General features: G+C 38.9%; 3 protein-coding genes across 8 annotated transcripts; 1 reads left to right on the forward strand and 2 right to left on the reverse strand.

Moving 5' to 3' along the window:
- Window positions 1-21,764: 21,764 nt before the first annotated feature.
- Window positions 21,765-170,277, forward strand: SRPK2 (SRSF protein kinase 2). 6 transcript variants are annotated; one of them, XM_042793144.1, is made up of 17 exons: window positions 21,765-21,892; window positions 22,000-22,084; window positions 119,394-119,545; window positions 127,627-127,735; window positions 128,285-128,372; window positions 128,604-128,691; window positions 134,178-134,284; window positions 140,078-140,243; window positions 142,192-142,217; window positions 143,679-143,925; window positions 144,892-145,380; window positions 150,272-150,372; window positions 150,473-150,580; window positions 161,170-161,239; window positions 161,952-162,044; window positions 162,487-162,579; window positions 168,608-170,277. In XM_042793144.1, the coding sequence occupies exons 1-17, from the start codon at window positions 21,877-21,879 to the stop codon at window positions 168,790-168,792; spliced, it is 2,223 nt and encodes a 740-aa protein (XP_042649078.1). In that variant the 5' UTR covers window positions 21,765-21,876; the 3' UTR covers window positions 168,793-170,277. The 6 variants fall into 6 exon arrangements, with proteins under 6 accessions (XP_042649078.1, XP_042649079.1, XP_042649080.1 ...); XM_032996203.2 differs by lacking the exon at window positions 21,765-21,892 and adding an exon at window positions 73,208-73,271 and having other exon boundaries at window positions 22,012-22,084; XM_032996202.2 differs by lacking the exons at window positions 21,765-21,892; window positions 22,000-22,084 and adding exons at window positions 73,017-73,271; window positions 73,629-73,859.
- On the reverse strand, window positions 167,257-171,694 carry LOC116962446 (uncharacterized protein DKFZp434B061-like). The gene is made up of 2 exons (XM_032996207.2): window positions 171,289-171,694; window positions 167,257-168,511 (listed from the first exon to the last, which is right to left on the reverse strand). Exon 2 carries the CDS (start codon window positions 168,429-168,431, stop codon window positions 167,706-167,708), a length of 726 nt encoding a protein of 241 aa, XP_032852098.2. The 5' UTR covers window positions 168,432-168,511; window positions 171,289-171,694; the 3' UTR covers window positions 167,257-167,705.
- Window positions 171,695-171,831: 137 nt separating this feature from the next.
- On the reverse strand, window positions 171,832-233,859 carry KMT2E (lysine methyltransferase 2E (inactive)). The gene is given in 28 exon segments (XM_032996201.2): window positions 171,832-173,131; window positions 173,133-174,119; window positions 175,009-175,100; window positions 175,259-175,378; window positions 175,480-175,568; window positions 177,504-177,805; window positions 180,950-181,513; window positions 183,077-183,133; window positions 183,278-183,531; window positions 184,280-184,424; window positions 184,593-184,847; window positions 186,901-187,209; window positions 188,223-188,387; window positions 190,275-190,373; window positions 192,183-192,444; window positions 194,036-194,145; window positions 194,316-194,433; window positions 195,515-195,645; window positions 197,028-197,240; window positions 198,826-198,864; window positions 200,128-200,300; window positions 204,616-204,674; window positions 205,677-205,757; window positions 207,475-207,704; window positions 208,047-208,158; window positions 216,080-216,264; window positions 225,981-226,040; window positions 233,518-233,859. Coding segments are annotated over 26 exon segments (5,565 nt in total). The 5' UTR covers window positions 216,151-216,264; window positions 225,981-226,040; window positions 233,518-233,859; the 3' UTR covers window positions 171,832-172,603.
- Between the last annotated feature and the right edge of the window lie 42,139 nt (window positions 233,860-275,998).

The raw sequence follows: 275,998 nt of genomic DNA on the forward strand, positions 1-275,998 counted from the left end.
GCTGCGCTTGCACACGCTGCTGTCGCCTCTGGCCTGCTGGAGATTCCTTCGGCAGTTAAAACCAGATGGAAGCATCTAGGGGAAGCAGACAAGAATTTAGAAAAGAACAGCAACTCTGCAGAAAAAAAGTTTAATCTCCAAAATACAGCCACAGCCAAAGCAGGGAGTCGCGTCCATGAGACAGTGGCCTTCCTCAGCTCCCCTGATATTTGAAACAGATGGTGCTAACTGAACGTCAGTCCCAGGACAGTGGCACACTTGAGTACTGTTTCAAAACCATATCTATGCAAATCATGCTCCCATTTAAAACTAAATGAACCCAGGGTGGGTCTGTACTATGAGTGTCCTGGCATTGTCAGAATGTAATCTTATACCCTCCTTTCCATTTCAAGCAGTGGTGCAAAAAGCATCTTTTCATTAACTTCTAACACATATGATTTGTCTTTACTTTTAAGACCCTTTGTGTCATGTCTTAATCATACTCAACCTCAGACTTCCTCTTTGCTGGGCTGTTAACACCATTTTTTAGCTTCTCATACTTTTCATTCTCTAGTTGTAGTCTATTAATCATACTCATACTTGATGAGACTTAAAACTGCTATGCATATATGGGTGACATTTCCTCATCCCTTCTACTTACTTTCATATTCTACTCCAAGAGAGGAGGTAACACAATGGAGTGCTTTAGTTTTGATTTTTAAAATCCCAGCTAAGCATGCACTCCTCTGTGGCTAGCATATAAAAGGCCACATCAAGGAAATTCATGTTCAAGGAAATTCCATGAAAGGAAGGAGCAAAGATATGTGACTATCCTTAGTTCTGAACAGAGACAGATCCATAGAGATTTACCAGCCTCTAGGAGATCAAAAATTTGTCTTCATCACATACCTTTAGTTTATCCCCTGTCCACCCTTCACACCTGGAATTTAAATAACCTGCTAGAAACCAGTAGGGGTATCAGGAGTGGGTTTAAGGTGCTCCTGTGAGCCAGTCAACAGTGGACTGGAAACAGCAGTAGACATTAGCGATCGACAGGGCAGAGTGTGGTACTTCTGGAGACCATAGCATCACTGAGGAATCCAGAGCTGGGACTACTGCTGTTCACCTCCCAGTCTGTCTCGGTGGTAGGGGCAATACAAAAAGAGCTATGCATTGTTTGAACATTGCTGTCATCTGACCAATTACTATAGGTGAGGTATGGAGATGTTGAAAGGTAGTTCCTTCACCTCTCCCAGGCAAAGGCATATTATCTGGCTGAGAGGATCCTTCAGTGAGACTTCTACCATGCAACAGTCCAACTTTTTTTTCTCATGTAACTTCTTGCTTCTTTCATTTGGCATAGGAGAAGTTCCCTAAAATACTTATTTTTCTTCCTCCAAATTCCTACATTAAGTACCTCCTGTCTACGAAATCCTTGTCAGTAATTAAGTAGCTTGTATGTTACAACCTGGGCTTAGTATGATAATAACCCTACTGTTAGTTCTCCCTGTTGACTATGTTCATCTATCATCCATTACCATTAGCTTGAATTTAATAGAATTTGGAGTGGTATGAAGTGCCTCATACAGTGAAGAACCAGCATTTTGAAGGACCTGCAGGTGCTACCACAAAGTAAATAGCTAATAATATCATTACTATGCATTTCTCAAGTTTTCTAATATATTCAGAAAGGTTTATTACCCTTTTCTCAATACCAGTAAGCAATCTCCAACATATGAAAGAACTATTTTCCTATGTCTGAGAATCTACAGATAAAATCCTTGAGACCATCCTTCTGATGGTACAGGGGCTGGAAAGAAGGAATTTAGTTCTGCTTCTGAGATAAAACCGAGACATTCAGGCAAGTAGAGATGATCAGTACTTAAAAGATGGCATGCTCAGTCACCTGTTACTGTCTACCCCTATCATCACTTCCAAGTGAGGGCTGGCAAAGGGCACACAGTCATCACCACTTTCTCTTTTCATTGGTCAAGTGATCCTTTTATGTAGAGAAGTATAGTGTAAAATATAATAAGAAAATAATTATACGACTGCAACTTCAGCTTGATTTTTTCCTCTGGTTGGTTTAACGATTAAAAATATTCTATTATAAATGGCCTAACATACTCATCAGGTAGTATCATTAAAATATCTTTTTAGTCTCAATTAAAATGTATCATGGTTTGAGCCCAGAAGGCAACTGAGCACCACACAGCTGTTCACTCACCCCTTCCCCCACAGCTCTGAGAAGGAAAAAATGAAGTAAAAGGCTTGGGAATTGAGATAAGGACAGGGAGGGATGGCTCATGCATTACAGTCATGGGCAAAAGAGAGACTCATTAGGGGAAGAAAAAAAGAACATTGCTTTAATTCAAACACTAATAAAACCAACACTAACAGACAAGGTGGGACAGTGAGAAGCGCCACCACATCCAAAGACCACCTCCCCCCACCCCTCCCTTCTTCCTGGGCTCAGCTCTGCTCCTGATCTCTCTGCCTCCTCCCCCAGCAGTTCAGGGGGCAGGGGATGGGGGTTACTGTCAGCTCAGCACTCCTTCCCTCTCAGGAGATGGGGTGAAAGCCGTACATTCCCCCTCCTGCTCCGTGTGGCTCCCCTCTCACTGCAGACAGTCCTCCATGAACCTTCCCCATCGTGAGTCCTTTCCATGGGATGCAGCTGTTCCCATGATAATTTGGCATGGGTCACCCCTGCGTGTTGCAGTCCTTCCAGCCCCAAACTATAACAGCGGGGGACACTTCTCGCCTCAAAGTCCTGGTTTAATTTAAACACAGACGCCTGTCCTGGAGGGGCCTTCTCCACAGGCATCAGGTTGGCCTCTGCTCCACCATGGATCTCCATGGGTGGCAAGGGGAGGCCCTGCTGTCTCACCACAGGATACAGGGGTTTCTGATCCCCCTTCCTCCTCCTTCCTTCCACTGACCTGGGTGTTCACATAGGTGTTCTTGTAACTCTTCCTCACAAGTCCCAAACCCCTCTCAGGTTCCCCTACTTAAATACGTTCTCACAGAGGCACAACCACCATCACTAATTGACTCAGCCTTGGCCAGAGGTGGGTCTGATTTGGAGCTGGGGCGGCTTTTGAGAAGCTTCTCACAGGGGCCACCACTGTGACCCCCTCCCCTGCTACCAAAAACCCCATCACTCAAATCCAGGACAAATGTGAGTATCAGTATGTTCCCACAGAAACTTTATTTAATGAAACATAAAGGAAGTTTGTTTTGTGGAAAAAACTTATGACCAATCATAGTTATGGCCTGTAATAAGTTTATAATGTCTTCCTACTCACAGGCTCCCCAGGAGGGTAAATCAGGATAGCATGTATTGGCAGATGGGAGCATAAATCTGGGTAGGAAGAGAACACAAGTGAGAAGCTTGTTGAGTCAGTCTCCTCCAAAGATGCTCCTCAAAAACCCAAAGGTACAAAGTTGAGCTGTTCCCACTCTGTGGAAAAAACTAATAAAATAGAGCAGCAATTACTGCACTCACTCTTCTTCAGTTTTATGCCTCCCAGGGGCACAGACAATCAGGCAGATAAGTTGTAATTTTACACCTCTTTGCACCAGCTGCACTTAACTGGTCTGATTTCTACCTGTCACTAATAGCACTACAGAGAATTCAAATGAAAAAACTATTAAAAGCCTAATGTATTTTTCATATGTAGGTTGTTTGCATTTCTAATGCTTATTTTGAAGCCTTACATGAAGTGAAAAGTGGAGGTGATAGTTCATTGCCATGCAAGATCTGGAAGTACAGTATTATTTTAAAAAATGAAGTTTTTTTGGAGATAGAGAACTTAATACATAAGGTAAGTAATTTCAGTGAGGAGGTTCTCAGAAGAACGTTGAAAACAGTCCAAAAAGAATCATACAGAATTCCAAAATAACTACAAAAAATGGGTCTCAGAGAACATAGATTATCAAGGTTTATAGTGCTTTAATAGGCCATTGCCTTTAAGTTAATTCTTCCCCTTTTCCCTTCCCCCATTATTTTTTTTTAAATGAAAAGATGCTTATTTTTCAAATTAATCTCAACATATCCCTTGGTCAATTGGTCTACAATAGGAGAAAGGTGGAAAAGCATCTTACTTAGACAGACAATGAGAATTTTAGGCACAGAGGACTGGGGGTTTTTTTAATCAATTTTGTTCCTCTCTAAAAAATGATATAAAGGGAGCTGTAAACCAATTAGCAGGTACTGTGCTGTACAGGGTAATTTTAAATTAAGAATGTATGTGACCATAGGAGATTAAGTAAAACATCAACCATAGGATTGAGAGGTAACTGTGGAATATATTTTATTTTTATACTTTTGTTTCACTGTTAGAGGTTTGATTCAGTGATGTTGTAAAGCTTTGCAGCAGCGTAGACAAAACAGGATGTTATCACCCACAGATGAAGTATCTTTGAGTGGCAGCATTTATTTTTTGCAAAGACTGTAAAGAGCAAGTATTACAAGAAACAGGAATCTGAGCTGGGGGAATAATTATGTATTTCTGCCCCCACCCACAATTTTCTCTGAAGGCCTTTCACTTCCAAGGGCTGAAAGACCTTTCTGTGTGATTTGTGCTAGTGCCACGTGCATGGAAGGAGGAAAATGGCTGAGACAGGTCACAGAGCCTGAAGTATGAGCTGCCAGCAGGGCTGGCTGCTCCCGCTGCTCCCGCTGCTCTCGCAAGGGCGACAAAACAGCGAAGATGCTGAGCAGTGCGGGGTGGGACCATCTCCTGCTGAGAAGCTGCTGCCTCACACGCAGGAGGAAAAGCAGAAGGCTCCAAAGGCAGAGGGAGAAAATGAGCTATCCTGGCAGCTCATGCTGCTCAAGTGCTGGCCTGCAGGGCAGCAGGGTGTGCTTTTATATGCCTGCCTACCTTGCTTGTGTCTGCTGTCATACTGGGTTTTCCATGAATTTTCTTGGCTGCCTTTGATCACTGTTATTGGTGTGAAATTTTGTCCCCTATTAAACTCCTGATAAAATGGCTGTTGTCCTCAGTATGACTGGATTTGGTCACTGAAAACACTTCAGAAGTCACAGCATTTATGTCAAAGATTGACAGACATGAAACTAAAATGGATTATGGCAATACCTGTGGTATTTTTTTACTCATGTGAATGACTTTAAAATCTCATTCCCCATCATCCATACAGAAAATTCCGATACCTGTGTTTGGTTAACTTCTAGGTTGTAGCCACAATGTAGTATTCCCTCTTTACATGCCTAATTCTTCACATCATTTGCAGACAATAAAATCCAGAATACAGGCAATCCTCCACCTTTCTATCACACTCCTCTTTCCTGCTGCCTGGTGATATGATTGGTTGTTCATTCACTTATGGAGTTGTCCAAACTGATTAGCACTGGCAAATGTAATTCCTGGGTCCTCCTGGCTACTTGACAAAAGGAGCACAACTGACTTCAGGCTACTCCTTCAGGAGTATAGTAAACACTCATGATTTCAAATAGGAAATAGATAATGGGAACATATTGCACCACAGTACCATTTCACAGCAGCTTGTTTAGCTGGGCATTCACTGGGCCAGTGCATCAGTACTGGGAACACACAAATACGCTCTCCTATGCAGCTGAGGATGAGGACCAGAATCTTGAAAATATCCCAGTGAAGTTTGCCTGTTATATGGAGTGAGAGGTACTTGCCAATTTTTAATTGTCAAGCTTACTGTCTGGCATGACAACATATTTCTGTTGGAGAAATTATTTACAGGCAGTTGGAAGGTCTGTCAGGAGGCTGGCTCAGTGGCAAACTTAGAGTAAACCTTTCAGTGAACCCAGTCCCTCAGGTACCTGCTTGGTGGTCACCTGGGAACATGGATTATGTCCTAAGAGCAACCACCTTCACTGTATTTTTCAGTATACAAAATTACTTTGTAATTATGAAATAAGTGCAAAGTTAGGGAGGATTATGCTTCCAGTCTAAACTTGGCTGTGGACATGGTGGAAAGTGTATAGTGGGCTATTACAGTGCTTGATTCAGGTTTTGTGTGATAATTGCTGATGTTGCTGATGAATAGTAGGGGGAAAAGAAATCTGAAAAAGCCCTAAATCAAATGATAAAATAAAATATTATTTTCATATTTCTGCTGCCAGACAGTCATGCAATCCATGGAGTTCCTACACAAGGTTTAAAATGTTGACAGTGGAATTCCAAATATGGTTTTAATATCCAGATAACCTCTGAATCTAAACTTTAATAAAGCTTTTCACCAAAATGAGATTTTAATTAGTCAACAGTATATTCAGACTCTTTTGTTAAAAAAAACATTTACTTCTCCAGAAAGGCACCCAAAACCTATACTATTCATCCTACTCTGTTTCTGTGGAAACTGTGTGTTGGAGTGGAACAGGAGAAACAGGGGGAGAGGAGAGGTGAATTGTTTTTGGCTGAAGTCCCATTTGCCAGTCACAGTTTCAACTCGGGTAAGTCAGAGGAGCAAACCCTCAGTGCTGAAGTCCAGACAATTCTCTTCCCTCCTCCCCTTAAATTGTGGTGAGGGAGGAGTCTGGTTCAACAGATACCATTCAAAAAGTGGTTGCTTAAGCAATTTGTCTGTTTTTTTTTCCCCCGATTTTTACTCATATTAAAGAAGTACTATTTACAGATTTTTTTATGCAATAAGAATTGTATTCAAGCACTAATGTTAGTCAGTATCTACCTAAAGTGGTAGATCAAGGTTTGCTCTGAAATTAGACTTCCATTGACAGACATGTTGCACAGTCCCTGGTCTTCTGAAAAGCACCATTGTATCCTTGAGAGGACACTCTCCTCTTCCAAGACTGAAAAGACACCTTTTTATCATTCTGGAGCTCCCAAAATATGCATGTTTTTGATGACTTGCTATGAAACACAGACAGCCTTGACTCAGCTCTTAATTTTCTGTTCCTTGATAACCATTTAACTGACAGTCATATTGCTTTCTCCTAGAGTAAGACACTTTTCTCCAAAATAATATCTAAATTAACAAAAGAATATATTGTGATTTTTTTCTGTTGTTAATCAATATTTGCCTGCTACCTGTGGGTGTGGATCAGGGTAAAAATTCTAGCATGATTCAGTTGTGACTGATGTTCTGTAGAAGGTGGTGGTGAGGTCTGTTTCTACCACATACACACTAAAAATGACCAGAATGTCATTGCGGTCTGCGGCTCCAGGTTTCAGAGCCTGGGCATTTTCCTGTCTAGCCTGAGTACACACATGATGCCATAGAAGACAAAATGGAAATGTGTGGCATTGTAACATTATGTACAAAGTTCAGTAGAGGATTCGGAATTGCTGCAGGAAAAGAGGAAGGAACAGAAAAAGTAGCTTGCAAGAATGGATATTACAGGGAAAAAGTAACTAAGAAAATAACATTATCTTTTAAAATTCAGATGTAAGTGTGCACAGACACAAGAATTTTGGATTAATTTCTTACAGGTAGAAACTAAAGGGAAGGAACAAACTCCCAGGGGCAGTAGCTGGGCATGTTCAGGCCTCTGCATGGAGCAGTGAATACCTACTTCTTGCTCTGCTGATGCTTCAGCTTCTTTGTAAGACATTAAAATCTCTTCAAGTCTCTCTCTAATCTCTATGCACAGGAGTTAGCAGTCAAACATGAAGAGAGTGAACTGGAACAATTCAGGGAACCCTGCAGCCTTTTCCCTTTGTATGCCTGTAGTGTGTTGTGCTGTGCATGAAAGAAGCAGGAAGGGCAAAGAGAAAAAAGCAGAAAAGCAGGCAGTTGGTATCAGGCACTGGTGCTGCCTTCATTCTTTTGAGTATTAATGTTTTCATAAACTACAGCAGAGTTGCAGTTCAACCTAACTTTTCAGTTTTATTTGATTTGTAAACCATTCTACATTTTTAAAAAGTGTTTACTGTTTACAGTTGGCAGGTCTGATCGCACTCCTCTTTAGGTTATTCAGGCTTTGAGTTTGACAGTTTATTAAATATTTGTTTGTTGAAGTGCTTATTGCTGTTCACCCATTTGTAATGAATAGGAAGTTCAGGCCACACAAAGACATTATTGATACAGTCAGAACATGCCAGAAACACAATACATTGAAGCAACACTCCATTAACTCAAGTTAGGTAGTGCGGAAAAGTGATCACATTTATATCAATATATGCTTTAGGAGACAAATTAGCCTTTTATTCACTGTAATCCATAAAATTTATCAGTCACAAACCAGAAGGCATTAATCAGCAGCTATTTGGCTCTACACTCCTCCCTACAATAGGGTCTGGAACTGCCCTTTACAAACTGAGAAAGTGTGAAAAGCTCTCTCCAGCGCAGTATGAAAGTCCCATTTGAAAATCATGATAGCCATGCTAAGTAAACAGCCTTCACAGAAACACCGTGGCTCACAGCTGCATGAGACATCACACAACAGCCACAGGTGGCCAGTTCCTATACAGTGACTTTCCAATGCACAACACGCTTCTCTGTGGATAGACTGTTCTTTGCATAGGTCCATTAAGTTTTTGTGCCAGTTAGTCATCACTGGTCTACAAGTAATAATTCCATTTATCTTCTTGGTGTTAGTTTTCCTGCTACAGAAATACATTTGAGGATAAAGTGGCAATTACAACATAGATTATCGTGTACAAATGTACTGTATTTCCAATGCTTTCTCTTGTGCTGACAACCATAGAGTCTAACAAACCACAAAAGCTTATTTCTGTATCTTGAAGCATCCCTCTACACAGCTGTTCAATCACATACCCATTTAGGATACACTCAGAAGATACCCCTTCAAAACAAATCCATAGTAAGTGTGTTTTTCTACAAAATGCTTTTACGTAGTGTGTGGGCAGCAGCTGCATCCTCTAGCAGCGCACAGTATCTGCCATTGATACGATACCAAAAAAAAAATGCCCTACAACACACTGCAGACAGATTTTTAGAAGGGTTCTGCTCCAGGTAGGTTGAGGAAAACTGAATGGGCTCCAGGGAGTTCAAGGTAACCAGCTCACAGTGCTGTACCCAAGTTAAAAGAACTTAGGGTCAGGATTTTTCATACCTTTTACAAAAACTGCAGACATGACAAGGGCAAGTCACATCAACACAACCCTGCTCAATAACTGCTTATTGATAAAGGCATGCTCGTTTTTTCTCAGCAAATATAAATACAACAAGCAGGCAGCTTGACTGACTGCATGGCTGCAACCGAAACAATGAGCCTTAAGCAAAGTTGCAGGTCAGACGAGCAAACCCATGATTTGCTTTAAAGAAAAAGATGCCAAATTCTGATTTTCTATTGTAATATTCTATTCACATAACTCACATAGAGACCATAGAGACAGTTGTACTTTCCGAGCTAAGAATACCAACTAAAGAGCTATATTCATTTGACTTCAAATATATTTGAGACACACTGTTAAAAATGTGAACAGAATTTAGACATTGGGAAGAATGAAATTCAACTAGTCCAATGCGAAGATCTGAACTTGGTGTAAATGAAAAAGTATTATCTTCAAATTGTAACCCTGCAACTTTTCTGGCACCCCTCAATCAGAATCAAGGTGTAAGGTTCAATGCCCATTTTAAAAGCTGTGTAACTTATAAATCACAATATGGTCATTAGCTGAAAATAAATGTGATGACAATTGAACCAATTTCTGATCGCTCAACTTACCAAATTTGTAAAGCCAGAACTCTCTGATTTGCAAATCATGTTTTCTCAAGTTTGAAAAAGATACAGAAATCCCAAGACAGTGTCCAAATGACACAATAATTTATACCATTTGTACCAATTTTAAACACTGATTCAAGTTCAGACTGGAAAAGGTTCTTCATGGAGAGGGTGGTCAGTCACTGGAACAGGCTTCCCAGGGGAAGTGGCCACTGCAGCAATTGTGTCAAATTTCAAGAAGCATCTGGATGAAGCCCTTAGTCATACAGTTTAGTTTTAGGTAGTCCTGTGAGGAGCGGGGAGTTGGGCTTGATGATCCTTATGGGTCCCTTCCAACTTGAGATATTCTATGATTCTAAATTCAAAAGGTACATTTTAAAGAAAATATGTAGAAACCCCATCCAGAAGTCCCATTTTAAAACAACTTTGGCAATTAAGACGCAGATAGGTTCCATTAAAAAGTAGTAAGAAGATGGTGGCCTATGACACCACTACTTTTTTCCATGAGTAGTAAAACCAATGAAGGTTGTTTTTTGATAAATTTGTAGCCTGTGTTCTCTACATCTTCCCACCATGATGCCATCAAAATATTTTCCCAGTCTCTCTCTTTGTCTCCTGCACTTCCTTTCAATACCCTCAGGTCCTTCTAGAGCTCAGATGCTTTCCCCCACCTTGTAATATTTCTAGCTCATCTGTATATTGTTCTAGATGCCACTTTTGTCCTCTGCTTGCCCTTTTCCAGCTTGTTGCCTGGACCACAGTAGGAGAATGGGTTGACTCACTAGCGAGGATGCAGCAAGTCCTGCCAAATAGAGTAGAAGGCTCCTGAGTTCTCCTTCCCTTCCTGTCAATGGAGACATTAATAGTGACTATCCTTAGTATCCTCATAGTAACTTTGAGACTTCTAACCTTTTGCCAGCTTCATTTGAAATTGGACAATGAATTAAAAAAATATCAGATGGGGACCAACCCTTCATAAAACTTTATTTTCTTAGAAAATATGCTAAGGAAATATTAATAAAAATCCCATAAAAAATAAACCAGGAGTAAAATAGCAATTCAATTAGCTTTAGGGATGATTCACTTAGATATTTTAATTAGTTTAGAGTATTAGATTGCTTGCACTCAGTACAAATAAATAATTTTCCACTTCAGAAAAAAAAGCTTAAGATTATAATTTAGAAAGAGGTTAAATGAGTTATGAGATGAATAAGTTATTTAGAGTCAAAACTTTAAGAACCTAACTAAAAATTTCATTTGCAAATGTTGTGATGGTAGCATTTCTTGGCATTTTAAAATGACTGTGTTGCGAGCTGTAGTACTTATGCAGGGGAGAGCAATTTGACATATTTCTGTTTAGATTGAACACTTTTGGTCTTACAAAAGGATGGGTTTACAATTTAAATTAAATACTGCTTGAATAAAAACTATGTCTGGTTAACTGAGTGTCTGGTGTTCATGAATAGATGTCTTTGTTTTATTGCTTAGAAAACAAACAGAAATGCATCATGATAACAAACATGAAACTTTTGAGGTAGCTGTTTTGCAGTTTTCAGACATTGCAAACAGAAGTTGAGAGTTAGGGTACCATGACATCATTAATTAAATTAAATCTTCTTTAAAGGATGAATGTAGTAAAAATAGAGATGTTTTTAAATTCTAAGTGGTTAAATATACAGGGTGAATTGTTACTATCTAGAAATAGGGATTATTCCTTTAGCCAGAGGTCAGGCCTCAGAAGTCCCCCAAAAGTAAGTCTTAAGAAACAGGAAATTAATAATATGCTACTTTAAGAAAAACAGAGAAAGAATCTGAAATATCTATGCTCTTTTACTGTCTGCTGGGCAGGCATGATGAAGCAGTGATTAAATTCAGAAAAAAAAGAATTTTTATACACACACTATTCAACAAACTCATTATTAATTTAAAACAGCCTAAACTTTCTTAGGTCCTGTCTAAACTGCAAAAGTGTTGTGCTGCAAAATATACCCTAACCCTGATCCCTTGGTTGCTCTAGATTGGAGACCAGACAGGAGAGCAGTACAGCTGCTTTCTGGCCTTCTGCCCAGTTCTTATTCTACCCCTCAAAACCAGGTGGTGGAGAAGGTCTAGTGTGTCTGGATTTCATTTCAATGTAAGGCTGAGAAATAGCTGAGGATTCTGGGTCCTGAATTTCAGATCGACTCAGTGATCTGCTGGCCAATGAGGCTGCCATTTATTGCTATATGACAAACTCTAATTTACGGTCTAAGATCACAGAAATAGTTCTCAGCTCTGCAGGTCCTGTGTAACTACAGCTTGTGTTAACAGATTTAAGCTAATTTTAACTCATTTACCTGTGTTTATCCAGCAGTGTAGCCTGCTAATTTTCTAGGTTACTAGCTCATTAATTCAGTAATTTAGCATAGAGTAACCGCAGGTCATCAATAACAGGCCGCTGCTATAGTACCTAAGCTGGCTCATTTAAAGCTAACACTGACCTGCTTATGCAAGTTGCACCTGTATCTTTGTCTGCAGTGGGTGTTTAAAAAAAATTTAGGAAGGCATGTTTGATCCTGATAGAATAAAGGAAAATTACCAGGCTATGATGAAAAGCTGAACCATTTTGTCTCAGAGAGAGGAAAAATTAAGTTACACAAGGCCACTGATGTCCAAAAATAGGACAGGAAAGGAAACATGGCTTATACTTTTATACCTTGTGATCTCTTCCTGAAAAAGTCAGATTAGAAAATGTTCATTAAGTCCTCTGAGTGTAGTCTTATCTGCATAGCTAAGTGGATAAATTAAAGTCATGTTCTGCTACTTGGTATCCATCCCAGCTATTTTGTGGTGTGAATATGAATTATGGCAGGTGTACTGTGATATTATTCTGGGGGCCTGCACAATTCAACACAACTTCTATTTTTGTCTGTCTACTTATTAATTTTCCATTTACCTCTGGAGTATGAGGGACCATACAGCAGTTTAAGTCCCTGTTTTCACATGACTTTCTTCATTTCTGTACAGCTATTTCATTCCACCAACGCAAAAAGAGACTCTGGGACAGCTGTGTTCCAGCATGCTGTGAGCTGTCTGGGGACTTGCACAACCTTCCAGTGGTCTTCTGGGGTGACCCTAGCAAAGAAGATAATTCTGCGTGGCACACTCTTACAGAATATTACTTTTTGTAAATTTGAGGAAGAAAGGATCAAGCAGGGAGTAATTCAATGCCAGAAAATGAAAATAAAATGCATCTACTGTCACATTCACACCAGACAGCTTTTGAGGCAGTTTGTCTCAGATTTTAGACTGGGGCAAAAAGGGCTGTACTGTTGTAAATTCCTGCAGCAGAGATAGTGAAGTGGTAACCTAGATATGGAGCAGACCTTGAAACGACAAATGGACAGAGCCCATGGATTTCTGAAAGGATGGACTCACGTAGAAACTGATGATAGAGCCACCAGGTAAAAGGTCTGTTCTTTGTTATAGATAGAATTACAGCATCACCACAGTATAACCTGCTCAGGTATTGGTGTGGAGGAGAGCAGACAGCATAGTATGACCCTTCCTGTGGTCAGAGACAGAAGTCTGCTGTCTCCTTTTCCCCCTTGGGCCTCTTATTCTGGTGGGTATGTGTACACATAATCCAATATAAATTCCAACTAAGGAAAATTTATCTATGCAATTAATGATTGACTCTAGCCATGGTTTAGCTGGTAACTATTAAACCTATTTAAAGCTGGGATTAGAGGCTTAGCAAGAACAAAGTGCCTTTTTATCTATACCTACTGAATTCTGTGAGTATTATACAGGTATTAGCATTAAAACACTGTTCCAGGGAGTGTTCATGGTTAAGTCCCATGTGTATTAAGTGAAGAAATAATTTTGTGCTTGCAGTGTTTGGTCTCCTGTCACTTTTAGTTCACAGTATGCTTTCTAGCTGAAAAGATAAAAATCAGATTTATTTTTAGCTAGCCTTGGCATCCTAATTCAGTATGCTTTTAATGTTCAACTGTGTATTTTCCCTGTGTCTGCTTGGTGAGTCTTATAAATGATTGAAATATGAGAAAATCACAGTGAAATTGCTGGAGAGAGCTAACTTCCTGTATCTGTTCTACAGCTTATTGGCTCTCTCCATTCAGTGGTTTGCTAATTGGCCACCAGATTATAACAGACTTCTACCAGATGCCAGGAAAAATTCCAATCGGGGACCTCCAACTGATTAATATATTCTTATGGCACTGCTGTTTGAAACCGTAACTGGTAAACCTCCCTTTTATCTGACAGTCCCAGTCTCCCAGCAAGGGCCTCCTCACCATCACAATTTCTATGTAAGAATGCATTAATATGAAATACTATAGGTTCTGTAGACTGGCAGCATGGGATATAACTGTTTCTAAACAGAAAAGAGAGGTGAAATGAAAGCACAGTAAACACATAAAATATTAATTTAAGGCTTAGTATGATACGAAGTGTTACAGGAGTGATTTTTTTTTTTTTTTCATTTCTTCTCTCTGTGGGCAAAATCAGATACATATTTGGTGTAAAGGACCCTCATCCAGCAGAGATTTAAAAAACACAAGAAAAACAAAACCAAAACAACAAAGATTTGAGGATAACCTGCTGCAAGTAAGCCTTAGACAAAGGCCTAAGGTGCATCTTGAGTTCTATTGAAAAGGGACCTGGGAAGAAGGAAACAGTGGTTGCCAATAATTTAGAGAACAAGTGGAAAGTCAGAAGGAACAAGTTACAACATCAAGCATAGTTTCTTGAGTTGCTCTTTCCCTTCATGTCCAACAAGCTGCAGCCCCCACATCTTTCCCAAGCTGTGTGTGATATACAGGGTACACACATCTCACATCATCAGGTTCTTTGGCTGTCTAAGCAATTCCAGATTTTAAAAGGTAACAGCCAGCTGTAAACTCCTGAAATGGAAGAGCATCTGGACAGATGTACTTTTACATGAGGACCAGGCTGGCTCTAGAGAAAAGGAGACTAATATGCTGGCAATGCAGATTTCCATTACAATTGATATTGTTCATTTTACTGCAGATAAGATATTTCCATATTTCTCTTATTTGCAGGTAGATTCTCAGTACTATTTCAACATGGTACTTTAGTTTGGAATGGAATTCTTGATCTTGAGCTATGTATTATTTTGAGGAAAGAAAGAAGAGACAGGGGTCCTTGTTCAAAGTTTTGAACAGGGCAGACAAAGATGCTATAACCAGAACAGTATTAGATAAATCAGTATGTGGACAAAACCATCAACAACATCACATTTCCACATGCATTTCAACTATAGTTCAAAGGAAGAGACAGAAAAGGCACAGCCTGTTCTCCTGGATTTTCAGTGATAAGGGGCATGCTGTGATTGTATGCGCTGGATCTGGCAGTGTATTGAGTTCACAGTATCACTTCTTGCTCCTTTCCCCACAGAAATGGTACAGTGCATGCAGAAATTGTACAGTGCATTGTTCCACTGAATGCAAACAGCACTGAGCGTACTGGTAAACAAATAGATTTGGATGTATCCTACTATCAGCTAATCAGATGTGCATTCTATTACCATTTTGCAATTGGTTCTTGCCATTCTGCTTTTTCTGCCGTTTTCTGCAACCGTGTTCTTACTTCAAGAATAACACAGAAGTTAAGACAGAGGAGGAGATTTTAGGAAATAGACTTATATGCCTATTGTAACTAGTGTTTGAAGGGAATAAAAGCCCTTATTTTCAAAACAGATTAAAGTCAGGTATCTGGACAAAGAAGAAATAGTTGTCCTACACTGGATTTCTTCCTCACTATGAACTGAAATAGCATAATCCTTTAGTTCTGTGCTTAATCTCTCTCTGTATCAAGGCAGCCCAGCTAGTAAAGTATCAAGCGGTCTGGAGGGTGGGTAAAAATCTTGATACTTAGAAGTTACTGTACATAGATGGACATATTGTGTGAATGAAGTTTTACAGTGCAGTGATTTTAATGGCTTGGCTTCAGTAAATACTGCAATGAAGATATACTCTTTGGTGACAGTATTTACTTTCTCAATGCTTATTACACTTTGCAGCTCTGAAGGCAAAAGCATGTGAGTATTTCCTACCACAGTCATTTGTGTTACTACAATGAATGGCAAAGTGGGTGTAAAACATGACTAAATCAAACCCAAAAAATCAAGCCCACTGAATTAATTTCTAAGAAACGCTGCACAAGGCCAAACTGCAATGGATTAATTCTCTGTGCTTTGAATGAACGTAGCTGACTTTACAATATATTCACTGTTATATGATGTCACACATCTTATAGCAGGAGCACAGGGAATTTCATGTGCCTAGAGGTGGATAATCGGTCTTTATTCAGTTCTTTGAAAGTAACAAAGTTCATTTATGAGTGTTCTTTGTGAAGGCTGGAAAGAAATGCTTGTTGGCTAACAAGCCAAACCAGTTCTACTTTTATTTGAATAATTAGCTGTAACATTTTCTGCTTAAAAAAAAAAAAAATGCTGTTTCACATGGTACAGATATGGTATAGACATATCCAGATAGAATGAAACTGACTGGCTAGTTCACATGTTATGAACCGGGCTGGTAATGCCTATCACTATTGAAGCTGGCTGACATTTCATTTTGTAAGATCCAGTTACTGTTAACTTCGTAAAATTTTAATCATATGGGATGAAATATCCCCTACTGAGTAATGAAATAACTCATACTTTTTAAAGAATTTTGTTTTGATCATATTAAAAGAATCCTGAGATACTTCTTGGAAATGTCCCTTTAGCACAGTAGTTGCTTGAATCCAGTATGTAGTAAAGGCTAATTAAGCCAAAGTGGCACTGTTCCGTGCCTTAGTGGTAAACAACAGTGTAGTGATAACTGTAGTTGCTAATGCATGTTGCCTGTGTAACTGAGCCATTGTTTACCAGCTGGTTACTTCCTATGAAACAAGACAAGCTTTCTCTGCTGTGGAGATGAAGTTCTTGAACAGCACCCAGACAAACCAGTTTGGCCAGTGCTTCTTTACTGGCTGTTCCACTCACAGAAGTTTATTGCAGAATGCATTGTAACCAGAAAGTTTGTAAAGGAACATTGGTCCTTGCTGAGTTGTGGTAGGGCAATGGCAGTTAATTTTACAGAAAGGTGTTGGTGAGGGTGTTGTAGTGATGTCACACTGAAGGATGTGTGAAGAAAGGACATCTGGGGCACTACTGACATAACATGGCATCATCCTACTAGTCAGCTGGTGTCTGATTTTTCTGAAGGCTGTGAAAACATCTTGTATCAAGTAAAAGTACAGGGGAGGTTGCGGAGAAGAAAGAGGCTTTATTCCTCAAGAGAAAATGAGTCAATTGCTTCCTCTTACATTAAGCTTGAGCTTACAGTTTGTCTCTTGTTGTTTTCATTGTGTCTATTTTTTGTGTAGCCCAAGCCAAGAGAAAAGAAAACTGGGTAAGCCCTGCATCTGATTTCTAATGGATCCTCATCTCATTGGTTGGCAACCCCTATCTTCAAGTAGGAAGCTGAGGTTTCATAGAAAGAGGCCTTAATATTGAAGACGTGCCTTTGCAATCCCTATGAAAATCTTCTCAAATTTGGCCAAGTTATGAGATGTTGTAAAACAGTATTTTGCACATGTTGGATAGAGACATGTGAGAGTTTAATATTTAAGTGTCAAAACACTCCACTTTCACTTAGCAGATAAAACTCTCACATGCATGACCAGACTGCATCGCTGCCATTCAGAGGGAAATAGTAGGCAAGAGTCCAAATCACTGCTGCATCACTGCTGAAGAACTTTCCCTATAATTGTTTATGCTGTGTTTGATCAAGAAACAGTTACTAATCGTTCAGTGATCTCTTCCCTTGCTGACCTTTAATCAGAATGAAGGAAGAAACCATCCAATTTAAATAGAGAAAAAAAAAAAGGCAGTAGATTGGGACAAGGAGATACGGGAGGCTGAGATGAGAAGGACAAGCTGGGTAAAGAGCTGGGAACCAGGAGGAGATGAGGTGAATGAAGAAATTTGAGCCAAGGACCCAGAAAACTGGAGGAATTTTAACTGACAGGGTTTTTGAGAGCCTGCTGGAAATAATGGGGGAAGCTAGAATGAGTCATTTTGGAAATCTAGGTATTTGAACACCGGAAGAAATATTATCATAAAAATATCGCCACAGTCTGTTCTAATCCTATTTCAGATCTGAATTAAGTCATGCTAGTTCATGCCCTATTTCAGACTATGTACAATACATATCTGGGTTGATGCAGCTATTTCTAAGCATAGGTAAGTTTTTAATTTCATGCCAAATTGGTGTTAAACTGGTCTGCTCTGTCATTTATATATTTCTTATTTTATTAGGAATCCACATTAACTTGATAAACAAGAATTCTCTACCAACGTTAACTCTGTGCAGCTGGCATACACTGTACCATTTTATAGATGAAGAAAATGAGTCAGGTGAGTCATGTAATTTGCTTTAGGAAGAGCACAATGAATCAGTGAATGAGACAGGATTCTAAATTCAGGAATTTCTGACCTGTTTTTTTCTGGAAATCCCATCTCATGCTTCCTGCTGTTTTTTTATCATTACACCATGGATATTACAAGCCTACTTTTCTTGTTTAACATGTGCATTGCTCCTATTAATGTTAACTGGTTATACTCAAGCAGTGATGAGCCAACAGTCCTCCTGACCTTAAAAGCAAACCCAGTTTATTAGTTACTGTTGCTTAATACTTCCTATCTGTAAGTTTGTTGCCTGTGTTGCTCAAAACCAAGCTGAAAACTGTCCTCTTTGCTTTGTTTACATACTAGAAGGTGAAATAAAAAAGCACCGCTGGTAGAAAATTCTTTAAGTGCACAAGAGAAGGATAGACTTATTGTTTGTATGTCTATACAAGTATATCATAGTTAAAGAAATGCGGAATGGGGGGTGGAAACTGAAGGAACAAGAGACAACCATGAAAGGCGAGAGGATGAGAAGGCTGGACTTGCATATTGATGAGCACTCTCCTTTAATTGGGAATTTCCTTTCATTATATTGTCCTTTTTCCTTTTTCCACCATGAAACTTTTTTTTTTTTCCTCCTCTGCCCTATGTGTTATTTCTCGTTTGTTCTGTGCAAGAGCAGCATGAAGTTGGCTCATATCCTGATTTCTGAGAAAGTGCAGTTCGGAGAGCATGCTACCACACACTGGGAAAAGCAGCATTGAAAGGAACTGGTACAGAAATCAGGGCAAAAGCTTCTATCATCCCTCTGCTGAAGGAAGAATTTTGAGTTATTCTCAGAAAGATGGCAATATCATGTTTATGCAGTTGCTGCTAGGTAACTTTCTATTCTGTACAAATGTATTTCATTCACATCTGAAAAGTTAATGTCTTCTTGTGTGAGTGGGATATTTCAAAGCTAGATGAAAAGGAAACAAACCAAACATCTGTTGGGTGTTAGGTGACTGGTCTAAACTATATCATAAACAGGTGAAAATATAGTTCCATAATTTGATATTTTCTCCTTCTTCTCTCCCCTGTTATTGTCCCTTCTTTCTGGGTAAGTCATATCATCTCAATCTCAGAGTGCCCTTCCCCAGAGTGAATGAGCTCTATGGTAACCCTTGTAATAAACCAGGCACCTGCTCCTAGATTATTTTCAAAGAGAGACAGCCAGAAGCAGATACATTCTGACCCAGTCCACAATTCTTTATTTATGTTGTATGCTGATTTTACAAATGCCTTTGTTTGCTATTTAGTCTGTCTTCTCTCTTGACTCACCATTTATTTTTGAAAAGGCAAAGTTATACATAATAAGACATATATTGAAATAAGAATGGAGAATTTCACTGAAATGAGTGGATTCAAATAAATGTAATCCAGGTTAGATCCATTCTTAACAACCATATACCATACCTTGAATTATTTCTGTAGTGTTTTGAATTTTCATTTATTGATTATGTCCTCAGGAATGAAATTACACTCTCTAGAGTCTAACAAGTAAGTTTTGAGGTTTTGTTTTGCTTTGTATTTTTTTTTTCTTTTCTGAAATACATCTAGCCCCTACTGACCTTAATTTACTCTCCAGTTAGTTAACTGTACATGGTAAACCTCTATACATACACAGAGAGTCTCAGTGGTTTTTTTTTGCACTTCTGCATGAGCATCCTCTGAATGGCTCTTCAGTGAGGGCAGGGTGGTGAGGAAACAACAAAACCCAGGAAGAATTCAGGCCCCAAATATGTGCCCATTAGAATGGAAAGAAATTGACTGCGTAGCATACACCCACCTGGTCCTAACATAATTCTTTCTCTGTGTGCTAGCAGATTGTTCCATTGCCCTGATTATGTTGCTGACATTATGCTCATGAGAGAAATTCCTTTCTGACTCCAGATTTGATGAATTTATAATCCTGTTGATGTAAAGAAAGCTTACTGTACTTATATAAGAGCCAATTGTCCAATCAGTTCGACATATAGACCTCCTATTGAAGTAAACAGAATTGCACACAAGTAGCTGAAAAAATGATTGGGACCCTGGTATGGTTTCTGCTCTATAGCCATAGCTATAAGGTTAATTTTAAGCCAGCAGTGGCCCCGACAAATTAAAAAAAAAAAAAAACAGTCTCATGTTTTTCACCATAATCAGCTGATTATTTCTACCATTTTCTGTACAGGCACAAGTATTCATGCAGGAGCACAACTGAACCAATGAAGTTAAAATTAGCCTGGAAACACAGGGTGAGTATGTAATCTGCTTTTTAACATTCAACTACTATTAATTTTCATGCATCTAAACATTCTCAGCAGAAAGCCTTCAAAATTTTGGTACAGCACTCTGTTGCCTGATTTATTACACTGAACTATCACTAAAAGACTAACAACAACAAGGGAGACATGTAACAGATCAACATTGCACTGGAAATGTGTTGGTGTTTTTTTTTTTTTTTTTTTTTTTCTGTGTTCTTTTATGATGGAGGATGGGACACCGAAAATGTTTTGATTTAGAAAGGCAGCTGCGGTGCCTCATGAGAACTGCAGTTTAGGAACTTCATGGTCCTATTGTTTTCTGTTCACCAGGCTCTCTAGTCAGACAAAAAAGTATTATTATACATTGTGGTTCCTCCTCTTTGAGTAGTCTAGCTTTATCTTTCTGTTCCTGTCCAACTCCTAAGATGAACTAACCAAGGATTCAATTTTCTGACTAGTTGAAATCTCAATGATCCAATTACTTAAGACCAGTGATTCCCGTTCCCTTCACTCACAATACCTTGACCACAGCTGCTTTTAGATCTTCATCCTTATGGATTCTTTGCTTTGCCATTTAGAGAGGTAGTTCTGCCTCAAAATTTAATGACTGTCCTGTTAGCTTTCAGTTACTGTGCCTTTGAACTCCAGACACACGTGATGATAATCCAGACAAGCCCCACAATTACACCGATGTTTTTGATATGCCCCAGATGATCTGCACCACGCCTAAGTTATAGATGACACAAAATTTCAGTCACAATGCTGTCAAAAAAATTGAGCCGTGCTATGCACAGCACAAGTAAGAAGTGACAATTTTCAACAGGTCGTTACTAGGTCAAATCCCACTAGTGCCTGGTATCATGGGCAACAAGATGTTGGCAGGATTAGAACAATTGCCAAGAGTTGTCCATTATGACAATCAAGCAATTTAGCGAGAATCAGAATTAAGGAAATCTAATTTCCCTGGATTTGTGTCATGAGGTTAATTGGTTCTGACACGTAACCCCACACAGGTCTTGGGACAAGCTGAGGCTGACCTCACCCCGGCCGCTGCCAAGGCGGCAGACCGGCACCTCCACCCGCTCCGCTTCCCTCCTTCGCCTCACAGCTCCGGTCACCTCGCTGCTATGACCGCAAGCCCTGCCGCCTGCGGAGGAAAGAGGTGCTGAGCAAAATCACTTCCCAGTCGGTTCGACGACCTGACAAAGCCCGCCTGGGCGGCAGCCCCCGTTACAGGTAGGGGCCGGTGGAAGAGGCAGCGGTCCGCCCGAGGGCAAAGCTGCCCCCTCCGCCGGCGGAGGCGACGGGCGCTGAGGGGCCGGGCCGGGCGCTGAGGGGCCGCCCCGCGCCTCAGGTGCGCTCCCGCCGTCACCTGCCGCCGCCCCGCCCCCGCCTTTCCGGCCGCGGCCCCGCCGGCAGGGCAGCGCCGCGCCTGCGCAGTTCGGCGGCGGGGAGGTGGGGGTGCCGCTGCTGCCGGCCGGTGCCCGGCGAGCGGTGGCGGCTGGCGGGGCCGGGGGAATCGCGGAGCTGCGCGCCCGGCGATGAACTCGCGCAAAGGTACCGGGAGGGGCCGGGCCGGGCCGGGCCGGGCCGGGCGGCGGGAGCGGGGGGGCTGCGCGGCCGCCGCTCACGCCGGCTCCCGGCTGTTCTCTTCTCCCCGGCAGTGCTGGCCCTGCAGGCCCGCAGGCGGCGGCCCAAGCAGTCCGCGGCGGCCGGCAGGAGGGACAAGCACCCGCCGCCCCACAAAAAGTGAGTACGAGGACCCCCGACCCGCCGGGACGGCGCCCGTTCCCCCGGGACGGTTCCGCTGTCTGTCCTTCCCTCACGCTTCCTCCCCCCGCCACCTCGTAACGCCCGTCAGGGCAGCCCCTCCGCCCGGCCCCGCTGCCCCCGCGCAGTCCCGGCCCCGCTCCCGCCGCCGCCGGGACAGGCGGCAGCTCCCCGGGCACAGCACGCCGCCCCCTCGCTCGCACGGCGCCGGGGCCGGGCCCTCCCACGGGGGGTGTCGCCACGTTCCCCCGTGCCGCACGGGCCGGCCCCCTCCCCTGCGGGCCCCGCGCCGGGCATCGCTGCGGCGCTGCCCTCGGAGAAACCCCGGATCGGCACAGACTTGGTGCTCGCAGCCCGCCTGTCTCTTTCGAATCGCCCTCCGATTCTCTCAGCCGCGTGGTCTCCTTTCTCTCCTCGTGCTTTCTGTTCTGAGATATCTTTCTGGCGGCGTTGTCCCATCTGTAGGCAAGTGCTTTTCTCATCCTGCTAACAGCATGATATACCCATCCTGCTCTCCTACTTGCTTCATACTGTCTTATCATTTACCATTCCCAGATGTGTCTAATTGCCAACAATGCCTATACAACTTTTTTTTTTTTTTTTTTTTTTGTCTTTAAATCTCTCTTGGTTTTGCAGAAATGGATAGAAGTCATGGTCTGTTTTTTTCCCCTGTCTTCTGCTAACCTTTCATATTCTTGTCACTGTACAGTTCATCTTTCTCATTCTTACGGTACCTGTTTTCACTGAACCATGTAAGAACATTCTCCGATATCTATAGTGTTCCCACTTAAACACTACTCTTTCCCAGGATAATGTGGCTTTGGACTCTTCCCTATTTTATTTTTTATTTCCTCATACAGTTAAGTGCTGCTTTCACAAACTCTTACTTTATTTCGTTCAGTGAGACTGTATTGGTGACTCATTAAGTCACCAATAGACTTTTGTCACTGTTTTTGTTGCTTGGGGATCTAGTCTACCTGCTTTGTTCTGACAGGGAAACATCCATCCTGATGTTCCTCATCCCCTTCTCCTAGTTGGCAAGTCTTTAGAACTGGGAAGCAGTATGTGGTGGACAGATGGATATATTTGTGATGGGGTAAAGATGTTGCTGTGTGCTATGGCAAATTATTCAAGGGGGCAAAGTCTTTTTCTATATGATTTCTATAGAAAGAAATAATTATACATCCATGACCCTGGAGGTTGTTGTGTGTTTTTTTTTGTTGTTTTGTTTTTTGTTTTTTTCAGTTATGATGAATGGGATTTTCATTTTTTTCCTCTTTGAGATGGATTAAATAATGTAGGATGAAATGCTGGTGTAGTGGTCATCAGGCTTTGACAGCTAACTTTTTTTCACATCCTGTTCTGCTACTGCTGTTTCCTCCAGCATTGTATGAAAGCTGCATTGTGCTTTCAGTTGTGTGAATTTAGAGTTACTGCAATGGAAACAAATTTTATGTGCAAGATATGTGGTTTGATTGGATCGTTTCCCTTGCTTCCAAAACCTTTTGGAAAGTCAGTCTGTAACATTGCATGGGTTTTGTTTTGCCACTTTGAAAACAGAAAGAGGTTAAATTTTATCATAACTCGAATTTCAGAATTGTTTTTGTAGCTTTCAGTTAAGTCTTAACCACAAGGTTATTAATAAAATTATGTTCTACTTAAATGATACAGGGTTAATACACTTCTTAGTGGGGCTGCCTTGGGATGCTTTTCTCAATGAGTTTGTCAAAAGTTTGCTTTCACAGACACTTAATAAGCGCAGAACTGGTACTCTTTTCGTGTTTCCTGAAGGAATTGGCTACTGTTCAGTCAGGGTGCACAGTCAGTACCTGGCCATTTGCCATACTGAGTCGGCGTTTCCAGATGCAATGGCCCAATCTGTTCAGTTGCCTTGGGAAACGATGGTTTTGCTGTGGTAGACAATAGAGCCACCATTTCTTTTCTGCTACGTATATTTTCTCTTCAAACCACTTCTATGCTATGGAGACCTACCCTGTTTTATACTTCTTTATGGAAGGGAAACTCAAGTTTTTAAGTCTCCTTGCATATGGCTAAATAGTTTAGGCCCCCAAGGGAAAGGGAGCATTGGACATTATTTCAGAAGACAATCTCAACGGAAGTATCTCTTTTGTCATGTTCCTAGCCCTGCTTTAAATTCAACTGCTACAGCATATACTAGTGTGTTGGAGCCGTATAGTATCTGTTATGCACATCAAATGGTCAGTAGCTGCAAATGAAAATGTTGATTTGAGGGGTGGAAATTCTATACTGTAAGTTCCCTGTAGTGAACTTGTTCACTATGTGAAAATTGTGACTTGGTTTTGAATCCAAAACTATCTATCTTTTTTTTTTTTTTTTTTTCAACTGTGGTTCTTAGGAAGACTCTTCTCTGCCGGGTCATAGCTTTGTGGAGCAACTTCCATTGTTGCTGGTAACAATGTGCTTTAAAGGAACTGCAGGATTCCTCTTCTAGAATTGGCTAGGAGAGTTATATCACATTGTAGCTTACTTGCAGGCTTTTGTTTGAAGAGTATTAAGATGATGACACAAGAAGAAGAAAAAAATTACAGTGCTCTTTAATGCTGAATAGCTTTTTGTCTGTTATGACCTTACTTGTCATAGAAGGCTGTGAGATCGGTTCTGTAACTGCTTGGTGTTGACCCCTTCAGTCAGTGATGAGAACTGGTGGAGGTGAATCTGTATTTTTTATGTAATAGGATGGATAAATAAGAAAGTAGAATTGGCTCATGTTCTGAAGAGAAAGCACTTTGTCTTGAATCAAGACTATCTAAAATTGCGTGTTACTTCACATTTTACAAAAATCTGCTTGGTATGGTCTTACTTTGAAATCAATCATCCAGGTTACTGAAAAAGAATAACATCTTGCTATTTTAAGATAACAGCTAGCACTTGGTTTTGGTTATAATAGAAGGATGAAGTATGTACAAACTGCTTATGTGTTTTTTGAGTCAGACAAAAGATTAATCAAAATGGTTAATTCAGGTTCTCTGTGAGTTATTTCTCCTTGAAATGGAGATCTGCATTGAGAGAGGTCTGTGAAATTGCATTTTTGACAGATTCCTAAGTCTGTATTCAGAGATAAACTTGCTTATGGATAGACAAGCCTGTTTACTGTCCTCTACTTAGTGATAACTCAGTTATGTAAGAGATGGCCTCAGGTATGTCTGCCTTTCGCAGTCAGCAGAATGATAGGCTCCTCTTTATATTCAGACTAGTACTGACTTCAACTGGAACAAACTTCTGTCTTGCATATTTTTATTTTGCTTGACTTTATTTCCAAGTGAATATGACAAAACCGGAGTGAATATCCAATCAGAGATTTGTCATCCCAACATATTTACTATATATTTTTATCCAAAGTTAAAGGATAGTGTTTTGTGTGTAAAAAAAATCCAGGTGATGATGTGTGGATGTATGGAGAGAGGATTGAAAGCGTTGAATACTTCAACACAAATGTATAAATCCAGATACCAAGAATGACTTTTCAAAATTCAGTTTTCTTAAGGAGGTTTTTTTGCTTTTGTCTTTAAGTAATACTTGAGAACAGGTAATAGAGACCATGTGCTAACTGCTTTATAGTGGTGAAGAGAATGCATGTTAGATAACACAGGAAGCGCCATATTTCTGTGCTGTGCCCTTCCAGATGACTAACTTCTCGGACCCACAGGTATTGTACAGCTATCAGTGTTTTGGACCTATAACATTACTGTGGAATCTTAAATTTCTGAAAATCATTCACTGCTTTTGTTTGTCAGTGTTTCTCTACCACACTGATTTTCAGCCTCTTTCAGTAATTCTTTGAGGAGAATAAAAATATGCATCTTGCACAGTGGCTTTCATTGGCTTCGTTTATTTTTTTGCTGGCAGAAGTTTTGCAAACCCTCCCCAAGCTTTTTCATTAGCTTTTTTGTGAGGGTGAGAAGGTGAGGGTGGAAGTGTGTATACGTGAAATAAGTGAAATGGGCTTTTTTTTGACTACCAGTGGTCTGGCCACAATATGTGGATGTCCTAGGGTGAATATACATCCTAGGGTGGATCAGTTTAGGAATTCCACTCAGTGTTGTTTTGGGTATTTACTCAAAATGTAATGTTGGGAATTGGTACTCTTGCCTTATTTCTTAATAGCCTTTCATCTTCTTGCTAAGAATATTTTAATTGGAGCTTTATCTTTCTGTCAAATTTTAAGATTTCATTAAGCTACTTATAGTTCGGGGCTGTAACTTTCTATTTTGGTTATCTGCCCACTTAGTAGGTGTAGGTTTCAGGTGCTTAACGTTGTGCCTTCTTAAAGAGTACAATATACAGAAAGATTCAGCTGAAAGAAACAAAGTTATTTTCAATTGTCTAGGTATAATACTAATAATTATTTTGTAAAGAAGCAAATAATTGCATGTACTGAGATTACACACATTTAATTTAAAAAAGGTGTTATGGCATATTTGGTCTGGAGTGACTGAGTCAGTCCAATGTTCAGCTTTGTAATGTAATAATAAAACATATCAAAGACTTTTTGTGGGATCCAATGGAATCTAGAGTAAATTTGTAGTGTCAAGTAGTACATGTATTACAAAGTGTGTTCACATTTCTGTTTTGAACGTTATGTCATGTGGTAAGATGTGCAGCTCTGATAAACTTAATTTCTGAAATGGAAATGGCTCCAGAATTTGTAGTATTCTGTAGAGGTCTACCAGCAAGTTTGTATAATGAAAGTAGTTATTGTCATGTTAAATGACAGGACATCTGTTATCAAAGAATTATCTGATCATACAAATTTTCCGAGATTCATGCCTTTTTCATAGAACAGCTGATGTTGGAAGTGAGCTTGAAAGATCATCTGGTCCAACCTCTTGTGGGAAAGGGAGCCTAGGTGTCTAGCACCTTGTCCAGCCATGTCTTGAAAACCTCCAGTGTGGGGACTCCACCATGTTCTTGGGGATGTTGTTCCAGTGATTGTTCTCACTGCAAAAAAAATATTTCTTATATCCAGATGAAACCTCTCTCAGTGCAACTTGTACCTCTTCCTCCTTATCTTTTCTGTATGACTCCTTGTGAAAAGAAAGACTTTTCCTCTTTGCAGCCACCCTTTAAGTACTGGAATACTGTGATGAGTTCTCCCTCGGAGACTTCTTTTCTCCGGGGAGAGAGGCCTAAATCCTTCAGCCTTTCCTCCAGCCATTTGATCATCTTCATGGCTCTCCTTTGGACCCTCTCCAGCCTGTCTGTGTATTTTTTGAATTGAGGGGATCAGAACTGGACACAGCATTTCATGTGTGACCTGAGAAGTGCTGAGTGGGATGATTACATCTCTACCTCTCCTAGAAACACTCCTGTGGATGAAACCTAGGATTGGATTTGCCTTCACTGCAGCGATGTAGTGCTGACTTGAGCTCAGCTTTGTTGGCCACCAGGACCCCCAGGTTCCTGTCAGCAAGGCTGGTCCCCAGCCACACACATCCTAGCCTGTACTGGGCTCCTTGGTTATGTCAGGTTTTGAATAGGCAATGAATAGAGATGCTATCCTAGGACCTTAATTTCATTTGTAATAATTTTATTTGACACAATAATGTTTTTAGTATAATGGTGGTTTTATTAAGGAAAATACCCTGGTTTGATACAGGTGTGTTAAACAAGAGTGCCTTAGTGGGGGTAGAGAAAATGCAGTTGCATTTCGTGTTTCAGATCATAGTGAGATGAGCTGTTGAGGTGTAGTGTTCATGATGACCCAGCCACTTGTTCTGCAGTGCATTTTTATTTTAACTATTTTATTTACTGTAATTAGAGTAGGATGGTAATAAATTTTGTGGACAGGGCCTGGACACAGATCTTGAAATATAAATATATATCCCTTTTGTTTTCAAGATGATGATGGACTGTAGAAGCTATGACTTTTCTTTATTTTTTAAACTACAATTTGAAGATGTATATGACAATATTTACTGAATAAATAAGAATGTCAGGTTGTATAACAAATGTAATTTGGTTTGATAAAGACTGGAACAAATCATTTTTAGTTTTGAACAACTTCACTAAATTCCCACATGTTAACATGAAGGAGAGAATTTATTATTTGACTTCGTAATGGTGTCCTGAATATGTTTTGTGACCATTTGAATGATTTAGTGTGTATGAAAAAAAGATTGGAAGGCATGCACACAATGCTTTTTGATGGACATTTCTAGATGGATTATCTAGACTGTTGTGGTCAGCCTGGTTGGCAGCCAAACACCACATAGCCATTCACTACCCCTTCTCTTCCAGCAATGAGAATGGACAGATGAGCCAGGCTTGGGGTTTGAGATAGGACCAGGAGGTACAGATCACCCATTATGGTCACGGGCAAAAGGCAGACTCGTTAGAGGAAGAAAAAAAGAACATACATTTATTACAGACACTAACAACACCACTTAGCAGTGTAGAACAGTGAGAAGCATTGCCACATCTTGAGAACACCTTCCCCCCACCCCTCCCTTCTTCCCAGGCTCAGCTCTGCTCCTGATATCTCTGCCTCCTCCCCCCAGCAGCACAGGGGCAGGGAATGGGGGGTGCAGTCAGTGCTGCCGCTTCTTCCCCTTCCGCTGGGGGGAGTTTCTGGAACTTCTTCCCCCTGCTCCATCGTGGTGCCCCTCTCACAGGAGACAGTCCTCCCCAAACTTTCTCTGACATGAGTTCCTCCCACGGGCCGCAGCGTTCCCCACACTGCTCTGGTGTGGGACACCAGCTTTTTCCAACTGGAGTCCCTCCCATGGCTGCAGTCCTTCCCGAGATGTTCTGGCGTGGGACACCCCCGCATGCTGCAATCCTCCCAGCGCTGAATTACAACAGTGGGGGCTACCTTTTCCCACAAGACCCCGGCCTTCTTCTGGCACAGACACTTTGATCATCCAGGCAAAACACAGGCCATAAATCAGTGTCTGCTCCACCACAGACCTCAATGGGTGGCGGGGGGGGCAGCCCAGCTGTCTCAACACAGAATACAGGGGGGCTTCTGCTCTGGCACACCTCCCCCCTCCTTTCTTCCTCCGTTTCTCCAATGACCTTGGTCTTCACACAGTTGCTGCAACTCTTCCTCACAAGTATGATGACTCCTCACCATGTCCTTTCTTAAATACGTTGTCACAGAGGTGCAGCTGATTGGCTCAGTTTTGGTGCAGAGGTGGAGCTGACTTTGAGCTGGGGGAGCTTCGAGATGCTTCTCAAAGGGGACCACCCTTGTAGCCCCCTCCTCTGCTACCAAAAAAACCCCACCACTCACTCAAACCCAGGACATAGACACAGGGCAAAAGTAAAACCTGGGGAGAAGCTTGTCCTTCTCATGGTTATGCTAAATAATGAACATTTTAATTGCTTCCATACAGCATGAATCTTCTCAGATAAAGTTTGTGGTCAACCTTAAGTGTTTTCTGGAGCAATAAGAGTTGTATAAGTAAATGTATCTAGCTAAGCTAGAAACTCCACTGAAGAAATAGAAATGTGGGACAATGAGAACGTTATATCAGAACATTGTATTGGATTAAACTCTTTCCACTTCCTCATTTAGAGAACTGCTGGTCCAGTTAAGAAACAGACCCAAGACATTTGTTTTATTAATTTACTCTTAAGAGACATGAGTTTTGTATTTAAATATGATTTTTGTTTTAAATTTTATTCATGTTTTTCAAGATAGCAATCTTTAAGGATTGTCTTCCTTTCATCAAGAAAGCTAATGGCAAAGGTGAACTATTTCTGCGTTAACTAGTGAACTGAAGGTCAGGAGTTGAAACTGTACATGCTTTTTGTAAGCATAACAGTACTTTAAGTGGATTCACTGTTTGCTGATCTGTTTGTCTTCCTAGTGTCTGTAGTAAAAGAGTAAATCTATACCGCTACTGAAAACAGTTTTCATTTTGCCTAAGACAACGAGCTATAGATAGTAAGCCTTATCTAGCTTCCTCTTCCTGTCATGTTGTGTGAAAATGCTACTAGTTTGCTGCTATGCACATGAACATATACACACACACACATATTTATACATAATGATGAATATAGAAGTTAACAATTATTTGAATTTTTGTTTGAAGGAAGCCTGGATCTATATATGGGTGAGGAAGAGGGGAAAGTTAGTGTTCAGGAAATTACAGAAGTGTCTCATGTTTTGTCAAGTATGTTTGTTATGTTTAGACAAAATTGTAAATTTTATATTGTGACAACTAGGTTGTTTTTCTTAAAAGCAGCATCTGTTAGGTAGTTGCTATGCCCATGGGTATTCACTGAATGGATTCTGTTCACTGATCAAAGGCTACAGGTATAACCTTTTGGGCTTCCTATATGAGAATGACCACAAACTCTCACAGTCTGAGGTGGCCTTGTGTGTGTTTCTCGTGACACGTGTAAGATTGTTGGTTGTTTTTTTCTTTTTTTTTTTTTTTTTTCTTTTGTTCATGGGATGATTTACTGAAGAATGTCAGAAAAGCCAATGTGAATTTTTTAAGAAGCTTTTAAAGAGGAAGACTAGAAAATATTTAGAAGGCTAGTACCCAAAGTTATGCCAATATCTAATGAAAGCAAATGAGGTGACCTCAGTTCCCTACAGAAGAAAGTGATAGGACTGTTAAAAATGGACACATAACTATATATCTGTTCTATTCATAATCATTCCCTTACTGATTACTCCTGTTGTAATTCTGCCCAATTCTCACCTTTGTAATCTAGCCTGTATTTTAATAATCAGTAACTAATTCTGTTGTAATTGTCTATGGGGATTTTGGGAATGGGCCCCATTTTTTGCTAGACTATTTATAAAAGAAAAAACCTAAAAATCACTTATTAATATTTGAAGGAACAAAAAATTGCCTTTCTACCCGTCTTTACAATTCCCAATATTCATATATTTAAAATACTCTTGTTCTCAGCCTTTGCATATTTGAAGTGATAACTCTTGCTTCCTGGTTTGCCTATCGATGCTTTTTAAGACCCTTACTCTTGTGTTCTCATTTTTAACTTTTAATCTGTTAAGAGTTATAGCACCTTGTAAGAGGGATGGTTCTAAAGTTGGCAGAGCTTTTGTAGTAGTCTTCCTCCTGTGCCCCTGCTTTCTACCCCAGTAATACACCTTTTAGGATGACTCCTGCTTTTGGGAACTATTGTGTTTGAATGGATCTCTGATGATGTGCAGAGGGTATGTGGAGAAATGGCTGGAAAGATAAGCATAGTGAAATAAAGCACGTTACAGAGCAGAATTGCAGCAGTCTGTATCTGTTTGAACCTAAGATAACCATAGAAAAAGTTTTTGGATTTAACAGGAGACATTATGAACAAGCTTTTTTGGCTGAAAAAGGTGGTCTACTAAGTTTCAAAGTGAACCTCTGTAAAGGTGTTAACTTTTTGGCATTATATGTGTACTGTTTTTAATTCAGCCCACAAATTTGGAAATCCTATGATTAAAATAGTACATACGTCTGAATACCACATATTCTGATTTTGTCCAGCAAAGCAGCTGGCAGACTTTTGACTTCTATATGAAGGTCCTGCACAATGAAGTAATGTTCTGCTAGGGGGTCTCTTTGAATGTTAATGCTAAAGGAGTCTTATCTTGACCTTGTTGGCAAAAGACAAACAGCAGAAGAGACTGGTGAGAGAATGCTTCTTGACAGTATTGGTGCCTTACTGTTTTTTCATCAACTGAAGTTAGTCGATTAAGTCAATAATTTGAATGCAGGAGACTAAAAGAATCAAGGGCTTTAGTTGCCTTGAGCTATTGTCAGTGCTTAGATCACAGTTTTCTAAAATGGAAGGGAGAATTCCATAGTTAGAGGTCAATTATATTTGCCTATCCTTGAGGAAGGAATTTAATATCTCTATTGTTCTTGTTGCAGCAACAAAGGTCAGAGCTGTCTAGGTGCAACATCTGCACCTTAAATTCTGGTATTAAACCAATTGTTTACTAATTTTCAAACTGTACTAAAATTACACTGTTCTTCTGTTATAAAGAAAACTCTCTCTTGGGCCATTATTTTTTTCCTTTGCATTGATCTGTTCTTCTAGTCTCCTCTCACCCCAGTAATTTCACTATTAAGTTCTGCTTATCTCCTACTCACTACCCTTCTGCTGTTGCTCACCTATATGTGAAACTACTCCTTCTTCATAGACTGTGATATGTATGGTTGTATAATATCATTATAGAAGAGGTTCTTAGGTGGTTGCATGGAGCCTGGAGTTGGGTATGATGGAGGTTCTGCTTCTGTGACTGGTTGCCTGAAAGGTTGCTGTAAGGGGAGCATGATTGAGCTGTATCTTCAAGAGAGAAGGTACAGTCAGTAGAGCAGGGTGACTCTTCCCTCTTCGAGAGAGTTTAGGAAAGAAACAACTCCGGATTCCTTTCCAGGACCTTCAGAAGGTTGGACTTTGGCTGGAGTTCCTCCTGCTGAGCAGTTACATGGGCTGGGCCTGCTCTGTTGTGCTGTGTGGGACTGCAGGAGTGTGTTAAGGTGGCTGGTTTTATTATTTTCTCCTGCCAGAGCCTGAGTAGGTGGTCACTTAGCACCTTTGGCGAGGGAGAGTTGGGCAGTTTGAGATCATGTATCCTGTAGAAAGAAAATGGTAGAACACTGAATCCTAGAAAAAAATAAGGCATAAGTTATTAAAATCCAAGTAGAAGATAATGAAAAGAATTCCAGTTAAGCGCAGCTAAGGCTGTAGTTAAGTAAGGTACACAGCAAGACAACTTTATTTAAACATTTTTTTTTATGGCTATTTTAATGTTTGAAAGCTAATTATAAAAGATTTTAAAATAAATGGTGCTTCTACCTAGATTGTGGTTTATATTTGTGCTTACATTACATGATTCACATCTTACCATCTCAAAAAAGATAATGTAGAACTAGCAATTGCTCAAAAAAGGAGGTAGTAAAGGTGATTGAGGTTATTGGACAGCTTCATTTATGACTAGTGCTTTTCAGATATGTAAAGATGCTTAAGGAGCATTTTGACATGCCTGAAAAATCATTACTGGTATAGAAACAGAATAATGAATAACTTGCCTTTTTTCATTACACAGCAATGGTATCCAGTGACTTTAATGCAAAAAAAAAAAAAAAAAAGATACTTCTTTTTATACAGTGCAAATGACAGAATGTGGCTTTGCAATATGTTGTAGAGGCCAAATTGTAGATGAGTTCAAGAAGGATAAGCCTGGACACAAGTCATCAGTTTTTAAGTATACTACTGTTGGTGCAGTTTGTCTTTCCAAGCCAGTGTTTGCTGAAGCCCTGTCACGTAAGTTTGTCCTAATATAGGGTGACCCATTTGTATACTCAACTCTGAACATATTTCTAGCACCTAGTGGAATATACTGGCCTAGGTATGTATTTGATCTAAATTAATGTGGCAGCTCTTACATTTTTAAGGCCACCTCAGAAGATCACTTGCAACACTCGATAGTATGCGTAAGCCTGACAGTATCTGCGAGCCTAGATCCAAACGGGGCTCGAGTGATCTAACATGTGGCACTCCTGTACCTGGCTCAGGAAGGAGCTGTGCTACTAAAGGAGTTAGCTACTAAATCCAAGTCTACAGTGAATCAGTAGAGGTGTATGTTTGAGAAGAGCTTTCATAAACACAACAGTAAGGTAATGCTGACAGGGTGGGGAGGCATGCTGAAGGAATGGGTATGCCTGAAATGCTACTTTTCCTGTAGACTTTGATGCCATCTGCAGGTTTGATGCCAAAATGGGTCTGGGATTTAAACTTGTGAATCTAACAATCTGTTGCTGTGAACAACTAGCTTTGTTTTAAAGTTTCAGTTCTCACACTTATATAGTAGCTCAATAAGTCACTCACCTGTGAATAAGGAGTTAGATGCCTGAGGAATTTCAGGTTTATTATTTTAACCTGCCGTGTGCACATGTCAGTCACAGGATTATAGGCCATGGTAGGCTTTGGTGTGTAAGGGGCTGCCAGTAGCTTTACATCTTCTGCGAAACAATTAAGAGCAACAGACTGATGGAATTGGAAGATGAGTGATTACAAGGAAAGTGTTGCTATCAAGTTTCACTAATACACAGGTATCAGCATGCTGGTTGACTGTGACCAAGTAACTCTGACTTACAAAACAAATGTATGTGGCGATTTGGTCAGAATGAGGCTGTTTGGGTTATTAAATTACTTTTTAGCATAGCAGTCACAATTCAGCATTTTTATGAAAGACAGAGCCCGGGAGGAGATCAAAGACTTAAACTTTCTTTCAAGTTCCCTTTCCTGGTGTCACAAGGCATGGTATGACAGATCCCTATTGCCAGAATCTGTTCTCAGGTGAATGTTTTAAAATTTTAGCAGTGTCAGGGAAACTTGGAAAAGATAAGGAGCTTCATGATTAATATTTTGAGTTCTAGATCAAAAGGATAGGAATCATCTTTGCAGATAATAGTATCTGAAAAAAAATTTTTACTTTTTTTTTTTTTTATGTAGTCTGTTGCTTGGGGCGACCTGTTTTGTATATTAGTAATACAATGTTCCAGCACATGTTGGTGTCCAAGTCCATGATACTGGTCCTAGAAATTTAATCGAATTCTACTCAAATGCTATTAGAGCATTGCCTCTATTTTTTAATGTCAATCAGAGATTTTTAGGTTTTTTTTTTTTTTTTTTTTTTTTTTTTTTTTTTTTTTTTTTTTTTTTGTTTCCCAGAAATGTTTGCTATACAGCAACTTGTAAATTTTGGATTGTGTCAGCAGTGTTGAGAATATGACTCACAACAATTTTGGTAGTTGCTTCCATCACTGTGCATTTTAGAGTCACTCTTTAATCAGGGACGAGCAGTCCTGGGCACTGGGAGCTTTGTGATGAACTCTGTATGCAGTTGTGGGCAGACATAATCTGGGCACACTTGCCAGTCAAGGCCCTTGAGGAAGCTGGCATGTGAAAACACAATGTGAGACTCTCAAGTTGACTTAAAACGTGGGATATAGCAGTGGCTTCAGCACAGTTCTTTATACCTCTATTTTAGCTCACCAGATACCTTTTAGGTAACTGCTTTGGTCTTTAGTAAGGATCAGTTACTTCTAAGTATTGCATTTTCACTGTTAATCCAAGTTGTTTAGTAAATGCAGCATGTAGAAACTAGGTTAAAACTATTTATTCAGTAGACAATACCTATTTTTCTCCAGTTGTCTAAAGCAAGTATTGCTGAGAATTGATTAATCTAAAAATGCTGCAACAAAGCTGGCAAACTTTCTGCATATTCTATAGGAAACATGGTGCAGAATATTTCTCTGATTCTTATTATTGAGAAATAGAATAACTGTGTTCTCTAATGTTTATTCTGAAGCCAAAAAAATCAGTTTTGTGTAATGAGAATATTTGTCTTGGGATTAAAGATGGTATTATTTTAAAGTGAGCATTTTGATCTAATTTTGTGTTTGCAAAATGACTCACTAGTTTGTGTCTCACAGGGTGTCATATCTTGTCCTAATTGTAGCATTACAAAAGAGTGTAAGTAGACCAGACTCTCTTTTCCTTCACTTGTACCTTTTCTGTGAAAGCTACTAGTCTTAACCCTTGCCCTGTGCTTTGCTAGGTTGGTGAAAACAGAGTATTTTTGATAACTGCAACTAAAAGGAACATTAAAATAAACTACAGCTGAATATGTATATCAAAGCAAAAACACATACAGGTTTATTCTGAGACTATTATTCTGAGACAGTTATTCTGCTGTTTTCATTATAGTCTTTTTCCATACATCAGTGCCTGATGTGCAGAACTCATATTGTAGTTCACTGGCGATTAACTGAGAATGTAGTTCGGATAGTAGAATTGGGAAAGATCAATGGATTAAATTTATTTTGGGGATAAAATTTCATTCAAGCAAATGCTTTGTTTTAATTTGTTTTTTGAAATAAACACCCTTTTATGGAAAGCTTCATCTATCTCAGGAGGATTCTTAGAAGAGAACATGACAATCTAAGATTCAGTGGTAACTCTAGTTTTAAGACACACATTGCTGACCATTATGGCCAAAGGTGACAAGTTGCAAACTCAGTATGGTGTGAAACTACCAGGTGAATTTGATCCATTATTCCTTCTGGTAAATTAGCTGTTCTCTTTTCCTGTTAGCCTGTTGGATGGCTTGACCAGCAGTTGCGCATCTGGTTTGTCAGCTTTGCTACTTCTGTGTTGCTACTATTTCAATGTCACAATCCCCAGATGTTGCTAATTTATTTTTGAGAAAATGTATATGCTATACTTCATATTTTGTAGTTGATCAGTGTAGGTAATAAATAATGGTTATGCATGTATATGTAGATAAAATACTGCCTTTGCATAAGGAACTTAATTTGGGAGTCTTTAAATACCATTTAAACTCGGTACATAAAGTCTCTTACTATTCTACAAAGGTAACAGTCTAATAGCAGGGTTGAAGTGTGGAATCTCTTAGTGTTTCAGGAGAGGCTGAAAACAAAGTAAAAAAAAAATGGTCCCCTCTCACTTTTTTGCCTAGTAATATCACCTTTCTTCATGGGTTGGCTTCTTACAGTGTTCTCATCAAAGCATGACAATGTTATAAGCAAGTAAAATAAAAAGGAGCAAGCTGCCTTGTTTCTGTTTTGAGATGATACAGTTTCCTTCAAACTGAATTACCACAGATAATGTGGAATTAAAACTTAATCAAGAATTAAAAGCATCTTCACCCCATTTCCCAGAACAGAATTTAATTTTTGCTTTTATCAGCAGCAATGGAAAGCAGCAAAGCCTGGATTTGCTGCCAATAAATGTATACCTAGAATATCAGAATGAAAAGTGAGTGAGTATATAATGGCATTTCCTTATCTAAGCAGATACACCTGAATATGGTGAGAGGTATCTGGAGGAAGGTAATAGAAGACAAGGCAGAGGCTAAGTGGACCATTACGTTAGCAGAAAAAGTAAAGTCTGATTTACACTGTAGGGTTTCACTGATGAGGAAGAAATGGGTATGTGCTCTATTTGGTGTGAACAAATACCCAGAATGCTCAAGTAAGTCTGTGAGAATTAGAAACTGGGACTTAGTTAGGTGAAGAGAGCATGTCTCTCTGTGTGTATATGTATATATAAATAAGATTGCTTGCTATTCCCTTCCTGGTAAAACACATTGTTTGTCTTATTTAGAGAATGATAAATTAACCTCATTCTGAACTCACTTTTCTTTATGGAGAGTGGGAGGGAGGGAATTCAGTGACTATTCTGGCTGTATGCTTTTTCACTCTGAAGTTCTTCACTGCTTATCTCCCGTATTTGCAGCATGATCCTCACCCGCCAGCTGTGAGGGTATTATACTAATGCAGCTTGGACCTCTGTGTTTCTCCTCAGGCTGAAAAGCTACTAATGGATCCATCTGTACCTGCTCTCCTTCCAAATCTTACAGTCTCTTCTCACTGCTTTGTTGCATCCAGATTTCAGACAGGTTGCTTGAATCCATTATGTTTAAAATTTTGATATAACCAAAAGGACCGATTGCTGTTTGAGGAGTCAAGAATTTGCAGTTAGTCTAGCGAAAGTCTTAATGGTCCAGTCAAAGAATTATTGATAGTTGAGTTATACTGATACTAGTATTTGTTTCAAATTGCATACAAAGTGATAAATCCACAAATTTTGTAGTATCTGCTCTTTCTCTGGTGCCATCCTTCTGAGGTGGGTTATTTAATCTGGGAGGAGGGATGGATATGGCCAGTCATCAGCCTCCTGAGACCCCACTGGGAGGTCTATGAGTTTGTTTTTCATAGCTGCTTCCTCCTCATTCTGAAATTCACTTGGGTCATTTTTATATGTTTCTACAAGTTGTTCTTTCTGTGCTACCTTGTAAAATTCATGTTACAATCCACGCCAATTCATCCAGATTTACTATATAATGGTGTATTTTACATATATTTGATGCTTGGTCTCTGTTTCCCCTGTGAGTGGCTTTGCCCAGCTCCGAGGTTGTAGTCCTGTGGCCAGCAACTGACCATTAGTGAGGTGTTTGTAGTCCCTGGCCTCTGTATCATCCTGTAACTTTCTAGACCTCTACAACTGTTCCATGTCTTTACCCCCTTATTCTGCTTTTTATTCTAGCATATTAAATAGTTCACTTTACACAGAATAATTATTGCTATGTTAGTTCCAGATATATGTGTAACTATAGGTTCTATACTGTACAGCTGTACAAAGCTAAGTAATAGCTAAACCAAAGTACGTAGTAGTCATTTGATTGGTAGACTGTTGCTGTTCAGTGCTATAAAACAAATCTCCAGGCAGGCCAAGACACATTCAGACAGAGCCCGGTAAATCCCAAGGCTTGTGTTATGAGTTTAACGCAAAGCCTGTGGCCCATTACAAACAATGGCAACAACGTATTTATGGGCTACATGGTCTTGCTTTGTGTGGTCTGTGGTGAGAAACAGTTGCTGCTCTTTGTTCAGGTGACCTGGGTGCAAATATGCTGAATTGGTAAAACTGCTGCTGTGCTCTGAGCCTTGCTGCTGCTGCTCAGGTGATATCAAAGCTTGCAAGAGGCAGCTAGGAAGTGACAAGGCACAAATTTGGTGCTGATCTGGTGGTGCCTAAGAGGCATTCTGTACCTTTTTCCAGGAAGATGGATGACGTTGGAATTCGAAAGATGGTACTTAGATCAGCACATCTGAGGGAATATTTGCATTTAGCTCTCCTACTGTAAGCAGAAATTGTATCAGAGAAAGGGGCTTTTTCTGTACAGTTGAAAAATTTTAAGGGGATTAGCTTCAAGTTATAATTCAGACAGAATCTGCTTTGTTTTTTTGGAAAGTCTATATGGTCTTTAACTATTTTATGAACATTTCAAAATTATATCCTTGCTGGAAACTGCAGTAGTAGATAGTGGGAAAATCCTGGCTAGTGGGACAGTTCTCATTTGCCAGTTGGCTCTGTAAATACATCTGGAGGTTGAATCTTGTTAAATTACTATCTTAAAATATTGGTAGTTTGCAGAGTAGCTTTTGGTTTTACTTACATTTAACATGTAGTTATTAAACACTTCATTAGAAAATTATTATTTCTTTTCTCAAAAGAACCTTTACTTGCCATCATGAAAGAAGCTCTAGGGACTTTCATTATATAAGTGGACAAAGCTGTGCAGCATTGCGTGTTGAACAGACATTTAAGCTAAAATAGTTGGAAGTGGCTTGAATGCACTTTCAAGGTATGATCTTCCTTCATTATAGAAATACTCTCTGTGTTCTAAAGTAGAGCAAAAATGTGCCAGGGAATAATGGAGAGATCTTTTGAGTATTTTAGAGAACAACACTGTAAGCAAAAGAAAGATCTTCTGGTCTATATATCTCTTCAAGGTTGAGAAAAAAAAATTACTTTTTCTTTCCTGACTATGACATCAGTAGCATTTTTTAATTTTTATTTTTACACATTTCATATAAAAAAGTGCAATAATAACCAATCTCTGTGTGCATATGTAAATATATATATATATTTGATATGTGCTACTATAATACCAATTAGATAAAGGAAAGTGAATGTGAAGTGGATAATTCAGTGCTGTTATGTATTTCAGAGTGCTGCGTAGGTTAAGAGAAGAGCTGTATTAAAAATTTTGCTTCTATGTGCATTTATATCCAACATCACCTGTATCTCACCACAATAGCCTTGGCTCTCTTGCATGTGCTGTGGCTACTTCTCTCTACTCTCCACCACAAGTCCCAAACGTGTTTGCTTCTCTTCTTGTGCCTACTAAATGGAGTTTCAGTGCTTTTGCTCCTCCATTCTTCAGTGGGCCCTCTTCAATAAACATACCTGTTCCTTGTCTCTGGAGTCTGCCTAGTGCCGTACGGAATCTCCCTTGCTGAAATCGATGGCCACCTGCCTGAGGGTCTGAGCTTATCCTGTAGCTACTAGCTATCTTTGTGTGATGCACTAGCTGGGCAAGAAGTGCAGTGCTTCTGGTGATTGACATGGAGTTCCATCTGCGCTGGTTGATCAGCTAGCAGACTACCCTGACTTTCTGTCTGTGAGGTACTAATAGAGTTAGTGTTTGGGTTTTTTCCCAGCTGCCACAAAACTTGTAGAAACTTAATGGCTCAGAGGTCTCCACTTTTTTTCAAATGTTGGAACTGGCAAATATGATTAAAAAAAAAAAAAAAAAGTTGGATAGACACAGGAAACTACATAAACTCTGTTTTTTAGGCAGCAAGGTAAAAAGAAAGATGGGAGTTATATTTGTTTGCTAGAAGAAAAGTGGATTTAAGAGCAAATTACTGGTTGAAAATAATGGTGTTTGTTCAAATTTGATCAGTGTTTTGCATGCATGTTTTATATCCAAGAATACTAAAATCACTACTGCTGAACTCTTTGGAAACATTGTTGCCAACTGTTTGAAAATTTGAATTTTTCATTAAAATGTAATTGATTTTTTTTTTCTATTAGAAATAGAGATACAGAAGCAGAAATGATTAAAGTGATGTATGATCTTGTCGATCAGCTGTTACTAATGTTGCACAATAAGCATTGGGGTTTCCACAAGATACTGAAGATGGCTGCAGTCTGAACAAAGAGCAGGGCTATCTGTAACTAGGACTCTGACGTGTGTACGTTGGTTTGGATCAGAATGAAATAGCAATGGAAAAGCTGCATAAATACTAAGAACTTCTTGTCTAGTTTCTCTCTTTTTTTTTTACAACTAAACTGAACTTGCTAGCAGAAATGTTTTGAAAGTTATTTTATAATAAATATTTTATAATAAATGTATTAGGTAAACTAGGACTTGTTCTGCATTTTATTTTCTGTATTTATGGTACTTGGATCATCTTGCCATTAATCAGAAAACCTACAGTAAACCAAAGACCAGGCAGATGGGAAATATGCTCCTCTTCTCTTTTGTATTAAAGTAAAGGAAATAAGCTTTAAAAATGATTTGAGTAATGGTACTTTTTCTCTGAAATTGTGTTTGAAAGATTATTCAATATTGGGTTCTTACATAACGTAAACCAAATTATTTGATGATACCATTTTATTTTAAGAGAATGTACTACCTTAGGCTTAATTCTGTAAGTAATACTTGGCCATTTCCTTTGTTTTGGGTGCAAAGCAGTATTAGATTTTTCTATATTGGTGAAAAAAGTATCTGATGGGTTTTCTCAAACTTAGTGTAGACATTGATGTTCTCATGCTGGCTTTTATGATTATTTAATATTGTTGAAACAAACCACTAGGTGGCAATATCAATTAAAAAAATTCGAAGAATTGCAATTAAAGTTATCTAAAGTGGGACACTAAACAGTAGTTTTGATTAAAGCGAAAACATTAAACTTTCCTGTAGGTGAGATTGTCCTGATCTGGACAGGAGGCATTCTGCAAAAGCACTTAGTGTGTGTGATTGGTGACTGAGGACAGCTAGGTGTATTTGTTTGGATACAGAGGAAGTGTTTTCACTTTCATGTGTTTGCAATATATATTGCATATTTGAAAAGGTGAATTTTTATCATACTACATCTTAATGAAACTTGTTTTAGTCCGCCAGTTAGAATTAATTGGAGTTATGTCAGTGCTGCTTGAGAAACAAATCCTCACTGGTGTGAATGTAAAACATTTTAAACTAGTTAATGTAAAATCAGTAAGAATTTACATACGGCTGTGAATTTACAAAATATTGAATGTGTCTGTTACAAATAGACACCTGTTAATGGCTGTGCTGGTTATATCTTCTTTGGTGTAGGTGCTGCTGGACAGCACACAGACTGGGTTTGCACACGAGTGAGAAGACTGAAGAGACTTGTCATTAAATAGGTTGTGAATGCAGTCTGCTTCCTGCACAGCTTAACACATACAGAAACGATATCCTTATGTCACAGGACTTGTCTTATTAGAGGTAACTTGTCCTTTTATTTAGATATGTATATCCTTTTTGTTCCTGAAGATGCTGTTGTTGATGTTCCTGCTTAGGAACCGTTTAAGTTTATATCACAGCCCTCTTCAGGTTATTACCTTGGGAATCCATACAATGAAATTGCTGGCATGCAGTAACAGTGGCATTTCTACTTGAGTGCCGTTTACTGGAGCTCCGGTCTGCCTGCCTGCTCCCCCATCCTGTCTGTACCACTCCACATGCATTTTTTTAAGCATCTATATAGCATCATGTTCTCTCATTAGATTTAATTGGAGTGTGATAGCCTGTCCCTCTTCCTGGGAGCTTTAGCTCTGCTCTTTGGGTTTTATTCCCAATGCTTTATGCTGTCACTAATGGGTAAGTCGCTAACCCTGCTGTGGTTCTTGGGTATTTTTGAGAAGGTAGTGCTTTCTCTTGCTTTAACTTTTAGTCCTTATTTTGTCAGGTTTTATAATCATTTTATCAGGCAGTGGCTAGAGGACCTAATTTACCTTGCAGTGATTTATACTTTGCCTTTCTCTGTTCGTTTTGTCTGCTGTGTATTAGGGTGTTGCAGTGACTGCTTCTCAGTCTGTCATGCAATTTCTCATAAACTATTTCTGGTGTGGATGATACAGCAGAAGCATTCCTTTGAAGTACTATTTTTCAAGTGGAGTTGAAAATGCTTAATTTGATGGTCTTCATGCCCAGTCAACTCTGTCATAGACCAGACTGAACTGCTTGTTAGAGAGGCTGTGAGTGGTGCTAAAATAAGTGGTAATGTTCCCATGAGTTGCCATGTCTAGGTATGTGGGGTCTAGGTAAATAAGGGTCATGCCTGTTTTGGGTGTGTTTTTTTTTTTTTTTTTTAACAGGTTTGATTTAACTTCAATTCCTCCTCCATGTTTTTTAAAGATACGTAATTATAGCATACATTGTCGTATTGTTGCTGTAGCTTGATTCTGTGCATGCACTACCTCTCTAAGTGGAGGTAGTTTAATCTTGCAGTGCTACAGTAGACATTTAAGCACTATTGGGACAAAAGGAAAAGATTTCCATAGCTATTCTGTGGTAAGACCTGTGTCTGTAGAGTCTGCTGCTATTAAGATTTTTATTAAGTTTAATAATGCATCGTTTGTGTACTATAGCCTCAGAGGATGTGTAGAAAGTGCTTCATGTTTATGGGCTATCTTAGGCATAAGGAGCAATAGAGCCACATCAGTAGGGTATCTGGGATAACGGAGCAGGGAATGTAAACACTGAAGTTCACTTAGGAGGGGGACATGAGGCAAAATGAGTTGGGATATGCTGTTAAAGGATTTTAAACTCTGAAGAGTCCAATGCTGACTTTCTTGCTATGTTTTTCCTCTTACTGGTATTCATTGTTGCGTGTTCCTGTAGGTGAAGTATCCTGCTTATGTTTGAGGTGGCCTATGTTACTGCAAGGCAGAAACTTGCCTGTGTTGTATATTAGGATGTATTTACTGTGACTGTGTCTTCTGTGATCATGTCAATTTTGAATCCTGGCGGTATTTTTTTCTTTTATTATAAAGAAACATCTGTAATTGTCTTAGCCATCCTTTTTCTTGGGGCGTATTGTAGCCAAAAATAATGCTGCATCATTTCTGCTGAAGAGCTTTGCTTCCAGGTGTGGCATGTACTTTGTGCAGTGGATGTCCAAGCCCTCATGGCGTTCTTGTTCTGAATGCTTTGCTTTCTATGATAGCTCAGTGTCTGTGTTACCACAGGCTTACTGTGTCTGAGCCTTTCCAAATGTTTCTCCTATAACACTTTTCTAACACTTTTCTGTAATTTACACCTTGCTGTTGTTCCCTTACCACTTCAGGCAGCTCCTGGTTCTATAGGGACCAGAACAGACATGACACAAGCTGAACACTCCTTGTGATTCAGTGTCCATTGTGCTTTATTTGTTCTTACTTCTCTTCTGATGCTTGAATGGTCCTTCATTAGAATTTTTTTTTTCTTCCGAGGGATTCCATTAAGAGTGAGTCCTGAATGACATTGTTCCTGTAAAAGCTGGGTCTTCTGTTACTGACTTCATCTGGGTTAGTCACTAAGCAGGTCCCTGATCACATTCATGTCTGGGAGAGGTTTTTTCTTTGTGAACAAGAATCCTTGAATAGGTTAAAGAAATCTCACAACAACAAACCAACAGATGGACTCCTTGAATTACCTGCCTCAGCAAGTGTCCTGTCAGGATTGGTGCTCTGTGGATAGCTCTGTGCTTTTGTCCAAGGCACATCAGGAAATGTGAGGCTTCATGGAGTGTCTTTTTTTTTTCGTCTTTTTTTTTTTTTTTTGTCTGCCTCACATGCTGCAAATGTTAGCTCTGTTAATGCCTTCCATTCAATCTGATTTTTTTTTTTTTTGCAGTGCTTTCCAGTTTAAAGCTTATAGACTGTACATGCTTTCAGTACTTTTTTGCTATGCAAATAACAATTTTGTTATTTTTCTTTCTGCTTCTTGAAGATAGAGTAAATTATGTTGGTATGCACTTGGTTTATGTCTCCCAGTGGTCTGGCAAAACAGTACCTGGTTTTATGTCTGGGGAGCAGGGACTGCAGGCTGCTTCTGTGATAAGGGAGATGGGGGCTTCTGAAGAGAAGACCTTATGGAGAAGATATTCTAAAGCAGTAGAGATTGAACACTCAGTAGCCAAGTTAATTGATCTATTGTTTCTTTAAAATCACCAGAAATACTTAGAATAGTTTACTGTTTCTTCTCTGCTTCTGCTGAGGAAGCACTACCAGTATGTGTGTGTTTGTAGACCCTGGTAAATAAAAAATCTTTGTGGTTCATCTGTGTTCCAGTGGCTCCTTAAATGTGACCTGACAGGCAGAGAACACCAATTTAGAGTGACTTTGCAGAATGACAAGAAACAAAGATGACAGTAGGTGTTGGTGGTGGTCTGAGAAATTTTGAGGGATGGCAGTGGTCTTGTCTCCAAAATCTCCTGAGTCTATCTGCTGCCTGTGTGGATTTTCATTCTTCTTCAGTACTGCATGCTTTTGAGAAACGGGATCGGCAAAGCCTGGATCTATTTTTGGTATCTGCAATACAAAAACATTCCTTTGTGTGTAGTAGAGCTATTTTCCATACTTGTTTTTTATTTGAAAAAGAAGACCAAATGCAATGTAGTTTGGCTGCAGGGAATTTTATGACTCATTTAGTAAATACTGAATACAAAGAAAAATAATATTTCTATTGTATTGCAGTTTTCTGCTGTATGTTTCTGTTGTCTTAGATTATAGTAGGGAAATTATATAACTAGCTTAGGTCGAAGTTGTTGTTCTGAAAGGTAACTAAGTTATAAGCTAAAAAAATGTAGGCATTTCCATTAAATTAAAATTTCTTTCCATTTGTGTTCAAGTATTTGTTTACAGGGTATGTGTTGAATTCTACTTTTCTACTATAGTAAGAGGTGACTAGCTGTTTTGTGAATGAAGTTTGAAATAGAGTGCTGTGTAAATGATACTCAATGTCTACAGGGTTAAAATTGAAATTTTAGCTGGCAAAACAGCCAGTTTTCTGTGTGCTATGAATAATTTGAACATAGACAAACTCAAATAGTAAAGAGGAGTTGGTTCCAACAACAAAAAAGCTGCTGCTTTTAGTATTCTTTAGTATACTTTTTAAATTATTATTTTTTTTTCCTGTTTAATCTTTCCACAAAGGTTTGGGAGTCCTGTGGGAGCAAGTGGGACATTGCCCATCAGTTAGTATTACGACTCAGCTACATGCTTGGGTTGACTGTTTTCCTACTTCTGTTTGTACTGCATGATCAATAAAATCAGTCAAAACTGCACAACTAAAAATACTTAAACAGAAGTAGATATTTAGTATTTTGTTCTTAGTATCATGGGGAGTATATAAAAAAAATGTAACTGTCCTTATAACGGTCATGATACCATACCCAGCATGATTTTTCTAACATGAAGAGAAACTTAAGTAATGTCCTACCCTGAGATGGGTGAAGGATCCCAATTATTGTCCTGTTCAGATTTGCCGTGAGTGCTGTCCTCTTCTACAATGAGGTTTTCTTTGAACAAAACCTTTCTTTTTATTCTTCAGTATAGGAATTATGTTTTGTTTTGGTGGATTTAAGAGCCAAGAGCACACTGGCTTACGTTTTTGTCTAAAAAAGTCTGTCAGGTAGAAGAGGCCTTATTTCATGCTGTGCTATGTTTAAAATTCTATTCTAATGTGCTATAAACTGTATGAACTAATGAAACTAATCTCCATTTTAGCATGTTGAGGGGCTAAGATGAGCTTTACATGTTAATAAATCACTTGATGTGCATGTGAATCAGGCAATAGACTGACAGTAGTAGTGAGCACTGAAATAGATATTTTGTAACTACTAAATACCGACAGTATTCCAGAGAAGTCAAGAGAGCCTCAAGATCTTCCAGGGGTACCTAACAGGGTTTGCAAGCAACTGCTTTTTTTTAGTCTAGTCCTTAAACTGAATCAGGAAGAGATATGGGTCCTAAAGACAAAACCTTCATGAAAGTGCATGGGAATTGCCTGCTGGGCAGGGAGTGTTGGACTGCACACCCATGGTTTGGGCAGGTGACAGAGTTTTGCCCTCGAGTGTCAGGAAGGGGTGTCAGAGGAGTATTGGAGAAGTTTGCGGTAACTGGACTAAGAAAGCGGTGGGGAAAAAAGGGTTCAAATCATAGGAAATCAGAATCTGTTAACTATGCAGTTCATCTATGACAACTTTCTTGTGATTACTTATTTTTGCAAGTATTTCTATCCATTTAAATTAATTTATTTTGTGAATATACTTGAAATATTTATAATAATTTTTAAATTTAATTGAAATTGATTATACTATCTTAATAAATACTACTAACTATGAAAAGTAGTGTGGGAAGGTACTTCTGCCTCCTTATTTAAATTGTGGACATGGTTAAATAAAAATTTTTCCTAAAATCAGCATAAATACTAACCTGAATTGTTATTATGGAAAAAAAGCACTCCCGGATGATCATGTCATCCCTTTTCCTGCTGAAAGTGTGCATAACACATTGTGCTTCCCTGTACTTCTGAAGAAACTGGGAAAATTGTGGAAGTATGTTTTATAGTAAGTTCCCTGTATTACAATGCTCCTTATCGTCCTGGTGTTTGAATTTTTACATTTCAGTGAGAATGTGTGGAAGCTACTGCATGATAGAAATACATAGCTTGATTATTTGACTGAGTTTGGGAATATGAGATTTTTATGGTTTTTCACATTCCTCTAAGTTGTGCTTGGTTTTTGTGTCATAACTGCTTAGTGCTTAGCTTATGTGGTTTCAGTTAATATTATTTGGGGAAATTCTCACGCTTTTTTCCTTCAGTTTTCAAACTAAAGGGATATTAGATAGTGGCTCCATTAGGCTGCAAGACTTTTGCTGAAATTAGTGCTGACTTGTCAGACTTGAGATGCTGCCATTTGGTTTGCATTTCATAAATGGAAGCATTTTTTAGTAATGCACCTATACTAATACGCATTTTTTGAATGGAGAATTTGAATTTAATTTCTACAAAAACCTGGAAAAGAGCTGATTTTGATCAATAGCAGTGGATCTGTTTGTTGCAGTGCCCACTTGGTGAATTTTTGACCTAGAGTTTTGCTGTCTCGTTGCAGTACAGCTTTGACCCAACTGTGCTGTAGGGTTGCCTCATGCTTGAGAGGGAGCTGTGCTGTGACAATTATTCTTATGCTGTACTTGAGATGTGCTGTTTTGGAAAACGTGCCTTTGTGTTCTGCAAACCTGGAACTTCTGTCTAGCAGGGATTTGTGACTTGTGACACTATTTGTGACTCACTGCCAGGCTGTGGTGGAAAAGTTGTAGAAAAAGTTCATGGAAGCTCTCATCACTGTATTTTAAAACTAAAACTTAAAGCAAGTATTAGTTATTCCTATACTGCTTTATTTTTGACTTTAGACTACAAGTCTATCTGAGTATCTTAACTGCAGTGATCAGGAGTGTGGAATTGGCTTTATAGACATGGTGTTTCAGGACTGCAGTACATCATGTTTTGGTCCACTGGGGTTATAATTTCAAAGAGAATCATAGGTATCAATTTTATGCTGTTCTTTAGCTTGTGCAGTATTATTTAACAATGCATAGAGAAATGACTAGTGTGAGTGAATCTAATACTGTGTTATTTAAATTTTTGAATACCATTAGGATAATATCCTTGCCTTAGATGTGGCATTTTGTACTTGCACTGAGGTGAAAAGTACAGAGTGGGCAGAAGTGGTTGAAAGGCTTATATTCAGTCATCTGAGAAGAGCAAGCAAAGTGTTAGTTTTACTATATAAAATTAAAACACCAAAAACCACAATGGGACACAGCTTAATTTTAATACCAGAAGAACAGGGAGAGAAAGCTAATTTTGCTTTAAATAAATTAGATCACTGAGGAGGCTGCTTGGGAATTATTTAAAAAAAGTAATCATAGAAATTGGCATATTAAATTTTTCTGGGTCAGATTTGGGAAATGAAGTTTTAAACCAGGCATCAGGGCATTTATTCATATTTTCTGTGGAGACTTCCATGGAGATATAAACCCAAAGCAACTAGGTATACTTAACTACTTATTTAGGCAGTGGGGAGGGGGCAAAAGTCTGACTTATAAAGGAAGACCTTACAGTAGCTTACAGAGGGCTGAAACATGCATAATTAAAATACTAAATCATGCTGGATTATTCCAGCATGAGCCTACTTCTGAATTTGCTTCATTATTTGATTGTGATGCTGCTGGTGATGAATTGAAATCAAGACCTTTTGGTAATTTAATAAATCCATTATAAGGGGATGAATATGATTAGATTTATAATATCAATGTTGTACTGAGTTTTAGGTACTTGCAGCAATGCATATGTTTGCGTTGACTGTTCTTGAATCACTATTTTAAAGACATCACTAAATAAGACTTTTATTTTGCATGAGACCTACATTTAATTTTGTTTTGAACACTTCATGTTGCTCATTTTTGAAGTTACTTGTAGCACATTTATATTCTAAATTGAATAATTTTTTTTTTTTTGGTAGTAACTTATGCTAGGTAAATTCAATGTCTGTAGTGAAGGTCACACAGGAATACAACTTCAGATTCATGAAAGCTTTAGTTTCCTACTTTCAATTTAAGTGACATGTCAGAAGTCACTTAATAAAGCATCTTTTAGGTAGACAAAGGAGACCTTTCATTCCCATCTTGACATCAGCTGTTGGGGCTCTCTAGACAAATTCTTTGATTATGTGCATCTCATTTACAGTTACTAAATTACCAAATTAAAGTTAAATGTTGTTTTAAGCACTCGGAATATTTGTACAGTCAGATTCTCCATCAGAGCAGGAATTAGTTGTCAGATCTAAAGCAGATCAAAGTTAAGAGGGTGGGCTTAAACACTTCTGATGTTTTAAACAGGACAAATTTTTTTATCCCTTCAAGTGATGTATCTGTGTACTACATAATTGTGTACTACAGAATTTCCAAAAGTAGAATTGTTTATCGGTCTCATTTGTGAACTAACTGATCTTTTATGTATCTTTTACTATGCGTGTTAGAAATTATTTGATCATTTTGCCTACTTTTGATACTTACGTTAGAGGTGACTGAAGCTGTTAGAAGTTATTCTATATAGCAATATCTTTACCTTAACTGTATAGTAACAAACCTAGAGCCCTAATAAGTCATAAGTGAAAGCAAGCTTTTCCAGTGCTTCGATAAAAAAATAATTGGCTAACTAATAGCCTATAAGTAAAGGAAAAAGATAAATTCCTGTAAATGCTCTCAAGATGTTTAACTTTGGAGGAGTATTTGATTTTTAGTTTGCCTTCCAAGAGAAAAAAAAATGTTTTGAGCCTCATTATTTTCAAGGTTTTATCTGAAAGATTTACCTGCTGAACACTGATTTCAGCTTTCAGAACACAGATCACTAGTGTAAGGAAGACTCAGTTGTGCAAGATTTGCATGGGGTTACACATGGATCCAGAATTCCTTTGACAAACAATCACGATATGTTTTAGAGCAGCTCCACTTCTATCTGCTCTTAGCTTCCTCCTGCCCCTTAATGTTACTCTGCAAAGGCAAAAAAATATAAAAAACAAAACCAAAAGAAACTCTTAACTGAATCAGTAGTTAGCAATGTAAAGTCATGTGCAGTCTTAGAAATTCTTCATCCTATTTGCGTCTAAATTGTAAATTGTTCACACTGTGACACTACTGAACATCATCTGCAGGCCCATTGACTAGGCACTTCCAAAGCACAGCTATAGTGATTTGGCCAGGGAACATTCCAGACTCAGTGTCTTGTCTAGAGACCTTTCTGCTTCAGTCCTGACAGGTTTCCAGATTTGTCAAAATATGTATTGTCATCGTAAAAAAAAAAAAAAAAAAAACAAAAAAACAAACAAACAAGAAGAAAAAACCAAGCATGTCGCCAATTAAGAGATGCTTTAAGTTATTGCACTCTATATTGTATATATGTTCTTTGCTTTAGCTTTGAGGGTGATATCTTTTTTTTTTTGCTTCATTTTGCTTCCTATACATGTATTTCATTTAGCAGGAGTTTGAACCTGATGTAGTGACTTATCTTTTAGATCATAATAAGATCTGTAATTGTTTTCTGTAAATAATACTGAACATTGTGATAGCTTACCATCTGCCAGCTCTCCAACAGAGAGGAATACTTTGCATTCTCTTAAATTGCCCTCTTAGTAGATTTTATATTCTTTCATTTGCCTCCTCCTAGGAAGTAATTTTGAGCTGAGGGCTTTGGAGGCCCTGTTGGACATTTCTCACTCAAGCTAACTCATGAACTCAGTCATAACAGTGGCTCTGAATTTTGAGATGTCTTTCCCATATGGGAAAATACCTCAAACACAAACCCAAGTCTGGGGATTGTTTGTGATGTATTTCTTCAAAGAGAATTGTAATTCTTCTACATTTTTGTATTCTTTGATTGTAATGTTTAAATTTACAGTAGTCCACTTTTTTTTTTTTAAGTAATTGCTATAGGTTTTTGCAAATTAATGCCCTTAAGTATGGCCATGCATGTTTTGATTAGTGATCTACAAATATCAAAGCATTATCCTCTGAAACCCTGTTCTGTTATGTTTCAGAAGTTATATTTCTGCCTTTTTAGTTACCTTCTTTATTTTTAATGGAATCTAGATTAAATATACTGTTCAGTTAAAGAGCACATCAAGGAGGTAAGACATTCTGAGATTCAGGCATGTATGTATGTAGACTACATGTGAACACAAAGCCAGCAGAATCTATGTGAACATTTTGAAATAAATATTGAAGATGTCCCTAAAACTTGGATATCTGTGACAGCTGCCTTTAAAACTCAGCAGTTTGAGTAATTTCATTCTATGTTATTTTTCTTGCTTCTAGATTTAGTTTCATGGATCTTGTTTTAGTCAATTGCCTTGATGCTAGAAAAGCAAGGAACTTGAACTGTATCGTCCTGATGATAAGGAGAGTTGGAGCAGTCTCATCTGTTTATTGAAGACCAGTACAATTTGAAGTCTTCAGAGGCTCTTCCCAGTAAACGGGTAGTGCTTATAACAGTGCTAATGCTACAGAATCATTACACTCAATTAACATAATTTATCTTAATTTAAAAGTGCTTTCTGCTCAAAAATGACAAGAGGAGCAATTGATAGACAAAAAAGGTTTGATCTTTGTTGTTTGTTAGCTGGTATTTGTTTCTAGAAAATTGTTAGGTGCATATACCCTTTGATTTTTATACATATATACATAAAGCTATTTAACTTTTCTCTTGCATGAATTGGGAAGCCGCATGCAGTTAGAAATTCTGCATGCTAATTTTGTCCTTGAAGTGGTGCTTAGAGCCCTCTTCTCCTAGGTAGACAAGTTTACTGTAACAGTGGATGTTGAGTGTAGATTCAGAGTGAAAGTTGTAGTGGGCAAAGGCGCCTTTGATTTCTCTAGTGTCATGAAAGAATTGACAGAAGAGACAAGTGACCATCTTTTGGAGAGCTAGTTGAGTAATTTAGTATCTTTTGTAGTCTGGAGTCAACTGTAGAAGGAAAATGTTGACTGGTCGTGTGACATTATTCATAATTCCTAGCAGTCTGTGACACTGTGCAGCTACCCATTTCATGAAACAGAAATGTGTGAATCAAGAAAGATATTAGAATATAAACATACAGTATCAGTCTCTCTGTTGCTGTATACTGCAAAAAGAAGATGTATAGATAGTGTTGAATGTATGCACCAGTGTTTTAAAAGTTAAACAATATTACTGAGATATTGCTGGTATACTACCATTCAGATACATAACTCAGTGAATACAGAATTTGTTTGAGATTTAGAAGAAATACACGTTTATTTAAGAGATCGATGTAGTTTTGTCATTCTAATGATGTCATACAACAACTAAGAGGAATTAATTTTAAAGTATGTTTCTAGAAGTCAATAATTCATAATATTTTCATATTCTTGCACTCTTGAGACATTACAACAAGGAGATTACTAATCTTTTCTCCTTCAAGATTCTGTATTTTGCATAATATTAATCTCATATGTTAGAGAACACTGTACTGCTAAAGTTACCATCTTGCAGATGAAATTGTATTAGACTACCAGTTTGTTTTATGTGAAGTGAGTATGGAATCATGAAAGCTCTTTAAAAAAAAAAAAAAAAAAAAAAAAAGCTTGAGTGTTGGTGTGCTATTACTTAAAATACAAAATGAAGAAGATCATCTTAATTGAGGCTGGGAGCAATAAAATATATTTATATGCTAAAAGGCAGCTTCTCAGGTGGGTAGAACCAATTTATGTGAGAAAGTATGTATTCCTTATCCACCAACTTGATTACTGCAGGATCATCCCTTTGAGTCCTTCCAAGACACATGTGGGATGTCTTCTGTTTTTTATTTTGACCAAAGTATCCTTTTAAAATTTCTTCATCAACATTTGCTGTTAAGCTGATCTAGCTTATTTTTTTGTTCCTTATTATGTGCATTTGGCCACTGCATTCCTCCCCAGTGTGCAAATCTGATTGCATTGTCTGTGTCTGCATATCTGTCAACATTATAAGCCTAGCCCACTCTTTCCCTATCTCCTGTAAATGCTCCATTCTTCCTCCTGTGGTATTCCTTTTCCTATAAATACCCGTTATCACCAACATTTGTAACTGCTGCACTCTTCATTTTCAACCTCCTTAGCCATTTCTGCCATCATACCCACAAGGAATTGAGAGGATGATGGATATCATTGGCAATTGCATTACTCTAGTTATAAACTAGATGTAGATGTGTGTAGATGCATTTATAAAGGCTTTTATCTCCCCATGCCTGCCTTCTCTTCCCTCACGGTATACTCCTTGTATTCTTGGTCTGTAAACTCTTAATTCAGAGAAGCAGTCTTGTGTCTGTGTTTTTTATATGGAACAGTATGTTCTAACCCTAACTGAGGCTAATGTAAGCACTATATAGGAATACTTGATTATTATGTAAGATGTTCTGACTGATGGAAGTAGGAGCCTCAGAATTTGCTGTGAACTCTGTGACTGCAGTGTTGGAGCCTTAGGAGGCCTTGAGGTGTGTCACAAATGCTCCATCGCTATAATGTTGAAGGAGATAAAAATAAGGACTTAGCGTGAAAGTGTATCTTAAAACAGCCTTAATACCATAACGAGGATATGTATTTGGAGCACACTCATCCTATCATTTCTTTGTAAAGGTACAAAAAATACCTAAGAATGTGCAAAGGAAAAAACCTACATGATTTTAATTGGTAGGCAATGTAACAGTCCTCAATAGGGAGACTTGTCTGGGGATCTTCCTGATAGTCACTGGAAAAAAAAATATTTTGTATTTTGAATGAACTTTTGCTACAATGCTATGTCAATAAAACACATATGTGTCCAGGTACTTATTGGGCATGGTCACAGTTTTCTGAGGAACTGCATAGAGTACAGTCATCTGAGATAAGAGAAAATCAGTGCTTCAACAGCATCATCAGTGCCAAGCGTCCTTTACAACATTTTGCTTACAAAGAAAGAGAAGGCACTATTATAATTAGTCTGCCTTGAGGAATGCTGAATGAAAAAGACAATTAATGATTTTTTTTTTTTAAACAGTAAAGCAAACTGTTAAGTAACAGGGATTAGTAGAGGGATTTAGTGTTAAACATGGACTGCAATCAAATACTGATTTCAACTCTTTTTACTCTCGACATGCTACTGAATGTTTTCCTTAACGGTTAACATATACTTTGTCAAAATGAGTCTTCCAGGGCAGAACTTAAAGGTCAGTGATAAACATGTCCTCCTCTTTCAGAGAGCCAGTCTTGCTCTATTAGTATGGCAAGGCTGAAATGGTTCTTGTCTTAGCATTGGAAAGCTGTGATGATGCCTGCTGTGAGATCTTCAAACATGGAAAACACTGAACTGACTGAGAGGGTCAGACGAACTGAAGTGAATAATGCTTAATCAGTAGCTATCTTTTTGAGTAGCTGTGGGGTATAGATTTGTCTTTAAAAATGGAAAACAAAACTAATCACTGTGTTTGTTTTCCTAGTTACTACATAACCACTTACGTATTCTTTTCAAATTCAGTAGAAGTTTGCTGTTTTTTGAGCCAGTCACAGCAATGCCACAACATAACAAAGCTATTTGAGAAAATGAACTCAGCCTGATAGAAGTTGCCATCTGGGAAAAAAAAAAAAAAAAAGCGCTTTGTTTTTAATCCGTACTTATGATTTTTCTCCAGACTTCCTAAAGGGTTGATCTTCATCTCCAGTGTTCATATTCAGACTTTGGCAGAAGTGTGTCTCTAATTTTATACTGCTGTCGCTACATAATCTGTACTGTATTTGAGGAAAGAAAACATCATTTAAAAACTCTCATATTAATTTTTCCACACAATATCAAGGAGACTAGTAGTCTAAAACATGTTTTCTCTGAGCATGTTCTCTTTGAGTGGATCTCAAGAGGTTAACATGCAGCTTAAAATGTATAGATAATATATCTGGTGTACAAAAATAGTCTAAGGACAAAGGAAAAAAAAAAAAAAAAAGGAATCCTTGACATGATTTAAGAACATGTACTCACTGTTGAGTAAGGAAGGATGAGTAAAGGCCTGCCAGAGGGCTTAAACTGGGTTTCTGGCTAATAACACTACATGTGAGTAATACATGCAGATCACAGGTTTGCTTTTGGCATGTGTTAGCAGCTAGCGATGCGCAGGGTTTTATCTCTCCTTGGATGGCCGAAGTGCAGTTACATTTTATAGTCTCATACTTGTTTCAGTTTTAGCCTCACCAAAAACCCTTTAGCTGGCAAAGAGGGCCAAATCTTGGCTGTAAACTTTCAAAACTTTAAGGCAAAATATGTGAAATTAGCAGCAATCAGTGATACTTGATTGCAGTGGGTGTTCCAAGGACAAGAGGGAGGAGGAAGGTCCTCTTCAAAGCATACTGACGAAAGAGAGAGCTCTGCATGACAAGCAGTATTGAAAAACCAGTTTAAGCCAAAAACTCTTTCTTGAGGAGAGACCTCAAGAACAAAGAAATATAACTCTAAGCTGTTACACAAAACATGCCAATATTGCCCTGGCTTTCAAACAAAGTAAGCAGTAAAGGAAACCTGCCTGACAGAGGCAAAAATAGGCTCTGCCCCAGTTGCTTGTACACAGAGACTGTGCAAGTAAGCCCAAATGGTCAAGGCTAATACCTAATATTTAGGCACTTCTGGTATTTTTGTAACCTTGTAATGACTAAGAATCTCACACCTATGTGAGCCCTCTGATACTTCAGACTGTTTTTGTAAAACACTGATGTCCCCATCTTAGAAGTTAAAAGAAGAAAAAAAAGTAGAGGAAAACAAATCATCCTCCAGTTGACTGGTTTTTGTGTGTGCTGTGCCAGAAATGCACAGAAAGTGGTTGGAATATGGTTGTATTTTACGTATTTATTTACTTTAAAAATCTGATTAACAGTATCTCATACAACTATACTTGCTTAGACACTCAGTATGCATATACTGTTGTCAGGAGTGTGATGTAGAGGTATTTAGGCTCACTTTGGTACCAAACTGTATGCATGGCAGTATACAAGATATAAGCCTGCCCTCCCTGGTGCCATCACTAGACAGCCTCTGGTTAGCTGCTTTAAAGGTATTTAGGTGTTCTGACACTTTAGGTTAATTGGCAGAATAAAATCTTTTATACTTTGTGACATGGTTTAATAATAAAAGCTAGCTACAACTTGGGTAATATTTTCACTTTAATGATCACACTTTTGGCTTGAGTTTTAGCTGTATATTATCTATATTTTACACCACCTGCGGTATTGATTTCAGTATAAACATGTATTATAAAGTGGTAAGTCAGAACTGAAAGATACTGTATGTCAGCACCTTGGATAGATTTTGCTACACAGCAAAAGGTGCTATCTTTGTTCGTTGGCCTATTTCTTTTGACTGTTACTTGGACTGTGGAAGATTCATTTTTATTCTATCACTCAGCCACGTCCTAGTAGACATGCTAAAACCTTAGTTCAATGGCTGGTTACAGGACTAAGTCTTCTATTGTTTAACTGTTCTGTTCAATTGCTTTTCAGTTGCTGTTTGCTAAAATGTGTCCTACTATAAGATAGTTAAGTTTTTCCAATGAGTAGCAATTTGAGGATCCTGTTTCTCAAACCTGCTGTGTGTCCAAAACCTTGTCTTCTGACATTAATTTGCATCTTCATACATTAACTCATAATGTGGTATTAGCTTCAGAGTTTAAAAAAAGAATATGAAATGCACAACTGAGCTGAAAAGGATCAATAATTGTTGCTTTAACTGTGGCAATATCCTTATTCTTTCAGAGCCTGGCCCTGACTGCAGAACACAGGCCCTGGCCGTACCTGTTCTGGAGAACTCGTGCTCCGGGAACAATATAATGGCAACATTGATAGCTTTCTTCTTGTGGTGATGACAACAGTGTATTTATCCCCACTGAAATTTTAAATTATCTAGAGTAGTAAATAAAAATAATGATTCAGCAATGGCCCTTAGTATATCTATCTATTACAGGTTTTAAGAGTTTGGTTTGGTAACCAGAAGTTTCGTATGTATAGCGACTTGGAGCAATATAGGACTGAAAATGTTCATGCAATCCTGTATATATCCCGATCCACAAATATATCTGTTCAGACTTAGCCTGTGCAACTTTATCACCCTGAGTGGAGTCACATCACTACTTTAATTTCCCTGTGCTGTTGTGTACTTTGTTGTTTATCTTGCTCTAATACTTTTTTAAAAAAAATTTTAGCCTCTGTGTTACTTTACACAAACATAAGAATGAGAATGAATGAAGGAAATACAGCAGAAATCTGTTTGGTTTTCCCTGTCTAGTTTTTTGAAAATTATTTTTCTTAGTTGACATGCCTGTATACTCTTCTTTCAATATTTTTTTTTTAATACTTTTGTAAATGCTTCACTTTTTCTCCACTGGTACTGTCCCTGATTTGTTGTGCCTTTCCTGTCTTCAAACTTTATCATATTCATGCTCTTTTCTTTTTCAAGGAAGAATAAATGTTAATATGATGGGTGGCTTGGCTCTATATAAGAGATTTATGTGCTAATGTAGGTGCATTAGTACCTGTTCCTAACCTTTATCATATGTGGATTGCAATGAATGATAGCAATTAAAAAAAAAAAAAAAAAAACCAAAAACAACTTCCGAGTGACTCCACTGTAAAACAAAGAAAAAACCTATAAAAGTCTTAGCCTACCTTCCCTGGTTATACCTTATGGAAGGAAAGTAAGCTGCAGTAATTAATACACAAAGAAGGGTGATGTTAGATGATATTTTAATCCCACATTAAATCACAACTGGAATTGGTAGCTAAGTAGGTGAAAATCATATGCATTGATACAGCTATGTGAATCCATGTAGTAAGGATGGGATTCACTTGACCTCACATGGATGTCTGCAGTGTAGGCATCTACATCTGATGTAGTTACCCAGACTTCTTTATTACCAGTGGAGAGACAATGGCACTTGGGGTGATTCATCTTGTTTGGGATTAGATTGACGAGCTAATGAGATGAACTCTGTCCTGAACTTCCCATTTCCCTGTCTATGGCAAAAGGAGCCTATAGTAACTTAGATGTAGACACTAGCAAGTAGAATTAATTTAAGCTATTTGAAAGTTAGTGGTTGAAAATTGTTTTCATGCCTTTTCAGTCAGTGGAACAAGTTACCATAGGAAGGCAGTTTCTCCTCTGTTTAAAAATAATGCTGATATACTCAATGATCTCTATAGTACACTAGGGTTTTATATACTGTAAATGCTGGGTTTGGTAGATTTTGAAACAGTTCCAGCTAGACTTTTATGAGAATGTTTGGACATAGCTAAGTGTAATGTAAAATAATGTAATTTACACTTTTTCTTACATATTACTTCTGGATCTGGCCTTTTTTTTTTATCTAGTCACCTTCTGTGCTTTCTCAAGCAGATTAACAAAGGAACAAAATAGTTGTAATAATTATCCTTGGAGGATAAAGCAATTCTGAATATTTTATCACTTTCAGTCACTTTTCCTGTTAATATTTCTAAGTGAAAATAAATCAGGAAAATGTTAAGTCTTGCTGTCTTTTTATTCTTGTTGGAGGAGTGGTTTGGTGACTCATGTTGATTGGGAGTTTTTCCAATTTTAACATAGCAATTGGGGGTGTTGCATATTTAAAAAGGAAAAAAAAAAAAAAAAAAAAAGAGGCAAGCTCTTCTCCCCAGTCTTCTAGTAAAATAAGCCTGAAAAATAACAGCAGAAATAAAAGTCTGAAAAAGATCCTATTTTTAAACGCACATTTTACTTTTTGTGTCCATGATGTCATTCTACTGCCTTATTCACGATTTTTTTATGGTCAAAAGCTGAATTTCTAATATAAAAAAGCACATGCTACAAGTTCTTCAAATATACTTTGAACTCTCTTAAAATGAGTGTAAAGGGTACTCAATACATCAACCTCTAAACCATGGTTTTAAATTAAGGTGCTGGGTACAACTCACGGACCTGCCACTTTCTCAGCTCCTCTTGTCATTGCTTAGTTGCTTGTTGGAGTAGGAGCAGGGCAGGGTCAGGGGGAGGAGTAACCTTCCTATTGTCATGTCCCTTTTTTGGGGGGGAAAGGAAGGATGTGTTATTTTCCAGTACATACTCTGGTGTATTGTGTAGACAGTGCATAGAAGAGCATATGATTTTCCTCAAAATACTCAAAGTGCTCTTGCCTTCTTTCTCCTAAAAAACCACACATCAGCTCACTTAAGCTGAGCACATTTGCTACATTCAATATTTTCCCTTACAAGATTTAGTCCTTGTCTTTTTTTAGTTTGGTTTTCTTCCTACACTCTCCTGAGCTTTGTCATCCTTCTTTGTCTACTATCTTCAGCTATCTATTTTTGCCTTGGCAACGTACCTTTTCTCCCTCTCAACCTTCTTCCCTTCTTATTCTCCCAGAATTTTTGCTTTACTTTTCTCCTCCTTGGCTTTTTTTCTCTGCTCGCAGTGATTTCTGATGATTTTAGTTGCCCCCCCTGTGTCTCCCAACAGTCTTCATACTCTTTCTCATCTCTTTTCCTTCATCTAGTTCTTAATTAACATTTGAAGGTAAACTGGTGATTCTTATGACTTAACAAAATGACATTGTTTAGAATAGACTTGTAAGGTTGGGTCTTCTGTTGTTTATTCATTTTTTCTTTTATATATGCATAGAAAGGAATCTCATTATGGGTGGTAAATATCGAAGCAAATAAAGATTATATAAATCTACTTACGTTCTCTGTTTCCTATAAGTAATGTGAAGTAGTAGTGGCAGTTAAAAATACATATCATCTTTGAAGTGTGATTCCTTCACTGTAAGGGAGCCAGGATGATCATCAGTAGGCTTTGTCTGAGCAAGACTTACCAGTCCTGTTGAAACTTGAATGATCTGATTTTCAAGCATGTATCTTCTGTGACTGTAAACTTCAATACATTAGCGAATGGTGAATAGGATAATGAAACTGGAAGCAAATTCAGATAATTTAACTTTCAGTGCTCTTTCCTGAGTTTTTAGATTTTATTTAACATAGTTTTCAATTTTTACCTCTGTATTTATAAAAAAGGGAAATGCTCTGTGGATAGACCCTTTCTCTGAGCCCTCAGTGAAACCTAAAGTAGTAGACAGTATTACCTGACAATCTGTTTTTTCTTTCCATTTTCTTTTTCCTTTTGATGTCTTTATGACTATCTGCATTGGTCTGTTTTTTAAACAAAGTTTCTTTCAGTTCCAGCAGGGTTTTATTTTTATGAAAGACATAACTGACACTGTTGGCAATCTGTTCAACATTGTATATTGTTTAAATGTTGCTCTAACAGCTGCCAAAATTAGGACTATGTTGTTGAAAACTGAAATTTATAGACACTTTTTGCCAACAGTGAAGTCAAGGTGTTTTCCTGTGCTCATGTAAGCAGGAAAAGACTCAAATGTATAGGAGTTCTGACTTTATGGTTCAAAAAAGAAATTGGCTGTGTATGGCCATGTGTAAGTGACATCATTTACTGACTCATTAGATGCTTGCCACTGGGGCTGAGACCTGGAAAGGAGCTTTTGGAGTTGCAGGGGAGGAGAAGGCTGAGTGACGTACCTACACTTTTAGCAGCATCTCTCAACAAAATCTGCTTCATACAATGTAGGAGAATATGGGAGGTAACGAAGGACCATGACTAGCTGCAGAATGACATCACCACACATTTGCAGAGTGGATGGTGATGACTCGCCACCTACATCACTCTGTCTTCACTGCAGAAGAAACTATTTGTAGCCAGCTTTTAGACAAGGCAATACCAGGTTTCTTGTGAGATTGCTGAATAAGTGATGGAGAAGTCAGATGGAGAAGGGGAGAAGGTGTGAAAAGAAAAAAGGTAGAGCTAAAAAAAAAAATAATCTTGGAAGTCTTAGTGTTCAAGAGGTGGGCTTGCAGACCAGCAGTAGCCGATTTTTTCATCAGCAATAGCTGATGATGATATAATTTAGATGAGACATTATTCAAAGGGAAAAAAAAAAAAAAAAGGCAACCGGGATGTATGTAAATAGCTTAACTGATTGCAAGATCAGATCTCATGTCTGGACAGACCTCTGCTTTATATAAATACCTCCAGTATTGTTGTTGTTACTTTTACCTCCCTTCTTTCCTGTGGAAATATTTAGTCTCTAGCAGTCAGAATTTTTTCTGATCAGATTTTTGAAAGTTCTTATTCCTCTTCTCAAATCTTGTGGTAAGCTTGTAGATATTTCTCCAGATTCCTTTCTAATCTTTATTGTTGTTGCATATATATAATGTTGCTTTAATAAAAAAAAAAAAAAAAGAACAAAACCAAACACCGAACATCACATTTCTTCACCGAAAAAAGCAAACAAAGGGGATATTTTGACATGTATTTGCATGTGTGTGTTGTATGTTTTATCTATAAAATTAAAAATCTTCCTGATGGAAGTTCTTCAGGATTAGAAGGCTTTCCCATACCTGGAAGCACCTAATATTTTTTTCTTTCCATTTTTGTGAGTATAGTATGATGTTTTTCTGTAGGCTCAATGATAAATATTCAATATTTGTCTGTATTATACTGTAATTACATTCAGACTTTACAAAGACAAGCATCTGAAGAATTAAAGGTATTTCCATTCCTTGCAAAAAAGAAAGTGCAAATAGAAGAATGTCTTTTACTTGAAGTTTTTGACTGAGTGCCAAGTTATCAGTGTTAGGATGTTTAACATTTGTATGAGTTTAAATAAATATTTTCTTGTGTTACTACGATGTCCACTGTTAGCTAGGGAGAAACCCAGTGGAAAAATCCCCTGTGTCTTTTCATGTTGCTATGTAAATCCAGGGCACTGGCAATTAAAGAGTGAAAATGGTATATGTGAGAAACACTTGAAATATAATTAGCAGGTTCCTACTTTCGTAGGCACTGCATGCATGTTAAAATTGTACCGATGACAAATTTTAATCTCCAGTAATAATTTTAAAATTTAATTTTTCTGTATTATAGCTTTACTAAAAATACTGTTTCTAAAAGTTTAAACTTGATCAAGATGAAATTTAAGAACAGGTAGATCTATTTAGTTAACTAAAATAATATTTTAAAATAATAAAAATATGCTGTATTAATGGAGAATCATACTTGTTCTCAGGTACAATTGTTACAGCTTTATTGTTGCTACTAGTTGTCCGTTGCCATAGACAATGATTTCCTTCTGTGCAATGTATTAAGTTTTTTTGCTTTCATTGGGAATGGTTATGGTAGCAGGAAGGCAGATGCACGAGAGAAGCAGGTATGAGTACAGTTAGCGCATGTGCGTTTTGGATGATTGGAAAGCAGTGATGGTTTCACGTTAAGTTTCTTCTGCTAGCTGCGTACTTCAGAGATAGCAAAGGCATTGTGTGCAGGTGCCACGATCCAAAGCCTTTTCCTTGCACTAAATGATGTTGGTCTGGAAGGTTTTAACAGAGGATTTCTGTGTTCTTCAGGAGTTTGTATTGGTTCTTCAGTCATCTTTTTAACAAGAAACAAGCTGCAATAGCATGCTGAAGGATGTCTAACTAGTCAGATCACGAAATTTCAAGGGTTGTTGTAATACTGGGAAGGTTGTTGTGAGACAGAGCCTGAATATTTCATTCAGTGGTGCTAGTGGTTCCCAGAACTTTGACTACACAGTGGACATGGATAGGCTTGTTTACAGAGGAGTTGTACAGTTTGCAAATGGAGGAACCATAGCTAAAACAACCAGGAGTATTGGATGTTAGTTTGAGAGTGGCATAGCACAGCTGACATCAGTATCTTGGTTTTGGCAGTTCTGATGGCTGCTGAGGATGCTCCTGCTGCCTTTCACAAAAGTTCTCATTCATTCTTTGTGTAAAAAAACTTTTTTGACTTTTCTTGCCCCGGCCCCCCCCCCCCTTCCTTGTAAACAGTAAGGAACATCTGAAGTGAAGTTTGGCAGAGACAACTCTGTAACCTCCCCAGGGCTCCTGAGGAGTTATGCTTTGGGTAAGATGATCACCACGTGGACCCATGTCCCAGTGGGGCACAATTTACTGCTAAAGTGGAGAGGTTTTTGGCTTGGTTTGTGCTCAGGATAACATGTACTTTTTTTGATGGAGATTTTTCTGAGAACTGTTTGTCCTTGTATGAGGCCAGGAAAGGTGAAACAAGTCCTATCTCTTCTTCTAGAGGCACAGAGCTGAGAATGCCCTCTTTACAACTGAGAATTTAAGGAGTGTAAGAGCCTGATGATCTGCTGGGTAAGAAATATTGACAACCTTGCAAGAATATTTGAAAAAGCCAGTTACGTAGATACTGTGGTGATGATAATGAAATAAAAACTTTGACAGAACGTACTGAGAAACATCCTGTGACTATCTGGTCAAAATATCTCAACTGAAAAAATATTTCTACTATAAGGATTTCAACTGTAAAATTTGTAACAAAAAGGAAAAACAAAAAGCTTTTTACAACAGTGAATGATAATGAGTAGTAAGGTTAAGGAGGAATTCTAACCTGGAGTTTAAGATTATAACGTGTATTCAATAATTGTGACCCAGTTTAATCCTTTTGGGTAAATCATGTAGCTTCATCTCCTAGGAGAGTCGGGAGTCAGAGTGTGTGCAAGATTTTATGAGTCATTGCTTTAGACTTTAGAACGTAACATATGCTTGACTCAGTTTGAATGAATAGAAACCTGTTTTTTCTTCAGACTGGAATTTAATTTGTCATTCTGTAACATTAGAGCAATTTTTTTCCTGAATTTTGAAGAAAAAGCACATAACAAGTAAGTGGAAAAATAGTAGTATTTGAACAGCACTCAAGGTATTTAGGCAATTGTAGACCTGAAAGAAAATGCTATTATCAAAAGAATCCTACCACAGTAACACTTGTACACTAGATTGTAAAAGGAATAAATAAGAAATAATACAGACTAGAAATCAGAAATTATCCATTCTGTCTAGTGAATTAAGACAGTAACATTACTAGAAGTGATGTAGTTTGAGGGTGTGAAAAAATTAACACTCCCATTATTATGCTGGAGGTTGAATTTCTTTCAGCTTTGGCAGAAGAGCTGACCATGAATATTCATACTCACCAAATGATTTTCCTTGATCTAGACAAGGTTTGGAAAATACAGCTAATCATTTATTGTGTTTTAAGGAACAGAGTAATAACTTCTTACATTGCTCTGTCTCTAGCTACCTTATGTACCACTCTTCCCATATGAAGATGTTTTTTGTCTAGTAACAGGAAGCAATTGGCAGCTGATTTTAAAGGACAGGCAGATATATTTTAACATACTTAGTGAATATTTTGGGTTTATTTTTTCCCAGAATGGATAAACCTGTAAGAACAAGCTTTCTGTTTTCCAGCAACTCTTAAGAAATGTTTTCTATGCTGTCCCTGTCCTCTCCAAAGAAAACCTTTCTCATGAAGGTTAAATACATATAAACAACAAATTTAATAAAATATAAATAATATAAGCAATACAATATAAATAATGTTAATACATATAAATACTAAGGACACATACATAATTAGAAAATAACAAGCACAGTTATATTTGGGGCCACTGTTTTCTTTGGTGTGCTTTACTGGTACTTAATCTGACAAGTGGTAATGCAAAAAGAACTTTAAATTTTGTATTTTTTTTTTCTTTGAAGCATGGCTTTTCGTATAACCACAGATTTTCAAACAAACATTGGGCAGAGTTGGTTATTGGGCTGAGATGGGAAAAGGGAGGGAAAAGAAACAACATGGTGCTGGGCATGCATCAGGTGCAGAAAATGCTGCCAGACCCAAAAATTCCTCTTAATGTCATCTTTGTGTTTCAGTAAGTACTTTATTAATGGATACTACAGCCTGGCAAAAGATCAAATGACAGATTATGTCAACAAGGCTTAGCTAAAATTACGTGGGGGACTTAAATTCAAATGCATAGTTATGTTTAACTGTAGTTTTGTTTCCCTGGGTTTATAATGGGCCATTTTTAGAGTAATCATAGCATATATTAATGCTTTCCTTCTTAAACACCTAATGCTTCCTCAAGGTTATCTACAAACTTCCTTCAGAAATTTCCATATATAAACATAAACAAGAAACTCAAGAATTTGACTGTAATAAATATTCTTCAGAGATATTAAGTATGTGACTTAGGCTGTATATTTATATATTTGTAAAATGAGTATTTAAATAAGTAAAAGGCAAATTCATCTATGTATTTTGAATGCTTTTTTCCCTTTTGGAGAAGCAGAAACAAACCTGACTGTATGGTGAATGTTCTCAAGCTCCTGGTTTCCATTCTGAGATCTATGGCAGTGCGTGTTTCCTTCCTACCTGTGTTTCATTCCTTTCTGTGTCCTGTGCTATTCCATGTCCTCCTTATGGTGACGATTCAGTGAAATGAAGTTTTAAAATTATAGTACCAATGTTGATATTTTTCTTTAATAAAATACCATTGTTGAGTAATTTCTCAATGAATGGTCTGCTGTTTTCCTCTGCAAAAACAAGGCAACAGCTACCATTAAAGGTGTATACTGTCTTTCAGCTTGGCTTTGGCCTCCATTTGTGTGAATGAGAACAGCCCTAAACAACTAGCAGTGTCATCTGGATGAAAGATGTCCATTTTTAAGAATTATGGTAGATTTATCTTTTGGGTATTAATGAGAGGTGACAGCCATTTTTTGAAGGAAGACAGGTTTTCCTCAGAATAGTTTGTAAAACTGTTATTTTTCAACCTCATCTCAGGTATAGAAAACTCAGTTTGCAAGGATAATAGTGATATTACTATGAATAGTCTTTAAAAGTACCTGAGTTCCAGTAGAGTTTTAAGTATATCAGCAATGTGATAAATCAGTGTTTCTGTATCTCTGAGATCACTAAAAGATCAGATCCAACCTATAGTTTCTTAAAAAAGAAAAGGCTCATTATTGTTAACAGTAAGTCCACTTAATGTGCTTGTAAATACCGAGTAAATCCACCTTTCTGCTTATGCAAGGGAAAATGAAGTGCTTTTTGTCAGATTTCTCTCTTGATTTCTATTTTTTTTTTTTTCCTGGGCAGATATTGACTCCTATTATATATGCCTGCTGAGCATGAGTGGGACACAGCTTTAGTGATGCTTATATGTGGACTTGTGTAGTGTATACAAATAAAGGATCTGTGCTCCTCTGTATTTTTTATACAGTCCCTACTACATGTATGTATGGCATGGGAGTGTTTTTTTTAAATGTATTTTTACATTAGAGCAGTAACTAAAACATGACTCTTACATAAATGTTTAAAATGCTGTGTGTTTTGATACTACTGACTTTATATGCCCCTTTAGGAAAGGAGGGGGTTAGCTTTATCAATTTGAAATACACAATTTTTTAAAAGTGTAATTTTAGTATTTCAAATATGGCATAACCTTAAAAGTTCTATTGTAATTTCCTCATATCCTGAGCAGAAATATTATTTAGGATACTGAAGAGGAATAGTACTAAAAATATGAATGTAATCTCCCTAACAGGAGATTGCAAACAGCTGTTTTTCTGTTACTTATTCTTCAGTGAGACAGTCACAGGCTTGTATATCAGCATCGCTGTGAATGTTGTGCACAAGAGACCTGAAGAAGTCCATAAAGCTGCTACTTTTTTTTCCTCATTTCAAAGTTCAGTGACATCTGGAAGAACAATTTATTCTAGGGTAACCATACTGTTTGTGCTTCCATACTACTCCATTTAATATTCACATGTTGATCAAATTTAGGCTTGCCCTGTGTTTGTGCCATTTTGAAACCCCTGGTGCCAGAGCCTGTGATTCCAGCACTTCACTTTGTAGAACTATTTATTTTAAAAGTACATTATCTAAAACAAATCAAGGAGTGAACCTCTCAAGTTGTGTGTAAATCTGCCTGATTTTGTCCTGTGATACACAGTACCTCATCAGGAGAATTTTAATTTATTGCATTTTTTTGTACTGTTTAGTATTTGTACAACAGCTATCCACATCTCAAAGCATAGATCTGTCCACATAAAATCACATTAGTAATACTCAAGTTCCTAATGCATTTCATGGTTTCAAGACTGAAAATTTACTTAGAATGGGCTGTTTGATTAATTTGCTTTGCATAGTATTTTCAGGTCTGTCTTTATAGGATTTGGGAAGCAGGATTATTTATTTTAACATTAACACTGGAAGTACAGTCAACTTAAAACAGGATGAGAGTTTTCATAGGCAAAATGTAAGATCCATGCAGCTGTAGCACTAATATGATATAAGGAAAAGACAACGGGGAATAGACTAGGATGTATATTAATGGGGAAGGAGGTTTTTAAAGATACTGTAGAAGAAGGGCTAAAAGCATCATGAACTTGTATCCTAACATACGCAGCACAAAAAATGGAAGAAAAGCACTGAACCTGCTAGTTTATGATCAGATTAGATTAACAAAATATGTGGATGAACCTACTTATTAATTAAAAACTAAATATATTTTTCTTCCATCTCTTTGGTATAAAGTCTATTTTTAAAGGGATGTATGGAACTTTATGGCAGGGATTTACATTGGAACAAATTGAAGTTGGTAGGTTTAGCTGCCACTTTGTCTCTTCCCTTGCTCCCAAAAGCGGGGGGGCGGGGGGGTGGAGCGGGCAGGGGGAGCTGTATTAGTTGAGTTTTGCAACAGTGGTTCTCTGCCCTGGATAAATTTAACAGGTGCACTGTTAATAAAATACTTTAATCTTGGCTGATGAATGTGTTGCAGACCATTGAGATAATCTGTTTGCAGTAGACACAATTAAGTTTTTAGTGAAACAGTGATTTCTGTCAGTTGGCTTTGAAACAGTGGTGACTGATACCTACCCATATGTCATAGGGAACAGTTTGTGCAGTGTTGTATACCTTGTCCACACTTTTCCATCTGTACTTAAGCAACAGCTAGGGTTGTTGTTTTGTTTTGTTGTGGAGAACTCTTGTTTGTTTTGTTTTGTTTTGGTTTTGTTGTGTTTTTTTTTTTGTGTGTTTTTTGTTTGTTTGTTTGTTTTTGTTTGTTTTTTTTTTTTTTTACTGGTAAAAACAAATAAAACTCGGCTAGATGTGCTCCCATGTTCTTTTTCCCAGACTATTTTTATATTCCTCAGAGGTTCTCAATTCCCCTATAAGAATTTTCTGATTCTTCTTCCACATTACTGAAATAAAATAGCTTCTCTTCTTTGGCTTGTCTGGAGAGTTTCTTCCTTTACCCTTTCTGAGGTAGTTTGTTCCAGATTTGTTGTGGAAACTTTAGGTTTCTTGGAGCCTTTGGCACGATGCTCTCCTACAAATCCCCTTTGAAACTTCTGGCATCTCTGTGTAGGGCTCTCCTCTCCATTTTTCCAAGCCTCTGGTCTCCCCTTTTTTGGTAGAGCAAATTATCTCTCTCTAAAAGGAGGTCCCTTCCCATTTTAACTTTATCTGATGCAGTTTTCTCTGATTTAACCCAAAACCTACACGAGGAGGCAAACTACTGGGCTAAAAAAAAAAAAAAATAAAAAAAAAAAGTAAAAGGTCTGATCACAGATTCCTCTAAATGATTAGTCTCTGCTTTGCTTCCATTTAAAAAAATAAAAATTGTGATGATTATGAAGCCATTTTGGGCAGTGCAGGGCCTTTCTGAACTTGTTTTTTGTTTTCATTCAATCACAGCTTGAATAGTGTGGCTTTAGAGACTTAGTGTGTCTGCTTCGCTCAGGTCTTGGATGAGAGCCAGTTGTCTGCCACTTGATCTGTACACAACGTAAAATTATTCAAAGTGGCCTGATAAAGTGCATGGAATGACTGAGGATTTGGTGACAGTGCTTATACCTGAATTTATTGTTATTTTGCATCTTGGGAAATTTATTGTATTGGCAGCTGCTTTGGGATCTGCAGGCTCTAGTTTTCATTCATTTTCATCTTTTTTTCAGCGAGACTGTTATGATCTATTCCTCTGGATGTGGTTCTACTTACAGTGCTATCTTTGTTACCTCTGAAATTTGGACAGTCCAAAAATTATCAGTGAGAACTGAGAACGTAAATGCTTGCTCGCTAAGCAGAGGTTCACTGCCTCTGGGCGCTGATCAATACAGTCTAATTAACTCATAAAAGCCATTAAAGGTGATGTCTTTTGAATCTGGAAGTGGGTGTTGCTCCTGAACATCCCAGTATTTACCTCTGTGCCATAGCACTTGAGGTCAACCAAAAGTTGAAGTGTTGGTTCTGTGTCAGGTTGGAGGGACTTGAACCAAGATGCTTCCAGGAAAAGCTGCTCGGTTGTAAAACTTCTCTTATTCTTTTTTTTTTTTTTTTTTTTTTTAACTTGGAGTTTTAACAAATATTACTATAATTTGCATTCTTCTGGTTTGAGAGGGCTGGTTGAGTGGGTGGTAGGGTAACCTCAATTTGGAGGTTTTTGTTTGTTTTTGTTTTTTTTTTTTTTTTTTTATTTGTACTTGGGATGCAATTTGTATGTTCTAATAAATTCTGTAAATAAGCCCAGATTTCTGGATATGTAATTTATAAATAATCAAAATAAACAAATGATAACATTGCTGTTTCTGCGGCCATTTTTCTCTTAAGGCCTAAAAGGCACTTAGTGTAAAATTCTTCTGTCTTATTTTCTTGATATTATTTCCATGATCAGTTCTGTATCTGGACTGATAATGGTGGTATAAGCCTGACCTTGGGGGTGCAGTATGGATATGTAAAATATGTGCTTTTAAAAGTGAACGGAATGGGTCCAACTGAAAAAATCTGATAGCAGAGACAAAAGATAGGTAAATCCCAAATAAGAAAATATTTCAGATTGACAGGAGAGAAGCAGACAGGAGAAAGAAAGAAAAACCCAAAATCCTTGTGATGGAAGTTTTATCAACTTGTGAAATGGAACGCTCATTATTGATGCTAGAATTTTTTTTTCTATGAAGTATCACTTTAAGTTCTTATTATTGCTATATTAAGAAAGTCTTTGTTGCCAAAAGTAAAACTGAATTATCTGCTGGAATGCAACCAGAGAGAAATGTCTTTGTGCATCTCTTGGAGCTTCCAGGGCTTTAGTTTGCAGTGAAGTAACTTATATCTTGGATTTTATTTTTTAACATTTTGTAGTGTGTTGTTAGCAATAAAGTGTAATAATCTCTAGGCATCTATTGAAAAGCCTGTCTGTAGGCTTGGTCATGGAATAGATCAGTTGATCACTTTATTCCAAGCTCAGTTGATTTTGTTTTGCCATAAAATCCTGCCTTATTAATATTTGTTTGTATAATCCATTTTAAATGTTAACAGGGTTAAGCATGTTCAGAAGGAATTTAAAAAATTGTTGGATTATGAAATTGAGGAACATATTTAGTCAGTCAATGTCAAAGATCTGTGGAAGGGGAAATGAACTTTAGTTTGCACCTCCAAAACTGTCAATTTTATCTCTGTCCAAAAGTAAAAGCAACTGAGAGAGCTGTCTTCTAACATTCCTTCATACAGAAGGGGCTGGGGGGAAGTAGAGAACTAAAGGGATAAGCTTTCTCCACAAAGCTGTCCAAACCTTTAGTCTCCTCCATCCCACAAAAATTTCTGTGATGTAGCTTTTAGTACTGACAACACAAATATATTATTACAGCATGTAACAGACCGTCCTGTTCATGTTGAACCATACTGGGTCAGAGTATGAAGAGAGAATCCAGAAGGAATTGTATGTGTGCTAGTCCTTCAAAAAAAAAAAAAGTACATGTATTTTCTTTTAACCTGTGTAATATGAAGTAGTCTATATTCAGAGACTTGTCAAAGTAATTTTTTTCTGAATTTTCTTAAAGGCAGTCTCAGAAATCTTTTTGCAGTGTTCCAAATACCTGGTTAAGTCCTGCAGTAGATGTTTCTGATCACACCCTGCCACTGTTCTGTGGTCCATTTGATCTTTTGCACTGCTTTCATACACTTTAAACATAAATGTGTTGGAAAATACTGTGTTATGATAACCCTAATATTAAAGGGTTAGCCTTCTTCCACTTGTTTAAAACAATCTTTAAAACAAGTAACAATATATCCAGTGCATTGCATAATTTGTATGATCAACACCAATGTCATGGGTCACACTAAAAATCTGTTTTAAAATAGGTGTATAGTTGAAAATAAAGGAATATTTAATGTGTTCGTGGAGTCTTTATGCAGTACAGCATAGTTGTTAATGACATGTCAATTTTTTTTTACTGTAATGTGAGTGGGTCTTTCGGTGATTGGGTGGATATTCAGTGATTTCATTTCTTAGTCACTGTGCAGTTCTAAGTTGTACTTTAATAGCCATTTTTCTAAGTCTTTCCTAATAGCCATTTTTGAGACTGCACTGAATGCAAAAATTATATAATTTGGCATTTGGGGGTGCTCACTGGTGTTTTAACATAGGTCATTGGGTTGGTTTTTAACTGAAGAAAACCCGGTACCCCCGGGGAGTTTAGTTTGGTGCTGTCATCCCCTCTTGATAGCTGGAGAGCTGAGGCACAGAAGGAAGGATGCACGTGGCCTAAATGAGAATGGCCGTGGACTTTGGGTAATGAGGTCCATGAGACTAGATCAGCAAGCTTGTTCTCCAGCTGGCTGCAGCTCTGGAGCTGCCCAGGACCAGGGAGGTGTCCTGGCTGCCAGCCTGGGCATTCCAGCTGCAGCTGAACTTCTGCCTGTGTTGGGACACCAGCCTGGGCGGGCAGAGAAGCCTCCTGGTAACTGCAGCCGGAGAAGGAGCTGCTGCCTGGGATGGGCAATTGTAAAGGACATTTTGCATGGTCCTTGCAGTCATGCAGTGGAGCCAGTTGTGGACATTTCAAAGGCATGTCTTGAAAGCTCAAAGGAGCATCAATTTTGGATGCGAGAACTGTGATTTTTCCCTGGGGGCTCCTCTGGTCATCATGTTTTGGGAAGAACAAGTGGTATGTGCTTAACCAGGTGAGGATCGCTGCTAACTTGCAACCCTTCCACTAGAGCATAAGGGTGATAAACTCATTCAGGTAGTAATAACATTTTTTTTAAAACTTTGGTTAAAAAAAATACAAACAAGTTAGTTTCTCTCTACTGTTTTTAGAAATTTCTGAGGCTTTGTGTCTGAAATATGTGTAAAAAAAAAAAAAAAAAAAAAAGTCAGGTTGAGACTCTCCTGTCGTAGAATGGTTAATCCCAAATAGTTGAAGTTTACTTTGCTTGTAAACAAGTGGACATAGTCTTACCGGTATTTCCATAGGTGGCACTACGGTCTCCGGCAAGGATAGGATCTTAAAATGATGCTCACATCCTTGGTTTTTGGGTAACCCACCTCTTGACTCCAGAGCTCCCGGGGAATTAATTTTTCGGCAGTCTCTGTGTTTTGCTTTGACAGGACCTTGTGAGACAAGTGTCAGACGGCACAAGGGCGCATCTCCCCGTGGTAACAGTTGGTCGGGGTGTCAGGGCTGCGCTGCCGGGCGCTCTCCCCCGCGGCAGCCATGAGGTACCAGCCCAGGTTAGCCCGGCGGCGGGTGTTTCCGCCGAGTCGTTACAAGTGCTACATGGGTAATTAATAGGTATTTTTTAAAAAAGGAAAAATGGAATATTAGTTTTCAAAGTGTATTTGGAGGAAGTTGGGGGCAGGGGACTGAAAAATAAAATCCAGCTGTGTGTAGCGTTTTCCATGTCTGGTTTCTAGCCCATGTATGAAAGTAGTGATTTAATACTTCATTCTTTGTGACAAAAATGATTCAAAGAGCCATATTTTTCAGGGCTTTTCATCTGAAGGTTTTCGAGGGTGTCCGATAGATCTCAGAGAACTAACCGGGAAGATAATCCGTGTCATAAATCCTTTGTTTCGATTCCCCCCCCCACCCCGCACACTCACCTCCGCGCACCCGCGGGCGGCGGTGTCGGTAAGACCGGCCGGGTGACCGAGCTCCCGCTGAGCAGCGGCGCCCCCGCCCCCCCCCGCCCGCGGAATGGTTCCGCCCGCCGCCGTGCCCAGTCATGTGCGCGGGCCGGCCCGGCCCGCCGCCTCCCGCCTCGTCCCCTCAGAGCGCGGCAGGGCCGGCCCTCGCACAGGCACCGTGGCTCCTGCGGCCTCCTCCCGAACAAAAGGGCTTAGGGACATAAAATCGTTCGGTGAATAAGACTTTGGAAAGCGAGGGCAGGCGGTCTCGGTTGTGAATATTTTCTGATTTTTCCAGAAATCAAGCAGAAGATTGAGCTGCTGATGTCAGTTAACTCTGAGAAGTCGTCCTCTTCAGAAAGGTACAGCTGCATCTCTTGCATGAACGATTCATGGTGTAGCATTGCCAAGCAGCGGCGTAGGGCTTTTTTCTTTCCCTTGTCAAGTTCGCTAGCATTGTTTACGTATTGCATGCTGGTTATTGTACCGTATCCATTGAACCTCTCGTTTTGGTTAAGCTTTGTGCATTTTTGCAGAGATTTATTATTTTTTTTTTTTTAAATGAATCCTACTGAGCTGCAGCATGCAAATCGTACTACAGCAGGCTGCTGGTTTGTGTGTGCTGGTGTTGCAGACCTTGCTCCTTTTCACTGTCATGCAAACAGCATCTCGATTTCTAAATTCGTTTTTAAAGACCTCGCGTTTTTGTTGTGTTGCAGGAAACCGTTCCACGGTTGCAGAGGGTTCCTTTCAATTTAGATGCATAGGAAATATAACTTGGTGAAGCGTTTCATGTCCTGTTATGTGGAAAGGGAGTGTCCTTTGCAAAGTAGCTCAGGAATCACAAATCCTCCAATTAGTCACATTCTGTAAGATAGATGCGATCCATGTTCAAGTCTGTGCTAGGAAATGGAGCAGTCGCTGCATGCAGTAATGGTTCATGCCTGCAGGTAAGGACAAAATGACTCAGAAGTGTTTTTAAAGCAATTATTTTATCTGTCAATCAGATTATTACAATTTCAAGTAGCTGTTCTTGTCTTAAAGAAATATTTCCAGGTACTAAATGCACATTAAGTTTTTGGATGTGAAATAACCTCCTGGTGATTATTCTGTTGATTTTAAATGATCCAGCTCTGCTCAATTCTGTTTTGCTTGCAACTGAATTTTAGGAGAGATTTTTATTTTCAAAATTGCTTAAACCCAGTGCAACATAATACAGGGTTTTTTTTACCAAAATTATTTGCAGTAATAATTTCGGCTGTATGCAGAAGACAGTCCGAATGTTCTGTTTTGCTATTTTAATATTGGACGTTGGCAAAAAATAAAATTATTAATTTTAAGCACTCAAACTGTATGCTTAGCTGAAATTATCTAAAGTACATTCTATTGAATGGCTCAGTATCGAAAGACATAATGCACTGAAAGCTATCTTAAGGAAACAGTCTAAAAGACATCTTTCAAAATGAACGAGTGCTGTGTGGCATGCATGGTTTTAAAAAACAAAATGAGCAGTTTAATTTGATTTGTAAGTATATTTGTGGAAGATACGTAGAAGCAAACTGCATTCCCTTTCACCAGCTGTAGTATAACAAAATATCAGCAATGAGAGATACAGAAAATGGTGGGGGGGAATGGGTTGTTAAGTCACCTTTCCAAAATGGAGAAATATAAGAGCAGCTTTGAGAGAGATTTTATTTATTTATTCAAAACTAAGAAAAATTAAAGAAAATGTTAATTTATCCATCCCACTCTGATGCCTAAAATTTTTAAATACTAATTTTGAAGATTAATAAAATGGTGGTGATAACAGGATGGTGGGGTGAATATAGTAAAGGAAACAGGTGTTAACTTGATTTTTGGAAAGGCTTTTCTTGGCATTGCTGTGGGGAAATTCCATATATAATATAGATGTTTATGTTATCAATATGAATGTTATGCAGCACTCTAAAACTGATCAGTCTGTTTTTGAGCAAAACATGCTCCTAGTTGAACTAATGGTAGTCCTAGATTAATAGGTCCCTGTAAAGGATTATAACATAATTAGAAAAAGATGCATTTGTCTGAGATCCATTTGAATGCCATTCTTTGAAAAGTAAGCTTTTATAATAGCATGATGCATTATCTTGCAATCAGGATTAAAATGTGAATGTTGTATATGCACATAGATTTCTTTTAAGGATTTAAATATGTGGTGCTGTTCACCTGGAGATTGATTTGACACATCAGCTGCACAATTTACGTGGTCAGCTATAGATGAAAACAACTTTATGTATTATCTGAGATTTTTTTTTTTTTTAAATAACCACATTCTTTTCACCTATCTAAAAATAGACTGATTTTTTTGCAAGCTGTTATGAAACAGTGCTGTCTGTCCTATTAGCTGCCAGTTCCTTTCAAGGCCCTTTCAAAATTACTGTATAGGATGTTTTAAGAAAAAACAAAATTACAGTGTTGACTGTCTGAACTGCTAAACTGTCCCCAATCTACTGTATAGCAAAATTGCAGTGTGTGTTCATACCATACAGACGTGAAAATACGTATGTTTTTGACAAACACAGAAAGGGAATTCATGCTTGCATATTTTTTTATTATCAGCTTTTACTGTTCCTCCTAGTGGTTGGACTTTATGAGAAGCTCGAGTTTTCCGGGTGGAAGATCTGAGAGAAGTCTATGTCTTGTTTCTTGTTTTCCACACTAGCAGAGGCTGCTAGACAGTGCTTGCATAGCGGGAGGGGAGGTGCTCTGTGCATTTACAGAAACTGGTGAAATGAGAATAGAGAAGGCATGAGAGAGAAGCCCATTACTTGCCTCTTTTTTTGGTTGGTCTTTGTTTTTACAAGTCAGTTTAGTGTTTGTAGGTTTTCCTGCTCACTTGGCAAGTTTGACATGTTATCCTATTGTAGAGGAAAAAAATAATGAGAAGGAAGCTGGAATATAATGGATGGTTTGGCTGTTATGGAAGCTCAAGATGTTAGAAATCCTGCAGCATTCTCTTAGGGTAGTTGGCTGTTACGTTTTTAAGAGGCTTTCAGGAGGCATTAGCAAGAAAGTGATATGAACCCTTTTGTTGAGGATCCTCTGAGATGTTAAAGACACTGCAGCCTTGAACAGTAAATTAATACAAACCTGAGACGGTTCTCATAGTGAGATTCATCCTTCCTTTCCCCTTACGTCCCCCCTAGAAAAACTGTAATTGCAGATGAGGGGGATAAGATATCTGCATTTTGGTGTGTTATGAGATATTTCATTAAGCAGACACAACCAGACAGCATCTCTAAGTCCTAAATTTCTGAGTAGTTAATGCTGCCCGTGTACATGTTTAGCAGCCTGTGTCAAAGTCCTTGTTCCTTGTTGATAAGGTAACCTGGGCAACTGCGGATGCGTGTGTGCACATGGACGGGTACAGTGGATCATGTAACCTGCTGTAGCTTGTTACACTGAATGGATTTGTTAGGATGTCTGAGCTTTAAGTATACTGTGGAAATGTTTTCCTACATGCTTACAATGTGACACACACCTGCTTTCTTTAATAAGTAGTAATTTAACTACCCTCATGTTCTTGATGTTTCAGTGGAGGCTGTGTGAGGTTACTTGTCCAAGCCTTGCAAATGTCATTAGAAGTCAGGTAACAGCAGCCAGATGGAGGAGGATGGTCTTTCAAGAACCCTCCAAAAAAGTAGGAATACTATGAGTTACGCAGTCTTCTCATGTACCGTACAGTCAACCTTTTGAGCTGTACAGATTACTTTTTGTCTTTTTAAGGTCTTTGTGGAACTCCTTGCAAGTTTCTGTTTTGAGAAAAGTCATTTTTTCTACCCGGATCACTTTCTACTCTTTAGACCGCAAACCTAATGTGTATATAGTATTTTTCTTTTTCATACTTTAGGACAAAGAACTCAGAAATTTTTTTTTTTAGCTCTAATTTTTGTATTCTGAATTTATGTCATCTTAGCAATGTTGTTTGACCACAGGGTATTAACTGGTAAAGGTTATTAGCAAGGCTGATAAGTCGGAAGTATTTGACCTGCTCTTTTCTCATCTTTCAGCAAAGGTTGCATATGCATGTTTCTTGTAAATGAATTTCTGCTTCAGTGTTTTTTAAAAAAAAAAAAAAATAGCAGCCACTCATGAACAGTTTTAAAGTAGATAACTGGTGTGTGTATAATAATTCAATTTTCATGATTTTGAGAGGTTTTATAAGTAGCAGTAAGATACTTTCAAATGACAGCAGGACAGCAAAGTTTGTGTTGTTCAATGTGTAGAAGTATTTGGGGTGGGGTGGTGCAGGCAAGGTTTAAGGACAACTGTTGTTTTTGGTTTTGTTTTTTATCCTTGGGCTATGTATACCCCTCTCTCTTCGTAATTTATCTCTGAAGAGCAAATGAATGTATTTCTCAATGCTTTTACATGGTTTCTTCATCAGGTCATGCCAAGAATGCAGTCAGGGATGAAGCAGAGGAGGGAAAAATCTAAAATAATGAGGAGAAAGAAAAAAGATGGAGATAAGAGACCTAATGTTAGTTGATACAGGAGGCATTGTGAAACAAGTTATGAAGAATTCCTTCAGGTTTAGGAACATGTGGGATTTTTTTTGTTGGTGGTTTGTTTTGGTGTTTGTTTTTTTTTGCTTGTTTCATTTTTTTCTCTGTGTATGTGTGTTTAATTTAATTGTGGATACATTACTTAAGGCAGAAGTGTCACTTGTAATGAAGTACAGAAATAAAACACGTTTAAAAGTAGAACCACCATCAACTCACAACATTCAGAATAAGCTGACATTGCTGTGTCAGATAAATGTTTTGGAATAATTATTAGATAATAGAGCATTATAACATAATCTCTTGTTATTTATGTAACTAACATTTAAACAAAAAATAATTATCAGAACAATGCAACTATTTCATCAGTTCCACAAACTTTTAAATACATTTTTAAAACACCATCTTTTCTTTAGCTGCCTTCCTGTTTACTTTGGGGTTTTTTTTTAAGTGTAAGAGAAATATTGCCAAACTTTCATTTCAGGGCACTTCAAATTTTATTTTAGTAGTTGTACAACTTCAATTTTTCAGTTTTGTTTGAAATAATATAACAATGAACATTGTATAATTTTTCCCTTTTTTTCAAAATTGCAAGCTAATACTGCTATTTTTTGTATTTCATCTCAGTAGTAGGGGGGATATCATTCTGTCTTAATGTGAGCCCTAAGCTGTTTGTTCAGGGAGGCACTTCATTCTACCACCAAACTGTTCAGTTGCAGTGTGTCTGTATAGCTCTCATAGACTAGGTACTTCATTTTAGATGGCTAAAATTGGACCCAAACTAATCCTATGTTTTGTGTATTTTTCATATTAAAGGTTTCACAGGTTTACTGTTTTAGTGTGGAAGGCCTTTAAGTGAAGTATGAAAGGGATGTACAGACATGCTGCAGTGTGCTGTTGAGCTTGCGTAGGGAAAAAAAAAAAGGAAATGGCCTATGTAGAAGCACCCATGTGTGGAGCAGCTTTTTCACTCTAGGTGTTATTTTTAGGGGACACTGCACTCTTTTAGAGCTGATAGTGCCTTGTATCGGTTCATCAGTAGGCTTTGAAAAGATTTTCTATCTGGAATTTCTGCTATACGTAAGAAAATCATGTCCTTTGATATTTAATCACAAAGAAATGTATCATTATTATCTCTACTATCTAGATGATATTCTGTGTGCTGCTCAATATTATTTTTTTTTCCCCTCTTTGTTTATCTTTAAGAGTTATTTTAAGTTATTAATGAGATATTTGTTACAGGGCGGTTTCTCGCACACCTTTTGAAAACACACATCTCAGTTTTTGGCACTTCCTGTTGTAACTAAAATGAGAGAACTTTGGGAAAGGGAGAGATTAAAGGTGCTGTGGGGTTATATGAGATTTTCCTGTATGAGAACTATTCATTGGAAATGGATTCAAGCAATCCAGTGATGATTAGAACACAGTTAATTACTAAAAAAACATGTATGTAAAAAAATTTGGAAACTATGACTTAAACAGTACTTTCTAAGGCAAACATATGTATTCCAGTTCCACTTCAGGGTAAAATGTCAGTGAAAAAATAACAGGTCATTTTAATCAAAGCTTTTTATATTACAAATTCAGTCTGTTTCATGACTTAACTTTTTGCCTAATCACTGTCTGAATCATAACTTCACTAAAATGTCCACTCCAGGCCCCTAGACAGATGCTAAGGGAACGTTACCTGATAGATTGCATAAAACAATATGTACATATGCCAGATGATGGCATTTATGTTGTCACTGTGCTGAGTTACAGGATAAATTAATTTGTGGTTTTCTACATCTTCATAGTATATACTTGCAAATGAATAATGAAATATTTGAATGTTCATATAATTCAGTAAATTTACTGTGATGTGATATGTGTATTTTCATTGATCTGAAATGGATGTAGTTATCAAAAAATGTTAAGCAAAAGTATGCCAATTTAAGCATTCCATTTTGTTTCATATTTTGAGTATTATAAGCATATTATCATGAAATTGTGGCATCTCTCAGCTTGTGAATTGCTGTGAATCCTGCTATACAGTTTGGAGGATATCCATCAGTCTTTCCCTTTGATTGAAAAATACCTTTTCTGTTCAAAGGATGTTGTGACCAGGTCTTTTACTAGTTTTGTCTTTAGGAATTTTATACTCATGAGTCACTGTCTGCCCCTGGTGTTTGTGTATTTTCTTCAAGACTCACCCTTAGGCTTGGGTAAACTATCTGACAAAATCCAAACAAGTCACTGTTACCATAAAAACAAATACGAAAGTCATCTCATCTAGGATGCCTACCAAACTGATTCGGCTGAATGTGACTAGATGGATAGTGAATTGTTATTTCCCATTCTTTTGGTTCACACTTTTTCTTTCTTTTCAGTCTTTAAAGTTCCAATTACGGAATAAACGTGCAGCTCCAAGCTCTGCCTGTTACACATGCTACAAATGAAGGAGTACTGGTTCTTTACCAAGTCTGTCGGCACAGCTTTCCTTGCCTGATTATAGCTTTAGGTCAGTCAGGCTGGGTTGATTGCTTCTCTTCCATGACTGGATGATGTTCAAGACCAGAACCACATCCCATGTCGATGTTCTGTTTGTATAAAGTCATGGTTATTGTGTTTAATAAGATATTCAGAAGGTACTTCAAATAACCTCTCTGTACTGATAAACGTGTCCTAATTCTGACTTTTTGTTGTCTGCTAAAACAACAAAAGACTGTAAATTGGTGATACTGTCATTTACTGGAAGATCATATTTTCTTCTCCTGAAAGCTTGTGAAACATCTGTGTTTAAATATTGTGCTGGTTAATCTTGAAGACTTTTTTCCCAAAACCTGTAGCAGTGTAATTCCATGGGAGGGAGCAGAATTTCTTAAAGCTACTTCTTCTTTGGCAAAACGTCACTAGAGTAGCGTGAAACATTTTAAGAATTTAGTGCTTTATTTTCATGAAGCAACTTCCTATGACCCAAATCTACTGGGATGTTTGCAGCCTTCCTAAGAAGGCAAGGACTTGTCCTCATTTCTGTTGCTCAGTTCTACTCTGCATGGGGATAGAGTAGTGTATATTGCTTTTTGGGGGGCAAAGAAGGCCATATTAGTGCAGAAATTAGTCTTAAGCTGTGTGTTTGTTCTGTGTTGTCAAAGCTTAAATATTAGCAGTAGTTCTGGCAGAAACTGGGAGAATTGTTTTTCTCATTAATGCTACTATAAGGAGACAGTATTACTTTCTTTTGTAACCACTGTATCCGAATACCCAGCAGTGATTTTTTTGTGGAGGTGGAAAAGGGGTCTGAAATTCCTTTGGGTTTCAGTTGGCAGCTGTTCTGTTGTTCTGTATCCAGCATCAGGACCTGCAGATTCTCGTTGTCTCATCTTCAGCTGCTATGGCCACTGTTCACAGAAGCATTCAGTTCCTGCCATGCCTACATACCAAACAGACATATCAACCTCTGTTTATTCCATGCCATGAACTAGAATGGAAGACGTTTGGAATTAGCTCTGCTCATTATGAATCCTTTATAAAAGGATTACCTTACCCATAGGAGAACACGTGTGGTGGTTTCCTCAGAGTGGCACTTTGTCATCCCCAGTATGACAGTGTAAAGCCTTTCTGGCAGCTCCTGTTGCGTATGTGACAAGAATCAGGAATTTCCACTGCTGCTTGGTGTCTTAGCTATCAGAAGTGTCTGCTTCCGGGAAGACTGTAGTACAGCTTTGGACCGAGACTTCTTAAGAGATACAAAAAAGATGATCAACCACAGTGATTCTGAAGTACATTTTTATCAATTAAAATGTTTCATTCTAATATAAATAAGAGTAAAAATGGTCTTTATATACTTAGTTTGAAGTCTCACTTGGCTCCTTACCAAGTAATTACTGTTTCAGAGTATTAGTCTAGAAAGCCAAATAGAAAAAGATACAGCTTATGTTTCACAACAGAAATGAAAGAATGTGGAGCTTACAAAAAATTATCCATGATCAAGGAAAAAAATATTCCCCTTTCTCACAAGTACTCTTGATATCTGTGTGTGGATTACTGACATGATGAATTAACATAGACCCTACTCCTTGGGCACCCCGGCTGTAATATGCTGCCAGAGAATGGATTATTTTTTTGTGCAGACCACTAGTATTTAAAGGTGCTGTTGCTCTTCATGGAAATCTGTTTACAGGTTTCTCCAAGGCAGACTTATTAAATACGTTCTTCTAATTTAATTTACATCTATTTTACTTCATCTGTATTTTTGCTTTATTCATGTCACTCTTCTGTATAATGGTGTACAGTTGAGTCCTGACTTGAGAGGAAAACGCAGGAAAGATCCAGTCAAGATTCCATTCACATGTGTTTAGTGCACAGGAATTTCAAGGGCTATTAAAAGAAGCAGAGGACATCCAGTTGAAGTAGAACAGTGCTTGAGAATGCCAATACATTTTTTAACTATCATTTAAATACTCAGTGGTTTACCAAATGCCTTAGCAAAGCTGCATGGAGCGTGTTCCAGTAGATGCCAGGAGAACTTAAGCAGGTATAGGCTGTTCAAATTGAATCTAAGGCAGATTTATACACTTAACCTTCAGTGTGTTACTGATAGCTTTGCTAAGAAACTTGATAAAGGTGTGTGTCCTTTCAGTCATGCCAGTTGTTAGAGGTAGCCTAATGTCGAGGGCTTTGAGTCCCAAGGGCATACCTCCTCTCCCAGCTACATAGGTGAGTGCAAGATTGGTGCAGATCTGTGTCCCCAGGGCCAGGCAGTAATGAGGCTGAGCACTTATTCCCAGTAGCTGTGTGTGCATGCACATGATCATGTTCAGAAAATGCGGACACGGCTGACCACACAGATCAGCAGAGACTCAAACCAGTGCTTTTATTGGCACCCATATAAACATAGATGGAGCGCTCAAGCAAGAACTGCACAGACAGCCTAGTCCTGTTCCTCCTTTCCAGCTCCTCAGGATGGAAGTCCACTACTGGAATTTTCACAGAACTCATGCACATGCTGTATGATCCCCCGGTACCTGGTTTTAAATGGTCTATGTAGTTGCTGGAGCCTTGACCCATTGGTGTCTCCCGGTTGATGGCATCTACACCTACTGGCCCCTGAGGTTTGTGTTCTCACACCAGGTGCTGGTACTTAAACCTCCTATTTACTTGCTGGCCAGTCTGGCTTGAAGTTGTCTTCAGTTCAAACATACACACTCAGAATAGAAATTGCATCCACAAAGAAGACAGAAATAGGGTTTAATGACAATATAGGATAGACTGTTGTGGTCAAGGGCAGTTGCTCAGTCAGACAAGTGCACTGACCAGCCACCCATTTGCACTGGACTTGCCCCATGTATCCTTTTTCCTTGCTGTTTTCCCATACTTGTTTCTCCCTTACCCACCTTTATCCCTGTCTTTCTCTGCCTCTAATGCCTTGCCCGAAACATTTCATCATGCCTTGCATATTCTTACATTCCCACAGTAAGTTTTACACAATCCTAAAATGTTCTTCCTTGTGGCATCCCACAAGTCCTGTACCCCTTAAGGCAATAGCCTTTAGTTTTCAAGGTATTTCTGGGGAGAGAATTTCCTCTTTGACCCATCTTGGTGGGTTTCACACTGGGTGAGTATGGTCAAATTGATGATAAGAGTAGCTGATTCAGGGGCTCCATTTTCACTGATTAGGTTGTGAGGGTTTCTCTACCTGTTTCTTTTCCATTGATCTTTGCTGGATCTGTTTCTATTATGATTAGCCTTTAATCAAGTAACCTAACACTGGTCTTCCAGGGGCCTAGTAGCACCTGCCAGAACCTGCTCTTGGTCTGTTTGGATTTTGGCTATCTGATGTGGGCATCCAGAAGATTGAGATCAGCTGAAGATACAAAATGCACTATTCCTTTGCTACTACTTCTCAAGTCTCATGGAAATCTGGTGTTGCAGAGTTTTGTCTACTACTTAACTCCTATTCAGTTTATAGACCTATATTTCTGGAAAGGAAAAGCAAGGTATCTTCTTACAGTGTGTTAAATATATACTGTATGCTTTGGATTTACACCTGCTGGAGAAGGCTCATACACCTACTGAAGGCAGAGCTCAGCAATGACCACAAGCAAGTAGTGCTACTTATTCTGCTGAACTTGTCCTCCATGCTCGTTGCAAAACCCATTTGAGGTAAGATAGCACAGGGATGCATAATAATAGTAAGGAGTTCTGAAACATAAACCAAGTTAGACTAGATGTCCTGCCTCTATGTGTTCTGGTCCAGAAAAGAGTTGTCTGATAATAGCAATGAAAAAGTATTTATTGAGCTATTTAAAAAAAAGGGAAAAAGCAATCATACATCCTTGTTTAGAGGGGAAGTAATGTCTTCAAGGTGGACAGGAAGGCCAGTCATTAATTTGAATTGAAAGCATCAAGAGATTGCCCAATTCCTTTGCAAGGTAGCTGAGCAGGCAAAAAACACAGACCTACAATGTGTATTAGCCAATATTTGGCCATCTGACATCTGTATTCAGAAAACCTGGCATGTATTATTTCTACTGTGAGAACCCAAGAGCTAGCTAATACTTGAAGCTTTGCCAAGTTGCTTCTCTGAGGAAGAGAAATAGATTATGTGATTTGAGGGTTGTGAGATTTTTTTGTGTGTGTATGTGCAGTCCTGTTTCTTTACAAAGCATGTAAACAGAGCTGTTTGCTTGAGCAGAGTAGAAACATAGTGCAGCAAGCAACTATTTTGCTGATGTTTTCAAGTATGCCTGTCTAGGAAGTACTGTACTTAAAAAAAAAAACAATGTAAAACTCAAAACCAACACCCCAAAAAACCCCCACAACACTTTCTCCTGAGATCACAGGCACAGCAATTTTTTGCCGTTTTTTTCTGCTTAAAACATAGAAGCATATATAACTGCAACAGTTTTCCCCACCTCTAATTTCATAATTGTTATTTATAAAATTGTTAATTCTTCACACACTTCACAGTTTGACTCGATTCAATGCATAAGTTGCATAAGTGCTTTGGACAGTGTTCTTCCTTCCCACCCCCCCACCCCCCCCTTTTTTTTTTTCTCTCCCCCAGCTGTTGTGTAAAAGACCTAATGTTCCTTTTTTATTTAGATTAAAAGGAGGGTATTCAGTTCAAGCGTCAGCCTCAATTGCAGCTAAATACAGAATTCTTTAGAGAGTAGCTTGATCACAGACATCATTCTTATAGGATAACAATGCCATACCTAAAATACAACTTTGAAAAAAAATCTTTATGTTCGTCATAGTACCTTTATTCACTTCCTGGACTCTACAGTTTGTTCCCAGGTCACATTGCGTGACATCTATAGACTCCTGCCCTTTACTGCAAATAGCTCTAGTTGGGCCTTTCCCATGGACAGGTGTGAGCTGCTTTAGGATTTCTTTCCCCAGGCTTCTGCCAGGTCTTCACTGGATTACTCTAGGCCAAGACTGTTCAGTTTTGGTCTATTCTATTTGGGGGATTTTTTTGTTTGTTGTTGTTTATTTTGTTTTGTTTTTTCCCTCCTTCTAAACGATTGCTTTTCTTCTCTAGAAAGCCTGACTAGATTATCACATGATGCTTCCTCACCCTGCTCCATTGGTCTCAGCCTGTCAGCTGAGTCAGCTGGAACTGACATACATGGTGTCTTCCTTAACTCCTGAAAGCTGCTGAGACTCACAACTTCCTGGCTCTCTAAACTACTTCTAAGACCTTGTTATTTTGTCCACAACTAGAAGTTTATGTGTGTACTGTTGCCTGCAAAAAGTAATCTTAGATTCAGTTACAGTGGACTTTTTAATATGAAAATATGCATATAAAATATGCAAATAAAATGTGCAACAGGAGGTTCATCTCAAAGCTTTCCCTTTACCACACCCCCGCCTCCCCCCAGTTGTCCATTTTTGTGTTTAGGTACCATCCGCTCACAGTCCTCTGTCATCTGTTTGCTTTGTTATCCCCTGCCTTTGATTTTGTATTGGTTATTTGAAAATATATTTTAAAGTACTGATGCATTGAAAGAGATACAGATTATGTGAAGTGAAAGTTAGAAACATGAAAATATAGTAGTACTTCACTTGGGTTTTGCTGAAGGTTTTATAATAATTCAGCTATCAGCTTGTAATAGTGGGAGTTCACAAGAAAAATAATAGGATTTATTGTGATGTAGCAAAAAAAGGGTCTATGTATATACCAAAGGACAAAAATATTAGGGGTTTAAGGTATATTTAACATTGATTAAACAATAGCGGTGCCTGATATTTATCTTAACTTTATCAAGACTTTTGGCACTGTCAGCCATAACATCTTGACTGACAAACTGGGGAAGTCTGGGCTAGATAAGTAAGACAGTGAAGTGGATTGAAATCTTGCTGAACTGTTGGGTTTAAAGGGCTGTGGTCAGTGGCACAGAGTCCAGCTGGAGACCAGTCACCAGTGGTATACTCCAGCAGTCAACTGTTACTGGCGCCAATACTGTTTAATATCTTCATTAATGACCTGGCTGATGGGACAGGGTGCACACACCCTCAGTGAGCTTGGACATGATACAAAACTAGGAGGAATGATTGATGGACCAGAGGGTTGTGCTGCTATTCAGAGGGACCTTGACAGGCTGGAGAAACAGGCTGACACAAACATCATGAAGTTCAACACAGGGCAATAACAAGTCCTGCACCTGGACAGGAATAACCCTATGCAGCAGTGCAGGCTGGGGGCCAACCAGCTGGAAACCAGCTTTACAGAAAAGGATGTAGTAGATAGCACGTTGAACATCAACCAGCAAAGTATGAGGCAGAGTTGCTTGCAAGTCAAGGGAGGTGGTCCTTCCCCTCTACTCTGTTCTGGTGAGACACACTGGAGTGTTGTGTCTAGCGCTGGGCTCCCCAGTACAAGAGATCTCTAGAGGGACATACTGGAGCAGGTCCACTGAAGGGCCACCAAGATGGTGAAGGGCTTGGAGCCCCTTTCATATAAGGACAGGCTGAGAGAGCTGGGGTTGTTCAGCCTTGGAAGAGAAGGTTCAGGGGGATCTTACCAGTGTGCATAAATAAATATTTGGTGGGTGGGTGTAAAGAACACAGATGTCTCAGTGGTACCCGGTGATCAGAGAAGAGGCAGAAGGCACAGTGCAGTAAACTCCACTTAGACATAAGAAAAACTTTTTGTTGTAAGGATAGTTGAACACTGGCACAGGTTGCTCAGAGGGGTTGTGGAATCTTGGTCTCTGGAGACACTCAACACCAAACTGGACTTAACCCTGAGCAGCTTGCTCAAGGCAACTCTGCTTTGAGCAAGTCAGGTGGGACCAGGTGACCTTCAGAGGTACCTTCCAGCTTCAACTCTTCTGTGACTGTGTGGAAACAGAGTATTTGGACAAAGCTTGCTTTCTGAAATTCAGCTAAAACTCTAACAGGAGAGACACATACTAGAGTTCTTGAAAGCTATTACTTTTTTTTTTTTTTTTTTTTAATAAAGTCTTCTTACATCAGGATTTTTTTTTTCTCACTTATATACTTAACCTGTAATCCTAAGACTAGATGCTTTTTTAGTTGGTCATCTTATTTCTGTCAAAAGCACCTTTTTCAGTAGTCAAATAGTTCACGTGAAAGCAAATAGATTTTCTTTGATACTGCTCTATACTTGTTTATTGGACATGAAGTCAAATCATGTGAAAAAAAAAAGCCTGTCCAAAAGACATCCACCTGGTCCAGTTCTATCTATGGCTATTTTTTTATTCTCCTACAGTAACTGGGGCTTCACTAGCTTTATAATACTAATTCTTTGCCTTTCTCCTCAATGTGTTTCTAGAATTCACTTCAGTATTCGGTGTTTAGCTGTTTTGCTTGTAGGGAAGGGACTGGATCTCAGATCTATAGGCAGACATTCTACAGTGAATTTGAGACAAAGGTAATAAGAGAGGTGTTTGATGATTGTTCATCATCTGTCCTGGATTCTTCAGAAGCATATATACCATTCCTGCATCTTGATTTCTGATGCTCTGGTTATTCACAGTTAATTATGCTTTTCACCAATTAATCATTCAGCAGATTCTAAAATAAGATTTGGGTTGGGAAGGAGGTCGTTTACTTATTTGTTTATGATAAATTCATAGCCTTAATTGTGATGGAGAAAGCTTTTTACAGAATTAATGATGTGATAATTTAAGTCCTTCAACACATGACTAATATACTTGTATGTAAAGTAATATAGGAATTTGCCCTTTTCTTGGGTGATCTCATATTTATTCATGGGTAAGAAAACCATTTTGATTTCTGTGGAAACTGCTGTGAGGTAATAACTGGGCAAACAGTAACAATTTCTTCATAATTAAACACCTGGAAAGTTATTTTTACCTGTGACTTGTATCTTTTAAGTTGGTACAAGTCCATTCTGAAGTAATAGAATGCAAACTGTAGATACTCAAAATTACAGAAAAAATGAAACACTCAGCTCATTGATTAGCTCACTGATAGGAGTTTGGCAATGAAACTTATAAAAGTAAAGGAGGATATAGAATAAATATTTAAAGTGTTATATCTTTAAATGAAATGAGAACTTTTATTGTAAATAGATATGGGTAAAAATGAATTCTGAGTGTAATGCAGTTAGTTATCAGCATTAGATATTAGTGCACAAGGATTTACTTGTAAAACACATGGCACTGCATTTTTGTTAGGAAAGGCACATAATTAGTGGGCTACAGCTATTTTTGTAGAAATGTAAACAGCTGTGATTTATACTGTCTATACTGCAAGCATTTGGTACGATCAACTGGAATGCTGTCTCCTTCCTTTTTAGCCCTACCTGAATGCATTTTGTGTCCTCTGTTGATTTGTTTCTTGCCTTGATTGGATAGGAGGATCACAGGCTGCAGTGCATCAATTTTTGTTGTAGCTTATTAAGTAGTGCTGGTAGCCTGCTGTATGACCTAGATACTGAAGAATTGATAGGCAATCAAGAAAGAAAAAAATGCTTGCTTGAGTAAAAGTGATTTTGTTGGAAGTGGGATTACATGGAATTCTTAGAGAAAGGTATCAACAGGATTTTCGTATTCAGTCTGCAGAGTTCAGTTGCAGACTGCTTTGGGGATTATGAAGAGTATTTCTTGTTTTGACTGTAATAGAATTTATATTGTTTAAAAACAGTGTTGAGATAGTGTTCAAAGCTGTATGTAAATGGATTACGGTGAGTGATACAATTGAGTAGAGGAGGGAAGGTATTGATACTTAATAAAAAAATTGTTTTTTCTCATGTAATCTAGTCCTTTTTTAATCAAGTTTTCCTGAGTTTGAAATCAAAGTTTTGTAGTTTAAATGTAAGTGAAGATTGAAAGTCCTAAAGTTTTTTTCTGGGTTTTTGTGGCATGTTTATTACTGTTGTTAGCGTTTAAGACTATAATTTCATAGTAATGCAAAATTCTGCTTTCAATTACAATATTATTTCACTGTGTGTGATAGAAATTGGTAAAACTTCAGAGAAATACAGGCCAACTTCCTTGTGACAGATTGGAGGATTTACATCGCTGTTGTGTAGAGGTGTGGATGATGTTGACAAAATGTCAGTGGAGGTCATTTGTTTGCAGTGAATGACTAACTGGATAGGAGGGTGAAAACTTGAGAGTTCATAAGTCAGCTTTTATTTTGTTTGTTGATGTAATTTCAAAATGGAAATCTTAAGAGGCAATTGCTGGATACCATGAAATTCACTGTTTGTGTTAAACTTAAGGGGCAAAAAATGTTATGAAATACAGAGAAGGAAGAGTAACATACTGTTGTAATAAATATATCCTTTGTCAGTTTTATGAACTTCATGCTAGTTAAGTTTGGGAAATATGTCTAGATATTGCTAATTACTGTTCCTGTGTTGCTGACATGATTAGTTTGCTTTTTCAAAAATCTGTTGAATATGCTGTGTTTTGCTTAAGTCATATTGTGCAGTGCTTAGGGTTTCTCTTTTATCTTGGTGTAGTGTGGGTTTTTTTGTTTGTTTGTTTGTCTTAAAACAGTTTTAGTCAGTTGCACATTGTTGTAATGTACTGCAGAACAGTCCAAGCTCTTGTTGAATTGAAATCCTTACACGTAGTTAAGATGATGGTGGTGTTACGATGTAATTAGATTCATTAATTATATAAACATAAAGGGGAAATGTTTTATTCACAGGAGATGCTAGCATCTCTTTGATTTTATGATTGTGATTTGTCTATTTAAAGTTTTCTTTCAAATGCTTTGATTTTTCTGAAAGACTGGGATTCTAAGTGTGAAAGATGCATATGTTTCTTCCAAACAAAGATGACTAGTGAAAAGACATGGTATATCTACACTCTGAAGAGAAGGATTTTTTTTTTTTCCCCAGTTTTTGCTTTTTAGAAGGAATGAGACATCAGTTTTGAGAAATTATGTTTAATAATTTCCTGTGAAACATAAGTATAAAGGCACATACAAATGCAATATATCTTTAAAAAAATGTTATATATTTGACTTAGTTGAGTATTTCTTCTGTTTTCTTAAAAAAAGGTGCTGAATTAAAAAATTCACCTGGGCTTCTCTTGCATTTGTTTTAAGTCAGTCTTAACACCTCAGCATTGTTTTGTTGACTTTATTATAGTCCCCACTGTTAAACCTGCAGTTTGCAAACATTAAAGCATTAGCTAAAGAAACAGATACCAACTGAGGCTGGTAAAACTCTAATTTCAATGAGCTGTATTAATTTGTACCCGCATTGATTGTAAGTACTTGCCTCCGACTTGTACTCCTGGTTCTGCCTTGCTTTTACCTAGGTTGGTGGCTATAACATCCTTGCCTGCGGACAGCTAGATGTATCTCCCTCCAGGACTCTTCAATAACTGCATTTGAATTGCCCTTAGGGTCTGAGGCAGAGCACCAGAAGTCATTACTTTCCCTGAGGATCTGATTGTGCTGTGTCTGAAATGATGCCAGCCTTTAACAGTCAAAGCGAAAGGCCTGTGTTTGATTATCAAGCGCTCTTGTATTCATACTGCTTTAACTTCTAGGCCATTTCATTCAGTCTTCCAACCAGTGTCATTTTTATTTCTCCATGTTGTGTATGAGGTTATGGATCTGAGAGGAGCTAAAACATGGTTGTGATGATTCTTTAATACACTTTGATTTACCTTTTGATGTAGCTTGTCCTCTCTTGGAATTTTTTGATGTTACAGTTGGAAATAGCAGTTGTTGTCAAGCTTTTAGTAGGTGCTCGCTGTGTGTGTCTGCATGCCCATAAGGAGCTGAGCAGGCGAGTGTGAGGACCGCTCCTCCGTTAATGCAGCACTACTGCTGCCCTGCTTGGGTCTACGTAGGTTTATTAGGGAATCAGTCTCTGGTAGTACCTGGATTAAAGGTGGATTAATTCTGGGCATAGTATTAGTTGAACATGTTCACTTTCCTACAGGAAGGTTGATAACTGGCACAGAAACATGTAGAGAGCTAGTGATATCTTATGCTGTCCCAGCTGTCTTCCAGGTGGATATTTCCCGAATTGACATTTGGCAAGTTCTGTAACACGAGTTTGATACTGTTACAGACATGACAAGTTGACCCAGATTCCTTAGGCTTCTCACTGAACTACAGGGCATAAATACCTTTTGTTTATGGTTCCATGGGAAGGGCAGATGTCAGCATAACAGTTTTGCAGCTGAAATGAGTGGTCCTGCCACAGCTTTTTCACTTGCGCCAGTCCTCCACTCCCCTCTGCCCCCCCCAACTTTTCTGCATCAATGAACTGAATTAGTTCACTGGCGCATCAGGTAAGTGTCAGAGCCTGCATGCTGGATGGGAGCAGAGAATGTGTGAGCAGGACAGTAATTGCATATACTGTGAGCTATTGAGGTGGTTTTAGTTTTTTGTTTGTTTGTTTGTTGTTGTGTTGTTTGTTTTTTTTTTTTTTTTCGGTAGCATAACAGTGTTTATGTTTTAAAGCTTCACTTAGGATTCACTTGTGCTTGTTCTAAGTCAGCCTTAACACTTCAGCATTGTTTTGTGGACTTCTTTTATTGTAGTCCCCACTGTTGTAGCTGCAGTTTGCAAACATTAAAGCATTAGCTAAAAGAAAATGCTGCTATTCAAATTTTAGGATTGAACAGAAATTCTGACAAAAAAGAATAAGTTGATCTAGATGAATGCTCATTTGCTTTATACAGTAAGAATGTAGCGTGTCTTTCAGTGTATTTAGTAATCAAATGCCTAATAGATTTTGTGCATAATTTCACATAACTGAGTTATTTAATAATCCTTCTAATGTCTATCTGCTATTTAGGCAGACATTTCTTTCATCTTAATGATTAGATAGTGAGATTTTCAGCCTAGCATACTGCTTGGGTATCTTGGGTTTAATGTACATTAAAATGAAGCAATAGTAAGAAAAATCATCAAGTATTCTTCGGTATATGGTTCCCACTCAGAAATTACAAAGTCAACCTCTACTTGAAAGTCGATGTGGAAGAAAAGCTCACCTACAAAGCGCAGACTCATTTGTAGAGCCTTATCACCCAACTCCTTCCAGTTTGGGAGGGATGAAAGTTGAGACTTTTGGGTTTTTTTTTGTTGGATCCTAGGTGTCTGATAGGAACACTGTGAGCGTGACATTTTATCACCTCTCTCCAGAAGTGGCTAGGATAGCTGGCTATCCTTGTATTTTGACAGTTTCTATTTTTACAGTCTCTTTAGCATTAATTAATCCAGCATCTTTCTTATCTTCTATTTCACAGATCAGCAGCAACAATTAATCTGTGTGGTATAAGGCATTTAATTTCTTGTCTCAGGAATTCTTACTAACAGGTGTGAAACTATTAGGCTTTTAAAGCATTCTGGTTCTGTTTGACAAAGTTTTGAGAATATAGGCATTGATATTCTGAAAAACTGTGTAAGGTGCAACAGTACCATCACTGTTTGGGGACATATATTTGGCGAACAATAATTGCAATCATTTAGAACAGGAACTTAATTCCTGAAAGGAGAAGGGGGGAGGAAGGCTGATGTTAACATCTGTGGTCCCATATTGGCTATGGAGGTCTAGTGAGAATTCCATTTGTAGTTTAGTTTAGCTGTAGGTTAGTTTCTAGTGTAGCATTTTCACCTATGAAGATTGCATGTACAGCACACCTTCTGTGATGCATTGCATCTGTATTTCTAAAAATGAAAATATTGCTAAGACAAGGCATTGGCAGTCCTGTTAGAATTCATAAGAAGTAATGATCACAGTAAAACATTTTCCTTAGTGTGTGGAAACAAGTAAGTTATTTGTGGAATGAGAAAAGGTGTTCTCATCTGTAATCAATACTACAGCTTTTTTAGACCAGTCTTGGAGCGGAAAATTCTACTAAATACTAACCTTAGTTCAATAGTAACATTTTAAGAAAAGTTTTCTGAATTGAAAGGGGGGGGAAACCACACCAAAAACCCCTAGAAAATTATCTTATATGTGTGTTTGCCTGTTTCAGTGATTTGGGTACCTCAACCAGGAGCTGGAGATCTAAATGCCATCAAAGACTCATTTGAAACATGAAAGCACCCATTACAGACCATGACAACTGTTTCAACTTCACAGTGCCCAGAGCCTGTTGTGTTTTTGTTGCAGGAAAGATGTTTAAGCATTAAAGTTAGAACAGTACGTAGCTAGATCATGCTAGTATGGAAAGACATATGATCTAAAGCTTAGTAACCCCAGGAGACAGGGCTGCCTTGTTCATAGCCCTGTTTGGAGATAGGAAAAGAGTATTTACAATTCACCAAGCCTTTGACAAGGTGACTTAGGATGATGGCATTTGCTCTCTCTGGAAGAGTTTAAACGAAGGAGGGACCTGAGAAATTATAGTTCACATATCAAGTGACTAAAACTATTACATGATTCAGTTTCCTTCTGAGAAGAAAGGCAACATCTGGCAAAGAAGCCCTGTTAATACAGTAAAACATAAGATCTTTCTACCTCTGGCACACTGTCTCAGCTCAAAAATAGAGATAATACATTATTAAAGTCATCTGTTAAAAATGCTTTGTTTCTTCTTTATCGTAATTTAAAGTACAGAATGTCAAATTAGGTCAGCAAGTCTTAGTTAAGAAGATGAAACCTAAGTACAATGACTGTTTTTTCAGTACAAGGCCATCCTTACTGCACAGACTGAGAGTATAAGAAGTTTCGTATGTGTGTGTATATATGTTTGTTTCAGTATTGTTACAGGAGAAATGTTGGGGTGAGTCACCCAGGCTTATTTTAACCTTGGAGTTTTGTTCTTTGTGAGAAGTCCATAGTGAGCCACGTGTATTTACCCTTTTAGCCATTTGTACTATATGTGCTACTGCATAGTTTTTAAGGTTCTGTGTAAAATTTCGTGGAGGAGATACTTCATATTGAAAGTACGTATTGAAGAGTACAGTTTTGCAATTTGCTTAGCCTACATTCAAAGTCTTACTTTATCCCCAGCACTTACTTTTTATGTTCTTCTCTAGTACTGGCCCTGGTGCTTTTGATGCAGTCAGCTGGATCAAGGTTTGATCAGCCTGAAAATTGCCACAGAGGATGGGAGGAGGTTTTCATCTGGATTAGGGAGCTACATAGCATAACAGCATGAGCACAAATACAGGCAGAAGAAATGCCTAGAAATAAGCAGGAGGCAGGACAGTCCCTCTCACTGGAAGCATCAACTTGGATCAGCCTGAGTCAGTTGAGAAGCTTCACTCTGACAGTTTCTAAAGAGATAATTCTAATAAATATCACTCAGAAGATATACTGAATAACAGCAAATCCAAGAGCACATTACCATTGAAATAACTGACCCATCTTCTGTGCAGTCTTGTCCACGTCATCTTATCCCTGCATTTTCACTCACTTTGTAACTTGCCCATTATGCTTCAGCTTGTTAGAATAATCTCCTAAAGAAGTGAATAAATGAATGCTAGAGCTGGTGGAAAGCAGAGGGCAAGACTGCATGACCATGACTATTAGAGAGGAGCAAGACTGACTCTCACAGCGACAGCAAGCTAGCAGGTTGACTCTCTACATATGACTAAACCACAGATCCACTTTCAGCCCCAAGAAGGGAAAAAGCAGAGAGATTAGTGCCATTGTCACCAAAAAAGTAAGGAGGGGAAGGTGATGGTTTATTCTTCCTTCTGTGTGCATATTCTTCTGCTGTTGTTTATTCTGTGCCATATCTTGCATCAGCAGTATCACTCATGGCTCTTCTGTATACTACTTTTAACTTGAGACAGAAATGTTAACTGATTTGATTTGCACTGGGAACTTTTTCCCAGATTTAGCAGGAAAGGAATGTGCATCTGGTAGCAGGTGAAAAAAAAATGGAGTAGAGAGTGTGACCACCTGCTTTGTAATGTTAGTATTGATTATACTGAATTGTTCTGGATACTGGAGGGATTGCTGAAAAAATTCAGAAAAAACGATACAAAAGGGAGATAATGTACATAAAAGTGTAGTAAATTTAAATGCAGCTCGTGAAAAAAATCTTTACATCTCGTGATGGGATCTACTACAGTTATTGCCAACTTTGGAGGAATATTGGATCCACGGAAGTCACAGCTCAGTGCTGTAATAGGACTGTAGTAGGATGTTAGGGACAATCGGGAAAGGAGTTGTGATCAGTGGATAAATAAGCAGTGTCTTATGCCTTCAATGTGGCACTCAGTGCCTGCTTGCCATCTCAGAAAGAATGTAATAAATGATTGAGAGAAGTGACATGGAATTTATAAAATTGAGTGACATGAAAAGAGTAAATAAGAAACATTTTTTCACTGTTTTTTCCAACACAGGAAGCTTGCATGCAGTTTCTGAACAAACAAAAGGAAATTATTCTTCAGATGTGAGCAGTTAAGTGTGTGGAAGTCCTTTCTGCAGGATGTTAATGTTAAATTTTCATTAGTTCAAGAGGTGACTGGTCAAGTTTATAGAAAAATACTTCACTGAAGACAAACACAACGATCCCATTTATGGCCCAAGAAGTCCCTATGGCAAATTGTTGCAGCCTGGGCCAGTGTTTGACTATTGTCAAATGTTTGATCATTCCTGTACTCTTCCCAGCATGTCCACTTTCAGCCACTGTCAGGAATAGGCTAATGGGCCAGATGCAACTTTGATCTGACTCGGTGTGGCTGTTCTTCTGCTAGCAGAACTCAAAGTAGCTATCTGTTTTGTCAAGATAAGTTATATTTTTGAGAAGGAAGATTCAGTTGTAATGTGAAAGTGGCCTAAGTAAATCTAGACTATTTTTTTACTGAGTGCTAATGGACCATACTTGGCACTGATAATCTTTGAACTCTTCAGGTAAGCAAAACATTTTCCTGAAGTTAAGAATATGCAACTGTTGATTATTGTTTCTCTCCAGGTAGAATAACAGTTGTGCTGTTTTATATGAATATTGTGGAACTTTGGTTAAGTCATATATACCAGTATCGGATGTTGCAATTTCATGGGAAATTTTTAAAAAACTCGATCAGTGTAGATCGCTGAATAAAGTCTCAGGTCGGTAGATAAGAAAAAATGAATGTGTGGGGGTTTGGAAGTGATCAGTAGTATATAGTAAAAATCCCAAACTCAGTGTTCTCTTTAGAAAATAATTCTGTAGTAGTCCATTATTGTGAAGATTGTTTTGAAATGGTGAATAGTAAGTAGTTGAAGCCATTTTAGGTGCAAAAGTGAAAGATCATAACTCTTTTCTCCCTAATTATTATTAATTTGAACATGCTATGTACAGAATAAAGAAGAAATAAACTTGTACCTTATTTTTGAAATGTGTACAGAAGTTATGAAGGTGTTCAGGACTGTTCCCCTCCTACTCTCCAAAATGTTTTTGATACTCTCATCCAGCTTTTTACATCTTTTAAATAGAATTCCTAGTCTGGTATTTTCTGTTTTGCTGGAGGGTTTTTTTGCATGAGTCAGATGTGCATTGGTAGTTCTCACTGTTTTAATTAAAGTGGCAGAGTTGTTGAATCCTTATCAAGGCAGACTGGGGTGGAGGGGACAAAACAGAAAAAAACCTCACATCTCATCTTGATTCCTAATCATTCAGAGTGTCTCTGAAGTCATAATCACATTATTCTTCTAGCTACCTACATAATCTTCTAACATAGATGGTAGTTTAATGTACACAGTAAGAACAAACAAGAAAAATATTTAAATCCCAAAATGAAAATTCACAGGTTTTCAAACTTTGTAAAGAACTTGTAAAAGGAGGGTATGCGATCCTGCATTTTCCTATTCTTAACAATTTTGGAGGGTTTGGTTTTGTTTTTTTTTTTTTTGTTTTTTTTTAGGCAATAGACTGGTAAGCAGGTACAAGACAATTTTTGGTGACAGTAGCAAGGTAATTGCAGTATACAGGATATAGATGCAAGGTCATGGGGTTCACACGAAACTGGATGAACCTTTTCAGTACTTACTTGTTTTTGTGGTTGCTTTATGTACGCATGGTATACATTTTGTATGTATTTTTATTGAAACGGAAGGACTGGCAGTACACACAGTATCAGGGTAATCATTACATTGTTTTGGAGTCCTCCTTTAATGTGTAGAGAACCAAAGCCAGAACTTTGTGTTGTGAGAAGAATATTAGTTCTTGGAAAATTTCAGTTCTCTTGCTTTCCTAATTTGAATAGTTACTGAATTAACATCATGGCTTAATATTAATGGCTTTAGGTTGCAATCGTGATTTTGAGTTGTTTTAAAAATTAAAAACTTTAAAAATTTAGCAGTTCTCTTCTACTCTTTATTCAGTCATCTGCTTCTGTTACAATTGAGAAGTTTCAGGCTACCATATAGCCTGTCCCTACAGATAAATGAGGTCCATTTTTAATTTAAATAGATTCAGCTGCTGCTTTCCTGTTTTCTTAACTGGTGCATAAATTCCATTCTCCGGTGCTTACATATGGTAGCTGGCATCACATTCACCTGGTCATTTGTGTGTGCTTCAGACCACCATCATGATTACCCAGTTTAGTTTACATCTCTCACAGCAATTTGCCTAGAGTCTTGCAAATTAACTTCAGTCTTTGCCATAGTACTGCCATAAATATTTTGGTTGCACCCACACACTAATTTATTTATTGAAAGCTACAAGTTCAGTGACACTGTGTTTATCCAGAGCTTTAGAAATATTATAAAATGCTGAAGATCACCCATGTATAAAAATAAGCTAAACCTCTCCCTTTCTTGTAGGAAAATGAGAAGGCACTTTTATAAGGTTAGTCATGAAATTTTGACACTCTTCAATCTAATTATATTTTTCCATGGAGAATGCTGGTTTATTCTATTTACTGATCTTTGTGGAATTCCTCATAAAGTTTCTTTAAAAAACCCCAAACATGTGATTGCTGGAAGCTTTAGGAAATAAAAGATTCTTTGACATCATCTTCACAAATTTTTAATATTCTTGATACTCCCTTTCTTACAAAAATACAGTACTAATGCAACCCATTTTAGGGTCCGTAAAGGCAAAGCCAGTATCTCAAAAAATTATGAACTTGTAACTTCATTAATGCTTTCTTGAACCCAGGCATGTTTGGGAATCTGGGTTTAAAAGATGTGTAGATGAGATGTAGCATAGCTAACTAAAAGAGGGCCTCTGTGAGGTTGTGTAGAAACCACCATGCAAAGCTTTGCTATTTGTCATCTCCTTGATTTAGGGAATTGTGAGAATGCCAGCTGTGCCTCTTGCACTCTTTCTCCACACTTGATACATAGATTATCTGCTTCCTTTTTTTCCTTCTCTCTTGGAAGGGGAAGTCAAAGTGTAATTGAAGTGCAAAAATCAGTTGTAATTAGAAACTAGAAATAAATATTAAGCAAATCTTTGCACTGCATGTTGCTTCCATTTTTCTCAAGTCTGGGTTTTTATAGATGTTAATAGTTCCTTATAGTCTGCTAAGAATCAGAGTTCCCTTTTACCACTATGTACGTGCAGCACATGCTGCTTGAATATTACACCCACTCGTCAGTCTATTTTTTTAATTTTTTAAAATCTGAATGACAGTTCATGAGCAGTGCTCAAGAGTAAGATTATACTCAGCCAGACCGATTTGTAATTTTGAAGGCAGGTGGTGTAACTGTGGTTTTAGGGTGCTGTGTAAGTTGTGTAACTCTGGACTGCAGTTTTTTCCTTCTGCCAGAAGGACGGAAAAAAATCCTCATAAAAATATGGTCTAATTAATTGTTTTTTATTAGACTCTTTCTCACAAAATTCAAGGTTATCTTTAGTTCGGTTTTTACACAGGCTCTTCTACAGTGTTGTTACAAAGATCCTCCCCACTGAGTCAGCCCGTTGACTGTCAGGCCCTACAAGTGATGCCCTGTTTTAACAAGAACTCTTGATTTTGGAGAGAGTACAATATATTGTCAAGTAACTTAAGCTTCAGGCTTTGTTGGATATTAGTGTACAGACATTCAGTAACTCTTATTCGTGTCCAGAAAATGCAATGATCCTGTTTCTTATGAGAACATTTTTTTTTAAAAATCTGAGTACAAAATGAGAGTCAAAATTGGATGCCTTCACATTATATTTGAGTCATTTTATTTGCTGCAGTAGTTTCTCTCCCCTCATTTCTTAATTTAAGAAGGGAAAGAATCCATAATACAAGCAGTAGATCCTTCAAAAGCCCTCAGCTTTTTATACTCAAAGGTGGCATCTTCACTTTTCTGCTAAAGCTCCCTGGTGGTGCCGAGAAGGCTGCCAGTATCTGTCATGATTTGATCTTACTGCATGGGTAGGGCTGTAATAATAAGACTTTCAGGAGACTTGAGAATGCAGTGAGGTGAGGACTCCTTACTGTGCCTTCAGTGTACGTACCCAGGCAGGCTGTGCCATTGTACCTGGGTATAGTTGTGCCTAGAGCTGGCTGTACTTCGCAGTGTGTACCTGCTCAGGCACTTTCACACATGCCATGCTCTTCCAGAATTCTTGGAACCCAGTGCCGGAGAGGAGTGTGGAGATCTCACCCTGTGAGAAAGTTGGTGGACGTGCTGGTGAGCGGGGAGCGGAGCTGAGCCTGGGGGCAGCAACAGAAGCACGGCAGCCAGCCTGCTGGAGATGTCTTCCAGTTGTGAACATGGTGGTATTGTTCTGTGGAAGTTGTGCTGAAGGGCACTTAATGGAGAAACAGAGAAGTCATCAAATCAGTGAGCCATTATCTCAAGATATTTCTGTGTTGTGTGTGTGAAGAAGAATCATTGTTAAAACTACACCTCACTACTTGGTCCATCATCTGGGGGGATAACAGGGTTATCAAGAGGGTGATTTTTCTGAAATAACTTTGCTGTGCAAACCATTAACATTACTGAATACTTTATGTTTTACTGGACCAAATCAGTTAAAGTGAACATATCTTTGGGCTCGGAACTTTTTCCTCAGTTCTAACAAGAACCAGTTTTGATGAAAAACTCCGAGCCTGAAGGTTAGTCTGCTTTTCATTCCCAATTTCAAAAACTGTTTACTAGAAGGTAGTCGCTGCTCTTGGTACACCGTACTTAAATCTTTAGGCTCTTGCAGTTTTAACACCTCTGTGGTGCACTTGCCAGTGAAGGCCGAGTCCTGTAAAAAATGCTGGGTAACTTTATTTTGCGTTTTGAGGTTTGACTATCTATTTAAAGTTTTCATAAAATGGTTCTTCATCTTACCATTCAGGCTAACTTGACCTGTTTTAACTGTCTAATTATTTCCAATCTTTTCGAAGTATTGTAGATTAGGTGGAAAAACTAAAGGAGATAAAAGGTTAAGAGCTGTTTGTTTTATGATTTAGATTTAAGTCTTTTTGAAGCATGGCCTATCATGGTCTTTGAAGTTAAATTGGCAGAAGAGCGTGGCCACATCTATAAGCTTTTGGTGTGGATTAGACCCCGCACTCAGACATGTTTTGATTTAACAGTCTATATCCTGGAAAGATTGAGGGCACATTCTGCTGGTTTGAAAGCAGACTTGCAAAACTGTCACTTGCTGTTCTATTCATACATGCTTGCAGCAGTAGTTTTTAAAATTTACTGTCCTTTTTGAATGCTTATTTTAGGAGACTAGTTCTGCAAAACATGGCCTCCTTTGGTTTGGACTGGTTATTGAGCTGTAAAAATGGGATCTGCAGAGTGTATTTTTAAGAAAATACTTTTTTTAAGTTAGTTGCTATTTTCAATTTTATTTTTTTTATATTCCTCTAAAGACCTACATTCCGGATCTATTTTCAGCATTTTGATTTAGAGGGAATATATGGAAGAACACTTTGTAGCCACATTCTCTCTTTTTGACCTTAGACATTTAACTTCTTGCAGAGGAGTTTGTCCAGTCTTTATAATAACTTATGTAGCAGTATACTTAATGACACAATTATTGTGTCTTTTTCATTTCCATTATGGTGTTTTTTAGTTTATAACAGATGAAATTATTTTTATTTAAGCTCATGCAAGTCTACAGTAAAGAAAAAATGCAATAAAAATTTGGCAAAATTTTAAATTTAACGAGTTTATGTGGGTCATTTGGGTGTAGTTCCTAATCATTATTTGATCCTAGATAGAAGGAGGAAGCAGGCAGAGAACTGTTATGTTATTTTCATCCATAGGCTAAAGAAAACTAGTGTGTTTCTAGTACCTGCACTTTCGAGATAGGTGTCTCGGTAAATCTGGGGGTTTTAGCAAGGGTTTTAACAGTTTAGGCAGTCTGTTCGTTTTTAGAATTGATCCTTCCCATGAGTGAATTTCTTCCAGTCTCTTTCAAAGAGCAGAGTAATTTAACTTAACAAAAACAAACCATCAGAGCATTGCAGGCATTGTAGGGATTTCTCTAAGTCTATATCCAGACCCCTTTTTTAGTCATGGAATCATATGCTCGGTTATTTAGCCTTGCAGAACTGTCACAAGCTGAGGAAAAAAAAATATTCTAGAAACTCATTTCATATATGTTGCTACGGCAATATACTCTTCTGCATTTAAAAAAAAAATACATCTTCACAGGCCTTACCCCTTCCCTTGTTTATGTCCTGTCTCCTCCACCACTGGGAATGGAGACAGGGCAGTATGCATTTGCCTTTCAGGTGGTAACTCAGTTTTCAATGTATATATGAGTAGCAGAATGCTATAGTTTGAGCTCACTCTGGAGTGTAGTCAAACGCAGCACTAAGACTATATGCATCCAACTTCTGATTTTCTCTAAAGAATTCAGAAAAAAACAAAACAAAACAAAAGCAAGCAAACAAAAAAAAAAAAACCCAGCTTAAAAATTAATAAAATCGCAGTAAGTAGAACATGGCAAGTAAACACAGTGTAACAAGCAAGTTATGTTCTCCAGTATTTCCATTTTTTCCAAAAGAACCATTCCTGTACAAATATGCAGTCTGACTGCTGCGTTTGAGTTTTAAATTTAAAAGAAAATCCTTCCTAAGCCAGATACGTATATACAAATAACAAGTAAGCTGAAGAAAATTGAAAGCTTTGCATTTCCTTCAGACCTGTTTTCAGATATTTTTCTGTCTTTCTTAGAGGACATCTGGAATAATGTCTCATACTATGATTCTTAAAGCCCTCTTCCTCAGCATTCGTGTGACCCTAAAATCCTAGATTTGTTTTGTAAAGAGCAAATAATATTTTTTTAATTTCAGTGTGGAGTCGGTCCACATATGTTTTGCGTTGTACTGTAGTTGCAATGCAAATTGTTGCCATATTTCTTCTTTAAAATTGTAGCAGCAGTTTTGCTTATGTGGTTTCTGGTTCCTGAAAATTTCCTTGACCTGAATAAAATTATGTTGCAAAATTTAAGGATGCTCGTGTCACCTACAAAATGAGTATGATTATCTTTTGCTTTCATTATATCTGACAGAACTGTGTTAAAACTCTTATTAAGCCTAGAATTGTATGGTGTCTGTATATCAAATCTGGTTTTTGGAAAGGAAAAAAAACCAAATTAAGTATCTTTTGGAGCATCTGTGTTGGTGGCGTGTATGCATGTTCCATTGCTTGTATATGTGTGTATTCTCACACTTTTGTTTCATTACAGTACTCAGAGTGATACTGTATTCTGATCCTTCCTTTACACATTGTTGATGAAGATTTTAAGAACCATGTTTTGCAAATTACTCTTCCATAGGCCATTACTGAGAAATAATAAATACATAAAATTATAAAGGCCAGGTCTTCTGTGCAGTCATTGCTGTGTTGAATACAATGGATATTGGAAAAGCTCAGGAAATGTTTTCCTGGAACACCTTATCCCTGTTTAGAGTTTACTAACTTTTCATTTGAAGAACTTTGAACATAATGTATGCCAATTACAATTTTGATTTCTTTCTGATTTACATGCTCTGATGCAAATGCAAGGTGTGGTCTCTGGTAAGGCGACACAGACACAAGCATTAACCTGAGCAAAAGAAAAGTAGGAGATAGCATGCTGCAAGGGGAAGATAAGATGCCTTGACTGTCTTAGGAACCAGTAAATATGTTCTCTAGATACTGAAATAGCAGCATCAGAGTAAAAGTACTTGGAGAATTCAGGGTGCTGTAGAGCATGCCAGAGGAGCACCTCTGCTTCTGGTGACAGTGGCATTGGCTGCTCTCATGTGCTCCTTGTCACAGCCCACCCACTGCACCCTCGCTTCTGTCGTTTCACTGTCTGAACTTGGAGTAACTGTGACATGGATGAATTAATGTCAAATTCACAGTTGCATTTAATTCTGTAAGAATAATTTTGTACATAATAAAACACTGTTCAGGAAACCAAATATTTATATAATAGCCTGTACCTTGCAAAAGGGGGAGGGAGTGCTAAATTTTTGTCTACTCCTGGCATTTTGTTAGGAAGATTGTGGTTTACTTTCATAGGGATAATGTATCTTATAACCAACTATTAAGCACATGCCATAGATAAATGCCTGAAATAAATGGCAAAAAAAGGAGGGGCAGAGGCCGAATGGGCAAAACATGGTAGTTTTTTTGGCCTCTTAACTGAAGCAGAATCTTTGGATTTATTATTCACTCCTTTTGCTGTGATCTCCACTCTTGAACCAAAAGTCTTTCTTTGGGTGGAGGCTGTGGTAGCTGCAGTTCTCAGTCATGATTCAAAACCTGGCAAGAAAACATGAGCTAGGTCACATTTCTGATGTCTCTGTTTTCCTTTAATTGATCTAAATACTTTTCTTAGCAGAGCCAGAAAATATACAGGAAATAAATGAATGTATCTTCCTGTTTATATCTTATGACTGCTTTCTGCTCTCACTGGGGTGGATGAGCTGAATGCTGTGCTTGGAGAAGCTGGAGTTGCCAGTGAGCAAAGCCTTGAAGATGAACACAAAAGTGTTCCCCTCAGGCATCTTTCTCCTAGCTTAGATTTGTATTTTACTCTGCAGATTGAAAAAAAAAAAAAAACAAACAGCAAAACCAAACAAACCCCCCAAACCCACAAAAAAACATAGAGCTTAAAACCTACTTTATAATAATTCTGCTTCTGGTAATTGAAGACCTGATTATTAGACAGTGTCTTTGGAAACCATTTCAACTACGTGTAATTGAGTGTTTGTTACCATATAAGATAGTGTAGTGCTATTTCCAGTGGGACCTGAATGTAGGAAAAATACCTTTAAAGCAAAGTCAGAGAAACTGCCTGAGGTTTACCATGAAATTTAAGTGCAAACTAGTATTTTATATTTAAAAAGCAGTTTTGACTTCAGGATTAATTCCTGTTCATTTTGTCATGTTTATGTATTTATTAGTGATCCTAGTCTTCTGCTCAGTTGATCTAAAAATTCCTAATGCATGCATTGTCCATGTGCAGTGGAAGATACATCTTTTGTGGGAGATAGTTGAGAAGCCTGCTGAATGTCAGACTGTCTGAACAGAGATCCCTCTACTACTAGAGTTCTCATTTGCTCAGAAGAGCAGCTGCTTTCAAGCTAGAATTGTTTCATTATTCATTTTTATAGATCTTAATGATTCATAAAGATATTTCACTTACCTTTTATTTAATGATAGACATAGGTAAATAACAGGCATCTCTGAGAGTAGCAATTTGTACAGAAATAGCTGAAGGGAAAATTACTTTTTTTATGTTAGTAGATTAAGTTGCAGCCTGCTACTATTTTATAGGGTCTTTATTTGAGTATATTCTATCAGTTGACAAATAATAAATAATTAACATTATAAAGGCCAGGTCTCCTATGCAATCATAATAATGAAATGAAAATGAAACGTACTACGCTATAAAACTTAATAAACATTTCAGTATATTGTCCTGCTACAAACATATGGAAGATTTCTACCAATTTATAAATTGCCTGAAGCAACTACTATTTTCTCTAGACTGCTTAGCCAAAATCTACTTTAAGCTCGGAGCTGTCTGGCCTGCACTAGCTGAGCTGATTCTAGGCTTTTGTAAATAGATAGCAATGAAGCCCCTGTGACTGATTTTAAATTTATTCTCATTTGCCTTTACCTGTTGTCACTATGATATTTTTAGTGCAGCTTTATCCAGAGAAGCATTTTTCTTACCAAGACTTAATTTTGTAACATGTTCAGTTAATTTTATTCATGTTCTGGGAGTGTAAATATTTAGTTATCACTCAAGTTTAAATAGCCCCCATCTCTCAATTGTAATCTTCTCTCCTACTGAGAAAAAGCAAAATTATTTTAATAAAGTTTATTTATTAACATAGTACTCATAATTAATTTGAAATGAAATACGTGTTTTTATTATATACCTAATGTGTGAATTGCCCCTTTTTTCTGCTGTTGTTGTAGAGGGATTTGAAGTCAACTAGGTTTTTCATAGTCTCCTCACCTTTCTGAATTAGGTAGGTACATTTTATCTTTCTGGCATATGGCCAGAATTGTAATGATGAACACTATTCTCCTCTTTTAGTTTAGTCTGTAGTATCTAGTATTTTCATGTTGATACTTTCTTCCTGTCAGTGACAATTACTTCTTCTTTAAACTTGAATTTCTGTGGATGTGATGAGTATTTCAAACTCTCAGGTTGTATTGATAAATTGCATGTGTTCTTTTCAAGAGATATGATACCTGGTAGTATCTTTGAGCCAAAGATAAAATTATCTTAAAGAACATGTCTTCTCTGCATTATTTTGCAAAGTATATGTTTTTATGGGGCTGTCTGATGTTAACTAAAGCAGGGCAAGAGACTTTGTGTATGACTTTGGTAAATATTTTTAATTTCAGGTCTCTTTACAATTCTAAAATCTCATTTACTAATTTCATGAAATACATAATTATTTTTATGTAAAATTATATTTTAAAAGGAAATGTCATTTCCTTTTGGAGCTACTGATTAATTTACTTCTATTCAAAGATGCAATAACTCATACCATAATCACACTCTCATTAGGAAATAATTAGGCAGTTCTGGGGAGTCGCAGTTGTATGAGCTAGTCATAGACCTAGAATGTTAAGAAAAAAACCTGCAGTCAAAGCGAGGTCTTTGTTTTCCAGAAGATACAAAGAATCTTATTTTGATTATAGTATCTGGTGGAAGCATATGCATTTCTTGTTTTCCTTTTTATCTTGGTGGTTCTTGGTCAAAAAGCTACATCAAGCCTAGCTCACTGTATTCATACCAGCATTTTGGATGTCAAAATGGAGCTTGTCAGTCTTTTTGATTGAAAACAAGAGGGAGAAAAGAATATACTGAATTCCACATATGTATGTATTTCCTGTGCTATGATTTTGAGGGTACTAATATAAATGTACTTTGGATGTCTGATAAAAACAGTCTGAGAATTCTTTAGGCCCCTTCAGCCAGTCTGCAGGCCTCCAATGAAATCATAAACGTTGTATATATGTTCTCTGTTGCACATTATATAAGTATTACTTAAGCTCTTTTCCTGCTTACATGGAACCTATATTGGCAGTAGAAATCAGGGCCAGTTTCCATGGCAACGCGGCAGCACTGGAAGAAAGGCTGATGCTGTGCTGTGGTTGGTATTTTTATGCAAGGGAAGAGATGCAAACCTACATTTTTAGATAGGAAATGTATTTCAAGACACAGAAACATTTTAACATTTTCTTGTGAATCTGTTGAAAAAGTAGATCTGTATAACAATGGAAATAAAAACCTATTGTTTGCTGTTTGCAATAGAAAACTTTTATTTTTATCTAACATTACAGAACAGCACTGTTAAATATATACACAATTACTACTGCTATATTTGCATGGAAATAGCAAGGAGTCTTCTGTACTGAGGACAAAGGAAGTTTTGTACTGGGGCAAAACAGGGACAAAATAGACTGAGTTTTGGCTTAGTCTCCTGGCCTTTTCAGTCTCATTTTCACCTTCTGAACTCTTTTAAAATAATTTTCATGAAGGTCTTTGAGGACTTCCAGAAAATTCTTCTTCTTTTTTTTTTATGGCAGTCCTATCCCTCTGGTTTGTCTGGGTTTTCAAAATATAATGCTCACTTGTTCTGTCAACCCTCTTTTATCTTTCAGTGGCACTTAGTATACCTTTTTCTACTTTTTGCATGATTGTAGGGCTGGGAAGAGCTCTGACACTGCCTCCTGTATTTTTATTTTTCTCCTCTCTGTCACTGAGAATGGTGAGGAAGCCAAGCCTCTCATGCCCCTTATTTTCTGAAGACCATCCAGTGGTTCTGCACAATTGTTCCTCCCTGTATGTTTTTGCTTGCCATTTGTGTATTAGGTGTCATCATTATGTGTTCGAAGTAATGGTTGCAGCTGATACACAGATACCTATGGGGAATTTAGATGAAATTGGAAGAATTATGGACATTATTTTACAAACTCTCTTCCCTGTGCTTGTGAAGATTGCTGATATGGATAGACTGGGACATCAGATGATGTATGGTAAGGTGAAGAAAGTGAAGGTTGTGTTTAAGATAAACAAAAAAAGGCTGTTGCTTATACTTATAGAAGTTGTATTTCTGCAGAATTAAACCTACATGGATGAGATCTTTGGGTAGTTATTTTCCTTTGTTATTAATGAAAAAGGAGTGAGAAAGGCATGGTTTACAGGTATTGTGAAGCGCTTTCTAGAAATGCTACATTTTCTTTGGGGTACCAGGAGTGATTAAGGAAACAGTTTTCTAAAGCCTGCAGTTTCTCTTTTATCTTTGATGGGATGAGGGTGAAGCTTTGCTCATCTCTTTGCATTTTTCTACGCCTCCTACACTGCAAAGTACTTGCTGCACCTCAATGAAGTGGGATGTTCTGAAAAGTCAGAACCTTCTGAGAAGCTGAACCTAGCTGGAAGCAGTATTCTTCAGAAGTGTGAAGGGCTCCATTCATATCAATGAATCATCGTCCTTCTTTCCCAACCCTAGCACTATACAGTTAGTCTGTATCTGGTGTTGCCTAGCAGGTATTCATCAAATGTCTAAAGGGAACTGATTTATCCTAACTGGGACTCCTGTAGGAATCCAGCTAGATAAAACGTTCACAGAGGAATATTAGCCTCTTCCCTATGTCTGGCACCCACACTATCAGTCAGGATTAAGCTTGAATGCATTTTACAACTGTCCAAGGCTTGGCTGCCTTGTCATCCTGATGATTTAAAGCTGTCTCACTTTATAGTGGAATATCTCCATTCCATCCTGCAATCAGCATGTGTTTCAGCTATCATCTCTTCAGAGGTTTAGCAAATCAAAGCTCTAAGTGATAGCCTGTGTGCACAGTAGCACTGACTGCATATAGACATTTTCAGGAGTAGAAAAACAACTTTGCCTCTGCAGTAACTATAGGTACATATGGTGAGATGAGCCTGGTGTGCTTTCAGAGACCAGTTCTCTCAGCTTCATCTCTTGAAACACATTGGTTCAGCTCAGAGTTTCCTTCAGCTCTTTTCCATCCATTATTGTTGATAGTCTACATAGTTTCTTGAAGACTTCTCTGAGGCTTGTCAAGTAACAGAGCCAATGCCAGGGTAGACACTAGCTGGCTTTGGCACTGACTCAGCTTAGCGAAAGTCAAGGCAATACATTGCAAACATATGTAGTGTGTCTTAGTTTTAGCACCAGTCGGATCAGAAGCTTTGCCACCACCGTAACACTTTAATGTTTCCATTTTCAGCAGCAGTAAACTTACAATGTTCATGGACCTCGGTTTCTGCTTGTATTATGTCATGAGTTTGAAGTCATGATGTCGCCGCCCTTTACTGTCATCAGGACTCAGCACCAGAGTGTTTCTGACCTTTACTGTGCTATGCTAATCATTCTGGACATTGGACTTTTGAAACCTGGAATTGGAAGGTTCTTCAGTTTTGCAAACAGTTCTGTGTAGTGGTCAGGTGCAGACACCATTGTCCCTCCCTAAGAAACCCTGAGATGAGCTTATTCACAGAAAAGAAGTGAACTGAAGGTGATAGTCTCCTGGTAGTAACAGTTGCTGTTCACTTCCTGTTGTAAACTGGCTTCAGAATTTACCTTTGTAAGATGAGCTTTGTTTCCTGTCGCATACAGTTTACTGACCTGGTGGGGGAAGATTCAGTCCCAGTGTTCTGGTATCGAGGCATAGGATATGGAAAGATCTCACTGTAGGAGACAGGTGCATCTTTACAGTTGTGTCTTTGCTACAAGGGAGAACGTTCATCTGGGATACCACGACAGCTGGGATTCCTTGAGTGCTTTTCCACCAAGGATAAGACTCTCTCTCTTGCTGTTAGAAGTGGGAATATTCCAATAAGTGAGTCATCCAGCATCCATGCTGTGAGGTAAAGCACGCCAAGGCAGCGATGAGTCAGATGGTCTGATAACCCTTACTCTCAGACTTGCTGACACAAAAGAGATGCTGAAAACCTCATTAGGAATTGTCACAGTATTTGGTATCCAAACCTGCTTCATCCAAGCCAGATGAACTAGCTTGACGGGGCTCTAAAATACTGATGTGAGTTCCCTAACTCTCATGAAATTAATGCTTCTTGTTGAAGATCCAGTCAAATAAAAGGACCTTCACTTGCAAGCTTCAAAAAAGTGTAGAACTCCAAAATAGGCTGTACAGCCCACAAGACAAATGGTTGATGAGAATAAGGGGTTGTAAGGCATTTCCCTGGGATGTTGCATAGGCAACACGGTACATGGACAAATCTTATGGGGTGAAGAATAATGACCTCTGCACTGAGGGAACATGTGACAGGAGAGGACACTGAGTGCAGCAGCTTTTGGAAATGTATGTCATGAAATTTGCATAAAATAAATAAAAGATGCCAAGGTCTGTGAGGTGGTTGGGCAAGAGATTAGCTGTAAATTTTGCACTTAAAAGTATGCAAAGTGAAGTGAAAAAAATATTCATAGATCTAGGCACTTTAAAAGGAATGATACTTTTTTTCCTCAGAAACGTATGTTACTGTTTTCTTCTAGATCAGTTTATGAAACAGTTATCCAAATAAAAAGTGTTTCTGTGTGTCTGAACAGTAGTAATTGCTACTGCTGCTATGAAGACAAGGCAACATAAAGATCAAATAAAGGGTCATGATTTGCATGGTATATTACCTGAGAAGAAGTTGAGGAAGGCGTCATTGAGTGAGTCAGTGAAAGTCCTCATACTGGAAATGAAAGGCCAGTCTCTTCTGGATTGTAATTCCAAGCTAAAGAGGAACCATATTCCTGATTCCTTTTCTTTTCACCTCTATGAAACTGCTGCTCCAAAAACTGTGTCTCAGATGCAGAAGAGCTTGGCAAAGTCAGTGTGCAGATTTAAGCAGACCAGCAAAAGTACACCATGATTGTGCCTAATGGCAGCTCATTTTTTGGTCCTAGTTTAGCCATGGTCATTGTCCAGGTTTCAGAATTATGTTCTTGCTTGTGATAATACTAGGTATAGAAGAATCGATGCTAAAATTTTGTTCGCCTCCAGGTATTGGTGCAGCCCTCAAAGTATTTGAGGCCATATTTTAACATATGGCATATTTGAAACCAGCCACTCATTATCTCCATTTGGGTGAGAATGAGTTTTCGTGGAAAACACGTGTCTGTAGTTTTGCCATTTTCTCACTTCGGACTGCTTCTGGACCTTGCAATCTCTTTGCTGCTTTTATGTATTTCCATTATGAAAATGGGTGCTTAAATTAACATGAATGAGCAATATATAGAGAGAAACTCAAAGCGGACATTTAATATATTTTACTTACAGCCACATGTACCTAAAATGGAAGGATTTTAGTAACTTTGAACACAGGCAAAATGTTTTTGAATAATATGCATATTTGCAATTTATGTCTAATATTTATGGTAAAAAGTTTTAAGTTGCTCTTGTTTAGCTTGGTTTTATTATTTACTGATAACTGCAGTGCAAGGTACTTTCATAAAAAGCTAGTAGGAATTGTGAGGAGATTTGTTAAAATGCTTATAAAGTTATATGAAGGAGATGTTACTAGCATTTGGAAGTTTGGGAGGGGGATTGTGTGTTCTTAGAAGGATTGAAATCAATCTTTCATTTTGACAGTCTGTTAGTGAAAAGCAGTTATGATTGTTAATGTAAAGAGTTCGTGTAAAATGCTTATTCCAGCTTGTTGAAAGCAAGGTTAGCGAGGTGAAGTTTGGTATCAATAGAGTTCCAACTATGGCATTCAGAATTTATCGCTGAAGTGATGCGTTGTATTTGTTGGAGACAGAGAGGTTCCTCTAATTGCTGACTTAGTCATGCAACCTTTTTCCTTTGGGCTTGTTTTTCTTCCCTTGCCAGTTATGTTCCTCAGTGTTTGGCCCATCCAAAATGCTTGTCTGCTTACCCTTTTCTAATTGCCTGTAGAACTCAGTTCCCAGACATAATCCAGAGTGTGATGCATCTGCACTAGCAGGTTGAATAGGTCTCCCAAACATTAACTGAGCAAGGAGGTGAAAAATGCTTTTTTTGCATTGAGATGACCTGGTGAAGTCAGGATTACATTTTACCAGGGTGCTTTGGGGAGAAGAAAAAAACAAAAGGTACTCTGATACTGACTGCATTTGTCATTATGTGATGGGTTACAATTTCACTGTTCCTATGAAATCTTTTCTACTAGGCTGTTTAATAGGTAAAAAAAGGGTGCAAAACACTGTATTTGTTGATATACTCCTCATTTTCCTTAAGATTGTCACAGTTGTCTTTGTATGGTTTCTAACACATATAAATCGAGTATGTATTTCCTTGTAGTGTCTGTATGTTTATATTAACTCAAGGAAGTTGTTGGCTTGTACTAATAAGGAAAGGCTAAATTCCATGTCTCATAATTTATTTATGAGTTCATATTTGAGTCCATCTTTGACTTCAAAGGGTCATTGACTTAAGGGATTTTGACACCAAATTAAGTTAATTCTACTAACTTTTCTAGGGGCAGGTAGGGCTGTTGGAGAGCAGAAGGTGCTTCTGCCCGCTCCCCTTCAAAGCTTGCAAATTTGTTGCTAGTGGCAACTGTGAGATACTGAAGCAACAACAGCATGTTTTCTGTTTTCTTATTAATAGAAAGACTAGAGACACTAAAATTTAACATGCCAATGAGAAAGTCAGAAATTAAATACTACAACGTAACACGCCAAAAAGAAAGTAAAAAATTAATTTCCATTTATACACTTGTGAGTCATTATGTTAAAAGTAACCCATCACACAGCTTAGCCATAGTAAGAGGAAAAAGAAGTAAAAGCAAACAGTGGCTACTTCCATGACCATGTGCCACGTGTCAGGTCTTCTGATCGATCAGAAGTGGAGGTGCATATGCAGGGAGGTGGAGGAAGGAGCCCTGGAGTGTGAGAAATGACTCCTGTTGCAAGAGGATTTGGAGGAGGTGAAGGTTCATATGTGGTTTAAGAGTTTAAGATACTGGCTTGTTTTAACTAGGTTTTTATCATTGCATTGGAACGATATTCCTTACCTGACTTCACGTGGGGGTTTCATTTTGGCATGTTAGCTTGTATATGTAAGAAACTATGTACTCTCCACTGATCAATACATATTCCATGGAATTATGACAGTTGTGGTTTTCCTCTTTGGCTTTTAGGAATTTGAGCTTGCTTTTTTTTTTTTTTTTTTTTTTTTTTTTTTGTCGTCGTTGTTGTTGTTTGCTTGTTTAAGACTTCCTTAGACTTTAGAACACATCACACATATTTCTAGTCATCAGTAAAGTGCAAGCTTCTGAGTATACATGTAGGTAATTTCTTTCTGTGTCACCAGCTGGGTCAGTTTTTTTTCTTTTTTAACTGTTTTTTGTAATGGATGACTGGTCTGGAAAGTAGAGCTCTGCAAGAAGAACAGTATTTGAGGAGGAAAACATAATACCTTGGCAAGTTCAGTTAAGATTGAGTCTTCCTGGGTAGATTTGGCTTCTGTTTTGCTGTCTTCAGAACATTTCAACATAACTGTATGTGTTCAGGAAGAAGATTTTATTTGGGGCTGACTTTCAGAGCTGGAAACCAATTACTTCTGGGAGCTTGGTATAACTTGGTATCAGAGAAGGCCCAGAACTACCTCCTGACAGACCTTACAGCTTGGTGTTACATGTGATTTGATACAATGGTAAGCTGCTACTGCTTCCCCTCAGCTCTGCCCTTGGCGATGCGTTCCTGCTGCTTGCCTTGCCTCCGGCAGGGCTGCAGAGCGGGGAAGCCCAGTTCATGGATTCCTTATCCATCGTGGCTGTGTAATTGCTAGATCCACCACTGAGGCAAGGGAGCAGCTCTGTAGTGAGGAGCAGAAAACGAGAAGGATCTCTCTTTACACCAGCACTCTGCTGATGGGCTGAGGTGGTGGCATGGTGAGACTGCAGTACTTGCTACTTAAACTGGTATTTATTTATAGTAACTGTCATTTTGAATGGAAGAAAGCAGAGTTCCTTGGCATTTTACTTTCACTTTGGGTATACAGTCGAACCCAAAGCTGCCTCCAAAAGGCTAGTAAGCAAGATGGGAATGCAATACTCATTCTCTGTCTTGCTGTTTGAGCTTACAGTAGCTGCCATGTCTCAGCCTGCTCCATTCCAGGAGGGGTTTCCACTGGTGCTTCGATTGATGTTTGACAGTATGATGCTATCTTTTGAAAGAATGTTAACAGTCTTGGGAGGAATAATAATTTTGTTTGATCATGACTAGATGTAGAAACTTTAATGCTTGTGACATGCCATCAGTCTCTCTTGTTATGCATGGATTTTCTAGAGTTGGAGATCATAGTATAGTTTTGCACTAGTATAAGACCACAAATAGCACTTTTCATGTAAAGTAAAGCTACCTCTGGAAGTTCACATTAACAATTTCTTGGAATAGTTGAAACCATGTCTCCTTATGCTCTGTTTCCTTCTGGATTCATAGACTTTGTTTCTAAAAACAGTTAGGTGACCTCTGGCATAATTAAAAATATTATAATAAACTACAAATAATTTATCATAGCTATTATAATTTAAAATTATTCAGAATCATAACCAATTTAAAATTTTACTTGAAATATGCAACATAATTTTGTTTCTTGAGCAGGAACTTAGGGCTTATTTTGATCTTCCTTGTGTTTTTGTTGCTTGTGAGAAAGAGATCCAAAAAACTGAGTCCTTAAGCAATTAATAACAGCTGGAAGAAACTTGTGTATAGAGATTTCAGACTTTAAACTCTGTAGCACCTGGGAGCATGAAAGATTTTGCCTTCTGGAGCTGGAGGGAAACATAGCTGGAGCTCCTTCCAGATGGACCCACACCCACTCGTAGATTTCTTAAAGCTCACATCTCTGCGTTAGGAGGTTTACAGCACATTTCTTCGGATGTTTACCCTCCCCCTGCCTCCTTGTTTTTTTCTCTTCAATTTGAAATTCCCTGAAGAGCCTCTGTGGACATGTCAAGAGGTTAGTAACATTGTTAGAATACAGTTTATCCTAAATTTTATTTTATTAAATATATGAAGGAGTCATTTAAGTTCCTTTTAATTGCATTTTCTTTTAGCAAAAAATTTCTCTGGATGTGTTCATCTGAAAATCTTAAGGAGAGTTTTGTTTTCCCCTCGGATTGAGGTAGTTCTGAGCTTAACCCCGCCAAATTCTCCTTCCCAGTTTTTCTTCATTTGACTCTGTTTTCCTTCTGAGACAGTGTTCTCCTAAAGGTTGCAGAACCAGGTGCAGGTTTTAGCTACTTTCAAGGAAAAGTTCTATTTACCTAAAAGTTAATTCGTTCAGTAGTTCATCATGCCTACAGTACAGTGTTCATAGAGAAAGATTACTCGTGTTACATGCCTGTTACCCATGGAGAACAACATGAGGATTCAAGTAATCTTGTTGTATAGCAATCTTGCCTGCAATTCATTATTATCCATTACTTGGTAATAACAATAAAAACGTATTTTTTGTCTATGAGGATTTTGAATAGAGGCCTGAAGTCTGTTTTAGTTTTTAGTAATGGAAGTCATTCACTTGTTGGGGAAAAGGAAGGAATGTCTGAAGATGAAGTGTCTGCATGAGGTCAGACCCAAGGTGTATTTGTGTTTCCTCTGACCAGCAGCAGTTGCCTGGGGAAGAGCGCAGGGTTGGGCCCTAATGCGCTGAATACTTGCCCAAATCCAGTGATCTCAGGCTGATGGGCTTTGTGAGTCAAAGGCAGTTTTGCATTAGCTATCAGTCGATTTTTCTTTCATGAGATTTCCTGAGCCCTATTTGAACTTAGCTAACTTCCCTTATCCATGATATCCGAGGAAAAAAGGTTGCTTTAGTTTTAACATCATGTTGCATGAGTAATTTTTTCTTCTTTAGATATTTTGTCAATTTGTGTGGGGAGAGGCACTGAACAGTCATTTTCTATTTGCTTTCTCTGTGACTCTCAAGATTTTATAGAGCTCTGCTGTTTTCCTGACTGAAGAGTTCTGGTATGTTCAGATGCTTCCCATATGGAAGGCATTTCGTGTTTTTAATCGCCCTCACTGCTCTTGTTTTACCTTCTCCAGAACAGAAGAACAGCAAACAACCCTGCAACATTAACAACAAAAAACCCGAACAGTTCTTCCTGAGTTTCTCATGGTATAATTTTCCCAGCATTTTCAGATTTTAATGTTAAGGAGATTGCTTTTACCGTTAGCTGTTCCCTGGTTGGAACATGAAGCAACATGTCCATGATGGAGAACAGTAAAATTAAGTTGTCAGTAATTTTACATTTCTTAAAGTGGGCAATTGATTTTCTAGAAGACTCCATGCAGTGTTTTGGAATGGAGTATTTTGCTTCAAGTTCACTGTAGAGGAGGAATGCTTCAGCTTTTCTTTTGTCTTTTGCTAAGCATTCCCTCTAAGAGCAGGTTAAAAATAGAATTTCGTTGTCTTTTGATTGGACTCTGCTGTAAATTTATTTTTGTCCATTTAAAAGAGAGTAATTAAAAGATAAACCATCCTGGCTAGTGTTTGTTCATTGTTTGTAATGCTTTTTTCAGTACAATTACAAGGTTTGTCATTGTAGCCTGTGGATATGGCCAGTTCTCTGCATACCTACTGACAGAATACTGTGAGTCTAGAAGTGGTGTGTCATCTTCTATTAATTAAGTGTTTATGCATGGATGGTGATGTCTGCTACCACCTAGTAGTGGTAGACCACAGAGTACCAAGTGATTACTTCAGAAAAAAGAAAAGCAGATTTAGTATATGCCTCTGCATGTGTTACCTAATGCATATCATTACATACAACATTTTAGGAAATAAGAAAGACTAAGAACTTGAAATAATGCAGCTGTTGAATAGCTTGTTATGTTATGATAATTTTTGACAATTATGTTTCTGAAAAGGAAATGGAGGTTAGCATACATGTTTATTACTCACAGCTTGCTTAATGGCTGCATTTTTAAGGCCAAATATGCTTTAAAGTTACAGTTTAACAAACTCTGTACTGGAAAAATGAAATCGAAGCTGAATCAAGTATATATTCATGCCATACATCGCAAAGGAAGTTATTGTTGAAACATTCATCCTAGCTTATCTTCCAGTTAAGTAAAAGGGCTACTAAGAAATAGCGAAACTGGAGTTCTTTCATTGACTGATACACTACCTTACACTGTGAAAATGTGCATTGGCAGAAGAGCAAGCATCAGTGATGCCAGGATAAGTTATTCAACTTGTAGGCAGAATTTAAGCAGCCAAGTCAAGTGTTGAAGACTTGATCTTTACATATACCCCAGAAATGTAAAAGTGAACAAAACCAAAGAACAATGCTATGAATCCCTTGCCGAGAATCCTAAACTGCAGCAAAAAAATGGCAAAATAAGCCAATAATGCAGAATTAGAAGTCAGACTGATGTAACTCAGCAGCATTTCTTTCCTTCACCCTTCTTCACGTACTAATATTTGATTGCTTCAACAGGTGTAAGCAAAGCTAAAAAGACAAATCAGAGATCTTCCTCCATTTAAATTGGTGTTTTGTCATTTTCAGATAAAATCATAAATAACTCCAGAAGGAAATAAAGTACTATCTTTCCTTCCTTCCTGATGTCCACAAAGGACAATAAGAAAAAAACCTTCTGAATACCGAATACAACTAGGATTGGAGACAGAAAAAAAGTAAGCCTTTTCAAAACAAAATCAAATATAGTAGCTTGAGAGAGACTCAGAAACAGCTCTATTTTCTTAGTCTATTTCCCTAGGAAAAAATTAAAATACTGGCTTTTTTGAAATCTTGGGGTGTACACTTCCTTCCCTCTCTTGGAGGAAGATTCTTGGTATTCCTTGATGTTTATTTCAAAATGAGCAACAAAATGTGTGAATCTCAATTCCAGAAATGCTTTCAATTCTTCTTAAAGTATTATATTTATCATGTGAAGAAATAGAACAAGTAGTTGTTATCTTAAAAGACAAAATTGGCACAACTTCAATGGATTTTTGAATTTAGACCCCTGTATTGCATTGCCCTAACCTACCCTAGGTTTTGCTGTATATGTATTATGTGACCAAAATAATAACATGGAAACTTGTGGTCAGAACGAAGTAAAATGATGGTGCTGTCCAAAATAAGGAGCACAAACACTGATGGATGTGCCTGTGCTATCAGAAAGTAGTGTGCCCGGTACATTGATGGAGTGTGGGCTATTTTACTATGCTTTATTTTTCTTGCTCATTATGAGCATTATTAATTTTTCAGTGTTCATCATCTTGATTTGTGTACCCAAAATAGTCTTGTGCCCAGTAGATGGAGTTTCAAGGTCTGTAATGTAGATCCTTATACTATGATTTGTTTAATTGAAGCTTTCTGCCAACATCAGACCAGGTGTGGGGGCCGTCAGCTTGCTGACACCATGAAATGAGGCTACTGGAGGGCCATTAATCTAACATGTGGTAAGATTAACTGGTCAGAGAATGTGCTGTACCTTCTATTTGCTGTATCAGTTACTTTCCTTGCAATGTACAATATAGAGACATCTGGGAAAAAAAGAGGAAAGATAAAGGCAAAAAACCCCCATAATTTATGTAAGTGGGAGCACACGCAAACATATTTATTGTTTATCCTACAGATGGATCCCTTCTCCCTCTTCTATTCTGTCCTAAGCTTTGTGTGGTTGAAAATTACATAAATTTATTTATTTGGGTAGATTTCTCATCATAACTTAACCCATTAATATGTTACTTCCAAATATTCCTTTTTAAATCTGACTATTTACTGAACGAATGGAAGAACGTTACATCTGAAAGGGGTAGCAGGCAGATAAATTTGATATGCATACAACTTCCAGTAATGTCCTTTAAAGCAAAGGCATAATAGCAGCTGCTGTGCAGGCGGTGCATGTTGCCAGTGGAATTTATTTCTGACCAACTGTGTACTCTTTGACTCCAAATGCTCTGTCTGTCTTGAACAGTTGCAGTGTGTAAAAAGAAAAAGTGGTGGTGGGAATTATAAGGAGGAGGACTATAGGAGCGGGATAAAGATAAATACAGTTTTTATTCATGATCAGGGAAGTATTTGAATCTAAATTTTAGGAACTGAAAAATTAGCAAATTACAGATTTCTATTTTTTTATTGTATGAATGAGAAAATACTGTTAATATAATGTTTTTCACACAGCCTAGGTTTGAAGTAGATATAAATGCAAATTAAAGCAGCTTTTGATGGCACAAATGCTTTAAGTTACTTCGCAATTGTATTTTGCAAATATATTATTTGGCAAGTATGTATTTCTTTATTTGCGTGAAGTATGACTACAAAAAATAACAGCATCAACCTGTTTGGAGAAGGCTTTCTTAGCTATTTGACTAACAGGTGTGCTTCAACCCTGGATTTCATTTTTCATGTGTATTGAAAATACTCAGAATTTTGAAATTCGAGTAAATTGTAAGTGTTTAGAAATACCGAGTACAGCCTTTCTCGGAAGAGGGTATAAAACATATTTCACTTTTTTGTTTTTTTCTCAACTGGAGATGCAAGACAGAAAAACGCCTCTTGCTTGGCAGTGTTGGAGTTTGGTGGTTTTGTTTTGTTTTCAATTAGTGCATATTAAAGCATGCTGTGTGTGTTCTGGGAGTACATCACAGGCTACCTAGGATGATTATTTTTTTTTCTCTTACTTCCAAATAGCTGTTTTCAGTGTTTTGTGTATTTATACAGCTTTCCATAGTCTTGGCAGCAGCTACAGATGAGAAGTGCATTAAGTCATCTGGTTTGGGTTATTGTCGCTAAAAGATTTTCTTGCTGTGTTTTAATAATATCTTTCTTCTTTCATCTAACATGCAGGAGCTTTCAAATAACTTGATATTCTCTGAAAAATGTTTCTTCTCGATTGTGCTCAAGAAGATAGGTCTAAAATCTATCTCATTTGCTCATCAGGAATTCTAAAAGTTGTCCATATCAGATTATATACTTTATATATCTTTTGCAAGCTGTTGCAGCGAGTAAGTCCAAATTCCCTTGAGACCTGCTTTTGGTCTGGTGAGGTGCATGTCTGTCCATGCCTCCCTGGAGTTCCACAGGTGATATAAAAGACAAGAGTTAGAACATAAGTGAGACCCCCTTCACTGGTGTTTCCCAAGGCATTTTCTCCTCCTCTTTAAGGGTTGGGTTACCCCTGTGAGGAAGCTCTTTACTTAAAGTGTGCGCTCTCTTCAATTTTCAGGCCAGAGCCTCAACAGAAAGCTCCCTCTGCACCCCCGCCTCCACCCCCGCCCCCACCACCGCCCCTGCCGGAGCCCACCCCGCCAGAGCCAGAGGAGGAGATTTTAGGGTCCGACGATGAGGAGCAAGAGGATCCTGCGGATTACTGTAAAGGTGTGTGCAGTTCAGCAGTGTTGATGAGGGTAAACATTGTCATGCAAATCTCAACTCTGGTTCTTGGGAGGTTTTTAAAGACCTGATCTTTAATTATGCAGCTTGTTTGTACAAGAATTATGAACAACTGTTCAATTGCATCAACAGATGCAGAACTGTCTTCAGCTTTACTTTTTCACTTAGCCATAGCTTATTTATACATTTTGCAATAAGTACACAAATATTGCATCCATGTTTTCTTCTTGATGACCTGGTTATAAGAATAGAGAAGAAACTTTTTGTGATTTATGTTAGTTGTAAGAGAAACAAAACCACCCAAACCAAAACAAACAACCCCTCCCACATTCCAAAAGGTTCTATAATGTCTTGATGCCTTTAACAACATCAACTACTTTCATTTTTTAATCTATATCTTTTTTTCCCCTTCTCTCACCTGCACCAGCCCAAGATGGTACATGCTTCTGTTTCACATGTTGTCTTTCACAGTCCTCAGCATTGTCTGAAGCTCTGCATATCTTTGTTTTAGCTCTTGATTTTCTTAATTTTTGTAGTTGCTTGTATTTATTTTTTTAGATTTTGTTAAATACATAAAAACATGTGACTGCAGTACCACTGTTCCAGTACTTAAGTTTTTTTTAATGTCACTGCCAAAGTTGCAAGTCTCTTCCCATTAGGGTAAAAGGTATACTGTACTTACATGAAAAATGATAAATAACAGGTCTATCAACTTTGAGTTACCTATCATAGTAGATTTCAAGGATGTGAATTTATTTTAGGAAACATCAAAGTTTTATCACTTCAGATGAATGCTTTTGAACAGCCAAAAAGCACTGTATGCACATTGCCTATAGCTGGTATTCTGTATTCCTCATATCAAGAAACACTTTTGGTCAAACATGATGATGTCGTCTTAATTGGAAGTTTCTATGTAAGTCTGGAATGTGCTATTTTAAAAATCCCCTCTCCCAGCCTAGAACAAGTTGTTTTGTATTTTCAGATTTAACAATTCAAAGTGACTATTTCATTTTCGTGTAAGAAGTTTTATTAATATTTCAAATGTTTAAGTGGCTTACAGATACCAACAGTGAAAACCAAACAGTAAACTCAAATGTTGAAGTCTGCAGCAGGGAAAAGAAAAACACGTTACTAAAGCATGTTTGTTTTTTTTTTAAATAAATATTTCTGTTACAACACATTTGTTCCTTAAGATAACTCTTTTGGTATCTTTAATATCTTCCATCAGTAAGGATTTGTTGTTTAAACATGTTTACTTACAAACATCTGTATTTCCTTGAGATTAAGCATTTCAAGGCCCTCACTTTATTCTTCCCTGAAGTAAGACCTGCATTTAACTTCAAACAATTTATTGTTGTCTGTGTTCCAGTATCTCTTGCAAAATGTCACCATCTGGAGCAGATAGATCACAAAACAAACGAAAAAATAGTCTAAAGTTTACATCCTACTTATAAGTTACCTGTTTAACTAGAGTTTCTGTGCCTACCACTGGTAAGTAGTGAGATCTGTGTTTTTAAAATGAACTACATGTTACACTAAGAATACTTGCAAGTTTCCTGAAAAATTAAAGAGGACTTCTGTATGCTTAAATGTTCTTCTGAATTCTTCTGGTCTTGAAGCTCTGAACTGATGGAAGTATATTAAAAATGGCTCAAGCTTTGGTTCGTTTGGGTCTCATACTCACTATTTGTTTCTGCAAGAACAGTGCTTTTGACCCTCCAGTAGATGATTTATATATTTTCTGATCATAATTTCATGTAAGACTGATGAGGACATTTCCTTCTTCATCTTCCTCACCTACCTGGACTTGTGAAAAGCATTTGACGCTGTCCCACATAATATCCTTGTCTCTAAATTGGAGAGACATGGATTTGATGAATGGACCACTTGGTGGTGGATATGGCAGCACTCAAAGAGTTGCGATTAACAGCTTGATGTCCAAGTAGAGAGCAGTGACGAGTGGTGTTCTTCAGGGGTCGGTACTGGGACCAGTGCTGTTTAGCATCTTTGTTGGAGACACGGACAGTGGGATTGAGGGCACCCTCAGCAAGTTTTCTGATGACACCAAGCTGTGTGGTGTGATCGACACGCTGGAGGGAAGGGATGCCATCCAGAGGGACCTGGACAGTCTTGAGAGGTGGGCCCATGCAAAAATCATGAATTTCAACAATGCCAAGTGCAAAGGCCTGCACATGGGTTGAGGCAATCCCAAGCACAAATACAGGCTGGGCGGTGAGTGGATTGAAAGCAACCCTGCAGAGAAGTACTTGGAGGTATTAGTGGGTGGAAAAGTGACTGTGAGCCAGCAACATGTGCTCGCAGCCCAGAAAGCCAACCGTGCCCTGGGCTGCATCAAGAGAAGTGTGGCCAGCAGGTCTGGGGAGGGGATTCTCCCCCTTCTACTCTGCTCTTGTGAGACCCCCCCTGCAGTGCTGTGTCCAGGTCTTGGGCCCCCAACATAAGAAGGACGTTCAGCAGGTCCAGAGGAGGGACATGAAGATGATTTGGGGGCTGCAGCACCTCCCCAATGAGGACAGGCTGAAAGAGTTGGGGTTGTTCAGCCTGGGGAAGAGAAGGCTCTGGGATGACCTTATAGCGGCCTTCCAGTGCTTAAAGGGGGCTACAGGAAAGGTGGGGAGGGACTTTTTATCAGAGGGTGTAGAGATAGGACAAGAGGTAATGGTTTTAAACTGAAAGAGGGTAGATTTAGATTAAATACAAGGAAGAAATTCTTCCCTGTGGGGGTGGTGAGGCACTGGCACAGGTTGCCCAGAGAAGCTGTGGCTGCCCCCTCCCTGGAAGGGTTCAAGGCCAGGTTGGACGGACTTTGAGCAACCTGATGTAGTGGAAGGTGTCCCTGGCCCTGGCAGGAGGGTTGGAACTTGATAACCTTTAATGTCCCTTCCACCCAAACCATTCTGTGGTTCTTTTTTAGTCTGCTGGGGTTGGACTGAAGGGAAGGTTACCACAAGAATCTGAATGGAATGGCCAAATTAGGATATTCTGGGGCCATACAGGCTTTCTGTTTGTTTATTTTATATTTAGTGTGGGGAATGAATAAGTTATTTGGTAAAGAATTCCAGGGATGGCTTTTAGATAAATTACCTCCTTTTTTTTGAGAGGTGTTCTATTAGTTTGAGTATGTTTTCCTGTTTTGGGTAACCTTACCTGTATTTACCAAGTGGAAGATAAATACTTGGAAATCGTCATTTATCACTGGTATGTCTTTTCTTCAAAATGGCAATGTGTAATGTCTCAGGAATTTTGAGTGTGGCACAGAGCATACTTCATCAGTTTTCAACCTCAGTCTGAAATTTCATAGGAGAGCAATTCTGGTGAGGGACTATATAATTAATTTTTTAAATTAATTCAACATTTTACCTGTTAACTGTATTTCCCTTTGCCATGGAATTTTTGTTACTAATTTTATTCTTATTTTTTATTTTTAAGGATATGTTACTATGTGCTGGACTCACATCTTCACCACATTACCTGGTGGTTAGTAAATAGTCATAATAGTATTTTTAATCAGGAAATTGGATTAGTTTGAATGAGCACCTGATGTGAAAGAGACAACTAACAGCCATAGGTGTAAAGCAGACTAACCTCTGTTTTCTGGGGGCTTCCTCCAGGGCCTGTTTAAATCTCTGAAGTGACTTTGTTGATGTCACTGAATTTACATTAAATGCTTTTCAAATCTGGATTTGTTTAAGGACTGGAAATATCAAAGTCCAGCGACGTGTTTTTTCAAGGGGTACTCAGACAGTAAAGCTAGTTTTATTTCTTTTGTGAAAGGCCTTGAAACACCTCGAGACTTTTTTTTTTTTTCAAGAGCCTGTTGTGTCATAGATATAATTGGAATTCTTTGCTTCTCTGATCATCATCTTTGCCCCCTGGAGATGTCTCCCATTCATCCAGTTCACAAAGGGAATAATTCCCTATACAAACAGAACTAGCCAGCTACAATTACCAATACATTCAGGAGACATTTAGGAATAATGATCTCATTTTTATGACCCTCTTTCTTGAGTGCATGTAGCTAGCTAGCTAGCTGTGAGAGAGACTTCTTTTTCTGTGTGCTGCAGTGAATAGCACAACAGGGTATTTTTGTTACATTATCAGCAGTGCCACTTATACATTGTATATTTTCGAATACCAATATTGTTTCTCCAAAAATACATAATTTTTCTCACCCTGTTAATTTTGCATAGATGCTTTCTTGTTACTACTATTTATAAATACTTTCTGCATCATGAAGAACTTAAATAATTACATTCATCATAGGATGGCACCAGTTCTTAAAATGCATTTAGCTAAAAGTGTTGCTGTCTGGTTGTCCACAACCTCTAAATGAGTATGTTGCTGACTTGAATAATCAGGGAGTAATGTGTACAGGAATGGTAATCGGTTATTTCCAACACTGATCCTGTTGTGGCTTGGGACAGTAGAAAGTATCTTGTGAAGTATATATACTCAGAGAATATGCTACTGCTGTTGGTATCTGTAGCATATGCTGGTGTGTTGCTATAATTAGCTATGACAGTGCTGTAGGGACCAAAATAACATGGCTTCTGCATATATAGTATTGTTATTCTTGCAGTACGCATATTTTACTAAAATAAGTTATCAAACCCCGGTTTATTAACTTGACCTCGGTGTATTTGACTGATTTCCTCTGTAGCGTGTTCATTCTCCTGTCTGTGATGGGAAGAAACTATCCCAAGTTTTTGCTTGTTTTTCAACCTTTGAAGCACAAGTACGCCAAATCTTATCTGCAGAAGGGCAGACTTATAAGGCACTTGTTTACCTAAACTATTGTTAGAAACATGTTTACCTGTACTTAAATTCTTCATTGTTGAGTGTTACACTGTTAACATGTTAAAAAAAAAAGCGGATCTTTTGTTTAGTGCAATAAAATTACTTCTGAACATTTTTTTATATGCTTGAAGGCCCACTTCCACGCTTCTGGCAGTGCAAAAGGCTGCATGAATTGTGTTTTCATATACGTCTGAAGTCACATAACTGTTAAGGAATTATTTAATGGGACTAGATATTTTGGAAAACTGTAAAATGTTCCAGAAATATTTGTACTGAATTTTTAAATCTGTTTGCAAACCATAGAGAGGTGTTAAAACTAGGTGTTAAATACTTTTCAGTGTTTCTAATTATATTTATTTGCAAAGGAATAGTGAGTATATGGAGAACATTTCATACTACCTACTATTTTCATGCAGTGAGACATGCAGGAAAAAACTCAAATTGAAAGAAAAGTTACTGTGATAGAGAATGATGTGGAAATATTTTTTGTAATTCTTGCTGCCAGGTCAGCAGACTTGATTCATTTTGCAAATGCAAACCTTTTCAGTAATGGAGAGGTAGAATTGTTGTATGTTCTCTTAACCTTCCACTCACATCTGTCACTTCATCATTTGGATAGAGTTTTATGGAAAGAATTTACCAAAGAGTAATAATTCTTTTTTGTTTTAAACCAGTCAATAGTTGTCTTAAAATATGTTTATATTTATTCATATTTTAAAATATTTTCATCAGCTGTTACTACAAGGATAGTTAAATAGACAATTAAATTAAAATTTAGTTTTGTTTTTGATGTTTCTATCAGTATTGATTTGTATATGTGAGTTTATTCAGCAAATTTTCTATAATAATGAAGCTGCAATAGACCTGGGTTTTATATGTGGGTGATACTGTTTCTTTTTACAAATGAAGTGAACAGGATAATAGTCAATACTTAGTAAGTCCATGTCCCCCCTCCTTTCTTGGAGTGTAAATCCAGTCAAGTGTTCCAAAAGTGATCCGTGTTTTGTTTGGAAAGTAAGGAATTCCCACTTGGCAATGTTGTACATTCTTACTGAGGTTGACACAATTCAGCAGTGGCAATGAAGGTATCTTTTTAGGTTGCTGAGTTGTCCTGGCAGCTTTTCATGAACATTTCCTTCCCAGTGATGGAGGGGAGGGAAGGTCTTCCCCCAGGGAGGAGTCCTGGGACTTAGTCCTAGGCTAGGTCCATATATCTTGGCCCTCCTGTAATGCCCTGTACTGCACCTGAACTAGGGCCTTCTGTTTCCTTTGCTCTTTTTTAGCGGAAAATGTTGGTGTCTGTATACCTAATGGTTTGTGAATTGCAATATTGTGTGTGATAGTAAGTATACAGTTCTCATGGGTTAAAAGTTTAAAGGTTGTTCTCATACCTGGGTCTTCATAGATTTGTGCAAATTTTCATGGAAAAGGTGAAACTTCAACACCTTACTGCTAGGCTGGGATGGCTGAGACTGCTGAGACTGCTCTCTGTGCCTCTGTCAGTGCTACCGGTGCACATCAGACTCATTTCTGTGCCTGGTGAAGGTGCTTGACCCTCTGCGGTGATATAAAGTGAGAGGCAGGTGGGCAGGGAGGTGCATGAAGTCAGCTGAGATTCGCACTGCCTGTCTGAAATTGTTGCTGTCACTTGGTTGAGACCAGCCCCTGTGAGATGAACACTTGGAGGGCTGATTCCCTGGTGCTCTGGCCTGAGCTGTCTGGGTCTGTGCCAGCGGTATGATGTGTGGGCTGCAGCCAGATGGGTCAGCTTTTGGTTGAAGCTGAGCAAACCAGCGAGTGTCTACTGGCTAAGCTTGAAATTATACCTTAACGTACAAAAACCGAAGCTGTGTGTGTTTTAGAATTTCAGTTTAGACATACCAACATATAAAGTAATACACTATTTAAGCTTCATTATTCTGTTGAATATGTAATCTTTATAGTTCTGTGGTACAATTGTGTTAAATTTATTTATCTGCTGTGGAAGCATTTGAGGAAAGTTCAGAAATAAACTCTTGAACTTCTGTTAAAATATGTTATTAGCAAAGAATGGACATTAATATATCCAGGTTTGATGTTGACGTTTCACAGATTAAAAGGAGAGAAGTCCCTGTTTTAAATCCAAGGAATTAAGTTCACGTTGTTGTCTTAACTGGATACCACTTCTAACAAGATTTTCAGGGGATTTCGAAACAAATGTAGTAACTTAGAGAAAACAGTCTGAGGTTTTTTTAATTTTAAGTCAATAGCTGAGGATCCTGCAAAGGGCAGTTGGGTGTGACATTGTGAAGGACCAGAAAGAGCGGTAGGAGTGATTCCTTCACAGCTGCTGACAGATTCTGAGTCTGCTGCTGATGGTGCCCTGGAGGGTTGCATGGTGCTGCTTTATTATTTGTTTTCAATTTAGGCAAAATTGTGGATGTTATTATTAGTGTGTTAAGGTCTGAATAATAATCTTGTGTGATCACCGTCTTCCTTTTTTTTGACTGGGAGGAAGAATGCATCTTAAAATACGAAGGAAATAAAAAGCTTAATTACACCTTCTTACACTGCATAGAAACCTGAGCTCTGGCCTGGACTGTCCTGTTGGCCTTTTTCCTGATGGGGCTTTTGAGGACCTGTGTAGTGGTGTAAGTCAGGAGTGCAGACTTTGGAAACTAAAAAGCAGTTCAGATAAAGCCCGTAGCTGCCTGCTCTCTCTTCTCCCTCAGTGTAAAAACCTCAGATGAGAGAAGAATGCATTGCTGCAGGAGACAAGCAGGAGAGCATCAATGAAGTCTGTGTTGTTCTTAACATTTTCTCAGGAAGTATTTTATTGCTGCCTTTATTAGTAGAAAGCAAATGGGAATTAAAACAATATCTGTTCAGATTCTGCAGTCATCCAAAATATGTTGACTGAGAAGCTTCAAAAAATAGCATAAAGAAATAATGTAGATCTTTCCTATACTCTCTGTGAAGTGGAAGATAAGCCTGAGGAAATAGAGAACAGATGGTAGTATTACCACAAATAAAAGCTATAAGAGAGAAGGATGAATAAACTCTACAGTAGTTATAGGACATGAGTTTTTCCCCTCCAGGCCAAGTAAGGCAGAATTTTTAACATTAGAGTAAAATTTTCTTTAGATTTCCTCTTTATAGTACAGGACAATTTGAAGAGGAAAATTTGTACTACAAGAATACTTGAAAATCTGGGAATTATTGTTTGTTTTCTGAATATTCTTTTTCTACTCATTTTTTTTTCATGAAAGGAGGCTATCATCCAGTGAAAATTGGTGATCTTTTCAATGGCCGGTATCATGTTATTAGAAAGTTAGGATGGGGACACTTCTCTACAGTCTGGCTATGCTGGGATATGCAGTAAGAAAACTATTTATTTCCATTTATCTTTTTCTTAATATGCTACTTTGTTTTGTTTGTATTAACTTCTACATGCATGATAAAGTTATATAAATGTTTGCTGTCTTTTTATACAGAAAGATGTCTGCAGTCTTATTTTGCTCCTGGTTAAGGACATAGTTTATAAAAGCTTTCAGAAATAAGTGTAATTCCGTTTTCTTTGACAAATTAGTTTTACTTACTGAAATTGCATGTTGTCTTGAACATGCGAGAATAAGCTAATGTTTTTATATCTGTTGTATCTTTAAGGAAAAAATATAATTATACCTTGATGGAATGATAAAACATGTAACCAAATTCCTCTTTTGAAGACTTTAGCATCAAGGAAACAAAGCATTCAATAAATCATTGTTAACGGAGTATTGTTAAAAGTTGTTTTTAAATATAATTTGAGTGTTTTCTCTTAGAATACATTAGGTTATGAAGTACTTTATTTAAAATTTCCTAACCTTCAAAGTATTTTTGGTTTATCTCAGAGCATGTGTTGAAAATGTTTTTGTTCTTTTCAAGGGGGAAAAGGTTTGTTGCAATGAAAGTTGTAAAAAGTGCCCAGCATTATACAGAGACAGCCTTGGATGAAATAAAGTTACTCAAATGTGTAAGTAGAGCTCACAAAATACAGTGCTCAATACCAATAATAATAATGAATTATAAAAATGTAGCAGATTATTATTTTTACATTTCTTTTTTCTAAATAGCTGGCTCATTATGTGTTACCATGATTTCTGAAGCTCCAAAATATTGTTTAACTTCATGTGTAAAGCTAACTAATTAATATTTTAAAGTGAATTTTTTTGCTAAAATGTCAGTGTTTACATTCTTGGTTTAGGTTCGTGAAAGTGACCCTAATGATCCCAACAAGGATATGGTTGTACAGCTAATAGATGACTTCAAAATTTCTGGAATGAATGGAATTCGTATCCTTTTGAAAACATGGCATCTTCATTAAAAATGATCTACTGAGATAAGTAAGCATTTAGTTCTGGCTTTTTCCTAGTTAGTCTCACTTTAAATATGTAACACAGAAACACCAAAATACATGTAGATGCAAAGATTAGTCCAGTGTGTAATGCACTCACTGGAGTGAAAGTAGCTTAGCTTTTCTAAATACGATGCCAAATAAAAAAAAATAACCTGTGAATCCTGTCATGGTTTGCTAGAACTAGAGATGGTTTAGTTAAAAACTGGAGTTTTACTGAAAAGATTTGTAATAACTGGGGCTTACAGGAAATAAGTTTTGCTCTAGACTAGTAAAGAGAAAGAGTCAGTGTCATGAAGAAGCTGGTTTTTGTTTTCTTGCAGGAAGTCTGAGGGCATGGAGGTTCTTCTCATGTTTACGGGATCCTGTTTGGGCCAGGTGTTAACCTCTTTTTTGGCAAAGGCTTTAAAGCTTTACTTTCAAATGTTTCCTTTAAAAAAAGAGGAAAAAGGAGAGAGGCAAAGTAGAATATGACTGAGTATTGTTCTCAGGGAAAATTCTGGGTCTATGACTATATTTGATGTTAGAGTTGAGCTCAAGTGAGTTATCCTTGCTAATTATATTAGATATTTTAGCAGCTTATTGTATTACTGTGCTTTCATTTACTGTTACAGCTGGTATTTTTGTGTATGCCTGTTGTGTCTTGGAGCCCTAGTAACAGACCTCATTGTTCATGGTGTGTCATACTACCAGACAAAGAGACACTTCCTGCTCTAGAGAGCTTACCGCTAAGTTGATTTTAGTGATGAGCCTTCAACCTTCAGTAGATCAGGTTGAGATGCTCTTCACTAACTCCTGTCCTCTAGGAGAGGAATCTAGCAGGAGACTGTCAGTAAATCTGAATGCCCACTAGAAAGCATCCTTTCAGGGAGAAGCGTGCAAGCAGTTTTCATCCCATCCATCTGTCTCTTGACATCAGTTATGAAGCCTTCGGGTTTGTGATAAGTGAGAATAAGAGTGTGGGGACAAGTATTCTCAGTTACAGAATGGTGTCTTATCTGCTTTCCCTCTGTCCCATTTTATTTTGTTTCCTGGTTACTTTAGTGGTCAGCTACCATGGTAGAAAGCTGCTTAAATGTAGGTGAAGTTAGTATAGTCTGCTTTTTTCCTAGGTTTTGTCATCAAATTAAATTGAATTAAAATAAACTATATGGTTGCCAGTAATAATTTTAACCTGAATGTAAATGGTTTATAATCAAAGAAATTGCTTAACACAGTGAGGCAAAGAACCCTGGTTAGGGTTTCTTGGTGCTGCTGTTGTGCTACAAAAAAGAGGTTTTAATTTATGAGCTGAGATGCTTATTAAGAAGTATTTTATAAATATCTCTATTGTCTAACTATGTTTGCAAAAAAAATAATGCAACCAAAGCACTTTAGGTCTTCAGCTGACAACTGTACACTTGAAGAATAATTAGAGTTATTTTAAAAATCAGAAATTTCGACTTCCTGTTTTTATTGTAAAACACTAATAAGTACAGAATAAGAAAATGCATTCATAACTATACATAGAAATAACATACCTCTAACAGAGCAGTTTCCAGATCACATTCTTAAATTATTGCTAAGATTCATATGTATACATATGTATTAAAGGTGAGAGCCATTTCTAAGTGTGAAGAGTAAATTTTGTTAGTGATAATAGTTTGAAAGCATATCAAAACTTTATCTTTTTGAAATATAGCACTTAAGTTGACAAAGCCAAGAGAGACCACGTATTAGTGAAAAATAAGGGTTCAGATAGCTTTGTGTTAGCAGATTGATTAAGACTGGGCAGCCGATACCGATTTATTCTATTTCAGTTTTACCTTCATGTTGAAAACTCTGGCAGTACAGAATTTATTTTATGTGGAAGGCAAATGTTCCTGTCTTATTGAGAAGTACATTTTTCAGAAAGGTGCAGTAGATAGGATGGGGTGATCCTGGACTCAAATTTAAATTATAGCTGGAAGTCTGTCAAAGTCGTAAGCCCCAAGGGAAATGGGATATCAAGTATCTTCTGCTTTGAGTTTTCTTGTGAACAGCTTGTGTGTTGTGAGTTACATTGAGCAGTGGTTGGTTGCGTTAATTATTTAATCAACTCCTTTTTATCTTCTAGGGAAAATAATCTTTGGTGCGGGTTCTTTTGGGAGGGAACAGGTAACTGATTTTAACATTTTGATGCTATTTGTTTCTGTTTTTAAAATGCCATATTAGTGTTATGTTAGGGTTACTGAGTTGAACAGGTTGAGAGAAATACAGTAATTGGAGAGTTTTTCCATGCTCTGCTGTTTCCAGCTTCCTTTGGGCAAGTCACTAAATATCTGTTCCTTGACTGTAAATTAAAACAACATATGCTTCACAGAGTCTTGATTATTGGTTATGGAATACATTTAAAAGTTAAAGCAAGACAGAAGAGAGGTGGGTGAATCCTTTGGACGGCTAATATCACAAAATGTCATGGAGCTTCCAAATAGGGAAGCTTGTCAAGAACTGTGTAGCACAGAGCTGGGAATGTGCAGAGCCACTGGCCTGCACTGTCTGAAAACAGTCATCTTTCTCCTAGGAGTTGTAATAATGTTTATATACAGAAGGATTTTAACAATGTGTGTTATGTTACACTACTAGGCCGATAATTTTTTAAATACTCGCACATTTAAAAAAGATTGCAATCATGATTTTTTCAGGAAATAACGGAATTCCTGAACTTGGGCACTTCAGTGTTTTCAGTAAGTGTAGATTATGTTTGTCTGCACTGGATATTTATTAGAGCCTTAATAAAAGTTTATTTGACGGTAGCATTTTTTTGATAAAAGATTCAGATAATCACGTAATGAAACAAGTGTTTGGAGAGACAAGTGAAAAATAAAAGAGGAAACATTCTCAACACAATCAGTCGTCACAATAATTGTAATAAATTTATCACCAAAGAACATACAGCATTAATTAAATGCTGTAGAGGCTAAATGCTGCCAATCCAGAAGTAACCGAGATACATCCAGAAGTGTTCTGTGTTGGTACCAAAGCCTTATTTCATTTAGCTTAACTAATCTTTAACCCTCATCACATTTCTAAATGCTCCTGTAATATGTGTTTGTAGATAGATAGATAGTTACAGGTAGGATTTATTCAAGAAAGAACATTTTTAAGTATTTAAGCCTGTCAGCTGATTAATGTTATGTTTGCTCTCACTTTTGCTGCTCTGCTCAGTTTCCCCATTTCAGACACTGCCCAAACTGATTCGAAGAGCATTTCATAAGACGCATGTTTGCTGGGTGGGCTTCAGGTGTATTTTTGCTGGAGCTGTGGGAAGATCCTGGGGCTTGCAAGGCTGGTTTCCTAATAGTTAATGCACAGCTTTTCCTAGGATCTTTGTTGTGGGCAGTCTGGCTTACAGTTGATGTTTTTCACGGGAGGATAGTAAATCAAACAACTGTCACATTTTTAAATTCCTGCTTCAAACACTGAGCCACCTGTATATCTTCTCCACATCCCAGTTGCCTCCCCAGTACTGAGCATGCTTTGGGTTTGTCCAAGTCCTCCTAGCAAAACGTTACAATCTTTTCTTCATATAGACATAATTTCTCCTTCTTGTGGCCCTCCCTCTGCCTGCCTCTGCTGTTCCTCCTTGCATCTTCCTTCTCAGTGCCCTCCCCTTGCCTCTCAGCTATTCACTCTCCTACACCCCTTTCTCTTCTGGTTACTGTCAAGACCTTAGCACTTCTGTAAGTGCAAGGAATGGCAGGAATGTGCATTGGAGCGTCTGCAGCCGCAGTGGTCTGAAGGACTGTGGGCGGGTGTCCTAAATTTCATTTCTGAATGCTGCAGTGTCTTGCCTTTCTAAAATCTGTGTTGCTGTAGCATTGCAACTTCAATGCGTGGGCTAAGTTAGTAAGTCCTGCAGATCTAATGTGCTCTGCTCATCCTTTTTGGTGGCTGCGTGCTTTACTAGTGACTTCAGTTCATTGGATGCTTGTGTGGTAAAATAACCAAGACTGTTTCCTCTTCTGAATGGAACCGAGTTTTATAATATTCTGAGTAGACTTGATTGATATGATTGGGAAATGACTGTTCACTGTCTCCTCTAATATAGGAATTAAGGAACATGAAGTGGGCTGAACAGGTAGCAGCAATCAGTTCTTCACAAATTCTTTGACCAGTCTTGAGACCTTTTAACTTTGGTCTAACTCCAGCATAGGGGATTTAGATTTTAAAACTTTGGTTAGCTTTATGCATATAGGTAGGTACTGAGAGGAATGTAAATGATGGTATGAAAGACAAGGTTAAGTCTCATTTTGACACAGTTTAAGACAGTGACTCGAAGATCATTGCCAAGACTCTAGATAATAAAACTTGGAGAAGTTATGTAAGATTTCTCTCCTAACAATGTAGTTGCCTATGAATGGTCTCTAAGATATAGCCTAATTTCATCCTTTGATATTTATTATTTGTATTACATTATACTTTGCAAGTATCATGTAGTTAAGTTTTTAACATTCTTTTTGATTTCTGGGGACATTAAGGTCATTCTGACCTCATGTCTGAGAATTTACTCAGTATAGTCAAATTGTGTAGTTTCATGTCAGAATGTTGTGGACAATAAAACTTACGATTAGCTTGAATATCTGAATATTTTCTCAGTAGAAAGATAACCTACCCAGGTATATATTAAGTGTCAAATCTCTAACTTAGGAAGCCTTTCAACCACAAATTACTGTAAGTGCCTACATCTTGTTTTTTCCTAATACTTTTCCCTGATCATCTGCTATTGGCCTCTGTTGGTGGGCAATAGGAGATGCTGGGTCAAATTAAATTTTTCGGCACTGTGTTTTTTGCATGTTGCTTCTGAGTTCCGCATTTTCTTTGTTCCTGACTTCTTTGTTGATTGTCATTATTCTCTTCAGTTAAAACTGTAGGTGGTAAGAGATCCATTCTCTTACTACTTTAGTCTTTGTTGTCAAGTGACTCGTAATTGCGCCTAATCAAAAAGATGTTTAGTATGGTTCATTTTCCAAAACACTGTTGCTGCAGACTTTTGTTGTTAAAACTGTCTATTCATATAATTTAAAATTTATTAGAAACAAGAGATAATAGGCCAAATCAGTACTTTTAACTGTTTCAAAGAAAACAAAAATGAATTAGTTATTTTTTATGATTACCTATTTCATTGTTCACCCTAATGCTGTTGTTAACATGTAGGAATAACTGACAAGATTTGCATAATCAGAATGTATTATTTTAGTTTGTTCTACATTTGAACACTGTTCTTGTATGTGTTTATATAAAATTAAAATGTAGTACCAAAGCATATACCATGTTCTGCTCATTTTAGGGGGAACTGTTTTTCCTCTAAACAGGGCAATGATTGCTTTAGCCAGTATGCAAACAAACATTTGTGTTGATCTCATCAACAAGTTTATTTGGAAATTATCCTTAATTAAATCCCAGATGTCTGTATGGTCTTTGAAGTACTTGGACATCATCTCCTAAAATGGATAATCAAGTCCAATTATCAAGGCCTTCCCATCCGTTGTGTAAAAAGTATAATTCGACAGGTAAGATTTATTAATGTTTTAATTAGGTTTTTCCACCATTGTTAACAGTTTGAAGGTTAAAATGATGATATTTCAACTTACTAATGAATATCTAAGATAATTTTATTGGTAATCCCCGGGGGGATTTGCAAGAGCATGTTTCTGGATAGCCTGCATTTCTGAATGCTGGTTTTTGTCTTTTTTTTTGTCTTTGGTTTTGGTTTTTAAATCAAGATTTCCCACTGATAAAGGAGTTTTCTGAGCTGCTTTAGAAAATAAAAAGTTGAAGCAATGAGTCTTTTCATAGGTGTAAGGGTATTTATATTCAGTTGCAGTTCTGGCTGACACGTCATACTTCTCAGTAAGGTCTTCTGGAAAATAAAACATTGGAACAGTGGGAAAGAATAGACTATTATTATAAAACTGAATGAAAACGGTATCTCTCTCTGAAAAATACGTTCTAAAGGAAAAAAATATTCTTTGAAAAATTGTTGTCTATCTGTATCTAAGGTTCTGTAGAGTCAGAGGGTTAACAAGATGAAACAGTTCAGAACATTTCACTGGGACATTTTCTTTCAAAATACGTTCTTTTATTATACAATGAAAATCAAATTGCTGAGAGATGATCTTAAAGAGAAATAATGTCTTAGCAAGGAAAAATCATATATATATGTGATTATGTATATATTATTAATCTATGTGCAGTTAATGCCTACAGATGAAGTATTTTGGCACTTAAGTAACTTGTATTGCCTTTCATCAACATTACCTCCGTTTTATTAATAAGGAATCTGTTAAAGTAGTTATTTTCATAATTATTATTGTATGTCCACTGGTGAATAGCAATCTATCAGCTCTTTTATCGCAATCAGCTAAATAACCTGATTGATGCAGTTGTTAGTACACAGTTGAAATTTTAGGTCCATGAATTTCTATATAACTGGGTGGCTCAGATACTAGAAATAAGGAGCTGTAGTAATGCAGTGCTCCAGCTGAACTGAGTTGCCTGCTAAGAGATAGGAACGTGTGTATTTGTATTATACATGCATATAAATATCCACTGTTTTCAGTAAATGTTGCCATTTTTTTGTTTGGAATGTTTTCATTTTCGTTGCACTGTTGTCCTGGAGTTTGGCCAAGACCTGAGAAATTACAATGTAATTTCCTGATACACTGGATTTAGCAGCAAAGCCAGGTTTAGGAGCTTCCTGCTGCAGTTTACTCTTACCTCAGTTCCACTGCCTGTTTGTAGAAAACAGGCTGTAAGCCAGACTACTGAGTGGATCCAAGCTGAAAACAACCCCTTTTTGGAAGGAAGGTGAGAACTTCAGAACCCAACAGGCCAATAGGCTCCTGTAACTTGGCAGAGGAGGACTTTCAGGTAGGATCTTTAGGGACAATGACCACAACCCAGTGAGAAATGGGATCAGTGGGCGTCTGAAGGACAGGATTATGGGGGGTGCTCTCAGTACTTTCTCTGATCGTCATGACTAAGGGACCTGACTCAAGTGGCATATACAAATGTGTGCAACATGGGGAACAAAGGGCAGGAATGAGAAATCCATGTGTGGTTGCAGAGCTGTGACCTCATTGTGAATGCAGAGGTGTGGTGGGGTAGCTCAGATGCCTGGAGAGCAGCAGTAGCCTGATAAAAGCACTTTAGAAGGGATGGCCAGGGAAGAGGAATTGAGCTTAAATGTTGGAATCATAGAACAGTTTGCTGTGTCAAAGAATCGTAGAATTGTTGCTGTAGAATGGGTCAGGGTCAGAGAGGAGGCCAACAAGGGTAAGATCATGGTATGCATCTGCTACAAGCTGCCAATTTCAGAAGTAGGTAAGACGCACCTTCTTTAGACAATTGGAATAAGCTGGTTCTGATGGGGAGCTGCTTTGGTGGGGCACATGCAGTCAAATTTCTGAGTGTGTTGAGGACAATTTCTCAGCATGGCGTGAGCTGTGTCTCAGCAGGGAGACAAGGTGGAGATGCACCTTGCTGAACTGGTTACAAATAGGGAAGAACAAGTTGAAAATGTGAAGATTGATGGCAGGCTTGGCACGAGGCATCCTGGTAGACAAGGTGAATGTGAGTCAGTGGTGGGCTCCTGTGATGATGAAAGCTAACCATGTAGTAAGCCACGTGAGCAAGAGTGTGGGCAGCAGAATGAGGGCTCTGCTTTAGTACTTCAGGACTCTACGGTTCTGGGCTCCAAGTGTAAGACGTTGGCTTACTGAAGTGAGTCCGGTGAAAGGCCATGAAGAAGATGAGGGAGGTGCAGCATATGATGTATGAGAGGTCTTGGGAGAACTGGTTTGTTCAGTTTTAAGAAGAAAAGGCTAATAAAGGGGGTAACTTCTGATCTCTTCAGCACAGATAGAAAAAATGGAGATGGACTTCTCTTGCTGATACACAGGGATAAGACAAGAAGCAGTGTATATGAGTTACAAAAAGAGAAATTCTGGTTACATATTAGGAAGAAATTCTTTGTAGTGAGGGTGTTCAGCCACTGGAACAGGTTGTCTGCAGTGTGTTATGCAGTCAGCATCTTAGGAGGTAGTCAGAAATGAACTGGATAAAGGCTCTGAGCAGGCTGGTCTGATTTTGAGGTTAGATGCAACTCTGAAGCTGGTATGACTTAGGGAGAGTTTGAATCACACAGTCTTCCAACCTAAATTACTCTTGGAGTATAAGCAAAGGTGAAAATTTCAAGTAATTCAAACACTTGGTATCTCAAAAAACAGGAATGGGTTAGTCCTGAAAGATTAAAGAGGTTTAATTTTTGTGAGGTTGGAATGAACTGTTTGGACTAGTGAAGGTAGCATTAACTGGTAAGATGTCCAGGTTGTTCATCACATTAAAGATAATACAGTTCCTTATTCTTTCTTCTACTCAGACAAAATTTGTGCTATGCATCATCTAAAAATGTATTTATGAAACTTGAATATGAAACAACTCAATTACTGCACTGGTGTTACTCTACAGCAAACCATTTTGTTTCAGAAAGTACTGTTAATTCCATTCTGCAATTGAAAATAATTTTTTATGCTACGATTTGGAAAATATTTTTTCTATTTTTGAGTACTTTTGAGCATTGGGACAAAATTAGGTTTATTTTAAAATGCAGCTGAGAGTTGAGTTTCTTAATAAGGAATTTCATTTTGGTTTCAAGCAAGTTATTTTCCCCTGGGGTAGAGTTACTTCAACTGTCATGTAAGAGAAGACCTTGCAGCTTTGAAAAAAGGGCTGGTTGCTGCAGTTCTTTTTTGGAGTGGAGATGATTGATAGTGTCCATTTATTTAATTCTTGAATCCTTACTTTGGGTTGTAAAATGTATAGCATCAGTCTTTTTTGAGAGGATCATGTTCTGAAGCTGATGCTGAAATGAGCATGGTGCATTTGATGAATGAAAATTTTCACTTTGGCTTTCATCTACAATATAGTAAATAATTTGTTCAATGAGTCAATATGATGTGGCTCTTTGAATGAAAAAGAAAGAAAAAGAAGTGATTATTAGAATCTGCAAATTATGAGTTTCTATGTGAACTGAGCATGTGACCGTTACAAGGGAAAATATACAGCCTTCTAATTTACATTTTTGATTGTAGTAACAGGATCTGTTGTAATTTTTCAGAGTCACAATACCCATTTAATTTGTTTTGCTTCTTCAGTGGACAAATAAATAAAAACTAGAAGTGTTTTCCCTACTCTCCATCATCTCAGAGCACAGTGTGGAGCATGTCCATGTAGTATACATTTCTTTATTGGTTTAGTGGTACAAGGTACTTCCATTTTTTAGGATGAAGCAGTCTGATCCACATTTTAAGACAGCTAAGAACATTTTTTCTAATTATAAAATTCTAGCAGAATGGTCCTTATGGTAAGTCACGGAACTGATTTGGATTCTAAAAAATACTCAGTTTTCTTTCTTTTTTTTTTTCTTCCCCCAAAAAAGATTCTTCAGCCAAATTAAAGACAAGGTTGTCACCCTAACACTGTTACTTAAGAGGGGCAAGGACTATCTTTTTGAAGTGGGAGATAACAAATCTAGTTTCATGTAAATTCCACTTCTACATACTATAGTGGAACAGTTATTTTTTTCTCCTGAATGTTGTTTATGACTCTCAGTGTACTATGGAATCTTCTTTTTCTTGGCCTCAGAATTACAGACATTCAGTGGTAATTTGTAAAATGGTCTGTAGTGCAGTGATAGAGGGGAGAGACTATTATAATCCATCTTTGTGTTGTTGTTAATGCCTCTTTTAAAATTTGAAGTCACTTAACCACTAACTACCTTCCCCGTATAAACCAATCTTTCTTTAACATTGCTTACTTTGGGACATGCTGTGTGTTCTTTCAGTTGCTTTGGCAAGTAGTCAAGCATATTTTGGATCTGCAGGAAAAAAAAATCCAGATTATCGAGGATGCAGCAGTTTTTAGGTGTACCATTGGCACTAACGTGGAGCCCTGCTCCAGTGAACATACAGTTTTTATACAGGCATACAAAACATGCTTTTCAGAGTGACTGCCGTTCTGTTCTAGCTCCAGAACTGGTGAAAGCAGAGCCATGCACTTGAGGTGTTTCTAGGATACATTAGCCTGAGTGTAAATATCATATGCTTGCTGCTGCTCTTCTCTTCAGCTACCTTGTGTACTGAATGGATGTGTACCCGTCCTGGTACTAGCTCAGGACTGGGTGGTAGACTGATGTCTTTGTATTCTGTTACTGGTACTTCGAGCCAACGTGTTTTGCTTTCAAAGTTCACCCTAGCTAGTTATGTCCTAAAGGATCCTGAGAGCAAGGAGCTTGCTGATTTATTTATAAAATACCTAGAACGGGAGGATGTTCTTATAGCTAGAGCTCCTAAGCCTGGAGGTCTGTTTCCTGCTGTAGAACATTCTCTAAAAATTGAAAGAAGTCTTTTAAGTGGGGTCAGCTAGATTTCTGCCTTTTTTTTGTTCTTCTTTCTTGCTGATACTTTTCTACAATATTTGTGTAGATTATCATAGCAGTAGCTTGGTTTACACTGTTACATTATTCTGTACTGAATAATTGAGTTCCACAATTTATCATACTTGGGTCTTACCTCAAATACTTGTAAAATCACACAAACAACTGTATTTCTCTTCCAGTCAGAATTTGAGAAATTCTTTCACTATGTAAAAATCATGCTTGAATTTTCACCTGACAGTGCATTTTTAAGACTTTGGATATGCAAGTTTGATATGAGCTAGCAGAATTTAGCCTGCAAAGAGTGTGAAAGACTGGTGGAAAAATACATGTAACAAATACAGGTAGACAAATCTTTATGTGACTTCTTGGTCACATTAAAACTGAATTACTATTGGCATCTTAAGGAAAACTATAGTTAGCATTTGATCCCAACAACACATTTCCCTTTTTATAATGAATTGTAAAATGGTTATTCACAAACCAGACTTCAGTTATATTATGCAGTACTTGCAGTGTTTTTTCTTCAAGTAACTATCTTTTAAACAATGAACCAGTGATGATCAGCCTTTCCAACTGAGCAGCCAAATTCCTTTTTCAAAAGATGTATCAGGTTTTTTTTACACATGTGCAAATCAGCTAAAGAGCACTTGGGAAGCAGAAGTCTGAGAACAGGTTACTGTCATCAAGACAATTCATCCACCTGGCCTCTTACTCATGAAAGTCTCAATAACTGGGTTTATGAGCTAAATAAATTATCCTGTCAGGCCTGCAGGCAATCAGTTCAACATCTCTGTACTACTAGTAAGTACATTTAACTTGGTCTGAGTAATTAGAATAAATTTTAAAAAAATCCTTTTGTAATTAGGTACTTCAAGGTCTAGATTATCTACACAGCAAGTGCAAGATCATTCATACAGATATAAAGCCAGAAAACATTTTGATGTGCGTGGATGATGCCTATGTTCGTAGAATGGCTGCTGAAGCTACTGAGTGGCAGAAAGCTGGTGCTCCTCCCCCCTCTGGCTCAGCAGGTATGACACTATATTCAAATGCAATGTGGTATAAGTTCTATCAGTATATCAATTCTGACAATATTTCGCTTAATGAAAACTAATATTTTAAGTATTCGTGTGTGAAAAATGCATGTCAGGCAAATGCTTTCTTCTCAGTTTTGCACGTTTAAATTTTCGGGGTCCCCAGATACAGGAAAAGGTTTATTGGTATAAACTTAATCTCCTCCCACCCCACATGCTTTAATGGCCAGGTTTTAGCTGCACTGGTGCCTTGCATCTCTAATATTGACAATAGTTAATAATCTTATCTAAATTACGTGTCTGGTTCCATTACAAATTCATCAGTGTCCTTGTGAAATTATCTGCCTTCTTGTCACTTAGAGCTTCTTCTCAGAATGCAGTGAAAAGTCTTAGAGTCCATAGTTTTTCACCCTTGAAAATGATATTTATTTTATCTAACTGAATTCATGATAAGCACTTCTCCCTAGCACTGTATGTGAAATGTTACATGTTAAACTTGCTAAGAGGTTATGTAGGAACTGTGCATTATGTTTAGCAAGGACAAAACAAGGCAAAGAAGTTCGCAGCAATCGGTAAAGACAAACAAGGAAGAAGTGTGGCTTTTCTACTGATCTTTAGTACCATAATTGCTATTTATTTGCCAGTTGAGCACATCAGCTACAGGCAGTGGAGAAATAATAACATTTAAATACCTTGTAATATTGTAAGAAAATTGATCACAGATTAAAATGTCCGAGTTATACTAAAAATACCTGCTATATCAGGAAAAAATACTGTGGTCAAAATCCGTAAGTATTTCACAGTAAGATGCAAAATCTTATAAATCAAGAATATATTGTGTAATCACATAGCTAAAGACTGTATGTTATTTGTGGGGGAAGTAACTTGGTTTTGTTCATGCAGTCTTTATTGCTTCCTGACATTAAAATAAATATTATTTTAAGGAATATATTGATGGAGTTCTTATCACACTTTGTTCCCTTTTTAGAGCAGTGATGGTACTCAAGTTTAAGAATATTTTTTGAAAACCTGGCCATTTCAGGGCTATACAAGCAGTTTTTTCCCTGAAATTAGAGGTAGGAGCCGGACATATAAAAGAACTCTGCAGTCTCAGCTTTCCCTGTTTTTTATTTTGCATTTGTTAATCACCATATGCCTGTGTGTCTGAAGTAGTTCATGAAAGGTTCTCCTCCCCCATTCAGTTCCTCTTTCTCACTTCCACTTTGCCTCTGTCCTCCCATATTTGGTTATTTCTATTGGGTTTTATTATTTGGGGTGGGGGAAGGGGGTGTGACTTATATTGCTGTTCTGTGCATTTTCTCAGTATTATAATCTCATCAGACGTAGTCACTGATGGTGTCCTTCTGAGAGATGCTTAGGAAGAAGTCCATGCTGGAGATGCTTTTTCTGTGGTGGTGTACTTTTTGCCATAGGCACTTCATCATGCCTTCAGTTCTAGCAATCAGACTACCTTGTTTCAAAACAAAGGACACATGAATATTTGGCTTCTCTGTTGAGTGCAACCCAGTAGTCGTCTTTGTTGGTATTCCCTGAGCTATTTAAAATCTGTCTATACCTGCTCAGTCAGCTGATTACATACATTTAATCTGTGACAACTCTTCAGTCATTTAATGTTTTCTGTCCAGTTTTTACTGATTCAGACTTTCCTTTCTGACTTCCATTCAGTCTCTACCAACAACAGAACGAACAGAAATTGATGCTAGCTCCTTCCAATTCCTGATGCTCTAATGCAGACATCAAATGCTTTCAGGCAGTAGGTACTTGTAAAGAGTAGAACATCTGGCCAAAAAAAAAAGGCAAAACAAAACCAAAACAAAATGCCTTGTATTTAGTTAAGAATATTTTTACATTATTTCTACTACTTTCTGCTCTTACAGAGTTGGTTTTGTAAACGTGTCTTAAAATTTTATTTTTTTCTTTTTAGTGAGTACAGCTCCACAACAAAAGCCTGTAAGTATTATTATATAATTCAAACTAACCATCTTACTTTCTGTGTTTCTGTAGGTATTAGTAACTATTAGAGTTGGTAATTTCTAGCCTTTTTAAAAGCTTCCTTTGAGTAAAACTTTTGTCTTTCAAAGAACACTTTTCTTTTAATGCCTTTGGCCTTACCAGTTTTAAGCATAGTATTTCTCTGATGGAAACTCTCATAGACATACAGTTCTATAGCTATGTCAAAGTTAAGCATCGGCATTTTCGTCTCTTGAGGAATAATTAATTCTGTTCAAATCCTGACAAAAATGGGTGCATGCATTAAATATCAGGCATTGCAGATAGCTTAAGGACTTCATGGCCTTAAAGTAGAGGGGTTTTTATGAGGTTTGTAATGTCTTTTTACCATATGCATATAGCAAATAACACTGGTAATACAGCTGTTTAGAAATACCTGAGGCCAAACCTGCTTTCTACACCTGTGTGCATAGAATGTGTATAATTGCAGTGGGCGTACAACATAGATGAAAATTAATAGGATTGTCAAATTAACTGTTGTGTTTTGACTGTTCCATAGCTTCTTCTGAAGGTAACAGCATTTACAGATAAACCTTTGAGAAAAAATATTTCTCTTTCTTCCTTCTACTTTTTTTTGGAACTGTATGATGATTTCTTGTTGTGATATCTAAAGAATGAATGAAAGCTGGATAGATCTCATTTACCAAATAGTAAAAATAGAAGTCAGAATTCAATTAAACTACAAGAAAGTGTTTCAGTCCTTGCTCAGATGTGTTAATTTTTCTTTTCCTTGTTATTGTACCTGAGTTTTTCAATGCTTATGTTATATAAAATGTGAAACTTTTTGTAATGGCCATCTGTTGTTTGTGATTCATATGTTTTGGGCCAGAAGTGAATAATAAAAATGTTTTCCTTTCACAGGGAAATAGCTGAACAACACAGGATTTATTTAAAATTCTGTACTGTTTTCAATCTCTTTGGCTTTCTCGTATCATTTTTCACAGCATACTTTTGCCGGTCTTTATCTGCATTGTACAGAGAGAGAAAGCATGTATAAAATTTATAGGTAAATAACTAGGTATGATAGCAGACTATCTTCCACATAACAATATTATCTGTTAATCTAGATTGAAGCTTGAAGTTACTGTGCCTAGTCAAGATTATAGGGTCATAGGGATTTTACCATGTCATCTTACATGTATTTTGCTCTTGTGTCTAATAAACAATCATGTACAAACATGTATAACTATGTAAAATTTTGATAGCTTTGTTGGCCTCATATAACCCTACATCATACTTGATTTGAAGTAAAAAGGAAAAAAGCAATATATTTACAATATTAATTGCCATTCAGTGTTTTCAAATAAAAAGTAATCATACTGCAAGTGAATTTGGTGTGATATGCCATGCGAATAATTGTTCAAGGTTTTTTTTTTTCTTTCTTTTGTATTAATATTTCAGGTTGGAAAAATATCAAAAAACAAAAAGAAAAAACTGAAGAAAAAACAGAAGAGACAAGCTGAACTGTTAGAAAAACGCCTGCAGGAGATAGAAGAACTAGAGCGAGAAGCCGAAAGGAAAAAAATAGAAGAAAATGTAACCTCAACTGTACCATCAAATGAACAAGAAGATGAGTACCACCCAGAGGTGAAACTAAAAACAGCTGATATAGAAGAGGTAGTAGATGAAGAGCCTGGAAATGATGATGGTTAGTATTACCTGCTTTTATTCACCATGAATTTACTGTTTCAGAGGGGAAAGTTACTGCAGCATGGCATCTTGTACAGTGAACAAAATCTCCAACCTGTCCTGGATCATTAAATTTCATTTTCTTCTGTAAGTAAAATCATAACTACAAAGTCTAAAAAGGAAAAGTCAAAAACCTACTGTAGAGGTGAAGATAATCATCGATAGCAATCTAGCTATCAAATCCCACAAAAGAGCACATAGAAAATTCAACAGGTCAGTTGTCATACCACATTAAGTGGCATAACTGAGTATCTTGGTGAGACAGAAGAAAAAGAAGATGAAGTTGTATTCCATAACATTAATGAAGTTAAAGTCATTGTTGCTTTCTCCTTTTCTTGTTACAAAGTTTGTTGTAATGATCTATCAGGTAGTAGTAACTGCAGCTTCTTCACTAAAATTTTTAAGATGTCTTGTTAAAATTCTTGTTTAGTCCCAGTGATTCGGAGTGTAATTGTTTTGATCCAGCTTGATTATGGATTTCCCGGTTTTCTTGTCAACTCTCTCCAATTCTGATAAAAATGTAACTACTGAGACTTGTCATGTGGTTTGGTTTAGTTTTGTTCTGCTCTTACTGCAGATTTTCCTACTTCTATGATGACTCCTTGTTTGACACAAATTAAGTTACAGATTTGTAAAGCTTGCTTTCAAGACCTCATATATCTTCCCTTCATAACATTCTTTTCTTATGAATTGTTCCCTCCTGAACCGCTTCCCATTGTTTATTTTTTCTAACAGCCCTATTAGTTCTTTCTTTCAACTTTAATTGAGATGTTAAGGTCTTTGCATATTTCAGTGACATTCAGTGTTTCCTTGTGTGATATGTCAGAAGTCAAGTAGTTACTGAAGAGTTAAAAATGATGAATGCCTAATTTCAAAATGGTACATTGATGTATGATCTAATGTGTTGCTCGCTGAAATTTTTTAGGTGAAGCAGAAGATCAGGATGAAAAAGATGACACAGAGAAAGAAAACACTGAAAAAGATGAAGATGTTGAGCAGGAACTTGTCAACACTGACCCTACAGACCCTAAGTGGATAGAATCCCCCAAAACAAATGGCCATATTGTGAACGGCCCATTCCTATTGGAACAACAGATTGAAGATGAAGACGAGGAAGAGGAAGAATGTCCAAATCCAGAGGAGTATAATCTTGATGATCCAAATGCAAAAAGTGATTACTCTTACAGCAGCTCCTATGAACAGTTTAATGGTGAATTGCCAAATGGACGTCATAAAATTCCTGAGTCACAGTTCTCTGAATTTTCAGCTTCGGTGTTCTCCGGGGCTCTAGAGTCTGTAGCCTGTGGTTCGGCTGTTTCTGAAGGATCAACTGTAACTGAAAGAGAGGAGAGCAGCCCATCTCATGACAGGAGCAGAACAGTTTCAGCTTCAAGCACTGGGGATTTGCCAAAAAGTAAGTATTCCTCTTAGTGGCATATACCATGCTTGAAGTCTCTTAGAGCTGTAGGCGATGTCTTACGTAGAATGAGTAGTGGGGTTAAACCTTATGTATATGTTTTATCTGTGTTCAGTGACATGTATATGCAGATTTTACTTTTTATTTGTTTTGGAGATTTTGGTGAAAATTCAGTACTAAGCCTTATGGGTAGGTTATTACATGCTTTCAGTAACACAAAAGGACCTTTCAGTAACAGACAAGAACTCTTACCACATAATTTCCCTGACTTTGAACACTAGGTCTAGTGCTTCTCAGTGATGTTGATTTTTCTCTACCTACAAGTGAAGTGTTTTAAATGTTTTTCATTTCTAGATTGGTGCCAAAGGTACTAATATCCTAGCCTGCTTTGTGCTTGAGTCTGAAGAGCGTCCACTGAAAAGGTGGTGCCTGGGTGCCAGCCTCTGTAGTCAGAGAAATCTATCCAGTCTGCCCGCAAATGCTCTCATTCTTAGGCACTCCCCAGGCTTGGGAAGGGAGGTGGGATATGGGGTCAGAGTAACTGTAGTTAGGGTTGGGTTACAGTTGCAGCCCACTACTGGGAACCCTTTTTTCATTGTTGGCTGATTTAATCTTGGTTTCATCTATATTGAACACGTTACACATTGTGTGAATGCAGAATCTCAATTATGATTATTTTAAATTCAGTATTTCATCTTGAAAGACTGAGCAGACGTCTAGAAATGAAGAGGAGGCTTTTAAGTTAGTTTGGTCCCAAAGTATTCTGGTGAATTTTGACCTTCTAGGACAGGCTTCAAGGAAAAGCAAATGTACTGGTTTTGAATGGCTTTTAGAAATAGAAGGGGAGGAAAAAAAACACTTTTCATTTGAGTTGATGGATGACTTTTGTCTAGTAACATGGGTTTGTATTACATTAAAAAAGAGGGGCAAGTAGGTGGAATAGAAAGCCACTGGTTATGTTGAGGAAAAAACTTGTAATAGCCTCACTGAAGGCAACAGCTTAGCTAAGCTTACTTTAAATGGGAAGATTTTTCTTGCATTCAAACCTGAGAGTTTGATAGATGCAGCTTGGAACACAATACAAAACCCTTCTTGTTAAATTCAGACTAGCTATCATCTTGAATTTTAAGAGGGAAGCAGAACTGTGATTTTTTTTTTTTTTTAATCTCTGCTGTAGAACTTTTTTTTAAGGGTATTGTAAGTTACTGTGGATGAAATATTCACACTGACAGGTCAATCTACACAGGAAAGAGAAAAGGAAGTTTGCAGTTGCAAGTAAGGATTATTCCCACAGTTTAAGGGCAGAGGTGATCATGAGATCATGTAACCTGACTTCATCTTATAACAAGCCATCTATTGAGCCTAGTAACCCTTATGTTTTGCTTAAAACTTATTTCCCAAAAAGATACTTGCTCTTGATTTGGGCAAATGAAATGATAAAAAAATCTAGTGTGGTTGAAATGTGTTTCACTGGACAGTACTCAGAATTGTTTCAGGAGAACTGTAGCAAATTTAGATTTGTCTGGCTGCAGCTTCTAGCTAGTAATTCTTGTTACATCTTTTCTCAGTCATATTAAAAAATTCTGTAATACACTGTATTTTCATTCATTACAGGCTCTTTTCTGTTACAAACAGTTCCTCTCTTAACCTTTTATTAAAACTCAACAAAATGAAGTCTTTGTCTCTGTAAGGCATGTTGCCAACCCTCAAGTCATTATGGCTTTTCTGTGTTCAGCTTGGTTTTGGACATTTAAATTCAGGTGACCAGAACTGCTCAGATCCAACACTTTTGCCTGCAAATGTTGTTTCCTGATGACATGGAAGGTGAAATCTTGGTGTCGTTGCAAAGAGCTGGGTTTTTGCTATTGAATTAAATAGCTCCAGGGTATTACACATAGGTGTTACTTATAGTGCCGGTGGCTAAATGATAAATATATGGGTTTCAACTTTAATAAAGAAACTACTGAGAGACTAAATCTGTAGGTGGATAGAAGAAAATGTGATAGCTTAGAGAGAAGATCACCAAGCCTGCATCAACATTATCCCAGATGAAGTTACTAAATTCAAATAGAGATGTATTGAAAAATACTGTCAATTGTGTTTCTTGGTTTAAGACTTTAGAAGAGCAATTCAGAGAGTTTATTACAGAGTCTGGCAGGTGAGGTGGTAATCTGCAGGTAAGCAAGAAATGTGAAATAAAATACAACTAAGTGGAGTTGTGTTTCTGGAAAATTTGAAGATCAAAGCAAGTAAGTCTTCTAGTCGATCTCGTTACACTCTCTAGTACCTGATACAATGTACAGGAGGTTCCTAGGTGCCTGGTAGCCTCTTCCTTTGTGCTGCTGGCTGTAAGTAGAGGCAGAAGCCTCTACCACTGTCTTCCTGGAGTGATGTGTAAAACCCTCATGCCTACAGAGAGTAAAGTCAGTTTTTGTCATCATGGTAGCAGCTTACCTCTGTAGCTGGAGAAACAAACCTACTTTATTCTGATGTTAGCTCTTCAGGAACAATTTACAGACCTTTCGTACAAAGAAAGAAGGGTAGTAAATTCAGCCATAGCTTACCTTCTGCAGAAAGAGGAAAAGCTGAATGTTATTAATATTAATGGCATCAATAGTAGCGTTTGGTTAAACAGTAGTAAAACAGATTAAGGTATTTATTAAGAAGAAAAATACAAGAGTTGCAGGCTATTCAGTATTTTTAAATGGTGCTACTTTTTCACTATAACTTTAGTGCCCTGTTTTTTGTATAGAAGGAGGCTTTATTTGTTCTTCTCTGTCTAGGCATTGCCATACATTATTAAGTAACATGGTCTCATTTTTTCGGGATACTTGCCTCATTTGGTGCACAGACCAATTTGTGTTCAGTGGGTGAGTTTTTATCTTTTTCAAGTTTTGACTGTGTGACCAAATGCCCTTCAGATAGATCTAATCATTTCCTCACCACTCCTCCTCATTCAAGTGTTTAAATGTTTACTAAGTATACTATCATGCTAAGACTGTGAGAAGAGGAGGTGATATTTCTCAGTTTTACAGAACAAGGACACACAAAAGTGAAAATCAGAAATGCTCACTAATTTTGTGCTCAGGTTGAGCTCCTTTGGATGTTTTTTTGAGAGTACTTACTAAAAAGTACGCTCCTTTTGACTTCACTGTCAGTTGTGAATGATCCATGTTTGTCAAATTCAGAATGTCAAATTCAGAATTTAATTTTGTCTCAGAAAATACGGAACTTCATGAATTTCTGAGAAAAACACAAAAGCGTAGGCTTTTGCCTATTACTTTGTCAGGTCCCCCTGTTAGGAGAAAGTTGAAGCAAGCTGTTTTCTAATGTCACAGTCAGATGTCTTATAAGGCTTTCTTCTCTCCCCTTCATTCCACTTTGTTTACTGCACTCCTTCACCGACAGCAAGACACATGGGAAGGATTTATCTAGCACTGTGTTTTTTTGGTGTGTTTTTTTTTTTTTTTTTTTCCAGGGCTACTGAATTGAGAAAGGTCCTGTTATTTCTTGAATAATGCATGTGATTGTGTTTAAGAAAAAATTAGACTGTACTATGCAGCATGCTTGTAAGGGGAAGACAATACTAAGCTTACTAGTTGCGGTCTTTTAAGTTCTGGACTGCAACCTTATTCTCTCAGTATATTTTACTTCTATGCCCTATATTGGTGCTTTTTAAAAACTTGAGTCTTGGACTCTGTTCCAGCTTTTTTAGAGGACTGTTTTGTTGACGTGACTGCCCCTTCTGTCTTCTCCTGTTTAGTCTTGTCTTTTCTTCTCTCCCCTGGTGGATCCTGCCACTTTGGTATGGGGTTGTCCAGTATTTCAGTGCCCTGATGGCCCATTAGGGCTTGCTGTCCCAGCAGCTGAAGATCCTCATCTGATTTTAGTCACTCTTAACTCACCATCAGACATCCTGTATTTTTGCTTTTTGCCCCACGTTTGGTGTATTTTCCTCTTGCAGTTCTTACACCAGTTCAACAGAACACTGTATCCCCATTGAAGTCCCAGGTGCCTTTTGGATCTAGTGCCTCTTTCTTCTCAGACCACCAGTTTCCAATTTAGTCTTTGTAGTTTTGGGACAAGGAAACTGCGATCAGCCCTCTGCTGCTATGTGATTTGTGATACCTGGTTCGGTCTTCTATGTTCAAGTCAATCTGCTTTTTTTCCAGTGCAGTTTAGGAGCTAGCAGGTAGTATGTCAACAAAGAAAAGCAGCAGTCTTCCGCTGTTGTATATTAGGATCTTCAGTGTCCCAAGAGCCTCTACAGATTGCAGGATTAATTAGATTAAAGTTCTGCCTTTTTAGTCTGGATCATACTCAGCACAAATAGGACCTTCAGAGCAGTTCGATTCAATGATAAATTATCTGTGAAATGGGTGACAGTCCTCACAGCTTTCAAATTAGCCATGTTTTAGTGACTTTATCCTCTTGGGACAGATTTTTTTCTAAAAAAATAAAAAAATACAGCCAAATTTTATTTGCCTTAGCCAGGAATGGAAGTGCAGAATTTATTTTCTCAACCAAACTGTTCCAAGAACGTGTCTTTCATGTGCAGTTCTTGGAGTTTGAGTTTTAACATTTTCTGTATGAATCTGTTCTTGAATACGTATGCGCTGTTTCTGCTTAGAAGCTCCTCTGGATATTCTAATTATAGTCACTTGGCAGTTAAAGAATGCAAAAAAATTGCACTTGAAATGTGTAAGGATCTTTAGAAATCAAGGTAAAAAGTCCTATTTATGTTGCTTTAACTTCTCATAACATGCAGCAAATGATTTTGATGTCTTCAATGTATTACAAAACTGGATGAAGCATCAAGGCAAAACTGCTTAGAGATAATGAATAGTATCTTCAAAATACTCACCATTCTTCATTTTGCTTGTGTTAGCAAAAACTCGTGCTGCTGACTTATTGGTGAATCCACTGGACCCAAGAAATGCAGATAAAATTAGAGTTAAAATTGCTGACCTGGGGAATGCCTGCTGGGTGGTAAGTATAACTACATCATTTTAGCTATTTAGCCTTCATTGTTTAGAACAGGCCTTTTTATTGTTCATTTTTTCCATTAACGTTGTTCTTTCTATTTTAGCATAAACACTTCACAGAAGACATCCAGACAAGACAATATAGATCCATAGAGGTTTTAATAGGAGCAGGTTACAGTACACCTGCTGATATCTGGAGTACAGCATGTATGGTAAGAACAATACAATGCGTATTTTGCAAGAATAAATCCCTTAACAAAAGTCGTTTATTTAGTGTGGAAACGTGATGAGAGTAGTTCTGATTTTATATACAGTCTTGTAGCTAAAGCCACATAAAAAAGTCTGAAGTCTGTCTAGGATTGTCTTTGAAGTAGTGGGTACTTAATAGCAGTATTAGATCTAGAGAATATAATATTCATACAATACTTGGGATCATCCAGCCCCTTACACTTTCATTTAATTTGACACCAATATATTACCATAAATTATGTTGTATCAGATAGCTACTGATGATTTTCCTTATTTCAATTTCTCAAGCATTCTTAATCAAAAGTATTTTGGAGAGCATTTCTAATTTTCATTTAAACATGCGAGTTTGAAGGGAAATATATGTATATTTTAAATTATAAAGTCTAACTGAAATAGTACAACTGCATGTTTCCTTCCTGTCTTAGAATCTATGCAACTGTTTGCTGTTTCCTTTCTTTTTTCTTGCATAAAGTAGCAAAACAGTGAAATACTTCAGATTCTTGCCAAGTGCAGTGAAAACATTCATCAGATTAGGCTTGCAAATCACAGCTTTAGGTTCTAAGCTTTGAAGAGAAGGGATTTATTAGTCAAATACGCAGTGACGTTCTGTAGAATTAGTTTTAACACAGTAAAACTGAAATAATGGATTTTAAAAAATTTTTAAAGAATAGAAAAAATAAAAACTTAATCATTAAACTTTCTGAAACGCTCTGCTTGTAATATGTCTTTGAGGACAAATAAGCTACATGCATCTTCTCAAAGATAGTTTTGGAAATACATTTAGATATATCTTTGTCTATTTTAAAAGTGATGAAAACTTATTCAAATCTTTATATTATACAAATACATGTCTGAAAAGAGTAAGTGTGTGAGGAGGAGGAGAAGACTCAAATACTAGACACAGTTTGCAGGCGTGGGTGATGAGAAGAATTGCAGCGCTCAGAGGGAGAGGAGGAGGATTGAAAGGAACATAAAATCCTACAGATATTATAAGCTCAGCAAGCCATGTGTTAGAAGTAACTAATCCATAAGTAAAATTGCAAGTATGTTTTCTCTGGTGTTTAATACTAGCTTTTGCTTTAGTACACAGAAAAGAACACCCATTTCCAAATTTACTCTTCCATTTGGGGGAAAAATGTGGAATTTTTCTATTACATTGAAAACAATGCATAGAAAACATGTTTTGCTTCTTAGTTGCTTGCATGATTCTTCTCTTAACTAACTACAAAATTACGGTAGAGAATTTTTGTTCCTTTTACCTGATATTTTGTAAACCTCAGTTGAACTTGATACCTTTTTATGGTATTGAATACCCTGTATTCTTCTTCCATTACAGTTGTACCTACCCCCATCTAATTTTATATACAGTCTTGTAGCTAAAGCCACGTAAAAAAAGCTGAAGTCTGTCAAAGATTGTCTTTGAAGTGGGGTACTTAATAGCGGTATCACACCCAGGGAGTATAATAATCTTACAATACTTGGGGTCATCCAGCCCCTTACACTTTCATTCGTTTCCATGTTATATAAGTACTACTGCTTTCTTCATGTGAGTCCTTTCTCAAATGCACACACACACAAAAAGCCCAAAAGCATCTCTACCACTAGGGGTATCCTGATTCAGATTCACAATTACTTAGGAAATTTCAGTATTTTAAGAAAATTATACTTATGCTTCTTTTGTTATGTAAGCCTTAAAGACAGTAAAGCATTTGAAGCTGAAACACTGGAATTCTGTCTTCTGCCACAGACTTTGGGTTTTTGCCCTTAAAAAACGCTGTAGAGATTTTATAATCTTACAGCACTGACATACAATTGTTGAATTCAGTTGTCATTGTATAGTCATGTGAAAAATAAGAGATCAGTCTCTGGAGCTCACCCTGAAAATTCATCATTTCGAAACCCCTCAGGATCTGCTTTCATTCCTCTGTGGTTGAGAAAATGGGTCAGAGCCCTGTGAGTGCCAGTCCTGTGTCAGATGGAAAACGGCTCTGAGGTAGGGATGGACTTGAAGACCTTAACAGCTCTCTTCCCCATTAGTTTATTTGGGCTGTATTTGGAAATTGTGGTTTGATTCTCCTCTGCCCCCAAAAAGACCAAGAACTGCAAAGTACAGAAGTGTTTTAATGCCATTGTGGTCCAACTTGCTTTTTCAAGTTTGGGTTCCATGTTGTATCTAGATGTGGTTCAGAAAATGTCCTTCTAGGTTACTTTGCTCCTGTTTCAGATTTAATTCACTTTATTCTGTAATGTTTACTGTTATGTGTGTTTTCAAAAGGATTATCTGCTGGAGCAGGAGATGGAGGTGGTGTTTATTTTCAGCCAAAATACAGTTCAGATATCCTGTTATCCATGTTGTCCAAGGCTCTTAAAGGAGAGCAAGCAGACTTCTTTGTCACGTTGATTTGCTTGTACAACAAGTCCAAAGTCAGTAAGGACATTTTTGGAGTACTGTGCGGAATGAGTGGTCCAGCATTATTGCTATGACTTTTTTCTTGGCGAGTTTCCATCCTTCCATACTTTGCCTGATGTGACATTATCAAACATACATGAAGTGGGGTCCTACCAGCTGACTCTGTATCGATTGTGTATGGTATTTCTTATTTCTTCCTTTTTTTAAAATTAAAAAAAAAAAAAGTCAGTTAAGGGGTAGCTATATGTTGTTACTAAGTGACCTAAGTTTTAGGCTGTGTTCAGGTTAGGTAAGTAATTGCTCTGATCATATTCTACTCTCAGAAATACAGCATTTGTGAATGAGTATGCAAGGTGCCATGTGGCTTTGCAGTGGGAGCCACGTTATGTAATTACAAATCCCATCCTTCATCTTCATCATGATTTTGACTTTGGATTAGCTTTATTGTCTCAATTTCTGTAATGAATGATAATGCACCTACTGCAAAAGCACATGTCTAATATGAAAGATGTGAATTAATGTGAATGCAAAGTATAGTAAGGTAGTATCAAAGCAAAGATGAGACGTTACGCTGTTAAAACCCTTGCTCACGAGTCAATCACAGAGCTAATTGTTTGAACCTGCACTGGAAGAGGGTTCAAAATACTTTGATCTCATTTGGATGGAATTGTGTGCAAATACATCTTGTTAGATCTGTGTGTACCCACGTACCTTCAAATGGGAGATTTCTGACCAGTATTCTCACAGGGACTGATCCGGATGTGGTCGTTACTCTTCCACCTGTGTAGTTCTCGCTGACAGAAGACCTGGTGCTTCAGAGTCACGGTCAGGTTCTCAGTGGGCATTATTTAAGTTTCAAAACGTGGCTGCCAAACTCTCCTAAAAGGGCTTGCTCACAACTAGTCCAGAACACTCTGCTTAGCAGTGAACAGCACACATGAAGACTGCAAAATAGAGTAGGTTCTCCATGTGTTATATATCCATTAGTGTGTCAGATATTCTAGATCATGTCTCCATTTTAAAAACTACAGTAAGACCAGGCCTTTCTTTAAATTAATTTAGGGTCCATAGGGTTTCCATGTCAAAGGTTTATGTGTACATAAGATGCATCAGTCTTTTCATGTCTCCTGGATTTTATGAAGGACCAGTTGGAATCCTTGGGACCAGGATTCACCTGGGATCTTAACTTGGTCTTGTGCGTCATGGATCTCCAGTTGAACCTGAGGTTTTTCCCTGCCTTTGCTTGCTAATGAAATAATCTTCCTCACTGGCAATTGCATTGACCGTGAGAGTAGCAGAGCTACTGGTTCTTGTATTGGCTTCTGTTTATGGCATAGTGTTAAGTCAAGCACAAAGGTGGTGTTTTATCACAACACCAGCAGACTGTCTTTTTTCATCATACCATTAGCTCATCAATTTTACTTAGTCTTTAGTAATGAGGATGGAGATGATGAGGTTTTCAAACAAACGCCTCTGATCACAGTGCCTTGGGCGTGCAAAGCATCTGTGTTCATGTGTGCACAGCAGCTTTCAGAATACTGCCTTTATGAATCCGCCTTTTAGGTCATGGGATATTGTGTCTAAGTGGAGTGCTCTCCTCACCCGGGCTCTGCTAATAGGGGTTGACTTCATCTAGACATCAACTCCATGGTTTTGATGCAGCTTCCAGGAAAGAATAGTCCTATTTTATTTGTATTGTCTTTAGTGTGGGAGTAGCCAGGGATTCTGGTCAGGATTACTTGTGCTGGAAGTATACATAAATTCTATCCAAATACCAAAAGAGGCAGAGATCACTCAGTGCTAATAACCTGACAGTTCTGTTTTGGTGTTATGTCACTGAAAAAGTAGCATTGGAAGCCAGCAGCATGTGAGCTGAATCTTCTAATTTAAGGTGATCGGGCATTGCCCAGTTCTTGTGCCCCAAACCTATTTGAATCAGATTTAAAGGATGAGACTGAGTATCCTCAGGCCACTACCAGTCCTCTGCTCAGGTGATCCGAGGGGCAAAAAGAAAAAAAGGCAGGGGGAAAAAAGAGGATGGTGCATATCTTTGGAGGTTTAAGATCAGTGCATGCACAATCTGCTATGGAAGATGTTAGATGCAAGTGGGCTCTTCCAGACTACGGCAGAGTTGTTCGCTTGTTCTGTGCTCAGCAAAGAATGCAACAAAGTGTAACGATTTTCTTTTTCCCCAGACTTTGGTGACCAAGGTCTGAATGATTGGTGCTGTCATTTGCTGGACATTCATACGTTTTGCTGAGGAAGTTGCACCGTGCCCTTTCTTTTTCTTCTAACAATGTGGCCTAGTTAAGTGGGATGCTCAGCTGGTCTCATGGAAAGCTAGACACTGGGAATCTCTCTCCATATTTATTAAATTCTAGAAAAATCTATGCTCCCTTCCTGTACTAAACCCTATTTTAATTCTGCCAACAGGGAGGTGCATCTCTCATTTTCACCTAAAAAAGGAACAGATTTGGAGCCAGCAGTGCCTTTGACAGGATTGAAACCAGTCTTGATCATTTAATTTTATCAGGCTGAATTTCCACATTTGTAGTATTGAGAGGGTTGCTTTCTGTGGAGCAGAAGCTGAAGAGGCACTGCATGATTTAGCATTTCCGAAATCTCAAAAGCCATGGAACGCAGTACTCCATTTCTGCTGCCAAGAAATCCTGGCAAGATAAGGGAGTTAGTACTGGCAGAGGGCATCCCTTTGTATTGCTCCTGGAAATGACTGCAAGCACCATGATTCCACTGCTTTTCCTTGTTTATGCTCTTTGGTTTGGAAACAGGAAAAGCACCTGAAATGATGAGTCTCATCATCTGACTTTGGTTGTTCATTATGTACAGTCTTGTATGTGCTGCAGGGAGGAGATGACTATGTCACAAGCTAGGACATTAACAGGACTGTGTTTTTAACACTTATCTGAGGTGACTTTTGTGGTGAGTTGTGATTCCTGAAGTACCTTCTTTTTATAATAAGAACTAGCAAATAGATCATAGCTGCAGATCGGTGGGAAGTCAGAGAAGGAGAAAATGATACTTGGTTGTTTTACCTACCCAAAGAGAATACAAATGGTGAAAGAAAATACTACTGGGCTGAGAGGGAAAGGGGGCAGGCAAACAGCTTTGGAAATGAGAGAGTTGCTACTACAAGGCAATCAAGCTTACAGGGGTGGTTTTTTATTATGAGTAAGTCTATTCATGTGAGAAAACTTGGAAGGACAGAATGAAGAATGAGCAGAATATAGTAGTTTATGATGTTAAAATTAAACCTACATCTAAGTGCTTGTAGTTCAGCCCCCAATTTACTACTCTGCATGATGTCCTCTAATGTGGGGTGGAGAGGGAACTGTCCTTAACTACTCTTCCTGTGTTGTAAGTGGGGAAAAAAGGATGATGTCTCCATGGGATCATGAGTATCATCATGCTACTATGTGCAAGTGGCACATACCAAAGGTGTGATGACAAGCCTCAGTCTGCACAGAAGCAGTATTTTGAGGAAAAATGGAAAATCAGAAATCTGGTTGAGAGAAGAGAAAAACTTCAAGTCACTATGCACATATTTTTCAGTAGGCAGATACAGTACAAAATGCTGTTATTAATCACTATACACCCTTTTTGAAGGTGGTGGGTGGACAACCTGAAACAGTCAAAAGAAAATTATTTTGCAAAGAAACTGACTTTCCAAAGCCAACCACTCAGCATGTGCATGATTCTGAGATCGGAGCACAGCAAATAATAGAAACCCGTTTCCTTTTCAAGCATCCCATGCCATGTCTGGTTTGTATATCTGGCCTTTCTTACCAACCACTAACCATGCAAAATGCCTTTTATATTCTCTCCATTGCCTCGCTCTTCAGAGGGAGATGTCTATGGGAGAAACATCTGTCAGCTGGTGTGCATATCTCAGAAAGCTTTTTGCTCTTCTTTCCATGCTCCCACTTACCTGTGGAACAGCATTCTTAAAACTAAGCCTATTTTTAAAGCAGTTACAATGTTCTCACTCACAGCTCTTCATTTCAGCTGGGGCAGAGAAACTCTGGCCAAGAGCTGGATCTTGTCTGTCAAAATAATAATTCTGGCCTAAAGCTTGTTGTCCTTTTTCAGCTGGAGCTTCCTAAGAGGAATTCATGGAGTCTGATGCAGTCCAAATGAATTATTTTTCCAGTCCTCTCCCAGACAGCTTTCGCTAGGCATGCATCCATTTTCAATCACCAGATTGAGTACACAGCTGTCACAGTGAAAATGTAGCTATTTCTAATTGTGCGATTAGACATGGATCCATAATATATGATAGTGATGCCAGCAGTTTAGTATTGTGGTAGGTTCATGTACAGTCACGTGGCAGGAAAGGAATCGCAGCCTCTCCAGAGCATACAAAAGCAGCAGTGTGACCATTTATATGAAAGGTTCTCCATCTGCAGATAGAGAAAAGCAGTCTAGACTGTTTTTCTGTGATAACCTTAGGAAAGTGCTAAGTAACAATTGCCAGTACAGCTGCCCAAGTGCCTTGGGCTTTTGTGCCATATGTGGAGTGTGCTGTATCTCATTTGTTATCTCCATATAATAATAATTGAAGTGCTGATTTCTGTTAAGGCAAATGTCAACATTAAGTAAAAAAGATCATGACATTTCAAAGTCAGAGTTTCTGTCAAGAAACTAGTTTTTATCAATTAATACTTTCAAATGGAAAGTAAGTAAATACGATTAGTCTATATGTGTAGCATCATAGAAATAATAGCCAAATTTAGGTTAAAAGAAATCTCAAGTAGTCTGCCTCCTGCTTGAACGAGGGTTAATGTCACAGTTAGATGAGGTTACTCAGAGCCTCACTCAGCTGGGGTGTACGTATGTGTCAGGGTGGCATTTCCACAGCCTTTCTGAGCAGCCTGTCCCAGTGCTCAGCCAATCTTGCTAAAGAATTTTTTTTTCCCTCGTTTCTGGTTGGAATTTCCCATCTTGCTGCTCGAGTCTCTGTTCTCCTTTCATTGAGAAGAGTGTGTCTCGATCTTCTCTGTTACAGCCTTTTAGGCAGTGGAGTGCAGCAGTCTAATTCCCCCTTTTCCTCCCCTTCTCCAACCTGAACAAGCACACCCCCTCCAGCCCTCTCCTGCATCCTCTGCTCAGTGCCCGAGCATCTTAGAGGTCCTCCCCGGTCTTTCTGCAGCTTGACAAGGTCTCTCTTTTACTGCTGGCCCCAAACTGGTCGCAGCTCTGCAGATAGGAGTGCTGAGAGGGGGTGCCCCTTCCCGCCAAGGGCTGGTAACACGCGTGTTACGTAGATGGTTTGCCTGCCTCGCCCCCAGAGCGCGCTGCCGACCTGTGTCCAGGCGCTGTCCGCCGGGGTCTCCACCTCCTGGTTTCATCACGGAGCGTCAGCGACTTACGAACTGGAGCCTGGGTGGTTTTATGTACCCGCAGTTGGTAGGTACATACAGTTTGTACTGCAAAGTGTTGATAAGTACCGAAAAGCGCTCAGGAGGTCCAAAGCAGCAGTGAGCCACCAAAACTGTAGTTCGGAGTGCCAGCAGCAGAGAGCTCTTCTCCAGGTAGCACTGCCTCAGTAATGGGAGAGCACATGCTTTCACCTTTGGACGTCAGCTTAAAGAGAAGAACTCTTCTGACTGATACAATCCAGAGGTGTCATTGTCTTTCTTACAGCTATTTACATGCCTATTAATGTGTTTTTAATGCTAATTCTTTTACTTCACGGTAAAAATCTAGGTCAAGGATTTATTCTTTCTTAAAGGCCCAATTAACTTCATTTATCTTGTGCTATGTCACCAGTTCATCCTACAGATATTTAGGAACCTATTACCAGGTTGATACAAATGAACCTCTGAGACATTGTCTTGCATGAATGCTAATAATTATTACAGATATTTATCGCAGCACCCAAAAGGAAAGGCTGTCTCTGCGCTGTCCCTGTGTGCATCTGAATCAGAAGTTTCTTCATTCTCGGTGCAGAGACCTTTAAGGAGAGTCAGGAAATCAAATGTCTGAGATGCTGCGATTCCACCCCATGCTGGGCATGGAGTCAAAGCTATACAAAAAGGGAAAAAGGAACAGGAGCAGCATTTGAAAAAGCATTAGTGTCTCTTCAGCAAAACAGTGGTATAAATATCCCAAATCTGTGAGAGCTTGCAGCTCTTATTATATACAAACTGATCTAAAATTCAGTGTATCACAGTGGTATGCTTACTTCTTGCGCTTCTCTGTGAACCGTTTTTACAGTTTCTCCAATTTAATCTTTTTAGTCCCACGCAGACGTATCAAGCTATTAATACTTCATTTTGGGGGACAGCAGCGATATTCTTTTGGAGTCTACCTTTGTGGCTAAATGCAGCTACATTTCTGTTGTTCTCCAGGAATCTGTGTTACACAGCAGTGAGTTTCTTGGTGTCCTCAGAAATCAGCCCCATCAGCACGCGTTCTAGGAAAACGGTGAATATATTCCCATGAGATAGAGAGGGGGACACTTGGGGCTTCTCAGTCTCATCTTAAGAGGATTCTCCATGTTGTGTTTAGAGATCTCTAACCATGATCTCTTCTGGCTACTCTAAACGTTTCTTCAGTTTAAATGCCTGGTAATTTATGAAGTCCTTCAGATATTTTTAAGCTGTAAAAGGAAAACTCTCAGTCTTGAGCAAAGAGCGGAATAAGAAAAAAAGCGAATGGCTGTTTATTAGTGTGATAGTGACTTCAGAAATTAAAGGCCTGTTCATAGGATCAACAGAAATGCCAACAAGGGGCATTCTCGCTTTCTTGGCTGCTATGTGTGACTGCAATGAATTATTTTGGCTATAGCCCACTTGGATGACACTGCAGTTCACAGCTTGAAAAAGCCAAGTGCCCATAAATAGGCGAAATTTGCAGGTGATTTAACGACTCCTGATTATAAATTGGAACAGAAAAATGCATATTTTCAGGAGACAATTTTGTAGTAAACATACTACCAGAGTGAAATCCCATCCTAGAACTGTGCCAGGAAGTTCTGCCTGATATTTGGAATGAATTTCTGGATCAGATGTTTTCCCTGATCTTGGAGATGGAAAATAGTTTGATGTTTAAACCACCTGGAAAGAATTAGATTCCTGTGGCTGCTTGGGTAATTAGCGATGCAGATCAGAAGGAGAATAGTTGAACAAGTTGGGCTAGATTAATCCATGTTTGTACACAAGTGTGGGCTCTCAGAGTTCTTTCAGCACTTTGCAGCTCTTAATATGCATTACACCCAAAAAGAGAAACTCAGTTTTGTTCTGACCTAACTTAGGGTTAACGTCCCGTGGAAGCATTGTGGTGGCCTGGAGGGATCAGTCATCATGGGGTCTGCTCTGGATTGCTTCCTCAGTATTTTACCCGGTGATTGCAGTATTTACTTCAGTGACTTCTGATTTGACAGAGACTGATCTAGATTTAGAGTCATCAAGGAAGCTTACCCTGTTTGCTAATTTCAAGTGATTAATTATGGTTACAAATGGATTCTATTTACGATTTATTTTTTATTTCAATTCATACTTTTTCATTTCAGTCCCCAACATGCAATCTGACAGATAATTAGCCTTCAGATACAAGTGTGGCTCATTATTATATGTTTAGCGATCTCTCTTCCTCGGCTTCATTAACTTACACGTATTTAACACGATCAGCCGACAACAAACGAGCGTGTAAGAACATGTTTGATGTCAGCTCACACTGCTGCCCCTTCACACCCGGGTGCAGCCGATCTGTTCGCAGCCGCTTCCTCCGCAGCCGGGCGCCGTGCGCTGCCGCGGGGGCCGGGTGCTGGGCGCCGCGGCACGGCCGCCGCCCGGCCTGCTGGGGGGCCGCCGTTCCGCACCCCGCCTCCGTCTCCTTCCGTGGTGCTGGGGGAGCAGGCGGAGGCGCCGGGGGTTTGGGGGTGCTGGCCCTTGCCTGAGCCCCGCGTCTGGCCGGGACGGGCGGGGTGTGCGGAGGGTGCACGGCCCGCGGACGGTGGGCTCCAGGTAAGCGGCCTCTCCTCCGTCTCGGGTCCACTTGCTGGCCTTGAGCTTTGAGTGTTGATTCCCTCTTGGGTCTGAGATAGTTGTGACGTCTTGCTGACATCTTAAGATTAAAAACGTTGTTTCTGAAATGCCCACAAATACGTCTGTTATGTTACAGGCTTTTGAGCTAGCGACTGGAGATTATTTGTTTGAGCCACACTCTGGTGAAGACTATTCCAGGGATGAAGGTATGAAACTTTTGAGATACTGTGTAAGTTTCTGTATATTTTCACACTCCTCCTCTTAAATTTCCAGTGAGCTTACGGTGGGGTTAAGTTTTGTATTTGAGTGAACTGTTCGTACACATTGTTTTCAGAATATAAATACGATTTTTTTCTTTTTAGTTTTAAGTTCCATCACTAGCAGTGGGTGGGCAAAAACTCCCTTCTGCAGATACTCATCTACTTAACAGCTGCCTGAAGGAATTAAACTGCCCTTCTTGTAAGATTGCATATGTGTGGAAACCTGATTGAGAATAACAACTTTTTAGTTTAGAAAAGAAGCGACAAATTTGAACTTTATAGTATTTTCTCTTTGTAAGAGTGACACTGGAATAATGTTTACATTGTGTATTTTTATTTGATGTAGGCAATTACTAATTTTTTTTTAAAAATCAGAATTAACTCCTGCTTCCATCTGTATACCTGTCCATTTTCATGCTTGTTTGCTTGTAAATGCTCTTTGCAGTGGTAATGTGGGCATCATTCATTGTTCCTAAATGCTACTAATGATGCCAGAGCTCTGCTGATCCTGGAAACCTCTGCATGGATTTGCTGCAAACATTGTTGATTTGAAACTATTTCTGATTTTTTACTAATTCCAGTTTCTTTCCTCTTCTTTTTTATCCCATCCTTTCCCTGCCCCTTCCACTCCCGTATCCTTTTTTTCTCTCCCTCATAGACCACATAGCACACATCATAGAGCTGCTAGGCAATATCCCAAGGCACTTTGCTCTATCTGGAAAATATTCTCGGGAATTCTTCAATCGCAGAGGTAGTACCTCTTCTTTTTGAAAGGTGCCGTGATGCAGACAGAAGTGGAATTGCTGTTGCTGGTTGTAGCATGGCCCACTGAGGAGCATTTCCTGAAATCACACAACAAAAACGTATTTTTGACGAACAAAATATGCAGGAATCCGTGACGATTTTTTTTTTTTTTTTTTTTTTTTTAGCTAAAAGTTCTGAAAAATAACTATTGGTACATTTAAAATTACATAGCAAAACTCGTTTGTAGCAGCTGATACTCACATGTTGTTTTGAGAAGGAAGTTTTGCTGAAAGCATCTTTCCAAATTAGTCACTGAGCAGTGCGCACGTGTCTTTTTTACCAGGATCAATCTATTTCTGTCTGTACCGGGCCAGTGTTAGTGTGTGCATGCAATGTACTGATTAAACTGTTGTATGTTTCTGTTTTGCTGGCAATGTTCTCCAATGCAGACCACATAGCATTGATCATTGAACTGCTGGGAAAAATCCCTCGAAAATACGCTATGTTGGGGAAATATTCCAAGGAGTTTTTCACCAAAAAAGGTAACGGTATTTATGCAACACTAATTTAAAGCATAATACTATCCAAAAGGACAATATGTTCATTTATGGGTACTGAAGAAATACATCCATTTAAATGGAGAGCTCTTATTAAAGAAGAATTTTGGTGTAAACTTGGCTTTCCGAGAAAAGCCACAGTTTGCAGTATTCATTTCAATATTTCATTTCAAATTCATTTTGGGACGGACTCAACAGAGTGTGGATGTTAACGACTGTCTGTGCGAATCTGTCGTCCGGCGTTCATGTAAATACGAAGGATCGAGAGCGGCGCGCAGCTTGTCAGGCGGTGGGGAATCATGTCGGCTACTTCTGATCATACGCGGTGCTCCGGCAGACGCCGCTGCTGAGGGGTGACCGGGGTGGGGACCGGCGCGCGGCTGCGTGCGGTCAGTCCTCGCGCTGCCCGTAGCCTGCCCGCCCGGCGGCAGGGTGACCCCCGTGCCCCACGGCTGCTGGCCATGACTTGGCTGTGTTCGGCCTCGCAGCCCCTCCAAAATGAAAACCCTGAGCAAACGCACCGGGCCCTGTGGGTCGGGTACGTTTTTGTACTTTTATCTTCGCTCAGGGCTGCTCTTTAAGACCCGCTTCTGACACGCGAGGGAACGCGGTGATGCTTCGAGGGTCTGTTGTCCCCTCGGCGTGTGAGGCAGCGCTGCGTTGTGTCGAGGGGCAGGGTATGTCGGGGGCATCCCACTGCTGGCGCAGCACTGCTGGGGCTCCCCTCTTCCCCGTGGCTCCGCGTGCCTGAGCGCGCAGCTCGCCGGCAGGGCCAGCGCCGGCCAGCTGCGTCGGGCACGTGGGGTGCCGGGAGGGGGGCTGAGGCGGCAGCGCCGTGCCCCGAGAGGTGGTGGTGGGGGGGGTGTCACGAGGCAGGAGACAATCCAGTGATTCATCCCCCCCCCTTGCATGAGAGCCGCCCGTTCTGTGTGTGGGTATTTGTGGTGCGGCGGGGACCGCTGCTGCGTGCCTTCCTTGCCTTCAGGAGGATGTAATGGCGTTAAAAACAGCGTGAAGAAGGGCAACGGTGATGATTGGAGGTAGAGCAGCTGCCGTCTGGGGGAGTCTGAAATGCCTGGGGCTTTTTTGTGTGGAGAGGAGAAGGTTGCTGGAGGAATAATAAGATTTACAAAATCGGGAAGTCAGTGAAAACAGAGCTGTGGTTTGCCAGCACCCACTGTAGGAGAGCTGGGGGACACCCAGTGCAACTTGCAGGGGGCGGCTGTAAAACAAGCGCTTCCGTACACAGCTTCAGGAGCCGCCTGCTGCCACGGGGGCCCTAGGGAGAGGCTCTGTCAGCAGCCTCAAAAACAATCTCACGTTAAACCGAGATGAACAAACTCTGGGCTGGCAGGTCTGTATAAAGCGGTAAAAGGGCTGGGCAGGAGACCTCCCCCGGCCCCCCCCCAGGGATTGCAGCTGCAGGGGCGAGGGCAGGGCCACCAGAAAGGCTCCTCAGCTGCCCTCCCTGCCCCTTCCTGTGGCCACTGTCAGGGGCAGATACTGAATTAGAAATGCCCCCCTGGGCCCCCGTCCGTGAAGAGTATCTCATGTTCCTAATTTTCGCTTTTCACCAGATGCGTTGGTGTTTTTTAATAATATAATAGAACCTTAACATGACCTAACAGTTACACAATAACCCCGGTGTTTGTGGTGTACAGAGCAGGGCAGTTTGTAAAATTCGCATGAAGTGGAGAGTTTCATGTACTTCCATGAGCATCTTCCACTGCAGAGTGTCGCTGTTGTCCTCCAGGGCCTGAACTTCAGTGACGTTCCTCAGAGGCACCATCTGCCATGACTCTGGGTGGGATTTGAGCACTTCAAAAGACTTGGTTCACCCACCACACAAAATGTAAGCGCAGGGTTCCTGTGGAAGATTAAGTAGGCTGTATCCCAGCTGTTCTACTCGAAACAGAAAATCTCAAATGCCAGACAAAGCAGTAATAGCCCAAACTGCGTTTTCAGATCATACCAGTTACTCTGCTGTTGCAAGTCAGGAAAACTGAAATGCTTTGTGGAGGGAAAATGGAGGTGGCGAGTTTTCTGCTCATTTCTTTGAGATTCTTTTCCATTGAATCAGGCACCAGATACCTTTTTTCCTTTGTCCTGGCCACCCCAGTACTGCCAGCCTCTCCGGTGCCCCCAGGAGGGATTTGTGTTTGGTGGCTGGCAGGGAGTGACAGGCTTCACAGTTGGCCAGCAAGCTGCTGCATTCTGCACTCCTCTGCCTGTGGCCTGAGCACTTCCAGAGGCCACGTAATACAGGCCTGAGGCTCTTAGGAAAGCGTGGTGTACACTGTGGTGTAAAGGTGGATGTAGAAATCTAACTCTTGGCTCCTATTTTGAAAACATCAGCTCTGGGTGAAAATAAAGAAGGCACGACTTGGGCATTTGCTCCTGTCCATAAGCAAGTTCAACCTCAGAGAAAAGCTTTAAGCATTTGAATTGTTCCCCTGAAGTCACAGGGACAAAAGGAAAGGTGGTGTCAACGAATGAGTTTACAGGATTGAGTCTCTTCTCAGTAACTGCCCGAAGCAGTTTGTGACATTCAATAGGACGGTGCTTTTAAAAAAGGAAAAGCATTTATAGGTTACTTCTTAGTCACTATAACACAAATGCTCACATACTTTTTATAGGGTCTCATCTTGACTGAGCCCAGTAATAACTGCAGTGAGTCCTTTTCTCTAGTGCCTTCATGGAAGCTATCTTGTCTCTAAAAATGATTAATACGTTTTGGCACTAAAGCTTAAAACACTTGTGTTTTTTTTCTAGACCATGGTCCCTTTTATTTTCCTTCTGGTATTTGCTAGCCCTGTTACCTAGTGAGCCAAACCTGTGCAAGATGCTGCCTAGGAGCCGGCTTTGCCCCTTGGAATTTGTAACAAGGAAAAGCCCTGCTCTTTGCTTACTGTCCGGGAAGGGAAGGGGAGGGCTCACCTCCACCTCCCCCGCTTCCACCCACTACTGTACCCTGGGGCCTCCCCCACAGTTCTTGCATTAGTTCTCGGGAGCGTGTCCTCCAAATACGCGGTAGCAGATATCCCACGGCTGCTTCCCTGGTCCTTCACGTCATCCGTGTCTTGCTGTTCAGTAATCCATCCTCCTCTTGCCTGGTGACACATCTTAAATTTGTCTTTGACGGATTTCACAGACCTGCTCTGTTTTTTTGTGTTACGGTCAGCAGAGAAAACTTCAAATAGCATTTTCCCCCCTACAGGTCCTTCAGAAATTCCTTTAGTAATTTCCTCCTGACTTAACATTCCACTTGCCGGAAGGTCATTGCTGCCTCTGCTTTGGCCACAGGGGTTTTACAGTTCTGACAACTCCGTTGTCCTCTCAGGATATTTCCTGTGCTTCACTGTCAAAAATCTAAATAAAGAGCTTCTGTTAGGCAGTTTTCACTTACTATTACATTTTCAGCATTTCTTTGCAAATTCCTATTAAATCCCTGAGTACTGATGGTGTCAGACCAGTGGGCCTGTGCTTTTCATTTCTCCCTGAAATACAGGTACTGCCTTGCTCTCCTCCAACTGCACGGTACAAACCTCATGAACTAGATGAAACTCTGGTGTTGCCAGACCCCTCCATTTCCTGTGCTGCTCTCCAGCGCGTCAGGATGGAAATGAGATGGACCCACCACATCAGAATAAATTCTTAAAGAGTTTTTCATCCACCTCAGTTGTTTTAATTGCCTTTTCCTTACCCTGTTTTGATTCCATGGTCAGCATTGTGATCTTTATTGAAAAACAAAGCACTAGTTTAATTCGTGGCCGCCACACAGATAATTTTTACTCTATCCCATCTTAAACGCTTTTACAGTCTTCTTGGAATTTCTTGTGGAAGTCTTCAGCCCTTAGCACTAAAATAGTTTGTTCCTCAGCAGAAAACCACTACAGAATATTGTGCTGCCCAGGGTGTGCCGGTCTTAGCTTGGGAATTTCAAGTTCAGCCTCCACTTTACAAAGTCAGAAGTGTTCAAACAGTAGGAACTCGCCTTCCACAGTGACTCCAGGAGCTTCATCTTGCAATCTGACTTTCCTCCCTCAAGTTGTATAAAGATGTCTAAAACTACATCATTTGAATACAAAGGCGAGGACAGTGCTGCATGGAAACACACACACTCCCCCAAAGCTAGTCAGTCCAGATTGATAAATGATTATGGCAACCCTTGCAGTGAATGCTGTAAGCTGGAGAAGCTGTGAACACGGCCCGATTTATTTTTTTTCTTTTTAGCCATTTTTTGCTTGCAGTCAATAACAAGTCACTATTTTCTATTGCTTTTTGGCAATAGTTTTGTGTTCTTATTAGATAATTTACTACCTGTTCTTGCTAGTAGTCACCAATACACACTTTTGGAAACCTTCAAAAGAGCAAGATTTTCAGGAGTTTAAATTTCAGAGTTGCACAGAGATTTTAAAGGGCTGAGAGTGAGCCTGGAAATGAATACACTTCTCCGAGAGGTGCTGTCCCTTCTGTACACCCATACCATGGGACAGTCAGGGCCCAAAGCAGCACCTTTTTTTGTTTGACTCACACGCACCGATGGGACACGCTTGTGCTCTGAATATACAGACCCAGACCGGCAGGGTGCTCCCCCCTCTGCTGCCGTTCCACTCTCGGCAGCCCTCCTGCCCCGCCAGAGGGAAGGGAAAGGGGACAGCGGGCCGGCTGTGGGCAGCGCATCTGGACTTTGTTACCAACAGGTCTCTGCTCTTTCTCTTGCAAGTGGTTGACTGTTTGCTGTCTTGCTCTTTTGGGGTCTTTATGACAGCACCCAAAGAGCTGCTTTTTCAGGTGCTGCGCCCTGCCTAGAACCTTCTGCTGTGGCCGTTGTAATCTATTGCAGTCGGATGCTCAGACTCCCAGGGGCACTCGGAAGCCGCGGGCTTCTTCTGCCCTGGAGCTTCTGTAGCCACAGGGATGTACAGAAACCGCCCTGCGAGCTGAGGGCGTTTTACAGAACAGCCAGGGAAAACAATCAAGTTGCCAAACGACTTTGCTTAAAAGCAGTGCGGGCTGTGCGCCCCCGTCCCGGATGGTGTAGCGTGCTCGAGAAGCTACGGGTGAGTCATGTCCAGCTTCCAGTACTGGGGGAGAACCCTTTGCCCTCCTCAGCAGTTCAGGGGACACCACAGAATCGCCACAGGGGTCCCTGAAGTGCTTTTTCTAGCGTCCCGTGGAGACTTGTCTGGCTCAGATACGCACCTGGGAAGAAGGGGGATGGCAGTGGAGGAGCGGGGAGATGCCGGAAGGGTTTGTCTTCCCCATCGTGCCAGTTGACCCGTGGATAGAGGTAACGCTGCTGGTTTGATGGCAGAAGGGTTCCTGCCTCCTAAACACGTCGCCCCCTCTCTGGTGGAACATGGAGCCCGCAGCCGCTGCCACCGCTTGCATTGGTGGTTGGCTGAAAGAGACGTCGGCAGCAGCAGGTGCTTCCTCCTCAGGAGGGATCCGGACCCAGCCTCGGGGGGGGGAGGGGGTTGCCTGGGAGGTGGGGCAGAGTCTCCGCGCGCCGAACCTCCGTGCTTGGCTGGTCTGGAAGGAATCGCTGCTCTGCTGCCGAGTCGGCAAACGCCACGTGGCGAGGCGGTGACCGGTGTGGCCGAGAAGCTCCATCTTGGGGTCGGAGCAGTTCTGGTAAACTTCGGGTTCGTTGGCTGGTGAAGGAAGGGCCTGCGGCGTTGGTTGCCGGTGGCGTGAGCGTGCGTGTGAGTGCCGCAGCGTGCGGGAGGCGGCCTGAAGAGGGGAGGAAAAACCGGGAACGATGCGGACAGCGGAGTCCGGGTGTAACGTACAGTTGGGCGTAGGAATGATTTCTCAGTTCTGACATCGGACATGCTTGTCTCCTTCGAGGACCTCAAGCGAGCTCGCAGCGTGCTGCCCTTCCTAAATCACGCTCCTCGGCCTGGTCAAGGTGCTGTGAATGCAGAGCGGGAGAAAAACGAAACGGGGGTTAGTCACCAACAGGGGTAACGAGGTGTTTTTCTAATGCCAGTCGTATTTGTGTTTGCAGGAGAACTCCGACACATTACCAAGCTGAAACCTTGGAGTCTTTTTGATGTGCTTGTGGAGAAGTACGGGTGGCCTCACGAAGATGCTGCACAGTTTACAGATTTCCTGATCCCCATGCTAGAAATGGTCCCAGAGAAACGCGCTTCAGCTGGAGAATGCCTTAGGCATCCGTGGCTGAATTCTTAGCAGAATCTCCCAGCTGTAAAAAAAAAAGCCAGCAACCACTTTCCAATGCATCGGACCTAAACGGTGACTGTCACAAATTCTTTAGCAGGATCACACGTGAGCTGGCTTCAATCCTCAGACCTTTATTTTGCTTGAGGTACTGTTTGACATTTTGCTTTTTGTGCACTGTGTTCTTGGGGAAGGGTAGTCTTTTTGTCTTCAGCTAGTAGTTTACTCACCCACTTTCTTCAGAAAACACTTAACGTGTCTTTAAGCATTGTTTCTTGTGTTGTGTGGCATTCAGATGTCAGATTTTTGAACAAAGGAAACTTCCCCCCATGTGTTTTGGCAAGTTTTGTAACTATTTATGAAAAAAAAAAAAATATTTTAGCTGATGCATATTATATAATTTACAAGCGTAAGAAATTTATCAAGTCAGAACTGAGTTACGGCGAGGAATTGTACAATTTTATCTTCTGGCAAAGGGACGTCATTCTTGTATTATAGTGTATGTAAATGCACCCTGTAAATGTTTATTGCCATTTAAATATGGGACTGGGGACTCGATTTCAGAGTAAAGCGACTAAGTTTCAGAGAGCTTTATGGCAAACCAATTGCATGTAGTGGACTTTAAACTGCTTTAAGGAATTGTGTAAACTTTCTATTCTGTAGCAGTTCCCGTTCATTGGATTTTAAACAAAGTGGCTCTGGTTTACAGGATTTCATTCCCCAAACGGCACTTTAAAGGAAGGCTAGACTTCTTTCTAATAAAGTATGCATTATCATTTAGCACTCCCTTTTAGAACTTTTGCCTATTTTAAGTGCTTTTAAGAAAAGAAAAATAGCAATTTCCCTTACAATGTGATAGTGAAGACATGGTACCATATGGTGTTGCCTTTTTATAAGCACTGTAAGTTGTACTATACCTTAAGGAAAAAAAAAAAATAATTAAAAGTCGAGCATGAGAACCACTCTCTGTGTAGAATTACTGATCTTTTATAATAAAAGTGTGTGCTTGGCATCAGTTAAGGAAGGATATAGCTGCAGATACTTACAGTGCAGTGGGTAAAATAATCCAAGAAGCGAGATCATGCTCATTCCATTCATAGCTTTACATGTTTCTAAAACAAATTGCACTAGCTTTATTCTTTCCCATAACTAGACATACGATTACCTGTTGTAAGTTGCACGCAACAATTACGTGTTTCCTAGGAAAAAAAAAAAAAAAAGCTGCATAGGCTGAAGCTTATAGGCAATACAGATTTTAGAATGTACAGTACGGAGGTGTGTTTTGGCCTCTTTTAGAAGTCAGTGGGATGAATGTAAGCTTACTTCTGATCTTCATGTAACTACGGTGCCACTTTTTTCTTGACTTTGTCCATATGAAATTTATTCACATGCCTTTGCAATAACTAGATTGTGAGACGATAGCCCCATGCTGTAACAATAACCAGTTGTTTGAGGTGCTTGCAGTTGTCTAATTAAAGTGTTTTGTTTTTTCAGACAGTGTGCTGGTCATTGGACTCTTTGCTAGCCCCGACTCCAGCTCTTGGTTTGCGGGAGGGCGGGGGGGCGGGGGGGGGTTGGTTTAGCCCGGCCAAAGCCCAGGGCAGCTTCTGCCATCAGCCTTAACATCCGTCACCTGGCGGAGGCCAGAGCGTCCCGAGGGGCGAGTGGCCCGGGCTGCCTGATGCCGTGGCTGAGCGAGACGGGGCCAAACCAAAGAGCGTTACCGATTCCCTAGGAGGTGCTGAACTGCTCTAAACAAGCAGAGGATCGCCCGGCTGCAGCCGCCCCTCCCCGCGGGAACGGCAAAGCCCGCGCCCAGCCAGCACGGCGCAGGCGCGGGGCCCGGGAGCAGCTCGTCCCCACGCTTCCCCCCGGAACGGCCGTGGCGACGACGCCGGCGCCAAGGACGAGGCCGCGGCGGACTCCAGAGCCAGAGGTACAAACGCTGTCCGGCTTCACGCCCGGCCTAGCCGCCGGTGGTGCCTAATTGCTGCAGCTGATGAGGAGCTTGTTCTTGAGTATGTAGAAAATCCTCGGAGGGGGCCGAGGTGAGGCGAAGCGGGGCCCGTGCCGGTTCAGCAGCGCAGGGAGGCCCCGTCCCGCGCGGCAGTGCCGCTCCAACACCTCGCCACCTATGGCGTGTTTTACACTCTCTTGTATCTGATGTAATGGTGACCTACCCTACCGCACGGAGGGAGGGAAGGGGGTCAGGCCACCCCGATGCGAGTGCTGGGCTGTGGAGGGGGACGCAGTTTTTCAGAATCTCTGCCCGAGCGGCCCAACAGGGCGGGTTGGGTTGGGCGTTTCTGCTGTTGTTGGCGGCCTCGGCCTGTTCTACTTCACGTCAGCGCAAAGTGTGGGCCGTACCGTGCGAGTTCCGCACAGCCAGCAGCTGTTCAGGAAGGTACTTCTAGTGTGCTATTTTTACTAATAAAATTTTTCAGTAGAGGCAAATGAGAATTTAAAGTAGCTGCCCTTTTTTTCCTACATGTTAAAAAGAATTAGCACCTCTTCTCAGCCAGTAGGAGCAGCCGCTTCCCCTCCTGTCGCGTTTCAGCCTTTCTCACAGGCCTCTTTTCTCCTCTGGTCCCGCCGTCTCGGTCCTCGAGCGCCGTCCTGTTGGGTGAGAATTCAGAGCTGTCACTACCGGGCTGCCAGGCCGCTGCCCCCCACTCCCAGCTCAGCCTGGCCCTGCGCCCCACCAGCGCAGCAGGAGTGAGCTCCCCCCGGGGTCAGGCCCCCCCCCCAGCCTGTCCCCCCCCCTCCCCGGAGCCGCCCAGGCTCGGCGTGCAGGGGGCAGGTGGCTGCATGGAGCAGTTGAGGTGATTTTTGAACTCCGTGGGAACTCTGGCAAGGTCCTGGTGCCCACCCTGCACTCCCCAGAGCAGGGGAGAACAGGCGGGTGCCCCCCACCCCTGCCACGCGGGTGTTCCTCCCCTGGGGGGTGGGGGGAGCCCCCCTCCTGCGAGGGTGCAGCCGAGCCCCAGGGGGGCTGCTCAGGTACTGAAGGCCACAGCCCTGACGACATACCACCCTTCCAGGACAAGTAGGTAAAACTGACATAATTGTGATTTATTAACATGAATTAAAATGCCCAACCAGTGCTGCAATGTGACAGTATATTAAAAAAAATTTAAAGATCATATACTGTACTACTTTCACAAAGATCACACTTTTTTTTTTTTGCAAAAGAGACTTATTATATACAATACTATATCAAATGAAAGAAGCTTTAAGCAATTTTACAAGCAAAAGAAATACAGTATTTACAGCACTTGTCAGAGACATTAGAAACAGTCTATACATTAAATTACAATTTCTGCAAATAACTGATGAAACAAAAAGCCATGTCCACACCAAAACTATAAAAATTTGTATTGCATTGTTTCCTATCTCTATGCACACAAAGAACTGTTGACAGAAGAAAATGAAAAAAGAAAAAAAAAAAGTTAGTGCCATCACTTAGCCTGTGTACTTATTTAATTACATATGTATAAAAGTAATATATAAAACATTCACTAAAATGAATTTAACTGCAACAATAAAATTTTAAAGATTATGCAGCATCAAACCTACTGCCAGAAAAAACAGCTGGAATGTTCACTTACAAAATAAAAAGAAATACCTAATACTGGCTTAACAGCACATTTTCAGGAATTTTAAAAAGCAAAAAATGGAAAGAATACAATGAGAGAGCACTGGTGTTTGCTTTTATACAAAGTATCATGTACAAGCTTTAAAAAGTACCTCCAACAGGTACATATGAAATATACAGTTTATATTACAGAACATTTTAAAAATGTTTAGAAGTCGAGGGTCCGTTCTAATGCCACCCTGACCCATGGTAATTGTTCTGAAAGGTGGGCGGCACCTGTGCTCTGTGGAGGGGGATCTGTCCGGGCACGGGCGACGCCTGCTGTGGCCCCTGCACGGCGTGGGGGAGCGCCACGGAGCCGGGGTGAGGGCAGAACCCCGGGGCCGGGGGGGTCGCGATGCTGTTTGGTCCTTGAGGTTGGATATGGGGGCCCTGACCGGGCAGGGGGCAGTGAGGTCCCGTTCCAGCAGGCTGATGTTGAGGGCCAGGTCCCAGGGTCGTGTGATGCGGGGCCGGGGAGGAGTAGGAGGAGACGCTCGTGTGAGCGTTCGAAGGAAAATGGGGGGGTCCTTGATGGGAGGGGTGGTGCAACCCTTGTGCTGATGCAGGGTGGTGCCCCGAGCCCAGGACGCCGGAGGGGGGGGGCGGCGGGGGCGGCGGCGCGGAGCTGACGACGTGCTGGTGCTGTGCTTGCAAACCTTGGTGTCCAGGGGCAGGGTGGGGGGGCTGGTGGTGCGGCAGGGGGCCGGGGGGGGGGCGGCGGGGGGGGCAGGTGGTGCCCAGCAGCCTGCGAATGGAGGTGCGATCCGGGAGCTACTGCCACGGCGTGAACCGGCCCGACGACGTGTGCTACAGGGTGCTGCTGATGGGAGCTCTGCTGCTGCACCAGGTGGGGGCCCGGGGCCGGGGGCGGCGGGGGCGGAGGAGGAGCAGCGGCCGCCGCCGCCTGGTGATGGATCCCGGGGCTGGGAGAGGGCAGGAAATGCCCCGCAGGGACGTGGTGCCCCGGCCCCCCCTGCTGAGCCGCCGGGCCGGGAAGTGCTGGGGTTGGTCCAGAGGAGAATACAGTCTGGGGGGGGATGCTGCCCTTCAGCTGGCTGTAACTCTGAAAGTTTCCAGAGGGCTGCTGGCTTGGGTAGTAAGTAGAAGAGGGGGGTGGGGGCGGCGGGGGAGGTGGTGCGTTGCTGTTCAGGTTCTGTTGGTTAAACTGGCTGTAAGAAGCTGAAGATTGTCCTGAAGTTGTCTGAGGGAAGAGGGGGGCGCTGGCCGGCTGCTGAGTGCTGGGCTGGAGGGCCGGTGCTGCCGGGTAGAAGTTGCGGTGTGTTTCCCTCTGGGGCGCTGCCACTTGCGGCGACTGCGGGTGGTGAGGTCTGTAGGGAGATCCCAGCTGCTGCGAGGGGGGCTTTGGCGAGAGGTAACCGTGCTGCACCGGCGCGTGGGGCGTGGAGGGCTTGGGGGGGTTTTCCACGTGAGGCGAAGGGGGGCAATGCAGCTTCAAAGGTGCAGAAGGCAACTTCTGGGAATGGGCAAGTTGCTCGGCAGAACTGCGCAGGTGGGACTGAGATGGGTGATTTTTTGAAAGTGCTTGGACGTTGTTTGTCAGCTGCTTTTGCTGCAGCTCAGGTTTCGGATGGTTCGCACATTCGGCCTCGGGTGCGTTAGCGGCAGTTTCCCAGTGCGAATCTGGTTTTGTGGGTGTTTTCCCAAGTGACTGCGTTGAAACTACAGGACTCGGTGAAGAGGGCTGGAAGGAAAAGAAACTCAGTCAGTGCAAAACATTCAGAATAGTCAACTGCACGAGTTTGAACAAAAAGAACTCCTCAGAATACTGTTTGCTCCCTGTGATGGTGAAAAAAAAAAAAAGTGTTGAGGCACAGGATGTATATCTGGTATATGAAACCCAGCGACAACAGAAAGCTTAAACTTAGCAAGACACTGTTTCAAGCAAGCATGTTGCCAATCAAAGTCAAAGACTAGCAAGTGTAGTTTAGAGAGGTAACAGAAATACGACCCACCAGGTCAAAGTCAGAATCTGTCCTTCGTTAAAGTTTTAGATTTCTAAGTCTGAAAAACAATTCCAGACAAGACCATTTACAAAAATAAAGCCATCTTTCGAGTGATCCAACATTTGCAGCTGGCATAGTGCAAGGCAAACAGACTAAACACTACAACCTGAATTCCTTCATTTAATACTGTACGGGCACACATCGGCCTCTGAAACAGTGCCAAGCCCTGCCACGGAGAGAGCCGACGCCTCTTAGGGTACGCAGTACGGAAATCACATTACTGCCGCCAGTTCCGAGTGCCAGTTCTTCAGCATTCACTGCAGAACTGCAGGGATACCCAACCCACCGATACAATCTCTTCTGTGCCTACAGAACCTAAGATCATACACTAAGAGGTACAGCTACCGGAAGAACAGAACATAAACCAACTTTTTATTGTGCATGGACTACCACAAACGCTCTTACAAATGCTTACCTGCATGTTATATGATTGCACAGACACCCAAGTAGTAAATCATGAGACTGACATTTTTTTTAAAGAGAACTCAAAGATGCACGAGTGTGCTCATATGCACATGATACAACACGTGCATGTGCTAACAGGCACCTGCACACACTGGGCATTACCTTGCTTGCTTTTGACGGACTCTTACAAGTCTTTTGTGAAGTATCTGGGGACGGACATTCAGAAGTAGGCTCTGGATTTTCAGGATCAGGCTCTACAGACATAAAGCAGAGATAAATATAAAAGTGGGAAAAGCAAATCTTTTGCAAAGATCACTAAGCACTTTATATTTGACTTTATAAGAGCTGTTAAAGTTGTTGTAAGAGATTATTCAACATGTCAAGTGTCATACAAGGTCATCTGCTTACTGACCTTCCATAAATTCAGTGAAAGAAGGGACTTTAAGCTGCAACTGGGAAATGAGATTTGAATGAGATGAAGGTGGAGACTGAACATGAGACGGTGAGCATGGGCTACAAGGTGTCTCTCCCCCTACAGACGAAGCAGACCCAAACATCACATTAGAAAGATGACGGACTCCCGCGGGGGAGCTGGTTAGATTTCTCTACCTTCAACGTGACAAATCAACTCACCACTATCCTTGTCTTTCCTATGATCGCTGAGAAGTAAAGCTCTCTGATAACTTCGCTCTCTCACTTGTTCCACAGAGGTTGATGCAGTCCTGGAAGAAAGAAATGGGTTTTGAATGAATTTAGGAGGAGGTACACCCACTGACCAAGTTCAGGACAATGTATATGCAAATACAGGGTCAGAGAACGGTTAGTGTTGACTGCATGCAGAGCCAGATAACTGGCTGTACTAACAAATCACATTCCTTAAATATCTTGTATCTATTTTCTCCCACTTTAAGTATACAGATTTCCTGCAACCTTATACAAATTGACAACTCTTATTACGGGAACATCTGTAGATCTGGTGGTTTAGGGTTTTTTCCCCTTTTTTTTTTTCCGAACAGTGGGGAAAAACAAAAAAAAATAAAAAAAAACCTGCACTTCAAAAAATAAAGGTTGCAGCTACTGCTGGAAGTAGTATTTTTCTTTCTTCAAGAATTTGCTCTTTAGTAGTAGATCCATAGTTGTAAACTACTGCGTAACTACAAATATGTCTTTAAGCTTCTACATGTAACTTGCCAGACAGTGGGTATGACTGTCAATTTGTAACTTTTCTTATAATCAATTGCATCTGACAATCACAACCTAATCAAGAAGAAAATAAATTACAGTACTCTACAAAACTCCCATTTTCTTTCAGGCAAGAACATCCGGCATTACTCTACAATACTGTTGTACTAAAATAAATCTGTGTTGTCTGCAGGATTACTGCAAAAATGTACAAATAAAGTCCTCCCTGTTTAGCCTGATTCCACATTCTTTGCTTACAATATAGTACACTACTTCCTGCACAGTGAACTAACAGCCCCTTTCCAGTGAAACTCTGAAGACTGCACTTACGTTCTCCCTTCAATTTGCTCTACAAAATCCTTCTGCTCAGGAATAGCTGGAGCATCTGAGCAGAAGGATGTTCAACTCCTCAGCCCACGTTCGTCCCCACCACCTTAGGCCTTCGCTACAGCCTAAGAAACATCTGCAGGGTTTATTTTGTGCTAGTAGCATTCTGGCGACGGCACCACCACAGCTGACTGTCTACCTTACGGCTACCAAAGGTTGCGCAGCATTTACACAGGCTGAAGATGTTCTATCTCATCCCCCTTCACTCCGTATCTCTACCCAGGATTTTTGGTTGCAGCACCCAACAGCGCACACTGTCTGCACAGAGAGGAACCATCGAATGACCATAAAACAACGATGCAAGTATCCCCACATACTCTCTACCTGAGGGGAAGGAACCGTCAGGCAGCCCGCGTGCAGCCCTGCACATCGCACTTACAACTACAGCAAACACCACAAACACATCCCAGACAGATTCCTGAAAAACACACTTCCTAAAGTCTTCTAGAAGCTTTTGCTCAATCAGTATAGATCATTCTCCTGTTCCACCCTTCTCCCCTATAGTAGCTCTAAAAGGTTTTGAGATTTAAGATGAAAAATACTCTCTTTGGCCCACGGACAAAGCAGCGGCGATGCAAGGACATGAGTGCAGAGCTGAGGCGCTGTAAGAGTCAGACTCAAAGCTCTCCCAACCATCGCAGCAGCCTCTCCGTCCTGCTGCTGCTCTCTCCTGCGCAAGCGCACGCGGCCCAACCTGTGCAACGTGGCAGGAGAGCTCCTACTCCCCCATGCCATTTTCTACAGATCTGTAACTATCATTTACCTACGCAATTTTATAATCTACAGAACCAGGCAACTTGTCTTGCCCAAACCGATACCTAATTTGCTCTTTGAAAACAAAAAAGCAAAGCAGAATGAAAATAAGTTAACCAGTATCTTATGGGTAGTTTTTCATATATTCTTTGTGTGGTACTTGCTAACTTTCTGAGGAAAGAGGTAAAACAACTCCACTAATCTGAAAGAAAGGTTTCAGTCAGTCATCTGCAACTGCACTCTTATCAAGAAAAACTAGATTTCAAGTAGAAAAGACTTCAAGTTAAGTGCATAATAATTCTTCAGCATTTTACTCCTGGACTGTTGTGGCTTACCACTGAACTTCTGGTTCATTCTTCTCACTGGAAGAAGATTCCTTAATTGCACAGTTGTTGCCAATGTCTTCTGGAGCTGCATTATAGACAGTAGTTGGCAGTGGTACAGGTAGGCTTGCAGCGTTCTCCGTTTGCTCCCCGTTTTCACCACTGTTGTTATACCCATCATTAGCACCATTGTTACTACTTGTATTTCCTCCACCAGCAGCATGAGGAGACACAGTAACCAGGGGGAAGTTTTCTGTCTTTGAGCCACTTTTTCTAGCTTCTCGTTGTCTCTTACGGTATTCTAATAAAGATACCTAGGGAGGAGAAAAAAAAACAAACAACAACAAACAAATAAACATTAGAAGGGAAGTTTACTTGTTTCCTTTCTCACAGTTTCAATTAAATGCTTTCTTTCAGTAAGACATACCATTCACTTGGTTCTAAAAGAAAATGGGGATAGATTAATTGAAGGTATTTCACCACATCTGCAGTGAATTTACAGAGTACTGAGCTACCAATGACTGTAAGGACGATGTTTAAAAAAAAAAAAAAAAAAAAAAGCTCCTGCCAAGAGAAGTAAGCATTCTGCCTCAGGGAAGGAGCAGAAGATGATGCAGCACAAGGTTTGCTGCTGAAGTCATACTGTTGGTTGAAGCTACAAGGGACTTCACAGTTTTTCCTGGAACTGCAGCATTAGTAAGAGTATACTGATATAGTAAAGCTAATATTAAGAGATGTCACATCCTGCTCTCAGTCTGACTCCCTCATGAAAAACCCACCATGCTCCTGTTTCACTCTACTGCATATATCAAAGGATTCTCTTAAGCTCTTCATGTGTTTCGCTTAACATAAACTACTTGCAACTTAAACCGGTAAAAGAATTAAAGTTTATTTTGAATTCCTGTCTTTACTGCACTCTAAGAGAGACTGATGAAGAAAGTATTTTAAAGCTAAATTCCAAGTAAAGTTTATTACCAAAAACCAGTGACAGGTGAAGGGAAAAGTAGTTTCTACTTTAAATATAGTATATAAATATCACTACGCAGAAGTTTCCATCAAATAGAAAACAGTTTAAATTTTCAAATGTTATTCCTATGTATCTTCAGTATTTGAAGCAGAAATATCAACCATAAAACCTACTTTATTCATTAGTGACACTAGTTTGGTGGAAATTAGATTTAATGTCTTTAAATCTTTTCTTCTAGTTATCAACAGCCTACTCTGAATCATATAGCATCCAAAAGAAGAAACTAAAGAGCAATAATGAAAAAAAATTCAGGTTTAACTGGCTTATTCTTGAATAAAAATGGACATCCATTTCTACACAGAGAGAAAACCCAGGGCAGCCTACTTTGTTTGCAGTCCTGTCTGTTTTTTGTTTGCTTGCTTTCAAACAGATCTATCCGTTAAAGACTCATCTATGTGTCAGGGTAAAAACAGTTTAAAATATCTGATTTTTCATAAAAGAAAGTTCAGGTTAGGTTAAGAACTGATCTTGCTTTCCAACAATCTGTATTATTTCCACATCACATAACTGGGATCCCTTGAAGAACACTGCTTTAAAGAAAGCTTAAACATTAAGACTGGATGAAACCTATGCAGTGTGGCCACAATGTACAGGACCGTATTGAAATGGGATGAACTTGTGCAACAGTGAAACAGAGGAGCAAATGCCCACAGAAATGTTGAAATTCGGCAAAACCTCCTTTAACAACTGCACAAGGACATTCGTGTATTGTCTGACCGTAGTGAAAGGCTTTTATTACTCTCCTACACAATTCCTGAATTCTCACCTCCTTAGATGAGATTGCCCCCCCCTCCTTTTTACACTGTAAAAAGTTACTTTTTTTTTTTGTGTCCTTGGAAAGCCCAAACCCCATTCTTTCAGGGGTACACATACAATTTTCTCTGGCTGTTTTTTCAAATTGAGATTGTTGGAAAGGAATCCGAGGGGATGTCAGGGGGAAGCCACACCTTTTTTCCTTTGGGCATTAGCACAGCGTAAGCCCTCGGCAGTAACAACATGAAACAATCCTTGTCAGCAAGAGAAAGGTGGGAGGGCTACTGAAGCACTGAGTGTTGCTGAGATTTGGGGAAAAAAAAAAATAAAATTAACCTTCAAAGAAGAATGAAGCTACAGTGGCTTCTTAATGTTTTGGTTTTGTGTTTGTTTTGTTTTTGTCTGTTTTTTGTTTTTTTGTCTTTGTTTTGTTTTGTTTTGTTTTGTTTGTTTGTGTTTTTTGTTTGTTTGGTTTTTTGTCTTTTTTTTGGTTTTGTTTTGTTTTTGTGGGTTGTTTGTTTGTTTTTTTTTTTTTTTTTTTTTGTTTGTTTTTGGCTTTGATGAAACAGCAGGTCTACAGTTATACACATGGAATCTGTAAAATTCTCAGGGTCAGGACCAGGTAAGAACAGAGCTCCTACCATCTTGCTTCAGTTGTGTCTTAGTTTGAAGCAAAGTAAACAAAAATCCAGCTGACAGAGAACTTCTGAAGGAAGAATGATGAGTGCTCCCTAGCAGGGTGCCCCCAGAGCACTGGGGAGGAGGCATGTACAGGGGGGTGCAAGGGGACTAAAAAGCCCAACACCCTGTTGTGCATGCATGTACACACGCAGACTATGCCCCCAGACCCCCGATCATTACTTCCATAAAGAAAATAAATCACATCTTTCAAACAAGAAAGATCACTACAGTCTGCTGTGAGACAACTGGCCATCTGCTGCATTGGAGAGTATTGCTCTCCAAGTTTGTCATTTCCACGAGGAGCAGAGGGAGTGTAACCTGACAGTAAGGTGAAGTGAAGGACAGTGATGCAGAGTAATCGCCAATTCTGGTTTGAGTTACCCGTGACCACAAAACTTACCCACAAGAACAGTTTCATGAAAGTAGCAAATTTAAACTGTGCTTATTTTTCACACACTGTATTTTATAAAAGAAAAAAAATAGCAAAGAAAAAGATTTCTTGGAACTAAGGATTTCTATGTAGTTCTAACAGTGAAACCAAGATACCTTAACTATATAAAAATTGTAATTTTAAAGTCTCAATACCATAAATCTGTTAGTGCAACTTCTTGCAGTAATTCATAACAAATGTTCACGAATTCATAACAAGTGTATCATCTGTATGATGCTGGTATATATTCTATATAACAGAATGTTGTAATACTTGGCATAAGCAGCCATTTTTAAAACTGAAAAGCAATTATTTATTGAGCAATTCATTTAAGACTCATGAAATAAAAGTGAATTTTTATCTATTACTTAAAAAAAATAAATTTACTAATGTGTGTATGCAGCTTTACTCTTTGCTCTTCGTTATTTCCCCTGAATAACGTCTCCCACATTGTAGTATCTAAAGGTGAGCCATCAGTTGTTTTTTATTATATTATGGTTCTTTCTGTTATAGAAATATCATTAGCAGGCTATGTAAGACAGACCAAATGATTCTTAAAATTATAACCTTTTTCTTCTGTGGAGGATTCTGGGGTGTGCAATTTCCATCCATCAAGTTGTCGTTATTGACAGTCCTTCCAAAGCCAGATGCAATTCCATCTTCTGAAGTACAAAAAACAGATGCTTCCATGAACATGCCTCTAGCATCGTCTTGAATCAGGCACTTTGACTCGCTTATTCTGAATCCACCTCCTACCTCCAACTGATGTGAAGGAGTCAAGTCCCTCAAATTAGAATTCATTGAGAAATTTACACCTGTCCTGTCGGGACTTTTTACCCAGGAAGAATAAATTGTGCCCCGTCCACAATGAGCAGTTTCTAATTGGCTGTTTGAATCAGTCCTATCATGTGTGGGGGCTTCCAGGTTTTTATGCAGTGCACTTTGCTCAATTACTTCGAGTCCCAGCTGGAGGTCTGACACAGATTCCATTTCTCCAGTGCACTGCCGTGTGACATCAGTCCTATTCCTTGGACTGGAATATCCAATAGTCTTTATTTCTTGCAAGCCCATTTCTGTCAGGTTGGAATTTCTGAAAGAATTCAGTGCTAGAATCGATGCTCTGTCATATCCCTGCATGAAGAAAAAGCATATCAACTGTTTTTCCACACTCCAACAAAACTGCAACTATTCTGACATTTTGTTGTGACTAAGCAGGATTAAAGGCCTTCCAGTACCATGAATTTATCTATTTTTAAAAAACAGTTCTACAGCCAGACACTTATTTCTACTATTGCCATGTATTAGCTAACAACATTTTAATAAAATGCACATTAACCAAACTCACAATAAACTTTTAAATGCCAGGTTTTATTTATCACTGGCAGAGGAAGGGGAGGAGCTTCAACAGGAGTAAGTCCCTGGCCAGAAGTTATGAAGCACTTGCTTCAATTCAACATAAAAGGCATCCTCAGCATCAAAAGACTTCTTTCGAGAACAACGAAAAAAAAAAATAAACCAAAACAAAAAAACCAGCCCTTTTCTGAGACACTCTCCAATTTTGAGACAGTATTAAAAACAGGACTCTGTAGAGGGAAGAAAAATGACTTAAGTTATAAAAATTTCTTTTGTACTACTTAAAATTGTATTAACCATGAAAACCCAGCACCTACCCATGGCTGGAAGCAGCTTTTCTAAACCAACATGGTTTAAGGTTTTCATGAATCCTTTTCAAATTATTTTTACAAAGTAAAACCCCTCTTTTCAAGTCAGATAAACATTGAAATACACAGAATAGTTTAGAAGTAATTGTTAAATTCAGTCAACAGCTATGGTTGTATGAAAAATTTTGTGTATTTCAGGATTTGTTTAGATTTTGACTTAAAAAAAAAAAAAAACCAAAACAAAACAAAACACCACACCACATTTATGTGCTTAACTCCCAGGGGAAAGTATTCGGATCATTCACTTACACAACTTGCCAGAAGTGAAAGTCTCCATTAGTATAACCCACCAAATCTTTTTATTGTTACTTATTTTTACCTATTCCTTTTAGGTGCCGTTAAGTTTACAGTTCAATACCTTTACACAAACTGTATAGTTCCCACATCCAATTCAAGCTCCGCGTTGCAGTGGGATGTTTCTTCACACCCCGGTGCTGGGCAGAAGTGTCCCTGTGGAAGCTCTCGTCCCTCAGAGCCAGGCAGCTTGGCCACCAGCCTCAGCCTCATAGCCAGACACATCCAGCCCCGGGCTGCAACAGTCCAACAGCACCTGGTGCTCCTCAACTAATCCACCTAAACCCATTTATTACCTTTCTGCTCTGCTCTCTCATTCTGGGTGTAATTAGGCTCAACAAAAACAATCAAGAGATGTTGGTAACAGGGAGAAATGTTCATTTAAATCTAACTACTGCCTGAACAGCACAAGTGATTCTTATCTAAAAATTGCGGTAGTTACTCCTTTTTATGACAGTCATGAGGATTTTTTCAGTGATAAAGAAGGAAGAGAAACAATTTTAAAATAGAATATGAAGCAGGTAAAGTGGAAATATACATTAATATGCAATAACACCTGTAGGGAAGTTACCCTTTACATTCCAGGAAACTTGCAATGGCTGGTGAAAAGCATTTACTAAGAGCAGTGCAGCCAGGTGAAAGCAAGATACCATTTGCAGTTTTTGGCAAGTATCCTTACCTCTTGACTGTAAGCTCGCCTTTTTATTTCTGGGGAACTGTCAGGTGAGGAAATATTCTAAATAAGTAAGAAAAAATTCCAAATCAATTTTTTATCCTGGAGAAATATAAAACACCTCCTTGTAGCAGGAGGACAAATACCAATTTACACCAGTGTCTAAGCACATTCTGTGAACGCACTGAAATTCATTATAAATCTCACCTCAAAGTGCATGGTATTTCCATGTATACATGGAGTTACAGGAGTAACTGGGGAATATATGGGTTTGTAACCATTTCGACAAGCTTCATCTTCTGTTTTCACCCTGGGAGGAGTAGCAAACAACGATGGCTCGGAGGCAGTGATGTCAGCGTGAGTTGGTGTGGCATACGGAGAAGGAGTAGGTGTGGAGGTTTCTGAGAATGCAGACTCCAACAGCTGATACAGTCTTCGTTTTTTCAGTGGTGTGGTTAGATCTGTGTGTAAAGTTAGGAAAAAAGCTAGAAGAGATCTTGATAAAAATAATCACAGTTGTTTTAAGTACCTAATGAAATTATGAACTCTACATTTAAAAGATTAGTAAGATTACAAAAATTCCCTTCAGGGCAGGCTTCCTGAAAGATGAACTCTTAACAGCCTACAGATGTATCAGTAACTAAAATTTGTGTGCTAGCATGATGAGAGAACTGTCTGTGTTTCCTGAAAAGGGGAAAGTCAACTTCTATGTATTTTTTTAGGACTGTTCAGCTAAAACATGGAAATTCCGAGTTCAGGTCTGCACACAGGAATCATCTGATACGCTCCACATCCTTACAGAAGCATCTTTAGTTTTAACATGTTCTCATTCTGTATTATGCCTACAATACTACGCAGCTTCTCTGTATGCAACACAGGCACACTGAATTTAAAAGAATTCTGAATATAGAGAACAGCATGGAAAAAGAATTTATAATTAACTTCTTAATACTCATAGTCAAAAACCTTAGTCTGTAATTGACTAAGCACTATGAGATATGGTGGTTACTTATCTAGTTATCAGTTGTACATTAAAAGGGGAAAAAAATCCCAACCACTATGCAACTAAGCACTTCTTTCAAAGAAAATATGAGGTAACAGTGCAAATACCCCTGGAACTTTTATTCACTCATCACTGAAAAAAAAATGGTCCTCCACATCTAACTACTTTGACATAGCTCTTATGTACTGTGTTAGTAAAAGCTTTACCTGTTAAGGAACAGCTGTCATTCAGTAACAATGGACTTTTATTTTCTCCATTGATGGCTGGACTTCTAGATCTCTCTTGTGATGGTGAATTAAATCTATCGATCATTGTTGAATTTTCTTCTTCTAAAGCCTGTTTCAACCAACGCTGAAATAAAACAAGTTCAAATCAGTGACTTCATAGCTTCGTAAACATTTCAAAATGCCTTACATGTGACAAAATTGGTTTTCCAACATTTTTTTTTTCTGCCTGAATTCATGGTAACAAATAAAGACTTAATATGGGATGGGGAACCATAATGAAGGGAAGCATTACCTTCTTACAAGAGCCAGTAATGTTTTCCACAGGTTCTTTTTTTCTCCTCTTTTCTGAAAGGAATGGTGAAGTAAAACGAATATAGTGCTTTGGAGTTGAATATACATGTGGACTGTAAGTAAGACCTGGTAAAGAATTCAGTTGAGTAGCCAGAACTTCAGGGTCGGTAGTTATGCGTAGAGGCCTTTCTGATAGACTGTCTGTAGGCTTCCCTGTTTTATCACTCTTTTCACTTAACCATTCACTGACCAAGTGCTAAACAGAAAGAGAAAAAAAAAAATTAGTGTTTTAGGAGTGTTTTTATCAGTGGCTTTTAGAAATTTTCATCTAATTATTCACCTAATCAACTGTTGCACAAACCAGAAAACAGCTAATTTCCAGGCTGCAAGCTTAAGAATATACAGGGTAAGAATGAGAACAGTTTTAATGAAATAATGGGGACAGCATTTTTTTATGTATTATATGTGTTTCCATGCAGAGCACATGTTTGCTCTACATACCAAAGTTTTGAGGGTTTTAAGTTTTTTGTTGTAGGGTGTTTTTGTTTGTTTGCTTGTTTTTTTTTTTTTTTTTTTTTTTGTTTTTGTTTTTTTTTTTTGTTTTGTTTTTGTTTGTTTGGGGTTTTTTTGTGGGGGTTTTTGGAGTTTGTTTGGGGTTTTTTTGTTTTGTTTTGGTTTGGTTTTTTTTGAGGGGGTGGGGTGGGGTGTATGGTTTCAAGTTAACTAACATTTTGTTGTTTTGTATTTAATTCTCACTGAATGTACTATACACGTACCCAGATCAACTGTATTTATGATGTGTATTTAGTAACAGAATTCCAAGGCAAATTTTAAACTTGTCCTTGAGCACCTAAGCTGAGGGGAAATAGTGTAACATTAATAGAACAAAGTTAAGTAAACTCCTCATCAGATTTCCATACTGTCAGGACTGTGCTTCTGCCAGCATACCAGGCAGACACCTTGAACACTTCACTACTGTAGCTGTATTAAATTACAACACATTTACTAATGCACACTTGTCAAAGAAGGGTATTCTCTCCTAGCTAGTCCAGTGTTTTTGAAAAATCTGTCAGTGGATTTTAGTTCCTATTAATAGAGAAAGTAACCTCCTCAATTTTACAATGGTTCAACAAAACTAAGGACATGCAAAAATAGAGTATTAAATATCGTTCATATATTCAGGCTTTAACACAGTTATTATAATGGATTTAAGTTGCTTGTCTTTTACAAACCTATTTATATTTGTTAATTCTTTTTTAAAGCAGGACTTTCTCCTCACTTAGGGTACACTCGGTACAACGCAACGAGGCACTTCACAAATATTTATTCTTAATACTATGAAACAGCAAGAAAGGGCAGTAAAATTCAGACTTCTCGACTATCTTATTTTTTGCTACGCAACATGCAAAAAAAAGGAAGATTCCAATCTCCTCTCTGGCAAAAATTTAATAGTGATGCAATAAGCAGTGTTACAGGATGACTCGTGCTTTTTGAAAGAAAGTTAAGTATGTTTGGGGATTTAAGATAAAACCATCTTGAAACTGTTATTGTTTATATGACCAAAAGTTTCAACCTGTAACTTCTTCACCCTTCCCCTCCAATGAGTAAAATTTTCAGAACATCATCTAAATCACACTAGAAAAAATTCACTTCTTAATGCAGTTGTAGAATTTTAAAGCAGAAAGTTTTACTGCTTTATTCACACTTGCAGATTTAAGATTTTTTCGGGGGTGTCTTTAAGTATTGTGGATTTTTTTCAAGCTTTTTTGCAATAAAAAAATGTAAATACAAATCACTAGAGTGTGAAGAATCTTCCCTCCAAGCTTGCAAATAAATTCTGAGTGTTTGAATCCATTCACTTCAGAGAGGCCATCTCAGAAGTACTGGAAGTTAATGATTTCCTTTGAGATACTCTGTGACCACTAAAATACCTTTTAAATCATATGATGAACAAAGGAAGGAAAAGCAACTTTTATTTTTTCTTTCCCCCCCTCCACCAGCTTTAATTACGTTCTGGTTATATATATGACTTCAGCCCATTTAGAAAGTACTTCCCTTAGAAAACATTTGTTTCAAAATTGTTCTGAAAGATGTATTTTGGAAGTCACTTAAAATCCAAAATAACATCTACCAATGGACATTACATGTACCTTTTTTTTAATCTTTATTACCAGTAAGTGGCTATGCAATGGTGAGTTTTTTAAAAAATGAGTCAATTAAAAAAAAAAAAAAAAATCTATATGTACAGTTGCATACTCAGGCAGCAGTCTAAAATCCATCCTCTTTTTCCCACCCCATAGGAGACATACCTTCTTTGTTTTAGGATACTTAGTAGGGCATTTATTAAGTGCTGGAGCTTCCGTTTCAGTAACCATTTCTGTAACAACAGTTTCTGTTTCAGGCTCAGCTACCAATGCAGCATTCTCAGTTTCATTATGTTGTGAAGTTACTTCTACGTCAGGAGAAGATGGCTGGATATCTGAACACATGCTGACAGTTCTGTGCCGTCTACGTTGTTGTCCAATGTGAGTTCTACTCCTTGAGAAGCTTTTTCTCTGCTTAGCTCTATTAACTTTGGCTGGGGTAGGCTTGGTGGCAGTTTCTTCTTTTGCTGGTTCCTGGTACAGAATAAAAGTCTAGTAAACAGATTGCATGCACATGTAAAGCTGTGTATCTATCTTAAACCAAAATGTCAGTTCCCCCTTCCTCTATAGGTCCAAAAAGCCTCCATCTCATTTTTGTTAGAACTAAATACTTCAGAGATAGTATTTCAATCCTTCAAGGCAAACTATAAAGTTTTCTGTGTTTTCCTCCCAAACACCTGACATATCACTGGCAGAGTATTCACACACACCAGTCACTGGTCAGATCACCAAAGATTTGTATAAGAACTGCCACACCACCTTCCTTCATCCATAAGCTAGAAACGAGCTGCCTAAATCATGATGTCTTTCAGTCCAATATCCTTTTTGTAGTTCATAGTTTATTAAATGTTTAGCGCTGTCATAAAAGGTGACAACAGCATGCTGACAGAAATTACCAAGAAATTAACCTCAACTGAGAATCTCTAGGAGTATTTGCAAGGTAAGCAGCATACCAGCACCCGGCAACAACAGAGTAAAAAACTGTTTATGACATACTAAGTATTATCTGCAAGAACTTAAGAGAAAAACCTACACCTTAATAATTCCTTTAAAAGAAATGAAAGTATCTGTTCCTGAATAACCCACTGAAGAAGCAGGTTGTTCTCCACTGGTTATAGAGGATGCCTGAGGAAAGCCACCTCCTGTGGCTGAAGTCAGCATTGGCACGCACCTCCTATCCTGAACTTCAAAAAATGAAAGAGTGAATTATATGTAGCTGGGGTGTGTGTGCATATTTGCATAAACTAATGTAACTGAAATTTCTCATAAATAAATTGTATACGTTTTCTTGAAAAAAAAAAATATCAGGTGCTAACATAATATAATGTCAAAGAACTACAGAGATATTTTGGTCAAATATATTTGAAGGGGGGGAGGGAACAGGAAGGGGAGAAGAGAGGAATTCATACAAAGTGCAGCTCAACTTCCAAACCAATAAAATATGCCATGTTAAAAGCTAGCTTTAAAATAAAGTTCCAGATAACTACCTGAATAAATTCAGCATCATTGAGAATCTGTGCTTCCTTGCATTCTGATTTAACCTCAGTTTTTGCTGTACTGATTCTTTCCAAAGCCTGTTCTCTTCTTTTTTCTCTTTTTTCTAGTCTGGCGAAAGCTTGCAGGATAGCTTCCATTTTCCGTTCTTCTCTCGTCTGATGGATTTAATAATACTCATGATGAAGTTTCACTCATCTTTCACATATGTAAATGCATAAACAATTTTTTTTTTTAAATACTTCAGAACAAGTTCAGTATATACTGACAGAGATGCATTTCAGCAGAAGCTCAGAGGAAATGGAGAAGTTACAATAACTGCAATTATTATAGACTTCTGAAGAAAGGCTTGCGTTCCTATCAACCCTGGCAAATAAGAGAGTCCTGCTTTGGATTTAAGAACTTGCTAAAAATGGTAATTTACTAGTGAATCATTGGCCTCTGAGCATAAGAAGGACACATAGCTCTGAGCCACTTACTTGCACGTACAGTATTTAAACACAATGAAACACTAGTAACTGGGAAGATATGAAATACTAATACATCTATGAAGCAACAACAAAACGCTCCATTACCCTCTGACCAAATTTTCCAAGTGTCACAAACTACACCAAAACACACAATCAATATCCAAGAATCACCATTTCAAAATAAGATAACATTAAGTCACAGAGAGAATCTAAATCTTCTGTTTATAGGTAATTCAGGTTCTAGTGCTGTACAGAAGCAGATCCCTTCACCTGCACAGAGCTCTGCTTAAAACAATACAGAGGTGGCAGTACTGGGGGCTTCTATCACAAACTACTTTTTATGAATACCTGCAGCTCAACAGTGCACTGATAGCAATAACGTGTTTATATTGTTTTGCTGATATCTGCCACTATACTGCTCATATGAGTGAGTGAGGAACCCAATTTTGTTTTGCCACTGAACCTGGCTCTGCTTGGTAAAATACAGGCAAATTTGCAGTTATTTGCAATCCTCATAGTGGAGCTAGAGTAATAATTGCATCTTTAATTACTACAGAAACTCTGCTGTAAGTTTCACAGAGAGCTTTGCTTTAGTAAGAATACAAATGTAGAGTTCCAAAAAACAAAACAAAACAAAACAACCATCCAACCAAAAAAAAAAAAAAAAAAAAAAAAGCCCGTGCATCCTCTGGAGCAAAACCAATACAACAGTGTTTGATGAGAATCAATCCTCAAAAGCATAGCAAGACACTCTCGTTTAGAGCTCATGCTGTCATTCTTCAGATTTCATATTAAAACCTACATGTTACTTGTGCAGATTTTGCTTTCTGATGCCTAATAAACTTTAAGTCTCATCGATTTTGCTACTGACAGCTGTAGGAAATACTGACCAAAAGGAATGTATACCCCAGCCCCCCTTGCTTTTCTAAGGTCCAGGCAGATGCAGATAGTTTTGGTGCCACCCTGAACCTCACTTATCAGAAGTTCTGTGAGCACAAACAATAAAATTAAAGTTCCAAATGTTAGTATTGCATTATACAACTTGGCCAAGATTTTGATTTAACTAGTGGTTTCAAGTATCACACATTTTGAATGCCTAACAACAACAAAAAAAAGCACATTTTAAAATGCCAGTTTGCATAGCAATATTCTATTAACCTCTGAAAAAAATCAAGATTTCTGACATTTTATACGCTGGGAGTACAAAAAAAAATAATGTCAGGCAAAAATCCTGACTTCCAATACTACCTATAAAACTGGCCATTACAAATATCAAGCAATAATATAGAGCAAAGAAAGTAAAACCTAGATGATTTCTATAATGTCTTTTCAAAGGCAGTAAGAATTATATACATTTGAAGATAAATGCAGATTTTTGTCAGAGAGCAATGATCGATCCAGATGAAATCTCTCAAATAACAAGCCTTGCATTTTAAATTGAAGTTCATGTAAGGATCCGACTTGATATACACTCAGAATCTACAAGCCTACAAAAAGACAGTAATTAGCACAGGAAGAGCAGGTGTCACTAAGCCTTAGTGACATCTTTAGGCAGCTACTTGCTTCCCAACTTACCATCTTTCTTTTCCTTTCTGCAATCTGCTCCTCTGATTCCATTTCTACTTCATTGCTAATGGGTGTTTTTTCTTCTATATCATCAATAAAATCTGGCTCCTGAAAGATGGAAGTGACTGCTTTACAGAAGCTCTACTACTCTTGCAAGCTAGGGAAAAACTAAAAGCTACACAACGAAAATCCTCAGACCACTACATCAAAAGTAACTGACCCAATAAATCAAGACAAGGATTTTAAAAAAACACCCTAATATCCACTTGTACCCTTGTATAAACCTGTAAATATAATCACCTGACTAGATCTTTTTCATTCTGAGCTTAGACACATCTGTATCTTTTTACTTTAGCATACTGATCTTACTAAAATTTTGGGGTTCCCTCCCCACTCTCACACCCCCACCAACCAATAATTAAAAAAAAAAGAAAAAAAAAAAAATCAGAATGAAACCTCCACATCAATAAAAACTTTAGGGCACTAACACTGGCCCCTGACCTAGTCACTTTATAATTAAACAATTACAAACTGTGTATTTCACATTAAAAAAAAGTTTCCGTGAAACAGTGTCAAAAGAGATGTTTACAGACAATTACACAGTGGTTCTTCTCAGAAGTATATTCTACTAAAGTAACATTTTCCATTTAAACTCTCACTACAGAATCGAATGACAGTGTCATACCATAAGGAAACACAAGAGTTAGCTAACTAATAACAGTTTTCCGTTTTGGAAAAAAAAAACTTTGAAGACGGTTAAATGTTCACTAGTCCTATATGCAATTTCACTTTCACAGACAGGACTATACAGTTTTTTATCATTTGTCTTAAAATTACATTTACGTTTTCCTATACAATTTCTTTACCTTAGCATTATATATCTCACCCCAGGAAAAAAGCTATTAACTGACTGGCGTCTATGTTTAGATACGTATTTTAACAGCTTTATTCTTCTCAATTCCTACTGTTTTAAGTTCAGTTTTGAAAAACAATGAGTTCTCCTGTGACTATTCTACATAATCACAGTATATTACATGACAACTCAGGAGAAGGTTCCACATACCAGTTATCACTTTTTAAAACATAAACAAAAAAACCATAAGAGCACTTAAGATGAGAAAGTTTAAATGTTGCCTCTAGGGATCATAATTTGTGACAGTACACTGCCATGCCTTCTGGACTTCCAAGCATTTTAAAGCTATTTAGCTACTAAAACCCCAGAACAATTTCATCATCTTATGAAAACTAAGGGCCAATATGCTCATTTTAACCTTATTTCCTTTACTCTTAAGTGATGTTAAAAGATTAACAACTTGGAAATGGCTCCCTCCCAGAATAACTCCTTTCTCTCTGCTCCTAAATTACCGTAAGAAAACATCATATAAGAAAAAGAATCACCACCCCCAAAAAGAAAAGAGAGATACTTAATGGGAACCAACATATTTTTAAACACAATCAAACATTCTAGGAACAAACTTTTTAGTAAGGCCTGCTGCAACAGGGGCAATGGTTTTAAACCAAAAGAGGGTAGATTCAGACTAGGTATAAGATTTTTTTACAGTGAGGGTGGTGAAACACTGGGACAAGTTGCCCAGAGGTGGTAGATGCTCCATCCCTGGAAACATTCAAGTTCAGGTCGGACAGGGCTCTGAGCAACCCAATCTAGTTGATGATGTCCCTGCTCATTGCAGGGGACTTGGACTAGATGACCCTTTAAAGGTCCCTTCCAACCCAAACTCTTCTACAATCAAGGAAAACTGAAAATAGCGTAAAAAATTCTAAATAGCTTATCTATCATGACTTTTTCATAAACATCCATATCCCTTTTCAGTAACTTGTTACAATTCCTTTAGTAACTACAAAAGGACAGTATATGTGTTTGAAAGTTTTTCTTTCTGATCATCTTTGTGCCAATACCTGATTATTAGAAATGGACAGCCTAAGTGGAGAGAGCTTTCTCTGTTTATTATCTGCAATTTTCATTTTGGTGGCTGCTCCTTCACAGTCCAATGTGATATTCTGATTCTGAGTCTCCTTTTCTCTTGAAACATCTTTCTCCTTCTTCCCCTTTTTCCTTCTGGTTTCATATCCAGTATTGATGTTTTCTGTAGGCTCAGAACGTCTGAGAACTGGACATTCAGGATTTTCTTTGAGGCAAGCACAATCCACTTTGTATTTACTAAAAGTAATTAAAACGCAAGAAGGCATTATTTCGATTAGGTTGTACAGCAATGAGACTTCAATACTAAATCACACAAGCTGATACATTCCACACTAATCAGCTGCTATGATGCAAGCCAACCATATTACAAGCAGCTGACTGAAGTTTTCAGCAAGATATACAATATTGCTATAATTCAAAAATCTCATTTACTGGTTTACAGAATTTGCTTAAAAGATGGAAGACATCTAAAACGAGTATATCCTGGGTGAAAATAAAACCACCACGTTAAAGAAGTTAGCAGATGCATGGAAGGCAGGGATTAATTGCTTTATGCAAAGACAGTAGACACAATTTACAGAATGAGCACACTGGAAAGAACCCAGTCACTTCTGTACAATTTTAAGTTCCACTTGGATACACAGTAACTGTTATTCAAACACATTCAACTTACACAGGCTGTCAGCTGCATGTGCTAAATACAACTACCACATACTTGTAAAAGGATAAATAAGAAAACCCGAAAAACCTATCAACCAGGCAATCTCTCCGGTTGTCTCCATGTGAGCAATGTAGGAGTATGTCTATAACACTTAACAGTGCAAAGTACTGAGCTTAGTCTGAACCCAAGTTGATTAATACAGATAGTACTCTAGGGACATAACTAGTTCAGGTCTGGAATTACTGAGAGCATGTCTGCACAGCACTGCACCCAAGCTCACAGGAGCAATCCACAGAAGAGTGTATTACCTTGGTGCAGCAAAACGTGAAACAGACTGCTTCTGGGCCTGACCAAGTGCATGTACAGAAACAGGCTCTTCAAAGCTTCAGTTTCCAAGGTTAGCATTAGTCTAGGTGTTCCTGCACAATGTACCTATGCCCCAGAACATTTCCTACTAGCCAAGGGAAATCATTACTAGATTGTATCACTCAAAGGCCTTATTTTGACATTAGATTTCAAGGTGTTTGAATAACAATTCCTACATATGTGAATGGAACTTAACTGATTGTTTCCTTTACAACAATGTGTACAGATAATAGCAACAGCTTATTAGAGCTTTCCCCAATTATTCAATGAAGCAGCAATTATATTCAGGAAAATGTGTAATAGGTTATAGAACCCAAGGCACTAAGCATTCATTGTAGTTGAACATTCTTAACCACATATTAAACAGACACTATTTATAACTGAATTCCACAGGCACTGTCTTCCTAAAGTTATACTGCAGAGGCACTCTGAAATAAAAAGGACATTACCCAATAGTTCTAGATTCTCTTCCCTCCACTCTCCCCACAATGCAGGATACCTACATACAGTAAATTTTCTTACTACAACTTTATTTGTGTTCACCTAAGTTTATATCTCTTTCACAGTATTTGTAAATAACTGCAACACTGATGAAATTACCAACAAATATGCAGTAATAAAAATACAGAGGAAACCCTGCCCACATACACACACAGCATTCATCATAAATACAGTGCTTAAGGAGCCCTGTGTTATTAAAGCATGCAAGAAAGTAAATGATAGAAAAACAAAGCCTCTCTAAATCACAACATCACTTAAAAAGCATTAGATGTACTTAGAACAGCATGTGCAAACACTTACCAATTTCCATAATCAAAATCAAATGCTATAGTAATCTCTGCTCCCTTTGGAATGTTATGGATGGAGTAAATATAAAGATGAATTGTTCCATCTTCAATTACATGCCTCACCTATATTCAAGAGAACAGTATTATAGTGTAATTATTTTTTTTTACCTTTTTGGTTTTTTAAAGTACCTGTATAGCAACTGTAGGGATTGCTCAAATTATCAGTTGGGAAACTCAAAGAAGAGGGGGCTTTAAGTAAGTAAAACCTAATTTAAGTTTATGTATATGCTCACCTCTGCGTTTGGTGTACATGAACGCCTGATGAATCGAGCTTCATTTCCAAAAGTCCTTGCATCAACACACATTTCTAGCCCATGGAATTTGGAATAAAATAAAACAAATGGGTATGGCCTGAAAAAGATATAAGAAAACCAGAGTTTTACCATTTTTAAAGATGCTAAGTATCACTTATTTTTCACATTAGTTAGCTTTGTAACATGATGTTTGGCATGATACACCAAATTTGTGGGTTAATCCAAGAATGACACGTTTATATTTATGCTTCATGATTCTAACTGGTACATTCTTCAAATGTATTCTCAGAATATTGAGTTTGAGTTACAGCTCTGTAACTCTTCTGCATAGGATATAAAGGGAGGAACAGTAACTGGGCAAGCACTAGACATGGAAGACACAAGGTTAAGATTCTTCATCTATCTTAAACTTTTCTTATGGCAGGTCCTAAAATGAAACCCAGGTAGAAATTTAGGTGCCTCATAGAATCATCTGAAAAACAGAGTAAAATAACACCTCCACATCCCTGTCTAACACCTGCACCATCCAACCCTCCGGAAGAAAGTGGGCATCTAAATACTTTGCCAAGATGTGCTTTAAATTCTGGTATTAGAAGTGCCAGGGAACGCTTCCATCTTTACTGGGCAAAAGCTCTGTGTTCTCTCTCCTCCAACAGGCCTCTTGCAGTTTTCCCAAGTAGGTCTGTCTGTGCAGTTAATGACAGCACTAGAAATGATCCACAGGAAGAAGAAAGGAGTCATGCAGTAACTTAACCAACTAGAGAACTATGGCATTAAAATGGCCCCAAGTTGACCTGTGTTCAATTCTGTTCTTGGGCTGATGGACTTAAAATCTATTTCTCTCACAAAAGAGAATGTCTTTGCCATTACCTTCTGAATTATTTTAGGATGGTTCAACCTGCCAATCTCTGGTTTAAGGCGCACAACTACCCAACTGAGAATGCAGGAATCCTGTAACCAGGGAAGAACAAAGAAAGAGGAAACTAACTCCTGAACAGATCTGTAAGGATATCCAGAAGAGAAAGGGGAGACCAGATTCCAGCTGCAATTATTTTTAATCAGACAACAATAAAATGCAACATACTACTAGTAACTAAGACCCACTTGTACTTGAGGCAAGAGTTTGGCAAAACAGCATTTTAACAGTCACTTTATTAAAACATTTGGAATAAACAAACCTTTTAAAGAAATATCCATTAGCTTCAAACTGTTCTCTCAGCATGAACTTTCCTCTGTATTCAATAATAAGTGCATCAGGAGGCAAGTCTTTGGCAGCTTTTAAAATTTTCTTGTTTTTTTGCACGTAACTCTACAAAGACATAAGTTAATTTATGAAGTATAATTTTCTACCATTTCTCCAAACAGCAGACTATACTTTCACAACTACTGAACAATTCTGTATGAACTAAAACACCCTCCTTTTTGTAATTAAGCCTCCAGACTTATTTGATCTATCTGCCCTGTTCCCCTACCAATGCAACTAGCTATGAATTTAGACTCAATGATTTAGCCTTAGTTTTCCAGTATATGGCTGAAAACCAACATATTCACGTTCTCACAATTCAAGTACTATATCCGTTAGTGCTCTTAACTCTCACTACTACTAGAATGAACTGCTGCATTGTTTTGCATAATACTTTCAATTCCTTCAAACAAAACAAAACATGCAGACATAAAGACGCTCATGATTCATTCAAGAAGAAACAGAACAGGAAAATAACAAAATAGTAATAAAAAGAAACCTGAGAGTTTCCAAATTTATTTTCACATCTTTAGATGGAACGATGGCTTTTAATTAAAAACCAATACATACCCTGACAAATAGTGAACTCACACCTCTCATAACTGTCATCGCCAATCAAAAAGGAAGTAGCCTCTATGTAGGCAAAAGGCTCTGTAAGCAGGGATATTCCTCTAAGGAGGGTGTCCCATATGCCATGATGGTCTTTGAGGAAAAGAAGCAAAGATGCTTCCATTAATCTGCTACAGTAACTACTCCTCGAGATTTCTGCTACAAAATGCTAAGGTCTGTTATATGACTCTGATTTTAAGCTGATACGTAACTGATGTTAAGGACAGATAATGACATTGTACAATTTCTTCATAAACTAGAAATGACATGATCACAAGAGTAAAGAAAAAAAATAATCAGTATCAGAATATCATCTACCATGAGAAACATCCTTCATGAACTAGTAAATTAAATTCTATTCTATCTGTGTACATAAACATCCAGAACACTTACCATACCTTTAGAAATATGTGCACAATTAACATGTTAATACACACAGGAGAAAAAAAAAGATTCCAACTTCAATGCTCCTATTTACTCTAGCTACTCATTATACTCCTCACAGATCAGAGAAACAGCAAATTTTACTATGTTATGTTCACCACAAAAGACAGTCTAAAGACAATCCAATGTTCAGGATCAGACTGACACCTTAGCTATTTTTAGGAGAACTAATATGCAAGTGTAAACATAACCAGTGGTGATACAGGATGTATAAAAATACATTACAAATTCTGAAAAAGCTGTTAAAACTCTGATGCTTAGATCTGGTGAGACAAGATACAGAAGATGAATGTGAAGTCCTTTCGAGGTTTTGTTTGTTTTGCTTTTTTAAAGAAGTTATCTGTGTCATGACACAAAAGCAGCATGCAGTAACACAACATGACACAGCTCATTACCTCTACTGGAGGTTTGAAAATCAGATTGCTGGTGCTGACTTCTTTTTTGTCGTTTCCATTGCCTAATCTCAGAGCTATTTTTTGTGCCTCCCTCTGGACTCCCTCACTGTACTGGTTATTATTTGCTTCTTCATAACGATCCATCCATGCCTTGATTTTAGTTTCCCATCCAAAGTTTGAACTGTCAGTAGGATCAATCTCTGGAGCTGAGCCCTAAAAATTAAAGTAAGTGACAATGTATTACACGGTAAGAAAACGGTATCAAAATAAACAAAATAAGTCTACGAGACGACACAAAGGGCAAAGGTATGCCATTGATTTAAGGTTTGGATTTTTCTAGGAAGTCCAGGATAAAATTCTGCATTACCTAAAAGTATTGAGTTGGATTCAGCAGCATTACATTTATCCTTTTAGGAATTTCATAACACCCAAGTTCAGGAATACATTCCCCCTTCAATATAGATTCTAGCTTTTAGTGGGATGAGAATGGAGAGTGACATTATTTCCTCCCACAACTGCACTGCATCATGAATCTATGAGTGCAGGAGTTGGAGAGTCAGATCTCCCTGCCTACTCAACTTTTGTGAACATACGCAAATATAAAGAACTCCAGCTTCCATCCTATAATACACAGATTTGATTTTCCCCTTTCAACTTCAAGGGTCATGCAGCATCTTTTTTCCACTTCACATTACTAAACTTCACTAATCCTACACCTACTACATTAACGTTGTGACTAACGTTACAGGCTTTGCACAGATCATTTTTATCCCCTTATCTGCTCTTCACTAAACAATTTTCTTCTGTCGTGCTTCAGATCCTTTCACTTTTAAAGAAAGTGCCATTGTACCTCCAGACCTCACAAGCAGCAGCCAGGCTGCAGCCAACCAATGCTCCTTATGGACAGCAGCAGCCAACCAACGCTCCCTTTTCTATCCACCTGAGCAGAGACACTATTAAACATTAATAAACAGCAAGTAGTTCAGCAATTCAATTTACCTGTTGACATTTCTTTTGTGCATCAAGAGAACCATACACACAAACAGCATTAAAAGAACGTGTGATGCTAAGAAAACTATCAAAAAACACAATGGAACCTTACAAACACCATATTCAAAAAGCATGAAATAGAGATTTTCTTCTCCAATTCTGTCTTCACTACTCACAAGTCACATCTTCCATATTTCAAGTGTAAATTGGTCCCACTTGTTTTTATATATCCCAAGGATGAATAAACTATGGGAAATACCTACTTTTCACACCATTCATATTTTTCATCTCTCAGAAAATTTAAAGACTGCTATAACACTTAAATCTTACAAAGCATATATCCCAACACAATTCCTTAAGCTATGCCAGCACTAGAGTCCCACCAGATAAATACATGGAGTTATGACAGAGCAGAACAGCTAGTTCAGCTTTCAAATGCAATATAGTCATTTTATTCTTTTGCTGCTTAGAGCTATGAAAAGCTGGAGCTACTAAGTTCAAGTGAGGTGTGCACTCAACTTTACTCCACTGCATAGCACAAACAAGCCCTAATTCTTCCACTGGCTCTTGAAAACCAAGCATTCGCAGAATAAAAATTTACACTATACTACTTCAGTTAACTTCACAAGACATAGATGTAGTGGTCATACTTTAATTTAAAATTACTATGATTGCTTATGTAGTACATTAGTTATCAAGAGTATTTCAGTGCTCAATGTATAGCCCCAATTGCACTCTTGATGTTTCAGATTTTTTTAAGTAATGTACAATTAAAGTTTAAAACAAAACCCAAACAAAATCACATTACCTTTACTCGTGAAGATTTCCTGGATCCTTCTCGAAACGCCTGAAACAAAATTAGGTATTTTTATTCTCTGGAGGAAATACAAAAATCTCTTAAGGAATTCAAAATCTATTAACGAATTGACAGCTTTTCAGTGTGGACCATTCTCAATAAAACATGCAAGACAATGACAACAGAATAAACAACCCTGAAATCTCAGGAAGGCAACAGGCTGTATCTCACAAAATGTGTTTTAGAAAGCAGTTCAGCACTCCAAGCTAAGTACATACTCTATGTCAGAACTAATAGTCCAGGTACCCCTACCTTTCTCCCATATTACAACACGACTCTCTAAAATTTCAGAATTCAAGGCAAAGTAACTGAAATGTTACATACAGAACACCCCATACTTATCAGGTAAACCTGTGAATTGCCCACATCCCTCACTGAACTATTTGTGGAAAGAGGGGAAGAGGAAGTAGGTATCAGTGATGTCCTATAATGTTAACTTTTGGAATAAGTTTGTCATTCTACAACAGAATCTCATTCTTTAAATCATCTCACACAATGTTGGGAAGTAACAGGAGAGTATGTGATGGTAAACTTCTATTCAGAACCATTAATTCAAAAGGAAACTTTTTATTCCAGATTTCCAAAGAGATAGCAGTAACTAATTTTGACTTGCAAGTTTTAAAGGACAAAATTTTCATCCAAGCCAGTGAAACTAAATTGCAAAAAGGAATTCCTTAGTTTAGGAAATTCCATGTACTTTACTACTTCACATGTATTATATATTTGTCTTCACAGACACTGCTTACACTCATAGCTGAACAGTTTAATGTCAGTATCCTGTTTACTAAAGTCATTTAGTAGCTAACTTTGACAGCACTCTTCCACACAATTTCAATTCAAATAAATGGACATGAAGTCACATCAGAACAAACAGCAGCAAACATTTCTAAACATAACACAACCACAACTAAAGACTTTCAAACACAGAATTCTTCCCTGGGTATCCAAAGCTTGTTCCGCCCCATCTCTAACTATATCAAGTGATCCAATAAACACTATTCAGCTTCAATGATAAAACTGAACTTTCATGGCTAGTACATATTAACTTGAATTAAGGGCAGGGGGGAGGGGGAGAATTAGGCAGGGAAGACTGTATCATTTACTGCAGAGTATTACATTTCAAGCTAAACCTGGGTAATAAAATATTATTAATAACACAACAGCCTGATTTTTAAAACACATGTCTCTTGGTAAGAGATATCACATATCTGTAATTTATAACAGATTTAATGAAAAGAAATTACATTCACTTACTTTTTTACATTTTGCTATGTTCTGTTCTTTCTCTCCACTTTTTTTCCTTTTCTTATCATTGACTTTTGTAACTCTTGTAGCAGTTAAAGTAATTGTAGTTGGTGTATGTTGAAAAGCAGTATACAGTTCCACAGGAACCTCATCACCACTCTCCGTTGCACTGGTATCCCCATCTTTAAAACAAAGAACAATCTGTAAACAACCAAATACTGTAGAAAGAACATTCACTAGTTACTCTACACCTGCTTTTAAAAAACAAAAATGCATACTGACAAATGCTTCAAGCACTTGCATGCAAAAGTCACTAATGGTTGCAACAGCATTAAAATGAATGACCAGTAAGAAGCTGGTAATTAAGAGATGCTTGTAATGCCAGGTAAGAAAAAGATAGCAGATTAATTCCATTCCTTGAATAGAATTATATTATCATATTCCATTATAAGCAAAATTAGAATCACAACAGAAAATGGTTAAAAGATGTACTGTTAATTGATTCACTTATATATAGCTTTTATTTGTAATATGGCTTTAGGATTCTCTCAGAGGACTGTATTCTAGAGGGGATTAAAATGAATGACTGACCAGCATTTCTTGAAGCCCTATTAATCAGTCATGTGTAAATCGTAATCAACTATTTCAGCTGCAATTTGCAGTGTCAAGTGCCTTTTTCAGGGTAAATACGTCAATGTAGCCAAAAGCCTTCTCTCCTCAAGATCCCCCAACGATAACATTCTGCTACTCCAGGAAGAGAAAAGGGAAGTCTTTTTTACTTATTAAAACAAGATCATACACAAACTGACAGATACTTTTTCTCTGAGCTGTGCACCCACAGACCTAAAAGCCAAAGCCCGAAATTTAGCATATATCAGCATTTATGTCAAATACATTTCCTGACCTGAAACAGGATTACCCTAGTTCTGTCAAGATGAAAAGCTGTGAAGTATGGGGAGGACTGGAAAAGAGATGGTGCACACAGATAGAAGACTGCTGTTCACACATGCTCAGTACAGATTTCTCAGATTTTAGCAGCTTCTCGTAATATTCTGCCTTCAGTAAACATACTTCAAACTAAGCAAGACTTTTTCTGGAACTGCATAGAAGCAAGCTTTACAAGTACATAGTGAGAGCAAAGAAGACATTCCTTCTGAGCTCAGAAGGACATTGCCTTAATCACTGCACTCAACAGTCCTAATTCTTGAAACCTTCTTTACTAAATAAAGAACTCCAGCTACTGGTTACTCTGGATTTTTCCTGCTCACAACATTCCTTAACAGGATTCTTCTGCGCATAGTAAGCAATCCAATGTTACCATCTTGGTTGTTCTTTTGAACAATTTATTAGGCGCATAATTATACTTTATGGATTAGGAACTTATGATGTTTTCTGAATTTGTTTACATCTGCTGAGACTATTTGCTTACCTAGCATAAAAAAAAAAAAAACACATAGAAAGAAGAAAGGTTGGTTATTCTGCTATTCATTCTTTGAGAAGATGACTGAGAAATGAAAACTCAAGGCCCTCTTGAAACAGTCAGTGTTTGTAGTCCATACACTAGTGTATTCCTACAGAATAATATGTCACAGCCCAACACCTCTCCCCACCCAACCCCCCCAACATTGTCTTAGGGAAGCAACATTTCAATATTGTTGTCTATACTATGTCCTAACTTACTGTAAAGAATAATTACCTCAACTGAACATATAATTACACAAAGTTGTTTTGAGACACTCCTTCCTAACCTACATAACCTGCTTTCACTTTGAAGAGCCTTAGTAAAGCACGCTAAGGAAAGATCTTGCATCTTGGAAGGCAGGATGCAAACTCTTCAAATTTCACAAGAAGTGATGGGCCCAGACTCATTTCCTCATAAGCAGCAACTTATTTCACCCACACCAATCTAAAGACCAGACAGCTTGAAGCAACATCCTTTAACAAGTTACACATCTAGATATAGTATCTCTAAAAAACCTCCCCCCCAAACCACACACACACCCCCACAACAACAAAAAAACAACAAAAAAATCCCAAAGTGTTCACGATACAATTGAGTAGGGGCTTAACAAAGGTGTTCACTCCGCTGAACCACAGCAAGCAACCCAGTGCACAGTAAGCCGCATCAGAATTGCACTTTTATACCAGAACAAAACCGACATCACCACGTAAAGCCACAGGCCTCAGCACAATGGGCTATAAATGTTGCCAGGAATAAGGTGATGTGGTTACACATAGAAGTTTAGGGCTCTCGCCAAATTGTGGAATGAATTGTGTCTCTTGCCATGTGAAACATTCACTTAGAAGCTCTTTTCTTGAGGCAAACTGACTGATCTACTACTCACTTCCCACTATTTAGCTTTGGATTCAACACAGCTAAAACAACAACTCTTTAGAAATCTTTACAATAAAAACCATTATACTGTATTCTTGTATCTAAATGAAAAGCCCTATATATATGTACTTACTCAGAGAACATCCAAATAATGCCATCTTACCTTTAATCAAACACCTGTAACATATTACTAATTAAGTTACAAGTAACATTCTGCTGCTGTTTAATACTTAAAGACATTGAATAGATACGTTCAACTTGATGCCACTTTTTCTTTTCCTATGTGGAATCATCTATGAAAATTGGCTATTTTTACTAACGTTTCACGACAGACAGTTCATACTCAGAATTACTTCAAGACCAATTGAATTGTGTAGTATCAGTTAACATACAAAAAGTGCATTTAGCCAAGCAGATGTATTGGCTAAATAAGTATTATCTAGAGATGCAAACATATGTTAATTTCAAGTTATGCATTATAAACTGCAGTAAATAATACTGCACTTCAACTTAGACTAAACAGGATTGCAATTTATCTTCTTTTTTACTCTGTTTTGATACTTAAGATTTACCATTTAGTACCTCTTTTCCTACAGAATGCATAGAACAGATTTAAAAGATTGATCATCAGGATTAGGGAGGGCTGAACACTAACTTCAAAGGTAAAATCTCTTCAGCTCCCGATAAGATTCTGACCCTCTCTGTTCCCTTAAGTTTATAGTAAATGGTTGGATAGTGTAGCTACAAATCCTCAGTGGTGACTTAAATAGCTCAGACTGTCAACTTCCCCTATCCTTTATGTAAATTCGAGTTCATCTTCACAATATCATCATACCACTTAATGATCTCATTAACTCCAAATGAATTATAAACACACTTGTTCCATTCTTTTAAAAAAAATATTTTTTGCTGATTCTAAATTATGTAAAAAAATTCTAACAGATCAACCAAAACTATATAAATTAAGTCTGGTTTTGTTAAAATTAAACCAGACAAAACAAAAAATGATTGTGGTTTTCTAAATAAGTCGTTAATGCCTTTCAGGGACTTAAAGCAGCTTAGTACTGGACAGCAGAAAGTGTCAACTGCACCAAGAAACACTATTAAGCCACCCACTTCTAGGCTACACCACACACTTCAGAATTTTCTGAAGGCATATGAAATAGACAGCAGGACCTTATCTACATGGTATTTTTAAAAGAAATCTTAACACGTACACTTACTTGCACATACCCCCATACTTCAGAGACATGATTTGAAAGTAAAGCATGTTAAGTTTAGGGGGATGACTTCCTCCCAAATTACAACTTTTATACACAGCTTGAAAGTATCACCTGTCAATCAAGAAACCTAAAACACATTTTGGTAATGGCTAGACAGAACTCCTGACGTTAGGCTGGCTGAGTTTTGAAATTCTGTAAGCAGTAGGAGATCTAATTTCAAAAAACATGGAAACTCAAATATGTACTTGCACTACAAGCTTCATTTAGTTATCAAACGCCAAAAAAAAACCCCAAACCACCACATAATTGTATTAGCTGAGTAATTTTTCTCATTGTCAAAACAAACCCCAAACCTGTAATAATACACACACCCAAATCTACAGTGAGCAAATCAGAATTAAGGTTCCCTCTCAAAACCACACTAGATGGTTTTAAATCTCAATTATGTAATTCTTAGAGACAGGAATATCACCTGGAACGGAATAGTTTTAAGAGATTAGTATGAAGACATGAGTAATCTATACTATGAAGGAAAAAATGATGGAACTGTGATTTTTTCCAGTAACCCTCTCATCACAGAAGAAGAAACCTGAACCTTTTCCACCTGATCTTCAGTAGCTTGAAGTAGTCTAGTTACTACATAAGCAACATTCATTATTATGAAACTTTAACAACATTCAAATAGATTCAATTACTCCACAACATTAAGAAAAAAGGCAGTAGTGAAAACCTTTAATAAAACACATGGAACTGTAACAATTCTGATATAATGTTATCTTAGTAATGATAAAGTCAAGTACAAGGCATTGATTTACCAAACCTTATATGCTGAAGGCTATCCGAATTGCAGAAACTGTGTATACACTCTTAAGTCTATACAGCTGATATATACTTATTTTACAACCTTTACTAAGGAAAAATATTTTAAGATTTACTCACCTGACATATTTTCCCTTTTCCTTCGTTGCAACAGCACTGCCCTTTCTTTATCTAAACTCCTGAAATTAAAAAGTAAATTTTATTCCATTCTTCACACTTATGCATCAATACATTTATGTATTAAAACAGACCTTTTCACAGTTAGCATTCTCCATTGATTACTACAGAATGAACAGTAGACTAGCTGAAAGCTTGCATACTTAGAAAAACATCCGTTGCGCTCTGCTCTATTCCATTGTAACGTAAAGCACATGTAAGTATCTAATTCACTTGAAAACATAACAAAACTTGATAGCTTAGAAGAAATACTGACAGTTGGGCTATGGTTTACAGATAAGCAGGCATTAAACCATTTTCCTGCAGAATCTTCAAAACAATCATCAAATATACTACAAACCAAATACTCTGCGACAACAAGGTCTAAACTACTTCTCAGAAATAAAAGAATCATTTATTGGTAATTTACATGTTCTGAACACTTATGTCTTTTAATAACAATCTGCAATGTAATAGGTAGTATTTTATACTCTACAGAGAACAACTGTGATGAGAGTTAGGTATAATCTACAGTCAGAACAAAATGCCCTCCTTGTCATGTCATGACTTCAAGTTTGATGGGGGGCATAAAAAAAATATTCATTCCAGAGCAATACATCCTCCAAATGACCACTGTAACATACTGGAATGGGACCATAAAAGCAAAAGACTGAGAAATACTGGTGGGGCGTCTGACCTGAACACACTGCTGTTAAGGGTTCTCAACATCTGATAGTCATGAAATGAAATACCGAATGGATTGTCTACGTATTGGTCAGCCTGAGAAAGGACTCAGGAACCACTGCTATTTTGTAAGTGTTTCAAGGGTTTACCTAGTGTGGTGAAACAATGATTACTGTGAATGGAGACTGGTAAGATCATCTGCATCAGAAAAGTAGCACCTTTATCTAGAATTGTCAGAATTATGCTACATGGTCTGTGTTTTATCTGTTGGTTGTTCCAGTGCTACCTCTTTATATTCTCTACTCATACTAGTTATTTTGAGTTCAAAGCAAATTACTCACCTTGGTTGACAACGTTCACACAGATATATGTCAGGAATATGCTGCCTGTCAATCCCCATGCAGTCGATGTGCTGCCAGACGCTTCAAAAGAAAAAAAGAACAAAAACCACCTTTTAATTTTCAGTACAATTTTTTAAATTGTGTGCATAATGTATACAGGGAGAGCCATTCTTTTTTTCATCATGATCTTTACTGTGATTGAATACTGTCTAAAACTACATCTCATTCACTGTCTTCGCCACCACTCTGCTAGCTGATTTTCTATTCCACTGATCACTGTAATTCCAGTCTTGGGGCTGTCTCCTGGTGTCTCTCTGCTTCTTTAGACTCATTTTTCCTCTTGGAAATTTTTCTCTAACACTGGAAATAAAAAATGGTAAATTATCACAATAGAGAACAAGATAGACACATATACCCTCAGCAACAAGGCTTATACTTTGCATAGTATCAGGAGTTTTATTTTTAAACAAAAGGATTCCATTTCCTTCTATAGATCTACTTATTATTTTTATTTTTCTCTATAAAAATATATATACAAATATATCGGTTTATTTACTTATGTATTTTAATAGAACTTATAAACACTTGTTTTTATATACATCCCCTGCATGACTGGTAGCACTATGGTGCAGCATAGGAAGAGCTTCAACTGCTTTCCACAGACAGGGAAGAGAGGCTGCTTGGTAGACCGAAGGCTAACCTAGGACAGTAGTTTATGCTCATCCCCACACTGCTAGAAGGAACTGGGACACAAAAACCGTTGTTATCTTCCCACTTGCGAACTTATCACAACTCTCTCCAACTCCTCAGAGAGAATCTCTTCTTCAAAAGAAGCAGGCTCTACCTAACTGGTAACTGCCTACAGCTCCACTGCTGAAAGAACAACTAAATACATTTCAAAATAAGTGAAAAGGTTGTAAGAATCAAGGACCATAAAAAAATGAATAGCAAGCTTGTTACATAAGCAGACAGATCTCAAATTAATGTTTTAATTAGCTGTAGCCATCATTTTAGAAATATGCAACAACCTAAAATACAGCAGCATTCATTAAGCATACTGAATATAAAAATACAGGCTAATACTGGGTAAGTCCAGAAGCATGAGAATTGTCTTCTCCTGTTAAGTAGATCAGCTCTAAAAGTTTCTAAGCTCATTTTCCCAAGTTCAACTATTTAATAGCACCTGCTTATTTTACTATGATAAGTAGGTGCTTAAGCATGAACACAGAAGCTTAAACATTTAACTTCAGATTCTCCATTAAGAATCTAGGTTAGTGTTTTCATAGTTACTAGAATTCTTAAAACTATGTCCTTTGAAAATGGAGTTCTTATCAGAAAGATCATGCACTGAGAAACCAGTATTTGAGAAGTTTCTTTCAGATTATTCTGTATCCTACAGGTTACTTAATTTAAATATACATAATCTACCAAGATGCTTTATTACTCAGTACACACAGATTAAGAACCAAATCCACAGTTCTTTATTTCACCATGCTAAAAAATAACCTAGACAAAATACCAAAGAGATATCCTTTCTAGAGGAGAAAAATATATTCCCTTATTAAGCAGAAAGGCGCAAGTAAAAGCATGAACAACTGGAATAAAGTATACAATACTCATTGGCCTTAACCAACTACCTTGCCTGTTAGAAAGCCATACAACCTTCAAACATTGTTTTGATAGAAGGGAATTTCCTATGACTCAACATAATTAAAACACCACTTAATTACACTTACTTTCAGTGCTGCCTGAAGTTTTAAATAATTTTTACCTTTTAAATTAAATTAATATTTATTACCTGCATTTGTCACAACAGATCATATATCCATCATCATGTGTAAAGCCACAAATGCATCTGGTAATATCAGTTCCATAGCTTCCATCCTCTGACGTACTGATGGTAGTAGCACTGGAGGTTTCATCAAAGTTGGGAGTGGTAAATATGCCTACTTCATTCTTGCTTATAAGCACTGATGGAGGAGGAGAAGCTGGAGGCGTTGGAGGAGGCCGAGCACCATAGTTATGGTCCTAGATTTTCGTTGAAAGATAAGTTATTGATCTTATGATGGTTATATTTAAGCCAAAGTGTAAGAATTCACTTTGTAAAGAACTTCAGAGACTACTTATATTTTAGTAATAGTTTAAAATTTTGTTTCTGTCATTGACCATTCTTGTTTTCTACCTTCTCAACTATGTTCCACATGTAAGTGCACTAGGTTGTATATTCTGCTTCTAATCAACCATCTTTAGTCAACTTACCCAACTCCCAATAAGATACAAAAATGTGAACACGAAACAGAGCTTTTTCCAGTTAGGAACAGCAGATTTTACATCATCTATTTTATACAGAATATTTAGCATGAAACTTACTGCATAGGGCAAACCAATGTAACTGTGTGAATGCGAGCTGCTGGTATACAACTGGTGCGGATAACTGTTCGATTTTTCAACTACCACAGGGCTAGCTTCTACAGATTCTGGTCTGCAAGGCAAAAGACAAAGGAATAATAAATGCAATTAATATGTAATTTATATTAATAAACTACAGGTACTTGTTGCACAACTTCTAATTAACTGCCTGTTGATCCTGTTTAAAGAAGCATATGGGGAAGGGGGAGGGGAAACAAGCACACACACCCCTGCCCTTCCCCTCCAAAATAAAAAAGGAAACCCAACCCTCCCTTTTCATTTGAAATGAAGCTTCCAGAGTGGCAGAGAACTTCTGCTGTAGAGTTAGAAAATTTTTCTCAAAAAAAAAATTGCATTCTGATTCTTTTGACATAAGCTGCAAATCTGGGACAGAAAGGCGTGTTACACACTTTGTCAGGGAGCCATCAGCCTGCATGCCCAAGTCTACAGAGTTGTAACAAAGCTGCAAAAAGGACTTCAGTTTAATTATGAGAAAAGATAAAAGCAGTAATTCACGGACCTGCAAACTGATACAGCCCTGCACTACCAGCAATCCTACTCAATTCTGCAAAGACATCTAGTGGTAGCATTAGCGCACCGCCCGCAGCCAGCCGTGCGAGCCAGTACTCAAGGCAGCAGAGTACTGTTTCTGCAAACAGAACTCCTAAGTAGGGAAACAGGTATCTAAAAAGACAGCTTACTGATTTATATTTAAATAGAAAGGAAAAAGATAGAAATTTGCAAGAGAAGGTTTTGTAGTGAAAGTCGATGAATTCTTTACTATACAAGCTATGGTTTATATGCCCTAAACCACAGCATGAAAAACAAGAAAGACAAAGGAATATTAAAACAGGAAGATCATTGAATGGCAGGGCAAAATATCAGTATCTAAACCAGAACTGGCTTTTGACTCCCATCACAAATCAAGCCTGGCTCACTTTTCTTATTTTAGTTTTATTATGTGTGAAGTCTACTTCCCATCACAAGTATCTTAATTCCTTGCACTGATTTTTTAAATAAAGTTAGTATTTCTGAATCTTAAGATAGATAACAGTACTTTTTCTTAGACATTAAAATATTAACTAGAGCCATTTTTGTTATGCCATGAAGCAATACTAGCTTGATTCAAAAGGACACCAGCAACTTACATTTGTTGTTGTTAACATTTTATATAATAATATAATTGATCATTGGCTTTCTGAAAACAACATACAGTATTTCCATGTCTACTTGAAAGTGTCCTGCTAAGATTTTTGATGGCCCATTTCTTCTTACTACCTTTTCCCAATGTGAGGTTACTACATGATAAAACTGTTTGAAAAGAAACACTAGTTTAAAAAGCTACTGGGTGAAGAATTTAGTTTCTAGAGTCCAAAGGAAAAACATCAATGTCTAAGTCACCAGACACTTTTTTTAAGATAGTGAGCAAACGTGAGAGCACAAATCACTGGAAGTACTAACATTAGAAATACAACTTCCGACTAGCATGAGACAAAACCCATCTCTGACAACATTTGCCCTTCATTACCTCATAAACCCAGAAAAATCCTCATTCACTCTCTCACACTACTTCTCAACTTGAAAATATTTTATTCAGAGTTTGTTGGAATTATCTTCTAAAAGTTGCTCAGAATTTGCCAAGTTCATCAAACCCATGACAAAAAAAACAACAACCCCCCCCCAGCAGACAAAAGTTGGAAAAGTTACGCCTTTCCAACAAATTTGCCTTTACCTATTTACTGACATAATGCATCTATGCAGTAATCAAACACCATTAATGTCATCCAGTTAATCCTTCTGACCATCCAGCCAATTAAAATGCCACTGAGGCACTGACTATCCATCTCTCGTGGCCAGGACAGAAACTAGCTTACCTTTCTCTGGTTCAAGAGGGCCTTGACCACTGTATTGCTTTTACTGTTATTCTTCAACATTTATCGAACAGGGCAAGCAGTAGCACGGTTGCTCTTACCTGCTATGCACTCAATGCTTAACCTAAGTCTTGTTGCTTGGTTCAGTGTATGGAAAATACTCAGTTTTCAGAGCAGGAAGACTTACTGATAGAGGGCAGGGGGGAAATCAGGTACAATCCATCCTTCAGCAATGCCACAATTAATTTAGGAAAGTTTCCTTCATTAAAAATAAATATTACCATGACCTAAATACCAGCTACTTCAACATGGGAGCATTCAGTGAAAAGATACCAGAATGGAAATGTCCTAAAAAGAGAGGTTATGCACATTTCATCAACTGACTACAAAAATTAAAAAGGTATTCTAAATCTCTTGCAAAACATGAGGCAACACAATACACCCTACTCCCTAAATCCACTTCTACCTACTCTAGCAATTTATAAACCACTTAAGAGAACCAAGTTTAATATTTAGAGGCCTAACACTCGTGGGAAGAAGCATTAAGCTTTCAAAAACAAAATATAGAAAACAAATGCATTTATCCGCAACTACTTTAATACTCAAACCAGATTCAGAGTACAAGGGTAAAAAGGAAAAAGCACAGTTTTACTTCAACAAGGAAAGCCAGAAAAGGGGTGGGAGAAAATCAAGTAAGACACAAGGCAAATTAATCTTTGTATTTATGTTAAAACATTTTAAATACAAAATTAGAGCAGAATCAGCTTTCAGCAAAGCTTTTTTCAAACGCTTATCCAGGGGGGACAGAGATATTACTTTAAATGATAATATATGCTCAGAGCTTTGAATGTAACTGTTACTGTTCATTTACCCACTCAAATGCTAGACTGGGGCGGGGAACAGTGTGGAAGAGCCTGAGAAATATGGGAAGGAGGTAGTGGAGCATTCACTGAAGTTAGAAGTTAATCACTGTAGGTTTCCTCCACAGCCAATAGAAAAGTGATATTCATCCCATAAGCAGTACAGACTGAATATCATTTCTCCACAGAACTACTGACAACCTTCTATCTTTGGCAGACATGTCTGTCAACACTTTATTATGCCCTTCACCAAATTCCTTGTTACCCCTTTTCTGCCAACCATGTGCATGACCCTGACCTTAAACAGAAAACACACCCTCTATATTATCATTTGTCCAAAGGCCACGGCCACCTTCTCAAATAGGCATCTCAGCATTGGAGAGTTTTGTGAAGGAATACCCTCTGGGTAAAATATTTAATTGTACAGCTGATTAAAGTATGAAGTATCACTTAATTTAAAAATCAATTTTTAAAAATTTTCTCGCTCAAGTAGCAAAGCAGTAACTACTGTATTATAGGTATCCACCCTAATCTCACCACTGGCATTCTTATGGGCATCCCAAAAAGCAAGTTTTCAGGAAGAAAAAGCGTAAGCATTCAGATCTGCAAGAACACTATGAGGTTTTCCTTGCTTGTATTTTTGAACATAAGCCAGTTGTGTAAGACTGAGGTACTAAGCTTTTCAATCTTCTGAGAACACCACAGTTTTCAGCTTCTGCACCCTTAGTGTCTAACTAAAGGAGATATTTATGGTATTTTTAGTTTTCCTCAAAACCAAAATGTTTGTATTACAATATAGTATACTTGAAATTAGACCAAAATCATAATATTATGCCTTAAATAAACAAGTATTACAATGATAAACTGATGTTTTGCTAAAATATCATATATATTTGTTAAGTGTTGTAGTGTAGCAATTCAGAACTGTGCAAAATATTCACGAGAAAGAAATAAAAAGCACCATAAATAAAGCTTCCCCCATGTTCTTAGGCTGTAATGATTTAAGACATTCCTGTAACTTGAACACAGGAACACAGTTTTTCACAAACTAATGAAAAACCCAACAAAATCAGATACGCATATTTTTAAAATCCCCACAAATAATTTGCATTCTGCAAGTGAAACAACTCTCATGTTCCATGTCATTTCCTACTGTTCATATTTAAACTGAAAATATTCTGCATGTTGCCAGCAGATGGCATTAGTGAGAAATTAAATAAGCAACACATGGGAGCATAGTTAAAAAAAATTCAGTCCCTACAAGCTTATAGTTAACCTATATTAAGAGAGTCAACTAACAACTGTTCTAAGCAATAGTCAATTCTTCTCTAAAAAGTCCCATCTCTCCCACCCTATTCCTTCTAAATACTGTTTTGTTTCTGACCACGTACTAAATAGTAAGGAAAAAAAAAAGGAACCACTTTTTGCTTAACACCTAAAATACAATCAGTTCGTAGAATATGGGGCCACCGACCAGTTCTATTAAAACTTAGATAGTCAAATGGGAAAGAAAAATCTCACTAAAACTTTCAAAGGCAGGTGGGCATCCAAGCTTTAGGCTATGAAAATTTTAATAGTACTTCCTGAAAACACCTGTCAAAACTCCAAATGAAACCTCTTGCTTCCAAGCATGTTTCAGCAGCATCAATCTGCCATACACCAGTTGGACAGGTCTAATTTTCAAGGTGTTCAGGTTTGTTTTCTCTTTGCACCAGCACACCTGAGCAATAACTGGCTGAAGGTCAGCTCAGATAAAGGAATGCAATATATTTTGTATGAAAACTCATATTTACTATTTCAAGACAACTCATCTAACAAAACACATCTGGTGGGCTTCACTACCTAGACAACAAAGAACTGAGCACTACTTCACTACCACAGAATAGGTTCTGCTACCCAAGTGTCTCGTAGCAGGCCCTGTAAGTATAGGCTGGCCCAATACCATCTGTAGGAACTGGTAAGCTTCCCCATGTCCTAAAATATTTTTAATAATTAACAAAAAAAAAAAAAAAAAAAAAAAATCCCTGTTTCAACAGTCCTGGGAGGGCATACTTTCCTTTATTTAAGACTACAACAATGTTCATAATTTCTTCTCCTGGATATTGAACTCAAAGCAATGACCTATATACTGTGATTGTTAGGTTCGTTATAGAGGCCTTCTCTCTAAAAAACACATACAGACATTAGAAACATGAGAGCAGTACCATCAATGGCATTTCCTAATATGTAACTTATGCTCTAAGCTAGACTAACGTTCTCTTAAATCAGAAAGCACATTTTAAACCTTCCAAAATGGCTGGCTCTGCTTACTATCACAAGGTCTTTATCAGTAAGAAGTCATATTCATCTTCAGTAAGCTTTTTACAAATAAAGGCAAAATACATATGTTCTTACTACTATGACACTACAATGTCAATCCAGCACTGGAGAGCTCACTTAGGGCAAGTAATGTAAGAGACAGACTGTTTCATCCAATTTTTAAGATGTTCAAACCTTTTAGGAAGAGTTATTCTCCACATAACTATTTGCCACAATTAAAACAGTATGTGAAACTACAATCACATAAACTATCCGCCTTTTCAATAGGCTTATCACTTAGTTTGAAGCATAAGGAAAAAAAATCTCTCAGGACTAAGAGATTGCACTGAGTCTTTTCCTGGGCTACTCTTCCTACATAACCAGGTTTGCCATTCTCCCATTCCTGTGTTTGCTCATGCTTCAGCAACTAATGAAGCAATATCAGTCCCACCAGTCACAATGAAGAAATTCCAACTCCTCCCTCTTGGGAAAACCCCAGAACTTGCTCAAAGACAATCTATGATCACTATTAACACAACCTATATCCAACATGCTACTGTCTGGAAGAAAACATACAAAACCTATGTAAATCACAGATAGTGACAGAAAAGGTTTACAACTGTATACACTGGTAGGTTAGGGACATACCTTTGCGTCACATTTCTCTAGACAGTTACCTGGCTTTTAAATAGTGTAAAACAGTCTCACAACTACACATTTTTTCAGCGTAAGTACAGCAAGACTCAGTATAGTCTGGGTTGGAAGGCACCTTGAAGTCCATCTAGTTCTAACGCCCCTGCCATCAGCAGGGACACCTTCCACTACATCAGGTTGCTCCAAGCCCCGTCCAACCTGGCCTTGAACCCTTCCAGCGAGGAGGCAGCCACAGCTTCTCTGGGCAACCTGTGCCAGTGTCTCACCACCCTCGCAGCAAAGAATTTCTTCCTCATATCTAATCTAAATCTGCCCTCTTTCAGTTTAAAACCATTACCCCTTGTCCTATCCCTACACTCCCTGACGAACAGTCCTTCTCCAGCTTTCCTGTAGGCCCCCTTTAAGTACTGGAAGGCCCCTATAAGGTCAAGACAAGAATTAATCTAATTGCTAACAGTCACTTAACATCTGAAGAAAAGCAGTTCCTAGCTGGGTCACCATGCCACAGTATCAAGCAAGTAACACACTGTGAATTGTATCTTGTTTATACTGACAACTATATTTATTTATTTTAAATTCAGCATGGCATGCTGTGTCTGCAAGGAATGTCAGCAACCTCAGGAATCATGACCTCCTTTAAACAGAAAACCACAGGAAAAGATAGTGAAGAGAGCTGTGAACGGGTCACTCAAAGTTTTCGGCACCAAGGAAACTAGTGTTCATGATATGAGAAATCAACAAAACAACTTTAAAAAAAATCTGATGTGACAAAAGCTTCAAATTACAAATTCTTGGTTTTCTTCAGATAAATGGCACAAAGTTAGAATAGCCTCATATACAACTAAAATCACAGGAGAGAAACAACCGTTCATAAAGCCCTTCGAGAGTTCTACTCACAGCACGTAACACTTTTTTGAACATTTGGAAGGAAAGCTATTCGCTTCTTACACGGAGTGATATTAGCTAGCACACGCTCTCAAGCAAAGACTGTGTGTAAGCTATTTAAATGCATGTTAGTTGTTCAATGCACCTGTTAAATGAAGGACCACTTTATGAAGTTTATTTTTGATTTATGCAAGATTCCAAGCATGTACGTAAAGTAAGTCTAATCCATTGTTTCAGTATCTAAAACAAGCAAATGTATTTTTGTGGTAACAGAAGATAGGGAGTCTTCAACATTACTACAGAAAGGCTCAGAGTAAGGCAAGAGTAACAGCGTCTCAAGTGGTTAAAAAAAACAGACCAAACCCTAATTTAATATGAATGATGAATTTAACATTTTTTTGTTAGATTTAAGAAATGACCTGAGGTTTTTTTCCCCGTATGTGCAAAGAAGTATACCAGAAAAGAAGTATTCACTGTGGCTTACACAAACTCTCTTGATATTTAAGCTTTAGGATCTTTTGACACCCATCTCTTTCCAAAAAGCTCACCTGTCATACAGGAAGAGCAACAGAGAAACAGGAAAAAAAAATGCCAGATACTATTCTGAAATATACAGAGCTCAACAGTATGATGTACCCAAGTACACTGGTAAAAGTTTTAATACCACCTTGGTCTTTTACCTCCCAAACAACTAAATTGTCCAAAATGCTATTTCTCCTCTCATAACATTCAACAGTCAGGTCAATACTATACACGTGGAAAGATGTTTGACAGGAAAAAAGTCACCAGAGGTCAACAATACCTAAACTCTAGCCTATTGATATGCTACAGATTCAGACTCCACTAGAGGAAAAAAAAAAAACACCCCCACCCCCACCCCAAAACAAACAAACAAACAAACACACACACACAAACCAAAAACCAAGCCCCTCCCAAAACAGACAAAAAACCCCACACAAACCACCATCCCCCGCCCCCCAAAAAAACACCGCTTCTCCACCCAAAAAAACCCAGAAATTGACTATGCTTATTCCATGCAACAGAAGAGTTTGAATTCAGGAATTCATTGGCTCTTTGTAATCAATTTACTACACTAAATGAATATACCCTTCTAACATAGGAAATCAAAAATATTTTTTATATACAGTTAAAAGGAAACTGAAATGGCAAAGTAAGTATGAAAAGCAAACCAGACAGAATCTGTATTTCTCAGTCCAAAAAGCAAGAAAAATATATATCTGTAGAACAGTTTAACTTCTCTCCTTTGCTCTCCCTGAAGAGGAAGAAACTGACTTAAGACTAAAGTGACAGTTTCTAATTTAAATAATTGAAGATTCAATAAAACTAACGAGACTAAGTCCTCTCCCAGCTGTATTCAAAAAATAATTAAAAAAAAAAAGTAAGAAAACTTACAAATTATACTTACTCTGAGCCTGCAGCCATTTCCAAATAAGAAGTATCTGCTGTATCAACCCCCAATGGGATCACTATGCTCATGACGTTCGTTTCTGATAAATTCGATTACTACGGAGTCCTATGCATTGGTATCCAAAACACTGGGGCATGCCAGCCACAGTGCTCATTGCAAACATCTAAGTGCATCCACAAACCCTGTTAAAAAAAACAACAAAGAAAGCAGAAGACTGAGTCAGTTCATTTTAAAACCAGTTGGTTTTAATCATGTATTTAAAAAAAAAAAAACAAACACAACAAAAACACACTTTTATCTGTCACAATTTCATTAGTTTTATTTTACACAAGCAAAAAGAAAACATTCATTCATCTTTAAAAGTTGTCAGCTTCAAATACACTTATTTTAAGAGTGTGATGATCGTAAGGCCTCAACTAAAAAATATTACAAATGCACAAAAATAGTATCATTTGAATTGGTGATTAGAAAATAAATTATTCTTCACATTCAGTGAGGTAACAAAGACTCATTTTATGGCAGACTTGCTGAACGTGAAGTACATCTGCTTACTGCTCTATGTCGTCAGAGACCTGCTGCTGTATCTTTCAATAGAAACGTGGTTGCATAATTTTTCAAGTATTTCTTAGAGAGCATTGTTCACTTATTTTGCACTTTAAAAAAAAAAAAAACAACTATCAAAGTCCACAATATAAACTAAGGATGTCAAAGACACAATGTCATAACTTCCATTCAGTATTTTTTTTAAGCCAAGATCATACTAATTATTCGCAATAATGATCACCATCAGAATTATGATCACCATCAGAAGATATTATACCTACTGGATGCCACGCTTAGAAGTGATTTATTTTTTTTTTAAGTAGTAAACTAGAAAGAATCAGTAGTAGTTTTAATTGCAGAGCAAAGCCACAATCTGCTTGACTTGCACAAGCCAATACAACTATCCTACCTGTATGCTAGTTACTCTTACCAAGAAGGGCAGAACACCTAACCAAGTATAGGAGGGGAGATGTACATCGCACCTCAGCTGTCTCTATTCATAGATTAGTAAACTAATGCATTTTTATAGCTTAATACAGAGAAGGTTTTCCACAAGTGACTACTAGATAATTGAAGCAAAATACCCTCATCTTCAATACCTGCATTATTCATAAATTGCTAACTCCTTCCAAAATGTTGAAACTGCAAGAACACAGACCACTTCGCAATGAAGCGTATACAGTGCCTAATAAGTACACTCCTCCCATCTGACAAAATGTAGTATCTTAGTTACAGTCTACGAAAGCCAACAGTTTTGAGATCAACATATTTTAAACACACTTATCCTTGCCAAACACTGGATTGCCAAGGAAAAAAGTTAACAAGGTTCCAGTGAAAAACAAGAGTACTTATTTAAAAAGACTTCAGAAAAGCAATGTGGACTTAAATCTGAATTTGCTCCTTTTATTGATAAAGCTTTTATCTTCAGAATGATGAAGTGGCATCTACTGGGCATCTCACAGGTATGAACTGGCACCAAGTCTTCATCTGACTTCTTTAATTCTATCTCACTACTGAAGTCTGGCAATTAACATCAAACATCTTAGTACGCTCTTAAGTTCCTAAACCTTCTACAGTTCATTCTATCTCTAGACAGAAGTTGTGTTTTGGTCCCGTTATACAAGTCACCAAATACAACAAATCAGAAAGCGATCAGGCCAACTAGCCGTTGGGATAGCTTGCTTTCCTCATTTAAACACTGAGTATTTTCTTATCAAATACCACAAATGTCAAATTATATCACTAGCTATACATAAAATTATGAAAAAACCACACTATTTTCCAAGACTAAGCAGGAAGAAAAACCTGTTAAACCAAAAGCAAGTATAGAATATTTTTAGTGGCTGGCATAAAAGAAACCCTAAACCCCTCTTACAGTTTAAGTGAGCACTCATTCTGCCACCATAGAGTTTACTCACATGGCAGAACCTTGAATGGCCTCATCTACACCTTAGAGGAAACATCAGCTTACCATTTAGTTCTCTTTTTCTGAAAAAGTAAAAAATCTGTATTAATACGTACCCAGTAATTGAAATGAAACCATCAGATTTTTTAGTCCAGATTAATTTGCTATCACAGTCTAAAGATTGTTCCACTACCAACTGTAGTTGCAGCCATGCTAACAAATCCTTAGCATAATAGAGATTTTATTTTATGCTTGTTATTAGATAATTCTAAAAAACAGTTTTAGTTTGTTTCAAAGTAGGTCTAAAAGGCATACTGAACACCACTACCTGGGATCAAGATCCTCACTTACACAGACATTTCTTGCACTTAAAATTGCTTTTAGCGGTGGTGTGGTTTTTCTTCATTGAATTTTCTCTGAACACTTCTGACCAATTAGAGGAAGAACTGGAAACTAACAGGCAAAAGTGCCCAGGAGACTGATGGAAGTGGAGAGCCTGCCTTAGATGGCTACTTCATGGGCTATGGTATCTGTAAACTTACAGAAAATGTTACCCAGTCATCACGTATTCAAGTGACCTTCACTGCCAACACAGAATGAAGATATGTGGTTACCAAGTCAAAGAATAGAGTTAAATTAATTTGTTTGGTTTTGGTTTTGTTAGGGGTTTTTTGTTTGTTTGGTTTTTTTTAAAGTAATGCAGAAAAAGAAAGCTATGTATATGTTTTTAGAGCTATGCATAGATAGAAAATTGATTGCTAAAGCATGGCCCACTTAATGCCATCACCTCTGATCAAGCAAATACGTGACTACTCTTACAAGAAAAAAAAAAAGTGAGGGCTGGGGGCAGGGAGAGGAGGAACAGAGCCAGGGCCAACAAGCCACTGAAATACATCTTTAAGTCTTAATTAGAATTCACTCAAAAATTCTAAGAGATTAATCTACACTGAATAAAATCAGAGACTTGCGGAAGTCGTTTACTTTGCCAAGCAGCACCAAACAGCAGTTTTTTCACCTAAAAGGAAGAAGAATATGATTGTAATACTACCTCATTATTTTTTACCACCTTAAGATTTCAGGTCTTCACCACACACACAAAACCCTCCAATGCTTTTCCTCTGCCTATAGTTAAGTACGGAAGAATGCATGCAGTCACCAGCTTGCAATACCTACACAGACAAGTTCATTCAAACAAACATAGCTCATTATTTATGAGCAGCCATCCCCAACAAATTCCTGTAATAGGGGTGAGGGGGGACCCAGGATAAATTAATTACACTATGCCCACTTATTAATAGAACTGTGACCTTACAGGCCATCCAGTGATGACCACCACAGTGATGTCGGATTTAGGGAAAAAAAAATATTTTCTGTCATGACAATACTTCTGGTTCTGACATGACACACTAGAATATTCCCAGTGTTTTTATTGGATTCTACTACAAAATTTTGAAAGTTCAGAACAGAAAATAATGTAACCACGGGGGAACTTTCTTCCTTAACCATCTTAAAAGTGATTTCTTACACTTTGAAGCTTGATATTTTAGATGAGTCATAAAATACTATCTGCTACCACGATATAGTACTTTCCAATTTCAGCAAGTACCCACCTATTTCAAGTCATTATTCTTTCAGAACTCAATCTGTCACCCATGGCCTTCTAAGAAACTGTTTTCATATGTGCCTTTCATTTAAATAATTAGCCAGGAAGAGTGAAAAGAAGGATGTTAGGGAAGAAGTCTTTCTATATTACAAGCAGATGACAGAAAATTTACTATTTAAGAAAGTCTTTCTTCAAGCAGTACATGAATTTAAAAGTTAGAAAGACCACACTGGTTTGTCCAGTTAATTTCAGGGTCATATAGTGAAAAGGCACTATATAGAAACTGATGGTCCATAGTTCAATGATCAGCTCTTTATTGGGCAAAGTAGCTCATCTGTCGTACCTTAAACTCAACAGTAGAGGACCTCCAATTTTGTTAGGGCTCACTATTCTTTTAGTGAGAGTATACTGTAAGTGTTGAAAGAATTCTGGCAACATCCTAGATTCATCAGATTTTCTTCATTATCACCCTACCAGCAAAGCTTTATCATATGAAAACACATTCCTTATTTGAAAAAAAAATGTTGCTTTTATTTGCAGTTAAAAATTTTATCTTGCCCTAATAACATGATTTTCATTAAAAAACAAAAACAAAACAAAAAAAAAACACAAAACTTTTTGTTCAATCTGGTTAAAGCACTTATCTTGTGCAAGATCAACCTCCTGCAAGAAACTTCTCACACTTTACCATTCAATCACATTGGTTTGCATTTTCTATGGCAGTTCTTTTTCTCTCTAGAGAATACACAGGAGCTTTCTGACTTAATAGTCATATCAAGCCTAAAATATTTGAAACCTCACCATACTTATCATTATCCACTTCCTTTATGATACCAGAACCTTTTTTTTTAATTATTTGTGCTCTAATAACCAAAGTATAAGAGCACAATACATTCCAAATTATTCATCTGTGTGGCTTTGTACAAAGAACATCATTTATGCATTAAACAACAGAAAATAACTTACACATTATCCCTGAGGTATTTCACCTACACATTATTCTGTGGTCTAACGAAGACCACGTTTCCTTTCTGCCATGTGCTTTAAGATCAATTGTGTGACAGTAGAAGAAAAAAAACTTAACTTTTTCACTGGTACACAGAGAAGGAAAAAAACAAATACAGAGTGCTCAACTCTTGAATCAGAAGGTAAATGGATAATCTCCTGAAATTACATCAGAATTTTTGAACCTAACTCTTGAATCAGAAGGTAAATGGGTAATCTCCTGAAATTACATCAGAATTTTTGAACCTAATCCTACAGGGTCCAAACATTCAAAACAAAATCCAGTTGCTACAATCAAATGTTGGCAGAAAGGAACTCCAGACCTACTTTATCAGCCTGTCTTTTTCCCCCTCCTTCCACTTGCTTCTTGTAGGACCATCAAAAGCTACACAGAACAGTTTCAGGAAACAAGCAGATGATAGATCACCTAGACAGAAAGTACACTTGAAAAATAAGAACTTTAAGTCTAGCCAAACTGTCCAGATGACTCCAACAAGGTTTCATAATTCCAGCTATCAATCATCCTCTAAGTGTCAAGAGTCCAGAAAAATTACTCCATGGCATTTTCCATCTAAGATTCTTTTTGTTCCTTTATTTTTTTTCCCCTAAGGTAGGATATTTTTTAAAAACATTTAACTATTTCTATTTGCATTTTCTTTTATAGATTCAGAAACTGAGTTCCCAGTACCTACATTCAAACAGAAAGTAACAACAGAAATCTGATCAGAGAACTCTGACTCACCTTTGTTTTTATTAATGATGGTTAACGTACAACTCACACAGTTATATGCTACATTGACAGCTCACCTCTGCAAGACATTCAAACTTTTTCAAAAAGGGAGAGGGAGAGGAAATGGGACTAAGAAGCCTGCTAGAACCCACACTATATGTTTAAGAATAATAAAGCTCTCATCTAGGTGCATAGATGCAAAACTTCTCATAAAAATCAAAGATAAGAGGTGGTGGCAGCAGCAGTAACTTTTCTGCCTTAACAATAAAAAAATCCTAAAAGAGAATTTAATATAGCAAGATAGTATCATATTTTTTTAATTTGTTTGGGGGGTTTTCTTAATTCATATTTACCCCTAACACTACAAAAAACAGAGGGGAAAAAACCTAATGAAATGTTTTTACTCTTATTCTTAGTACATCTGACAACTTTTTACATAGGCAATGTCATTGTTCCCTGTCTTTCCTTCCACATAAATCAATTTCCAGATTCTGTTTTCATGTGATAGATACTGAAGACAAAAAGCACTGAAAAGGAAAAAAATCCACTAAAGTTAGGAATACCATTTAAAGCAAGGTGTAATACATTTATTTTCCAATTTATAAAGGAACACCAGTGAAATCATGAATTAAGCTTATGATTACTTCTTAGCTCAAATGTACAAATTTTCCACATACACAAAACACTACACTAATTTTAGTGAGTTGACTGCTAAATCAGTTCAAGTTTCTCACATCACTAAGCATCACAAAAATAACAGGTCTTTTTGTTCCTGTTTTTATGACTTCAGTATACACTTGAAGTTTTTCAATAATTTTTTTCTAGCAATTGCCTCTATCAATCACCACCCATCAACAATTGGAAAAAAAAAAAAGATGCATAGTTTAGATGTTTCAAGACTGGGGGATTTCATCACAGAATGCCTCTAAGAGAAAATTACCAGGGCCTCCCTAAACAAAGAGCAGAACTTTAAGGGAGAAAAATTTAATTATAATTAGCCTATAATATGCTATTTCATGAGAGAAAGCAGTACTGATTTAAGATAAATAAATGAATTTTATACCAATGTATGCAACTTTACCTCAAAGTCCTTAACTAATGTCACTGCAGAAAGTTTAACATACTAATCAAATTACCATCTCTATACTGTACCTGCTCTGCACCTTCACAAGGCCTATATATAAAATATACATAACTACAGGGAAAAAAAAATTAATCAAAACCTTCTAACCCATCTACACATGCCAACTGTCTTTCCTTAAAAGCAAAATGATACAACTTTAAATACATATTACAAAATATGTACAAGGTGAAAGTGGTAATTTACCCATATTTAGTAAATTGAGTAACTGAAATGTCCAAGAATAATTATCACTCCTGAACATCTGAAAAGTTACAGACTGTGTTTCCTAACTTATGGAGAAACAGGCAGTTCACCCCAAGTTTAAGCAGAGCTTATTTCCCCTGAGCACAAGTATAGAAGTAGCTCTCTTGCTAAACTAACAGTACTGGTAAACCCATTGCCTCACACCCTTTAAATAGAGGCAAAAAAATCGGTAACAATTTCCTGGGGCAGTACTTTAAGTATCAGAATAAAAAAGAATCTTTAGGTATACTGTAAGCAATGTGTACAAATATAGCAGAATTAACTTGAAGCTTAGTGGAAGAGATTAAATTACTGAAACAAAGTGATCCGTACAGTCAATTTCTCACTCGTGCATGGACCAAGGAGAGAAAGATTAGAGAAGAGTTACCAGATTTACAGGTAAAAATGATTCAGACATAAAATACACAAACTAGCTGCATGACAGTCTTGAGTCAAGCAAGACCTCTCAATTCAATCAGCACACCGTGCTAATCTGGTAGTAACTTCAAGCCAATTTGAACATAAAAGCAATCTACCTATACTCATACAGCACTAAGTCCAAACAAAAACTCCAACTTTCATTTGCTCCCAGTAGAAAATTAATGCTACTGTGGGTCCAGATTGGCTCCACAGTCACACAGATGACACTGAAACTAACTACAGTTTCCCATTTCAACAGGGTATTTTGGGCAAGATGCAAATATTTCCAAAATCATACTACTGCTTTCAGACCTCTGCTGACTCTTGCTGATCTTGGTGTTAGTTGTTTATACAAGTCACATCACCTAACAGAAAGATGGCCAAAAGGTAGCATTCTGATTTCCTTACTACACCAGAAAGAACAGTCTACAAGGTGTGCTGGTGCATTCCTTGTAAGGGGAGGTGGGTAACAACATATTTGAAGTGCTGGTACTCAATATAGCACACAGGAACACAGTTATGTACCTTAAAATTGAGAGACACCAAATCAAGCCTGCTACATGCACTGGAAAAAGGAAAAAACAATTCAGAAGACAAACACTTAAAAATATCTTCTATGCATAAACTGCCTTTTATTGAGCATGCAATCTAAACATTCTCCTCTTCCTTCCCCTCGGTTGCATCATATGTGTATACATGTTTTGCAATCATTAGCAAAAGCAATTGTCATGCCTTCCTTCAGATTTACAGGACAACTTAAACCTGTGGTCATGGGAACCACCATTCCCACAAAGAAATCCTCAAGAACAGACCTAAGAAAAGTTGATACACCTATGCCCTAGCACAATCTGTACAGGAGAAATTTCTAAGTAAAAATGCACCTATCAATACAGTGCATCATAATCCACAAATCCAGTGCGAAAGCTACTGTCCAGTTGTCACGGAGTCAACAAACTTCACCTTTCCTACCTAGCTTCCCTGACTACAATGTTTTTTTTAATTTTTATTTTTGTTTAAGTTTGGGAGAGGAGGTTTACAGGGAGAAGAGAGAAAACATGAAGAGGATTTTACTAAAAGAATTGTACATTTTGCTGAATTTCTGCTTTCTACTACTGCTCTGAGCACTCAGATCTTCTCTATACTACAGTTAGGTTATTTGGAAAATTCATGACAAACTCACATTTTAATGGTACACTCTAGATGTCCTTCACACAGCAAACTACTCTGTGTGCGCATGTGTGTGTGTATATATACATATGTACCTACACACAAATCTAGAAAAAGTATATGCAGCAAATATATGTAGCATAAATGCATGTATCAAAGTAATCTGAATATTTAGTTATTTCTGCCTGTTTCTAAGGAGATAACACATCTTTAACCAGATGTAGAAGCAGAATATGTGAATAAATGACTAATCTTACCCACAAGGAAGTTCCTTCTGTTTCCTTTGACATGCTCCACCATGGTATAGATTTTGCTAAGAGATTAGGAGGGATATCCAACTTCCAAATTCTACACCACTGCAGTTGCAGTATGAAGTATGCAGGCTTAGAAACCACTACGAGTCCAAATTCAGACCTTTGCTACTCTCTGCTGCTCTCCATGGTAACCTAACAGATAAGTTAGCAGTCTACTTCAAATTTGTGCCGAGACAAAAAAGGGTAGTAGGTAAAAATAAGACACAGTAGGCACACTCATAATACAATATACAAATCAGGATCCATTAATGACCAACTCTTGCAAACCGCATAGAAGAAACAACTTTGTTCTGAAAGAAATCTGGTTTCCTATGTATTTGTAGTTTACATACAAACATTCCCACTGACCTTGTGTTCTCTATATCCCTTCATAGCATTTCTTCCTCATCAGAATACTAACTGGTCCTGAGCTCATTCACAAGTCCATCAATAACCTTCTATGCCATTCACACTGACCTACACACTGTCAGTAGTCAGGTCCATCTCACCTTCTTCACAAGGGCCTTATCAGCCAGCAGAAAGAAGAAGAAAAAAAAAAAACAGTACCTGCCATGGCTGGTTTGGAGTTACACACATGACAGATAATGGCTGAAGTCATTATGATTCCTCTCCCTACTTTTCCCAGGACATTGCTCATAGCTGTCCCTTTCCATCTGCTTTTGGATTTTTCATTAAGCTTCAGAGATCTCAAGGGAACCAAGTTTCTAAGTACCAAGTTTTTGCTTTTTAAGTTTTTGGTTGTACTGACAGAGATCCAGTGATCATTAGACCAATTTATTTAAGAAATACAGTTATTACAGCAAAACTACTACAGGGTAAGGCTCCTCCTCCTACTTTGTTTTTAATCCAGTGCCAATATAGAGTAAGAACAAGCATGGTGGAGTTCATTAGCATACTTATGAACATCCTGATACAATACATACAGGACTGTACATTCAACAAAGACCTCAGTCATGCTTGGAACAACAGCAAAACTTCATGAATTGGTCTTGCGTTTGGGATCTAGAACAAAGAAGTCCTGCCTTCTCCATGGTATCCAAGATTCATACATAAAAAACTAGAGTTTCCATCATGTAAGTATCAATTCTTCAGTATACAGGTCATTACATGCATTACACCAACTCTAGTCAGTGGAAAGCAAGCTGCCCTTTTAAGTATAAACCTAGAATCAGTCGGTCAACAAGTTTCTGCCATACAGAAGAGCTCGCTTCCACTGGCCATAGGCTATTCTCCCTTTACTATCTGGTCCAAAAGTGCTGCTCTTGTGTATTCCTGAAGATGCGATGGAAAGAGACCTCTCCAATATCTATGCCAGTCTATTAAAACATGGAAGACTTCCCCTTACCTCTTCTCTCTCTTCACTCCTTCTTTTCTTCTCTCAGTGGAAGTTAGACAAAATATGGGACTAGGAAGAGAAAAAGAATGAGTGGTAGAAGGGAAATAAAGGTAAATGCAGTTACAGAAAGAATAAGAATTAGTTTATCGAACAGAAATCTATCAAAGCAGCAGTAAGCAGAGGTATACAGAAAAATACCATGCTTACAGATTTTAGGTTTTATATTTACAGGATTCAACCCCCCAAATTGAAAATGAACTGCCAATCACTTGATGTCTCTAAGTTTACTAAACACGTGCCATACTTAAACCATACACAGAAAGGCCTATCCATTCAAAAATTATAAATTATTTGAGCTTGAGAGTCAAGGAACTATAAGTTACAAGTACAGCACATGAAGAAGAAAAAAAACTTACTTTTTGATAGCAATATTGCTTATTGCTTGGAGAAGTATATACTAGCTACCTAACACCAGTGTGTTATACTGCATCTCTGCAAGATGTAAAATTCCTTTAAATGTAGGTTCAAAAGTTAAGAAAACAAATGAAGTAGTTTCCCAGTAAAAAGACCTTGGCCTTAAGTCATTCTTTGTATCAGCTGGTTTACTGAAAACGTTTTTCTCCACCTAACACAAAGTGGTAAATAACTGTTGATTAAACTTAAACAAAATGCCTGTATTTGACTTACCAATGATTCTCCAAGAAAATATTATTTACACTTGTTACCTTTTATTGGCATCATTTCAAAATATGACGTGTTTCTGCAAGTACATACAGTCCACATTCTGTAAGAATACTCTGTAAGGCATGTCTACAACCGTAAGGGCTAAGTATATTTATTTATTCGTAAATGTGACAATATACCTCATGGTGATTCAGTCACCAAAAGGTCTAAATCCCAAGGCCCAATATTCCTCCCAAGAATTAAGGCTTTTTTGGGGGGAAAACATGTGGCTACAAATACATATTGGTATTGCGTTCAGCAATCTAAATATTTTGCTGGCTTCATGACATCAAATACAGTAATTTTTTTTTCTATGCTGCTTAGTAAGACTTGAGAGTCTACTGTAATTATTAGATGCCTAGTACACAAGAATTGAATTCTTTTGACTTATTTGAAGTCTGACATTTCGGCTAAGCCAATTTCTATTTTCACACGTTTTCACTTACGTAGATTCCAAAAACTCATTCCCCTGTTTTATCAGTGGCATTTGACTTACATGAGTAGCATAGCAGTGCTTCTACTTTTACTTCTGGGAGTTACCTAATCATTATAGTTACGCCTAGGAATCTAAACACAAGCAAGACAGAAAGCTGCACTCTTTCAAACAGAAACTTTAATTCTTCTAGCAGTTAGAACAACTCTTTTATGTAATTTTAACCACAGTTCAACCTGGACTATATTTCTTGGTAACAACTTAGCAGTATGTCAATGTGCTTTACTAAGATTTTGGGAGGAAGAGGGCAAGAGACAGTGAGGGAACAGATGAAGGGGACTATGTCAAGTTCAAGAACAGCCAAAAACAATACATAAGTTTAAGATCAAGATATCTTTCCTGCTTTCAAGAAAATTAAAACCATTTAATTTTCAATTGCAATTATCTTGCAAGACTACGTTGACCGATTTGTAACTTTATACCTTTGTGTTTTCAAAGGAGATCTCAGTATGTATTTTTAATTGTAGTAAGAAAGATATGAAATACATCATCTTAGAATAAACACAACAAAGAAATTTTGCCCAGAGATGGAAGCACAAAACAGCTCTTAACTGTCAATACTACTACTACATAGAATGGGAAAAAAAAGATGCAGAGTTTGTCTTTTTTCTTCCAGTACAGATGCGACTGGAAAGTAAGAGACAGTATAAAATGAAAATTATAAAAAAGCCACTGCATTCATAAAAATCCTGCATAATGATATTATAGAACAAGATTCCCATCAAGTGTTTCTAAACTAAAAGACTAATTAGCTTTTTTACTTGGTAAAGCATCTGAGGGAGGAACCTTATCCTTATAACCAGTAAAATAACTACTGTATTGTTCATCAGTTATACATAAAAGTATTTACGTTTCTTTCACAGTTCTAGAATTACATGTTTGGAAACCAAACGAGAGGTTAACCTCTCTATTCCTTTCCCAAAAGCTATAACTAAGTTGCTGTAAGTCTCAGGTCTTCACCTTCAGTCTAAGTAGAATCTACTAAAAACATTCCTCATTGGAAAAGTTTCTTTAAACCAACAGTTAAGACAGGATTAACTGTCTAGACTTGGAATATCATCTGTCTTGTGATACGGTTTTAAACACAGCACCATTATAACCATACTAATTAGGAGCTAGCTCCTTTTGTCTACTCAAGGCAAGAGCATCACTCACTGTTAAAGAAAAAAAGTATCTTTAGACCTAGTCAAGTTAGAAGAGTTAAAGAGTAATGAACACCAAACCAATTTATATATTCAGAGCTCCTAAGGGTAGAAGAGCAAAACCTACCACCTGGATACATTTTAAATTCTTACTTTTTAAATATAGGCTATTAATTTTATCACTTTCTATGACTGATGAAATAACCAACAATGGACAACAGATTACAGGTCCTCCTTCTTAAATTGTAACAAACTACAGTAACATCATCAAAATCTTGTCTTATCTTGTTTTTGAACTTGACGATAATTTGAGATAGATAAGAAAGTGAACAATTATCTAGACTATGATGGCATAAAACAATATACAACTACAAATGAGAATAAAATTTTTTAAATCTTCTCTAAACCGGAGCCCACACTATGATATTTTAATATCTATACCCACTGGAAATGTTAGTTTAAATTTTAGAAATAGGATCAATACTATTTTGGCATTCCCATACTTAGCATGATTTGCAAAACTGCTGTCCTTTGCAAGTCTCACCTAAGTTTTACAATACTGCATCTCCATCTAAGCAGTACATGAACCATCACATGAAAGGGAAGATAGGACTCTTTCAAAAAAATATGCAAAACTAACAAACACATTTTACTTGCACAGGATGCAACCTGTGTACTACTTCAATATATTCCTCATTTGTACTTTTGAAACACGTAACTCAAGTGGACACTGATTTACCATAGTTCTCACCTAATATTTTAATTTAAAAAAAAAATAAAGCACTTAAGACAGGCCTGGTAAAAAATTCTTTGTACAACAAAACTGTCTTCAAAGGCTTACAGGTAATCTTAACTATTAAAATTTTCTAACAACCAGCAGAGCTTAAAATCTTGCCTGTATCATTAATACGACATTAAGATTTGTAAGAAGAAATAAAAATAATCTCAATATCTCCTAGCAAGTATATGAGATGTTGTCAAGGTTTCTTTTAAATAACTTGTTTGTTATGCCTTAAAGGTAACAACAGTTTTGTCTTTGAACAACTATAGCAGGTTTTTTTTTTAGTATGAAGGTTATGAGCTGAATTTCAGATCCTCAAGAGATTATGTCAACTTCTGTGGGTATGATTTTTTGGTTATAAAGAAAATGTGAACGATTATGTCATTAGAAATATTAATCTTGCACCATTTAAAAGTCCACTAAAATTAATATTTTAAATAATTCAGAATTTGGAAGAATTAAAAGTGGTTTTTTTTCTTAATCCCCACTCTACCTATGCTGAAAACTTTTTTTTTTCCCCAGAGATGCCTTAAGTTTCATTCTCAGCAATAAATCAAAACTACTATTTGCTCAGTGGAAGCATTTAAACACTGTACCTGTTCCAAAAACAGTGTCCAACAAAATTTGCTTTCGAGAGATTCGCAAATGCTCGTTTATATGGAAGTCACAAGGCCAATAACGTAAGTGGACTTCTTTAGGATATCTCCAAAAGTCTGAATTGGGTTTTATATCTACACCCCCCCCCCCAATTCAATTTTGTTAGAATGCTAAACAAAAAATGCAAAATACTATCATTAAACCTTCATTTACATAAATTTATTTAGAACAGTGCCACAATTCTACAATAATGTACACCACTCCTTAACTAAGTCCCACGAATAGTCCTTACTAAAATTAGTATTAGCATACACACAAAATTAAGACTGTCCTTAAATCAAACTGAAATCAGGACTAGACAGACACTACAGTCTTCAGCATGACATGGATTTCTGTGTTTCTGTTGCTTTCCAACCGAGTATTAACAGCTGTGTGTGCTGAAACTGTACCAAAAGCACAAGGTAATGTGACTCCTAAAACTAATCTGAATTTTAGTGCTATGATAAACTTACCCAAGTTATAGTCTAAAAAGCCAGTATTATTTCCCCTCTGAAGTTTTCCAGATGGCAAAAAAAGCTCATCCAAAAGGCTAAATGACACTTAAGCATATTTTTCTTTCAGGTATGAAAAACTTGAAGATACATAAACAGTTTTAGAACTCCAGTCCATATTATTGCATTTGTAACACAGTATTTGTAAATCAGAAATGTCTCCTGAAAAAAAAATTTAGATTTCAAAGCTTCCCTATTTTAGGAAGTTTCTCTTAGTTTTGGGGGGAATTTTTTATAAATATACTTTAACATATCAACATTAATTGAATTAAAAAATAAAGGTAGAATTTCCTTTGTAATACTGTCTCCTTAAAACAAATCACATATCTGTTTTCACAAATGGAGAAACTGAGTCACAAAGGCAAACTGACTCACTAAAACTCATACAGGAAAACTCTGGAAGATGTCAAAATTCCCAAGAGGTTCTTAATGCATAAACTTTGTGATCTATAAGATATGCTTTAAATTTGAGTATGAGTATTTAAATTTTTATTCTTTATAATCTTACTTCATTCTCCCCCCGGAACGCTTTTTATAAAGTGTACAAAATTACTTTAATTTTAATCTTGAATCAAATGTCTGCTTGAGAGCATCACTGAGGCCATAAAGTCAGACTGCGAAGCTGTGTAGCCCTCTAAGTCATAACGTTAAAAAAATTGTTCACAAGACAAGGAGCGTTAAACCTAGGAACAGGAAAGAAAAAGGCAAAAGGTTTTCAAAAAGACCCATACATACTCTAGAATCTTACCCATGTCCTTTTTAATAACCAGAGTAAGACACAGTTTATTAAAAAAATCTAATCTATATAAATAAGGAAGGCATGATGGGAGCATAAATTACTGGACTACTAACGCATCATTTGGTGGTTGAAATCACTCAGCCTTTGGCCTCAAAACACAGGAAAGGCAAGCATTAACAACAGTCTAAAAGTCTTACTATCTTATTGTTCAACTTCAGGTATACTTTTAATCACACGAGTGCTTCTAAATGGTACCTAAATTAAAATTCTTCAGAGATTGAAAACAGTTTTGCCATTTCAGTACCTCACTTCTGAGTCTTTAAATCCAGAAGGTTCCAAAGCTATGCTAGAATAGAATTCATACCTTATTAAACCAAAAACAAGATTAGACAGTCATACAAAAAAAAAGTGAACTACTAATAATTTTCTTTTTATTGCTTAAAATATGCAGTTTGCAGCCTCCAGAGTTTGTATCAGAGTACACTACACCAACTACCAAATAATAAATCCTTGTGACCTCCCTTCCCCCCACCCAAACATATTTATAGTGGTGATACTAAAAGGTTCATATTTCATTTAGGAAAAAAATTAGAGGTTAGACCTGCACTATCCCTCAGTATTTGTATGTGTATTACCACATATACAATTTATACAACAATATACAAAATAAATTGAAGAAAAAAAATGTAATACCCATATTACATGGTGGCAAAAGAAATTCCACATCTTAATAAAGTAAGAGGTTATAACCTCACATATGTTATTTCTGTATCTTTTAGTAGTCTCAAAATATGAATACACGGAATTACTACCCTGATGTCCAGCAAAGGTATTTCCTGGAAGGTGAACATGACGTTCACAAATGTGATTCCACAAAGAATTTAGCCAACTGTTTTAGTGATCTTAATCCACTACTTATTTTGATAAATATTACTGCTTTTATGTCGCTGATAGGATGGGCGGATGTACAGTACCCATCATAAATGCAGGCTCTTTTCCAAATTATTAAACAGACATACAGATTACCTTACAGCAACCTATACACACCCCTCAAAGAAGCAGCTTGAGTCTGTTGCCTCTTTCCACCCCCCTTTTCCCCGACAAGAGTGGTCTCGTTCACTTGCCTTTCACACACATAACCAATAAAATTAATCAGCTGGAACACAGCATTTTTAAATCGCAGTAAAGCCAAGAGATGCTTTGTACGTTATTTGAAGGGAACAGTCTTTTCATTTAAACATAATAAGACTCTAATATGCTGCAGACAAACGCACTGCATGGGGTGTGGAGGACCCGAGCTGATTAGATTACCACAACATCAGCCTGAGGCCGCCATTTTTAGAATCTCTAAAGGACAAAAGAGGGAAATTAAAAAATTTGCTCCACATTTTTTGAAAAGTAACTTTAAAAGTATAGTGATTATAATCAATTAATCGTGCATTATAAGTACAGCCATGGATATCTCTTTATTTTCTCTGACCTAAGCCCTGAATAACAAAAACGTTTCATTATTATTCCTTTAAGGTACTGTAAATAAACAGACTAAAACATTCCTAAATCTAGATGCAGCACTAAACTTCTCTTTTTAACGACACGTAGTATGTACCATTTTAGGGACCTCAGGGCTTTTAGCCACCGCACATTCCCTAATGGCTGAGTATGGGGGAATACAGGACCTTTATAATCAGGCTATATTATGTTTCTCTACCCTATTTAGTACTACACAGTGAACCGTTTGTTTCTCCTCCCCTATGTCTGCAGCAATAGAGTCTACCCCACCAACATTTATTTCTTTAAGAAAGAGATTAAAACATGCCACCCAAGGAACAGGAACACTGGGTACAGAAACTAAAGCAAGAAAGGGATACACCAATATAACTACTTACACCCTCAAGAAAAGGGGTGGAGAGAATGCTCCCCTTTTAAATTGGTACAGAAACTCTTGAGGACTGCTTTCCGTTTGTCCAGGTTACACCACGAAGCGGAGATATTAGCAGGGAGGGAGGAAAGGAGGCGGGGGTGTCGAAGGCAGCGAGATTAGGCCTATAATGAGCCATTTTAGTACCACAAAGCAAAAAATATACAGGATGGAGGAAGAGAATAGGTTTCCTTAAGCTTCATAAAACTCAATACGCAGTCCCAATAACACACAAACCCATTCTTAAAATCACCAGACTACGGAAGCATATGTTGTCACATAATAGCCCCTTTTGGCTCCTTTTCCAAGCATAATGCATGAATCTGGCATAACTGCCAAAAAATTCTCCTCAGCTCCTCCAGTTACAGTAACCCGCCATATTCACAAGATATAGCGACAGCCTGCCATTTTTAACCAAACCCCACAAAAGCAAGAACAAATTAAAGGCAACTTAAACAGAATTTAAACACATTTCAGGGTGGAAGGGAGTTATACTCGCACCGGTGGTAACGAGACGTTCCCGTCGCATTTCACTCCCTTTTTGCCACCCTCCTCCCCAAAGCACCCACAGCAGAATACGCTTATAATAACCAAAGACTCACCTGTAATGGTCACAGGCCAGGCAGCAGGACCCCTCAGCTGAGCCCCTTCTCTATCCCAACCAAAACAATGCAACAGCCCCACTGCGGATATCCCTACCCTAGACAGGACTGAACCCTCAGCAAGCTCTGCTAAAAGAAAGAAAAGGGAAAAAAAGCAAAGAGGAGACCCCCCTCCCCCCAAACCTAGCTCAGTGCGCAGAACCCTACAGGGACCAGCTCAGAAGCGCCTTTGCCTTGGGACCTGTGTACAAACCCCGCTGCCGCCGCTGCTCCCGTGTCTCCCTCCTTTCAGCCTCCTACGCTCCCTTCTATGTCACTGCCTCTCTGGGAAAATGGCGTCCGTTCTCCCCTCCCTCCCACTGCACGGGGCTCACCCGCCCCGCCTGGCAGGGGCAGGGTTACCAAGGCGAAGCCAAACAGCCGCCATTTTGCTTATGGGCTGGGAGCGCAGCCTGCGCCCGCCGAGCTCTCAGTGTCCATTTTGCAAGAGCGCTTTGCACGTTACGCGGAACAGCTCAGGGTCTGGGCGCGGCCGAGACACCAGACTGCGGCAGGGGCTGGGCAGGGGTCCGTGGGGAGGTGTGGAGGGAAGTAGGGCAGCGGAGGAGGGGCGGCTGCAGCTGGGGCTGGTGCCGGGGGCGATCAGCAGCCCCGGAGGCGCAGACGGCGGGGGAGGGGCAGGGGCTCCGTCCCGGGCTGTTGTGGGACCGAACGCGGGCGGGAGGATGTCTGACTCAGAGCTGCATCCTCCCAGGCAGAAGCGCCAAAACTCCCTCCTCAGCCGCTCTCCCCACCCCACCCCTCCGGCTTCCTCCTCGCGGCCATCGTTACTCTCAGAGTACCAATTCTTTATGAATGTCAACCTCAGGAGTGAATTTTCGCCGTGAAGTACGCGATAGGCCGGCCAGACCCGCCGGATCTCGCACACGCAGAGGAACTTACTTGAGGGGCGGGGAAGAGGGGGGCGAGAAAGGGGAGGGAACGGGAGCTTTGACCGAGACCCGATCAGGGCGATGGTGGGTTTTTGACTGAACCTCCCCTGTCAATAAGGCACTTGAGGCTGAGAATCTTACCCGAAGCGTTCAAGGCTCATATATAAAGCAAGCGGGAGCAAGCATCTTTTCTTAAAGCGAGTGGGACAGCGCTAGCTGAAGGCGTTTCTTTTCTGCAGGGAACGAGACGAGCAGTGAACGAGCCTCGTTTCCCCTTTAGGGAACGGCACTGGGGGAGCAGGTATGGTCTGCTTTTTTCCGGACCAGCGGGAGCTGGCAAAGCGAGAGGCTCGCTCAGAGTTTCAGGGCAGATGCAGCCTCTGCTGTCTTCATCGAGCTCCTCTTCCTTCCGCCATATCCCCTCCCAGCCCCTGTACTGCCTGCACACCGCCCTGCCTCCCCTGCCCGGCTTCAGCCCCTCCAGCGATACGGCTGATTGAGGGAGGGGAGGCGGCGGCTGGGGTTTCATTCGACGCCCACCAGGGGCTGAGCGAGTCTCCTTCAGTGCGCAAACTCGGGGCAGCAGATAAAAGCTGGGCTGGCAGCTCTTACCCTGCCTCGATGGAGCCGCCACAAACGGGTGACTGGAGAAGCAGTTAGCCGCAGCGCCATAGACTAGCGTCCCTCCACACCTTGGGCAGAGAGAGTTTGGGGCTCTAAACAGCTGCTGCTGCGGCAGGAGGGAGCCGAGGTGAAGGGATCTGCTAGCTGGTTGGACGCAGAGGAGGCGGCTGTAATGGGGCATTGAGTCTGAGGGAGGAGGGGGGGCGATTAAACGTCTTGTGATCATGGCGGAGTCTATGGGTGTTTTTTCCTGTCTAACTCTCCTGTGCGTGTGTCTCTTGTTTCTCTCTTTCTCTCTCTCCTTAGGGCGCTTGGCTGGGGCTGCTCGCTCGGGTTCTGCCTGTTGTTGCGCGAAATGGCGGCTGGCGTCTTGGTGGGTTTGGTTGTCGGTTTTTTGTGTAGGTTTTTTTTTTTTTTTTTTTTTTTTTCCTCCTTCCCCCTCCTATTCCCCTCCCCCTACTTGTGCCTTGGCTGCGGCTCCGCAGCGAACCGCGGCGGAGACTGAGTCAGGAGGGGGGGAGGGAGCTGCGCGGGAGCCAATAGTCGGGCCGGCCGGGCCAGCCCAGCGCGCCCTGATTGGCTGGCGCTGACATCATCCTGCAGCAGGGGCAGCCGCAGCTGGGCAGGGTTGGGGAGCTGCCGGGGGAGGCTGGTGCAAAGGGAGAAAACGGGCGCCATGATCCCAGCGCGAGGGAGGACTTCACGGGCGGGGGATCCCCGACGAGCTGGTGGAAAGGAAAGCAGGACCCGGCCTTGGCTTCTCCTTCCCAAGCAGTGCTGGGGGCTGTGAGGAGAGGAGCGGGGGAAGAGCGAGAGAGGAGCAACCCGTGCCTGCTTTTGTAACTGCGTCAGTACAAGATGGCGCAGGGTCTCCCTGGAGAGGGAAGGGAGTTGCACGTCCGCCGGAGGTCATGTGACCGCGTTGCATTCTTGTGGAGTTTGGCGGCAGCCCAAGCTGGCTGAGGCGGCGGCGGCCGCCGGGGAGAGTCCCGCTGCCCTCCCCCCTCCGCGCACCGCGCCGTCCCTGCCGCGCTGCTTCCCATTTCCCTTCCCCCATTAACCTTAGGCACGAGGGTGTAGCTGCCGCTGAGGAAGGTTCTCGCTTCTCTCCGTATTCTCCACCCATCGCCAGGGTGTAGCCGCTCTCGGGGGAAGCTTTTCCATTCCGCCCCCTCTCTGCGTCAAGGCTTCACCCACCGCAGGGGAAAGTTTCCCCCTCGGCGCCTACTCGCTCCGCGCGGGTGTGGGAGCAGGCGGTGGCGCGGCTCCTGTGCTGGGCCTTCCCGCGGCCGGGCGCACTAACGTAAATGGCACCCGCGCCCGCTCGGCCTCCCCTTCTCGTGTACGAGAGCACTTTTATCTGTAAGTTAGGCTCCCCGGAATCCTAGAGCGGTTCTTTCTGAAAGAGTCGGTTTAAAGCGATGTTTTAAATGACCTCATTAAAACAGCTGAGGAAAATGTACAGGCTATGCGGACTTGTTCTTCTGACGAGGAGGTCGTCGCATTTTCAGTGTTGCTTTGCTGGGGGTACGGGATGGGGGGGGCCTATGGAAAAGTCTGCACGCTTTTAATGACTTGTTTGAACAGAACTATGTTATGGGAAAAACGGATCGATGTTCTTTTATTTGTATGTTGTTGGATCCTGTTGTAAGAGTTGAGAAGCTTTTCTGTGGGGTAATGCAGCATGTATTACAAAGTTAGGCCGCGAATGGCCTGCCTTTTTAACACTGGTATTTAAGTATATACTTAGTGCAGATGAAAACCATGGTATGCAAATATTGTGAAAATGCCCCATGTCTTACTTTCTGAGGTTTATAGGAAAATGAACTTGTCACACAGGTCTGGGTAGGCTTGAAAGCTTGGCAGATCGATTTTTCTGGGTCTTTTTAAATTTCAGTACTCTGACGGGGAGGCGAAGAATGTACGTTTTCCAATCCTAACACTTTTCCTTTTTTCTTAATGCAAGTTGTGTTACTGTTTGGGTGGGGTTCTCTTGTTTTCAGAGCAATTCAGTGCTAGTTCAGGTCTTGTTCTTGCTTGGCAGGGTGTAAATTTAGCCTCTGCATCTAACCCAGTGAACAAATTAACAGTTAAAATTGATGATGCTTTAAGGGTGGTGGTTTGTTCCATTTGTAAACGTTTCACAGTACTTTTTCTGGTTTTAGTCTGTCCCCTGATAGATTTTTTTTTTTTTTCTTCTTTTCCCTCCACAGTATTAACCTGGCAGGGGATAAAGCTTGAATATTTGTTGAATGTGTTGTGTGAGAGACTACTGTAATGAAAGTGACTGAGTATGTGATTAATATAGAAGACTCCTGTATAATAGATGGTACTTTATACATGTTACATAAGTAATATAGTGAGGTGCAGTCTGGTTACATAAGAACTGACTGGGGACTTGGGAGTCTACTGTAAGTAGTCCATATTAGTTGCAGTTACAGCCTGCAGGCCATCTCAATGTTGGGGGGGGAGGGGTGGAACAGGGTTGGAAGCATCTAATAGTGCTACATTTTTCCTTTATAGGTTAAATAAAGGATACCAGGAAAGAAATGGAGGAGACAGTAATTAAGGATGACATAGTGTGAAGTTCTTGAAAATCTGGCATCTGATTTGAGTCTAGCTTTTAGGATATAAGCTCTGCTTCCTAAAAGAACAGTTCCCCTTCCCCCACTTTTTGAGCATTAGATGGTAGCTGTCAGCTGGGCATTGCACAAACCATTTTTTTTCTGTGCAGACTACTATAAAGAGCAGGATTCTTGAGTCCTAGAGGTTAAAAAAAAAAAAAGAAAATCTTAGTGGAAATAGTGTTATGAGGTGGCAGTTGGTTTGTTGACCAAATGTTAAAGTGACTGGATTACTGATTCTTGTGTAGGCATAGTATGACACAAGGTAAATACTCCCTTTGTAATGGAAGCTTCCAGAGAGGCTTTCAGTGTACAATGATTCTTTTGATAAAGAACAGATTTATTTGGGACCTGACATTGTGACTATTTCCTTGCAGATGTGTTAAATTAAGAACACTGATTTGAACTGAAGATGAGGGGGAAAAAAAAAAAGTTTCTATTTTATTAGTACTTGCATTTAGGCACGTATTCTATAATTATGAAAAGGGAGTAGTTGCTTACCTCACTGTAAGGGAGCAGTTTGAATGCTTATGTTAGTTTGTATAGAAGGCCTGGAAATGAAAATCTTAACTATGGCTGCTAGAGCTTTAATTCGTAAAGCACCCTTTTAGGTAGTTCATTAATACCAGATTTTGCTTGAAAACCAAGAAGTGAACTACTTCAATTTCTCTGTGTAACTGGTAGCTTATTGCAGTAGTACTTGAATTGAGGTGTCTATGCTTTTATGGAGCTATAGAAAAGAAGGCAAGTTTTAATGAGCTCATAATATTTTCTTGTTTGTTTCAAGGTTGTTTTATTAACTAATACTGCTTCCCTGAGAAGAGCTATTTCCAAAGAAACTGTAGCTCCAGCAGTGTTGCAGTGCTGTCTGAAAACAATGTCTGATGCATTCTGAACTTCAGCTGCAGGAGATGCGTAAAAGCCAAATGCGCATACTATGAGATGGAAACCTCTGGGGGAGGGGATTTGCCCGAAGGCGAGTCTGATGCAAGCAGTGTCTTAGTCTGGAAGGTGAGGGGAAGGAAGGGAGCTGTAGGATTGGGAGAATGGGTAAAAACAGGCATGTAGCTTGCATTTATGGTAGCCTAGCAGGAAGAGAAGCAGCTTCTACTGAACTACAATTTCTTTTCTTATAATAAGGATATTTCAGTTAGCTGGACATTATCCAGCAGCTAGCCTTATGGTTCTGACTTGCCATGATAGCTTGTCTGTGCATGTATATATGGTCTGTGCCTTTGCTTTAAACACTGTTTACCTTTAGCCTTACAAAGGGACTGACAGGAGTTCAAGGGTATCTAGGGGAGAAAGGACAGAGATACTAACAGTGTAATAGATCTGAGTATGCGTTAATGCCATAGTTGAAACAGTTGAAGTGGTGCTCATGCTGAAATATGATCCTACACCTTTCCCAGCTGTTCATTCTTGCTTCTGCACCACGGCTTTTTTGATGGTGCAAGTGATCATGTGGGAAGTAGAAGAGATGGATCTGACATAAGCCTAATTGTAATGGATGGTTTGCTAATGTGAGGTATTCATTACATGGCTTCATAAACAGTCCTGCTTGAACAGTAGTAGGAAGAAGCAGCTACGGGGAGAATGGAGATGTGCAGGTTTTAACTGTTAGTGAAATTAGGTACATTTTTTCCTCAGCAAAGATGCAATTATCAGGGAATTTTGAGAGGTGACTCTTAAAGGCACTTGGCTAGTGCCTTTCACTGTTTATGGAGTAAAGCACACTGAAAAAGAAAAGCCTGAAACTAAGAGTATGTGAGGCACTGCTAGATATTTTTGCAGTTGTAGGTGGCAAGATCATTTCATATTAATTGAATTGATAGCCTACAAAAATAAGTGAAGTGTTACTTCTCAGCTGTAGCCTAGTTAAGTGTTTGCAGGATTTTGGACTTGAGCTTATTTTGTTGGAATAGGATAAAACTTGGAATAGACTTGCTTTTGACAGAAGTGGCTGAAAAGCTAATAGCTGGGTTATTCAGTGAAGAATTAATCTTACTGGATGAGTTCTGAGCTAATCTTAAAAAAAAAAAAGTGGTACCTGTGGGTCACAGTGGTCACTAGTCAAATGCATATGCATTATCTGCATGTAGTAGAGCAGGTCTAGTGACTTCTGACCAGTTTATCCATCTGGATGTGGAAAGATGGTATTTAAGGCTTGAATGGCAGCAGGACAGGGCAGGAGCTTCCTTTGCACATCACTTCTGGCTTTGTGTTATGGTGAGCTTTTCTGAAGAAGTTGGGACTAGTAGGGTTTTTCTCTAGATGGAAAACAAGTTATTGGCTGGTTCTACAATTCTTAACAGTTGAGTTCCTCACTTAAAGAAACAAGTTTAAAGATGGTGTGTGTCCTGCTAATCCCAGGATTAGTGGGAATTTGTACTGAGTCCAGCTCACTGGTATGACCTTTGGGTAGTAAAGTGGGGCAGTGGCTTGTTTTCTCCTTCTAGCATGACCTTGTTATTTGAAGTAGACTTTCTGTTGAACTTCCAGTTGCTTTGGAGAGCAGTATTAAGCTCTGTAATTACTTTCATAAGTGAGGTACTGCTCTGACCTGATCATAATACACCATTAGCCCTGAAGCCCTGTCAATGACAGTGCTTTGATGGAGATGCTGAAAAAACCCCAGCAATTGAATGATTCCTCAGTCAGTGTTAAGATGCAGGCAGTGTAAGCATAATGGTGGTTTATGAGGATCTCTAGGAAGAAAACAGGGGATAATACTACTACTTGCTGAGAAGTTGGGCTGTGCCAGAGTCAGGAAGCTGCTGAACTGTGGGCTCCAGCATCCCGGAATGCAGCTGGAGGTGGTCTTGTCACAGGGAAGGTGAGTGTTTGCATTGCTTGTAAGCTTGGAAACCAAACAGAACTTAGCTGCTGTATTTGTGTGGGTAAGTGTTGGATTAAGGAAGTTCCTTATCTCTGCTGAAAGTTCTTGCTGTGACTTGTTTTGAAGACTGCTGTAGTCCTACTCAGTGTGGCCTAGTAGGACTCAAACCAGTTTCAGAAGTACTGAAGTCTGACAGCAGAATGCTGTTCTCAGAATGGGTAGCTTTCTGAGATTGAGTATCACTGGCTGTAATAATGGGTCTGTTTCCTGCAAGCTTCAGTAGGCTGGCAACTAATGAAGCTTTGTATCGGTGGAGTTAAATTCTTGGTATCTAATCTACAGAAATTAGTATGTCTTTGTCTGGTTGGTTGTCATGTGTATGGATCTTTGATAGCTGCTTGATGCAGTGTTAGTACAACTGCTATAGACCAACCAAATATGAGTCTGAAGCTACTTAGTGTGACAGATCTGGAGTGTGTCAAAACCAGTGCAGGGGGCACAAGAATAATTTAAGCTGAAGAGCTATCTGGAAAACGAGTATTAGCATCCAATTATTGTGCTAAACTTGCTCTTTTCCTGCCTTTCTTTATCAGGTGTTAGGTGACTGTCATGTGATTCCCCAAATTTAAGTGAAGTGGTTTTTTTTAAAAAAAAACCACACACACAAAAACCCAAACCCCACCAAAAAACTGGAGGTGCAGAGCTATGCTGCTTTATTAGTGCAGGCAAAGCAATCCCTTAAACAGACTCTGAGATTATAGCAGGTCATGAGATTGAGATAGTAATTTAGTGTCTAATCTAAGAGGTCTTTTACCACCTTTATTCCCTGGTAAGTGCTAAACTGTGCAGTGGTTGTACTGCTTCATTTTGGGACACAGTGTTTGTGGCCAAATGTTGTTGGGCTGATGATAGATTGCTTGATGTAGTCTTACCTGCTGAGACAGGGTAAATTGTCTCAAATTCAATCTGGGGGAACTATAGGCTTTCCAATTGGAAAACTTCATAAGAACATGTTACTTATTGTCATTGTCACAGCTATCATTTAGAAGACTACTCTTCACAAAATGAGAACTGTTGCCTTTATCAGGGTGGTGCTACTCTTTGAATTCATCTGCAAAGCTGTGCTCCATTACCACAGCATTTATATGTTGGAGCAAGCTCATAAGCTTATAAAGGCATGCTGGGCAGTTGTCAGATCCTATTTTTAAACTGTTTCTGAGAAACACTTCTGTCTCCTATCTCTGTACAAGCATAGCAAAGGCTGTCCTTCATGTAGGAGCCACAGTGTCTGGTCTCAGCTAACAGCAAATTTTGAATGTGTGTCCACCTCAGAAATAGTACAGTTGAATCTGCACTGACTTCTGTTGGGGAGGGGAAATGACAATGACTAGGAAATAGTGGTAGTGGGCTATTGAGTCTTTGGCTATAACTAGCTATAATAAAAGATACAGATCTGTAGTGCTTGAAAGGCTAGCCAAACTTTAATAGGAATCCTGATGGCTAGTGTCAAAGCACCTGCTTTGCTATACTTAATGGAGTCCAAGAGTTGAGAGCTGGAGCGCCTTAAATGGTATCTGTTCTGGTGAATCTTAAATGTAGTGGCTTTGCTTAACAATCTGCTACTGAGTTGCAGTAACACATTTACTACAATTATGTGATACTGCTGTACACTACCTTTAAATTTCCACTAGCATAGGAAGATTGCATAAAAATGCAACTGACTTCTGTATGCAGTAGGGCTAGTATTTTAAGGTTTTTCCTCCCTGTGTCCAAGTCCATCTACTTCAGACTAGGCTTGAAATACAAACACTGAATATGGTGTGAATGTATTCTTGCTAGACTAGGGAGGGAATTCCAAAATTAAAGGACCCCTTCAGAGAATATATATTATGTAGTTTGGGGCAAAAATAAAGAATACTGATGAAGCATTTAGACTTGGTTTTGTTTGTCTTTTAAAACTGTCAGGCAGGGATATTTCAAACTGGGCTAATAAGTACTGTGAACAGGAAGAAAAAAGTCCATGCTGCTGTAAGATGAATTATACAGTGCAAAATAAACCTACAGAGTTCTACATTTCTTGGAGCTCTTTCAAGAGACACCTAAAACACTGCAGTTGCTGCTAGTGTAGACCTAATTGATGGGAGGGAATCACAATTTCAAAACATTATTGAGACTACCCTAAAGGCTGTATCTAAGCCTGCACTACTAAGAGTTGGCAGTGCAGGGTCTTCTGTTTTCTTTTCTAGAATAGGCAAGCTGCTCCTCCATGCTTTCCTGCAGACAGTGCACTACAAATACTATTGGCCTCAGAAGAGCAGCTGTTAGCTGAATTGGTTTGTCTTGTCTTCTGTTTCAGTGGTATGACTACTTAATAATCCTGTTCCCATTTAAGAAAATTGGAGTAGTTAGTGGATATCAAGGAGAAGAGCAGCTATCTAAACTTTGCCTTGTAGGCCAAGTGATGGTGCCTGCATGAGGGAGAAAAACTTATCATTGGACCTGTTGTTACCTCATCCTACAGCTAGCAAAGCAAGGTAATATATTTGAAGGGTATGATACTTTACGCACTTGATCTCCTGTTTAAGTCTGGCTTCAACATGCTCTTTAACTTAAGTAATGCAATAATACTGTAACATGTGTTTCCTCACTCAAAACAAAAACCCCTCAACTCCAAACATTTGTGTAACCTAGCAAGAATACTCATATACTTGGGTCCTCTTCTGTTCAGGTTAATAGCTCTGCCTTACTTAGTCTGATCAGAACTGTAGGCTTATGTCTCAAATTTCTCATATGACTAATCCTTGCATTCTTTCAATATATTTTTGTAAATAGCATATTACAAGCAGGGATTGAGCCGTCTACAAATGCTCCTCGATAAGTGATGACTTGCTGGAAGGTGCTTGTGCATGTCTCTAGGTACTGCATAAAGCTTGGATTTTTTTTTTTTTTGCTGTAGACAGCCTATGTATTTAACAGCAAGTGTCTTTCTCTGGATGCCTCTTTTTGCTTGAATAGTGTTGAGCAACAATTATGTACTGATTGCACTCAGTACAAGTAAACCCTACATCCTGTTTAGAATAGGATGTACATATTAACAAGTGTAAAACATCTGTTGCATCTTCCTAGAAATAGCATGATGCAGTCTTAGATATTTCAGCTTCACAGCTGTTCAGAAGCCATTCCCTATTAAAATCCAAAGCCTTTAAAGGGATGTCTGAAGTAACAGTTTAAAATAGGTAGTGGGTTTTTCTTACATGGTGCAAGAGTGAGTATTATTTTGGAGTTGGTACTCTTTACCCTTCTGCATCATCACTCCCCACTATACTAACAGACCATCAAAGAGCAAAAAAACTGAACTGGGTGTCCAAAGAGATAGGTCCAGTAGACCTTGGTTTTCCTTATGTGCCTTTCTAAGATTCTTGGTTGAATATGCCCAGTTGGCACTGGAGTGAAAGAGATGCTGCTTTACTGCTTAAACACTTTTACTCTAGCTCATAAGCTGAAATCTTGCTCTGCTTGTCATATGATAAATAAAGATGAGATGCTTCATTAATTTGCTTTTCCCTTACACAAGTCTAATGTAAGCACTGGTATCTTTTAATGCGTATTTTTTGAGTCCCATTAAGCAGGAGCATGTCTGACTTTGTAATATCTTTTTGAAACTCCTTTAGTATCAAATACTCAGTGCTCAACTAGAAATGCTTGAAGTGAACTCCTGGCCTTTCTGACTGTTGTAGGAAAAAATAAGAATTTAATATGTTCTTCTGTAAACAAGCTTCACAACATACACCTGAGATCTCTTTAGCCTGTTTAAAGTAGCTATTCTTCAGTCTGTGTAAGCTAAAATAAACCATGAAATACCAGCAGGTGTGAATGACCATGCTTACAATTACAGGTGACAAAAGGGAGGGTGATGGAGGCCTCTAAAGGTAACAGCAGCCTTGTAGGGTGAGGAATGAAGGAATAGATGGGTAGAAGCAAAGGGTGTATTCCTGACATTAACCAGAGAATAGTCACAGCAAAAGTATTCTCATCAGCATTTGTGGATTTTTTTTTTTTTTTTAAGTGTTGCCCACTTAAAAAAAAAAAAAAAAAAAGAGGGGTGTGTGGGGGGAGAGGGGGGTGGAGGGAAAAGGCAGCCTGAGTCCAGTACATCATTAGAGGTCCTGCCCCTAACTGCAGCAAAAGGCTGGACTATGAGAAAGAAGCCTGAGAGCTCACTGTCTTGGTTGGAAAATAAGCAGGCCTAACCTGTAGTTCTGGAACAATATACAACTTTAAAGTAGCTCAAGGTTATGTCTAGAGTAGATCATAGAAAGTATGAAAACAGAGGCATTGTATGCAACTACAGAATTCTGAAAGACCAGTTTAGAGGGGGATCTGCATATGAATAACATCCCTATTTCTAACAGTTGTGCTGTGTCCTGTATCACATGATTGTGAGCTGTTGTGCAACAGGAAAGCCTGGCTTTTTTTCCATTCATCTTACGGAGTTTGTGGAGGGAAACACAGATTGGATTTGTATTTAACTATAACTTCCTTCCTGTTGGGAACTCACATCTGAACTATTACAGATTTCTGGCCATGTGGTATACTTTGGTTTCCTGCCCATATATGAAATTTGAGTAAGCCTTGGAGTCTCAGGGTGGAGAGGGTGGCTGGGAGACATCTTTGTGTTGAATTAGAAAGTCATTCCATGGTTGTCCCCTCATCCAGCTTTCTGGATGGGTAGAACCAGGTGTACTAGGGTATATCACAATCAACTGGTAATACGTATACACTAACAATATAGCATGTAATACCTACTTAAGCTTTTTTTATTCACAAACGAGTACTCTTACTTTCAAAACTTAAGATAGTCTTGCTATATCTGATACTGTTATTTCTAAACATCAAAAGAAAATGACTGGGCTGGAGGCTAGCTCAGAATGGCAATTCTAGGCCTAAATTTCCACCTGCCTACCAGACTTCTCCAAAATCAGCATGCAGGTTTCCAGTGCAATAAATGGATAGTGTGAAGCACATACAGAAGCTGTGGAAACTGGCCGAAGAATGAGGAAGATTGCTCAAGAATGAGCAGCACAGAAAAGGAAAGTGCTTATTTGTAAATAGGTCTGCCTTTTACTCTTGAATCCTGTTTTGGAACTAGATGTTCATGCCCAATCTCCTTTTGTAGCTTTATGAAAGAGAAGAAGCTCTAACCACCAAATCAGTAGCCTTGTTAAATGCAGGAGAACTGGAATATGAAGCCTGTAAGCATGCCTCTAAAGTCTTTCAGGTGCTCTCTATGACTTGGTTTGTCTACATGGCATAATCAATTTCTTGTTTTTTACAGCTCTCAATTACTAGGAATTTAACTTCCATGTTTATAGATGGAAGTAGAAAGAACATGATTTAGTGTGGTCTGATTCTATATGGTCATGGAAAAATCTGTCTAGTGGCAGCTGGATGTATGTAATTTTTTATAACTTTTGTGTAATGTATGTGATTTATTTTTTTCCTAGCTGTTTACTCATGCTGTTTTTATAAACTTCAGGTTTTCTTCAGAACGTTGTACCCAACTTAAATATAGAGGTGTTTTTCCTTTGTTTTCTGGTGTGAAAGAAACATAAACCTGTCAATTTTTTCATGACAGAGCAAGAGGTGCTTGAAGGACGGGGAAGCTAGTGCTTGAGTTCACAAGTCAGAATAGTCTTGTAGTTGCTGCTTAACTGACTTCTAAGATACTGGCAGAAAAAAAGCTATGGTTTAAAAACACAGCTGGCAACAGGGTCATGTCTGCCCTCAGAAAAGTAAACTTTCCTGCCACAATCTCCTCATCTGTTTGGATAATGATAAAAAGATACTGGGCAAAAACCAAGAGTTCTGTGACTGTTTGCCCAGAGTATAAATATTTCAGGCTTTATTGAGTGCTTCTGTGGCTTAAATGTTGCAGCAATGCTGTCTCAGTTATTTTTAGGTTTGGGGAGCAGGAAGAGTGCTTGTTTCCTGTCTTCCCCTCCCCCAAAAACCTTGGGGACCTTAGACAAGGGGAAGAAAAGTAGCAACTCTGAGCTGGTTTATCAGCTCCAATTGAACAATGTCGGTACATTTCCTGACCTCTTTTGTGGAAGGGGTACTACAGCCACTGCAGTTATGTTGCAGCAGTTTGACAGTGTGCTTTTGAACCAACACAAAGGTTCAACACAGCTAACTCTCTGACTCTCAACTGAAAGGAGAAGGCTCACTTGTTACTTGTATATGGATAGTCCCCAAAACATGGCTGTTAAAGCTCTTAACTAGAATTATTCCTTCTCCAGTTGCTGTCATGGGAACTTTGATGCTATGCACAGGCATGACTAACATGAGAAATCAGTGGAACTGAATACTCCAGTGCTGCTTAGTCATTATAACATTAATATATTTAGGTAACAGCCATTAATGTCTTCACATCAACTGTTACTTCTCTTCTTATCCATAGTTACTAATTACTCCTACATGTAGGTTTCGGTACATATCCATGCTATAACTCAAAGGAATATGGTAACGTGGTAACAGTACCTGTCTAGTTTGAGCTATGGCAAACTGCTTCTGCTTCATAAAAAAAAAAAAAAAAAAAAAAAAAAAACAAAAAAACAACAAAAAAAAAAAAACAAAAAAAAAAAACAACCCATCCCTGAATTGCTACCTTGATCCAGAGACATAAACACATAGTAGTGCCTTGGATTTTCTCCTAAGGGAGAAATGCGAAACATGCATGTGGCCCTGGCTACTGTAAAAACTGTGTAAGACCACAGTTTTTTTGTTGTACAAGTTTATTGGCAGCAGTACACAGGTGTTAAATTTGTGAGGAAAAGCAGCTGGGGCTATTGTGTACATCTCATTATATTTGCAATCACTGTGCACATACCCTCAGTATAAATAATCTCCCTGACAAAAATCAGTCTGCAGCAATCCACCTAAAAGTATGAAGCTTCTTGGCACTGAGGTGTGTGCAGAACAGGCCCAGAATCACTCGGGCAAGAAGCAGATAAATGTTAGCTTTGGAATGCAGAAGTGCCCCCATGTGTGAAGCAAAGATACAAACAGCAGGCTTGTCCTAGCATGCTCCTCTGGCAGCTACACAGAAATGTCACTACTGTGTAGAAATGTGCTTTCCCTCCAGTCTTCTGTGTGTTTTCCACTTAGCAATGGTGGTCATGCTCTGTTTGGGGACGTTGGTTTGCAGTTTGGTCTGAGTTTTTGTTTCATTTGAAAGTTAGGATTTTAGAAAACTGAGCAGATCTCAGCTGGTTACTTCTTCACACTGAAGCAAAAATTTCATGCTTGGAAAACTAGCTGTGTATGAAAGGATACTGATTGAGAATACAATTTTCAAAATCTTGAACTCTGGAAAAAATGGAGTGTCTGCTTACAGAAAGACTTGCAACCTCTTGCATCACTAGGCACAGACAGTAAAACCTTAATCTCCTGATGTCTGAATCATGCTCATTCAGTTAAAAAGACATAGCAACGTGGTCACCTGACTAGTGAGAAAGTTGAGTAATTCCATTTGCCCTCAAATACATTTTTAATGGGCAGATGAAAATCAAGAATTCTGTTGCTAGTTAAACTTTTTAATCAGTAATTCTACAGGCTTGTTGTGCAGTTTGCTTTGCAGGAATTCTCATTTCTGTGCAGTAATTTAATACGAAATTAGTAATAAACTAACAGCTGTGTGAGCACTTAGTTGGACATTAGTAGAACTGCCCATATCAAAAGATAAAAAGCAACCACTTGTTATTAAACAGAACATAAACATAAGCTAAAGCAGTGAATCACATGAAGGACAAGGACTTAAGTCAACAATATGTTCCCTTCAAACGTAAGGGTCTGCTAGCTGCACACATGTCCTTTGTGGGTATTGAAAGGTCCAAACATAATCAGGGCTGGTAGCACCACCTATTGTTCTTGGTAAGTTTTAGTTTCCCTAAGTCCCAGTGATAAAGTTGTAGGTAGTAGAATTGGGGGCGTGGGGGGAATCATACTGCAGTTCTCAGTTTTATGCTTTATAATAAAGCCTCTTGCAGCTTGTTTGAGAACTCACCAAAAAGCTTGTCCAAGTTATGTTCCTTTCATGGGAAAAGTGTATCTAAGTAGTGGGTGGGGGTTTTGGATGGGTGTGGTTTCAGAAGTTTATGTTTCAAAATGAGCCTTTCACAATTCCTGATGCTGGTCAGATTATACATATGGTAGACATGTGAAAGAGATGTCATTTAGCCACATACAATGTAGCCTGTTGACATGTATCTCTTAGAGACTGAGAATTAACTAGAAGCCTTGGGTAAATTCTTCATATAATGGTCACTGTGGACTGCTCTCAGCTGAGTGTATGAGCATGTATTACTGTTAATTGCTTCGAATTCCACTAACATCTGAGCAGAAAAGAAGAAACCACTTGGTTAAAGCTTTTTTTTTGTTATTGAAAGATCAGTAATAGCAGGAAGCAAGTGGTAGATGGATATATAGATATATATTTACACATAAGAAAACCAAAGGGAGTACATATTAAGATGAAATTAAGGACTTCCAGAATTGAAGGCAGCACTGACAGCTAGAGAAGGGAGGGGAGTTGGTGAGATGAGAGGATATCAAGCAGGACAGTGGTGAGCTAATCCAAGAGTAAGAGGAGGACCTGTGGTGAGGAGAGCCATCTTTGGCAGCAGTGGAAGAAAAGGAAGTCTTACATGAAGACCTGCTGAATCTTAACGGCTGTTACCTTATGACACCTGCCATCAAGAAGTCAGGGTAGAAGTCTGCTGGATCTGGAAGCGTGGGATTGACAGAACGGAGGCAACTGGTGGGCTTTAGCTTGGCCTAGGATCTGGAGGAGTCATTGAGGTGTTACAGCTAATGGGAAGAAAGAATAACCAGTTGGATATTAAACGAACAAAGTAAAGAGTGATGAGCAGTAGGACCGTGTTGATGGTGATGAATGCAACTCTGTGTTGGAACACTGACAGCTTCTTAATGAGCCCTAACTGGGAAGTGGTATGTCAGGACTTGTTGTGGGTGTGAGAGGCAATAGTGGCTTGAGGTGTTCTCTCCAGTTGCTCTTCACTGCTCCTGTGCGTTATTGTTCTGACACCAGAGTGTAGAGCTCCATCACCTCAGTTGTGCTGATCATTTGTGAGGGTATGCTGTGAGCAAGGGGTTGATCTGTTTAATAAGGAGATCGCTTTCTCCCACCCCTGAATTTAATTTTTTAGTGCGGATCTAAGATTCATCAAAGTGGAGGGGGAGCTAATGTAGTATGTGAAACAGAATCCCTCCAGGCCTGTATTGCTGCAGAAACACCTTTCCTCCTTTTTTTTCCACTTGTGTTTAAACTGTATAAGTGGATTTTCAGAGCACATCGCTGCCTCGTGTCGAGGGCATAGGTAACAAGAAACTAGTAACTGGTGATTCATGAAAAATTTGGCTTGAGGAATTTTGTTACATAGGAATTCTAAGGCAGAGACAGGGGGCAAAGTCTCATTAAAGGCATCTTGTTAAATATTACTATGAGATGCTCTTAACTGTAGTCTTACTAGTTTGTCATAATTTAACAAAACTATTCCTGCAGGAAATAAAGCAGGGATCTTTTACTGATAGCATGACAGATAAATTAGGCAACAGTATGTGGACTGTAATTACAAACTTTCTGGAATATGGAGGTCCAGTGGCCTGGGCAGTCTGTTCTGACATTTTTCAACTTTCCCCTGCTTGATTTCATAATGTTACAAAACATAATAGAGATGAGTAGAACTGGATTTTCTGCAAGTGTTTCTTCTGAGCATCAAACATTTTTCACTTTAATTTCATGGATTAAAACAATGCAATTAAAAGAATGAGTTTAATGACAGAGCAAATCTTACTTTTGTAGACCTTTTTCTCCCACCCTCCCCCTTGCCTTTCCATGGTAACTCCAGTACCTCACGAGTTACTAGTAATGCTGGCAGAGACTAATGTTTACAACTCAGTCCGTTTTTTGAATACAGGCTTCAGTCTTCTCTAGCAAATTAAAACCAGATGGGAACTGCAGGGAGCAGAATGGAATTTAATTCTGTTTGTGGCTTGTGATGTTAACAAAATTCTTTGGGTATTTTCATTGTTATTTTGCCTAGAAAATGGCTTGTACCTTCCTTCTGTCTAGTCATTGTTATGTGCAGTCTTAGTCCAGTGTGCTGGGGTAACTGCTGTAACCCTTCACTGAGGTGCGTTGCTTTACTTCCATTACAGTGATAGACTTATGTTGTAAGCATATTACGTTGATAACTTTTTTTTTCCCCCAAGTAAAATGATCAAAAACTAGTAAATCCATCCAGAAAAGTATCTTTCCTCTGCTGTTCTTGCACAGCTGGTGGAGGTGAAATGCATTTGTTTTGCAACATTTAACAAGTCTTTCTCTTTCCTCCCTCAAACTACCCTTGCTGAAAGTACACTAGAGGAATACTTGGTGGAATTTGAAGGAGACAGGCTCACCCAAAACTGAAGTGGTCCTAGGATCTGTAATGCAAACAGGATAAGGGTTTTTTTTTTTTTTTTATGTAGTTAATGCTGTGCTTTTTACACTGGTTGGTGCCATGTCAGAGGAGAAGACTTAATGTGTTGAATCGCAGAAACGTTGCTTCCTGCTGGGGTTTGGGATTTCCTTGCAGCTCTCGCCTCCATAGCTGCAGGAGCTGTTTTTGCGTAGTGCATGTACTCAGGCAGGAACTTACTGGAGATGAAGACAGAAGCCAGACAGTTCTGTGCAGAATGTAATAGTTTCTGACTCAAATTGTGTGGTAATTGTCAAAATATCATAGGGTGTGGTAGGGATTGGTGTGTCTAATGTTGCTGAGGATTTATCCTGTTGTAATTTGCCTAAAAGAATATCATATGCTAATCCAATTAACATATGAAAGTGGGGGAAAGATTTCTTGTTGTTTTGTAGCCATTTGAAACATGATAGTGTGCAAAAATAAATTTCAGTATGCTGGAGGATTGTGGGGTTTTTTTCCCAATCTTAACTTCCATTCTTTCTGATTTCCCCTAGAAAGAAAGAAAAGCTACTTGCAGAAGAAAAACATGTAGCTTCAAAAAGATAAACTTGGAAAACTGAGAGCACTAGAAATATGATAAAACTAGAAGAGAAGTATTCCTAGCAGTTCATTATGGTACTGAACTTTTTGTGTCAAATACAAGATTTGTGGTTTTATTATGAACACAAACTTTAAGAGAATTCATGTGAACTCTACTTCTTCAGTGATTGTTCTTGATAAGCCAAGTCTTACAGCTTCAGGAGGCAAACAGGAAAGGGAGGGTAGTCAAGTTTCAAGCAGGTAACTCAAGTTAACTAAATCTTTAAAAGGAAGAATATAACCAGTACTAGTTCCTTTTCTTGGTGATCACTTTAAGTCTTACACTTCTGTAGTGCAGTGACATGCCTTCAAATGCTTAGAAATACTGGCCTGCTGTTTACTGGGAAGAGTATTCCTCTGAGACTTAAATTCAAGGCCCAATCTAAGGAAAGACTGTAGTGCCTTTGTTGTGCTGTCTCTACGATACAGCACTGGTGTTTGTGATGGAAATATTTCCGTGGTAGAAGTTGTTCCTTTTTTCAGGCAATCTATTAGATAAATGGGAATGCTTCTGAAATAAATGCAAAAACCCTTGCGTGAGCTTTCTGAATGAGAAATAGTGTGAGACTGCATTACTCCTGTGTGCACTTTTTATCATATCCTACTTCAGATCTCCTGTTTTTCTACACTGCTGTGCCAGAGGAGAGCTCTGGAGGAAGCCATTTCTCTCCCATGTTTTAACCTCTGCTGTACTTGGTCCAGTCCTTGTACATCAAACAGTTTCTTGTGGTACATTATCTTCTGGTGCTGCTTGGAGGATGGGGAAAGAGTTGATCTTGGTGAAGTGTCTGGAATAAGGGACTTCAAAGGGCTGCCTGAACTTGTTAAATCTAGTGTCTTAGAATCAGAGCATCTAGAAAAGCATACTTATTAGGATAATCTGAATGTGTTTCACTTTTTAAGTCCTTCCCAGTGCATTCCATGACAATGTTTCCAATGCCTTTGAGTTTTTGTCTCTGGGCTGTAGTAATCCTAAAACATGAACTAGCACCTAAAGCACTACCAGAGACGCAACTCCTCACTCTGTTTTAAAGAAGTGAAGCTTCCATCCCTAAATATACTTCTTGCTGGGATAAAAAGTGCTATATTAATTGGCTAAGGTCCGTGTACCTTATTTGAGATAATAAGACTTTATTTTTCAAGCTTTTTTAAATGTGAATTTTCCTTAATTGTGAATGACAACCATGTAAACTAATGTTAGACTCTGTGTATGTGTGACTATTTGTTAAAGGAAAAGCGTGTTTTTAGAGTGTGGTTTTTGGACTTCCAGACAGATTACACAAGCTCAAGAAGGCCCACCCCACATCCTGTGTAGAAAACCAGCTCACAGAAATGCCCATTGTTCTTCAGGATTATAAGTCACTGTATTTTCTGCCTGCCTTCCTTTTCAAAGAACTATATGGAAAATACTAATGCAAAGGAACCACAGCAGCTTAACAAGTGCTTGGTCCTGCCAGGTACTGAGCGCTCTGCTCTTGCTGAAATGGGAGGGGATTAAAACATTAGGCTCCCTGGCTACAGAATAAAGGTTTTGTGTTGGTAAAAGTAGCTGAGAGTGTTTTATTAGTTACGTGAATCAGTTGATAACTGACATATCTTAAACCTGAAAAAGTTACAGGGTGTGCAGTTTCCTTAAAGTGTGGTGAATTTTCCCTAACATTGCCTTACCCCTGCTCAGTCTTCACTGCAAAAAGAGAGAATGAGGTATCTGGATCTAATACCTCACCAAAGAGATAGGGAAGTTAGTGTTTCTGAATCTCTATCCATGTTTATTGCTGAGTTGTGTGCTATTCTGTCTGCAAGTTAATGGACCTTATTATCCATAAAGAAAGGAGCTGTCAAGCCAAAAATGCTAGAAGTTGTTCACTCTTCCTTTCTGTTTTTTAATCTGTTTCACCTATATTACCATCTTGGAACTTATTTTTTATAAAGCTGAGATGCTCTTTTTCATGTTGCATTTTCAAACAGGAGAAGCATTTCAATGTGAATTTAAAACTCGTATATTACAGGTTTTTTACTTTAAAAAAGCAACAACTTACATTTCTTGCTAGAGTTCAGTACCTATGTAAGACCAAAACATCTGTTACAATAATATAGATGTAGCTAAGTAGAAGGCTGCCATGAGAGTGTTTGAGCCTGTATCCTGCTTTTCTGCAGTCCTCTGAAAGTAATCACCTCCCTGTAGTCTCTGCCAGTCTTCTGACTGTGCAGCATTCCCAAAACATGTGGCCCATAAAATGGGATTATAGGGAAGGCATTCAAGTAAACAGAAGTTCCCTCAGGATGAGATTTGCTTTTTCATGTGGAGCTCCTGTGTGCTTTAGTCTGACAGTGCAGCCTCCTTCCCTAGCCTCTTGGTGACCCCAAGGGTGTGAGAGTACCTAAGCCATCCCCATGTTTTGGGGATAGTCTCCTGGACTGGCTGGCACAATAGAGTCCTCTTTGCAGTGTTTTTGGAAGGACACACCCAATTACAATTTAAGGGAAAACCTTTTTGTGTCTCTATGTAGCAATGAATGACCAGTCCCATGATGATGTGGCTATAGCTGCCAAAAATCTGCGGTGAATGTACAGCTGTATCTGTCATTAACTGTACAGTACTGCTGAAGTGGTTCAGTGCTTTTGTGAATTGTCTTCAAGGGTAAGTAGCTGCTTAAAGATAAAAACCTTTGTGCTTCTATGAGCACACAGTTGTGTTGGTGGGCAATATTGTTTTTCTGTGGTTGCATGGTCCCACCCAGCCTGTTCTGTTGAAAGTAAACAACCTGGGATGGGCTCAGTCTGCAGTACTTTAGAGTTCTTTGTTGAGACTAAATTATATTATCGGCATTGGTGAGGAGCATTTCCAGATCTGCTCCCTGTGTCCAGTCCTGGCTTTGGTAATTCAGGCTGTCATTGCTGCTCTGCAGGATTATGCTGTGTGGGATATAAGGATACAAAGCCTTCAGGCTTGGGTTCCTTTGTCTGTGTCTCTTTTTCATATTTTAAAAAAAAATTATCTCAGATGGATTTTGACCTTCTCCCTTTCCAGTGGATGCTAGTCACCAGACGAATGGTTCGGTCAGTAGTGGTACCCTTGTGCTGGTAGTGAGGCTTCAGACACTGATGGCCTTCTCTTGGCTTCCTAGAGGTGCTGCTGTGTACCACAGCATGGAGACTTTTGTCCACAGGGAAAGCTACAATTGTAAATACTCTCCTTAAAACAACAGGAATTCATAAATTCACATGACTGCATTCCAGACTGGCCAGTGTTCGTCACATTGTTGATGTGCTACTGGGCATTAGTGAGGAGTGTAATAAAGATCCCTATGGGACAGAAGACAGCCCAGTGCCTTCAAGACAGCAAAGCCTTACACTTGCTGTCATTATCTTTCTTTAGAGATGACTCTGAACAGAAACTGTTAAACTTCTTGTAATTGGTCTTGATGTGAAGCTTTGAACAAATAGCAGCACTGAGAATTTTTAGTTATCTGAAGAAATACAGGCCAAAAACTCGTTTTTTGTTTCTGCACCTGGTACAAAGAAATAGAACAGCCCTGGGAACAGGGAAGCCAACCCAGTTCCTGCCACTGTCAAAAGCAACGAATTCATTCATTCATGTACCCCCTATCGCAGCCGAAGCAAAGAATTGTTTGCTGTGGGTTCTAAATCAGCAGTCGCTATTCTCTTTCTCTTGCTGGTTGGTTTCTTTTCAAAGCTTTTACAATGGGGAGCGCATTTACAAAATTAAGGGAGGTAAATTCAGGGCCTGTAGCTTACGCCACAAGTGACTGTGCTCAGGAGCAATGTCATTGTCACAGCTGTAAACAGCTTTCTTTTCTAGAGGGTCCGATTTTCTGCCCTGGACTATAGCGGGATATAAATGAGAGAAAGCAGGCCGCTTTAATTTGATGGCGGTCTGCTGATAAGACTAGTGGTTATTCTAATACTTCCTAATCCTATTTAGGTTTGGGATTTTTGGGGGGGATGGTCTCTGATTTCTGGGTGTATTTTGTGCAGAGGTCCATTTAAAAGCTGGGGCTGAATTAATCTATTATATTTGCTACATAAAACAGTGCTATTTTCATCATATCTCAACTCTGTGAGAGTTAAAAAACAAGATGATTAAATCAAATTTTCCAGAGTTTAAGGAGATTAATTATATTTTTAATACCTCCAGGTTTATGGGATCTGATGTTGAATTATGAGGGGAAGTAACGACACATTTAATTACTGTATTTTCCAAACATTAGGTAGATTATATAGATACAACAGCAGGGAACTGAAAATGTCTTGTGAGTAACAGCAACACCTGCTTGTATTTCATTTAAGAATTTCTGTGTGGGGTTGTTCAGGTTATAGAAAATGGTAGTTTATGAACAAGCTTTTGAGGGGGATGATATATTGCTAAGGCTGTAATATTTTGTATTATGCTGTACAAATTCTATATTGTAAATCAAAGAAGCAGAGCCATATATCCATCACGTCAGTTCCAAAAATCCTGCAATTGGTAATGATTTAAATTAACATGATTTGTATGGGAAACAGCTTTTAGAAACCTTGGAAAATTGGAGATGTGCTCAATGAAGGACATCTCAGATGCTGCACAGCACCGAAGCACCAGGTCTGGCTGCCATGAGCTGCTCCGTCATTAGTCCTGCAGTATTAAAATTGATACCTGCAAACAGGGACACGCTAAGTGAAATCAATATAATCAGTAATACAAAGTTGTAAACTCCAAATAGATGTCCATACAGGTGTCTTTTCTAATTCACTTCAACCTGCTCAGTAGCATAGTGCATTGTTCAGTGATACAACCAAGCGGGTCGCGGTCGTGAGCTTCCTTCCCCCTCCAGTCCACCATGTACCAGCACTGGCACGCAGGTGAATTTGCAGTGAGCTAGGTCAGCAGAAAAAGCTCTCACTTTTCTTGCAGTGGTCGATTTGATGCCAGTGTAGCTTTGTGAATGGCTTCTTGTAGAGTCAAATGAGTGCCAGTGCAAGGGAAGCAGGAGGGGGAACCTCCCATTTTGTCAGCAAGCAGTGATCACATTGGCTTTATGGTTTTATGTAGTCGTATCTGTAAATTATATGCAGATCTGTAACTTTGTGGAAAGTGGTGGTTGTTGAAGGCATCACTTCCCCGCAGCTGAGTGCCACCTCTCTCCTGGGCGCTGCCGCTCTGGGTGTCAGCTGCTTGACACAGAGGCAGGTAGGGGACATAGACTTGGGTGACTGAGCTTCTGGGATCTTTCTAGAAATTTCTAGGATTGCTGGAGGGAAGTCCTAAGGATAAAGTGTGGTTCAGGTGACCCTGTTTGTATGTTTACATGAGAGGATGTATGTTTATGTGTTTAATATGAGAGGAAATAGGTGACTCGGGTGGCTATAAAGAAGTCTGGGCTCAGACTTGGGCTGGTGAGGCATGCTGAAGGAGACTTAAAATCTCGATGCAATTTTCTGAAAAATAAATGAATCCACGTAGGAAAAAGGACAAATGCAATAACGGCTAACTAAAATAATTGGTAATGAACTAGTATAAACAACAACCAAAAAAAAAGGGTGTGTGTGGGAGGTTTACAAATTCCAGCCAGTTTATTTGGATCATCAGACTGGTGTCAAAGTATTGAATTCAATTTGTGGACTGGGGTAAGGCCACCATCACCTTGGTGAAAAAAAAACAATCTTAATTTTTCCTTGTACAGTTCAAAGGCCCTGAGCAGTGTCTATCTGAGGACCTGTTTTTACTACCTACTGTTACGAGTGACATTAGAGATTACTAAAACTGGAAGAAGTTAGATCAACCAAATCTGTTTTCTCATTTTCTGCTTAGTGCTGTCGTTAGCGTTCCTGGCAACACTTCACAGATATTCACTTTCAGTGGTTTTTATGCTTGGTTGCACTTCCTGTCTCATATATTAGCATAATGATGTCATTCTCGTGCACCGCTGTGGGGGAGCGTGGTGGTGTGCTCTGCCCGCACCTCTGCAAGAAAGGCTCTCTTGCTCTCCTACAAGAAGACTGCTTCTGCTCTGACGGCTGAAATGCAGATGGAGGGTCCCTTTTCTGAGCCTCCCTTGTATGGAAGTGGAGAGCAGAGCAGGAGGAAGAAGCAGCAGGAGAAGCAGCTTCTTCATGCCATCTTCCGTAGGAAGCTACTTACAGAACTAGTCCATCTTAGCTAGTGTGGGTGAGCAACTGGAGCCTGCGTAACTCGGTCTGTGCCTCCACAGCCCCATACGGAGCTGTATAGAAGGGAACAAAAGGGTAAGGGAGCCACTTACCCCTAAAGCAATGAAAATTGGGAATAGGAGTTTCAAACACGTCACTGCTGCTCTGGCCGAGCTGAGCTGGTCGTGTGAGGAAAGTACCGAGAAAGTCTCATCTGCCCACCACTCCTTTCATGGACCAGGAGAGCAGCAGGCACTGACCAGGGGGTGCAGGGTTTGTTTCTCTGTTTCTACTACGTGTCCCAACAAGGCAGCAAGGACGGGGTGGTTTCTCTGTGGGGAGGTTGCTGCAGGAGAGGGAGGAGGATGGCTGCCAGGAGGGCGCAGGCAGCCCCGGCACCTCAGGGGAGCAGCCTGGGCCTGCTGCTCTTCCTGCCTCGTCAGGTCTCTCGGTGTGCACCAGGCCAGGCTCTGCTGTGCAAGCAGCAATTACGCAGAAAGCTTTAAAGTGATAGAAATCAACGTGTTAAAATGAACTCAGAAAAACTTCTAGAAGACTTTGTCCCCTTAAATCTGGCTGAAAGGGGCTCTTCCAGCATGAGTCATCCGCAGCTGTAGAGAAGCCCTGGGCAGAGCCTTCCTCCCCTCCACTGAATGGAGCTGTCAGAGTGCCCGGAGCCAGGGCAGGGAGAAAAATACCCCGATTCATTTCCTAACGAGATATGCATGGGAGAATTCCCCACGGGGCCACTGGTGGGGGTTTGCGGCTTTGTGTTTTTCAATCGCTCAGCTCCACATAGGCAACACTCTGCAGCTTCTCCCACAGGGAGGACTGAAACACCCCAAGACCATCCTCAAGAAGCAGACAATGGTGTTGATATGACTGTTGCTGCAGAGGAAGTGGCTTCTGTTATGACCAACAAGCAGTCTGCCAAAATCCATGGTTTGGGTGGTTGCCAGGCTAAATTTGACATAAAATTATTTAACCTTTTTGGCTTTTGTCATTACTTTTTTCTGGAGACATTTCTTCTGCTTCCTACCATTTAAATCTCACATATGGCAGGGCTCTCTCCCCCCCCCCCCCCCAGAAAAAGAAAATATATATTACAGGCTTTTATTTAGAAAGCACAGAATTGTTAACAGAGAATGCAGTCTATTTAATAGACATGGAAAATTTTCTCACATGCTCCCGGTAGGTTAGAAAAACTAGGACTAAATCATATGCAGCTAAAGTGTTGCTCAGGGCTTCATCATGCCCTTTCCCATCCCACCTCGCTGTAATAAGTTGTTGATCTGAATTCAACACTGGAAATAGGACATTATTGCAGAAAAGATAGTATGTGGAAGTCAAACTTAAGATATTTGAGGCATCAGGCGCCCTCTTGTGATGTTTCTCTGGGAGCGTGACAAGGCGAGCAGCTTCCCAGGAGCAAAGGCTGAGCAGAGCTTCAGCCTCAAATGTAGTTTGTGAGGAGACTAGTATGTTCTTGGGTACCTACATCACGACCCAGTGTGGTTCTGATGTGTAGGAGTTACTTGACAGGTCTACAAACTTCACTCCAGCTATACAATATGACCATTCAAAATGAAGCTTTGAACAGAAAAAAATGACTTATATCTTCCAAAAGATAAAAATAAGGTTTTTAGATACAGTCAAAAGTAGCAGTGTTCACTAATTGTTAAATTTCTCTGATGGACCAGATTTTAAGTTGAATTTCAAATTTCACTGACAATAATATGATGCAAGTTTAGATTTTTTTTGGTGTAGACTGTGGTGTGTGTTTATAATCATTCACCTCCTTGCACTGCATAATATCCAGATGTGCTGCATCTCCCTGGGAGTCAAACTCTAGGATTAGTTTATTTAACTCTAGTTAATAAATACTTTTATCGATTGCTCACTGCAAATGTCTGAAAATACCTAATTTCTCCGGATACTACACTGTAAGTGAAAGCACAAGTTCCAGATTAAAAGAAGTAAATCAATATACGAAGTTAACTAAATAGCTATGACACCTCTGAAAACATGGACCTTCGGTGGCTTGCTGCCTAAATAAATTCACTGTTTTTTATATGTGGAACTCAAAAGTTTTTCAAAGGACACAAATGTGATGTTGTTTTCTGGCCTGATGCAAAGTCCCAAAGTTGCTGATACCTCTAAGATGCAAACACGAGTGAGCATAACATGCATAGTGAGATCTTCCCCTTGACAGCATTTTTCTGTCTTCCTGGCTCTTTGGGGATTAAAGGTGTTGCTTATTTCAGGCTTATTGACCCAGAGCAGTTTTAGACTGGGCTATTTGCCATTCTGTGATGGCATTTCTAGCAAAATAGCAGTTTCTATCAATGTACCTCTCGGTCTGAAATCTCCTGAGGATTACTATCATTTCATAGAGCAGTAACTAGAATATAAGAGAAGAATGGTCATGCTGGGTTTGGCTGAGATCCATCTAGCCGATACCAATCCTGACTCCAGCAGACACCGTATGTGGATGCCTTGATAAAAGCTTAAGAACAGAGCAAGTATAAATGCTTCTTCCTTTTCTGCTTTCCCAGCCTCAAACCATCTTCCAATCCTGAGTTGAATGTGGGGGTTTGTGTATTTAGCTAACCTTGACAGATTTGATTTCCAAGGTTGTCGAGTCTTCCACTGAGCTAATATCAAACTTCAGTGTTCACAGCATCCTTGTTGTGATCTTTGTTGAGCAACACACTGATACCATATGAAACTTCTATGATAACCCCAGTATCTCACTTCTGAGTGCTAATGGTCACCTCTGACCACATATATGAGCGTGTATATGTGAAGTTAGAATTCCTTTTCTGCCTGTGCATCATTTTACATTTATCTATATTGAATTCTGTCTGCCATTTTGTTACTCAGTGACTGATTCTTTGTGTAGTCTGTTGCCCCTCATTTTTACCATCCTCAGTAATTTACATCATCAGTAAACTCAGTCATATTCTTGTTTGTCCCCTTTTCCATGTATGCTGAACCAGACAGCTCCGTCACAGATCTCTAGGGAACTTCACTGATGAACTTTGTCCACTAAGAGCACTGACCACCTTGTCTGCTGTTTCCCATCTTTTAACACTTATTTACTCCTGGAAGGGTCTTCCCTCTTAAGCCATGGCTGCTTGGTTTCCTTAAAAGCCTTGTTAAGGAACATGGTTGAAAGCTTTCTTGAAACCGATACAGTTACCAACAAAACTATCCTCATCCTTGTGGCTAAGGCCTTCCAAGAAATCTGATAGTTCTTGATGCCGATTTCCATTTGAAAAAAAAAAAAAAAAGAAGAAGAAGAAAAATCTGTTCTTCTGAAGCATTTCATATTTATCTGTTTAATAGTTCTATTCCTTATTTTAGTTTCTGCTGGTTGCTCATAGGTGAAGCTTTGTGCAAAAATAAGCCTCTGCTGGTAATGGTATGGCTTTGGCAATGTGACTATGTTTTGTAGTACTTTCCTATGTTCTTTGTAGAATGTCACAAAAATATCGCAGCATGGTGCATTTTTTGTCAAGGGCAAGTAATGTCTGTGAAGTATTTTCCAACAAAAAGAAGATGCTGTGGAAGTGCACAGAATTAATATTGCTATGTAAATTAAATCAAATAGGAGTTACCACTCATTATAGCAACAGTGGGTACAACAAAAAAGGATCAAATCGGGGTTTGGTACATACTTTGAAATTACTAAGAATTTGCCTGTTCATGACAGCATACTTGAATTTGACCCAGTAAAGACTTTAAATCTGTTTAGCTCGCAGGTAGAATTTTTCAGGGTCTCAGCTGAAAGCTTCCCACACTTGATCAGGAGCAGTTGGGGGGGATCGTTAGATCTATTATGAGTTGTTATCTACTTTGTTCAATATGAAAGACCGTTTTATGATCATACCTGATGCTATGTGAAAAATAATACAGACAGGCATTTGGGTGTCTGGAAAGTACTAGAGGGGGAGTGTGAAAAGTGCCTTTTCTTTGCTCAGTGAAGTCTCTGTGCCGCCTTTTTCCTGTCACAAAGAGGATGGGGAAAGGCACCAGGCAGAAATGAAGAAAGAAACAGTTTTTTCTGAGTAGTTGGGTCTTCAGCAAAGTACCGGGTGAAGCTCTTCAAAAGGCAGCACAGCTTTACTTGTGTGGTTTGCACAGCTGAAATAGCTAACGTAAATTAATTCAAAGATAAATCTCTTTAGCAAAATAACTATTCCAGAGCCCAGAATTTTGTCATTAATAATTGGAGCAAAGTGTGTGGTTGTTGTTTCTTCATTAAACCTACCTACTTTAAAATATCAACAAAAGGCTCCTTGTGGCTGCACAGCTTAACCTCAGTGTTTGAAAACCTGACAGTGCCAGGTCTGATGCAGCTGCTGGTAAAAAATCATTTGCAGATTTATTCCTAAATTATCAGTGAAGGAAAGCAAAACACGAGAACAGGAAAAAAATCCTCAAACAAATCCAGCAATTTAGGAGTAAATCACCCTCTTAGTTTTACCAAGTGTCTGAATTACTGCTCAATGAATAATGCAGTAACCTTTTCCAGAAGACTGCCAGTTATATTGTAGTGTTTTGATAAAACAAATAAATGCACATATTAGCATAGGCCTGTTAGGTCTGTGGGTTGAAATGTGTGTGCTGAGCATGTATAAGAACTGCTGTTGCTGAGGTACAAGGGCAACACATACTTTGTAAAAGGCTGAATCCAAATTGATGCTTCACATCCTGCTCATCTGCTGTTTCATGGTAAGTGTGTGTATGCTTTTCCCTATAATACTCAATAGCAAGCATGACATAATTGAGAAGTAATGTGTCTTGCATTTACAGGAAGAAGGGAGGGGGGGCAGGTAAGAGTGTGTACACAGGTACTCCCTGCAGAGCTGCTGGCTTGTGGTTACTAGCTTGTGCATCCATCCTTACTCAGCATTGCAGCAGTTAACTCCTGCCTTTTAAAGAAATTGTTTAAATCCATATATAATACTTTCCTAGATGTATCTAGGGTCCAACTCTGAGCTCTGCCTATTGCCACATTCTGCTCTTGCGTGCAAGATAATCTTTTCAGATGAATAGAGTTCAAATGAATCTATCAGTAATCGGTGGAAAGGATGTCATAATGCGAGGTCTGATACTGTAAAAAAATATACAAGTCCTTGAAAACATGTGTTTGGAAAGGAACTGCTTTATTCTTAACATAGCTGCAGGTCTGGCAGCAACAGCTCATGAAGAAGTGTGGGAATTAGCTGAATAGACTCCCTGCTGGCAAGGAGAGCTAGGAGTCTGTATGCTACCGATATGAGACTGACTCCTCATTTTTAAATCCCCATGGGTAAATTATTTTGCTGATGAAACACATTGTGAGTCAAAGCCACATTCAAGAAGAAAAACATAAGCATTTACTGGAAATAAAATCTTTAAAGTCAAATGGAATATGGTGTCATGAGAGATTTGTGATTTTCTTTTAGTTTGTCATAGTGTCTTAGATTGATCACAATAAATACAGCTAAGAGAAGAAAATGTATGAACTGGGAGGTGGGAAAGAGATGGCTGAAGATGAAACGCACAATTTTTAATAACTCAATTCCTAGTTCTCTGATTTAGATCTGCTTACAATTATTTTCAATGGAATTTTTCTTTGTAGCATTTGCTGCAGTGCAGAGTATGCGTGGTACTGTGCTAAGTCTAAGGAAAGGGCAATCAGAAATACTCCCTTGTCCTGTGAATACCACAGTGCCAGTAAGGACTCCCGTGACTATTAACAGGCACTTTTTCCAAAATCTGTTTTCTTACAGCATCAGTTAAATGAAACTTATAAAGCTACCTCTAATGGTGTCCTCTGGTGACTCCAAAACTTTTTTACACCAGAGTGAAATAAAAACAAGATGGAATTTGACCTGCTACTGTGAAAGTACCCTGGCAAGTTGGACTATTCATTAAAGATTAATGAACAAATTGGAGCTCCTAGAGCTCAGCCAGCTGATATGCACAAGCCACACACATAGAGAAGTCCAGGACTAACTCCAAGTGTTGCAGGAACAGAGCTGTGGTGAGTAAGAGTGTCTCTCACTCTACCATGCAAGCAATCTCTTGTACATTCACAATAAAAAGAAAACTGACTTTTGACACTGCAAACTGATAATTTGTTTTCTAGTGCCTCGAGAAAAGAAAATTAAAAGATAAAACAAGCTCTTACTGAGTTTGTCTTGATGCAGAGAATGTGGAGGATGTTAATTGATTATATGAAATCCCAAGTAAACCAGCTGTGCAGAAGAATGTCTTTTGTATATTCTGCGGTTAGTGTGGCTGCCACAGAGTCTCTGGAAAGCTGATCTCAATGCGCTGTTTCCTCTCCTGGATATTGCTTTTTATATGCACAATCTGTCTGCAGCATTTCATGTCTCTACATTTACTGCCCATCGTTTCCCACTATACTGACATACATGACTTCATTGCACTGACTCTAGTGCTCACCTGGCTCTTACTCTGTTCTGGTTGAAAAGGACTCTTATTTGCAGGGTTGAACTATTTTACAGCCAGATCCATAGTCGTATAAACAGCAGAGCTGGCAGAAGGAGGCAAATAAGTATGTGTGACTGGAGATGGATAGAGTAAGTGTGGGCACCCCTTTCAGCACCACTTCTGTTTTAAATCATTACTACAAAGGTATGTCCTAATCAATATGGATGCAACACTGGTGAGGTAATGAGAGTATCACACTCCAAGGCAATTAGCCCAACAGAAAACCATCCACAAGTAGATACAAGGAAGATAATGGATAGGGTATAAAAAGTAAAAAAAAAAAAACCAAAAAAACAAAAACGAATAAAACATGTTAATAACTTTGTATGAATTCCAAACTATTACCTAATGATTTAATCGTTATTTACTGAATTTCCAAAACAGTCTAAATAGCTCCTCTGCTTTTAAGCACTATTCCCTTATGCCATGCTTAGGAGAGGATGTGTCTCCTCCCATTCATGTCCTTTGCAAAACAGCCCCTTAGGCACAGTGTAGATCAACTGGCTTTTATGCATATATTCTCTTAGAAAAACTAAAGGAGTAAACAAAATATTTGTTTTGACAAGATGTCTACTTTGATCATAAATGTTAAGATGAGAAGATCTGAGTATGATTTCATTTTCACTTCCCAAGTAATACAATCTGTAGAACCTTCTCTACTAACTTCATTAAGTCAGTAATTTCCCTTTCAACTGCAGTCTGTATTTTAGGAAAATGCCAAGTCTTGATTTTACAGGCCATTTGGTATCTGTCGAAGAGTTGTGCTATCATTTTGAGGTCTAATAATACATCAGGGAAGGATGGTTTTTTCTGTACTAGAATTTGCAGTGTTTCAGCGTACATGTCTTGTGCTCACACAATGCTTCCTCCTGGCCTGAACAGTTAGCTGGATTTTTCTAGGAGGAAAATAAACCCATTGATAAATTCATACATCTTTACTGTAGCACCTTATTTATCTCTGAACATAGCAGGAACACACAAAAATGAGTACTTTTCTCAGTAACCATGCCCAACCTTGCATTTCTAGATAAGCTGATGTTTCAAAGAGACTCTGCTTCCTTTGTGCTTGAAATTATTGCTGCTTATTTTCTGTCTGTTGGCTTGATGAATTTTTTGCAAAGACTTTTGTAGCTCAACCAGTTGTCTCCAAGCTCCTGCTACAATTGCAAATCCAAGTCCTACGTGGTGTACTCGGACAGTGACTTCTGCTGTGTCCTACCATCTTCTTCCATGAAAGAACTTGGTTCCTCTTCTCTTTAGCCTGAGTGGAGGGTGGCTGTCAGGCTCACTGCCCTGTGCTTCCTGCAGCCTGACAGCCTTTGGGTTTATAAAAAGTGAAAGGAGAGATGGGTTTTGGTGTGGTTGTAGAATACTGTCCATTCATATGCGTCTTCTCAGCTGTATGCGAGATCTGTTACACAGTCTACTATCACAACACAATGAGTGCATAAAACAGAGCTGATCTCGTTATTGTGCCTGTCAAATGGTCTTTGCTTTCATTTTTCCAGCCTTCTCCATCCATGATAAATTATTCTGGCTTAGTACCTAGAGTAAGATCTAGGAAAGGAACATGTATTCTACAAAGATTTAGGCAATAGCTCTGAAGCTCATAAGCAATTCAATATAAACATGCTTCTTGCATATGTCTGCTTTCCTTATGTAAAGAGAAGTGGAATACACCATTTTCAGGATTAGTCCTTTGGGAAAACTAGTATAGGAACTTCTGGTATTCAGATAGCTCTACAGAGGAGAATGCTGAAGAGAGATTTTTGCCTTTCTTAGGAATCAGATTATTTGCCCTCTTACCTGTTCAGAAAATCATTCAGGTTTGTCTTCTACTGTGTCGGTCTCCCCTCTCCACTGTTACTTGCCTGCTGTGCCTGTGTCTTGTATTTTTATATTTGCTAATGGCAGAGTTGGGTCAGTTTTCATAGCAGCTTCCACCATGTTGAAGGAGTTTCTTCCACCGGTGAAATGGCTGCCACTACAGGTCATCATCCTGGGCAAGAGCAGCAGTAACTTACCTTAGAATGGGACATGAAAACACCTTAGCTGAAATTGCTGTGGAAATTGTGTTAACACAATACACTTCACTGTGCCTCGTTATGGTAGATCTAGGAACTTTGAACAGAAAGGTGTTGGCTACAATAGAGGTGTTCTAGAAATACAGAGAAGCATGCAAAACTACAGAGACATTTCACACCCCAGGTAGGCGGAGGATTATCCTTGTATCTCACCAGTGAGAGGGAGTCTCCAGTCAGACAGCTCCTCCACTGACATGTTGGGACAAGTGACTCATCTCTGCAGTGGAGAAGAATGTCCCCAGTGCTGCTTTCCTGGAAGCATCTTCACCTGGAGGTTTCTCATTCAGGAATTAATTTGCTTATGAAAACTCATCAGTTCACAGAGCCTGGGGTGGCACAACTGCAGGCAGATTGCTCTCAGGGAGATGAGGATGCACAGCTGTAAGCAAGCCTAATTAAGACCTCTGACGAGTTTTCCAGTGTAACTACACCAGTAATTGTCAGGACCTATGAAGTAAATAAAGGTTAGTTGTCCTCTAAGTCCTGAGAGTTGCACAAGTTTGTAATCATCATATCTTATCAGTAATGAAACACATGAGGCGTATTAAAGGAGACAGTGGTTGCTGTTCACTGGTGATTTGTTACAAATGAAAGCTTTCAGAAATAGCACAAGATGGGTCTGGCAGCAGTCAACTGACCTGTAATTTTAAGGTTGGCAGAATCATTAGAAAAAGGAAGCAGGGCATATCAGAACTCGAAGCCTGGTAATTCCCATGATCTTATCTGGAACTTGAGCTGCTATCACGAGTGAGACCCTGAGTATGTGCATCTCCTGAACCATGCAGGTTTGTATGGAATGTCACCCTTCTGGGAAAGGAAAAGACATGCATATTTCTGACAGAATAGTCTTCTGAGCGGCTTTTTCCTTTCTAAGACATCAACCTTATCAATAGCACTGATACTAAGGTCTATTTACTATCTGTAGACATAATCACTCAGCTTCTTATTTTATTTAAGTTTAATTTGGGGAAATCAGTCATTTCAGGGACTAGCTAAGTTATGTAGATACTGGGGCCAAATCCTTAACTGCTGTAAACAAGGTTTGCCTGATTCTGGCAGCACAAACCAGATTAAAGCCTGATTTGAAATAGCTAGTGTTCCTAGGAGCCCTCTGATTGCATATAGCAGCAGACTGAAAAGAAAAAGTCCCCATCCCAACAGGTAGCTGCAAGCAGGAGCCCAGCTGGCAAGTATTATGTAGGAAAAGCAGTCTGGAGTTAGCACCTGGAAGCTGTCTGTGGAATGGGAAATTGCTGAGCACCTGGAGTATCTGCTTTATTTGCTGTCAGCTTTTCAATCTCCTGAACAAGATAAAACAAATGTGGTGAGTTTGTGGGTCCCTGCACTGGCATCATGAACACTTCAGCATAGGAGAAGTTGGAGAAGCAGAATAATTAAAGCATCCCACTGTTTAGACAGATGTGCGAGTTTATGTCTTAATTTGTTAGCCACTCACCAACCCAGGTGAAAGAGGTCTTTTGGGATCAGTTAAGTCCAAGGAAGCCAGGTGATATATTAACTCTTCTCTCCAGGATGGGGTTAACTGCAGAAATGGAAGTGTCTTAGCCATGTTCACCTGATAGATTACTCCGATCTAGCAAACCTTTGAACTCTTCTGCCTGGATTTGTTCAAACTCATATGTTAGTATAGAAAAATAGGTTTCATCCCATGTATCCTTATGATGCTGCTTTACTCCCCAGGACTGGCACTCTTACAGTAATACTTTCAACATGTTGACAGCTATAGAGTGAAGCACAAACCCTGTGTGATTTGCTAGTTGTGTGACTGCAAAGGCACATTCCTCCTTTCTGGCTCTGACACATATACCTTGGGGAGTATCTGATTTATGCATATGATAAGATATCAGCGTGCACTGATTAAGTATATTCAAAATGGGTTTCAATTGCTATTGCATAAGGAAAAATTTCAGCTCGTCCTTTTGAAATATCTTGGCACTGTTTGGGTGTGAGAATTATTTATTAGGGAGATTTCAAAGTAGGATGAAAATAAGAAATCCTATGAGAAAAAGTTCTGTTTGTTTCTTACATTTTCTCCACTCTCTCCTCACCCAAGATTGTTCCATATGGTTAGAAGAAAAAGCTTTTCCAAACCCTTTCAATCTAAAATATCATCAGATGGAGCAAAAGGAAAGCTGAACTTGCCCCAGAAGCATTCCCACACTGCAGTGTTTTAGATGCTTCAGCCCCAGAGCTTTGGGTACAAGGAAAGTAGGAGTAGCAAGATGTCCATGCTGTTTGTGGAGGGGTGGATCAGAGAGTGTCTAATGCCTTGGGCACTGTAAGGAACTATCTGGCAAAGTAGAAGGCATCCCGCAATGTGATGATGTGCGACTTTGGTGGCAATACCAGCTCACAGAATTCTTTCTTGTTCTCTGTCTCTGCTTGTCTGCTTCCATGCCACAGGGCACCATACTTGTGTCTGGATGAACACAATTCCCTACACACTGCACTGAAGACCAGAACACTTGGGGGGCAGGGTGGGGTTGTCCTTTAAAGCCAGAGAAGCCTGACACTGATCTGATTCACAACTCAACCCCTCAAGCTGTTGCATGCAGGTGACTGACCTCACCCATCAGTGCCCAATGTGCTAAATAGGGTTCTTGATCTGAGCCTCCAAGCACACCATGGAAGGCTCTGCTCCAGCTTCAGCTCCATCAAATCATGACCCTTGAGACTGAATGAAGATGACCTCAGGCACATTGTTTGTTATGAGTGGTTACTGAAAACTACAGGGCCCACAGGCAAGACTGGGAGAGGAGTGCCTAGTTATGAAATGTGTTGGGCCTTAGCTGCATTCAGAGCTGTCAAGACCAAGGGCTTGTATTCGGATTCCTGGGAAATCTAATATCAGAAAGTGTAGTGTCTGTGCTTAAAAGCAACAGAGGAGGCTTAGGCAAATTTTAGATGTAGGTAATAATTTATTATCTTAACTCCACCGAAGGAGCTCAGTGGATGTACTGTGTCACCTCTTCTATTGGAATAACACTGTCACAATTCAGATGAGTTTAAATTCAGCAAAGGTGGAAATACAGTATACTAGGCAGCTCTTACCTCCTCTTGTCATATTGGACAAGAGAAGAAATAGCATTTCAGGTACCATAAGACCATGTGAGATAAAACTACCTCAAGTTTGTAACACAAATCTGGCTTTTTAACAGTTTGCTAAATAATAATTAAAAAAAAAAAAAAAAAGAAAAAAAAGCTAGGCTTTAACTTGACTTAACAAGTCAACTGTGAGTAAAAGCAATTACCTAAAAAGCTTATTTCTCTATGACATTTATCATTAAAAAGAAGAGAAATTGTATGCCAACATTTGTAATAACTTCATTAGGATCCAGGTAGACCTAATTTATGTGGGAGTTCTGTTTCCAAGATGAGGAGTAAATGAATCTCATCTGACAGACAATTGAGTTATAAAGGCTTTACATGAGAACTGTTCTCCAACAGAATGTAAACAAGACACGTTGTTTAATAAGGTCAAACATACAATAAGGAGCTAAATTATGTCAGGGTTCATCAGACAGCAGTGCATATAGCTAGACCTCAAATGGTGCAAGTTATCATGCAGTAAAGATAAAGGTTTAAATTAACCCTAGTGTTTTAGTCTCTGAGCAGTGGAACTCAGAGGAGATAGCTTTATAAACAATACAAGAAGTACAACTCTATGCAGCAATTTGTAAAGACTTTAATTTCTCCCAAAGACTTACAGATTTTTACAGTGTTAAATACCACTGTAATAATGAAATCTTGCATGGAAAATCCCAGGGAAACAAACCATAGCATAAATGTAACATTTGAGACTTAAAATTTATGCTCTGGGAACCGACAGAAACTGCACAAGCAGAAGATTTAAGTAGCAAAATGGTGAAAGGGCATCCCTACTAAATGCCTCGTGGAAAGTGCTAAGCAAACTGGAATAGTTCCAAAATATGTAGGTGGGATTGCTGTTCACAGTGCTGGGATTTACTCCATTATTGTCCAAGTGACTCAGCTGAAATTGCCCACAATATACTAGGCATATTTTATTGTCAATACATTTTGCCTTGGCCTTTCCTCTCCATGGCTACATGACCTTAATTCACATAAATTTCTAAAGTGGTAGTGTCAGGTGGTTCTGATAACTGCACTGCACTTTCCATATCCAAATATGATGTAAACTCATCTACATATTCAGGAGGGCAGTGTGTCATTGCGTTGTATCAACATTTTCTTGGTTAATCTACTGCCAAGAGAAAGATACTGCCTGCCTTGCTATTGAACTGAGCTCTTTCTCTTCTGTATGTGACACTGCCAGTTGCTCAATGGCCTTGAAACTCATTCCCAAACACAGAAAAGCACCTCTTTGAAGCCATGATGCTTAATTAAATTAATCAATCAGTGAATCCTGTTTGCCCCTGCTGTGACAGAGCAAATGGACCCTTTTTTATCATTCAAAGATGGATTAGGGCTAAATGGATTTTTTGCAGATAAAAACACAAGGTTTCTGCATCTGTGTCTAGCAGGATTATATTCCCTAATGCTGCAGTCCACCCCGCTTTTTGACAGAAAACAGGCTGTTCTTCCTGCCTTTTTATCTAGAATATTGTTTACCTTAAACATTGGATCAGCAACTTGTTCAATGAATTCACAGGAGTTCTTATAATCTGAATTGGAGATTTAAATCCAACCCAACACGTGCAATTGCAGTATCTTGTTTTTAGAGCAGCCAGTACCAGCTGTTTCAGAAGAAGGTTTAGGAAGCTTCTTAGAAGACAGATGAAATAATCTTGAATTATACTTGTGAGTGTTTAGTGCGGGACTGGGCTCCGGAGCAGAGTGGTTTATATCTCTAGCAATTTTTCAATGCTGTCTAAAAAATGTCAAACATCCTCATTACTCGCTTAACTACCCAATGATGTTTTGGATCCTAAAACTCAACAATACCTATTGGCAGGGATTTTGTAGGTTAGCTAAAGATGCCACCCTCCTCCGCTCTTCCAAACCTGCCATTTGCAATTGGCTTTTTACCCTTATTCTTCTGTCATACCAAGATATATGCTGGAGCTCGTAAGCACTTTCCATCTTCCAGTTCTATCTTTTTACTCCCAACAGTAAATGAAATGCATATGCACTGAATGTGTCCCCTCCCTCCTGGCTCCCCAGGGAAGGAAGCCCAGGTATGTTGGCCAAAAGGGAGACACTATGGTCAGGTACCATGCAGGTCAGAGCATCCATTTCCCCTAAGTCTAGGCACAGCTCTGGTGCCCTTTCTCTGTATTCTGTTTAGATAAAATTCTCTGTATAATATTGTACTTTAACATATAATTCCCTGTATTTATCTTCTTTTTAACCAACTGATTCAGTCTCATATAATCCCTTACTATGGTCTTCAAGACAGAGCAAAGCATACCATTGTTTCTTAGTAAGTTTCCTTATGCACACTGGATATCCTGTAATGACAAAACAGCTGCTCTTTTATGTTGGGTGAGGGCCATAGGTCCTAAAAACTACTTAAATGCCTAATTCCATTAAAAAATGTAAAGTATTTAGCTACTTTTATAAATGCATGACAAAGCGTCTTCTTTCCAAACAAAGTGTCCTGAAACTTGCTTCTTGGGTTGTGAATTTGCGAGACAAAACAGGACAACCTCTGCTTCCCAAGGGTTCCTGTTCCTGGCAGGGGTAAGGAAGAGGCCCTCCCTGGGGCAAGGAGCCAGGAAGAAACAGGACACAACAGCTAACAGGGAAAGGAACCTGTAAATTGAACTCCACTAGTGCTAGCAAGACAAATTATAGGGACTGTGGGGATCATGTGGGGCTGCAGGAGGAAAATGGATGGCTGAATTTTTGACTCCTGGGAGAAAACTAAGAAAAAAAAAAAAAAGGTCTGTTTTATAGGACATTGAATGGTACAAAAGAATTATTGGACCCCAGGCTAACGCATTTCAAACTACTTCTCTACTGACAGCATGTCATAACCAGACCAGAACATGACTATAAATAATAGTAGGAAACCTACCTACATCATGCCAAGACAGTAAGCATTAGTCGTTTGGTGCTTTTTGTAATAATTGGGGGCTTTGCCCAAATTCTACTGAAAATCACTCTTCTTTCCCCTCTGTAATACCAGGAGTTACTTGATTTATATATATATTTTCTCAGATTTCATGCCATCAGTTTGCCTGCCCACAGCATTTAACAATCTGCTTAGTACCCTTATTAAAAGTTAAACCTGTTTATTGAAATAACTTCCCTCAGAAGTTTTTTCAGCAAAATGTCTCATCCTATGTGAAGCACCATTAGCACATGGGATGGAAAGCTGAGTGGAGACAAGGGAGAACTTGTGCTGTTTCACTGACCTTAATTCTCTTTATCTTCATACCTGTGTAATCACTAGTATACAGAAAGGAGGTTTAATACTGATTAAAAGTATGCTGTACACAAATCAGTGGAGACTTAGCCCTTCTTACATTCTTTGACTTTTTTTTAAATGTCAGTCTTTTAAAGCACTCCTTTTAAAATTTATAGTAATTGAATAAATAACTATCAATATAATTAATAATTCAACCCATTGTTAAGCTTAAGAATTTCAGATTCTCCACATTCAGTGCTTTGAATCTATGTGCTACCATTTGAAGTAAAATAGAAATAGCTTGTGTAGTGGATTTTGCTAGATGACCCATCAACCCACACTTGTACCTTATTTCAAGGGATTAATCATGCCTCAATTAAAACCAGGCTTTCCTAATGGGTAACTGCTTTCTGCAGGGTTGATATTCCCTCTTCAGAGAGCAATCACATGTGTGGGAGCTACCCAAGGGATGGAGCAGTGCTTGGAGGGAACACAGGGCACCACGGGCCACTGATCTGCTGTGGCAGGTCTGCGCTCCCAGGGACCGGTTTCTAGAGAAACAAAACAAGGTGTAAGTTAATAACATACTTTATAGGTCAGCTGCAAGCCTCTTTTGTCCCAGATATGAATAAAGCCAGGTGGGCTGTTTTATATATAAAGAAATAAACGGAAAAGCAAGTTTGGCCACGCTGATTGGTTAAATAGGTTTTTTTAAGGCCCCGGGTTGATCTGAGAAACCCACAAATAACATACTTCCGTGGGAATGTTTCCTCTGTGTTGAGGACAGTGAACTAACAGGGTCAAACCCTATCTCTGTAGGCTTTACAGTTCAGCAGGGAGGTAAATTTGGGTGGATAAACGTCCTGTGACAAACTGAGCAGCACTGGGGAGCAGAGCTAAGCCATGTATACCAGCACAGTGGTTCCTAGCCTGGGTTTGGCCTGAGGCAAAGATGGTCTCCCAAATAAGGCTGGGGTAGGGTTTGGGAATTAGCATGTGCCAGCGCCCCTTCCCAGCGGGCAGCCTGTGTGAAGCCACGCTGCTTTGGAGGCAGACTTCAACAGCAAAGGTGCCGGGTGTTCTCCGCCACAGAATGGTCTCAGACAAGTTTAATTTTAATTTGTATACATGGAGCTGTGGAGTGTGGGTGAATCCTCAAAGGGACAGGGCATGCAGCTGCCTCAGCAGTGCTCCTGCCCCAGGGGATTCAGATCTCCCTGGGGTTCTTGGATGCTCTGCTGCCTCTTGGGAGCAGAGTGCCTCCTGCCCCCAGACACCTCTCTGGGTCTCAGGTGCTTCGATGTAGCATGGTGGCAAAGGAGGAGGTGTGAGAAAGCAGGGTGACTGTTTCAGGCTTCATAGCAATACCCAAATGCATCAGCAGTTACCCTGTGGTGCCGGGATGCTACAGAAGGCCTCTGCTGCAGATCAGCCTCTGGGAGGGAATGGAAACCTTCCTGAAAGTAGGGACTTGCTGGGCTCTCTCCATCTGCTGCTGGGGACAAGCTGTAAGCCTGACATCAGTGACTGATGAAAGCCACTCGTTAGGCATATTTCTGTGTTGCTGGCAGGCAACAGGGTGATTACATTTCAGCTTTTACTCTGTATTGATAAACCTGTCATGACTGACCTGCACAGGGTGACAAGATGGGAACAATCACGGTACCTATGGCTGCATGGTCCATGTAATCAATGAACTGTTTGCCAGCAGCAAAACCCCATCTACCTCCCTCAGCTGCACCTTTGCAGTGGCTGTTTTGAGGCAGGACTAAGAAGTCTGCTGAGGACCAGCATCTCTTGTGTAAACAAACACGCTTGCAGGCAGGTACTGGGGCCCTATCAGAAAACAAGATGATTGGAAAGATAAGGTACCATCATGGACTTGAAAGAGCTGAGTTTGCTAAGAATGCACAGCTTCATTAAGGAGGTTTAGTGGGTTAAAGCATGTTTGAGCTGGTAAAAACAAACAAGGGATGGGCCCTGATGCCCAGGTAAACACCTGAAATGGCTGCACTCCTAAGGCAAGATCTTGGAGCTGACAGAGCTCCTACAGTGTGAAGCTGCTGAGCAGAAATTACTAAAATGCTTTAATTAAACCACACAGGGGAGTGGGAGAAAGCAGATGTTTCTTGGGAAGGAGAGCATCTCATGGCGGTTCCTCTTGGGACCCAACCGTAGCACATCAGAGTGGTGGTTCCCTCAGATGGGAACTCTCGCCCAAGTGCCAGCCCTTGGCACCTTCCTGCAGAGAAGAATAAATATGCAAAGGTGTTAAAAAAAAAAAAAAAACAAACTACCCAGAGGAATGGGGCTGGGAGGCTAGTTACTGCCCTTTGCCATGGCAGCACCCATTCCTGCTGTGGCAGGAGCCCGGCCTGGCTGGTGGGGGTCCTCCACTACCTCCAGCCCCTGCTCTCTGTCATACGTTTTTTACATGCTTAATTTTTTCATAAGTGTTAAATTGATATAAAGTGGGTATCAAAGAGGCACAGAGAGCAAACAAGTTCTCAGCAGAAATCCTGTGAGTTCCTGCTCAACCATTCCCCGCTGCGGGCAGAAGGGACGCCAGGTGACACAAGAAGGAGATTTTCAAAGCTAATTATTTACTGCTATGTAGACTTTCAGTTTTTTCAGCCTGGCAGGTTTGATAAGGAAACCTGGAGCTTCAGTGAAAGCAGTTAACGTGACTTCGATGAGACATTGCTGAGTAACTGTGCCATTATTTATTTCCTATAAAGTGACAGACTACTAGAGAGGGTTTTATGTTTTCTATTTGTAGATTATTTGTGTCAGGGTGGATGTTGTCACCAGGATGGCAAGCAGGAGTGGGAACACTACAAAGGCTTTCCCTGTGACACTATAAGGTCATGCACTCCTCTCCATCTTGTCCACTGTCTGGTACATCTTCTCTTGCTTTTATTCTGTGGTACTAATAACAGTGATGATTCTCAGAGCCAGGTTTGTATTGGTATTAGCCTTGGCCTGGGAAGACCCCAGGAGGGGGACAAGAGTGCCCTGGGTTAATGCTATGCTGGGTAGACAAGGGGACAGACCACCAAGCAGATTTGTGCATCAGCCCTAGCAGGCTGATGGGGGGTGGAAGTGTCCCCATTGATCAATATTGAAGAAGACAGTGGAAGAAGTAACAAAGGTTGCATTTCCCTCTGCTTGCAAGTAAGTTTCCTTTTCTTGTTTATATTGCTTCCTGACAGGCCTGAAATCAAACCCCTCTGTATGCAGGAATAA

Source organism: Tyto alba, unplaced genomic scaffold (genome assembly GCF_018691265.1).
Source record: "Tyto alba isolate M040663 unplaced genomic scaffold, T.alba_DEE_v4.0 Super-Scaffold_2, whole genome shotgun sequence".
NCBI classification, from domain to species: domain Eukaryota; kingdom Metazoa; phylum Chordata; class Aves; order Strigiformes; family Tytonidae; genus Tyto; species Tyto alba.

Bases quoted from the DNA above. Each gene is read 5' to 3' on its own strand.
- SRPK2 (XM_042793144.1), top strand. The intron at 128,373-128,603 runs GTAAGTAGAGCT...TTCTTGGTTTAG, and splicing joins AAATAAAGTTACTCAAATGT to GTTCGTGAAAGTGACCCTAA. The intron at 162,045-162,486 runs GTAGTACCTCTT...TCTCCAATGCAG, and splicing joins GGAATTCTTCAATCGCAGAG to ACCACATAGCATTGATCATT.
- LOC116962446 (XM_032996207.2), bottom strand. From the start codon at position 168,431: ATGTCCGATGTCAGAACTGAGAAATCATTCCTACGCCCAACTGTACGT.